Here is a 276948-nt window from a genome sequence, read left to right on the forward strand (position 1 = left end):
GTTGTTGCCATCCTGTACCTGTCCCGCAGGTGTGATGTTTGGATGTACCGATCCTGTGCAGGTGTTACACGTGGTCTGCCACTGCAAGGACGATCAGCTGTCCGTCCTGTCTCCCTGTAGCGCTGTCTTAGGCTTCTCACGGTACAATCTATTGCCCTGGCCACATCTGCAGTCCTCATGCCTCCTTGCAGCATGCCTAAGCCACATTCACGCAGATGAGCAGGGACCCTGGGCATCTTTCGTTTGGTGTTTTTCAGTGTCAGTAGAAAGGCCTCTTTAGTGTCCTAAGTTTTTATACCTGTGACCTTAATTGCCTACCGTCTGTAAGCTGTTAGTGTCTTAACGATCGTTCCACAGGTGCATGTTCATTAATTGTTTATGGTTCATTGAACAAGCATGGGAAACAGTGTTTAAACCCTTTACAATGAAGATCTGTGAAATTATTTAGATTTTACAAATTATCTTTAAAAGACAGGGGCCTTTCTTTTTTTGCTGAGTTTACATACAGTACCAGTCAAAAGTTTGGACACACCTACTCATTCAAGGGTTTTTCTTTATTTTATACTATTTTCTACATTGTAGAATAATTTAAGAAGAAACCAAAACTGAAATGCCACATATGGAATCATGTAGTAACCAAAAAAAATTAAACAAATCAAAATATTCTTCACTCTTGGCATTCTCTCAACCAGCTTCACCTGAAATGCTTTTCCATGTCTCGAAGGAGTTCCCACATATGCTGAGCACTTGTTGGCTGTTTTTCCTTCACTCTGCGGTCCAACTCAACCCAAACCATCTCATTTGGGTTGAGGTCGGGTGATTGTGGAGGCCAGGTCATCTGACGCAGCACTCCATCGCTCTCCTTCTTGGTAAAATAGACCTTAAACAGCCTGGAGGTGTGTTGGGTCATTGTCCTGTTGAAAAACAAATTATAGTCCCACTAAGCGCAAACCAGATGGGATGGGGTATCGCTCCAGAATGCTGTGGTAGCCATACTGGTTAAGCGTGCATTGAATTCAAAATAAATCACAGACAGTGTCACCAGCAAAGCACCATCACACCACCTCCGTGCTTCACGATGTGAACAACACATGCAGAGATCATCCGTTCACCTACTCTTCCTCACAAAGACACTGCGGTCGGAACCAAAAATCTCAAATTTGGGCTCATCGGACCAAAGGACAGATTTCGTGTTTCTTGGCCCAAGCAAGTCTCTTCTTATTATTGGTGTACTTTAGTACTGGTTTCATTGCAGCAATTCGACCATGAAGGCCTGATTCACACAGTCTCCTCTGAACAGTTGATGTTGAGATGTGTCTGTTACTTGAACTCTGAAGCATTCATTTGGGCTGCAATCTGAGTCTGGTTACTAATGAATGTATCCTCTGCAGCAGAGGTAACTCTGGGTCTTCCTTTCCTGTGGCGGTCCTCATGAGAGCCAGTTTCATCATAGTGCTTGATGGTTTTTGCGACGGCACTTGAAGAAACTTTTAAAGTTCTTAATCTTCCGGATTGACTGACCTTCATGTCTTAATGTAATGTTGAACTGTCGTTTCTCTTGGCTTATTCGAGCTGTTCTTGACATATGGACTTGGTCTTTTACCAAATAGGGTTATCTTCTGTATACCACCCCTACCTTGTCACAACAGATTGGCTCAAATGCATGAAGGAAAGAAATTCCACAAATTAACTTTTAACAAGGCACACCTGTTAATTTCAATGCATTCCAGATGACTACCTCATGAAGCTGATTTGAGAGAATGGCAAGAGTGTGCAAAAGCTGTCATCAAGGCAAAGGGTGGCTACGTTGAATAATTTTTTTAACACTTTTTTTTGTTACTACATGATTGCATATGTGTTACTTCATAGTTTTGATGTCTTCACTATTATTCTACAATGTAAAAAATAGTCAAAATAAAGAAAAGCCCTTGAATGAGTAGGTGTGTCCAAACTTTTGACTGGTACTGTAGGTTGTCTGTATATCCTGTTTGTTTATTGTGGTAGCACCATTTCACAGAGTCATATTCCTGTACATGCAAATATTTTTATTTTATTAAACCTTTATTTAACTAGGCAGGTCAGTTAAGAACTAATTCTTATTTAAAATGACTGCCTACCAAAAGGCCTCCTGCAGGGACAGGGGCCTGGGATTTAAAAAAACCCAATATAAATATAGAACAAAACACACATCACAAGAAGAGAGACACAACCCTGCATAGAGACCTTAGACAACATAGCAAGGCAGCAACACATGACAACACAGCATGGTAGCAACATGACAACATGGTAGCAGCACAAAAACATGGTACAAACATTGGGCAAAGTCAACAGCACAAAGGTCAAGAAGGAAGAGACGACAATACATTATACAAAGCAGCCACAACTGTCAGAAGAGTGTCTATGATTGAGTCTGAATGAAGATATGGAGATAAAACTCCAGTTTGAGTGCTGGCAGCTCGTTCCAGGCGCTAGCTACAGTGAACTGAAAAGCGGAGCGACCCAGGGATGTGTGTGCTTTGGGGACCTTTAACAGAATGTGAATATATTTGCAGAATAAAGGTGATTTGTCCATCTGTCTATCTGCCCACCCGTCTGTCTTTGTCTGCCTGCCTTCTGTGTATCTGCCTCTGTCTGACTGGGCATTCAAATTGAACAGGAGTCAGGAAAGTGCAGGGAGTCTCTTGGCGACCGCCTGATGAGACCAAACCTCCAGTCTGTCAGCTTTGCTGTGAGGCTCAGAATACACTGAGGAGACACTGAAAGCAGTCACACACACACTGGCACGATCGGCAGTCAGAGGAAAGACTCCCTGCTGCTGAGGTTCTTCTGTACACACTACTGTGGGTTTTAGGTCTTGAATGAAATCACTCTGTATAATCTGTCTTGGGGGGGATATGAGAAGAAAATAACTTGATTTACTGCCTGTCATATAAAGTTATGATTCCACTCATATTTTCGTCTTTGTGTTCCTCAGTCTTGAAACTGGAATTTAACGGTGTTTATACAGCCATGGATATTGCTGTTCCATGTTTACTAAAGCTATTTGTCAGCTGTATGATCACACTCACTGTGGAGTGCAGGTGATGGGCTTTGGGGAATCAGGCTGTATAGGAGAGGGGGAGGGTGGCTGGTGGAAGATGGCAGTAGGGGTGTATAGATGGAGGGAGAACACCAGGAATTGGGTGAGTGTCTGTAAGGAGGGAAAAGATGTATGGTTGAGAGAGGAAGGTGACGGTATGGGCGTATGAAGCAACATCAGGGAGTATGGTTGTGGGGGGGGGTGGTGTGGTATGAAGCAACATCAGGGAGTATGGGGGGGGGTGATGTGGTATGAAGCAACATCAGGGAGTATGGTTGTTGGGGGGGGTGATGTGGTATGAAGCAACATCAGGGAGTATGGGGGGGTGATGTGGTATGAAGCAACATCAGGGAGTATGGTTGTGGGAGGGGAGTGATGTGGTATGAAGCAACATCAGGGAGTATGGTTGTGGGAAGGGAGTGATGTGGTATGAAGCAACATCAGGGAGTATGGTTGTGGGAAGGGAGTGATGTGGTATGAAGCAACATCAGGGAGTATGGTTGTGGGAAGGGAGTGATGTGGTATGAAGCAACATCAGGGAGTATGGTTGTGGGAAGGGAGTGATGTGGTATGAAGCAACATCAGGGAGTATGGGGGGGTGATGTGGTATGAAGCAACATCAGGGAGTATGGTTGTGGGAGGGAGGTGATGTGGTATGAAGCAACATCAGGGAGTATGGGGGGGGGTGATGTGGTATGAAGCAACATCAGAGAGTATGGTTGTGGGAGGGGAGTGATGTGGTATGAAGCAACATCAGGGAGTATGGTTGTGGGAAGGGAGTGATGTGGTATGAAGCAACATCAGGGAGTATGGGGGGGTGATGTGGTATGAAGCAACATCAGGGAGTATAGTTGTGGGAGGGAGGTGATGTGGTATGAAGCAACATCAGGGAGTATGGGGGGGGGGGTGATGTGGTATGAAGCAACATCAGGGAGTATGGGGGGGGGGTGATGTGGTATGAAGCAACATCAGGGAGTATGGTTGTGGGAGGGGAGTGATGTGGTATGAAGCAACATCAGGGAGTATGGGGGGGGGGGGTGATGTGGTATGAAGCAACATCAGGGAGTATGGTTGTGGGGGGGTGATGTGGTATGAAGCAACATCAGGGAGTATGGGGGGGGGGGTGATGTGGTATGAAGCAACATCAGGGAGTATGGGGGGGGGGTGATGTGGTATGAAGCAACATCAGGGAGTATGGGGGGGGGGGGTGATGTGGTATGAAGCAACATCAGGGAGTATGGTTGTGGGAAGGGAGTGATGTGGTATGAAGCAACATCAGGGAGTATGGTTGTGGGAAGGGAGTGATGTGGTATGAAGCAACATCAGGGAGTATGGTTGAATTAGGGAGGGTCCGACTGAAGAACAGAACAACAGCAGAGAGAGGTGGAGGGAGGAGAATAGAACAGTAGATGTTGGGGAGTGTGATGGACAGAACTACATGGGAAAGAATGAAGGAAAGAGTGGAGGATAAGGGGATAGATTATATGAAAAGCGATGCTCAGTTGAACAATTCTCCAAGGTGAATTAGACTCTGAAATGGCAGCATATTCCTTATAAAGCGCTATGGGCCCTGGTGAAAAGTAGTGCACTATTAAGGGAATAGGATGCCATTTGGGACACTTACCCTAGAGGGAACATCCTTATGAGTGTGACAACATTGACATAAAGACACAAAACCATCTACTGATCACAGACAGGGGAATTGTTTCTAGATCAGCACTCCTACTCCGAGACACTTTTTGAATAAGGACCCAGGAGTTTTTCTTGATCAAGTCACATGGGCATAAAAGACTCCTGGCCTTAATAATTTGCTATAAAGCTTACAGCCAGCCACACAATTAACTGACTTTCTGTTGCCACAGGGTTTGCTTCCATATTGACTATAGTAAACGCTCATCAGCTGCAACGGGTAGATGTTCTCGGCTCTCTTCAGACTCCAGTAAGTGATCGACCATCGTGTCAGGCACACACACACACACACACAAACTATTGACCCCCAGACTACATCTACTGGGCCTGGTGGAAGTCAACCAATCAGAAGCCCAGCATGACTTCAGGGGTGGATGGTGCTTCCTGTTGCTCCTTCACAGAGGGACAATAGCCTGTAAATTCTGGCCACTGTCACTTTTACTGCCTCTTGTTACATGCTTTGCCTACATACAGTATCAGTCACTGTCACAGGCTGGCTAGCACAGGCAGGTAGCTCTTTGTGCATCTCAAATGGCACCATATTCCCTATACAGTGCACTACTTTTGACCAGAGCCCTATGGGTCCTGGTCAAAAGTAGTGCAATTAAAAGGGAATAGTGTGCCGTTTGAGATGCAGGCTGTGTCTTATTGGCTTGTCTCTAGTCTTCTCCAAAGGTTAATGTGGCATGAGGTTGTAATATTGTTTCATCAATACCTATAATAGCATATAGGCCTCAGGCTACATGTGAAGAACAGTGGTGTCCTACTGCCTGCTGTGATTTATAGTGTGCTTGATAGTAACATGTACTCAGTAAACATCTAAGTGCATTTTTAACAGCCTGTACAGAGGGCTTGGGCTATCCTGATTGCCAGTCTGTTTAGCTTAAATTATAATCAAGAATAAAATGAGTGACTGTTGCCATTTTCGTTTTACAGTGGCATTGAGGGCAGCAGTAAGTAGTGAGAGTAGGTCTAAGACAATACCGGTGGGTGATATCTTGGGCCAGATATCTGGGGTTTAGGATGGTAATTCAGGTCTCCATGTCTTTGACACATGAACTAGGCTTGAGCTGGCTTGAGAGGTAGACCACAGAGAAAGATGTCAATACCTGACTGTCATTATTTCTCTGCAGCCCCTCCCTTCCTAGTGACATCTCTCCATAGCAGTGATATTGACAGGTTCTGATTCCAATAAAAGTTGGTATATAGGGCAGGAGCAAACCAGGAACATAGAATCAACCTGGGGTTAAATATCAGGCGATTCAGAAACTATGAATGGCCAAACATGTGGGCTGTTTGCGCGCGTCAGATCAGTGTGGACACCGATTTCTCTCCCGTTCGGATCACTCAAGCTGGCTGTCACACGGAGTGAGCGCTACAGCTCCAAGTGAACATTGTGATCCAGTGTCACCCATAGTCAACACGTAGCCCACGTCTCAGATCCTTGGAGAGGAGAGAGGAGCGAGCAAAGCGCAGTGGACATGCGGTATGACCAGATGACCCGCCGCGCCGTGACGCTCTCCAGGTGTGTGTAGACCGGGCTCTGTTGAATAATATGAAGCGCCATGGCGTGGTGTGACCGTGGGGTTCAGACACTGCTGGCTACCGTGGGGGCTTTCGCCGCTTTCAGCCTCATGACCATAGCCATCGGGACGGACTACTGGCTGTACTCACGGGCATACATATGCAACGCAACCAATGCCAGTACGGATGACACCCAGTCACAACCCAAGAAGGCAAGGGGAGATCTTACGCACTCTGGGCTGTGGAGAATATGTTGTATTGAAGGTAAGGCAAGCTGAAATAGGTTACTCTTTCTATTATACTTTGGTAATGTGAAGTCATGTTGAGTTCATGTGGAGAAAGGGTGCTTATGGGTAGTATTTGGAGGAAGAAGGTAATTGTCTGTCTCATAGAGGAGCTGTTTTGTTTCTACTGTCAACTGTATTGGCTTCTCTTCGCTAAGAGATAGGAAGAGACTTAACGCCGTCAAAGGGTGCGTTTTTACGCGCTCCAAACAAGGTGAGAGTAAATAGGGTAGTCTTTAATAAGGACTGTTTGGCAGTGATATGAGCATGACAAATACATTAAACGCAGCAGGTGTTGGCCGTAAGAATGATCTAGTTTAAATACAGGGAATGTGTTTCTATCTGAAGCGGCGCTATAATTCTAGGTGTGGATTATGGAGAAAACAAGTTAATCAACACACTTGTTTAAAAAGTTTATAAATCACTGACAGAGTGAAGTTGGTTGATATTTTCACTACACTGTTGCTAAACTTAAAGACGCTCTGAGGACCTTTATGAGTCCTGCCTTCAGGACGAGCTCTGCCTTCATTCACGTCTTTATTGTATTTGAGGGTGTTGCTTGGCAACGTCTCTCTAATTGCTATGGAAACATGAGAGACTAGGTTATAAAAATAAAGAGGAATCTGTACAGAGATTTCATTGTCCAAGCAAAGTAAAATATGATGTTCTTATGCCATTAAAGATGTACAAATGCATATATTTTTTATAGGTATAGCTAGACATGCTTGCTTAATGTAGTTTTATGTGAAGTATTTTGATAATAAGTCGTGTATAGACCAGAGCCCCCAATAGGCCTACATGGCTCGTAGTCTAATTGGTCAGAGGCGGAGGCAATGGCAACAATATATTACCATTCATCCACTGCTGTTAGCCTTTTAGAACCATTGGAATTAAGACGTTTTCAAGGTTTAGGTTCTTGTATCACACTCTACTTGAATAACATAATGTTCCGTAACAGTTTGAGGTGGTTTAGCTTAAGTTGGTGAAACAAAGCTGCTGGCATTGTTGTCCAACAAATCACTGACTTTAACCTGTACTTGTTATGCTTTTTCCAAGGCTTTGGGAATTATCCTAGCCTATATGACAAGGTTGTCTTATATCATGGGACCTTAGGGCTTACCACCCCAATTTGCAAGTCAAGTGTCCCTTCAGTCAACCCACAGTCACTCCTGACCTCAATGCCGTCAGTAATGGTTTGAGAATACGTGTGCTGAGGGGTGTGGATATCACTAGCAAGTAGACGTGTATAATTTAGCGCGCGGGAAGACACTATTCTAGAAGCACTTTGTTGTGTTCCAGTCGCAGACTGAGCAAAGCGCTCGAGCAGCTGTCGGTGGTGCTGAACTGCTTGACGTAGACTAAAGCCAGAACTCATCATTTTACAAGATGTTGGCCTCCTGATAGTGAATGTATTTGCTAATAAGCAACACTGTTGAAATGATAAATATGGACAACAGTTTAACACACTATCAATTTGAAAAAGCTAGAAAAGTTTCCAAGATTAGCCAGGTTATTTTACACAAGGCTTTGGCGGCATAATCCATTTATGTAATCCAAAAGGTAGGCCTATGTCTGTTTCTGTGTGTTCAGCTCCTATTCCAACACAAAGGAGTAATCTTTCCTGATCTATCCATGTCCGCTCCACACCACAGACATCCACGAGCGCATGGACGCGCCTAATGCAGGTCATTTTTTGAAAGTCAGGCGTGTCTCGGCCCCCCTTCGCGTGGCTTGGACAGGCCCATCAGAGAAAACAAATGGCTTGGCAGCCGGAGTGCAGTATCTGATGTGGTTATCACGCAGTGCTGTCATTGCATGAGTGTTTTATTGCATTGCTTTCTATAGGAAAAGAACAGCTGGAAAAGGAAAGGCTGAGGAAGTTTGATGAGCATGGATGATGGCAGGCCTGTGATTGGTATAGCTCTTCAACACATCCGTGGTTTTGTAGGCTATCAAATATATTACAGGCCATGATAGTCTAATTAGGACAACCTAGTTGATTTTTTAATATATCCCCGTCGTTTTTCAACATCCTATTCCCTGGCGTTTCTTTCAGCTCTGCAAATAGCCTATATATTCAGTGTAAACATACAGCACGGTAGTAAACATAACAGAAACAAAAAAATCTAAGACATCAAATAAGATAACAGTGCTTGATGTGTATGAATGATGTAAACGTGTGACGAAATGTTCGCATCCATTATGACGCCACGTTCCAAAACCTAAAAAAGCGCTGCATCGTCCATCAACCATCATAAATCCATCAGACATGGACACCCACATCGACTTAGTTGACACCGTGACCCTGTCAATCAAGATGGCAATTGAAATGGACAAGAGAGTGAAGTCTCGACAATTAACTGAGCTTTTGAAACGAGCCGTGGCGACCGCCCAAGGACTGAGCCTTCGACCTGAGGCCGGGGATTGGAGCCCAATTCCCAATGCTAGCCCCGCGGAGAAACTCGCTCCAAAAGCCATCCAGAACCTCGAGACCCGGCTGGGCTCAGGTGATTTCCGCGTGACTACTGCTTCGGCCATCAAATGTGACCTCGCCGCTGCTGCCATTGGTACAACCATTGCTAATGGACTCGCCACGGCCATCGCCTCGTCTTCTGGTAACCGTGGCACCGCCGCAGCAGCTAACAAGATCTCAGAGACCCTCGAGATCATTGAGACCCCTGGAGCGCGTGCAACCGACTCCGGGTCGGTGCAGACATCGGGTTATGATATCAGCGAGCAGATCCAGATGACATACACATGGGCGACTGTCCAGCCCATGGCCTATTGCTGCGGCTGCTATGCGCCACCACAGGTGTACTATAACACATACAGCTGGGAGATGTCCAGCCAGTACACCTCTGTCACCTAAAGACAAGCAAGACAGACACTTTTTTTTCCTTACAAGATTTAGTTGTAACCTTTATTTTTACACATGTAGTAAAATAAAAGTCTGAAAAGAGAATCCAGTCTGTATGTCTTTTTTATTTAGGATAGTTTAGTTTAGCCACGTTTCATTTTTATTATATAGCTTAAAGCTGAATGGAGCAGTATGCAGCTAGCTCTATAAGTAGCCCAAAGAAAACAGAAACCAGAAGTCATCAAGGAAAGGGAAAAAAGTAAACAAGCGTTTCTATATTTTTGACTGCTGTGTTTGTTTGCTACAGTTCTTGCACATACAGAGGTTCCACAGTTATTGTATATATCTGGATTGACTATAAATAGGCCTGTCTACAGTGCTGTATATCTGAATAGACTATAAATAGACCTATCCACAGTACTGTACATCTGAATAGACTATACATAGGCTATCTACAGTACATTATGGCTAGACATGCTATTTATTCAGACAATCTGACATTTGAATCAAAATGTATCTAACAGATCAATGTACCACTATCAAAATCAAATCAAATCAAATGTATTTATATAGCCCTTTGTACATCAGCTGATATCTCAAAGTGCTGTACAGAAACCCAGCCTAAAACCCCAAACAGCAAGAATTGCAGGTGTAGAAGCACGGTGGCTAAGAAAAACTCCCTAGAAAGGCCAAAACCTAGGAAGAAACCTAGAGAGGAACCAGGCTATGTGGGGTGGCCAGTTCTCTTCTGGCTGTGCCGGGTGGAGATTATAACAGAACATTGCAAAGATGTTCAAATGTTCATAAATGACCAGCATGGTCAAATAATAATAATCACAGGCAGAACAGTTGAAACTGGAGCATCAGCACGGCCAGGTGGACTGGGGACAGCAAGGAGTCATCATGTCAGGTAGCCCTGAGGCATGGTCCTAGGGCACAGGTCCTCCGAGAGAGAGAAAGAAAGAGAGAAAGAGAGAATTAGAGAGAGCATACACACCAGACGCCATTTGAGTGGACAAGTGTCCCACGGTTGTCATGGGGACAATCATCAGTAGATAAGAACACAAGAGGAAGAGACTGTGCCCAGGCGTTGTTGACGCATGCCAGATCTTAGAGCAAGCAAGAAAGTCCAATTCACTGTACTAGTGTACTAGAGCAAATGAATCATAGTGGGCAGAACAAGCAAGGCAGAGCCAAGGACGAGCTAGTGAGATCCTATTGGCGCTTTCCAATATTTATTTGCATATTTCTGCTAGGGAATGCCTACTCGGTGAAGTTTGTGTGTGCAATTCACCCTTGAACTCCTTCTAAATCTAAACAATGGACTTTTTTGAAACTTTAGGAATGGGTAACGTCTACAACATGCAGTCCACTCTGATTGTTATATATTGTAGTTTGGAAAAAGAAAACTGTATGAAGATCAAATGTTTCATCGATGAGAAAATTAGCAGAATGTGGGCTACTGGGCTTCCTCTCAACACCATATTTGGTAGTGAGTGGAAATACCAACCGGATGCTTCACATTTATACATCTGGTGAAATATATGGCTTCCTAGTTCTATCTAGTTGTAGTTCTATCTGTGATGAAAACTTGAAACTTGAAAAATCATTCTGTGTAATGCAATTGATAGTGTAGTCAGTACGAAAAGGTATTTGTCACCTGACCTCACAATCCAACTTCAAGGTCCGTACAATAAGTGTGAGATATGTAGCCTCTCTAGGAGTCAGCGGCTGTGACACCAGACAGTCGAAACACATTGTAACACATCTAAAACATGGGGACAGTAAGCACTTGTTGAGCAGAGTGAATCTTGAGCTGTCCAGTGTTGAAATTAAAGTAGCACATAAGCAAGCCCTATAGGCATGAACACAGCCCACTAATGTGTTCCCCTTACACTGTGTACAAGACAGTAGTTTTGGAATTGTTAGTTAGATTACTTGTTGGTTATTACTGCATTGTCGGAACTAGAAGCACAAGCATTTCGCTACACTCGCATTAACATCTGCTAACCATGTGTATGTGACAAATACAATTTGATTTGATTTGATTTGATTTTGTTCATATTAGCTAGCCTCTGTGCTAGTTTCATTTCAGCACTGGACAGCTCATTTCTCAGTGTTCTTCTCAGGAAGTGTTCATTATTTTGACATGTAGATTCATGGGATAAAAATGTAAAAGCAGCATGTAGCCTAGCGGCTTGTTTCACAAATTCTATCTTCAGATTTGTCAATGGCCATCTTTAATTCTATTCCCTTGTGATTGTAATTTCAGAAATTCATAATTTAGTGCTCTGGAAATCACTATTCCACAAGCACTTTGTGTTCCAATCACTGGTTCCATTCGCAGACAGAGCAGAGAGCTTGAGCGCTGTCCACAGAGTGTGGTGCTGTAAGTCTTTGAATACATTTGTCAGCAGAAGAAGAATCCCTTTTGTCCAGCATCCCCGCCCATCAGCATCCCTGCCATCTATGCTATTAGCTGTAGCAGAGAGTAAGAAGCTGTCCGGTGCTGAAATCAAACCTTTGTCTTTTGTTAGTTTGATTTCAGCACTGGACAGCTCCTTTCTCACTATTGCGCTCATAATTAGCTTATTTTGAATCTCGCTTGGCATTCTCAGCATGTTCCACAGGTCTGTAATTAAAATGTGTCAGCCGAAAGGCCACAAGGGTGCTAATTAGCCACCGGGCTCTCACTTCCACCAGCACTGCCACTTTTCTACTCTCCTCTGTTTTCTTCTCATCTCTACCTTTTCCTCTCCTCTCCTCTCCTCTCCTCTCCTCTCCTCTCCTCTCCTCTCCTCTCCTCTCCTCTCCTCTCCTCTCCTCTCCTCTCCTCTCCTCTCCTCTTGCATGCTGCCCTCAGTTTTGCCCCTCCCCACCTTTCTCCTCCAATTCTCTTCTCTTTGCTTCACTCACTCATACTCTTCTCTCTTCTACACCTCTCTTCTCTTCTTCTGTCCTTCTAAACTCAGCAAAAAAAGAAATGTCCTCTCACTGTCAACTGCGTTTATTTTCAGCAAACTTAACATGTGTAAGTATTTGTATGAACATAACAGGATTCAACAACTGAGACATAAAATGAACAAGTTCCACAGACATGTGACTAACAGAAATGCACAAATGTGTCATCGAACAAAGGGGGGTCAAAATCAAAAGTAACAGTCAGTATCTGGTGTGGCCACCAGCTACATTAAGTACTGCAGTGCATCTCCTCATGGACTGCACCAGATTTGCCCGTTCTTGCTGTGAGATGTTACCCCACTCTGCCACCAAGGCACCTGCAAGTTCCCATACATTTCTGGGGGGGAATGGCCCTAGGCCTCACCCTCCAATCCAACAGGTCTCAGACATCCTCAATGGGATTGAGATCCGGGCTCTTCGCTGGCCATGGCAGAACACTGACATTCCTGTCTTGCAGGAAATTACGCACAGAACGAGCAGTATGGCTGGTGGCATTGTCATGCTGGAGGGTCATGTCAGGATGAGCCTGCAGGAAGGGTACCACATGAGGGAGTAGGATGTCGTCCCTGTAATGCGCAGCATTTAGATTGCCTGCAATGACAACAAGCGCAGTCCGATGACGCCCCAAACCATGACAGACTCTCCACCTCCAAATCGATCCCGTTCCAGAGTACAGGCCTTTGTGTAACGCTCAGTCCTTCAACGATGAACGCGAATCCGACCATCACCCCTGGTGAGACAAAACCGCAACTCATCAGTGAAGATAACCTTTTTCCAGTGCTGTCTGGTCCAGTGATGGTGGGTTTGTGCCCATAGGCGGCGTTGTTGCCGGTGATGTCTGGTGAGGACCTGTCTTACAACAGGCCTACAAGCCCCCAGTCCAGCCTCTCTCAGCCTATTGCTGGGTGCATCTCAATAGTCTAAAGTGGCTTCCTCACCTCATCCTCACCTCCTCTCATTCAGTTGTACTGATCTGAAAACACAGGTTTGAATGCGAAATGGAGGATCCTTACCGGTGACTTGAATTTAACCTATCCAGTTTTATCACATTGTAAGGAGACAAGGAGAGAAAGCCACTTTAGCCTATTGAGATGCACCCCGGTATTCACATTGGTGAAGATGAAGGAAAGGAGACAAGGAGAGGAAGCCAGTCTGCACTATTAAGTTGCACCCCTAGCGATCCCAGCCTTCAGCACTCCCAGCTGCCTATACTACCATAGAAACAGATTAATATGGCCGCTGCGAGCTGGACCACCCATCACAGAATAATTGTCCCTTCTAGTAATTACATTTCTATGCTGCCACCTGAGAGGACCAGGGAACAGTGTCTGGTTGTTTTATAGGCTGGGGAACAGTGTCCTATCTGTTTACAGCTATATAAAACCAGATTACTCCCCCTGATAGACTCCAACCCACAGCCTCACTGGCCCCTTTTGATGATGTAATGGTATACTATGCGGCTGTATAGTACAGTCAGTGAATGTAAGGCTGAGTCCCAAATTGCACCCTATTCCCTATATAGTGCATTGCTTTTGACTAGAGCCATATGGTCCCTGGTTGAAAGTAGCGTAGTAGTGTACTACAAAGGAAATAAGATAACATTTGGGACTCTGCCTTACATTCACTGACTGTACTATGCAGCCACCTCATGTACCATTACATTATAGCCCCCAGGCTGTATTAATGATGCTATATATTGCAGATATATGTATTGATGTTCATTTGGAGGGTATCCTTAATTAATCTGCCCATTAAAATATTCAACTGGAGAGATGATATGTCTTGAGGATAGGAAAAAGGCAGGGTAGACACCAGGGAGAGCTGAGAGAGTGTAGGATATGATGCTGTGATACTGTAATGCGATTGGTCTATTCCACTGAGGCTCTCGCGTTATTGGCTGAGCTGAGTTAATTCACAATAATGGCAAAGTACATCACCCTGTCACCCACAGCAATGCTGTGCTGTGATAGCTGTTTCATTCACAGGGCATGCATGTGTGTGTGGGTGTACATTATGTAATATCTGTGTTTTGTGTTTCAAATCAAAATGTATTTGACACATGCTTCGTAAACAACAGGTATAGACAGATGTGTGTGTGTTGGGGGATATATTTCTTGAAGGGTTAGGGGGCTGATGACAGGGAGCCATGTGACAGGCTGTCTGTTGGTGGTTGCCAATGAAGATGTCAAAGGCATCCTTAGAGACATTATGGAAATCAGACTGTTGAAACAGAACTGGGGTTGCCATGGAGAGGATGTGCCCAGCGGTGGTCTCCCAGGAAGGGCTCAGGGACTGGTCTCTCTCTCACTCTCTCTCTCTGTCTGTCTGTCTGTCTGTCTGTCTGTCTGTCTGTCTGTCTGTCTGTCTCTTTATTGCTCTCTCGCTCACACACACACACACACACACACACACACACACACACACACACACACACACACACACACACACACACACACACACACACACACACACACACACACACACACACACACACACACACACACACACACACACACACACACACACCTTAGACATTAGACTGATAACCACCGCTCGTAAATCACAAGCCCAGGAGCCTCAGTCTCTAATCGGATTACAAATCAGATGCAATATTCTCTTTTCCTCTTCCCCTAGACAGACCGACACACACACACACACACACACACACACACACACACACACACACACACACACACACACACACACACACACACACACACACACACACACACACACACACACACACACACACACACACACACACACACACACACAGGTGGAAGGGGCCATGGCGGCAGACAGACTGGAGAGGTTGGAGCTGGGGTCTGAGTGAGACGCTCTGGGGGAGGGAGGACGGGGGATGGGATGAGATGAAATGGGTGAGGAGGGAAGAGGCAAGAGAGGGGAAATGCTGGACATAAATAAATGACTGCTCACCCATTACGTCCATTCTAGCAATGTCATTGTCATGTCCAAACATCTCTTTTGTTAGAAAGAACAAAACACACTGTCGTCTTGGTAACGACAGTGGTGTGTTTTCATGGATGCCAAGAGAAGCCAGGCTTCCCCCAAAATTAAGAAAACATTAAGTTATTTATCTTTCGTCTCTCTGTGTTTTCATAATTTCCCTTCAATTCACAAGAGGCTGAATGTATCTCACCAGAGAAAGCATCTGAGCGAGTGAAACAACGCCTTTCTGTTTCTCTACGTGTAGGCCATCTATCTGATGCGGTCTGGTCATAAAGAGGATGACATTGTTACCACCTGTAGCATTAAAGACAAGGGAAGCCAGCGAGCATCTGGCCTCCCTTGACAAAAAAAGTATAAAATAGTCAATCAGCGTTGAGCTAAACTGAGTGTCAAAAGAAGCCAGTTTGGATTTGGCTTCACTCCTATCAAATCGCATTGAGAGCATACGTCATTGACAGAAACATCTTTAATTGTTGCATCTCATTGTGTTGTTGTCCTTCAGTGGCTAGCTAGCTAAAATTGTCCCTATCCTAAATTAACCATGGGCGGAGATAAGGATTACTTAATTTTTACTTAATTCTCCGTACTGGCCAATGATTATAACGGTGATTCTGATCCAACCATTAATTCATACATTGTTGTGCCCCGGCCTGAGAGGATGGAAGTTCAATATGTAGCTAGATGTAGAAGGCTAATGTTAACTAGCTAACGTTGCCAGGTAGCCTAGGAAAACAAAAACAAAAAATGTGTACTTTATGACAGAGTCATAGACCGTTTCATCAACATGAAAGAGAGGAGGATGGCATTGGCATTTCTCTACAAGTAGGGTGTGTCAACATGTTTTTTCCACTTAAATAGACACTCACTCACACACACACACACATACACACACACACACACACACACACACACACACACACACACACACACACACACACACACACACACACACACACACACACACACACACACACACACAGCGAGAAATCAGAACCATGGACTGCGACATCTTATTTAGCTTACGTTGATTGTACTAAATTGTTTTTGGAATCTTTTAGTTGTCACTGTATTAGACTAAGCAGAGGTGATTTGATGATGTTGAAATGTTGAAGTGTAAATGGTGCTGGAATAGTGGAGGCAGCTCCTGTTTCTTTGCAACTTGCTGTAACTCTCTGTGGTTCTAAATCAATAGTTATTTAGAAGTCTGAAAATGTCAGAAACATTAACTTTCTTGACTATGCTGTAGGTCATGTAACTGTTTGTTACAATACATGCAATATGCTTTGTGGACTTCACTGGACAGAGGTTACTGTCCGGTTTTGTGATGAAACGAAGGTGTGGTTGAATTTATTCTGCTCCTCTGTCTTCTTATTGTCTCTGCCTTTAAACCTTTATGACCAAAAGTATGTGGACACATGCTCGTCGAACATCTCATTCCAAAATCATTGGCATTAATATGGAGTTGGTCCCCCTTTTGCTGATTTAACAGCCTCCACTCTTCTGGGAAGGCTTTCCACTAGATGTTGGAACATTGCTGTGAGGACTTGCTTCCATTCAGCCACACGAGCATTAGTGGGGTTGGTCACTGATGTTGGGCGATTAGGCCTGGCTTGCAGTCAGTGTTTAAATTCTTCCCAAAGGTGAGGGCTATGTGCAGGCCAGGGCTCTGTGCAGGCCAATCAAGTTCTTCCACACCAATCTCGACAAACTATTTCTGTATGGACCTTGCTTTGTGCACAGGGGCATTGTCATACTGAAAAAGGAAAGGGCCTTCCCCAAACTGTTGCCACAAAGTCAGAATTGTCTAGAATGTGATTGTATGCTGTAGAGTTAAGATTTCCCTTCACTGGAACTAAGGGGCCTGAACCATGAAAAACAGCCCCAGACCATTACTCTTCCTCCACCAAACTTTATTTTTGGCACTATGCAGTCAGGCAGGTAGCTCCCGACTAACAGTTCTTGTGCTGACGTTGCTTCCAGAGGCAGTTTGGAACTCGATAGTGAGTGTTGCAACCGATGATAGATGATTTTAACGCACTACGTGCTTCAGCACTCGGCGGTCTCGTTCTGTGAGCTTATGTGGCCTACCACTTCGCGCTTGAGCCATTGTTGTTCCTAGACGTTTCCACTTTACAATAACATTACTTACAGTTGACCGGGTCAGCTCTAGCAGGGCAGATATTTTACAAAATGACTTGTCAGCAACGGGTGTGACTGAAATAGCCGAATCCAGTCATTTGAAGGGTTGTCCACATACTTTTGTATATACAGTATAGTGTATCACGGTGGCAAGGCACATTAACTAACAGGTTATAGAGCAAACAATGCAATTATCACAACATACAGTATATGTGGAAATCTGGCTTTTCTGGGGGGATTGGCTTCCCCCGGGATTTTACCCACGCACCACTACTGCTCTTCTTCGGGACAATTATCAGTTACATGAGGTGTTTATTTGGCATATAAACATACAGACAGACTGTGTGATTTATTATTATTATTTTTTATTTTTTTGTTGAATTTTTACCCCTTTTTCTCCCCAATTTCGTGGTATCCAATTGTTGTAGTACTATCTTGTCTCATCGCTACAACTCCCGTACGGGCTCGGGAGAAACCCAACCAGCCATACTGCTTCTTAACACAGCACGCATCCAACCCGGAAGCCAGCCGCACCAATGCGCCGGAGGAAACACCGTGCACCCGCCACAGGAGTCGCTGGTGCGCGATGAGACAAGGACACCCTACCGACCAAGCCCTCCCTAACCCGGGCGACGCTAGGCCAATTGTTCGTCGCCCCACGGACCTCCCGGTCGCGGCCGGTTACGACAGAGCCTGGGCGCGAACCCAGGGACTCTGATGGCACAGCTGGCGCTGCAGTACCTTAACCACTGCGCCACCCGGGAGGCCCAGACTGTGTGATTTTACGTTCCTTATTAAACAGCAGACCCAGTTAATGGCTATGTTTGTGTCTCAAGGCCCCTGCTCTGTGAGTCACCCTGAGTGTACAGAGAGGGTCTCCTGGGTCTCTGACTAGCTGTTAGGTCCCTTCTTGGTGGTTACTCACGTAATAAGGCTTTTATACAGTCGGGAAGAAACTGTGTCAACCCTGTCACAGGTGTTCAGCCATTAGGGATCTGAGGGAGGAAATAGATGGTTAATACCACAACAACACTATGGATAAAGGGGTTGTCCATGGAATCTTACAACATTCGTTCAAGACACGAGTGCACACATGCAGCAAGCACACAAGCACAAACACACAAACACACACACCACAGTAACTGTTGACAGTGACACTGCTGAGTGCTGGCTGTGCTCAACACTGCAAATAAACTCAGGTACAGTCCAGCCCAGCCCAAGGCAGAGATGGTAAGTAGTCTATTTATGATTGAATTGGTTGGCTGAACAGCAATACCACAACAACATTATGTATCCATGAACCTTCTCGTCCTCTTCCCTCCCTTCCTCTTCCCTCCTCCTCATCTTCCCTCCTCCCTCTTCCCTCCCCCTCCTCCTCTTCCTCCCTCCCTCCTCCACCCTCTTCCCTCCCCCTCCTCCTCCCCTCCCCCTCCTCCTCCCTCCCTCCCTCCCTCCCTCCCTCCCTCCCTCCCTCCCTCCCTCCCTCCCTCCCTCCCTCCCTCCCTCCCTCCCTCCCCTGAGTGTGTACAATATTACAGCAATAGGTCTCTCCCCTACCCAACATACACACACACACACACACACACACACACACACACACACACACACACACACACACACACACACACCACACACACACACACACACACACACACACACACACACCCTCAGACAGGTACTTAAAGCCATCAGAGAGCCCACTCCTTTGTTGTTCCAGTAAGGTGGTTGTTTTCCCTGAGCTCAACCAATCAGGGATTCACCTCAGATGAATTTGGACATGCACTGAAATGCACGAAATACCTCTGGGTAATGCATTCTTAATCACACTGTGGTGTAATATCAGTGTGTGTGTGTTGTTCCTCCAGCATCTAACTCAAATCGGCTTTGTGGTGGCCCACGATTTATGTGTTGTGCAATGAGCTGGAATCTTAATTTGCAAGCCCCAGAGAGACGCAGGGCATTGACTGCACCTTTTTGAAAGTCATAACCAATAACCAGTGCCTCACCTCACCTTAGATGAGGTTCTCATCGGCTGCTTGCTGCTTTATCTAAAGCCAATATAGGGAGAAGGTAATGGGTTGAGGTGAGACAAACATCACCTTGTCGTGTTGAACACACACATGGGTCCATCTAGATCGCAGGACAAACCATTCCTCACATTCTTTTCCATTTCCTCTCAATCCCACTTCTGACACCAGTGTAACGAACCAAGAGGGGGAGTAATGGAATAATGTATTCTGCCTCCAAGGAGAAGATGAAGTTCAGTTGAACAAGCTCTCCATGAGCTTCATATCTCAGTGTTAAACAGCTTGCTATAGTGGATGAATATCTCAGTGTTAACCAGCTTGTTATAGTGGATGAATATCTCAGTGTTAAACAGCTTGTTATAGTGGATGAATATCTCAGTGTTAAACAGCTTGTTATAGTGGATGAATATCTCAGTGTTAACCAGCTTGTTATAGTGGATGAATATCTCAGTGTTAACCAGCTTGTTATAGTGGATGAATATCTCAGTGTTAAACAGCTTGTTATAGTGGATGAATATCTCAGTGTTAAACAGCTTGTTATAGTGGACAAATATCTCAGTGTTAAACAGCTTGTTATAGTGGATGAATATCTCAGTGTTAACCAGCTTGTTATAGTGGATGAATATCTCAGTGTTAAACAGCTTGTTATAGTGGATGAATATTTCAGTGTTAAACAGCTTGTTATAGTGGATTAATATCTCAGTGTTAAACAGCTTGTTATAGTGGATGAATATCTCAGTGTTAAACAGCTTGTTATAGTGGACGAATATCTCAGTGTTAAACAGCTTGTTATAGTGGATGAATATCTCAGTGTTAACCAGCTTGTTATAGTGGATGAATATCTCAGTGTTAAACAGCTTGTTATAGTGGATGAATATTTCAGTGTTAAACAGCTTGTTATAGTGGATTAATATCTCAGTGTTAAACAGCTTGTTGTAGTGGATGAATATCTCAGTGTTAACCAGCTTGTTATAGTGGATGAATATCTCAGTGTTAAACAGCTTGTTATAGAGGATGAATATCTCAGTGTTAAACAGCTTGTTATAGTGGATGAATACCTCAGTGTTAAACAGCTTGTTATAGTGGATGAATATCTCAGTGTTAACCAGCTTGTTATAGTGGATGAATATCTCAGTGTTAACCAGCTTGTTATAGTGGATGAATATCTCAGTGTTAACCAGCTTGTTATAATGGATTAATATCTCAGTGTTAAACAGCTTGTTATAGTGGATGAATATCTCAGTGTTAACCAGCTTGCTATATTTGATTAATATCTCAGTGTTAAACAGCTTGTTATAGTGGATGAATATCTCAGTGTTAAACAGCTTGTTATAGTGGATGAATATCTCAGTGTTGACCAGCTTGTTATAGTGGATGAATATCTCAGTGTTAAACAGCTTGTTATAGTGGATGAATACCTCAGTGTTAACCAGCTTGTTATAGTGGATGAATATTTCAGTGTTAAACAGCTTGTTATAGTGGATGAATATCTCAGTGTTAAACAGCTTGTTATAGTGGATGAATATCTCAGTGTTAAACAGCTTGTTATAGTGGATGAATATCTCAGTGTTAAACAGCTTGTTATAGTGGATGAATATCTCAGTGTTAAACAGCTTGTTATAGTGGATGAATATCTCAGTGTTAACCAGCTTGTTATAGTGGATGAATATCTCAGTGTTAAACAGCTTGTTATAGTGGATGAATATCTGAGTGTTAAACAGCTTGTTATAGTGGATGAATATCTCAGTGTTAACCAGCTTGTTATAGTGGATGAATATCTCAGTGTTAAACAGCTTGTTATAGTGGATGAATAAAATATGTAGTCCTATTGTGTCCTACAATGCTATTCATCACTAAGTTATGAGAATCTAGAGCTTTTCAATAGGAGGAAGGCAATACATGTTTTAAATGAGATGCCATTTTCTATTCTCTTATATTGTCCCCCTGGTGCCCTTATCTTCAAGTACTGTATTAGTCTAATGTGTAAGAAATGAACCGGGGTCAGTTCCTCCGATTTTTCACACGCTGTGTGTAAATATAAAAAGTACTGTGCAATATTGAAGAGCCCTCACTGCTGCTCAATCAGCCTACTTTTCCAACCTGATGGAGGAGAATAAAAACCATCCAACATGTATTTTTGATATTGTTGCAAAGCTAACTAAATAGCAGCATTCCCCAAGAGAGGGTGGCCTTCACTTCAGCAGCGATGAATTCATTAACTTCTGAGATGAAAAGATCCTGATCATTAGAAAGTATATTACTCCTCTTTGAATCTGCCTATTTCTCCAAAACTAAGTTGTTCTATCTGCACAGAACTGCCAGGACCTGGGATCAATGGGAGACACTCAAGTTATTTTATCCTGTATCGCTCGACACATTCACGAAAATAGTCATGGCCTCTAAACCTTCCAGCTGCCGACTGGACCAGAAGCAGTGTGTGGATGAAATCCCTGAGGAAGCCACCTCTGTCCAGTGAAGTCCACAAAGCATATTCCATGTACAGTAACAGACAGTTACATGACCCACAGCATGGTCAAGAAAGTTAATGTTTCTGACATTTTCAGACTTCTAAATAACTATTGATTTAGAACCACAGAGAGTTACTGTAAGTCACAAAGAAAACAGAAACTCCACTATTCCAGCACCATTTACACTTCAACATTTCAAATCACCTATGCTTAGTCTAATACAGTGACAACTAAAAGATACCAAAAACGATTTAGTCCAATCAACATAAGCTTAATATGATGTGGCTGTCCATGGTTCTGATTTCTGTGTGAGCGTTCGTGCAAATAGAAAAACATGTTGACTCACCCTACTTGTAGAGAAACTCCAATGCCATCCTCCTCTCTTTCATGTTCACGAAACGGTCTATGACTCTGTCATACAGTACACGCTATTCGTTTTTGTTGTCCTAGGCTACCTGGCTAAAATGCTTGCTCACTAGCCTAACTTCCATTTGTGGGCAACATTAGCTAGTTAACATTAGCCTTCTACATCTAGCTACATATTGAACTTCCATCCTTTTAATCATTAGCAGGTACGGAGAATTAAGTAAAAACAAACTCCAAATCCCTGTCTCCATCCATGGCTAATTTAGGAAAGGGCCAATTTTAGCTAGCTGGCTAGCTAGCTACCGGAGGAAAACAACACAACAAAATGGAACAATGAAAGTGTTTCTGTCAGTGACGTATGCTCTCAATGGTATTTGATAGGAGTTAACACTTTTTTTAATGCACCTGGACCATGCACAGCTGAGGTCGCTCAGTTCAGCTCAACAATGATTGGCTAGTTTTGTATGCTACTTCCTGTGCTTGGCCCTCCTATGTTGAACATCATTTGTATCAAACTCAATACAAGTGGCAGTAACGAAGCCTGACCCCCCTCCCCCCCACTAACGGCCTATATCGAATCTCCCATTCATTCCTCTCAAGCATTTAAAATAAAAGCTGCCTTCCTGAAGACAAATAATGTATACGAAATGCTCCAGTCTGATTTTAGACCCCATCATAGTTCTGAGACTGCACTTGTGAAGGTGGTAAAGGACCTTTTAATGACATCAGACCAGGGCTCTGCCTCTGTCCTCGTGCTTCTAGACCTTAGTACCATGTTTTGATACCATTGATCACCACATTCCTTTGGAGAGGTTGGAAAACCCTTCTCTCCACGGCCAAGTTCTTACCTGCTTTAGATCTTATCTGTCAGAAAGATATTAGTTTGTCTCTGTGGATGGTTTGTCCTCTGACAAATCAATTGTAGGTTTCAATATTCGTCAAGGTTCCATTGTAGGACCACTTTTGTTTTCACTAGACTACTACAATGCTGTACTCTCCGGCTACCAGGATAAAGCACTAAATAAACTTCAGTTAGTGCTAAACACGACTGCTAGAATCTTGACTAGAACCCCAATTTGATCATATTCACTGACCCCCCTGTCTCAGCCTCCTGTGTATATTCTGCAATAGTCTATGTGCTGGGGTGCTAGGGTCAGTCTGTCCTATCTGGTAAAAGTCTCCTGTCTTGTCTGGTTTCTTGTGTGAACTTAATAAGTATGATCCTTCTAAATCTTACATCTCTCTCTCCCTCTCTCTGTCTGTCTCTGGCTCTCTGTGTCTGTCTGTGTCTGTGTCTCTCTCTCTCTCTGTATCTCTCTCTGTCTCCGTGTGTCTCTCTCTCTTTCCCTCTCCCTCGCCCTCTCCCTGTCCCTCTCTCTCTCCCTCTCACTCTCACTCTCACTCTCCCTCTCTCTGAGGACCTGAGTCCTAGAACCATACCTCAGGTCTACCTGGCCTGATGACTCCTGGCGGTCCCAGTCCACCTAGTTGTGCTGCTGCTCCAGTTTCTGCCTTTTTGCCTGTGGCTATGAAACCCTGACCTGTTCACCAGCCGTGCTACCTTGTCCCGGACCTACTGTTTTCAACCCTCTCTCGCGCTCTCTAGCGCTCTCGCTCCCTCTTTCGCTCTCTCTCTACCGCACCTACTGTCTTGACCTCGGAATGCTCGGCTAGGAAAATCCAACTGACATTTACTGAAGATATGCTGACCTGTTGCACCCTCTACAACCATTGTGACTGAAGAACAATCTAGCCTTAATTGCCATTTACTCTTATAATCTCCACCCGGCACAGCCCGAAGAGGACTGTTTACCCCTCAGAGCCTGGTTCCTCTTTAGGTTTCTTACTAGGTTCCTGCCTTTCTAGGGCGTTTTTCCTAGCCACCGTGCTTCTACACCTGCTTTGCTTGCTGTTTGGGGGTTTAGGCTGGGTTTCTGTATAAGCATTTTGTGACATCTGCTGATGTAAAAAGGGCTTTATGAATACATTTGATTTGATTTGATCGACGATGTAAGTTAATAACTGAGGTCTGTTCCTCAGCTGTTTCAGTCACTGTGTGTAAATGCAATGCAATGTTTCTTCCAATGTCCTGCAGGGATTAACGTAGGGAGCTGTTACCGTATCAACCACTTCCCAGATGATAACGACTATGACACAGACAGCTCAGAATACCTCCTGCGTGAGTGGTCATTGTCTCTTCTCTTCTTGACTTCTCTCCTCTTCACTTCTTTTCTCTTCTCTTCTCCTCTCATCTCATCTCTTCTCTTCTCCTCTTGTCTCCTATCTTCTCTTCTCTCTTCTCCTCTTCTCCTCTCTTCTCTTTTCTTCTGTCCTTCTCTTCTCTCCTTTCCTCTTCTCTTCTCTTCTCTTCTCTTCTCTTCTCTTCTCTTCTCTTCTCTCCTCTCCTCTCCTCTCCTCTCCTCTTCTCTTCTTCACTTCTCTTCTAATAAATGTTCAGACCTCGTGACTGTGTGTGTAGTAATCCTAACTGTTGTTACTGCTCGTCATTTAAAGTTATGGGTATTTTTTCTTATATTCCCCCAAGACAATAGACTTTAAAGAGTGATTTTATTCAATATCTAAAACCCACAGTAGCACTCAGTGTGTACAGAAAAAAGCTGCAGGGAGTTTTTCCTCTGACTGTTAATCGTGCCTGAGTGTCTGTCCATGTGTGTGTGTGTGTGCGCATGTGTGTGTGTGTGTGACTAACCATACCTCTCTCTACTCCAGGTATTGTGCGGGCGTCCAGTGTGTTTCCTATCCTCAGCACCTGTCTGTTGATGCTGGGGGGGCTGTGTTTGGCCGTGGGACGTATCTATAGCAACAGAAACAGCATCCTGCTTAGCGCCGGCATCCTGTTTGTAGCCGCAGGTAAGCCACGCCCCCTTCAGGGCCTGACACACACACACCCTTCAGGGCCTGACACACACACACACACCCTCATCAGTTACCTGTGCTCGGTCTGAATTGTGAAGTCCATTCACAGCGCAGGCTGAGAAGGCCATGAGCTGTCCTCTACGTACATTAGAGCAGTGTGTTAGGGCTGGGGAGGTCAGTGGCACCGATCATTAAGACTGTTCATTACTTATCAGACCAGAGAGAAGATGTGTTCTGGGATCTCTGACTGATGACTAGTATTATCCAGAGGTCTGATTACACGTTCCTCAAGTCAGGGATGAAGCCTGATAGGAAAACCAATGGGGCTGAGAGATTGTCTGATGTTCTGTCTCTCTCTGTCTCTGTTTCGGTGTCTCCCTCATATACACTCTCTCTCTGTGTTTCGGTCTTTCTATAACTCTCTCAGGCCTGAGTAACATCATTGGCATCATTGTCTACATCTCTAGCAACGCCGGCGACCCCAGTGACAAGCGGGATGAGGACAAGAAGAACACCTACAGCTACGGCTGGTCCTTCTACTTCGGAGCTCTGTCCTTCATCGTGGCCGAGATGGTGGCCGTCCTGGCTGTCAACATCTACATCGAGAAGAACAAGGAGGTCCGCTTCCACGCTCACCGCGACTTCATCCGCTCCATGTCCTCCTCCTCACCCTACTCACGCATACCCAGTTACCGCTTCCGCCGGCGGACACCCCACTCCAGCTCGCGCTCCTCTGACGCTTCGCAGGAGCACTCCCCGACGAGGCTGAAGGGTGGGACCTCAGCAACGGGGCCGTTGGGAGAATTGACCATGTACACGTTGACCCGTGAGGGGGGTCTGAAAGGGGGCGTGACAGAGAACGCATACAGCCCCGAGCACGGCTCAGGCGATTTCCTGCAGTTGCACAACTGCTTCCCCAATGACCTGAAGGACGGGGTCAACCGGCGGACCACGCCCGTGTGAGAAGAGCTTTAGACGGGCCGGTGGAGTGAGGAGGCCCCCCTGATGTGGATGGAGGATGGAGGTGGGCCTTTGGGGATGGAGGACCCCATGGAAGCCCGTCACACTGGAGAATCAGAGTCAGAGTCCGCAGTTCCAGGGAAAGACGGAGCCAGTGAAAAGACAAAGCCCCTCCTCAGTGAAAAACAACATGAGGACGAGGACTGAGGACATGGACAGAGATATAAGGTTAGAATATGTTGCCCGTGACATGGTTTCTAAGGGTCACTGGACATAAAGAGTGCTTGCTTCTTTCCTGGTGTTCCTTTGTGCTTTTTGACTGCAACAGACTAGTCACCATCATTGTTTGTGTCGTACATTACAAAGAAAAAAACTATTCCCTTTCAAATGTGTCCTTGAACCGCGTAAAAGAGAAGAGAGTGGAATGTCCTCTTGTTGATGGATTTTTATTGCCAATGTGTGTTGGGAAACTGTTGAGTGAATTGTTCAATGTACAACATTTCACACTATTTTACCTGCTTTAGGTATCGAACATAGTTCAGCTAAATGTATTGTCCAACCTGAAGCCCTCTGTCACCTTTGCATGCTACTGTATAGCCTACTGGAGTAGAGCTCGGTGTCTCTGTGTTATCTGTTAGTAGCTACTGTGTGTCACTGTCAGTTTAATAGAGAAATAAAACCCAAGGATTGAGTTCTCAACAAAGACATTCTTTTGTATCTGGGAAAAACTAAAGGGACATGACTGACCAGCGAACCCATGTTAAACTTAATTGGTTGTAGTTAGGTTAGGTGAGGGTTAAGGTTAGGGGTTAGAGTTACAGTGGGGCAAAAAAGTATTTAGTCAGCCACCAATTGTGCAAGTTCTCATCTTTTTAAGTGGGAGAACTTGCACAATTGGTGGCTGACTAAATACTTTTTTGCCCCACTGTATGTTATATCATGCCCCTTTTTTTCCTGCAACCATAGTCATTTAATTCTAGACACTTCTATGATTAAATGACCATCTGTTATATAAAAAAAGCACATCCAAACTGCTAATTTCCGGATTAAGAATGTGTTGTTGTACATTTTCAAGTTTAGAAGGGAAATAGCACCTTTGAATGTGCATACACTGAATGTACAAAACTTTAAGAACACCTGCTCTTTCCATGACATACACTGACCAGGTGAATCCAGGTGAAAGCTATGATCCCCCATTGATGTCACCTGTTAAATCCACTACAATCAGTGTAGATGAAAAGGAGGAGAGGTTAAAGAAGGATTTAAGCCTTGAGACAATTGAGACATGGATTGTGTATGTGTGCCACTCAGAGGGTGAATGGGCAAGACAAAAGTGTTTTTGATGGTAGTAGGTGCCAGGCACACCGGTTTGTGTCAAGAACTGCAATGCTGCTGGGTTTTTCATTCTCAACAGTTTCCAGTGTGCATCAAGAATGGTCCACCAGCCAGGCAACTTGACAACTGTGGGAAGCATTGGAGTCAACATGGGCCAGCATCCCTGTGGAACGCTTTCGACACCTTATAGAGTCCAAGCCCTGACGAATTGAGGCTGTTCAAAAGGACAAAAGGGGGTGGAACTTGATATTAGGAAGGTATTACTAATATTTGGTACACTTAGTGTATGTTTCATTCTTTTTTAAATTGATACTGGATTGATGACATTTCATCCATAACTGCTCAAGTTCATTCCTACTGCTCAGTCCCCATAGAGTCCAGTCCAATATGGCCGACCTGATGATGTCAGTGGAACACCTATGGACATTCTGCAATCTTTATTTATTTCTATGTCAGTCCCCTTCCTTCAGTGTTCTAATCAAAAACCCTACTGAGATTTGACATTGTGGGGGCACTGGTCACAGGAAAAGAGCAGTTAACAAAAGCCGACTCGCCCAGGAATTGAGAGAGCACAGGACGTCTTTCAGCTTTTCAACAGCCAGGCAGCTGGTTGGATAAGGATCGAGGATCGACAGAGAATGAATTGGCTGAAAGGCTACCTGTCTGTCTGTCTGTCTGTCTGTCTGTCTGTCTGTCTGTCTGTCTGTCTGTCTGTCTGCCTGCCTACCTGTCTTTCTGCTCTCTGTCTGGGTAGATGTTTTCTAGATCTCCACCATCCAGTGCAGAACAGAGAAGTCAATCTGAAGGTTGGGAGAAATCCACATCTGTAACCTGGAGCTCCAGTCATCCATGGCATCATTGTCCTCCAAACTTCTCTTCCATTTTGGTTTCTCAGGAAATATTCCATTATAGTTTCTACAGTTCAACCCCTTGAGGTTTGGAGATTCAAGGATTCACTGCTTTAATGCCATTGTTGTGAGGAAGAGAACTGGACTATGGGGGATTTCAAAGTGGATGTTTGTCCCTGAGGGGCCACCATAAACAGGAAATGCTGATATCATTGTGGGACCATTGAGAGTAGTTCTAACTCTGTTCTTACTCATCTGTTACAGTTGGAAACAGACGTGTGGTGGTTTGAAATGTGAAAATGTATATACAAAAGTCAAGCCAACACAAACCATGTATAGAGAGAGTATTGCTGAATTGACATCACATCTTTTAATAGAATAATATATCAAACAAGATGTGATGACGGAAAAATACTTTGATAGTTTGTTGCATTTGTCATGCTTGGAGGTGGATACCATTGTTCCTGTCTGGGATACCATTTAATACGCTGAAAACACATTCCTGTTTTTTCTGTAGAGTGATGAACGTAGAGGGAGAGGAACACATATTTTCTATGACTCTGTGTTCAACAGCTTTAATGTGCTTTCAATGTTCTAAACAGGACTACTATTGAGCCTTCCTGTAAAAACAATAAAACACACACACACACACACACAGTATACCTGTACTCTTCTCCTCTCCTAACTCTGAGGAACTACCTGCTTATTCTCATCACATCTCTGGTAGCTGATATTGCTGTTCTCTATATTTCTTTCAGTCTCCATCCAACAGTCAACATAAAGTTGTTAATATGAATGAGAATAAATAAAATTGGGGTACAACATCTTGTTCATTGGCTTGTGCATGTTTTGTCTGTCATTCTATTGTGTGTCTGATTCCCTTCAACTTCCCTATTGTTTATTCTCTTTCAGGCAAGACAAGTGTAAAATGTATCACATCTAATGCATAGGCATAATAGCACATACAAAGTGTCAGTATTCATGTATTCATTCTCTGTGTTTTATTTATTGGTTTCAATAGAAGCTGCAATTCATGTTAAGCCTCGTTCTTTTTTTCTATCCACAGATGAACTGTACAATGTCAGGAACATAAAACACCAATCTTAACTGAGCAAGCAATGCAGGTTTTCAACAGGCTTTTACTATTGATCTGAGAGCTGTACCTTTTTAAAAGCACAAATCAGATGAAACTGTTTTCTTTGTTTCAGATGACGTATCATTGTACATTGCTGGGGAACGATCAGTAATATGCAGTAAATATGAACATACAATGGAGCATTATGAAGCCTGCAGGCTTATCTGATATTCTGCTGAATGGAAAAAAAGCTACCTCTGGTTTGATTGCACTCCATTTAGCAATCTACAATTCAGGTTGCTCTGAGATCTAGTGCTCTCTACCTTGTAGACAACCTCACACCACTGGTTCTTCTGGACTTCAGTGACTTTGAATATCTCATAGGGCGTAATTAAAACCTCACTCTCATTTACATAGGTAGAGTAATATGTCAGGTTACCCCCGAAACATGTTTTGATCTCAAAGCAGGAAACGTTACCGAAAGTGTATAAGGTTTTGAGTTGATAGTTTGAGGTGAAAGAACCAAAAGGGATCTCTTTGTCAACAACACTGATTAAAAGACGAGGCAGTTCTGCGGTATGTGGTCCTACATGCTGTTTGACTTAGTTTAAGGATGTGAATGGCATCCGTCAGATAGAAGTGCAGGGAATGGTACTGGAATGTTTTTCCATACAGTGATTTGCCATTTCTAACCACATTGTTGAAGTCAAATTAGAAGGATTGTGATTTAGATTTGGTTTTGGGTTTGTTATTTGTGAATAAATGCATAGCATCGGAATGCTCTCTGTTCAGACCACGTTTAGGTGACTTTGCTTTTTGTTCGGCTATCTTCCAGGCTTCATCGAACTTTGAGACACTTGGCCGCTTCAGTGTACATTTCCGTTGTGCAACTTTCTTATTTGTCATCAACAGAATCTGGGGCCATGTCCAGTGCAAACGGCTTGGGCTGTAAGAACAACATGTCATAGTGTCAAATAAAGACATGCCTGGTCTCCACATCCAAACAGATATTTTTGTTCTATGGAAACAGTTCAGCACTTGAAATCACATTTACATAGTTGTGGGGAGGATGGATTGTATGATGGAGAGATGGCTTGGCTACCCCAGGATGGATTGTATGACGGAGAGATGGCTTGGCTACCCCAGGATGGATTGTATGACGGAGAGATGGCTTGGCTACCCCAGAATGGATTGTATGATGGAGAGATGGCTTGGCTGCCCCAGGATGGATTGTATGATGGAGAGATGGCTTGGCTACCCCAGGGTGGATTGTATGATGGAGAGATGGCTTGGCTGCCCCAGGATGGATTGTATGATGGAGAGATGGCTTGGCTGCCCCAGGATGGATTGTATGATGGAGAGATGGCTTGGCTACCCCAGGATGGATTGTATGATGGAGAGATGGCTTGGCTGCCCCAGGATGGATTGTATGATGGAGCGATGGCTTGGCTACCCCAGGATGGATTGTATGATGGAGAGATGGCTTGGCTGCCCCAGGATGGATTGTATGATGGAGCGATGGCTTGGCTACCCCAGGATGGATTGTATGATGGAGAGATGGCTTGGCTACCCCAGGATGGATTGTATGATGGAGAGATGGCTTGGCTACCCCAGGATGGATTGTATGATGGAGAGATGGCTTGGCTACCCCAGGATGAAGGTGCTTGTAATAGAGTTTGGTGTAAACTGATGGGCAATAAGGGCAATAAATGACAGTTAAATGTGTATAACAAATGAACAGTGAATAAATATGTCACCAGTGTGTAGTAAAGACAGACGATCAACGAGGGGATCAACACCAGCAAAGTGAAAAGGAGACACCAACCAGCCATCCTTTCTTATTCTCACACTCACAGTCACACCTCATATCTAAAAACGAGAGAGAAATCAGTCAAATATGATACAAGAGATTTCAACAAGAACCCAGTAATAACTGTTCCTGTTCCAATGACATTAATACAGAAGCACAATGACATTAATACAGAAGCATAATGACATCAATACAGAAGCACAATGACATTAATACAGAAGCACAATGACATTAATACAGAAGCACAATGACATTAATACAGAAGCACAATGACAGTAATACAGAAGAACAATGACATTATTACAGAAGCACAATGAAATTAATACAGAAGCACAATTACATTATTACAGAAGCACAATGACATTAATACAGAACCACAATGACATTAATACAGAAGCACAATGACATTAATACAGAAGCACAATGACATTATTTAGCTCTGTCCTAATGTTCTAAATGTGACTTTCTATTTCTCCATTCGTCTTACGGTGGCAAAAGTTCACCTCACACATTTAAAGATTAGAATTAACTTAGTCAAGAAAGGTCTTATTTCAACAAGGATCTAGGTCTTACTAAGCCTGGTCCAAAGACAGGCATACAAACGCACAGCCTGTCAAATAGTGAATCACTGACCTGTACTGAAGGTCGACACGAGATGTTTGAATCTCTGCAGTGAAACTCTTTGTATTCTATATTCCAGTAAATGGTCAATCATTTGTATGTTTTAATTACCTTGACAAGGACGTTATGGACATGAAAAGGTAAGATATGATAATATAAGATAATAAATCTTTCTTCCACACGCTGACCTAACCCTCGTCACTTGTCCTGGCTCGGTGCGGTATAACGACTCCTCAAAAGTGACTTTCTCTCTCAGTTTGGTAAATGTTTAACTTTATGATTGTTGTTTCAGTATGTAACTTCCAGATGTTTTTCCTCCAGATTTACATGTAACATTCTTTCATAAAGAGCACATGTTCAACTTAATAAAAAAACGTTTCCCATCTCAAGAGGTTAAATAAAACAAGTATTTCTAGCCGGTCGTTCAGTGGGGAACAGGGATGTCATGTTATGCTCGACCTGCTCAGTTTCCCATCTCAAAACAGCAGATAATGGCCAAGTAAAAAGCAATGGCAGTTTTAACAAGACTTTATTCATATAAAAAACGGATTTACTGAATGTTCCATTTGGTCTTTATTGAAGGACATTCATTTAATACAGCAGGCTTTAAAAATGTAATATTTGTGCACAACTTCTAATTTATAAAAAACATATTTGGCAATGACATGCAGTACAAGTAGTGGAATGTTAGATAAACAGACTGGTACCCGGGCTACACTGATAGTGAAGCATATTTCAAACTAGATACAGCTTTGCTTAGAGGCTGAAGGTAGTATTTGTTTACATGTAACGTGTAGTTGCTTTAGATGAGGTGGAATATATCCTTCTGAGAACAGAAGCAGTGGATAAAAAGGACCGTTGTAATGCTTTCTTTTTCTGTTTTTACTCATTGCTTTCAATACAAGCAGCAGTGCACATGCTAACAAAATATCCATCAGTCACATTGCTTTCAATACAAGCAGCAGTGCACATGCTAACAAAATATCCATCAGTCACATTGCTTTCAATACAAGCAGCAATGCACATGCTAACAAATATCCATCAGTCACATTGCTTTCAATACAAGCAGCAATGCACATGCTAACAAATATCCATCAGTCACATTGCTTTCAATACAAGCAGCAGTGCACATGCTAACAAAATATCCATCAGTCACATTGCTTTCAATACAAGCAGCAATGCACATGCTAACAAAATATCCATCAGTCACATTGCTTTCAATACAAGCAGCAATGCACATGCTAACAAATATCCATCAGTCACATTGCTTTCAATACAAGCAGCAATGCACATGCTAACAAAATATCCATCAGTCACATTGCTTTCAATACAAGCAGCAGTGCACATGCTAACAAAATATCCATCAGTCACATTGCTTTCAATACAAGCAGCAATGCACATGCTAACAAAATATCCATCAGTCACATTGCTTTCAATACAAGCAGCAGTGCACATGCTCACAAAATATCCATCAGTCACATTGCTTTCAATACAAGCAGCAATGCACATGCTAACAAAATATCCATCAGTCACATTGCTTTCAATACAAGCAGCAGTGCACATGCTAACAAAATATCCATCAGTCACATTGCTTTCAATACAAGCAGCAATGCACATGCTAACAAAATATCCATCAGTCACATTGCTTTCAATACAAGCAGCAGTGCACATGCTAACAAAATATCCATCAGTCACATTGCTTTCAATACAAGCAGCAATGCACATGCTAACAAAATATCCATCAGTCACATTGCTTTCAATACAAGCAGCAATGCACATGCTAACAAATATCCATCAGTCACATTGCTTTCAATACAAGCAGCAATGCACATGCTAACAAAATATCCATCAGTCACATTGCTTTCAATACAAGCAGCAGTGCACATGCTAACAAAATATCCATCAGTCACATTGCTTTCAATACAAGCAGCAATGCACATGCTAACAAAATATCCATCAGTCACATTGCTTTCAATACAAGCAGCAGTGCACATGCTCACAAAATATCCATCAGTCACATTGCTTTCAATACAAGCAGCAATGCACATGCTAACAAAATATCCATCAGTCACATTGCTTTCAATACAAGCAGCAGTGCACATGCTCACAAAATATCCATCAGTCACATTGCTTTCAATACAAGCAGCAGTGCACATGCTAACAAATATCCATCAGTCACATTGCTTTCAATACAAGCAGCAGTGCACATGCTAACAAAATATCCATTAGTCACATTGCTTTCAATACAAGCAGCAGTGCACATGCTAACAAATATCCATCAGTCACATTGCTTTCAATACAAGCAGCAGTGCACATGCTAACAAATATCCATCAGTCACATTGCTTTCAATACAAGCAGCAGTGCACATGCTAACAAAATATCCATCAGTCACATTGCTTTCAATACAAGCAGCAGTGCACATGCTAACAAATATCCATCAGTCACATTGCTTTCAATACAAGCAGCAGTGCACATGCTAACAAATATCCGTCAGTCACATTGCTTTCAATACAAGCAGCAGTGCACATGCTAACAATATGTCCATCGATCACACTGTCAGGGGAAATATAATCAATCCAAGAAAATAATGCAGGTATAATGTTTTAACAGGATAGATGTAATCTAGCTGATAGATTCCACAAGAAAGACATGTCTGCTCTTCACAATATATGTCTTCCAGAAGGATCCGTAACTGAACACGACACGGAACTGTGCTCCTTAAAGAATCTGAAGTGCCCCTTTAACTCTACTTCATGTGATTGTTGGGTTCTAACTTGAATTATAAACTGGGTGGTTCAAGCCCTAAACGCTGATTGGCTGACAGCTTTGGTATTTCAGACCATATACCACGGGCATGACAAAACATGTATTTTAATGCTCTAATTACGTTGGTAACCAGTTTATAATAACAATAAAGCTCCTCGGGTGGTTGTGGTATATTGGCCACATACCACACCCCCTTGTGCCTTATTGTGTCTGCTTCTTCCTGTCACCACATTAGAACTGATTGATTATGTTACATGAACAAGAAATAAACATGTTAGAGGTCAATGAAGGGTGAAACAGAACTTTGTGAATGGAAAGTTACTGTGAGAGAAAAGGGGAACAGAGTATATGACCCAGGTCTGTTGAGGAAGGTGAACAGGTCACTGATAAACATTATGGAGAAGTGACTAGAGAAAGAACAACTGCTACCAGACTGCCCGACCCGAAGACAACAGTACAACAGTTAGGCAATGTTGGGCAACAGATAAGGATTTCCAAGAAGTGGAGTACCCCTACTCTTGTCCTGACATATAAATGGTTGTTTGATCATGTGCAGAGTGTGCTTGCAGCTGAGGCACCCAGTGGGTTGAAGACACTTTTTATAGTCTTTTTACTTGGTTTGTTCAGAACCGAACTCTGTCATTTTAGAGTGAAATATGACTCACTTTGGCCTCTGCTCTGAGACATTGTTTGCAGAGGTACATGGATATACCTGTTTTTAAGGAATGACACTGCTCTTAGATCAAAATGTTAAAACACAGTCACCCCACAGACAGAAACTAACAGAGAGTGGCTCCATTTCCACCAATCAACTGATTGGTTTCAGATCAGTCACCCACTGGGCACAGACGTCAGTTCAAAGTCTAATTTTGATTTACATTTCAACTAATGTGAATTCAATGTGAAATCAGCTAAATATTTCACGATGTCATTGGATTTAGGTTAAAAGTTTGGTGAAAAAAATATGAAAATCCTTTTTGCAAATTCAATCAGTTTTTCCACATCGGTTCAATGTCATCACATAGATTTTGTTTTTAAATGATGTGGAAACAACGTTGATTCAACCAGTTTTTGCTCGGTGGGCAGTGTCATACGAAGGAAAGTGATGTGGTGGTTGGACTCACTCAATCAACATACCAACCACATTGGACCAATCAATCAATTGAACCATTTCCCCTCCTGTCCTTCCCTACATTGTTCTATAAAAGTGGTAGAATGAGAGGAGAGGATGAAGAATGAGAGGAGAGGTTGAAGAATGAGAGGAGAGGTTGAAGAATGAGAGGAGAGGTTGAAGAATGAGAGGAGAGGTTAAAGAATGAGAGGAGAGGTTGAAGAATGAGAGGAGAGGTTGAAGAATGAGAGGAAAGGTTGAAGAATGAGAGAAGTCACAGGCTGCAGATGGAGACAGAGGCAGTGGGTTTAGGTGACCTCAGTTGTGACGACAGTCCTGCCTCTGAAACTAGCCAATCACCAGTGGCCGAAAAAGCAGCGTGTCGAAGGACCATCTTCTGTTGGGAGGCCATTCACACCACATGATGATGCAATCCCATCACTTTGTAATTGACCTTTCACAATAGAAGGAGACGTTCAGAGGCGTGATGTGGTCTTTGAAATGCCTATTCATACATAAAGTGAAGGATCTGTGCATCAAATCTACAGCCAATCAATCAACTGAAAATACTTTATTTGGAGAAAAATGCTTACAGTTCCATTATTCCAGTGGAGAACTCCTGTTATCTAAGATTCTAATCAACCTTTAACTGTTCTAAAAGGGTAAACACAGGTAGACGTAGAAACTGTATGAACACCGTAGTGGATTGACACTCACTGCAATAGACGTAGAAACTGTATGAACACCGTAGTGGATTGACACTCACTGCAATATACGTAGAAACTGTATGAACACCGTAGTGGATTGACACTCACTGCAAAAGACGTAGAAACTGTATGAACACCGTAGTGGATTGACACTCACTGCAAAAGACGTAGAAACTGTATGAACACCGTAGTGGATTGACACTCACTGCAATAGACGTAGAAACTGTATGAACACCATAGTGGATTGACACTCACTGCAATAGACGTAGAAACTGTATGAACACCGTAGTGGATTGACACTCACTGCAATAGATGTAGAAACTGTATGAACACCGTAGTGGATTGACACTCACTGCAATAGACGTAGAAACTGTATGAACACCGTAGTGGATTGACACTCACTGCAATAGATGTAGAAACTGTATGAACACCATAGTGGATTGACACTCACTGCAAAAGATGTAGAAACTGTATGAACACCATAGTGGATTGACACTCACTGCAAAAGATGTAGAAACTGTATGAACACCATAGTGGATTGACACTCACTGCAAAATATGTAGAAACTGTATGAACACCATAGTGGATTGACACTCACTGCAAAAGCGACATCTTCCTCACTGTCTAGTTCACATTTACTGATGTTGTAGAATGTAATTTATAATAAAGAGGCATCAGCGCAATTGATCTAGCAGGGGAAATTATCCTTGGATATGAATATCTGATACCAGACTACCAAGGCGATGCGAGCCCTTGAACATTTACATTTAATTGAGTTTTTGTATGATATTGCACTCATTAACTGCCAGCCCTCATGATTGCATAATTGCACCTCATAATGTTCCTGTTTTGAATTCTATTCTGATACGTGCTCGAAGCTAGCGCAACGTTAGCATAACAACAGGCACATTAGTGTAAACTAGCACTATAAACGCTTGTTGATTCATTGTGTGATAGTTGAGTATTAACATGACCCTCCTAGAAATGGCCTGGGGCCGGGCTAATCTAATTTATCTTGAGTAATGTTGTCTGTCATTAGCAAAGGAATACAATCGCTCCCTCAGAAGGCCCTAAAATTATGATCTGCGCCGGGTAAAATTAGCCACCAATTAAGGCTATTTTTCTAAAGAAAAAAATGGATAACTCAGAAACGATTAAGGGAGAACATTAAGGAGATCCGCTATTAAAGGAAAATGGCCTCGGAGTTCACTGAGTAACACTCCCAGGTGAGAGACAGAGACAGACGGTCTCCTGCCGGACGGTGTTGAGCCCATTCACTGTTTCTCATCCTTCACAGGTTGACAGAGGTTCTGTGGTGTGATGATGTTGATCCTCATTGCCAGGGATGCTGGGGACATGTGTTGTCGCTGTTGGCTGTTGCTTGGCGACACCGCAGGTGGACGGTGTTTGATTCTACACCGAAACAGATAGGAGGTTAGTTGGGGAGACAGGCGGCACGGAGATATACCATTATTACAAATATAGAAAGGTCTCCCAACTGACATGTCATCAGAGATAGAGAAAGAGATAGAGGGCGGGAGGGAGAGAAAGGGAGAGCGAAAGTGAGAGGAGGAAAGGGAGAGAGCTCAAAAGAGAGAGAGAGAGAAATTGCTAATCTTTCTCTCAAGAAGGGTGGGAGGAGGTTTGGGGTTGGGTTGAGAAAGAGAGAGGTTTCACAGAGAATGAATCCAGGTGAACAAAAGTGCTAATGAACACAAAGGTCTTGATTCAACTCCATGGGCCTTAGTTTGTCTTCCAGTGTTGCTGATTACTGTCCATCTGCTGGTTCAGTAGGCTTCTGATTGTGTTTCTGAAGAGCACGTTAGTTCTATCAGAGTGCATTCTGTTTCTGTAAGTGTGAAACATTATGATTCTCTGCGGCTTTTTAAGCACATACACGCGCATTCGTGCACATAAACACACACAATTGCACACACACACACACACCGCAGAGTGTGCCCTTTTCCCCTTTTGTCACATCGTCACCCTCCATTTATTGTGTTAAAACTGCGGGCTGTGAGAGACTTGACACTACAGAAAATAGGCCCTGCCTAAAGTTGGGCCCAGTAGTTTATAAAAAGCCCAGACATCTGTATCCTCATGTCTTACACATTGGAATACAGTATGAAAGGTGTCTATAATGACGATTATACTATTTCACACTCTGATTCTGTTTCATCCCACACACACACCCTCTGAACCCACACACACCCTCTCAACCCACACACACCCTCTGAACCCACACACACCCTCTGAACCCACACACACCCTCTGAACCCACACACACCCTCTGAACCCACACACACCCTCTGAACCCACACACACCCTCTGAGCCCACACACACCCGCTGAACCCACACACACCCCACCCCTCACTCACCCACCCCACACTCACTCTCGCAGCACCATGTTGGAGGAGAAGAAGACCAGGTGAAGATCATGTTCTTTGACCTCCTGGTGGGCATCTCCTGCATGGTGGCTGCCATGGTGACGGACCACTGGACTGTACTGAGCCCGCGGTTCGACAAGTTCAACACCACCTGTGAGACGGCCCACTTTGGCCTCTGGAAGCTCTGCATGAAGACCATCTTCATGGTGGAGGAAGATTTCATCACACATTCTCTCTGATTCTGTTTCATTCATTAAGTCCAAGAAAATCCCTTTTTTCACTATTTAGTCTGAGGATTCATTCCATTTATATTCCAGTATAGTATAAATGATGGATGTAGTAGCATCTTCAAGCAGCTATACATATAGAATAGCAGACACTTAAAACACAACAACCAAAATAATATGAAACAGCAGAGGAACAAGTGGAGACACCTGTTGCTATACAGTTACATGCCCTTTTAAGGACTTAACCCATTCATCTGCAGAGTGGATGTACGTAATAACAAAGGATGTATATCGCTAGACAGTGGATTAAATACAATCCTTTCAGGATTCCTTCACTGTCAACTATTAAGGTGTAAAGATATATTATCTTTAGTCCTCTGTAGTCCTCTGTTAGATTTAAATATATCCTTCCTTTTCCCGAATTTGGATTGGGTGCAGCAGTCAGGTGGGGCCCCCCGTGTCTCAGGCCCCTCAGTGATTGGTGGAGAAATAGATCAGCTCGTAAAAAAGGAACTCTCCCATGAGCCCCTTAAATGGAGCCAGAGAGCAACAAGACACTTTCTGATAGGTAGAAATGACATGGGAATCTATTAAAAATAACATGTTCTGAATATTCACATTGGATTTCAAGGGTATCTAGAACAACAATATCTACAGAATGTGTGCAATATTTACTTTGGCTTAGATATGAGTCTTTTCCACCTCTGAATCGTCAATGTCGTATAAAAGCTTAAACCAGGTCGAGCCCTCAACCCGTCTCGTTCGATCGTACCCCATCACAGCACCTAACCCCTGACCCCAAGTAGCTCAGACTGGTCGAAGTTGGTAAATATTTCACATCCTTCTTCACAGCAGTGCTGTATAGACCCGGGCTAAGCACTGTAAACATGTTCCTGAGAGGGAGAGTAGGAATCTAGGGCACTATTATCTGGCCCCTTTTCTTCGAGCAGAAGCAGAGATCTGTGGATGGAGAGAGCTGGAGAGAGAAAGAGAGAGAGAGAGAGAGGAGATATTTCGTGCTTTATTCAGGCTGCTGGAGAAGACTAATTCTTAATACTCCTTTCTAGGAGCTAGACAATCTCACAGGGACCTTTACTATAATACACAACCACACACACACACTTCATACACTCTCTCAGCACCATGTTGGAGGAGAAGAAGACCAAGGTGAAGATCACGTTCTTTATCATCCTGGTGGGCATCTCCTGCATGCTGGCTGCCATGGTGACGGACCACTGGACTGTACTGAGCCCGCCGTTCAACAAGTTCAACGCCACCTGTGAGACGGCCCACTTTGGCCTCTGGAAGCTCTGCATGAAGACCATCTTCATGGTGGAGGAGGACCCTGAGGGCCAGGGCTGTGGCCCCATCAGTCTGCCCGGAGGTAAGGGCTGCTTCTACCCTCCGTCTCTGTTAGGGTCAGGGAGTCTACCCTGAGCTAGGGGTCCTTTACTGTATATCCTCCAGGTGATACGCAGGTCGACGTTTATTGGGATGAATCTTGTCCTGGAGGCAGAACTGAGTGATCTTCACTTGTTTGGCCAGCAAGTCAAAATTGGCTATATATTGTAAAAATGTATGAAAACTATAATGAGCTTTTTTCCCTTAATTTAAGGTTAGGGTTAGGCATAAGGTTAGCAATGAGGTTTAGGTTAGGGTTCAGGTTAGGGTTAGGTTTCAAATTGAATTTATGACTTTGTGGCTGTGCCAGCTGGTGACCACCCTGCAGAGCTGCCTCCAGTACATGAGTCATCCCAATAAATGCCAACCTGCAGGTGGTGCAGTGTGATTGTTTCTAACCCTCTGTGTCAGTTCGTGTAAGGCTGTGTCCCAAATGAAACCCTATTCCCTACACAGTGTACTACTTCTGACCAGACACGACCTAGGTAATAGGGTGCCATTTGGGACACAGACAGAGATGAATAACTAGCAGAGCAGTAAATGTCTCTTTGCTCTCCTGTCTCTGTGTTAATGTCTGCTTGCCAGGAAGGTGTTTGTTTCTAACCCTGTTTCTTCTGAGGCTAAAAGAACACGGTTAACCCCTTTCTCTGTCTAGTAGTGTCTCCCCAGAGGCAAGGGGTGATTGACCATATCGGTCTCTATTAGTGAGCTACAGTAAGGGTGAGGGGTTACACGGGCTGCAGAAATTCATCTACTGGCTTTCATTCATTATATCATGTTGTTGCTGGTGGGGGTCGTTACCAATATGCGGCCTTCCAATTAGAATTTGGCTCACTTGTCAGGGATTAAGGGACTCTCGCCCTGCTTTTCTGTCTGAGCGTACAGTAGACCTGCCACTCACCACTTCCATCTCTGCAGATGTCAGAGGATAGGGAGCTGAGAGTGAGTGGTGTGAGTGTACTGTCCTCTCATATATACACACACACACACACACACACACACAGCCCCCCAGAGTTACTATGTGTGCATGTGTGTGTGTGTGTGAGACAGAGAGAGAGAGAGGCAGGTTTAACTATGTGTGTTTCACTTGCCCTGGCAATGTAAACATATGTTTCCCATGCCAATAAAGCCCTTCATTGAAATTGAATTGAATAGAGAGAGAGAGAGAGAGACAGAGACAGAGCGAGAGGGTTTTCTTTGCCATGAAAAAGGAACATAAAATTTGACATACTAATTAGGTTCAGGCTAAAAATACTTGAATCAGTTATAGAATCCATTTTATAGTTGTGAGGTCTGGGGTCTGCTCACCAATCAAGAATTCACAAAATGGGACAAACACCAAATTGAGACTCTGCATGCAGAATTCTACAAAAATATCCTCTGTGTACAACATAAAATACCAAATAGTGTATGCAGAGCGGAATTAGGCCGATACCTGCTAATTATCAAAATCCAGAAAATAACTGTTCAATTCTACACCCACCTAAAAGGAAGCGATTCCCAAACCTTCCATAACAAAGCCATCACCTACAGAGAAATTAACCTGGAGAAGAGACCCCTAAGCAAGCTGGTTCTGAGGCTCAGTTCAAAAACACAAACAGACCACACAGAGCACCAGGACAGCAACACAATTAGACCCAACCAAATCATGGGAAAACAAAAAGATGATTATTTGACACATTGGAAAGAATTAACAAAAAAACTGCCGAAGGCAGACCTGGCTCTCAAGAGAAGACAGGCTATGTGTAACTCTGTGTCGTTGTATGTGTCGAACTGCTTTGCTTTATCTTGGCCAGGTCGCAATTGTAAATGAGAACTTGTTCTCAACTTGCCTACCTGGTTAAATAAAGGTGAAATAAAAAAAAATAATAATAAAAAAATGTGCACACTGCCCACAAAATGAGGTGGAAACTGAGCTGCACTTCCTATCTTCCTGCCAAATGTATGACTTTTTTAGAGATACATATTTCCCTCAGATCACACAGACCAATAAAGAATTAGAAAACAAATCCAATTTTGATCAACTTCTATATCTATTGGGTGAAACTGTCTCAACCTTCCTTCAGGCTCAATTGACTCGCTAGTCCAACTGAGGTGTGTGAATTGACTCGCTAGTCCAACCGAGGTGTGTGAATTGACTCACTAGTCCAACCGGGGTGTGTGAATCTCGCTAGTCCTATCAAGGTGTGTGAATTGACTCGCTAGTCCTATCGAGGTGTGTGAATTGACTCGCTAGTCCAACCGAGGTGTGTGAATTGACTCGCTAGTCCAACCGAGGTGTGTGAATTGACTCGCTAGTCCAACCGCGGTGTGTGAATTGACTCGCTAGTCCAACCGAGGTATGTGAATTGACTCGCTAGTCCTATCGGGGTGTGTGAATTGACTCACTAGTCCAACCGGGGTGTGTGAATCTCGCTAGTCCTATAAAGGTGTGTGAATTGACTCACTAGTCCAACCGAGGTGTGTGAATTGACTCGTTAGTCCAACCGAGGTGTGTGAATTGACTCGCTAGTCCAACCGGGGTGTGTGAATCTCGCTAGTCCTATCAAGGTGTGTGAATTGACTCACTAGTCCAACCGAGGTGTGTGAATTGACTCGCTAGTCCTATAGAGGTGTGTGAATTGACTCGCTAGTCCAACCGAGGTGTGTGAATTGACTCGCTAGTCCTATCGAGGTGTGTGAATTGACTCGCTAGTCACACCGAGGTGTGTGAATTGACTCGCTAGTCCAACCGCGGTGTGTGAATTGACTCGCTAGTCCAACCGGGGTGTGTGAATTGACTCGCTAGTCCTATCGAGGTGTGTGAATTGACTCGCTAGTCCAACTGAGGTGTGTGAATTGACTCGCTAGTCCAACCGAGGTGTGTGAATTGACTCACTAGTCCAACCGGGGTGTGTGAATCTCGCTAGTCCTATCAAGGTGTGTGAATTGACTCACTAGTCCAACCGAGGTGTGTGAATTGACTCGCTAGTCCTATCGAGGTGTGTGAATTGACTCGCTAGTCCAACCGGGGTGTGTGAATCTCGCTAGTCCTATCAAGGTGTGTGAATTGACTCGCTAGTCCAACCGAGGTGTGTGAATTGACTCGCTAGTCCTATCGAGGTGTGTGAATTGACTCGCTAGTCCAACCGAGGTGTGTGAATTGACTCGCTAGTCCTATCGAGGTGTGTGAATTGACTCGCTAGTCCAACCGAGGTGTGTGAATTGACTCGCTAGTCACACCGAGGTGTGTGAATTGACTCGCTAGTCCAACCGCGGTGTGTGAATTGACTCGCTAGTCCAACCGAGGTGTGTGAATTGACTCGCTAGTCCTATCGGGGTGTGTGAATTGACTCACTAGTCCAACCGGGGTGTGTGAATCTCGCTAGTCCTATAAAGGTGTGTGAATTGACTCACTAGTCCAACCGAGGTGTGTGAATTGACTCGCTAGTCCTATCGAGGTGTGTGAATTGACTCGCTAGTCCAACCGAGGTGTGTGAATTGACTCGCTAGTCCTATCGAGGTGTGTGAATTGACTCGCTAGTCCTATAGAGGTGTGTGAATTGACTCGCTAGTCCAACCGAGGTGTGTGAATTGACTCGCTAGTCCTATCGAGGTGTGTGAATTGACTCGCTAGTCCAACCGCGGTGTGTGAATTGACTCGCTAGTCCTATCGAGGTGTGTGAATTGACTCGCTAGTCCTATCGAGGTGTGTGAATTGACTCGCTAGTCCTATCGAGGTGTGTGAATTGACTCGCTAGTCCTATAGAGGTGTGTGAATTGACTCGCTAGTCCAACCGAGGTGTGTGAATTGACTCGCTAGTCCTATCGAGGTGTGTGAATTGACTCGCTAGTCCAACCGCGGTGTGTGAATTGACTCGCTAGTCCAACCGAGGTGTGAATTGACTCGCTAGTCCTATAGAGGTGTGTGAATTGACTCGCTAGTCCTATCGGGGTGTGTGAATTGACTCACTAGTCCAACCGGGGTGTGTGAATCTCGCTAGTCCTATAAAGGTGTGTGAATTGACTCACTAGTCCAACCGAGGTGTGTGAATTGACTCGTTAGTCCAACCGAGGTGTGTGAATTGACTCGCTAGTTCAACCGAGGTGTGTGAATTGACTCGCTAGTCCTATCGGGGTGTGTGAATTGACTCACTAGTCCAACCGGGGTGTGTGAATCTCGCTAGTCCTATCAAGGTGTGTGAATTGACTCACTAGTCCAACCGAGGTGTGTGAATTGACTCGCTAGTCCTATAGAGGTGTGTGAATTGACTCGCTAGTCCAACCGAGGTGTGTGAATTGACTCGCTAGTCCTATCGAGGTGTGTGAATTGACTCGCTAGTCACACCGAGGTGTGTGAATTGACTCGCTAGTCCAACCGCGGTGTGTGAATTGACTCGCTAGTCCAACCGAGGTGTGTGAATTGACTCGCTAGTCCAACCGGGGTGTGTGAATTGACTCGCTAGTCCTATCGAGGTGTGTGAATTGACTCGCTAGTCCAACCGAGGTGTGTGAATTGACTCGCTAGTCCTATCGGGGTGTGTGAATTGACTCACTAGTCCAACCGGGGTGTGTGAATCTCGCTAGTCCTATAAAGGTGTGCGAATTGACTCAATAGTCCAAACGAGGTGTGTGAATTGACTCGCTAGTCCTATCGAGGTGTGTGAATTGACTCGCTAGTCCAACCGGGGTGTGTGAATCTCGCTAGTCCTATCAAGGTGTGTGAATTGACTCACTAGTCCAACCGAGGTGTGTGAATTGACTCGCTAGTCTTATCGAGGTGTGTGAATTGACTCGCTAGTCCAACCGAGGTGTGTGAATTGACTCGCTAGTCCTATCGAGGTGTGTGAATTGACTCGCTAGTCACACCGAGGTGTGTGAATTGACTCGCTAGTCCAACCGCGGTGTGTGAATTGACTCGCTAGTCCAACTGAGGTGTGTGAATTGACTCGCTAGTCCAACCGAGGTGTGTGAATTGACTCACTAGTCCAACCGGGGTGTGTGAATCTCGCTAGTCCTATCAAGGTGTGTGAATTGACTCACTAGTCCAACCGAGGTGTGTGAATTGACTCGCTAGTCCTATCGAGGTGTGTGAATTGACTCGCTAGTCCAACCGGGGTGTGTGAATCTCGCTAGTCCTATCAAGGTGTGTGAATTGACTCGCTAGTCCAACCGAGGTGTGTGAATTGACTCGCTAGTCCAACCGAGGTGTGTGAATTGACTCGCTAGTCCTATCGAGGTGTGTGAATTGACTCGCTAGTCCAACCGAGGTGTGTGAATTGACTCGCTAGTCACACCGAGGTGTGTGAATTGACTCGCTAGTCACACCGAGGTGTGTGAATTGACTCGCTAGTCCAACCGCGGTGTGTGAATTGACTCGCTAGTCCAACCGAGGTGTGTGAATTGACTCGCTAGTCCTATCGGGGTGTGTGAATTGACTCACTAGTCCAACCGGGGTGTGTGAATTTCGCTAGTCCTATAAAGGTGTGTGAATTGACTCACTAGTCCAACCGAGGTGTGTGAATTGACTCGCTAGTCCTATCGAGGTGTGTGAATTGACTCGCTAGTCCAACCGAGGTGTGTGAATTGACTCGCTAGTCCTATCGAGGTGTGTGAATTGACTCGCTAGTCCTATAGAGGTGTGTGAATTGACTCGCTAGTCCAACCGAGGTGTGTGAATTGACTCGCTAGTCCTATCGAGGTGTGTGAATTTACTCGCTAGTCACACCGAGGTGTGTGAATTGACTCGCTAGTCCAACCGCGGTGTGTGAATTGACTCGCTAGTCCAACCGAGGTGTGAATTGACTCGCTAGTCCAACCGGGGTGTGTGAATTGACTCGCTAGTCCTATCGAGGTGTGTGAATTGACTCGCTAGTCCAACCGCGGTGTGTGAATTGACTCGCTAGTCCTATCGGGGTGTGTGAATTGATTCACTAGTCCAAGCGGGGTGTGTGAATCTCGCTAGTCCTATAAAGGTGTGCGAATTGACTCAATAGTCCAAACGAGGTGTGTGAATTGACTCGCTAGTCCTATCGAGGTGTGTGAATTGACTCGCTAGTCCAACCGGGGTGTGTGAATCTCGCTAGTCCTATCAAGGTGTGTGAATTGACTCACTAGTCCAACCGAGGTGTGTGAATTGACTCGCTAGTCCTATCGAGGTGTGTGAATTGACTCGCTAGTCCAACCGAGGTGTGTGAATTGACTCGCTAGTCCTATCGAGGTGTGTGAATTGACTCGCTAGTCACACCGAGGTGTGTGAATTGACTCGCTAGTCCAACCGCGGTGTGTGAATTGACTCGCTAGTCCAACTGAGGTGTGTGAATTGACTCGCTAGTCCAACCGAGGTGTGTGAATTGACTCACTAGTCCAACCGGGGTGTGTGAATCTCGCTAGTCCTATCAAGGTGTGTGAATTGACTCACTAGTCCAACCGAGGTGTGTGAATTGACTCGCTAGTCCTATCGAGGTGTGTGAATTGACTCGCTAGTCCAACCGGGGTGTGTGAATCTCGCTAGTCCTATCAAGGTGTGTGAATTGACTCACTAGTCCAACCGAGGTGTGTGAATTGACTCGCTAGTCCTATCGAGGTGTGTGAATTGACTCGCTAGTCCAACCGAGGTGTGTGAATTGACTCGCTAGTCCTATCGAGGTGTGTGAATTGACTCGCTAGTCCAACCGAGGTGTGTGAATTGACTCGCTAGTCACACCGAGGTGTGTGAATTGACTCGCTAGTCCAACCGCGGTGTGTGAATTGACTCGCTAGTCCAACCGAGGTGTGTGAATTGACTCGCTAGTCCTATCGGGGTGTGTGAATTGACTCACTAGTCCAACCGGGGTGTGTGAATCTCGCTAGTCCTATAAAGGTGTGTGAATTGACTCCCTAGTCCAACCGAGGTGTGTGAATTGACTCGCTAGTCCTATCGAGGTGTGTGAATTGACTCGCTAGTCCAACCGGGGTGTGTGAATCTCGCTAGTCCTATCAAGGTGTGTGAATTGACTCGCTAGTCCAACCGAGGTGTTTGAATTGACTCGCTAGTCCTATCGAGGTGTGTGAATTGACTCGCTAGTCCAACCGAGGTGTGTGAATTGACTCGCTAGTCCTATCGAGGTGTGTGAATTGACTCACTAGTCCAACCGAGGTGTGTGAATTGACTCGCTAGTCCTATCGAGGTGTGTGAATTGAGTCGCTAGTCACACCGAGGTGTGTGAATTGACTCGCTAGTCCAACTGCGGTGTGTGAATTGACTCGCTAGTCCAACCGAGGTGTGTGAATTGACTCGCTAGTCCTATAAAAGTGTGTGAATTGACTCACTAGTCCTATCGGGGTGTGTGAATTGACTCACTAGTCCAACCGGGGTGTGTGAATCTCGCTAGTCCTATCAAGGTGTGTGAATTGACTCACTAGTCCAACCGAGGTGTGTGAATTGACTCGCTAGTCCTATCGAGGTGTGTGAATTGACTCGCTAGTCCAACTGCGGTGTGTGAATTGACTCGCTAGTCCAACCGAGGTGTGTGAATTGACTCACTAGTCCTATCGGGGTGTGTGAATTGACTCACTAGTCCAACCGGGGTGTGTGAATCTCGCTAGTCCTATAAAGGTGTGTGAATTGACTCACTAGTCCTACCGGGGTGTGTGAATTGACTCACTAGTCCAACCGGGGTGTGTGAATCTCACTAGTCCTATAAAGGTGTGTGAATTGACTCACTAGTCCTATCGGGGTGTGTGAATTGACTCACTAGTCCTATCGGGGTGTGTGAATTGACTCACTAGTCCTATAAAGGTGTGTGAATTGACTCACTAGTCCAACCGGGGTGTGTGAATCTCGCTAGTCCTATAAAGGTGTGTGAATTGACTCACTAGTCCTATCGGGGTGTGTGAATTGACTCACTAGTCCAACCGGGGTGTGTGAATCTCACTAGTCCTACTGATGTGTGTAAATTGACACGCTAGTCCAACATAGGTTTGTGAATTGACTCGCTAAACTGGATGTGCTAGATGTACTACATTCAGTCGTTCACACTTGGAAGAAAGGCAGTGGGAACTGTCTAAATACAGGTGTGGAAGCCATGGGGATGTGGAAGACAGGCAGCGGGAACTGTCTAAATACAGGTGTGGAGTGGGAACTGTCTAAATACAGGTGTGGAAGCCATGGGGATGTGGAAGACAGGCAGCGGGAACTGTCTAAATACAGGTGTGGAGTGGGAACTGTCTAAATACAGCTGTGGAGTGGGAACTGTCTAAATACAGGTGTGGAATACATGGGGATCTAGAAGACAGGCAGTGGGAACTGTCTAAATACATCTGTGGAAGACATGGGGATGTGCTACTGTGTAAATAATTCAAGGTTACAGATATGGATGTGATAATACGTTTATTTTTAAGTGCAAGTATAAAGATCACATTGGCTTTGAATAATTACAACATTGTCAGTGTTGGAAGTGACTATTCCACTATGTTCAGGACAGTTTTCACTCAATACTGCCTGTGAATGGGTGTTTGATTAGATGGCCACGTGGTCTTGTTCAAGGAGGAAATTCACTGGGACAATTGCTGTCATTCAATGCATTGCTGCATACCATTCAACCACAATCTGTGGTATTGTGGATCCAGTTGTGTTTGGTGGTTATAGACTTCACTACAGACAGATGTAGGATCAGAATCTGACCTATTTTGTCACAGCAAAAATAATCCTGCAGCAACAGGAATTGAACATTTAGTCCATAATGTTTTGATCAGTGGTTAAGCTATTAGATAAGATTCATTTAATAGTCACATGTACAGGGTTACAGATGTATTACAGGGTACAGTGAAATTCAGGTAGCTGACTAGTGGTGGCTATTCAGCAGCCTGATGGTCTGGGGTTAGAAGCTATTGGCCAGTGTGTTGCGTGTGATACAGCCCGGCAGTAGGCTCTCGATGGTGCTCCTGTAGAACACAGCAAGCGCCCTTGGAGACAGGCCACATTTCTTCATCCTCCTGTTAGATTGGGGGCTGTTAGTGACCCAGAGGAAAGTGAGGCATAATGGGATTTATCCAGGTTTCCAGCCACACAGTCACCTGATGTTATGTGTTAGCTGCTCATTAAGACACACTGTTGGGGCTGGGGGTTGGACAGGGGTTGGGTGTGAGGCAGAATACATCAACACAGCGCAGCGCCAGCAAAGAATATTACATTGTGTGAAAAACACCACAGGATCATACACGCCTAAATGTCTACCCGTGGTGGGAGTCAGGGTGACTCACCTTAATAACATGCTTTGCATTCCAAACCGATTGGAGCTGATCACCGTGTGTCATGCGCTCCCGGTCATTTCCGTTCACTCCTGTTCGCTGTACACTTTTGTCATTTACCGCCGTAATTACAAGGCATTTGTCTTCCGCAACAAGATGCCTTGATGACATTTGAAAACGGCCTTCCCTATAAATGACGCATGACTTCTTGACTGGTTTTAAATCAAACAAACACTTTAATGAACACCACCATCACGTCAGCCAGGAAATAACACTAGGGGCATATTGTTGGAGTGATGGATGGTTTCATGTGTGTGTCTTTGTCTGTGTCTCTCTCTCTCTCTCGCTCTCTCCCTCTGTGTGTGTGTGTGTGTGTGTGTGTGTGTTTCTCTGTGTGGTGTGTGTGTGTTGGGAGGAATGTAAGTGGCTCACAGACAGATAGACAGTAGATAGTAGGCAGTTGAATTACCTGTTCATTTGGAAGGAAGGGACCAGATGGTTATTGGTTTAACTCTCAGGAGGGTAGTATTTTTGGAGTCCCTGAGCAAGGCAATTAGTTCAGGATGAGACACAGCTGGATAAATGGAGATGGGTGCAAACTGTAGTTTCTCAACCCCGGTGTTCTGGAACTGTAGTGTTTCTCAACACCAGTGTTCTGGAACTGTAGTGTTTCTCAACCTCTGTGTTCTATAACTGTAGTGTTTCTCAACCTCTGTGTTCTATAACTGTAGTGTTTCTCAACCTCTGTGTTCTGGAACTGTAGTGTTTCTCAACACCAGTGTTCTGGAACTGTAGTGTTTCTCAACCTCTGTGTTCTATAACTGTAGTGTTTCTCAACCTCTGTGTTCTATAACTGTAGTGTTTCTCAACCTCTGTGTTCTATAACTGTAGTGTTTCTCAACCCTGGTGTTCTATAACTGTAGTGTTTCTCAACCCTGGTGTTCTATAACTGTAGTGTTTCTCAACCTCTGTGTTCTGGAACTGTAGTGTTTCTCAACCTCTGTGTTCTATAACTGTAGTGTTTCTCAACCTCTGTGTTCTATAACTGTAGTGTTTCTCAACCTCTGTGTTCTATAACTGTAGTGTTTCTCAACCCTGGTGTTCTATAACTGTAGTGTTTCTCAACCCTGGTGTTCTATAACTGTAGTGTTTCTCAACCCTGGTGTTCTATAACTGTAGTGTTTCTCAACCCTGGTGTTCTATAACTGTAGTGTTTCTCAACCCTGGTGTTCTATAACTGTAGTGTTTCTCAACCTCGGTGTTCTATAACTGTAGTGTTTCTCAACCTCTGTGTTCTATAACTGTAGTGTTTCTCAACCTCTGTGTTCTATAACTGTAGTGTTTCTCAACCTCTGTGTTCTGGAACTGTAGTGTTTCTCAACACCAGTGTTCTGGAACTGTAGTGTTTCTCAACCTCTGTGTTCTATAACTGTAGTGTTTCTCAACCTCTGTGTTCTATAACTGTAGTGTTTCTCAACCTCTGTGTTCTATAACTGTAGTGTTTCTCAACCCTGGTGTTCTATAACTGTAGTGTTTCTCAACCCTGGTGTTCTATAACTGTAGTGTTTCTCAACCTCTGTGTTCTGGAACTGTAGTGTTTCTCAACCTCTGTGTTCTATAACTGTAGTGTTTCTCAACCTCTGTGTTCTATAACTGTAGTGTTTCTCAACCTCTGTGTTCTATAACTGTAGTGTTTCTCAACCCTGGTGTTCTATAACTGTAGTGTTTCTCAACCCTGGTGTTCTATAACTGTAGTGTTTCTCAACCCTGGTGTTCTATAACTGTAGTGTTTCTCAACCCTGGTGTTCTATAACTGTAGTGTTTCTCAACCTCGGTGTTCTATAACTGTAGTGTTTCTCAACCTCGGTGTTCTATAACTGTAGTGTTTCTCAACCTCTGTGTTCTGGAACTGTAGTGTTTCTCAACCCTGGTGTTCTATAACTGTAGTGTTTCTCAACCTCGGTGTTCTATAACTGTAGTGTTTCTCAACCTCTGTGTTCTATAACTGTAGTGTTTCTCAACCTCGGTGTTCTATAACTGTAGTGTTTCTCAACCTCGGTGTTCTATAACTGTAGTGTTTCTCAACCTCTGTGTTCTGGAACTGTAGTGTTTCTCAACCTCTGTGTTCTATAACTGTAGTGTTTCTCAACCCCTGTGTTCTATAACTGTAGTGTTTCTCAACCTCTGTGTTCTATAACTGTAGTGTTTCTCAACCTCTGTGTTCTATAACTGTAGTGTTTCTCAACCCTGGTGTTCTATAACTGTAGTGTTTCTCAACCTCTGTGTTCTGGAACTGTAGTGTTTCTCAACCCCTGTGTTCTATAACTGTAGTGTTTCTCAACCTCGGTGTTCTATAACTGTAGTGTTTCTCAACCTCTGTGTTCTATAACTGTAGTGTTTCTCAACCTCTGTGTTCTATAACTGTAGTGTTTCTCAACCTCAGTGTTCTGGAACTGTAGTGTTTCTCAACCTCTGTGTTCTATAACTGCAGTGTTTCTCAACCCTGGTGTTCTGGATTTGTAATGTTTCTCAACCCTGGTGTTCTATAACTGTAGTGTTTCTAAACCTCTGTGTTCTATAACTGTAGTATTTCTCAACCTCTGTGTTTTATAACTGTAGTGTTTCTCAACCTCTGTGTTCTATAACTGTAGTGTTTCTCAACCTCTGTGTTCTATAACTGTAGTGTTTCTCAACCCTGGTGTTCTATAACTGTAGTGTTTCTCAACCTCTGTGTTCTGGAACTGTAGTGTTTCTCAACCCTGGTGTTCTGGATTTGTAATGTTTCTCAACCCTGGTGTTCTGGATTTGTAATGTTTCTCAACCTCAGTGTTCTGGATTTGTCATGTTTCTCAACCCTGGTGTTCTATAACTGTATGTCACACCCTGACCATAGAGAGCCCTCTAATTGGGGATCATACTTAGTGTGTCCTTTTCCCCACCTGCTATGTGGGATATTGTTTTGGATGAGTGACTATACGCGCTACGTATTTCATGATCGCTTTGTCTTTGTTGTTTTTGGATGTTTCACTATCATTAAGATGTGGAACTCTACTCAGGCTGCGCCTTGGTCTTGACACTGTAGTGTAAATTCGCTGCGCCTTGGTCTTGACACTGTAGTGTAAATTCGATGCGCCTTGGTCTTGACACTGTAGTGTAAATTCGCTGCGCCTTGGTCTTGACACTGTAGTGTAAATTCGCTGCTCCTTGGTCTTGACACTGTAGTGTAAATTCGCTGCTCCTTGGTCTTGACACTGTAGTGTAAATTCGATGCGCCTTGGTCTTGACACTGTAGTGTAAATTCGCTGCGCCTTGGTCTTGACACTGTAGTGTAAATTCGCTGCTCCTTGGTCTTGACACTGTAGTGTAAATTCGCTGCGCCTTGGTCTTGACACTGTAGTGTAAATTCGCTGCGCCTTGGTCTTGACACTGTAGTGTAAATTCGCTGCGCCTTGGTCTTGACACTGTAGTGTAAATTCGCTGCGCCTTGGTCTTGACACTGTAGTGTAAATTCGCTGCGCCTTGGTCTTGACACTGTAGTGTAAATTCGGATGAACTAAATACACTATCAAAAAGCCATGTTGTGGCAAGTGATGTAGACAGGGTGTCATACACCCATTATTTTATATGACAGCCTGAAATGGCTTCATAGTTAGGTTCCCAATTTCCCAAACTCATAACTATCTAGCTGACTAGCTAAAGCCAATTTAATTAAATTACTAGTTATTACAGAGAAACAATTCATTTTATTTAAATGTATTCATCAAGAAGGAGTCAATAGGCTACAAAGCTTGATCAAATTCATTTAAAAACATACCTTCTGTGAATCTTGCCCATCCCCGGCAGCTCAAATCAAATCAAATTGTGTTGGTCACATACACGTGATTAGCAGATGTTATTGCGGGTGGAGCGAAATGCTTGTGCTTCTAGCTCCGACAATGCAGTAGTATCTAACAAGTAATATCTAACAAATTACACAACATACACCCAATACACACAAATCTAAGGAGGAATGAATTAAGACTATATACATATGGACGAGCGATGTCAGGACAGAAATCAAAAGCTGTGTGTGTCACTCAACACTCTCTCTCCTCTTCCACTGACAATACTGTCTGCACCTCCACAGTATCTAACGTCCTGCACCACTAGAGTATCTAATGTCCTGCACCACTAGAGTATCTAATGTCCTGCACCACTAGAGTATCTAATGTCCTGCACCACTAGAGTATCTAACGTCCTGCACCACTAGAGTATCTAACGTCCTGCACCACTAGAGTATCTAACGTCCTGCACCACTAGAGTATCTAACGTCCTGCAACACTAGAGTATCTAAAGTCCTGCACCACTAGAGTATCTAACGTCCTGCACCACTAGAGTATCTAAAGTCCTGCACCACTAGAGTATCTAATGTACTGCACCACTAGAGTATCTAACGTCCTGCACCACTAGAGTATCTAACGTCCTGCAACACTAGAGTATCTAAAGTCCTGCACCACTAGAGTATCTAACGTCCTGCACCACTAGAGTATCTAACGTCCTGCACCACTAGAGTATCTAACGTCCTGCACCTCCAGAGTATCTAACGTCCTGCACCACTAGAGTATCTAAAGTCCTGCACCACTAGAGTATCTAACATCCTGCACCACTAGAGTATCTAACGTCCTGCACCACTAGAGTATCTAAAGTCCTGCACCACTAGAGTATCTAAAGTCCTGCACCACTAGAGTATCTAACATCCTGCACCTCCAGAGTATCTAACGTCCTGCACCACTAGAGTATCTAACGTCCTGCACCACTAGAGTATCTAACGTCCTGCACCACTAGAGTATCTAACGTCCTGCACCACTAGAGTATCTAACATCCTGCACCACTAGAGTATCTAACATCCTGCACCACTAGAGTATCTAACGTCCTGCACCACTAGAGTATCTAACGTCCTGCACCACTAGAGTATCTAACGTCCTGCACCACTAGAGTATCTAACGTCCTGCACCACTAGTGTATCTAACGTCCTGCACCACTAGTGTATCTAACGTCCTGCACCACTAGAGTATCTAAAGTCCTGCACCACTAGAGTATCTAACGTCCTGCACCACTAGAGTATCTAACATCCTGCACCACTAGAGTATCTAACGTCCTGCACCACTAGAGTATCTAACGTCCTGCACCACTAGTGTATCTAACGTCCTGCACCACTAGTGTATCTAACGTCCTGCACCACTAGAGTATCTAAAGTCCTGCACCACTACAGTATCTAACGTCCTGCACCACTAGAGTATCTAACGTCCTGCACCACTAGAGTATCTAACGTCCTGCACCACTAGAGTATCTAAAGTCCTGCACCACTAGAGTATCTAACGTCCTGCAACACTAGAGTATCTAAAGTCCTGCACTACTAGAGTATCTAAAGTCTTCCACCACTACTGTATCTAACATCCTGCACCACTAGAGTATCTAACATTCTGCACCTCTAGAATATCTAAGTGCCTGCACCTCTAGAGTATCTAGCGTCCTGCCTAGCATATCTTTGCTCCTGGGTCACTTTTGAAGAAACCACTTACTAGGGAGAATAGGGGAGGGGGATAATACTTTTATTAATAATTATGATAAAAAGTGGGCTTAAAAATTAAGTTTAGAAAATTAATCAAAAAAATGGAGACCATTGTACACGTTATGGGCATGACCTCTCCGGATATAGATGTGTTGAGTTGATCCAGTAGGTTCTGGATCTCCAGACTTCTTCCCTTTTCCTTCCCAGACTCCTCTAACTGCCCTCCCTCCCTCCATCCCTCCCCATACCTTTCTCCCTACCTGTCCCCTCCCTCCATCCCTCCCTCCCTGTACCTTTCTCTCTACCAGTTCCCTCCCTCTCCCCCGTACCTTTCTCACTATCTGTCCCCTCACTCCATCCCTCCCTCCCTCCCTCCCTCCCATACCTTTCTCCCCACCAGTTCCCTCCCTCCCTCCCCGCACCTTTCTCCCTACCAGTTCCCTCCCTCCCTCCCCCATCCTTGCCTCCATCCCTGTACCTTTCTCCCTACCAGTTCTCTCCCTCCCTCCCTCCATCCCTTTCTCCCTACCAGTCCCCTCCCTCCATCCCTCCCCGTACCTTTCTCCCTACCAGTTCCCTCCCTCCCATACCTTTCTCCCTACCAGTTCCCTCCCTCCCTCCCTCCCTCCCTCTCCGTACCTTTCCCCCTACCAGTTCCCTCCCTCCCTCCCTGTATCCTTTTCCCTACCAGTTCCCTCCCTCCCTCCATCCCTCCATCCCCGTACCTTTCTCCCTACCAGTTCCCTCCCTCCCTACCCATATCTTTCTCCCTACCAGTTCCCTCCCTCCCTCCCTGAACCTTTCTCGCTACCAGTTCCCTCCCTCCCTACCAGTTCCCTCCCTCCCTCCATCCCTCCCCGTACCTTTCTCCCTACCAGTTCCCTCCCTCCCTCCCCGTACCTTTCTCCCTACCAGTTCCCTCCCTCCCTGTATCCTTCTCCCTACCAGTTCCCTCCCTCCCTCCCCGAACCTTTCTCCCTACCAGTTCCCTCCCTCCCTCCTATCAGTTCCCTCCCTCCCTCCCTCCCCCTACCTTTCTCCCTACCAGTTCCCTCCCTCCCTCCCCGTACCTTTCTCCCTACCAGTTCCCTCCCTCCCTCCCCAAACCTTTCTCCCTACCAGTTCCCTCCCTCCATCCCTCCCTGCCTCCCCGTACCTTTCTCCCTACCAGTTCCCTCCCTCCATCCCTCCCCGTACCTTTCTCCCTACCAGTTCCCTCCCTCCCTCCCTGTATCCTTCTCCCTACCAGTTCCCTCCCTCCCTCCCCGAACCTTTCTCCCTACCAGTTCCCTCCCTCCCTCCTACCAGTTCCCTCCCTCCCTCCCTCCCCGTACCTTTCTCCCTACCAGTTCCCTCCCTCCCTCCCCGTACCTTTCTCCCTACCAGTTCCCTCCCTCCCTCCATCCCTCCCTCCCCGTACCTTTCTTCCTACCAGTTCGCTCCCTCCCCGTACCTTTCTCCCTACCTGTTTCCTCCCTCCCTCCCTCCATCCCTCCCTCCCCGTACCTTTCTCCCTACCAGTTCCCTCCCTCCCTCCCCGAACCTTTCTCCCTACCAGTTCCATCCCTCCCTCCCCGTACCTTTCTCCCTACCAGTTCCCTCCCTCCCTCCCCGAACCTTTCTCCCTACCAGTTCCCTCCCTCCCCGAACCTTTCTCCCTACCAGTTCCCTCCATCCCTCCCTCCCCGTACCTTTCTCCCTACCAGTTCCCTCCATCCCTCCCTCCCCGTACCTTTCTCCCTACCAGTTCCCTCCCTCCCTCCCCGTACCTTTCTCCCTACCAGTTCCCTCCCTCCCAGTACCTTTCTCTCTACCAGTTCCCTCCCTCCCAGTACCTTTCTCTCTACCAGTTCCCTCCCTCCCTCCCTCCCCGTACCTTTCTCCCTACGTGTTTCTTCCTTCCCTCCCTCCCTCCATCCCTCCCTCCCTGTACCTTTCTCCCTACCAGTTCCCTCCCTCCCTCCATCCCTCCCTCCCTGTACCTTTCTCCCTACCAGTTCCCTCCCTCCCTCCCTTCCCTTTCTCCCTACCAGTTCCCTCCCTCCCTGTACCTTTCTCCCTACCAGTTCCCTCCCTCCCTCCCTCCCACCCCATACCTTTCTCCCTACCAGTTCCCTCCCCCCCTCCCTCCCACCCCATACCTTTCTCCCTACCAGTTCCCTCCCCATACCTTTCTCCCTACCAATTCCCTTCCTCCCTCCCCGTACCTTTCTCCCTACCAGTTCCCTCCCTCCCTACCAGTTCCCTCCCTCCCGTACCTTTCTCCCTACCAGTTCCCTCCCTCCCTACCAGTTCCTTCCCTCCCTCCCAGTTCCTTCCCTCCCTCCCTCCATCCCTCCCTTTCTCCCCGTACCTTTCTCCCTACCAGTTCACTCCCTCCCTCATCCTCAGCCTTCCAAAAGGTAAGCCTTCCCCCAGACAGTCAGGCAAGACAGACCCTCCCTGCCTCCAGTTCCTCGTCCCCCTCCCCCTCCACCTTCACCCCACGTGCCATGAGACAGTGGGCCCCAATTTCACACCAGTTTCTCAGCCTGCTCAGTCGAGGGTGAGTGAGGGCTAAAGTGGTGAGTTTCTTTAAATGCCCAGATGTAGCTTTGAGCAAACACGTTGGCACTTAAACACCTAATCCGTTTTTCCGCTTTGTGTTTGCTTGTCCTGGTTCTTGGCACGGAGCCTAGACTAGCTGACAGCAGGGGGTTGTGTGTGTGCATGTGTGTGTGTGAGCAACATACTGTAGCATTCAGTAAACAACCTGGCAGGTGTGTGGATTCAGTGGTGGTGACGGTGATTTTGGTGGTGGTGGTAATGGTGACGGTGTGGGTGATGGTGGTGGTGGTGATAGTGACGGTGGTGGTGATGGTAATGGTGACCGTGGTGGTGAAGGTGGTGATAAAGTAAGATAGTAAGAGGACAACTGTAGTAATGGGACTTGTTTTTATTTTGAACTAAACCATAGATTGTAACTTTGTTCTCTGAGGAGGGTCATGCCATTAAAATTACACACACACGCACAGACACACACACCCCTGAGTACCATCCTAGGCCATTGCGACCCAGTTATGAATGCTTGCTGCGGGTCAGCCTTTTTAAAAGCACCCCGATTCACATTGACCCAGAATCTGATGGTCATTCTGCACCTGGACTTAAAAATAACCATTTTCCCCTCACCATTCCCTCGCATACAGCCACTGTTCTCCTGTTGACAATGCCATCTCCCCTTAAGCACTGCTACCAGAAGGAAGCCATTTCCAGGGGTTAAATTGAGGGCAGAAAGGTAGTGGACTTCTTTCCACTTTGATTGGAAAGAGTAGAAAACACAAGTAAACCTCCTGTTAAAAGTCCATTCATTTTGAAGACCATTACCTCATGTCTAGGACACCACATCCATTGTCGAGAGAGGCAGAGGGAAAGGAAGAGGATGTAGTATGAGTGAAGAGGATGTAGTATGAGCTAAGAGGGTAAAGGACGAGTGAAGAGGAGGAAGGAAGAAGATGGATGAGGAGGAGAGGAAAGAAAGAAGAATGAAGGAGGGGGGAAGAGGGAGATGAAGAGGAATATCGGGAGGATAGGAGGGGGAGGAGAAGAAGGATTATATTTTTTAAATCTTTATTTAACTAGGCAAGTCAGTTAAGAACAAATTCTTATTTACAATGACGGCCTACCCCGGCCAAACCTGGACGACGCTGGGCCAATTGTGTGCCGCCCTATGGGACTCCCAATCACGGCCGGTTATGATACAGCCTGGAGAAGGGTGTAGAGGAAACAGGAAGATGAATAGGGAGGATAGAGAAAGAAGAGGATGAGGTCTAATGGAGGAATGAAAACCGAAACTGACAGGCGAGACCACCTCCTAATTGCCTACCTCACTGGAATGAAGTTCCCTTATTAACCACAAGGTCAATGATACGGCCCCAAAATATTATCCCCAGAATCTCACATATCAGCAGCATGTGAGTCTTCACAGCCTATGTACAGTATATGTGTTGAGTGCTGTCGTATTGGCAAAGAGTATCTCTCTCAGTGGTTGGCAACACAAAGCAAGGGTGCCTCTAGAGCAGGGCTATTCATCACTTACCTTACAAGAACCGGAGCCTACTGGTTTTCTGTTCTACCTGATAAGTAATTGCACACACCTGGTTTACCAGGTGTAAATCAGTCCCTGATTGGAGAGCAACAATAAAAAAACAGTTCAGAGGTGAGTTTGAGGGCTCTATAGCCTGATGAAACTGCCTTTCTTTACCTTCTCTACTTTAAACAGTTGTGTATGTTTAGTCATTCTCCTAGTTCCAGTCCCAGGAGAGGTAAACATTTAGCCTGATCCCATACCTGTTTGTGCTCCTGTACCACAGTGGCCACAATTGTTGGCTTTACAGCACCAACAGGTCTGAGACCAGGATAACATTCAGCTGTGTGTACAGTATGATATCTATCTGGGTTAAAGAGACAACGTTCAGCTGCTTGTAAAATATGATATCAGCTGGATTAAAGAGACAACATTTAGCTGCTTGTACAATATGATATCTAGCTGGGTTAAAGAGGCAACATTCAGCTGTGTGTACATATGATATCTAGCTGGGTTAAAGAGACAACATTCAGCTGCTTGTACAATATGATATCTAGCTGGTTAAAGAGACAACATTCAGCTGCTTGTACAATATGATATCTAGCTGGTTAAAGAGACAACATTCAGCTGCTTGTACAATATGATATCTAGCTGGATTAAAGAGACAACATTCAGCTGCTTGTACAATATGATATCTAGCTGGGTTAAAGAGACAACATTCAGCTGCTTGTACAATATGATATCTAGCTGGTTAAAGAGACAACATTCAGCTGCTTGTACAATATGATATCTAGCTGGATTAAAGTGATACATGCAGTCTCCTGGATAGAAGCAGTGGTTCTGCCAAGATACAGCAAGATAAAGCAGAACCACAGTATATCCTCAGTTTAAGTGTCAGACCTAGTATATCTTACTACAAGTCTTCTCTTCCGGCCTGCATTGACACAGGCACATATACAATACAATCACCTCTCTGATGGAAATAGGCTAGCCAAATGGAGCTGATATTCAGGCATGAAAGCTTGGGCATGCTCTAACCTCAGCATCTTCTCCACTGCCCCCCTCCCCTTCCTGTCCCATTCGAAGGGCCTTTACTTGAAAATACACACCAGCAAAAAAACAGAGCAGCCTGTTGCTAAGCTACGTCTTTAGTTATTTTCCATCCTGGGGAACAAACAAGAGAGCAGAGGATAAGGGAAAGAGGTAGAGGGGAAGAGGAGGGAAGAAGAGTAGAGGGGATAGAGGGAGAGGGGTCTCCTTGGTCTATACATGCAAACCGCTCCATCACTGTGTCCAGGGAAACAGACCATACCTCTCCATCACTCTGTCCAGGGAAACAGACCATACCTCTCCAACACTCTGTCCAGAGAAACATACCAAACCTCTCCATCACAATGTCCAGGGAAACAGACCATACCTCTCCATCACTCTGTCCAGGGAAACAGACCATGCCTCTCCATCACTCTGTCCAGGGAAACAGACCATACCTCTCCATCACTCTGCCCAAGGAAACATACCATACCTCTCCATCACTCTGTCCAGAGAAACATACCAAACCTCTCCATCACAATGTCCAGGGAAACAGACCATACCTCTCCATCACTCTGTCCAGGGAAACAGACCATACCTCTCCATCACTCTGCCCAAGGAAACAGACCATACCTCTCCATCACTCTGTCCAGGGAAACAGACCATACCTCTCCATCACTCTGCCCAGGGAAACAGACCATACCTCTCCATCACTCTGCCCAGGGAAACAGACCATACCTCTCCATCACTCTGCCCAAGGAAACAGACCATACCTCTCCATCACTCTGTCCAGGGAAACAGACCATACCTCTCCATCACTCTGTCCAGGGAAACATACCATACCTCTCCATCACTCTGTCCAGGGAAACAGACCATACCTCTCCATCACTGTCCAGGGAGATAGGAAACAGACCATACCTCTCCATCACTCTGTACAGGGAGATAGGAAACAGACCATACCTCTCCATCCCTCTGTGCAGGGAGATAGGAAACAGACCATACCTCTCCATCACTCAGTCCAGGGAGATAGGAAACAGACCATACCTCTCCATCACTCAGTCCAGGGAGATAGGAAACAGACCATACCTCTCCATCACTCTGTCCATGGAAACAGACCATACCTCTCCATCACTGTCCAGTGAGATAAGAAACAGACCATACCTCTCCATCACTCTGTCCAGGGAGATAGGAAACAGACCATACCTCTCCATCACTCTGTCCATGGAAACAGACCATACCTCTCCATCACTCTGTGCAGGGAGATAGGAAACAGACCATACCTCTCCATCACTCTGTCCATGGAAACAGACCATACCTCTCCATCACTCTGTGCAGGGAGATAGGAAACAGACCATACCTCTCCATCACTCAGTCCAGGGAGATAGGAAACAGACCATAACTCTCCATCACTCTGTCCAGGGAGATAGGAAACAGACCATACCTCTCTGTTACTCTGTGCAGGGAGATAGGAAACAGACCATACCTCTCCATCACTCTGTGCAGAGAATTTTCTTAGATTAAGAGAATTTAGACATATTTAATCAGAGTGATTCAAATCTAAGATTATACATGGTTATTTCTCTGGAGCAAAACATGATAATGACAAAGTAATCAAGTAATCAAAGTAACATGAGTATGACAAAATAATCAAAAAATGTTGGCTATGCAAATTAGAGGTGATAAAGAAGAGATCTCAAATTGGATTTAAATTTTCTATGGGTTTAATAAAAATAATTATTTATTTAATTTTCAGAAATAATCTCAGTGCATAAAAATCAAAACAGAAAACAACACATTTAAATTGAGATAGTAGAGATGGAGATTGAATGTCTATATTTGGTTTGTGATGAAAGGCTGTGAGTTGAGGCAGTTTGGATTGGAAATGCAGTGTACCTTCAGGGGAGGGGACATCGATGGTCCAGCCAGAGAGAAACAAAGACAATCTGACAAACAGACCTGTAGCGCTTCATCAGAGCACCACATCTGCTTCTCCGACGGTCAGGTCCTCCATAGGACCTGCTCCTCTGTAGGTACTGGTCCTCCACAGGACCCGCTCCTCTGTAGGTACTGGTCCTCCACAGGACCCGCTCCTCTGTAGGTACTGGTCCTCCATAGGACCCGCTCCTCTGTAGGTACTGGTCCTCCACAGGACCCGCTCCTCTGTAGGTACTGGTCCTCCATAGGACCCGCTCCTCTGTAGGTACTGGTCCTCCATAGGACCCGCTCCTCTCTAGGTACTGGTCCTCCATAGGACCCAATCCTCCGTAGGTACTGGTCCTCCACAGGACCCAATCCTCCGTAGGTACTGGTCCTCCATAGGACCCGCTCCTCTGTAGGTACTGGTCCTCCATAGGACCCGCTCCTCTGTAGGTACTGGTCCTCCACAGGACCCGCTCCTCTGTAGGTACTGGTCCTCTATAGGACCCGCTCCTCTGTAGGTACTGGTCCTCCACAGGACCCGCTCCTCTGTAGGTACTGGTCCTCCACAGGAGCCGCTCCTCTGTAGGTACTGGTCCTCCACAGGAGCCGCTCCTCTGTAGGTACTGGTCCTCCATAGGACCCGCTCCTCTGTAGGTACTGGTCCTCCACAGGACCCGCTCCTCTGTAGGTACTGGTCCTCCATAGGACCCGCTCCTCTGTAGGTACTGGTCCTCCATAGGACCCGCTCCTCTCTAGGTACTGGTCCTCCATAGGACCCGCTCCTCTGTAGGTACTGGTCCTCCATAGGACCCAATCCTCCGTAGGTACTGGTCCTCCACAGGACCCAATCCTCCGTAGGTACTGGTCCTCCATAGGACCCGCTCCTCTGTAGGTACTGGTCCTCCACAGGACCCGCTCCTCTGTAGGTACTGGTCCTCCACAGGACCCGCTCCTCTGTAGGTACTGGTCCTCCACAGGACCCGCTCCTCTGTAGGTACTGGTCCTCCACAGGACCCGCTCCTCTGTAGGTACTGGTCCTCCACAGGACCCGCTCCTCTGTAGGTACTGGTCTTCCATAGGACCCGCTCCTCTGTAGGTACTGGTCCTCTATAGGACCCGCTCCTCTGTAGGTACTGGTCCTCCACAGGACCCGCTCCTCTGTAGGTACTGGTCCTCCATAGGACCCGCTCCTCTGTAGGTACTGGTCTTACATTGCCAAACATATAGCACCCACCTTGGGTGATGCCACAGCTGCTGAAAAGCGCACGAAAGCCACCACATCTTGGCAGCAGTTAAACTTTTACTGCAGTGGGCTAAATCAGGGCCACACAGAGTGTTTCTTGGTAATCTTAAATAAATCTACTTTGAAACAAAAGTAAAAACCTCACACAAATGGTTATGGACTTAAAAAACGTTTGACACAGAAACACGGGATTTTAGGCAAAGTTTTTGAAGTAATGTTTATTAATGATGAAATGATCCAAACTATTCTGCCATCTCTGGACACAGCATGCTGTACCTGTTGTTATTCTTCCTGACAGATGAAACCATAAAGCCATGGCTGCATTATTTAAATCCAAACAGCTAGCTAGCTATAAGCCAAAAATATAGACTTTTCATCCCAATTCTTCAACTCTGAGAGTCAAGACCACGAGATGTATGTGATCAACCCCCAGAGGAGTCAAACCCCCCAAATGGATTTTAATAATGACACAAAAAATTAAAAAATGAATTACAACATTTACAGAGCTCTCTGCCTAGAAGACCTCACGGTGCGACGGCAACCACGGAAGTGGTCTTTAAAAAAATAAAATGGCTGCCAGGCTCATTGGTAGTGCTGGAGCATTGGGAGGCTGATTACAACCCAGAGCCACCATGCACCTGCACCCACTTCAATAAATGTTTTCATCTCTTTCCCTCCGCAGCCAAGAACTGCTCCTACTTCAAACACTTCACTAAGGAAGAAGAGGCCAAAGGGTTCGAAGCCAAAACTCAGAAAGGTGAGTTCTCTCTCCTTCGTTACAGGCTTCCGGTGAATGAGCCACAGTGCAACATTTTTTAAAATACATTCGGTCAGATTCACCACTGTGGCGATTTTAAGCAATTTACAACTTTAGTTTTGAGTTGTAAATTGAGTAATACATGAGTACAATTCCCTCAAATATGGTGCATTTCCTTAAATATCAGAACTGTTCATCCTTGTTTTCAAGCAATGAGGGGCCTATGCTGTTGAGGGGGAGGCATGGTGAATAGGAATGAGACGTATACTATGAGTCTATGGGACTGCTCATTGGGCTCTCAGCATGACAATAAAACACATTCAGTCAAAACACAGACATGATGGTACCCTCTGTGATTGGCGAACCCTTTCTCTCTCCCTTTCCCTTTCTCACACACACACACACACACGCATGCTATTAGTTATTATCCCCGCGTCAGGGGAAAAAACGAGATCTTTCCGCATCTCACATTGCTCTCCTCAAAACAGATGCTATTCTAGGAGACTACTGCAGACCCCTTACAAATATACATTGTTGTGTGCAGAGTATGCTATAAGCATGACAACACTCATTAAGACAGACAGGTAGAAACCTAGCATGGCTAGCCATCAGCAGGATTTACTGGTTGAAGGTGAAGTAACTTTTGAGTGTAATGGAGTTGACTGGTGACATTAATACAGGAGCTGGAACCCAGTTCTAATGAAACATGTTTTAACTATGTGTGTCCTTATTGTAATGAACACGATGGGAGACAGAGAGCTGGTTTCAAGCGCAGGGCACAGCAGGTGTTTATTGTGAAGGACCACAGGAGTAGGCAGGTAGCTGGGTCCAGGGGCAGGCAGGTCATACACAGGGGGTCCAAAAAGGCAACAGTACTGGCAGGGAAAAGGCTAGTAACGTCGTCCGGGAGATCAGGCAATAGTTTGATAACAGGAAATCTGATAGGCTAAAGTACAGGTAGGGAATAGGCTAGTAACGTCGTCCGGGAGATCAGGCAGTAGGTTGATAACAGGAAATCTGACAGGCTAAAGTACAGGTAGGGAATAGGCTAGTAACGTCGTCCGGGAGATCAGGCAGTAGGTTGATAACAGGAAATCTGATAGGCTAAAGTACAGGTAGGGAATAGGCAAAAGGCTCCGTTAGTGAGGCAGGCAACACTATCATACACAGGAGGAGTACATTGCGGGGAAACCAGAGCGCCATATAACAAACAATACCTCACAATGATTGGGTGCAAATAACTGAACTAAATAGTGTGTGATAATGACATACGGGTGTGTGAACAGATGATCAGAATTCAGGTGATTGGGATCTGGAGAGTGAGCTGCGTTCAGGGGATCTATGTGTTTGAGAGTGTGAGTTGGAAGCAGACGTTACACTTATTGGTTGAAATCAGGATTCTGCACTGCTTTTAACGGAGGAAAGGTTGCTTCCGTCCCCTCTCATCCCTGCTTGCGTGAATTTAGTTGAAAACGTCACTTTGCCCTGTGGACCTATTGGCTGTGCCTATGTCCCAAATGTCTCTTTACGGACTCTAGTCAAAAGTAGTGCACTACTGTATATAAGGAAGAGGGTGCCATTTGGGACGCATCCATAAGAATCCCTAGCAGGTCGGTATCACAGGCAGAGGCAGCCCACCGTAACGTCTGAGGTTATGCATGTAGACACAGATTGTATGTCTCCCTCTGTGTCTCTCCACAGCCAAGCCATGACAAAAGTAGCTACTTGAGTGGAACGATAACGCTTATGTCACGCTCCATGCTCTCCTGCTACTTACGACGGGAAAGTGAGCCCTGGCTTATCGTAATCTGTACAAGGGCCTGGAGGATTGGAGGGGGGTTAGAGAGGATGAGTCACCTGGAGACAAGTCTTCTTTCTTCATCACTCCTCTCCTAGAAGCAGTGCTAATAGACGGTTTTAGTGTATTGTAGCATGGTTAAACCAGACTGAATGCTGAGCTCAGTGAAACAGTGGGGATCACACCATTCAGTCTGCTGGTTCAAGCAGGCTAACTATATAGTCAGTGATGGTTAACGAAGACACTGTTCAAGAGGGCTCTCTGCTGTATTCTCTTCATGCTGATTAAGGTTAATTGGAGGGGGATGGGTTAGTGGGAGTTCCAATGCCTTAGAATGGGAGATGGATTACAGTAAGAACTGAATGATTTTTGGTTGGTTATCAAGATGGAAAGAAACAGATTGAGGGCCCCAGATCCTCCGGAATGCTTGACTTGAGGATCCTTCTTTCTAGCATAACAATACACAACATTACAATACAAAACCTCAAAGTTGACTCATTAGCACTGTCATAAACAATGTTAAACTGGCCATGGCCATGTAAGGCACACCGTAGCAAAACGTTTCGCAACAGAAAAATGGGAATATGTGTTCTTTTTGGACAAGTTGAGGTAGTATCTCCCCATTCCAGAACATTTTCTCTCCACTGAAAAAAATCCAGGTTCTCTCTCTCTCTCTCACTCTCAGAGTACAACCTCTCAGCAGCGGCCATTGCTGTGTTCAGCCTGGCCTTCATGACCCTGGGGTCGCTGTGTGTCGTGTGCTCCTTCGGGAAGGGGAGGGACTACCTGCTGAGGCCTGCTGGGATGTTCTTTGCCTTCGCAGGTCAGACACATCTACTTTGACTGAGATTTCACGTCATACATCAGGCATGACTACAAAGAACATTGTACAGGTTTCTGCCTGTCCATCCAGGTTCATCAGTTATTTGTTCATTTGTTCGTTAGTTTGTCCTTTCTGTCTCTCCATCCGTCCGTCCGTCTGCCCATCCATCCATCCTCACCTGTAACCCTTCTCCCTCTAGGTCTCTGCATCATCATCTCTGTTGAGGTGATGCGGAACTCCACCAAGCGGATGATTGACAGCGAGGAGACCGTCTGGGAACAGTACTACTACTCCTGGTCGTTTGAATGTGCCTGCACCTCCTTCGTCCTCCTGGTCTTCAGTGGTCTCAGCCTGTTGATCCTCTCCATGCCCCAGATGCCACGCAACCCCTGGGAGACCTGTATGGACGCAGAGCCAGACTCCATGGAGCCTTTAGACTAGTAGTAGTAGATCAGATTAGACCTGCCCAGATCAACCCCTGGGAGACCTGTATGGACGCAGAGCCAGACTCCATGGAGCCCTTAGACTAGTAGTAGTAGATCAGATTAGACCTGCCCAGATCAACCCCTGGGAGACCTGTATGGACGCAGAGCCAGACTCCATGGAGCCTTTAGACTAGTAGTAGTAGATCAGATTAGACCTGCCCAGATCAACCCCTGGGAGACCTGTATGGACACAGAGCCAGAGTCCATGGAGCCCTTAGACTAGTAGTAGACTCCATTAGAACAGACTAGACTACTCTAGACCAGGGGAATCTTCAACAAAGGCTGCTAAAACCATACATGTTTTTATAGAATCCAACTGAAGATAAACTAAATTGAGGCTGGTGGTGGGGGCAACAGAGTTAAGGATACAGATGAATGAGAGTGGGGCACCCCGCCTAAGTAATAGTAGAAGGGGAAACACTGCACTACACTGCTTGGTTTTAAGTGTACAGATAAAGATGTAAGGCAGGATCTCTGAGCAGTCCTTGAGGGCCACAGATTTTCCTTTCTTTGGTCCTTAACTGATACATTTCTGTCATTGATTGCAGAGAGTGTCCGCTCTCCTGGTCCATATCATCCGTTACTAAGCAACAGACACTGTGGCACTTGAGGACTGCCCTGATATAGGGTGCGTTAGTAAATTCACCATGGCAACTTACTTCAAAATTCAGAACACTCTGGTTGGAGAGTGCCAGAGCGCAGAATCATTTATGAATTTACGAACTGCCTAAACTCAGTTGTTATGACAGATTTAAGTAAACATCGGCTAAAAAACTGAATTAAATTGTTGCCAGTAACACAGTTACAGTCACTAACCCTCTTGATAACATGAAAACACTCTAGCACTAATAGCAGCTCTGCAAGGGTGAGTAACATGTTCAGAGTGAAGTGTTCTCTCATTTGTGTCTGGAAGTAGCTAGCAAGCAAGCTAAGCAAGTTTAGCCAGTTGGCTTAAAGCTTGAAGGCCGTAAAGTCAGAATGCTCAGATCAACCCTAGACCTCGGCCAGAGTGTCCAGTGTGCACTCTGAACGCTCCGAGATCGAAACACTCTGAAGTTATGAACGGACAATCTGACAACACTCTGAATTTACAAACACTCAAAGCACACTCCGAGTGCACTCTGACACTCTAAAGTGAATTTACGAACGCACCTATAATGTACAGTATTAAAATGTGGCTTTTGCTATAAAATGACCACAGAGACAGAAAGAGCTAAAGAACATGGCAACATAGTGAGCTGCTACTCTGTGTAATTTAATATAGTTTGAGCTGTCTTGTACACGTCTAATATACATTTCCGCTCTAGCGTTCTACATTTTTGTAATGAAATAAGTTAATGCTTTAATGAACGTTGCATTGTAAATGTTCACCCCTCCAGGCAGCTACAAACAATGTGTATTTATTTAACATGTATCAATGGATTAAACCATATTGAAGCTCCAGTGCAATGCCAGTACACAGATCTACTGTATTAGTTAGGGAGCTACACTGCTGCTTGTTGTTTACAGAGGAAACCTAGAATGTACAGCGTGTATACAGTACTTGTATGTTTTAAACATGGGCCTATGAAGATGATAGATATGTTGTTTTGTGTTCAATAGTAGCTTCATCAAACAATCCTTTCCAATCTAGCTTGAACACAAAACATTCAAGCTCACCACAGTGATTATTGGACAGATACATTGTCTTCACTGAATGGCAATATCTCCCATTGTGTACCTCTCCTCATATTGTATTCTCTCTCTCTCTCTCTCCCTCTCCCTCTCCCTCTCTACTGTCTAATTATCTATCTATCCCCCCTCTCTTCCCATCTGTTTCACTTAAAGTTCCAAAGCAAAAGATGAAGTGTGAGAATGTTTCAAGGGTGTTGTGATAAATTCCTTTCTTTCTATTGACACAGGACAGTTGTTGCAGAATGAATTATCTTCAAAGTATTATAGCCAGCTGAACAAGTTAAATTGTAGTGATTTTCAGTCAACAAGCGACAGGCATGCTCTGTTTTTGGGGAACACTGATGTATAGGTACTGATATCAATAGCTACAAAGCAGTAATGTTCTGTGCTGACAGATTCAAGTACATCTAAACACAAACACCCCTTGTTCTCACCCATCTAAGCACCGAACCCATTGTTTTGTGCTAGGTTCTCTGACAGGTACAGTATAATACATATTTTCTACAAGGCCTAACCATTGCTGTTTTGCTGTGAGCACGTAGTCATAGAGTTATTAAAGAGGCAATCTGGAGTTCAAACAACAACAAAGGAACACCCTGCCACTGATTTGGTAAACAGCTAAGGGATGAGACTCGAGATACAATATGTGACTATTCTCAATGTGTAGACAGATGTAACGGTCTGAGTGTAGTGGGTGAGGAGTCAGGCGCAGGAAGCAGAGAGTTCAGGGAAGTGCTATTTTAATGCACAGAGAAAACGGCGAACATAAGCCAACCCTCACGAAAACACAGGGCGTAAACGAGCAAACAAATGCCCCAAACAAGGGGACTTAAACTGTCCAGGAAAACCCCACAAAATGGGAAAACACACAACCCATAGATGTGCACCCACGTACACCAAACCGACTGCACAATAATTAATCCCGCACAAGGAACCATGCGGGCCGGCTGACTAATAAAGCCTTACTACTAACTACCTAACTCAAAACAGGTGCAATCAATAAACACATAAGGGGGGGGAGGAAATAATCAGTGGCAGCTAGTAGGCCGGCGACGACGACCGCCAAGCGCCACCCGAACGGGAAGGGGAGTGTCCTTCGGTCGGAGTCGTGACAACAGAGCTATGGATGCAAGGACTGGCCATCCTTTAGATCAATGATAGTTTTAACCATGTTTTGAGGATATACAGTGTTTGTTTACAATTACATTGTGGAGTAAAAAAAAGCTTATATTTTGGGTTCTGATGTGGTATGACAGTTGAACCAAGCTAATGAGGCATTTCAATGGGAATGAATCAAAATAATAACGGATGTCGCTATGGCAGATTGCCCCTTTAAGCAGAGATATATTTGACATATATAGACCTTTTATTCCCTTCTCTCAGCCAGAAACCCCACAGCTTCATCTCTAACCCACCATGACACGCTTTCCCTTCTATTTCATTCAGAAAGCTGTTCTAAATTGAGAGACAAATGTTTTCTAAATGCTCCCTAGACAAGGCGTCTTGGAGGTCATGGCTTCTGTGAGAAGAAGCCGCAATGGATGCAGAACACTGATCGACATCCCAAATGGCACCCTATTCCCTATATAGTGCACTACGTTTGTCCAGAGCCCAATTGGTGCCATTTGGGAAACAGCACACTGAGCTCACAAATCATTTCTAGCTCTGCTCCCCTCAGAGCCAATGTTCACCGGCAGACAGACAGCCAGCTTAAAGTAGTAGGCTGTGTCTCTGTCTGCCTGCAGTGGACCCTGGCAGCAGAACACACCGCTCTACTTTTAACCCTCTAGCTGCTGTAGCACCCTATTCCCTTTATAGTGCATTCAATTTCACCAGGGTCCATGGCCAAAAGTAGTCCACTATATAGGGAACAGAGTGCAATTTGGTACGCAGCCTCAGTCTGCAGTGAACCCAGGCAGCAGCACGCATGTCTCTGTACCTTTACAACTAAAAGGGTTCTTTGTTTGTCCCCATAGATAACACTTTTTGGTTCAAGGTAGAACCCTTTGGAGTGAAAGAGGTTTTACTAAGAACTTGTCAGTGGTGAAAATGTTCCACATAGAACCTTAGTGGAAAGGTATTAGTGGAAGGGTTCTACTTGGTACCAAAAATAGTTATTTTCAAAGTGTTCTCCTATGGGGACAACGGATTAACCTTTTCTGGTTCTAGGTAGCACCTTATTTTCTTAAAGTGTACCCTGTCAGCCTCCAACACATCATCCCTGTCATACACACAAGTGTTTGGTTTTTCTAAAAGAATGATAAAACCAAGCTTCAGTTCTTCAGGTGTTTATGATCAAACTCCCCTACTTGATTACAACTTAATAAAATAGAGCTTTATAAATGATTAGTGTCATGTGGATTTATTGATGAATGATTAATGTACTCATAAAACACCACAGCACAAATGCATTAAATACACAGAACCACATAATCACTTTATTTGTATTTTCCCATGGATAGAGAGTACGTACCCGTTCCCCATCACAACAGAGAGTACGTACCCGTTCCCCATCACAACAGGGACCGACTGGGACCAGACCGACTGGGACCAGACTGTCATACCAGCCCATGTTTTCCCTCAAGTCCCTCATTATTAGCTTAAAAATGATCATTATGTGTGACATGTAGACCAGCCCACTGAGCTACAGATGAACCAGTGTAGACCAGCCCACTGAGCTACAGATGAACCAGTGTTGACCAGCCCACTGAGCTACAGATTAACCCATGTAGACCAGACCACTGAGCTACAGATGAACCAGTGTAGACCAGCCCACTGAGCTACAGATGAACCAGTGTAGACCAGCCCACTGAGCTACAGATGAACCAGTGTAGACCAGCCCACTGAGCTACAGATGAACCCGTGTAGACCAGACCACTGAGCTACAGATGAACCAGTGTAGACCAGCCCACTGAGCTACAGATGAACCAGTGTAGACCAGCCCACTGAGCTACAGATGAACCCGTGTAGACCAGCCCACTGAGCTACAGATGAACCAGTGTAGACCAGCCCACTGAGCTACAGATGAACCAGTGTAGACCAGCCCACTGAGCTACAGATGAACCCGTGTAGACCAGCCCACTGAGCTACAGATGAACCAGTGTAGACCAGCCCACTGAGCTACAGATGAACCCGTGTAGACCAGCCCACTGAGCTACAGATGAACCAGTGTAGACCAGCCCACTGAGCTACAGATGAACCAGTGTAGACCAGCCCACTGAGCTACAGATGAACCAGTGTAGACCAGCCCACTGAGCTACAGATGAACCAGTGTAGACCAGCCCACTGAGCTACAGATGAACCCGTGTAGACCAGCCCACTGAGCTACAGATGAACCCGTGTAGACCAGCCCACTGAGCTACAGATGAACCAGTGTAGACCAGCCCACTGAGCTACAGATGAACCAGTGTAGACCAGCCCACTGAGCTACAGATGAACCCGTGTAGACCAGCCCACTGAGCTACAGATGAACCCGTGTAGACCAGCCCACTGAGCTACAGATGAACCAGTGTAGACCAGCCCACTGAGCTACAGATGAACCCGTGTAGACCAGCCCACTGAGCTACAGATGAACCAGTGTAGACCAGCCCACTGAACTACATACAGATGAACCAGTGTAGACCAGCCCACTGAGCTACAGATGAACCAGTGTAGACCAGCCCACTGAACTACATACAGATGAACCAGTGTAGACCAGCCCACTGAGCTTTCTTTTTGTTGTTGTTGAATTCGGCCCCTTTTTCTCCCCAATTTCGTGGTATCCAGTTGTTTAGTAGCTACTATCTTTTCTCATCGCTACAACTCCCGTACGGGCTTGGGAGAGACGAAGGTTGAAAGTCATGCGTCCTCCGATACACAACCCAACCAAGCCGCACTGCTTCTTAACACAGCGCCATCCAACCCGGAAGCCAGCCGCACCAATGTGTTGGAGGAAACACCGTGCACCTGGCAACCTTGGTTAGCGCGCACTGTGCCCGGCCCGCCACAGGTGTCGCTGGTGCGCGATGAGACAAGGATTTCCCTACCGTCCAAACCCTCCCTAACCTGGACGACGCTAGGCCAATTGTGCGTCGCCCCACGGACCTCCCGGTCGCGGCCGGTTATGACAGAGCCTGCCGAGCTGCCCTTTCTGCATCACAGTGAGCTTCTCAGAAGGCCATGTCAGGTAACACACAACTAACTGGCTGAGAGAGACATCAGTGATCTGTAACAGAGATAGACATGATGTAAACTTGTAAAGAGGTTTGGGAGAAGTGGATTCACAGAAAACCAATTGCCATGAGTGTGATAAGTACTCTGCAGGTCTTTTGCAGGTATCAACTGACATGGTTTTGACAGATCCAAAATTGACACCAGAGCAGTTTGAAGTCTCTAGTGGAAAGACTAGCTTTGACAGAGACTGACTGAGGAGATATGAGAACCTGAACAAGAGATACACATTCGGAGGGACACACGGACGCACGCGCACACACACACACGCACACACACAGACACAGACACAGACACACACATGCACGCACAATACTAGACTTCAGGTCTCTTGATGGCGTTAGAGAACAATCAGACAAGATCTGATGTACTGTATTTTTCAATATTTATTTAAATTAAATATTTTGGGTGATTCATTGAAAACAATGATGTTTGTAAGCTTCACTTTCAGCTGGTTCTGTTTTTATTCAGGAAACACGACAGGTATCAACTAGCTGCGGATTCAAACAAATCAAGTTTGAAAACATGGTACAGTACAGTACACAGTACTGATTTGATAGTCAAGAGAAATCCCATGTCCTACGAACGAGTCACATCCCCATTAGAATGACAAACAGTCACATTGAAACCATCAAGTTGTATTCCATATCACATCCCCATTAGAATGACAGTCACATTGAAACCATCAAGTTGTATTCCATATCACATCCCCATTAGAATGACAAACAGTCACATTGAAACCATCAAGTTGTATTCCATATCACATCCCCATTAGAATGACAAACAGTCACATTGAAACCATCAAGTTGTATTCCATATCACATCCCCATTAGAATGACAGTCACATTGAAACCATCATGTTGTATTCCATATCACATCCCCATTAGAATGACAAACAGTCACATTGAAACCATCAAGTTGTATTCCATATCACATCCCCATTAGAATGACAGTCACATTGAAACCATCAAGTTGTATTCCATATCACATCCCCATTAGAATGACAAACAGTCACATTGAAACCATCAAGGTGTATTTCATATCACATCCCCATTAGAATGACACAGTCACATTGAAACCATCAAGTTGTATTTCATATCACATCCCCATTAGAATGACAAACAGTCACATTGAAACCATCAAGTTGTATTTCATATCCCATCCCCATTAGAATGACAAACAGTCACATTGAAACCATCAAGTTGTATTTCATATCCCATCCCCATTAGAATGACAAACAGTCACATTGAAACCATCAAGTTGTATTTCATATCACATCCCCATTAGAATGACAAACAGTCACATTGAAACCCTCAAGTTGTATTTCATATCCCATCCCCATTAGAATGACAAACAGTCACATTGAAACCATCAAGTTGTATTCCATATCACATCCCCATTAGAATGACAAACAGTCACATTGAAACCATCAAGTTGTTGTTACGGTGCGTGAATGAGGACCCAAAAGCGAATCAACTTAAACAGAGCTTCTTTAATTACCAAACATAGGTAGGCTCAGATGGACCGGCAGATTCCGACAGGACAGGACAAGGTTACAGCAAACATGACGACAGTCTGGTTCAGGCATGAATGACACAAACAAACAAGAATCCGACAAGGACAGGAGCAGAAACAGAGAGAGATATTGGGACCTAATCAGAGGGAAAAAGGGAACAGGTGGGGAACGGGGTGAATGGGTAGTTAGAGGAGACAAGGGACAGCTGGGGGAAAGCGGGGGAGAAAAGGTAACCTAACACGACCAGCAGAGGGAGACAGGGTGAAGGGAAAGGACAGAGACAAGACAACATGACAGTACCCCCCCACTCACCGAGCGCCTCCTGGCGCACTCGAGGAGGAAACCTGGCGGCAACGGAGGAAATCATCAATCAGCGCACGGTCCAGCACGTCCCGAGAGGGAACCCAACTCCTCTCCTCAGGACCGTACCCCTCCCAGTCAACTAGGTACTGATGACCACGGCCCCGAGGACGCATGTCCAAGATTTTACGGACCCTGTAGATAGGTGCGCCCTCGACAAGGATGGGGGGGGGGGGGGGGAAGACGAGCGGGGGCGCGAAGAACGGGCTTAACACAGGAGACATGGAAGACCGGGTGGACGCGACGAAGATATCGCGGAAGAAGAAGTCGCACTGCGACAGGATTAATGACCTGAGAGATACGGAATGGACCAATGAACCGCGGGGTCAACTTGCGAGAAGCCGTCTTAAGGGGAAGGTTCTGAGTGGAGAGCCAAACTCTCTGACCGCGACAATATCTAGGGCTCTTAGTTCTCCGCTTATTAGCAGCTCTCACAGTCTGCGCCCTATAACGGCAAAGTGCAGACCTGACCCTCTTCCAGGTGCGCTCGCAACGTTGGACAAAGGCCTGAGCGGAGGGGACGCTGGACTCGGCGAACTGAGATGAGAACAACGGAGGCTGGTACCCGAGGCTACTCTGAAAAGGAGATAGCCCGGTCGCAGACGAAGGAAGCGAGTTGTGGGCGTATTCTGCCCAGGGGAGCTGTTCAGACCAAGACGCAGGGTTGCGAAAAGAAAGACTGCGTAAGATGCGACCAATAGTCTGATTGGCCCGTTCTGCTTGACCGTTAGACTGGGGGTGAAAGCCGGAAGAGAGACTGACGGAAGCCCCAATCAAACGGCAAAACTCCCTCCAAAATTGAGACGTGAATTGCGGACCTCTGTCCGAAACGACGTCTGACGGAAGGCCATGAATTCTGAAAACATTCTCGATGATGATTTGTGCCGTCTCTTTAGCAGAAGGAAGCTTAGCAAGGGGAATGAAATGAGCCGCCTTAGAGAACCTATCGACAACCGTAAGAATAACAGTCTTCCCCGCTGACGAAGGCAGTCCGGTGACAAAATCTAAGGCGATGTGAGACCACGGTCGAGAGGGAATAGGAAGCGGCCTGAGACGGCCGGCAGGAGGAGAGTTACCGGACTTAGTCTGCGCGCAGACCGAACAAGCAGCCACGAAACGACGCGTGTCATGCTCCCGGGTGGGCCACCAGAAACGCTGGCGAATGGAAGCAAGCGTACCCCGAACGCCAGGGTGGCCGGCTAACTTGGCAGAGTGAGCCCACTGAAGAACGGCCAGACGAGTAGGAACGGGAACGAAAAGAAGGTTCCTAGGACAAGCGCGCGGCGACGGAGTTTGAGTGAGTGCTTGCTTTACCTGCCTCTCAATTCCCCAGACAGTCAACCCGACAACACGCCCCTCAGGGAGAATCCCCTCGGGGTCAGTGGAGGCTACTGAAGAACTGAAGAGACGAGACAAAGCATCAGGCTTGGTGTTCTTAGAGCCCGGACGATAAGAAATCACGAACTCGAAACGAGCGAAAAACAGCGCCCAACGCGCCTGACGCGCATTAAGTCGTTTGGCAGAACGGATGTACTCAAGGTTCCTATGGTCAGTCCAAACGACAAAAGGAACGGTCGCCCCCTCCAACCACTGTCGCCATTCGCCTAGGGCTAACCGGATGGCGAGCAGTTCGCGGTTACCCACATCATAGTTACGTTCCGACGGCGACAGGCGATGAGAAAAATACGCGCATGGGTGGACCTTGTCGTCAGAGAGGGAGCGCTGAGAAAGGATGGCTCCCACTCCCACCTCTGACGCGTCAACCTCGACAACGAACTGTCTAGAGACGTCAGGTGTAACAAGGATAGGAGCGGATGTAAAACGATTCTTGAGGAGATCAAAAGCTCCCTGGGCGGAAACGGACCACTTAAAGCACGTCTTGACAGAAGTAAGGGCTGTGAGAGGAGCTGCCACCTGACCGAAATTACGGATGAAACGACGATAGAAGTTCGCGAAGCCGAGAAAGCGCTGCAGCTCGACGCGTGACTTAGGGACGGGCCAATCAATGACAGCTTGGACCTTAGCGGGATCCATCTTAATGCCTTCAGCGGAAATAACAGAACCGAGAAATGTGACGGAGGAGGCATGAAAAGTGCACTTCTCAGCCTTCACAAAAAGACAATTCTCTAAAAGGCGCTGGAGGACACGTCGAACGTGCTGAACATGAATCTGGAGTGACGGTGAAAAAATCAGGATATCGTCAAGGTAAACGAAAACAAAGATGTTCAGCATGTCTCTCAGGACATCATTGACTAATGCCTGAAAGACAGCTGGAGCGTTAGCGAGGCCGAAAGGAAGAACCCGGTATTCAAAGTGCCCTAACGGAGTGTTAAACGCCGTCTTCCACTCGTCCCCCTCCCTGATGCGCACGAGATGGTAAGCGTTACGAAGGTCCAACTTAGTGAAAAACCTGGCTCCCTGCAGGATCTCGAAGGCTGAAGACATAAGAGGAAGCGGATAACGATTCTTCACTGTTATGTCATTCAGCCCTCGATAATCTATGCAGGGGCGCAGAGACCCGTCCTTCTTCTTGACAAAAAAAAACCCCGCTCCGGCGGGAGAGGAGGAGGGGACTATGGTACCGGCGTCAAGAGCTACAGACAAATAATCTTCGAGAGCCTTACGTTCGGGAGCCGACAGAGAGTATAGTCTACCCCGGGGGGGGGTGGTTCCCGGAAGGAGATCAATACTACAATCATACGACCGGTGTGGAGGAAGAGAGGAGGCCCTGGACCGACTGAACACCGTGCGCAGATCGTGATATTCCTCCGGCACCCCTGTCAAATCACCAGGCTCCTCCTGTGAAGAAGAGACAGAGGAAACAGGAGGGATAGCAGACATTAAACATTTCACATGACAAGAGACGTTCCAGGAGAGGATAGAATTACTAGACCAATTAATGGAAGGATTATGACAAACTAGCCAGGGATGGCCCAAAACAACAGGTGTAAAAGGTGAACGAAAAATTAAAAAAGAAATGGTTTCACTATGATTACCAGAAACAGTGAGGGTTAAAGGTAGCGTCTCACGCTGAATCCTGGGGAGAGGACTACCATCCAGGGCGAACAAGGCCGTGGGCTCCTTTAACTGTCTGAGAGGAATGTCATGTTCCCGAGCCCAGGTCTCGTCCATAAAACAGCCCTCCGCCCCAGAGTCTATTAAGGCACTGCAGGAAGCTGACGAACCGGTCCAGCGTAGATGGACCGACAAGGTAGTGCAGGATCTTGAAGGAGAGACAGGAGTAGTAGCGCTCACCAGTAGCCCTCCGCTTACTGACGAGCTCTGGCCTTTTACTGGACATGAAGTGACAAAATGACCAGCGGAACCGCAATAGAGACAGAGGCGGTTGGTGATTCTCCGTTCCCTCTCCTCAGTCGAGATGCGGATACCTCCCAGCTGCATGGACTCAGCACCCGAGCCGGCAGAGGAAGATGGTAGTGATGCGGAGAGGGAGGCGACGGAGAGCGCGAGCTCCTTTCCACGAGCTCGGTGACGAAGATCAACCCGTCGCTCAATGCGAATAGCGAGTTCAATCAAGGAATCCACGCTGGAAGGAACCTCCCGGGAGAGAATCTCATCCTTTACCTCTGCGCGGAAACCCTCCAGAAGACGAGCGAGCAAGGCCGGCTCGTTCCAGCCACTGGAGACAGCAAGAGTGCGAAACTCAATAGAGTAGTCTGTTATGGATCGATTGCCTTGACATAGGGAAGACAGGGCCCTGGAAGCCTCCTCCCCAAAAACAGATCGATCAAAAACCCGTATCATCTCCTCCTTAAAGTCTTGATACTGGTTAGTACACTCAGCCCTTGCCTCCCAGATTGCCGTGCCCCACTCACGAGCCCGTCCAATAAGGAGAGATATGACGTAGGCGACACGAGCAGTGCTCCTGGAGTAAGTGTTGGGCTGGAGAGAAAACACAATATCACACTGGGTGAGGAACGAGCGGCATTCAGTGGGCTCCCCAGAGTAACACGGCGGGTTATTGATTCTGGGCTCCGGAGATTCGAAAGCCCTGGAAGTGGCCGGTGGATCGAGGCGGAGATGGTGAACCTGTTCTGTGAGGTTGGAGACTTGGGTGGCCAGGGTCTCAACGGCATGTCGAGCAGCAGACAATTCCTGCTTGTGTCTGCCTAGCATCGCTCCCTGGATCTCGACGGCTGAGTGGAGAGGATCCGAAGTCGCTGGGTCCATTCTTGGTCGGATTCTTCTGTTACGGTGCGTGAATGAGGACCCAAAAGCGAATCAACTTAAACAGAGCTTCTTTAATTACCAAACATAGGTAGGCTCAGATGGACCGGCAGATTCCGACAGGACAGGACAAGGTTACAGCAAACATGACGACAGTCTGGTTCAGGCATGAATGACACAAACAAACAAGAATCCGACAAGGACAGGAGCAGAAACAGAGAGAGATATTGGGACCTAATCAGAGGGAAAAAGGGAACAGGTGGGGAACGGGGTGAATGGGTAGTTAGAGGAGACAAGGGACAGCTGGGGGAAAGCGGGGGAGAAAAGGTAACCTAACACGACCAGCAGAGGGAGACAGGGTGAAGGGAAAGGACAGAGACAAGACAACATGACAGTTGTATTTCATATCACATCCCCATTAGAATGACAAACAGTCACATTGAAACCATCAAGTTGTATTTCATATCACATCCCCATTAGAATGACAAACAGTCACATTGAAACCATCAAGCAACCTAAAGCTCAAGGTCATTGGCCACAGATAAAATTACGTCAAATCACGATATCTGTACAATAGCTTTGATTGGACTGATCATGTCAACATCATACTTTCAAAAACTTAGCTAGCAGTCATCATGAATCACGTCGCCAATCTACTGGCAAATCCTTTTCAATCCTTGTCATATAAAGAGAAATAATGAAGAGAAATTATAGCTAAAACATACCGGTGCTCATCGGCCATTGGATAGAAACAGGTAAGTTCAACAATGAGTGGTTTGGAAGGAATCAGTGGCTAACTGCAGGCATGGATGTGTGGTCCCAAGTCTGGATTTAAGGGTCTCTTTTTCAAGCTTAAAATTATAAACATTCAACATTGGTCAATCCAGCATGATTTCTGCTGCCCGCAAAACAACTGTTAACTCGGAACTGGGAAACCTGACTTCAGTGAGTTCAAGACAACTGGGAACTCGGGGAAAAAAAACTAGCTCCGACTAGGAAATCGGTTTTGAACTGTCATCCAACTCGGATTTGTATGTCGGGACCTCGGGCCCCTTTCTAGAGCTACGACCTAAAGATAAATGAATCATCATGATTCAACCTTGTTATTTTGAAAGTTCCCAGTTGTCTTGAAAGCACCATAAATCCAGGGAATGCCAGACGTTGTTCAAGTGAGCACAGCACAAGGAGGTGAGTCCATAAATGTCTTGTATGCTGCTGCATAAACAATTTCATATGCCGGGGAGATATGTACAATAACTCAAGTACGCCTAATTGATCATCTGTAGATTTTAGCAGTTGCACGCTGACCGTACAGGCTGGTGAGAATAGGTCGTCCATGTCAGTCAAACAGTATCTTAGTTTTCTTTTAGAGTTTGGTTCTCCATTCTTTCTGTGTTTACTCTCCACCATGTTTTTGTTTTGACTGCGTTGGTGGTGTTTTTCTATAACATTCTATAGCCTTACAAGTTGTTTTGAGTTATTATCCAGTTTGGATGTTGTTGCCCACGAGGGAGCAGATCAACATAAAAGTACTATTATTTGGTCAGTTTTAGGGACATGTAGAGACATAAGCTTTTTCACAAGACTTTCTGCACCTCCATCTTCAGTCCATAACATCTCTCCCCAAAACACAGTATTGGTCAGTGGTGATTTGCGCTAAATTGGAGCGGGTTCCAGTAATGAGGTAGTGCTCTTGTTTTGATTGGTAGAGGACTATGACTCGCAGGAAGTCAAATTTGTATCCTCTCCACTGACCTCAGCTCCTCTCCTTCTGGCCCTCGGCCTTTTCTCTCTCTCTCTCTCTCTCTCTCTCTAGCTGTTTTTACTCTAGTTCTCTGTTTTCCACCCCCGTCTCTCTCTGTTTCGTTCCCTCTTTCTTACTCTCACTATCTCTCAGTTCAATTCAAGGGCTTTATTGGCATGGGAAACATATGTTAACATTGGCAAAGCAAGTGAAGTAGATAATAAACGAAAGTGAAATAAACAATACAAATGTAGTAAGCATTACACTCACAGAAGTTCCAAAACAATAAAGACATTTAAAATGTCATACTATGTATATTAACAGTGTTGTAACAATGTGTAAATTGTTAAAGTACAAAATGGAAAATAAATAAACATACATTTATTTACAATGGTGTTTGTTCTTCACTGGTTGCCCTTTTCTTGTGGCAACAGGACACAAATATTGCTGCTGTGATGCACACAGTGGTATTTCACCCAGTAGATATGGGAGTTTATTAAAATTGGGTTTGTTTTCGAATTCCTTGTGTATCTGTGTAATCTGAGGGAAATATGTGTCTCTAATACGGTCATACATTTGGCAGGAGGTTAGGGAGTGCAGCTCAGTTCCCACTTAATTTTGTGGGCAGTGTGCACATAGCCTGTCTTCTCTTGAGAGTCAGGTTTGCCTATGGTGGCCTTTCTCAATAGCAAGGCTAGGCTCTCTCTCTCTCTCTCACTGTCTTTCTCTCATTATCTTCAGTACACCAACTCTCTCTCCCTCTTGCTGTCCCTCTCTCATTGTTCTTTCTCTGTATCTCTGTATCTCTCTGACTATGTCTTTGTTTCAGTGTCATCATTCTCCCTCTCAATCTCTCTCCCTTGGGCCTGAGTGAGACTGAACAAACACTTTGTTTAAATTTTCTCTCTGACTGACAGTGAACCATGGCTTTGTCTCCACCCTCTCTATCTCTCTCTCTGACTGACGGTGAACCATAGAGAGGGTGGAGACAAAGCTATCTCTCTCTCTCTGACTGACAGTGAACCATGGCTTTGTCTCCACCCTCTCTATCTCTCTCTCTGACTGACGGTGAACCATAGAGAGGGTGGAGACAAAGCTATCTCTCTCTCTGACTGACAGTGAACCATGGCTTTGTCTCCACCCTCTCTATCTTTATACACACATACACATGGATTTTGTATTGTAGATTTGTGATAGTAGAGTAGTGGCCTGAGAGCACACACTTAATGTGTTATGAAAAGTGTTATGAAATGTAATGTCATGTAATATTTTACATTTTATATAATTGCCTTAATGTTGCTGGACCCCAGGAAGAGTAGCTAATGCCTTGGCAGGAACTAATGGGGATCCTTAATAACTACAAATATAAATGGTTATCAGGAGAGACAAATGGCCCAATTCATACACTTATCAAGAGAGCATCCCTGGTCATCCCAATCGTCTCTGATCTGGCAGACTCACTAAACCAGTGTTGGAGTGTGCCCCTGGATATCCGAACATTTTAAAAACAAGAAAATGGTGCCGTCTGCTTTGATTAATGTAAGGAATTTGAAATGATTTATTCTTGTACCTTTGATCCTTAAGTATATTTTAGCAATTACATTTACTTTTGATACTCAAGTATATTTAAAACCAAATACTTTTAGACTTTTACTCAAGTAATATTTTACTGGGTAACTTTCACTTATACTTGAGTAATTTTCTATTAAGGTATCTTTACTTTTACTCAAGTATGATAATTGGGAACTTTTTCCAACACTGGAAGTACCTTATTGGTACGTATGGTCAAAAATAAATAAGAGTAGCTTCTTAGCTAAGAGCAATTTCTCAATAAATAATTTTGCCAGGACTATCTGGGCGTGGTCTGAGTGGGGAGGGGGAAGTGAAAACGTGCTGTTATTGGCTGAAAGGGTTGGAACTGTCTTTCTTATTGCGTGGTCTATTAACACATTTCACCATGAAAGGCCAAAATTCCATCCCACCATAACAGGCTGAAATTTCAGGCAGTCTTTTCAAACAGCTCTTACACGAAGGTCATTATTATAATTGATTTTCAATTTTACAGTATTATTCCAAACTCATAGTGTGGAAATATATATAAAACACAGGAAATCACGTTTTTGACTACACTGGGCCTTTATCAAATGCTACACGGCCTTGGGCGAACTGTCACATGCTATCTAATATGACCTGTAGGTTAGGGAACAAAAACATCAAGAGGACAACACTACTTCTACATTCTCCATATAGAGCAGAGTAGCTTGGCGTGGCTTGGTTGGTTGCTAAACAGCTCTCTGAACTAGCAGAGAGAAGGGAACACTGTTGGGTATGTTTACCCCAACCACTGATACAGGGTCAGCTATTTCCATCCCCTAATGGTAATGTTGTAGTCTGGTCTAGAGACCACTTATTGAGTGTCTCGGCCTCGTCTCGGGGTGTCGGATACATTTATACTGGGTCTTGACTCGGTCGAGACCAGCGGGAAAAAACCCTAATCATCAGCTTCCATTCAGTCAGCAGATAAAACCACTTCAACCAGGCCAATTATATACACTCCTTTCTTGAAGCGTGATTATCTTAACAGTCTTTATATCTATAATAGACATGTTTGTGCAGTTGCGAACCTATAAAGTCAAATCAAATCACATTTTATTGGTCACATACACGTGTTTAGCAGATGTTATTGCGGGTGTAGCGAAATGCTTGTGCTTCTAGTTCCGACAGTGCAGTAATATCTAACTAGTAATATCAAACAGTTTCACAGCCTATATGCCTTCCGTGTGTGACAGGTTTGGGATTCTTAAAGGACAGCAACTATAATATCAGCACACTCATGTAGGAGAGGCCATGTTTTTCAGTGGGCATTGCTTATCCCCACATCTTAATCCCTTCTGAAGCGTATCAAAGTAGTGTAGTGGAGGTATACGACTTCTCAATGATGTAGAGCAACAGAGAAATCATGCACAAGGTAGCCTACACAATCACAAAGTATGTGAAAAATACTCACGTGCGTGCTGCACACAGCCTAGTTTCAGTGGACTGTCCTCTGCAGGCAGCAAGAGCCTGCAGCTCTCAACTGGTTTTGGCATGAAGCAGCTCACTGAAGAATGACATCGGAAAATACGTTTCAGCTTATGATACAGAAACACAAGCATTAAGCATTTCCCAATTGAAATGTACAACAATTACTTCCAATTGCAAAAAAATGTTTCACGTTTAGCACACAAAGTAACCGGTGACCTAAAGTTTAAAGTGGAACTGACAGCGTTTTAACTACTCTGCAGATATGAAACAAACAGACAATCGTAATATCAGTCAAAAAGATCAAATTCCTGGTTTATGCTACAAAACCCACTTTATAAGAGGTTTTAAAAATGGGCTCTATTTGACTCAACATTCCATTATGTATACTAAGGCATTGTTGACAGAATAGATGGATGCAGTTCAGTATAGGATTAATATAATTCACCAATACATTTCTTGGTAGTCCAAAAAATATTGCTATCAAGTTGTAAATCACAGCTGGACTGGTACATTGTTGCCTCCATTCAAGATGCACTGTTTCAGTTTCAATGACTCATCATTCTGGACAAAAACAGATTAATGTAACTAAGGCTGGGATTGTCAATACAATCAAACTAGCGAGGGCAATGATCACAAGTCAGTCATAACGTGGCTAATAGGCTAGCATGTCTATTTATGTAGCTAAAAACACAGAGCCTAATGCTAGATAGATACTAGCTGCTAGGAGGATGTCATGTCATGCCATTGGAGGAGTGGGTGAGTGACTGACTTGTTCCCCTCATATCGTTTTTTCGGTGGCTGTACACAGCTAGAGATGCAGGTGTCATTTGGTTAGCTAGCAAGAACTTGAATTACTGTTATACAGTTAGCGTATCTCTTGCGTTCGCAAATTCACTCTGGCTATCTACAAACTGTAGAAGGACGAGGTCAATCGTTTTTCAGTGCAATTTTGACTGCCAACTAGTTTGAGATGGTTTATCTAATGTTCCTTCGTTAGATTTTTAGCTCATCTTGTTCCGGCTAGCATTAGTTGTTGATCTTGTTGTTGTTGATGTGCATAACTGAGGATGAGAGAGCCTAACTTTTTATGGTTGTTTGATCAATAGGACTGTAAGGATTCCCGTGATGTTTACGTATTTGCAGAAATCCATTCAGGTGGCTTTTGGCGAATGCATTCTAATCATTTAAAGTTGTGCTGTTACAAATGCCTGTAAACACACATTCTAGTTCAAAGTGAATGATGGAAGGCCCATGTGGCAAATGGCTTGTTTGTTTAAAGGGCTACTGTAGCTGTGATTGGCTATAGCGCACCGGTCTGTGTAGACTACGGTCCTGGACAAGACAGATGTTGTCATGCCCTGATCTGTTTCACCTGTCCTTGTGATTGTCTCCAACCCATCCAGGTGTCGCTTGTTCTCCCCAGTGTATTTGTTTCTGTGCTAGTTCGTCTTGCATGTTTCCAAGTCAACCAGCGGTTTTCCTGTTCTCCTGCTTTTTGCATTCTCCTTTTTCTAGTCCTCCCGGTTTTGACCCTTGCCTGTTCCTGAACGTTGTACCCACCTGCCTGACCTTTCTGCCTGCCTTGACCACGAGCCTGTCTGCCACTCTGTACCTCCTGGACTCTGATCTGGTTTTGACCTTTTTGCCTGTCCACGACCATTCGCTTGCCTACACCTTTGGATTAATAAACATTGTAAGACTCCAACCATCTGCCTCCTGTGTCTGCATTTGTGTCTCGCCTTGTGCCTTGATAAATGTTTTTATTCAGTTTTATTTACTACAGTGTCTATTAAATTGTCCAAACGCACGGCCGCTTTCACAATCTATATTGCTATAGAATTTTCACAAATGCCTTAGTATATGTAATTCCCAAGCATTGTAAGAATTTATGAAAACATGAAAATGACCATTTCTAAACGGGTCAGATTATATATATTTTTAAGTATCATATTCTTCCTGGGGGTGTATATGAACATATTCTAATACGATTTCATATTGCTAAAATGTTGGCAGTTCCACTTTAAATGCAACAATGTTTTACACAGTTATTTTCACAGGGATGGCTAACAACAGCTAGCGCACTGCAATTAAAAACACAGTTCCACTCACCAGATGATAATCATGTGAAACTTAACTTCATGTTCAGTTATTCTTGAAAAGGGAGAATCTAACAAATTAGCAACAACATCCTCTTTGATAACACCTGCTGCAACCGCTGCAAACTAGCTGACAACAAACGCTAGCTAGCTAGACCGTGGGAAAACTACTGCTTGCTGTGAGTGACCTGTTGGCCTTCAAGAAGGCAGAAGTTCCCATATGTTTTGTTAAAAACAGTCCCACTCATTGAGTCAAAATGTGATTGGTTGATTCCACTGTCAGTCCAAAATGTTGCCCTAATACAGTTAAATGCCAGATGCCTTTATCCAGCTTCTGATGACCTACCCAATTGCTGACATAGCTAGCTAGATTTATCTCCTCAGAGACCAGCAAAGAAAGATTGGAACTTTTTCTCTTCAGTGTTAACCCTTTCCTTTCCAACAAAAACTGAAGAGGTTAAATCAGAACATAATTGAAAATAATAATATGATTATCATTATTATATTATTATAATCATTATTTTATAAGGTGTAGAAGGCGCATTGTTCAGTACTGTGTTTGGGTTAGCAATACTTTGTAGAGTGGCTCTAATTTCCCTCAGGATGCATTTGTCACTATTCTGAATGTCTAAAAATCCAAATGTTGTTCTGAATATGAACACAGAAATGCTGGACGTTTTCAAATCTTATTATGGTGGTGATCTCGTCCCCCTCCCAGTCTTGGTCTTGACTCAGTCTCGCCCCCCTCCGGTCTCCATCTTGACTCGGACTCGATTTGCACTGGGCTTGGTCTTGAATCGGTCTGGCTTTAGGTGGTCTCGAATACAACACTCGTTGAATGGCAGATGCCTTTATCTAGCTTATTATGTTCTAGCCTAGCAAATGACTGACTGGATCTTTTTTTCTCTTCAGTGTTAACCCTTTCCTTTCCAACAAAAACTGAAGAGTTTAAATCAGAACGGTCCCCCCCCCCCCCCCCCTCCAGTCTTGGTCTTGACTCGCTCTCGATTAGCTCCGGTCTTGGTCTTGAATCTGTCCTTCTTTAGGTGGTCTCAAACACAACACTGCCTAATGGTTCAGAATAGGATTTGGGGTAGGGTAATCTGATCCTAGATCTGTGGTAAATGGCACTTTCTCCCTTAAGCATGCTTGGCTACAGTTGGGGAGGGGGAAGTACTGTAGAATGAGTAGTGGTGGGGTGAAGGGGGGTTAGGGGAGAGAGGTGAAAGAGCGTCTGTTTGTCAGAGTGTGAGAGTATATACAGTGACAGTGTAGTCCCAGTACCCTCTATCTGTCAGAGCAGGAGAGCAACTGAAGCACTACCAGAGGGAGAGAGTCAAGGGAGGTGGGTAAGAGATGGGAGCAGAGGGAAGTGGGAGAAGAGAGGGGGACTGACTCGCTTTAGATACAGACTTCAGAGGGCATGTGTTACTGTATACACACACACAAGCTCCCTCCTAAACACACTGGCTGCTAAGGGCGACCGTGAATGCTCAGAAAGGCTAATGTATTGTATGCCTCTTGGTAAACTGTCCATTCAAATGTAATCAATTTTCTAAAACAGTTTTTACATCAGCAGTCTTCACAGAGAGGAGAAGAGTGGTGGAAGTAAGGAGCTGTGATTGCTGCACTTACATGTTCCAGCGAGGAAACAATGTTTATGTTCTGATGAGCATGGGGGCGTTATTCAATCCAGCCCTTGTGGAAAGATCAATTTGTGCTTGATGATTATGTTTTTTCTATTACACACTGTGAGAGGATTAACTGCCTTGCCATTACACACCCACCCACGCACGTACACATCAGAGGAGGCTGCTGAGGGGAGGACGGCTCATAATAATGTCTCTCTCTCTCACTTCTTTTTCTGTCTTCCTCTCTCTTACCACACATGTACGTTCTCTCTCTTTCCCCTTTTCTCATTATCTCTCTCTCCTATCCCTCGCTCCCTTTCCCCTCCATCTCCCTCTTCCTCTCCTGAGTCCTGCTCTCATAAGAAGCGATTGCTAAGATGTATTCAAAACATATCGTCTCAGGTGACATATGAAAAGATAGAAGGTAATGAGGTGATGGAGGGAGGAAGGGAAAAGAGGAGGAGGAGGATCACAGGGAGAAGGAGTACAGGGAGGTGGAGAAAGATATGGAGGAGAGAGGAGGGAGGAAGAGGAAAGGGAGGAGGAGGAGATGAAGGAGATGGTGGAGGAGGTAGTTGATATTTCTTTTATTAGAAGTTGATAATGCCTTCTGATAACTGCCCTCATCCATGTGGACATATTCACTTCCACTTACCAGAATCATCATCATCCTGCATCCCAAATAATACACTGCTTAGGGCTCTGGTCAAAAGTAGTGCACTATGTAGGGAATAGGGTGCCATTCGGGACGTAACCAGTGATTCACAGAGGTTGTTTGGTTTTTGTTTCGCAGAATTACTCATGTGCTAAGTACAGTATACGATCAAGCTCCACTAACCAGGCTAACTAATCTACTCTCTAAGTGACTAATACCCATGTGGGAGTAAAAGAGACAATCTCGTGCCAATGTTTCTGCATTCATACCTTTATTTTTCTACTTTCAAAAGGTGCCTTGCCTTTCACAAAAGAAAGGATGTCCATTGCCATGACAACAGAGAGCTTTCGCTGTTAAATCAAATCAGATATGTGGTGCGGGACCTGTTGCTGTGGCCTTCCTCTGGTTGTTGTCTTGTCGGGGCTGGGAAAGCACATCGTGGTCAGATGTGTGTGTGTGTGTGTGTGTGACTTTGTGCTTGCTTGTGTGTGTGTGTGTGTGTGTGTGCGTTGGTGTGTGTGTGTGTGTGTGTGTGTGTGTTTTACTATCCTTTTGGGAACCTGAAGTCCTCACAAGGATAGTAAAACAAGGACAATTCTGACAAGTGGGGACATTCCGCCGGTCCCCACAAGGAAAAGGCTATTTTAGGCTTATGGGTTAGGGGTTAGGTTTAGGGGTTTGGAGTTAAGGTTAGGGTTAATGGTTAGGGTAAGTTTTAGGGTTAGGGATGAGGGAAAATAGGATTTTGAATGGGAATCAATTGTTTGTTCCCCACAAGGATAGTAAAACAAACGTGTGTGTGTGTGTGTCTTTGTGCTTGCTTGTGTGTTTGTGTGTGCGTGTGCCAGGTATGTGTAAATTCCTCCCTGCATGCGTTTGTGTGTGTTTTGTGGGTTATTCCTATTAGTCGTCTGGCGGAGTATCTCGCTCTAATGAGAGGAGCAGACACAGCCTGTGACGTCTACAGCATCAAGAGTGTAGGGTCAACAAATTGAACCAGAGAGAGAGAGAGATAGAGTGTGAAAGAGAGAGAGATAATGAGAGCGCGTGAAAGACAGAACGAGTCATGAAAACAGAAACAGAGAGAGTACTGGTATCGTAAGTCAGAGAGAGTACTAGTATCGTAAGTCAGAGAGAGTACTAGTATCGTAAGTCAGAGAGAGTACTAGTACCGTAAGTCAGAGAGAGTACTAGTATCATAAGTCAGAGAGAGTACTAGTATCGTAAGTCAGAGAGAGTACTAGTATCGTAAGTCAGAGAGCGTACTAGTATTTATCATGTTTATCACCTGACACCTGAGTTGACAACTGTTTGGAAAACAGTCTCATGGACAATTTTCCCTCCTCACGGCTGTTGAATGCAGCTTGCTCAGATTGATGCTCCCACTAAAGTAAATATCTACTGGAGAGTGAAACGCTCACACCAATCCACTTCAATGTCCTCCACTGATTAAAACGGTTCGGTCTCTAGCTGACATTATCAGTACCAATACTGATTCAGATTGACAGGCTCTTACAAACACGCACACACACTCAGGCATACGCACACACACACACACGTTCTGGCATGCACACGGACATACGCATGCATACAAGCACACACATACGCACATACACAAGTGGCTGCTGAGGGAGGATGGCTCATAGTAATGGCTGGAATGGAGTCTGTGGAATGGTATCAACCAAATGGAACCATATATGTTTGATACCATTCCATTGACTCCATTCCAGCTGCTATTATAAGCTGTCCTCCCTTCAGCAGCCTCCGCTGACTTACACACTTGACTTGCTCTATTCAAGATGACTGGATTAGCAACCAAGCCTGTAAGACATTGCTCCCTCACAAACATGCCTCCCTGCTTCAAAGATGACAACATAGTGTACATAATCACAAAGTCTGAGTCCACCCACATTTTGTGAGGTTGTGCCCTAATGAATATGACTGAGGCAAATTTGCTTGTTCCTTCCTGGATCCTAGCTTGTGTCCAGCTCAGGGGCCTCTAGCTGGGTCCAGGTCAGCCCAGAGATGAACCCCTGCATCCTGGGGCCAGGTCAGCCCAGAGATGAACCCCTGCGGCCTGGGGCTAGGTCAGCCCAGAGATGAACCCCTGCAGCCTGGGGTTAGGTCAGCCCAGAGATGAACCCCTGCAGCCTGGGGCCAGGTCAGCCCAGAGATGAACCCCTGCAGCCTGGGGACAGGTCAGCCCAGAGATGAACCCCTGCAGCCTGGGGCCAGGTCAGCCCAGAGATGAACCCCTGCAGCCTGGGGACAGGTCAGCCCAGAGATGAACCCCTGCAGCCTGGGGCCAGGTCAGCTCAGAGATGAACCCCTGCAGCCTTTGGGACAGGTCAGCCCAGAGATGAACCCCTGCAGCCTGGGGCCAGGTCAGCCCAGAGATGAACCCCTGCAGCCTGGGGCCAGGTCAGCCCAGAGATGAACCCCTGCAGCCTGGGGCCAGGTCAGCCCAGAGATGAACCCCTGCATCCTGGGGACAGGTCAGCCCAGAGATGAACCCCTGCATCCTGGGGACAGGTCAGCCCAGAGATGAACCCCTGCAGCCTGGGGCCAGGTCAGCCCAGAGATGAACCCCTGCAGCCTGGGGCCAGGTCAGCCCAGAGATGAACCCCTGCAGCCTGGGACCAGGTCAGCCCAGAGATGAACCCCTGCATCCTGGGGACAGGTCAGCCCAGAGATGAACCCCTGCAGCCTGGGGCCAGGTCAGCCCAGAGATGAACCCCTGCAGCCTGGGGCCAGGTCAGCCCAGAGATGAACCCCTGCAGCCTGGGGCCAGGTCAGCCCAGAGATGAACCCCTGCAGCCTGGGGCCAGGTCAGCCCAGAGATGAACCCCTGCCTCCTGGGGCCAGGTCAGCCCAGAGATGAACCCCTGCAGCCTGGGGACCAGGTCAGCCCAGAGATGAACCCCTGCATCCTGGGGCCAGGTCAGCCCAGAGATTAACCCCTGCAGCCTGGGGCCAGGTCAGCCCAGAGATTAACCCCTGCAGCCTGGGGCCAGGTCAGCCCAGATATTAACCCCTGCAGCCTGGGCCAGGTCAGCCCAGAGATGAACCCCTGCAGCCCGCTGCTCCCCTGACAGATGGGGAGGCAGGGATCAGTGAACCAGAAGTGGGGCAACGGTACCGGACGGCAGGCAGGCTCTGGGGCAGGCAGAGTGGTCAGGCAGGCGAGTTCAGAGTCAGGACAGGCAAGGGTCAAAACCAGGAGGGCAAGAAAAAGAGAGACATAAAAACGCTGGTTGTCTTGACGAACAAGACGAACTGGGAACAGACAAACAGACAACACAGGTATAAATACACAGGGGATAATGGGTAAGATGGGTGACACCTGGAGGGGGGTGGAGACAATCACAAAGACAGGTGGAACAGATCAGGGTGTGGAAATGAGCTGTGGGAAAAAAATATATATTTTCAGTTATTTGGTATGAGAGCTGTGGGAGAAAAAAATATATATTTTCAGTGATTTGGTATGAGAGCTGTGGGAGCTCTAGCTCTCTAATCAGAGACAGTATGAATATCTCTGAAGCCTCTGGTTTGTAAAGAGATGCGTGGAGATATGTGGTGAACTAGAGTCCTTTGTGTCATTATCGTCACAGGCTTGTGTTACTGGGACAAATGATGGTCAGCTCCAGTGTTATACGCTGTCACGCCCTGACCTTAGTTGTCTCTGTTTTCTTTTGGTTAGGTCAGTCAGTCAGCTCCAGTGTTATACGCTGTCACGCCCTGACCTTAGTTGTCTCTGTTTTCTTTTGGTTAGGTCAGTCAGTCAGCTCCAGTGTTATACGCTGTCACGCCCTGACCTTAGTTGTCTCTGTTTTCTTTTGGTTAGGTCAGTCAGTCAGCTCCAGTGTTATACGCTGTCACGCCCTGACCTTAGTTGTCTCTGTTTTCTTTTGGTTAGGTCAGTCAGTCAGCTCCAGTGTTATACGCTGTCACGCCCTGACCTTAGTTGTCTCTGTTTTCTTTTGGTTAGGTCAGTCAGTCAGCTCCAGTGTTATACGCTGTCACGCCCTGACCTTAGTTGTCTCTGTTTTCTTTTGGTTAGGTCAGTCAGTCAGCCCCAGTGTTATACGTTGTCACGCCCTGACCTTAGTTGTCTCTGTTTTCTTTTGGTTAGGTCAGTCAGTCAGCTCCAGTGTTATACGCTGTCACGCCCTGACCTTAGTTGTCTCTGTTTTCTTTTGGTTAGGTCAGTCAGTCAGCTCCAGTGTTATACGCTGTCACGCCCTGACCTTAGTTGTCTCTGTTTTCTTTTGGTTAGGTCAGTCAGTCAGCTCCAGTGTTATACGCTGTCACGCCCTGACCTTAGTTGTCTCTGTTTTCTTTTGGTTAGGTCAGTCAGTCAGCTCCAGTGTTATACGCTGTCACGCCCTGACCTTAGTTGTCTCTGTTTTCTTTTGGTTAGGTCAGTCAGTCAGCTCCAGTGTTATACGCTGTCACGCCCTGACCTTAGTTGTCTCTGTTTTCTTTTGGTTAGGTCAGTCAGTCAGCTCCAGTGTTATACGCTGTCACGCCCTGACCTTAGTTGTCTCTGTTTTCTTTTGGTTATTATTTTGGTCAGGTCAGGGTGTGACTAGGGTGGGTATGTTAGTTTTTGTCTTGTCTAGGTTTTTTTTGTATATCTAAGGGTTTTGTAATCTAGGGATATGTATGTCTATGGTGGCCTGAATTGGTTCCCAATCAGAGGCAGCTGTTTATCATTGTCTCTGATTGGGGACCATATTTAGGTAGCCATATTCCTTGGGTATTTTGTGGGTTCTTATTCTATGTTTAGTTGCTTGTCTGCACTGGCCGTATTAGCTTCACGGTTGTTCAGTGTTGCATTTCTTTTATAAATTAAGAATATACGCTTACCATGCTGCGCCTTGGTCTCCTCCTTATGACGGACCGCTCAGCTTGTGTGTGTGTCAGTGTGTGCCTGCATGTGTTCATGCTTGTTTATGTATGTGTCTGTTTGTGTGTGTGTCAGTGGTGGAAAAAGTACCCGGTTGTCATACTTGAGTAAAAGTAAAGATACCTTATTTATAGAAAATGACTCAAGTGAAAGTCCTCCAGTAAAATACTACTTGAGTAAAAGTCTAAAAGTATTTGGTTTTAAATATACTTAAGTATCAAAAGTACATGAAATTGGTAACATATACTTAAGTATCAAAAGAAAAAGTAGAAGTACAAATAATTTCAAATTCCTTATATTAAGCAAACCAGTTGGCAAGGTTTTCTTGATTTTAAGATTTACTGATAGCAAGGGGCCCAGCACTCAGACATAATTTACAAACTAAGCATTTGTGTTTAGTGAGTCTGCCAGATCAGAAGCAGTAGGGATGACCAGGGATGTTCTCTTGATAAGTGTGTGAATTGGTCCATTTTCCTGTCCTGCTAAGCACTCAACATGTAACGAGTACTTTCGGGTGTCAGGGAAAATGTAAAAAACAAAAAGTACATAATTTCTTTAGGAATCTAGTGAAGTAAAAGTTGTCAAAAATATAAACAGTAAAGTCAAGTACAGGTACCTAAAAAAAAGACTTAAGTAGTACTTAAAAGTTTTTTTACTTGAGGACTTTAGACCACCGCCGTGTGTTTAATTGGACTTTTGCACAGTGGGGTCTTGAGGACCTCAAGCGATACATTTCCATCCAGTCACGAGGGTCCCCCAGGAGAGAGCCGTCTACAGTATTAATCCATGTATTACAGTATTAATACACACACACACACACGCGCACACACACACACACACACACACACACACACACACACACACACACACACACACACACACACACACACACACACACACACACACACACACACACACACACACACACACACACACACACACACACACACACACACACACACACACACACACACACACACACAGAGAAGCTATTCTTATCTTTCTCCAATGGTTGTTGAACCCAGACACCTCTTTCTGAAATGGCTGCACATGTTTTCTAGTTATTAGTGAAAGGCCTCTCACCCAGACCCTGAACTGCTGGGGGCATGCTGTTTGCAACATTCAGACTTTTGGGAGAGAGGACGGTGATTTTGTAAAAAGCAGGGGGTTGGGGGCGTGTGTGCCTGTATGTGTGTGTGGTGCTTGTGTCATGGTCCAAACATCGCCTTGGAACGAAACAGCTAAACTAATTTCACTTGGGTCTCAAGATGTGCCTCATCATGGAACAGCTGATTCTCTCTCTCTCTCTCTCTCTCTCTCTCTCTCTCTCTCTCTCTCTCTCTCTCTCTCTGTCTCTCTCTCTCTCTCTCCTTCTCTCTCTCTCTCTCTCTCTCTCTCCTTCTCTCTCTCTCTCTCTGTCTCTCTCTGTCTCTCTCTTTCTCGCTCTGTCTCTCTCTCTCTCTCTCTCTGTCTCTCTGTCTCTCTCTCTCTCTCTCTCTCTCTCTCTCTCTCTCTCTCACTCCGTGTCTCTCTCTCTGTCTCCTCTCCTTTCCCCCCTCCATTATTTTCTGCTGCCCATCTCTTCCTCAGTCCTTCTCTCTGTCTCTATATCCAACTCTCTCTTCCTCCCTTACACCTTCACCTCTACACTTTCTATCTTTTCTATTCTCAAATGGGTCGAGGTAGAGAGAATGATGCCTGTTCTTGTTATCCATCACCTTCTGTGTCACCTTGATTTATTTTATCACTTCGGTGATACATTTTGACAATTCTAAGCACAAAAATCAAAACACATCATCAAAACTCTAAGCACACTTTCAATCGACTGACTACGACAAACAAATTCACAAAGTAACTTGTTCACTGCACCAAATCACTCTTTCAATTTGGATACATGTTCAATCTAATTGCTGAAACACCTGTGTTGTATATACAAATATATTCCACTCATTGTGTGAATGTTATTGATACAATAAGCTGATGAATTTCAAGCAGAGAGACAGGTGATACTCTATCAGTTGACATGTCGAAAAGGTGATCTTGTACATTGTGTCATGGGGCAGAAATGGCCTACAACAGGGTGCTATGTTTGACAGTAGCCAACTGCTTTACAATACCTCTATTTCTGATGATTTGTCCTCCAGTATGTACTGTATAAGGATAATGAAAGTGTAAGACTAGCATACTGTGTTACTCAGCATGCTCACCACCTGCCATTGGACACAAACAAACATGTCAAGTTATCGTAAAATACTGTACGGAAAACTATATCCACTATTTGTTCTATTCGGCAATTCAAAAATGACCGTTTTGAGATGTGTATCTTGTATATTTTGCTATTGGATTTAATGGTAGTTAAATTGACTAAATGGTGAGGCTGTCATTATCTGATGTATTGGTGACTAAATTAAATATTCTCATGGTTTTTCACGGCTGAAACTGATTTTGCATGAATGACTCAGGGGTGAAAGATGTGTGAAACCCCAATGAAAGAACAATCAAAGGTTTTGAACATAAGATAGGGGTCATAACCAGTGTTACCAGTTTACACTTTTGTACTTAACCGCATACTTGTGAAAATAGCACCAAAGTAATTGAAAAAAATGAACTCATATATTATAATCATAATAATGATTTATACCATGTAGCAAACCCTTTTATCCAAAGTGACTTACAGTAGTGCGTGCATACATTTCCATATGGCTACTTCCATCCCAACCACACAGCTACATACATGTTCTTATCCCACTGACCTGACTGCAGCGCTTGGCATGGCCAATCTGACAGCACATTACTGAATACTGTGATGTCTAACTCCAATGTCATTCTCCTTGACCTCCTTCAGAGTGATGTAGTAATGGCTTGACCTCCTCCAGAGTAATGTAATAGTGGCATGACCTCCTCCAGAGTAATGTAATAATGGCTTGACCTCCTTCAGAGTGATGTAGTAATGGCTTGACCTCCTCCAGAGTAATGTAATAATGGCTTGACCTCCTCCAGAGTAATGTAATAATGGCTTGACCTCCTCCAGAGTAATGTAATAATGGCTTGACCTCCTCCAGAGTGATGTAGTAATGGCTTGACCTCCTCCAGAGTAATGTAATAGTGGCTTGACCTCCTCCAGAGTGATGTAATAATGGCTTGACCTCCTCCAGAGTAATGTAATAATGGCTTGACCTCCTCCAGAGTAATGTAATAATGGCTTGACCTCCTTCAGAGTGATGTAGTAATGGCTTGACCTCCTCCAGAGTAATGTAATAGTGGCTTGACCTCCTCCAGAGTAATGTAATAATGGCTTGACCTCCTTCAGAGTGATGTAGTAATGGCTTGACCTCCTCCAGAGTAATGTAATAATGGCTTGACCTCCTCCAGAGTAATGTAATAATGGCTTGACCTCCTCCAGAGTAATGTAATAATGGCTTGACCTCCTCCAGAGTGATGTAGTAATGGCTTGACCTCCTCCAGAGTAATGTAATAATGGCTTGACCTCCTCCAGAGTAATGTAATAATGGCTTGACCTCCTCCAGAGTAATGTAATAATGGCTTGACCTCCTCCAGAGTGATGTAGTAATGGCTTGACCTCCTCCAGAGTAATGTAATAATGGCTTGACCTCCTCCAGAGTAATGTAATAATGGCTTGACCTCCTCCAGAGTAATGTAATAATGGCTTGACCTCCTTCAGAGTAATGTAATAATAGCTTGACCTCCTCCAGAGTAATGTAATAATGGCTTGACCTCCTTCAGAGTAATGTAATAATGGCTTGACCTCCTCCAGAGTAAGGTAGTAATGGCTTGACCTCCTCCAGAGTAATGTAATAATGGCTTGACCTCCTCCAGAGTAATGTAATAATGGCTTGACCTCCTTCAGAGTAATGTAATAATGGCTTGACCTCCTCCAGAGTAAGGTAGTAATGGCTTGACCTCCTCCAGAGTAATGTAATAATGGCTTGACCTCCTCCAGAGTAATGTAATAATGGCTTGACCTCCTCCAGAGTGATGTAATAATGGCTTGACCTCCTCCAGAGTGATGTAATAATGGCTTGACCTCCTCCAGAGTGATGTAATAATGGCTTGACCTCCTCCAGAGTAATGTAATAATGGCTTGACCTCCTCCAGAGTAATGTAATAATGGCTTGACCTCCTCCAGAGTGATGTAATAGTGGCTTGACCTCCTCCAGAGTGATGTAATAATGGCTTGACCTCCTCCAGAGTGATGTAATAATGGCTTGACCTCCTCCAGAGTGATGTAGTAATGGCTTGACCTCCTCCAGAGTAATGTAATAATGGCTTGACCTCCTCCAGAGTGATGTAATAGTGGCTTGACCTCCTCCAGAGTGATGTAATAATGGCTTGACCTCCTCCAGAGTAATGTAATAATGGCTTGACCTCCTCCAGAGTGATGTAATAGTGGCTTGACCTCCTCCAGAGTGATGTAATAATGGCTTGACCTCCTCCAGAGTAATGTAATAATGGCTTGACCTCCTCAAGAGTAATGTAATAGAAGCCAGGCTTCCCCAAAACATTTACCAAGAAAAAAATAATTAAACATAAAATAATTTAACTTTCATAAAATAATTTAACTGTCTCTTTGTGTTTTCATAGTTTTCCTTCAATTCAGAAGAGGCTGAATGTATCTCACCGGAGAAATCATCCGAGCCAGTGAAACAGCGCCTCTCTGCCTCTATATATGTAGCCATCTATCCGATGCTGTCTGGTCAAAAAGAGTATGATATTGTTGCCGCCTGTAGCATTGAATGCAAGGGAAGCCAGCGAGCATTTGACCTCTAATGATACAAATAAAAGAGTAGCCAATAATAGCCAATCAGCGTTGAGTTAAACTGAGGGAGCACAACTGTGATTGGTCCTGGCACACCAAAAAAAGCATCAAGGGAAGCCAGCTTGGATTTAGCTTCTCACCAATCACATCACATCGAGAACAAAATGTAATTGACAGAAAAAAATGTAATTGTTGCATCTTGTTGTGTTGTCCTCTGATGGCTAGCGAGCTAGCTAAAATTGTCCCTTTCCTAAATTAGCCATGGATGGAGATAGGGATTTAGACTTGCGGTTTTACTTAATTGTCCGTACTGGCCAATGATTATAAAGGCGATTCTGATCCAACCATTAATTCATACATTGTGCCCCTGGCCTGAGAGGATGGAAGTTCAATATGTAGCTAGATGTAGAAGGCTAATGTTAACTAGCTAACATTGCCCATGAATGGAAGTTACGCTAGCGAGCAAGCATTTTAGCCAGGTAGCCTAGGTACAACCATAGACACAGCCACAACCATAGATACAGCTACAACCATAGGCACAACCACAACCATAGATACAGCTATAACCATAGACATAACCACAACCATAGATACAGCTACAACCAGAGACACAGCCACATATATAGATACAGCTAAAACCATAGATACAGCTACAACCATGGACACAACCACAACCATAGATACAGCTACAACCATAGATACAGCTATAACAATAGACATAACCACAACCATAGACACAGCTACAACCAGAGACACAGCCACATATATAGATACAGCTATAACCATAGACACAACCACAACCATAGATACAGCCACAGATATAGATACAGCCACAGATATAGATACAGCCACAGATATAGATACAGCTACAACCATAGACACAGCCACATATATAGATACAGCTATAACCATAGACATAACCACAACCATAGATACAGCTACAACCATAGACATAACCACAACCATAGATACAGCTACAACCATAGACATAACCACAACCATAGATACAGCTACAACCATAGACACAACCACAACCATAGATACAGCTAGAACCATAGACACAACCACAGCCAAAGACACAGCTACAACCATAGATACAGCGACAACCATAGACACAACCATAGATATAGCCACAGATATACATACATCTACAACTATAGATACAGCTACAACCATAGACACAGCCACAGCTATAGATACAGCTATAACCATAGATACAGCTGTAACCATAGATACAGCTACAACCATAGATACAGCTACAACCATAGATACAGCTACAACCATAGACACAGCTATAACCATAGATACAGCTATAACCATAGATACAGCTACAACCATAGATACAGCTACAACCATAGACACAGCTACAGATATAGATACAGCTAGAACCATAGATACAGCTACAACCATAGACACAGCCACAACCATAGATACAGCTACAACCAGAGACACAGCCACATATATAGATACAGCTATAACCATAGACACAACCACAACCATAGATACAGCCACAGATATAGATACAGCCACAGATATAGATACAGCCACAGATATAGATACAGCTACAACCATAGACACAGCCACATATATAGATACAGCTATAACCATAGACATAACCACAACCATAGATACAGCTACAACCATAGACATAACCACAACCATAGATACAGCTACAACCATAGACATAACCACAACCATAGATACAGCTACAACCATAGACACAACCACAACCATAGATACAGCTAGAACCATAGACACAACCACAGCCAAAGACACAGCTACAACTATAGATACAGCGACAACCATAGACACAACCATAGATATAGCCACAGATATACATACATCTACAACTATAGATACAGCTACAACCATAGACACAGCCACAGCTATAGATACAGCTATAACCATAGATACAGCTGTAACCATAGATACAGCTACAACCATAGATACAGCTACAACCATAGATACAGCTACAACCATAGACACAGCTATAACCATAGATACAGCTATAACCATAGATACAGCTACAACCATAGATACAGCTACAACCATAGACACAGCTACAGATATAGATACAGCTAGAACCATAGATACAGCTACAACCATAGACACAGCCACAACCATAGATACAGCTACAACCATAGATACAACCACAACCATAGATACATCTACAACCATAGACACAGCTACAGATACAGCTTCAACCATAGATACATCTACAACCATAGATGCATCTACAGACACAGCTTCAACCATAGATACATCTACAACCATAGATACATCTACAGACACAGCTTCAACCATAGATACATCTACAGACACAGCTTCAACCATAGATACATCTACAGACACAGCTTCAACCATAGATACATCTACAACCATAGACACAGCCACAACCATAGATACAGCTACAACCATAGATACATCTACAGATACAGCTTCAACCATAGATACATCTACAGACACAGCTTCAACCATAGATACATCTACAACCATACTGTAGATGCAGCTACAGCCATAGATATAGCTACAACCACAGCCAAAGCTACAGCCAGCCAAAGCCACGGCCAGCCAAAGTCAAAGCCACAGCCAGCCAAAGCCACATCCAGCCAAAGCTACAGCCAGCCAAAGCTACAGCCAGCCAAAGCTACAGCCAGCCAAAGCCACAGCCAGCCAAAGCTACAGCCAGCCAAAGCTACAGCTAGCCAAAGCCACAGCCAGTCAAAGCCACAGACACAGTCCTCCCACTTACAGTCTAACAGTCACGCAGACTGATTACATGGTCGGCCTTGTCTGCTGGTGACATTTCCTGGCCTGCAACGAATGGCTGATGCGAGGCAATCTATGTTTCCATGGAGACCAGCGAGCTGCAGTTGGGTTTAGATGTGCGTGGGGAGCAGAGGGAGCTGATGGAAAGGCCTAGAGGGCCCAGAGGTTTCCACACCACATCTGCGGTCCCACCTGAGCATGATAAGTGGTTCACTCTCCAAACAGGAGTGCATAATTGCAGCGATATTGAACGGATTTAGTTTAATCGCCAAGGCAACCTGAGTCGAGGTTTCGGACTCAGAGAAATCTCACCTCCCTTGCAGCAATATCTCCTTGCTGGCAACCAGGTCAGGTTTCATGATATATTACAAAGGGGACAATATTGGGTTGAGTGTTGAGTGTGTGTGAGTGTGTGTGTGTGTGGAGGGGGGGGGGCATGCGTGAGACATGGTTGGCTAACCTGCTGCATTCACAACAGCATTGGTGTTCTTATTATCTAACTGTGTATAGATGTTCTGATTGACCCCTGCTTATAGAGGTTCTGATTGACCCCTGTATATAGAGGTTCTGATAGACCCCTGTGTATAGAGGTTCTGATTGACCCCTGTGTATAGAGGTTCTGATAGACCCCTGTGTATAGAGGTTCTGATAGACACCGGTGTGTAGAGGTTCTGATTGACCCCTGTGTATAGAGGTTCTGATTGACCCCTGTGTATAGAGGTTCTGATAGACCCCTGTGTATAGAGGTTCTGATTGACCCCTGTGTATAGAGGTTCTGATTGACCCCTGTCTATGATGGTTTTGGTCCTGAATCAGCAGGGATGCATTCCCTGTTAGAACGGGTGCTGATATGTAACCATGGCAACAGGGCCAACTTCTAGCTTCAATCACTCTTCAAAAGGTCACATCTGCATGTTTAATAAAGATTAACACACACACACTGCACTTACACACTCATGCACCCACCCACCCACGCACACACGCATGTACGAACACACACACAAACGTACACACAAACAGACACAGGCAAACACACACACACACACTTACGATGCTAAGCTTCCTCTCTACTTTGACTCCTTTCTTTAAAGAAATTGCTCAATTGCATCATAATTATGCAATAATAAAAGTAAAGAGAATCTACCATCTAATGAATTTTACTGGGAAATCAGCTCAACTAGGAAATGCATAGATATCTGTGGCAGGACAATGTATGTAGATATTATGCTAAACGATTCATCAGAAACAGATGCTCTGTGTATTTTTTAACAGAACTCTCCATATATCCGTATTAATTAACATTTAAACACTTAAGAAGACACATCAAGGTCATTTAATTAATTAATTCCACTCCTTTCATTCGCCTTCCAAAGATTTGAGACCTCAGATATCTAACAGATGCTAAGCTACTATAAAAGTACTTTTTTGCCCAGCTACCTTAGCAACAGTGACAGGGCGGGCTTGGCGGCATTCATTTGCAGTGTTGACACTTCTATTACAGCTTGGAGAGGTGTTCCATCTTCCAATGTGTTATTGTCAACTCTCAATCGTGCCTCCACTCAAACAATAGGAGTTGGTGTGAAGGGTGAAGGTGTGGGTGACTGATAAAGGGAGCGGTATTCAGCATGAGTGTGTGTGTGTGTGTGTGTGTGTGTGTGTGTGTGTGTGTGTGTGTGTGTACCTAGAGGAACGACACAGTGAAGAGATCCATCACAGTTTAAAGGATTAGTCATCTCTGGCCAGGACACCAGGCTCCATCTCAAATGGTATCCTATTGTAGAACACTACTTTTGACCGAGGCCCATAGGGCTCAGGTCAAAAGTAGTGCACTTTATTAGGGAATAGGGTGCCATATGGGACGCAAGCACCACAACACCACAAGGACCAGGAACAGGATTGGGAAACAATGGTCTAGGCTCTAGGGGATAGATGTGCTGCTGTTGGGTGAACAGTTTCCAAATGTATTTACAGTACATCATTATATTGTCAATCAAAGGCAATAACAAACATAATGTTAAATTAATATAGTACAAAGTACAACTGTTTCTATTGAGAGATTACTGTCCCAAACCTTGACTCCTAAATTTCATGTTTGAAAGTAAAAGTTTTTTATTTTATTTCAATAGAACATCTTAAGTTGTTTATTTATGACATTAAAAGATACTGATCTAATTAGTAGTTTTGTTTATATAGAAGAAGTCTCTGTCACTACACCCACTTTAAAAGAGTGTAGAATGAACATGGCTTAAGCAACAACCCTACAGACATTACCAGATGATGGGATGCACCCCTCTTCACTATGGACACATGGTGAGTAGTCTGTCTGCAAACACTATGGACACATGGTGAGTAGTCTGTCTGCAAACACTATGGACACATGGTGAGTAGTCTGTCTGCAAACACTATGGACACATGGTGAGTAGTCTGTCTGCAAACACTATGGACACATGGTGAGTAGTCTGTCTGCAAACACTTTGGAGAAAATTTGTGAGCAAGTTGGTCAGTCTTTGTGTATTTGTAAGAAGTGTCACTACCGAACATTTAATATATCAAAAAATATGAAGAAGACAATGCTCTCTGATCATTGGCTGGTCACTCCCAACCCATAGGAATCCCTGCCCAGTTGACAACTTTTAAATTGTGGAAGCCCTCAGTGGCAACATCTATACCGAAATGAGTTATTTTTCATTTGGAGTCCTTTGTTTATTTCTGTGATTGACACTTGACACCGAAACTCCTGTTATTTTGCCTAAATAAAAATAAGGTGAACTGATAATTTAAACATCTAACAACATAATTAATTTGATGCGTAAGCGATTCAGTCAATCAACAAGTTTCAGATTCATACAATCAACATTGAACATTTTCCAGAGAACAATATATATTATATTTTCTCTACTTTCAATTGAAAAGATTTTGAAAATCAGTTTAAAATCCTGTTTTTACTGAATAGAGTAATCTGGTATGCGAATACAATTTCCAAAATGTATCTGTAATACATAAGAATGATCACTACTGTCCATGGTTCTCCCTTCACTGCAACTTTTGAAACTACGTTTCAGAAGTGACACATTTAGTGGGGAGGTAAGGAATTCAGCTAAGCATTTCAAATATGCAATATAAAGTGTGTGACTAGTGTATACTGTATGTCTACCTGACATGTGTTGGAAGGCATGTGTGCTGAAAGTTTGGGAGAAGTAGAATACAAAATGTTTCTACACCCAATATACACCACTTCTGTAGAATGACCCCATATAGGGAATAGGCTGTCATTCTGACTGGAAAACACAGCCTTTCTGACAGGTAACAGAAGACAGAAGATCACTGCAGAGGGAACAGCTTACCCTGTCGGTAGACATGCTGGAGTTGATCATTAGGCAGGAGGAATAAACAGTCTTCGACTTCACACGGTTTTCAGGCATGGAGTGTGTGTGTGCATAAGTGTGCATGTGTGCGTATGATTCAGTGTGTGTGTGTGCGCTCCACGTGTGTGTGTGTGTGTGTGTGTGTGTGTGTGTGTGTGTGTGTGCGCACATCCTGATAAATGTTGTTAATAACGCTTGCTACGGTCTCAAACCTTTCTGATTGGTTCAAAAGAGACTGGCTGCACTTAGCAGCTTCTCATAACATCTGATAATGTAATTTTTTCCAATTATATCCTTTGGCTGCGTTTCTGACTGTGAGGATGCCACATGAACCACTTGTGCTTGACTCCAGATCTACATGAAGGCCATTCATAAGGTTACACTGTTCTAATCAATTAAGTTTCACCTTTGGGATGATGAGTGTTTAAGAAGAACTGTAGAGATCTCTTGTCTGACTCAACATCATGTATGTCATCTCTATAGGCCCTGTAATGCATGCACTCGAACGCACCTAAACACTATAGAGGGGACTGCATAGTGTGTGTGTGTGTACGTGTGTATGTGTGTGTGTGCGTGTGTGTGCATGTGCATGTGCATGTGCATGCATGTGTGCTTATGCTAGTGTGCTAAAAAATTGTGTGCATCTGAAATGGCACCCTATTCCAGGGCCCTAGTCAAAAGCAGTGCACTATATAGGGAATACCATGATATTTGAGACACAAACCTCCACCTATCCATGCCTGCTCACCTGCCTGGGCTACTGAGCTGAAGCTGAAGCATACACAAACAAGCTACCTGTTACACATTCCATGGACACACATTAAATTTGAATGTTCATGGGATGGTTCCATTACTGAACAGTTGACTATAAATGCCAGCATATTGCCTGCTCAGTATTCTACTGGGGATGTCTCTGGCATTCGTATTACCTAACTCCTACACTCCTAAAAAGAAAAGGTTCCTGGAAGATCTTTTAGGGGTTCTTAAAATTGAAGCTGTGGAGGAACCTCTATAAATACCTCGAAGAACCCTTTAGAAGGGTTCTTCAAAGAACCCCCTTTAATTATTATTATTATTAATCAGCATAACAAGAACTCAATCTTTTATTTGTTAATGTTTATTATCATTTTAGTGGCAAAGCAGAATTCAAACATCTAAATATGAGATAAACTCTCAGCAGAGCTTCAAGTTCAATCAGTATATCCTCTGGCCTGTTAATGTGTTGATGACCTTGATAACCTTCGTCTCCGTAGCCAGAATGATTTTGCAGTGCATGGTGATTGAGCGGGGGGGGGGGGGAGTTGAAGTGTGTGAATAGAAACATATACAGATGATCAACAAAACGTGCACCTGACAGTATTCATACCTTGGTTTTGTATTAAATGTGAATGAAAGAACTGTTCACTTTTTTACCACGGTTTTCATACACACACACCTTGTCCATAATGTGGGATCTGGGATCTTCATTGAAGAGGTCAGGGGGGAGGAAGATGGCTGCTGTGACTGAGTCCTATAATGTTTTAGAGAAACCATTAATACAAATTAGATGATAGTCTACATGTGATCTGCATAACATTATGCGACAAACCAAAACCAATTGTACATATGTGCCTCCTCGTCAGTATACCTGCAGGCATCTGGGGCCAATGCAGCTGTAGCCTACAACATATTCTTACCTCTTTGTTGATTGACATCTGTTGAATTGTGACCATTTTCTGTTTTAGAAAGACATTTAAAAGGGAGAAAGTGCCAAACATTGCCATTTTCACAAATACGAAAAATGTGATGTTATAATCATAAAACAATATACATTTAGTGTCAGTCTTCTAGTAGTGGGTTTGGAGTCAGGCCCAGAGAGCAGAGGGTTCGAATAATTGTATTTATTTCTGGTACAAACGGTCAAGCCAAAAACAGTAGGTGCATAAACTGATCGGCCCAAACACAGGACCCAAACACAGGACCCAAACACAGGACCCAAACACAGGACCCAAACAGTCTGGAGAAAATAAAATAGGAATGAACATCCACAAACTAACAGAGGAAGAATCCCACACAAACTTAGACGGGCCTAACAGGCTTAAATAGACATAACTCAAGAACTAAAATGAGAGACAGGTGCAACCAATAAGACCAAACGAACAGAAAAGGAAAACGGGATCGGTGGCGGCTAGTAGACCGGCGACGACGACCGCCGAGTGCCACCCGAACAGGCAGGGGAGCCACCTTCATTGAGAGTCATGATATTTAGATCAAACAAGGCAGAAACCTCAAACTGAGGAGATGTAAAACATGTTCAGTTAAGTACCTGCACCTGCTGTTTTCTCCAATTCAAATCCAAAGTTAGGTTCCTGCAGGAACCTAGGAGGTTCCTCGACGATCCCCACCTCCTATGGGGTTCTTGGAAATACCTTTTAACGGGAATGTTTCAGTGGTACAAATCCTAAGGTTCTTCAGAGATCTTTGTTTATCCTTCATTTATCTATTTATAAAATAGCCATTATATGGTTGAGTGGAAGAAAATGAGAAGAGCCCTGGATAACAGCAACACATGCACTATCAGACGATAACATCATTCATCTCCACTGAGCATTTCAACATAAGGGGTCTCACAAATGACACCCTATTCCCTGTACAGTGCACAACTTTTAACCAGAGCCCTTTGGGTCTTGGTCAAAAGTAGTGCACTATCAAAGTAGTGCACTATATAGAGAATATGGTGCCATTTGAGACGCAATGACTGACAGTCCTATTCAGCTCAACCCGAGCTGTCTGTGAATAGAAGTCTGTGAATAGAAACATATACAGATGATCAACAAAACGTGCACCTGACAGTATTCATACCTTGGTTTTGTATTAAATGTGAATGAAAGAACTGTTCACTTTTTTTACCACGGTTTTCATACACACACACCTTGTCCATAATGTAGAGACCTCTGGGATCTTCATTGAAGAGGTCAGGGGGGAGGAAGATGGCTGCTGTGACTGAGTCCTATAATGTTTTAGAGAAACCATTAATACAAATTAGATGATAGTCTACATGTGATCTGCATAACATTATGCGACAAACCAAAACCAATTGTACATATGTGCCTCCTCGTCAGTATACCTGCAGACATCTGGGGCCAATGCAGCTGTAGCCTACAACATATTCTTACCTCTTTGTTGATTGACATCTGTTGAATTGTGACCATTTTCTGTTTTAGAAAGACTTTTAAAAGGGAGAAAGTGCCAAACATTGCCATTTTCACAAATACGAAAAATGTGATGTTATAATCATAAAACAATATACATTTAGTGTCAGTCTTCTAGTAGTGGGTTTGGAGTCAGGCCCAGAGAGCAGAGGGTTCGAATAATTGTATTTATTTCTGGTACAAACGGTCAAGCCAAAAACAGTAGGTGCATAAACTGATCGGCCCAAACACAGGACCCAAACACAGGACCCAAACACAGGACCCAAACACAGGACCCAAACACAGGACCCAAACACAGGACCCAAACACAGGACCCAAACACAGGACCCAAACAGTCTGGAGAAAATAAAATAGAAATGAACATCCACAAACTAACAGAGGAAGAATCCCACACAAACTTAGACGGGCCTAACAGGCTTAAATAGACATAACTCAATAAATAAAATGAGAGACAGGTGCAACCAATAAGACCAAACGAACAGAAAAGGAAAACGGGATCGGTGGCGGCTGGTAGACCGGCGACGACGACCGCCGAGCGCCGCCCGAACAGGCAGGGGAGCCACCTTCATTGAGAGTCATGATATTTAGATCAAACAAGGCAGAAACCTCAAACTGAGGAGATGTAAAACATGTTCAGTTAAGTACCTGCACCTGCTGTTTTCTCCAATTCAAATCCAAAGTTAGGTTCCTGCAGGAACCAAGGAGGTTCCTTGACGATCCCCACCTCCTATGGGGTTCTTGGAAATACCTTTTAACGGGAATGTTTCAGTGGTACAAATCCTAAGGTTCTTCAGAGATCTTTGTTTATCCTTCATTTATCTATTTATAAAATAGCCATTATATGGTTGAGTGGAAGAAAATGAGAAGAGCCCTGGATAACAGCAACACATGCACTATCAGACGATAACATCATTCATCTCCACTGAGCATTTCAACATAAGGGGTCTCACAAATGACACCCTATTCCCTGTACAGAGCACAACTTTTAACCAGAGCCCTTTGGGTCTTGGTCAAAAGTAGTGCACTATCAAAGTAGTGCACTATATAGAGAATATGGTGCCATTTGAGACGCAATGACTGACAGTCCTATTCAGCTCAACCCGAGGTCCCCATCAACACTAACAATTCCCTCAGACGACTCATAAAGACAGAACAGTCTCTACAAAGAGGTACATTTGCATGATAATAATATTGTGTCAGTTGGAGCGGCAAAACCTTGGACCCGATATAGCTGAACTGCTCTTCTATTTGACTGACAGCACTGTGTGTGTGTGTGTGTGTGTGTGTGTTTGTGTGTGTGTGTGTGTGTGTGTGTGTCACGGAAGGCTGGTAAGGGGAGGACAGATAATAATTATGGCTGGAATGGAGTCAATGGAAACCATGGAAACCCTGTGTTTGATAACATTCCATCAATTCCGTTCCAGCTATTACTATGACTCTGTCTTCCCTAATTAAGGTGCCACCAGCCACCTGTGGTGTGTGTGTGTGGTCCTCTTCTATCTGACTGACACCTCTGAGGCTCGAGGCTCTAACAGCTGCATGTTGCCTACTGTTGCATTATTCACATTATATTCATAGGTGTCACGTAGAATTCAACTAACAGTGATGGCTGGTCACTTGGTGTGGCCATAAACCCCCACATTAAGTGCAGGTTCGTGTAAGAATGTAAGAATGCACAGAAATGCAGTTTATGGTTGGCTGGGACCCCACTGTCAGGGGGAGTTGGGATATTTAAAAATACATCTTGCAGAGGTTACTGCACATGCATGGAAACACGTTGCATTTAAGCACCCCCCACCTTACCTTTTCAACAAGCCGTCTGAGGTACAACGTTCAGCTGTGAATAAGGTCTATTCAATCCCCCGCTCTTCAACATCTCATTCTGCTCATGTCCTGTAAGACCCACACAATGCAGTTGGTATTCACTTAACAATGCAGACTTACTGAAACTTTGGAGTGGCAGTAGCCTCAAGGTTAGGTTACTACAGGCAGCCAGCCAAATAACAGAGTATACTTTATTTTCAACAACTTTTGAACATTGGTGAATTTTGTATTTTTGCGTCATTGTAGGTCGGTATAAATGTGTATTGTATTCTTTCACAGTTTGACCATGAAAAGCTATGAGCTATGGGAGTTCACTCACAGCTGAATGTAAAGTCGTCCCTGAGAAGCGTAGCTACAATTGTTTTAATTTCATCTCTCATATGTTTCTTTTTTTGTCCTCCAGAGGGGTGTGACCTTTCTCAGTGTATGATCCATCATCTAATCAACTGTATTTATGAAACCCTTCTTACATCAGCAGATGACACAAAGTGCTTGTACAGAAACCCAGGCTAAAACCCCAAACAGCAAGAAACGCAGATGTAGAAGCACGGTGGCTAGGAAAAACTCCCTAGAAAGGCAGGAACCTAGGAAGAAACTTAGAGAGGAACCAGGCTCTGAGGGGTGGCCAGTCCTCTTCCGGCTGTGCCGAGTGGAGATTATAAGAGTACATGGCCATTAAGGCCAGATCGTTCTTCAAGATGTTCAAACGTTCATAGATGACCAGCAGGGTCAAATAGGGTTATCCATCACACAGACCTAACTTTATAAAAGTCAGCTTTCAAAACAAAGTTACATTCTCCTGAATCAGCCAATGAATGAGCCAGGCCTAAGGTGAATGTTTGTCGCTTATTTCCAAGTCAGAACAATTCATCTTCAGACAGATTGGCAGACAGAATGATGAACACTTGATGCTAAAGATTGACAGTGGATATCAATGAGACCAACCTGTATTCAAAGGTTCAATAAAAAATAATAATAGACAGACTGACAGACGTCCGGCTAACCTATAGATAGATAGAGATTAAATGAAACAAAACACCCACCATCAGCCGGTCTTGCCATCTGTCCCCAGCCAGAGAGGAGAGTTATCCCCTGGACAGCTGCCTGGCCTGGGTGTACTGTAGCCCCAGCAGGCTGTGCAGTACCTGGCTCTCAGCCCCAACCTCCAGCCAAGCCCTGTCAGCAAGCATGGAGCTCCACACCAGCTGGAGGCCACAGGCATTAGTCTTGAACCTGTGGGGACAAAAGGAGAAAAGAGTTCAGTATCTTTGGTGCTGATATAAACTGGACACTGTGCTGTCTGCTGCTTTAGGGAGGAGCTTGAGGCCAAGGGCTCAACTAGTATATCCAGATAACGATGCGGTTTAACGCTGGCCTCACACAGTGTAAACATTTCAAATATCTTCACCCGCCATTGCATTTCTTTGGGTTGCGTTAGGGTTAGCTAACGCCCCCTCTTTTCCTAACCTTAACCTAAGTCTCTTTAAACCTCTTAAATGTAAAATCCCCATATTCAGGGACCCTTTTTGATTTGTTTTATTCAATTAAGTCTGGTATGAGAACGGTAGCCCCTATCTGCAAAAGCAGGGTATCTGCTGAAAGCTGACTATATTGGCTATTGAATGATGCCAAATCTTTGGTATGACTTACTACCATATATGGGCATACAAATGTATAATGGCTGTGCCGATGACCTTATTTCAAGGTGGTTGCTACTTACATTACGGTTAGCGTTGTGAAGTATAAACTAAATTAACACGGAATACGTTGATTCACACCGAAAGCCGGGACTCCACAGATCATGAGGATATCTTACGTGTCTGCCTGTGACCTACCGTTATTCATCACCAGCCTCGAGAGTCAACATGTTTATTTTACACACCGTTTTCACCAAACAGCAATAATCTTACAAGGTAAGCTTCCATTTGGTGTGTGTTTGAGCTATGGCTACATGGGTGGTATCAAATGAATCCTTAGGTTGGTAGGAACAAATACTGAATATTGCCAATATTATCTGATGATGTATGACTTAATGGCAACATCGAATGTCCACCGAGTGACCATATCTTTGCGCATCAAAAATATGATGTTGCCTGTTTACGCGCTGAGGCATCCATATCTCCTGTATGTCCCCCGACACCACCACAATGTTTGAGAGAGGTTGATGTTGTAGGAATTTAGTTTTTATAGTGAACAATAACTTTAAGGCACATCCAGTGTGCATAAACAGTGCAATTACCACATTAGGACACTTTGGAGAGGTTGAAAGGACACCTGAATGTACCCTGGATACCCCAGAACACCACCACAATGTTTGAGTGAAGCTGATATGGTATAAATTGTGTTTTTATGCTGAACAAATAATATTTAGGGATTGCAAATATGTTATAGCACTGGAAGTATCTAATTTTCATACATGTGTCACTTTGGAGAGGTTTAGGGGGACACACCTGACACAACTTACTAAAACATCTGCCCATTTCTAATTGTTAGATGTATCAATCCCATTTATTTTCTGATATTGTTCACATGTTGTGGAAGCCATGTGATGTGTTTCCAGCTCTAGTCATCAATAATTCACTTACAGCTTGTCAATGAAAGATGACCTTAAACATAAAAATAACTCTTATTTTGTGTGTACTTGATCTTGTGTATTCTGAGCTGTGTAACTCCCATCTATCTTCTGATCATTCCCTCCTAATCTTCCAGATGTCTTCTTTCCATATATACCATGTTTTTGCATGTCAGAATAATGTAATTACACATGAGTAGCAGTTACTTTTGGGTATGTCTAATTAACCAGAAATCTACATTTTGCCATTACATTTATCTCTTAACCTGCTACATTAATTATCCTAACCTGCTAAGTAAGATATAACCTGTTATGAAAAGTCTCTATTCCCTCTAGTCAAAACCAATCATTTCCAATAATGCAATTACACCCGGATTTGGTGCCCATTCACGCCCAGTTTGAAGGCACCAGTTTTGACACTGGGGTATAGTTTCTCCCTGTTTGTTATGTTGAGAATATAAATGTAAAGCCATGTATTATCTGTTTGTTATGTTGAGAATATAAATGTAAAGCCATGTATTATCTGTTTGTTATGTTGAGAATATAAATGTAAAGCCATGTATTATCTGTTTGTTATGTTGAGAATATAAATGTAAAGCCATGTATTATCTGTTTGTATGGACATTTGGTTCATTCAGATAGGAGGGTTAACAACTGGTGTTTATGCCTGTCTGTTTCAGACCTTCAGCGCTGGAGGAAGGGGTTAAACTGCTAGTTACCTGCCTGCCTATCCTTCCACAATTTTCAATGTTACACAATATCATGTTTCAAGTTTCAAGTGCGAGATGCCCGTTGTGAAGAATTCCTCAGAGGACTACAGTTCAAGGCTGAAGGACTACATTTCAAAGCTGTAGTTCACTCTCAGTGTTTGCTAAAAAGTTTATTCTAGTTCTTACTTTCTGGATTTCGTTTTGTAATATTGTCGATTGCTGAACATTTATCACTTGCTGTAAATAAAACACCTGACTTTACCTGGGAGACTGTTATCCAGCAGCTTCTTGCCATCTCCCTTGGCCTGAGCACATTACGTTTTCTCAATCCAAACCAGTCAAATGGGAGAAATACGCAGGAATCTGTATTCTGTGTGGGCAAAACATGTAGAAATGTGTGATGTTACACATCTCTCACTCTCGCTCTCTCTCCCTCTTGCTTTCTCTCTCTTTCTTTTTAGAATAGGCGTTCAGCGATGACATCTAGTGTTAGAGATACGTACATGCATTGATGCTCAGGGATTATTATATTGAACGATAATACATTAGAGATAACATATCTAGCTAGATTATTCTCTACATGAGTTTGATCAGTAGCCCAGGCCTATGTGATGGAGATAAGTAGGCTGAAGAAAGAAGTGAAGAAGCAAGGCCACACCTTAAGGTGAATGTTCTTTCAGTAGATTAATAATTGTTTTCATATTTGGGGAACACTTTACTTGACCCCCCCTTTGTCATAACCATGTCATAATATGTCAAAACAGCTGATATGACTTGTCATAACCATGTCATAATATGTCAAAACAGCTGATATGACTTGTCATAACCATGTCATAATATGTCAAAACAGCTGATATGACTTGTCATAACCATGACATAATATGTCAAAACAGCTGATATGACTTGTCATAACCATGTCATAATATGTCAAAACAGCTGATATGACTTGTCATAACCATGTCATAATATGTCAAAACAGCTGATATGACTTATCATAACCATGTCATAATATGTCAAAACAGCTGATATGACTTGTCATAACCATGTCATAATATGTCAAAACAGCTGATATGACTTGTCATAACCATGACATAATATGTCAAAACAGCTGATATGACTTGTCATAACCATGTCATAATATGTCAAAACAGCTGATATGACTTGTCATAACCATGTCATAATATGTCAAAACAGCTGATATGACTTGTCATAACCATGTCATAATATGTCAAAACAGCTGATATGACTTGTCACCTGTTATAACAAGGACCTACAAAACGTACCACAAATGGCAAAACATTGCATTATACCATAGCCTACATGTCAACAGTATGTTTATGTTGTATATATATTAATTTATCATTGTAATTGCGGACACATTGATGTCAGACATGCACCTACCCTAAAGCTCTGTTGTGGATGACTGGGATGAATGCTGGAGCAGATTTCAGGAGCAGGTCAAGACGCCGTCTTTCTGACTGATGACTGTTAAAAGGGCATGTACTGTATGTGATAGGCCTATCTGGCTTATGTCATTATGGTAGTCATAATCTTTTTTGACTGTCATGAAGTGTCTTCCTAGTCCAAGTAAAGTAACACAGGATGGTCATAAATCTCCATGACAGTGGCAGAAAATTATTTTAAATATGATGAAAAAAACCATGACTAATTTATTAATTACAACATCAACAAAGGATAAAAGAAACAAACTTTTAAACGAAATTACAACATCAACAAAGGATTTAAGAAACAAGTGGGTGTCAAGTAAAGTGTCATGGCACTGGGTGTCAAGTAAAGTGTCATGGCACTGGGTGTCAAGTAAAGTGTCATGGCACTGGGTGTTAAGTAAAGTGTCATGGCACTGGGTGTCAAGTAGAGTGTCATGGCACTGGGTGTTAAGTAAAGTGTCATGGCACTGGGTGTTAAGTAAAGTGTCATGGCACTGGGTGTTAAGTAAAGTGTCATGGCACTGGGTGTCAAGTAGAGTGTCATGGCACTAGGTGTTAAGTAAAGTGTCATGGCACTGGGTGTCAAGTAAAGTGTTATGGCACTGGGTGTCAAGTAAAGTGTCATGGCACTGGGTGTTAAGTAAAGTGTCATGGCACTGGGTGTCAAGTAGAGTGTCATGGCACTGGGTGTTAAGTAAAGTGTCATGGCACTGGGTGTCAAGTAGAGTGTCATGGCACTGGGTGTTAAGTAAAGTGTCATGGCACTGGGTGTCAAGTAAAGTGTTATGGTACTGGGTGTTAAGTAAAGTGTCATGGCACTGGGTGTCAAGTAGAGTGTCATGGCACTGGGTGTTAAGTAAAGTGTCATGGCACTGGGTGTCAAGTAAAGTGTTATGGTACTGGGTGTTAAGTAAAGTGTTATGGCACTGGGTGTTAAGTAAAGTGTTATGGTACTGGGTGTTAAGTAAAGTGTTATGGTACTGGGTGTCAAGTAAAGTGTTATGGTACTGGGTGTTAAGTAAAGTGTCATGGCACTGGGTGTCAAGTAAAGTGTTATGGTACTGGGTGTTAAGTAAAGTGTCATGGCACTGGGTGTCAAGTAGAGTGTCATGGCACTAGGTGTTAAGTAAAGTGTCATGGCACTGGGTGTCAAGTAAAGTGTTATGGCACTGGGTGTCAAGTAAAGTGTCATGGCACTGGGTGTTAAGTAAAGTGTCATGGCACTGGGTGTCAAGTAAAGTGTCATGGCACTGGGTGTTAAGTAAAGTGTCATGGCACTGGGTGTCAAGTAAAGTGTTATGGCACTGGGTGTCAAGTAAAGTGTCATGGCACTGGGTGTTAAGTAAAGTGTCATGGCACTGGGTGTCAAGTAAAGTGTCATGGCACTGGGTGTTAAGTAAAGTGTCATGGCACTGGGTGTCAAGTAAAGTGTCATGGCACTGGGTGTCAAGTAGAGTGTCATGGCACTGGGTGTTAAGTAAAGTGTCATGGCACTGGGTGTCAAGTAAAGTGTCATGGCACTGGGTGTTAAGTAAAGTGTCATGGCACTGGGTGTCAAGTAAAGTGTTATGGCACTGGGTGTCAAGTAAAGTGTCATGGCACTGGGTGTTAAGTAAAGTGTCATGGCACTGGGTGTCAAGTAAAGTGTCATGGCACTGGGTGTTAAGTAAAGTGTCATGGCACTGGGTGTCAAGTAAAGTGTTATGGCACTGGGTGTCAAGTAAAGTGTCATGGCACTGGGTGTCATGTAAAGTGTCATGGCACTGGGTGTCAAGTAAAGTGTCATGGCACTGGGTGTTAAGTAAAGTGTCATGGCACTGGGTGTTAAGTAAAGTGTCATGGCACTGGGTGTCAAGTAAAGTGTTATGGCACTGGGTGTCAAGTAAAGTGTAATGGCACTGGGTGTCATGTAAAGTGTCATGGCACTGGGTGTCAAGTAAAGTGTCATGGCACTGGGTGTCAAGTAAAGTGTTATGGTACTGGGTGTTAAGTAAAGTGTTATGGCACTGGGTGTCAAGTAGAGTGTCATGACACTGGGTGTTAAGTAAAGTGTCATGGCACTGGGTGTCAAATAAAGTGTCATGGCACTGGGTGTCAAGTAAAGTGTCATGGCACTGGGTGTTAAGTAAAGTGTTATGGTACTGGGTGTCAAGTAGAGTGTCATGGCACTGGGTGTTAAGTAAAGTGTCATGGCACTAGGTGTCAAGTAAAGTGTCATGGCACTGGGTGTTAAGTAAAGTGTTATGGCACTCGGTGTCAAGTAGAGTGTCATGGCACTGGGTGTTAAGTAAAGTGTCATGGCACTGGGTGTCAAGTAAAGTGTCATGGCACTGGGTGTCAAGTAAAGTGTCATGGCACTGGGTGTTAAGTAAAGTGTCATGGCACTGGGTGTCAAGTAGAGTGTCATGGCACTGGGTGTCAATTAGAGTGTTATGGCACTGGGTGTCAAGTAAAGTGTTATGGCACTGGGTGTCAAGTAAAGTGTTATGGTACTGGGTGTCAAGTAAAGTGTTATTGCACTGGGTGTCAAGTAAAGTGTTATGGCACTGGGTGTCAAGTAAAGTGTTATGGCACTGGGTGTCAAGTAGAGTGTCATGGCACTGGGTGTCAAGTAAAGTGTTATGGTACTGGGTGTCAAGTAAAGTGTTATGGCACTGGGTGTCAAGTAAAGATGGGTGCTGTTAATCAGCTAGGATGCCTATCAGATGTAATTATTAATTCATACATTAATACAACACCTCCTTATGAGAGCAAGGAGCTATTTACTTTTTGCTAATAATCTGCAATCAAAATTTAATTTCTCACTTGGCACAGATATCAGTTCAATGTTTTTATTTACGTTTGGCTGAGTTGTCAACTATTGTGGAAAAAGACGACATTCCCTAACATTGATGACTTTTTGCAAATCCAATCAGTTTTCCACATTGATTCAATGTCATCAAGTATGTTTTGTTGTTGTTGAACTGATGTGGAAATTATATTGATTCAACCAGTTTTTTGCCTGGTGGGGTGCTATGCCTTAATGTAATAGGCCAGTGAGCTAGTTCAGGGCTACAACAACATTGTGTGGAACGTCTGGGAGAGATGTTTGAAAACCACTGTAGTAGACTTTCACCCCTTGCAAGCTCTGAGGTTTGATATATCGGCCATTTCAGCACCATGGACAGCGCCCGCCTGACCGCACGAGACTGTAGGGCAGAATGTCGCAAATGAGTGCACTGCAATTTCACTGCACTGATTGCTTTGAAATAACATAGGCTTTTGTAATTTAGCACGAGTTGTGACGGCGTGTCACCTTTAATTTTCCCGTAGGCAAACACACATGTGTCCTTTTCAAAATAAAATCCGGAAAATTAACATTCGCTTCTCATTGTGACGTACCGTTTTGGGGCTTTACAGTGATTTGTGATGCTACGGTATGAATCTGTGAACTGGCTTTATTTGAACTATTTTTACTAGATCCATGCACTGCAATGTAGGCAAAAAAATCCTATAGCCTACCATTATTCACATTAGGGAAGGTTATGCAATAATGCAATCCATGTATTTCATAAGCTATAGCGCACAGTTATGACTGCACAAATTAAATATTTTTCTGAAGAAAAAAATACATTGGTTTATTGTAGGTTTTGTGAAACGGGTTATTTATGTTTGGTGATCTCTGGCTGAGCTGCATACACCGCTGCTCATGCGCCCAGGGTTGAAGGCTGTAGGGTGACTTCAGTTGCAGCATCCTATTTCAGCCTGGTCTCATAGAATAGAAGTAACATAGTAATTCTAATCCTGGATTGGAACGAGTATGATATATTATGGTTGATATGGTTACATAAGGCAGATGATTACTTAAAGGAAAAATGAAAGTAGCCTTGTTGGTTGGAATGGATGGGTGGGCATACAACACAACATCTAGCAACCCAAGGTTGAGAGTTTTATTTTTTAAATTTAATTTCACATTTATTTAACCGGGTAGGCTAGTTGAGAACAAGTTCTCATTTGCAACTGCGACCTGGCCAAGATAAAGCATAGCAATTTGACACATACAACAACACAGAGTTACACATGGAATAAACAAAACATAGTCAATAATACAGTAGAACAAAATAAAACAAAAAGTCTATATACAGTGAGTGCAAATGAGGTAAGGGAGTTAAGGCAATAAATAGGCCATGGTGGCGAAGTAATTACAATATGGCAATTACACACTGGAATGGTAGATGTGCAGAAGATGAATGTGCAAGTAGAGATACTGGGGTGCAAAGGAGCAAGATACATAACTAAATTCAGTATGGGGATGAGGTAGGTAGATAGATGGGCTGTTTACAGATGGGCTATGTACAGGTGCAGTGATCTGTGAGCTGCTCTGACAACTGGTGCTTAAAGCTAGTGAGGGAGATATGAGTCTCCAGCTTCAGAGATTTTTGCAGTTTGTTCCAGTCATTGGCAGCAGAAAACTGGAAGGAAATATGACCAAAGGAGGAATTGGCTTTGGGGGTGACCAGTGAGATATACCTGCTGGAGCACGTGCTACGAGTGGGTGCTGCAATGGTGACCAGTGAGCTGAGATAAGGCGGGGCTTTACCTAGCAGAGACTTGTAGATAACCTGCAGCCAGTGGGTTTGGCGACGAGTATGAAACGAGGGCCAACCAACGAGAGCGTACAGGTGGTACAGGTCGGGTAGTTTATGGAGCTTTGGTGACAGTTCAATTCTCATTGTGGACAATTTTGGCATTTTAAATAATCATTTTTGGCTAACTTTTCAAATAATTACTACTTTTCAGCTACTTTTCAACTACTTAGCATGTTAGCTAACTCTTTGCCTAACCTTAACGTTAAACATTTTAGCTAACTCTTCCCCTTCCCCTAACATTTTAAACTAACTCCTAAACTTAACCCTAACCCTATCCCCTAACCTAGCTAACATTAGCCAGCTAGCTAATGTTGGCCACCTAACCACCTAGCTAGCTTCGTAACATATCATACGTTTTGCTAATTCGTAACAAATTGTATATTTAGAAAATTCGTAACATATTGTACAACATGCAAATTCGTAAAATATTTTGCATTTTGAAAATTCTTAACAAATAATATGAATTGTAATTTGTAAAATAACACATGAAATGGGTGATGGACATCCACAAATGAATACATGCCATACAAAACGTAACATACCATATCAAAATGAGTATCTCGGATTTACAGAAATAATATTACGAAATGCTCCGAGACCAGGTTGCCTATTTCCAGATCGGAATGAATGGGCAGTTGTTTTCTGTTCATTGTTTTCTGTTCATTGCGAAGTAAAGAGGGAGTGCTGAATGTTGCAATAGAGTATCGTCAGTTTACCGCGAGACAGCAGCATCACCTTGATGATGTAGCCGAACAACAACAGCAAACTCGCCAATTTTGATTTGGGACCAACGTGGCTCAATTCAGAGCTCACTGTGTGCTTGCTTTGTCCGGGACGTTAGCGCTGCCACACGACACTTCGGATGAGTCTTGGATAGTGCTCAGGGGAATTTAGCCTAGAGTTCATCACCGTTTTTGTAATGCTTTTCTTTTACAACTAATATTACCATCAGAAGCGTTGCTGATCTTTACCGTGCCAATTATTTAGCTAATGGGTCGTTTTAGTGGATGTTCCCTCATGATTTCAGTGAGAAGATGACTGCATTTACTTTGCTCCGCTCGGTCGTGTGATTGCAGTGGGATAGCGGACGCTCACATTCAACGCTGGACTGAGATAGCATAGTTGTTCTAATCAAATATAAAGATTGTTTTGTTTTTTATCAGTCTCGTGCTTATCTTTGATGACAATTGCCTAGCGCTGGCATAAGTTTGAGTTGCCATAGACCGCCAAAAGACAGAACCTAATCGTCGTTTCAGCTTCTAGTCGTTTTTTTGACAACAGTCTTGACGGAGGAAGAATATGTTGATGAAGGAATATAGAATATGTATGCCGCTCACTGTGGAAGAGGTAAGTTAGGGTACTTATATCTCCCAGTTTTTCTGAACATTTTGCGTTTTCTTCTGTCCTACTAAACCTAAAACTGTGAAAGGTTTAGGCTGTTGCATGGTAGGTATCGCGTTGGTCATTGTATGGAATGTCTACCATGCTAGTTGCAAACTGGATGGAGTAGGTAGTTATGCCATTTTCTTGTGAAGAACTTTTGTACCACACTGATTGTAGGAGCTATTTAGAGTACTGTAGGCTAAACCACAGGGTGGTGCTGTTGGAAGTATGCTAGTCCTACGCCATACTTTCCTTGTTTGTTTTTTTGGCTTTAAGTGCCAAATCTTCACATGCATATCTAAGACACCAAGCAAAACATGTAGAGATGTTACAGTATGTTGTTGTCTGTGTGTGTCACTCTGCTAGCCTACTCATACGACCATCAGTTAGGACTTGTGTCACTCTGCTATTCTACTCATACCACCATCAGTTAGGACTTGTGTCACTCTGCTATTCTACTCATACCACCATCAGTTAGGACTTGTGTCACTCTGCTATTCTACTCATACGACCATCAGTTAGGACTTGTGTCACTCTACTAGCCTACTCATACGACCATCAGTTAGGACTTGTGTCACTCTGCTATTCTACTCATACGACCATCAGTTAGGACTTGTGTCACTCTGCTAGCCTACTCATACGACCATCAGTTAGGACTTGTGTCACTCTGCTAGCCTACTCATACGACCATCAGTTAGGACTTGTGTCACTCTGCTAGCCTACTCATACGACCATCAGTTAGGACTTGTGTCACTCTGCTAGCCTACTCATACGATCATCAGTTAGGACTTGTGTCACTCTGTAACTACAATGCCTCTGTAACTGTTTTCCCTCTGGTACAAATATAGATTTAACTGATCGAAAGTGTTTGCTACCCTTCCCCAGACCTGTGCCTCGACACATTCCTGTATTGGAGCTCTACAGACAATTCCTTCAACCTCCTGGCTTGGTTTTTGCTCTGACATGCACTGTCAACTGTGGGACCTTTTATATAGACAAATCATGTCCAAATCATGTAAATTTACTACAGGGGAACTCCAATCAAGTTGTAGAAACATCTCAAGGATGATCAATGTAAAGAGTATGCACCTGAGCTCAATTTCGAGTCTCATTGCAAAGGGTCTGAATACTTATGTAAATAAGGTATTTCAGTTTTTTTTATTTTTGATAAATTAGCTAACATTTCTAAAAACCTGTTTTCGCCTTGTCATTATGGGCTATTGTGTGTAGATATATATATATATATATAAAAATCCATTTTAGAATAAGGTTGTAACATAACAAAATGTGGAAAAGGTGAAGGGGCCTGAACACTTTCCGAATGCACTGTATGTGGGGGGTGTTCATTCCCTTAATTTAAAGACACAAGTAAACTCCTGTAATGATCATTATTTGTATTTCCTATTTGTGTCCTTTTAGGGATGGTTTCTAAGAAATGACTTCATTTAAAAATAACTGGATCGTTCACATGTTGTTCTATAGTGAAAAATATATAAATGCAACATGCAAAAAATGTCAAAGATGTTTACAGAGTTACAGTTCATATAAGGAAATCAGTCAATGGAAATAAATTAATCTATGGATTTCTCATGACTGGGAATACAAATATGCATCTGTGGGTCACAGATGCCTTTAAAAGGCAGGTGCGTGGATCAGAAAACTAGTCAGTATCTGGAATTTTTCGATGGGAAGTTAAGCCCTAGGAAATTTTGCTTAAATTCATCTAAAAGTTAGCTAATAACAGTGAACCTTTTTTTGTGGGATACACGTAAGGCAATTCTACGTCTTGTGGCATATTTTGGTTAAACTATCCCCAATTCAATGGAATTGCAACCCTCTGCCTGCACAGTGCACTCTTCTATCACATGTAGAGCTGATTCTCAAGATCTTGCACACAAATGAGATGCTATTGAGCCCACACTACTACACTGTCAGAGGCAAGGACTACATGCTTTTTGATTACAAAACTGGGTCGGGTGAATATATTTTATATGGTATACATGATTTTTTGTTAACTAGTAAATAGTAGCCTAAATGTGTTTTAAATCATTTCTAACTTTTTAACAATTTATGCTAATTATTTTTTAATACCATGTAGGTTTTAGCATGCTTGAGCCTGCTAACTGAGGAGTGTTAATTCACCTGTTTCCATACATGTTTAATTTTAAAACATTTGTCTTACAAAGGTGTTGTTTAATCTATCTGTTTAACTATTTATCTGTACATGAAATTGTATTTGTTTTTTAAAAACCTATTTAAAAAAAATCTTTACAGGAAAATGCCACGGGCGCTATCTGATGTGTGGAGACATTTCCCAGCAGCTAATGTAGAAGGAAAAGCTGTGTACTTTTGCAAATACTGTGCCAAATCATATGTGAAAAATGCGACAAAGATGCAGAATCATCTGGCCAAGTGCATAAAGTTCCCTCAGCGCTCACAACAAGCAATCTCTGACAAAAGTCCCTACACTTCTATTCGAGGTGAAAATGATGAATCCGACACCTTAGCGATAGCAACAGCTCATGGTCCTCCTGGAATCTGATGTTTTTTTTACTTAGTGGAGGAACGTAGTCAGAGAAATGCTGATGAATGTCTTGCTCGATCTGTATATACAACTGGTTCAGCTCTGATGCTCACTGGCAATGTGTATTGGAAGAGATTTCTGAATGTTCTTCGCCCAGCATACACTCCTCTAACCAGACATGCATTGTCTACTCATTTGCTGGATGCAGAGTTCAACAGAGTTTAAGTGAAGGTCAAGCAAATCATAGAGAATGCAGACTGTATTGCAATCATCTCTGATGGGTGGTCGAATGTTCGTGGGCAAGGAATAATTAAACTACATCATCTCCACCCCTCAACCAGTATTCTACAAGAGCACAGAAACAAGGGACAATAGACACACCGTTCTCTACATTGCAGATGAGCTGAAGGCAGTCATCAATGACCTTGGACCACAGAAGGTATTTGCACTGGTGACAGACAATGCTGCGAACATGAAGGCTGCTTGGTCTAAAGTGGAGGAGTCCTACCCTCACATCACACCCATTGGCTGTGCTGCTCATGCATTGAATCTGCTCCTCAAGGACATCATGGCACTGAAAACAATGGATACACTCTACAAGAGAGCCAATGAAATTATTAGGTATGTGAAGGGTCATCAAGTTAGAGCAGCAATCTACCTCACCAAGCAAAGTGAGAAGAATAAGAGCACCACATTGAAGCTGCCAAGGAACACTCGTTGGAGAGGTGTTGACATCATGTTTGACAGTCTTCTAGAGGTAAAACAGTCTGCCGATATGGACAGCCCCATCAAGAGGAGTCTCCTGGATTATGTATTTTGGGAGAGAGTGGTAAGCAGTCAGAAACTCCTGAAACCTATAGCAGTTGCCATTGCACGGATTGAGTGTCAATTCCATCCTGTCTCATGTTCAGACCCTGCCTGCAGATGTAAGAGAAGAAATCCGTATTGCCCTGCCCACTTCACTGTTGCTTCAAGCAGAGGAAACTGTAGTTCTGAAATACATCAAAAAGCGTGAAGACTTCTGCCTGAAGCCCATACATGCTGCAGTGTACATGTTGGACCCCAAGTATGCTGGCAGGAGCATACTGCACAATGGTGGACATTGAGGAGGTCCAGGGAGAAGACATGGAAGCCTGAGAGGAAGACAACCAAGGCTTTAGTTTCTAGACTGTCATTTTACAGATGTATGTTGAAAACATTGTTGGGAGATGTGATGGATCATTGGGGATCCTTCAATATTCCCTTTTGTTGTTCAGTGAAATCATCCCATGTGAAGAGTCAACTCATTTAATTAAAGTTAAATTCGTAACTAAATCGTTTTTAAAATTTCTATTGGAAGGATTTAATAATTTGCAATTATGTCTACTTATGATAAGGTAAAAGGTTTATGTTTATGTCTCCATATGATATGGTAAATATATCCAATGCAAAAAACATCTACATTTCACTGGTATTAATATTAATTTGCATATATTACCATTAATTCCAATATATTCCCGTTAATTCCCACGGAAGGTTTCCACCTCTGAATATTCCCCAAAATGTGCAACCCTATCTGGATGTTTTTAGTTCAGCTCATGAAACATGGGACCAACACTTTACATGTTGTGTTAGTATTTTTGTTCGGTATATAATGTATATTTAAACATTTTGAACTTAAAAAATTAAGCTTTGTAAAAATTTTATAATGGTTTTATGAGTTCTGTCACATCATCTCTACAGCTGCATCCCAGACAGGGTCTGTAGTTGTTGTGAAGCACTGTGTGTTGTTCCTGATTAGAGGAAACACTCCCACCGTGGCCACTCTAACCATACAACATTGGTCTGCTGGCACCGCAGTGCTTTTCAATTTTGTCTACAAAATTATGCAGATGTGTTCACAGGCTGTGGGAGTTCCCTGGCTGCGAGACACTGGCAGTTAATTTACTGCATTCTGGGATGATGAGATACAGTACGTTTGATCTCAGGGGCATTACACTTGATCTTCAATGGGCAGAAAAACTATTTTAGTTCCCTGTGGATCATATTACTGTATCTTCAGAGAGAGAGAGAGAGAGAGCTCTGCTACCCACAGACTGTTTGTTTGATGCCAGAATAGGATCCTGAGCCTTCTTTGTTTCATGACCTTGCTGTGTTCTGATACCCCTGCCCTCAGTCATGACCTGAGAGAGGTTTACAGTATATGCAGGGAATGAGGGTATGTGTTCCTGCTAAGGCCAAACAATGATGGCTTGTGTGGGGACAAAAGCCCTTAGTATAGTCCTTCTGGAGAATTAAGCCTATGACTTCCTGACCTCGCAGCACACAAATCTGCATTTCAGAATCTTTGTTACTTTCTGTCTGACCCTGTGTATCAACTTGTAACTCTTGAACATCTTGGTTGAAATGATAAATTAAGGCCCTCTTCAACCTTTAGATTCCTGTTTGCTATAAGATGATGACCAGAGTTGACACTGCATTCCTCTATTCCTCAGCAAGAGGAATCATCTGTTTCCCCTGAAACATCAATTAGGCCTATTACTGTGTCATAAAGTCACAGGATCCAGGCGTCATTACACCCATTCCAAACATGTCAACACTTCACAAGAACGAGGTTCTCTTACGTAAAAATAAGCTAATTAACCCTTAGTTGCCATGGAAATGTCATAAAGGGGTGTAAGTCATAAAGTCAACCGAAAATCTTTCTGTCACGGCCGTCTGGAAGGAATAAGTAGTCCAAAGCGCAGCGTGGTGGGCGTACATTTTCTTTATTTGATAAAAATGTTGCAAAGAAACGACCGTGAAGCTTAACTGGGCGATAATGCCACTAACAAAGTCAACAACCCACACTGAAAGGAGGGAAAAAGGTCTACCTAAGTTTGATTCCCAATCAGAGACAACGATCGACAGCTGTCCCTGATTGAGAACCATACCCGGCCAAAACATAGAAATAAAGGAACCTAGAAATAAAAAAATAGAATGTCCACTCCACATCTCACCCTGACCTAACCAAATAGAGAAATAAAACGTCTCTCTAAGGTCAGGGCGCAACACTTTCTGCTTTAAGAGACACGTACCTATGGACCCTCTTTAGGTCTCTACAGAACATTGACTTAGATGTTTCTATATGGACCATCTTTAGGTCTCTACAGAACATTGACTGAGGTATTTCTATATGGACCATCTTTAGGTCTCTACAGAACATTGACTGAGGTGTTTCTATATGGACCATCTTTAGGTCTCTACAGAACATTGACTGAGGTGTTTCTATATGGACTCTCTGGTCTCTACAGAACATTGACTGAGGTATTTCTATATGGACCATCTTTAGGTCTCTACAGAACATTGACTGAGGTGTTTCTATATGGACCATATTTAGGTCTCTACAGAACATTGACTGAGGTGTTTCTATATGGACCCTCTTTAGGTCTCTACAGAACATTGACTGAGGTATTTCTATATGGACCATCTTTAGGTCTCTACAGAACATTGACTGAGGTGTTTCTATATGGACCATATTTAGGTCTCTACAGAACATTGACTGAGGTGTTTCTATATGGACCCTCTTTAGGTCTCTACAGAACATTGACTGAGGTGTTTCTATATGGACCATCTTTAGGTCTCTACAGAACATTGAATGAGGTATTTCTATATGGACTCTCTGGTATCTACAGAACATTGACTGAGGTATTTCAATATGGACTCTCTTTAGGTCTCTACAGAACATTGACTGAGGTATTTCTATATGGACTCTCTTTAGGTCTCTATAGAACATTGACTGAGGTGTTTCTATATGGACTCTCTGGTCTCTACAGAACATTGACTGAGGTATTTCTATATGGACTCTCTTTAGTTCTCTACAGAACATTGACTGAGGTGTTTCTATATGGACTCTCTGGTCTCTACAGAACATTGACTGAGGTGTTTCTATATGGACCATCTTTAGGTCTCTACAGAACATTGACTGAGGTGTTTCTATATGGACCATCTTTAGGTCTCTACAGAACATTGACTGAGGTGTTTCTATATGGACCATCTTTAGGTCTCTACAGAACATTGACGGAGGTGTTTCTATATGGACTCTCTGGTCTCTACAGAACATTGACTGAGGTATTTCTATATGCACTCTCTGGTCTCGCAGCAGGTACAGTCCAAACAAACACCTCAGTTACAATGCTTTATTTCCATGGTGACATTGTTTTGCCGTGGAAATGAGAGCGGTGAAGGTTATCCCTTTTAATAGACCGAGCACAGCAGAATAGTTTGACAGATGGCCTCTCATTTAGCTGCTGCGCGGGATGTGCAATTAACAGAAGGGACAGTGAGTTCAGGGTTTTAAGTCATTTTCTTTCAGGACTCTCCGCTTGCAGGTTGAAACTACTCGACTTTCAGAGTCCACTTAAAGGAGGAAATGATCAAAAGGACGAGGTTGAGAATGTTATCATTCAATGGGCATATCTGATGTGCTATATCCTATTACAACCACTTCAAAATAAAAGTATCCTAAGTGTGCCATTACCATAACATCACTTCAAGCTCAATTCAATGTTATAGCTCCATAATGTCATGAATGACTAAAATAGCCTTGGCTTTTAATGCGGGACATATCTTTGTTCGATCTGTTCTATCTGTAGGCCATCTGTTGTTTCCAGGTGGTGCTTCAGTTTCTAATTCCCGCCTCCTGGACTTGAGCATATGGAATGTATTTATTTCCTCTTGTAACTACCCATCCCAGATCTGGGAGCGTAATCATCAACTGACACTAATTAGCAGAACGCAACGGACATAAATATTACTAGAAAATATTAATATTCATGAAATCACAAGTGAAATATATTGAAACACAGCTTAGCCTTTTGTTAATCACCCTGTCATCTCAGATTTTGAAAATATGCTTTACAGCCAAAGCAAGACAAGCATTTGTGTAAGTTTATCGATAACCTAGCATAGCATTATGCCTAGCTAGCAGCAGGCAACCTGGTCACGAAAATCAGAAAAGCAATCAAATTAAATTGTTTACCTTTGATGATCTTCGGATGTTTTCACTCACAAGACTCCCAGTTAGAGAGAAAATGTTCCTTTTTTCCAAAAATATTATTTTTGAAGCCGAAATACCTCCATTAGTTTTTCACGTTTGGCTGAGAATTCGACCGGAAATTGTGGTCACGACAACGCCGAAAAGTATTCCAAATTAGCTCCATAATATCGACAGAAACATGGCAAACGTTATTTATAATCAATCCTCAAGGTGTTTTTCAAATATCTATTCGATAATATATCAACCGGAACAGATGGCTTCTTAGTAGGAAAGAGAGAAACAATGACCGCATTTGTCCTTTACGCACAAAACACTCTGAGAGACTTCAGCTGACCACTGACGCGTTTTCAAAATAAAAGCCTGAAATTATGTATTGTGACACTAGACACATTAGGGAAGCCATAGAAAAGGGAATCTGGTTGATATCTCATTCACTGCTCAATAGGGACACATAGGAACGCAGAGGTTTCTAAATAAGAGTCACTTCCTGATTGGATTTTTCTCAGGCTTTCGCCTGCAATAACAGTTCTGTTATACTCACAGACAATATCTTTACAGCTTTGGAAACTTTAGAGTGTTTTCTATCCTAAGCTGTCAATTATATGCATATTCTAGCATCTTGTCCTGACAAAATAGCCCGTTTACTTAGGGAACGTTATTTTTCCAAAAATGAAAATAGTGCCCCCGAGATTCAAGAAGTTTTTAAGCTTATTGGTATCTGTAGAGTGTTTGTTGTGTTTTGGTATGTTAGGAATAGTTGGCCTTACTGTCTTCACTACCCCTAGTGTTTCTTTGAGGTCGTAATGATTTAACCATCTACGTGACCAGGTGTACTATTCCCCACAGTTATTAACAAATGAGAACATTGCCTACTCCCCATTGAAGAGACCAAGTGAGAAAGTATCACCCTCTGAAGTCTATCGAACCTCATCCAACCGTATTGTTCTCTCATCAACCCCACCAGTAAATTGTTCTTGTGTGTTGCCGTGTGATTGTGATTATAGGTCTGTCACTATATCACGGCTCTGGACAGGCTTAGTCTAGCTGGCTGAACACTGGCGGTCTGGCCACTGGCTATAAACCAGATGGGGTTCTTTTTTTGGGCTCACTTGTGATTGAAGATTATATTTTCCCTCCCGACCAGGCTGCCGGTTTAATCTGTTGATGATATCACTGGACTGACCTCCAGTCAGTTTGATGACGTGGTCTAGCTCCAGCCAGTTGCATGGCAGTATGGATCTGTCTCAGAATTGAAATGACCCTTTGCATTTGTCTGAATGTTCACAAATAAGTATCTGTCAGATAAAAAACACATTTTTACCTTGAAATATCACAGACACAGTGCTTCAGACACAGTGCTTCAGAGACAGTGCTTCAGAGACAGTGCTTCAGAGGCAGATGGATGTTGGCCCTTGCTATATCAAAAGCATATACTATATCAAGTGTTGATTATGTAAGCTACTTGTTTCTTTTAGTCCATTCAAGTAGAGAAAATCCTGGTGGTTACCTTGTTCTAACTAAATCATAGCTCAATGCGTTTTCCTCAGCGTTGGGTAGGATACTTTCTAAACGTAATCTGTTAGTTACTAGTTACCTGTCCAAAATTGTAATCCGTAACGTAACTTTTGGATTACCCAAACTCAGTAATGTAATCAAATTACATTCCCCCTTAAGAGGCATTTGGTGTCATCATAGTGGTCTCTGACTTGTCGTCAGACTCGCTCAGGTGGAATAAACTTAAATTTGCGCCTTTTTTCAATGCTGAAGTGAATGTCGTTGAGAAAACAGAAAGGTGTAATTTCCCGCAAACATCCTTTCTGCATTTAAAAGTAATCCAAGAAGTAATTTAGTTTTTCAAAAGTATCTGTATTCTGATTACAATATTTTTGCTGGTGATGTAACCGATTACAGTTTGTTTTTTGTAATCATATTACATGTAACTGATTACATGTAAGCAGTTACTACCCAACCCTGGTTTTCCTGTTCTAAACCATTCCATCCCCTGGTGCGGGTCATCTGCATTGCTAATACTTTCCATAAGATAACGGAACTGTCACGACTCTTCTCATCACATGTCATCACTGCATGGCTTGCAGAGCCATCAAGAGAGACACAGAAAAGTGTAATTAAGTCAGAGAATAGATTGTTTTGATGTGTGAAGCTTCGGGGGACACAACTCCATGTTCGCTGCACTGCTTAAGGATTTAGAAAATCAAATCAAACAAATCACATTTTATTTGCTCTGTGATGTGGTCTGTGATGTGGTCTGTGATGTGGTCTGTGATGTGGTCTGTGATGTGGTCTGTGATGTGGTCTGTGATGTGCTCTGTGATGTGGTCTGTGGTGTGGTCTGTGATGTGGTCTGTGATGTGGTCTGTGATGTGGTCTGTGATGTGGTCTGTGATGTGGTCTGTGATGTGGTCTGTGATGTGGTCTGTGGTGTGGTCTGTGATGTGGTCTGTGATGTGGTCTGTGATGTGGTCTGTGATGTGGTCTGTGATGTGGTCTGTGATGTGGTCTGTGGTGTGGTCTGTGATGTGGTCTGTGATGTGGTCTGTGATGTGGTCTGTGATGTGGTCTGTGATGTGGTCTGTGATGTGGTCTGTGATGTGGTCTGTGATGTGGTCTGTGATGTGGTCTGTGATGTGGTCTGTGATGTGGTCTGTGATGTGGTCTGTGATGTGTGTGTGCGTGTGTTTAGACTATGCTAGGCTATTTTCTTCTCGCTGAAGCTCTCCCATGGAGCTTGAGGGGCGTGATGGAGTGTCTCTAATGTTGGCCCTGCATTACAATGGTGTCTCATAGCATCTCCCTGAGGCATAAAAAACTAAACTAATTTCTTAGAAATAACCAATCATTTGTCTCTCTTGTGAAACAAACGACCAACAACGACACACAGACTAATCTACTGACGAGACAACACAGAGAATGGGTCAATGTCTTTTTCTGTACTGGCTATCAGATGATTTGATTGCGTCTCCCAGAGTTGAGCTTTGAAAGCTCCGGGCAGTGTTCAATAGGCTGAAAACTGGAGAAAACATGTCGAAACGAATAGTCACTACCTGAACTCCTATCAGAATGCTCTTTTAGATTTATTTGTTTCATTATGTTTTTCCGTTTGGTGCCTACTGAACACTACCCAGGAGCTCTATTGTTTCTCCAGCTCCCCTGTACTACTCTGCTCTTATGCTCTGCCTTTCCCCACAGGTCCCTACGCTAAAGGCATTTGATTTAAAATCACCCACAAACAGCCTCTTATCTGCTGTCTAGTGACACAGGAACACTGCACACAGTTATATGACATCCATGTTTGAGTGATTGAACAGCTAGATCTTAAATCTCATGCAGGGAGACTGAGGAAGGAACAGTGAATGAAATATCAAAGTATTGGGGGCTGAATGAACAACTGGAGTTTGTGTGTGGTGTGCGTGTGCGTACGTGCTTCTGTATTAGAGGTCGACCGATTATGATTTTTCAACGCCGATACCGATTATTGAAGGACCAAAAATGCCGATACCGATTAATCGGCCAATTTTACATTTTAAATTTATTTGTAATAATGACAATTACAACAACACGGAATGAACACTTATTTTAACTTAATATAATACATCAATAAAATCAATTTAGCCTCAAGTAAATAATGAAACATGTTCAATTTGGTTTAAATAATGCAAAAACGAAGTGTTGGAGAAGAAAGTAAAAGTGAGAAAGCTAACGTTTCATTTCCTTGCTCAGAACATGAGAACATATGAAAGCTGGTGGTTCCTTTTAACATGAGTCTTCAATATTCCCAGGTAAGAAGTTTTAGGTTGTAGTTATTATAGGACTATTTCCCTCTATACCATTTGTATTTCATTAACCTTTGCCTATTGGATGTTCTTATAGGCACTTTAGTATTGCCAGTGTAACAGTATAGCTTCCGTCCCTCTCCTCGCTCCTCCCTGGGCTCGAACCAGCAACACAACGACAACAGCCACTATCGAAGCAGCATTACCCATGTAGAGCAAGGGGAACAACTACTAGAAGGCTCAGAGCGAGTGACGTTTGAAATGCTATTAGCGCGTGCTAACTAGCTAGCCATTTCACTTCGGTTACACCAGCCTCATCTCGGGAGTTGATAGGCTTGAAGTCATAAACAGCGCAATGCTTGACGCACAACGAAGAGCTGCTGGCAAAACGCACGAAAGTGAATGTTTACGCGCCTGCTGGCATATAATCTGAGAGCTGCTGGCATATAATCTGCTGCTTGTATGCTCAGTCAGATTATATGCAACGCAGGACACGCTAGATAATATCTAGTAATATCATCAACCATGTGTAATTAACTAGTGATTATGATTGATTGTTTTTATATAAGATAAGTTTAATGCTAGCTAGCAACTTACCTTGGCTTACTGTATTCGCGTAACAGGCAGTCTCCTTGTGGAGTGCAACGAGAGAGAGGCAGGTCATTATTGCGGTGGACTAGTTAACTGTAAGGTTGCAAGATTGGATCCCCCGAGCTGACAAGGTGAAAATCTGTCTTTCTGCCCCTGAACAGGCAGTTAACCCACCGTTCCTAGGCCGTCATTGAAAATAAGAATGTGTTATTAACTGACTTGTCTAGTTAAATAAAAGGTAAAAAAAAAATACAAATACAGATTTCCGATTGTTATGAAAACTTGAAATCGGCCCTAATTAATCGCCCATTCCGATTAATCGGTCGACCTCTATTCTGTATGTGCATTCTGGCTCAAGTCAGTTGTCAGTTCATTCATTTGGTAGTAGTGCTTTCTTCCCTCACTTTGAAGAGGCTACAGCTGTTCGGGGTGTTACCGCTAACGACTCCCTGATGAGCATCGAGGAAATGTTTAGTATTCAGCTCGCGGGTCACCGACGTAATCATGTTCTGGCATCACAGTGTGAACCAACCAACCCTCTGTCAGCACCACTAACATCACTGACGTCCCTATTCTCTATTCACCCAGACAGGTAGGCTAGGTACACAGAAGATAAGGTGAAAACTTCAGAATAAATGACACTTATTTTGGGACTTATTCCAGACTGTGGGAGGTTACAGAACGTTCCTATAGAAATACATGGTGTGCACGAGACATGATTTGCTGATCCTGATTCAGCTAATCAAAGTTTTGGAGGATTAGTTGAGTAGTTAAACCAGGTGTTGTTGTGCTGGGCCGGGACAAAAGCCTGCTGGTGGCCAAACCCAGAAGGAAGAACTCTACCGTAGCGCGTAGCAACAGACTGAACTGTAGGTAATTAAGAGAACACTCTTTCTCCTTTGAATTTAGGCAAATAGAATGTCATGGCAACAGCTTATTCAGTGGCTCTGAGGCTTGTGGATCATGACAGGCTAAGTGGTTCTGTAATCTCTATCTCATCTCTTTGTATCTCCAATCTCTCTCTGACGATGATGATTATTATTATTGACTGACAGCAACTTGTATTGTATTAATCTCACATTTCAGAATGAGAGAAACCCATCTTCAATCCTCTGAAATGTGTGTGTGTGTGTGTGTGTGTGTGTGTGTGTGTGTGTGTGTGTGTGTGTGTGTGTGTGTGTGTGTGTAAAACGCAGCATAAAACTACAGTATTCTTCATGGTGGCGGAGCTAATTGAAACTAACAGTCTCAGCCTTGCTCTCCAGTCCCCAAGGTAGAGGTTCTCTTCTCTGGCTACGAGGGGACTGTTCCCTTGCCTCTGTCTGGATCTCATCGTTCAGACTGGCCTGGCACAGAGAGACCAGACGGAAGGAGACACACTCAGCTATCCCATCTGCTAGATGTCAGGGGGTGAGTGTAGTGTGATATGCAGAACCCTCTCTGTTCCCTCACTGCGTCTCCTCCATGGCCTGGTGGCCAGTCTGTTTCTGCTCCACCATGCCAACTTGCCATTGTCTTGCCAATAATTGGCACCGATGCATTCCAGACTGTTTGGTAAAGCAATGATACAGTGTAGCGTTGTTATAGAAACAGTGATGTGTGCTATAGAGGCTTGCATTTTCAGGCACTCCGTCAAGAATTTGTCCATAAAGGGAAGTGGTCATATTAACACATGATGTAGTTCCTACTAAAGGGTTTGCCTCGTTGCCTCTGTCCTCTCCAATGTATGGCAAGGGAGGGAAATGCCTGTAAACAAGGAGGACGTTGTGGTATGTAGCCTACATTGATTTTCATTACAGCACTTGGACTTCCAGTTTGTCTTAAAGTATTTCAACCTCAGTGCTCCTGGTTATTATGGTTCTCATCCAGTAAATTGGCAGTTTAGGATCCTGTTTGGCCTCTTCCTGAACGGAGAGATGAACTGTCCTCTCCTTGTGCTCAGGCCACAGTGTAATGAGGCCTGAAGAATGGAGGGAGCACATAGACAGAATAAAGCAATGAGAGTGTCATTGTTGCTCTGGCAACCACTTTAGATTACAAAGTGTCTACTCTGCATATCCTTGCCAATAAAACTGGATCTGTGTGTGTGTGTGTGTGTGTGTGTGTGTGTGTGTGTGTGTGTGTGTGCGTGCGTGCGTGCGTGAGCATGTGTCCATTGAGCTCTCAGTGCCAGCCAGCATTGTGACCGCAGTACTTTTAATCATGCTGTTGGCCTGGACTGGACTTGCTCTAAAGACACCTTGGAGAGGAAATCTCTCTGAATGAAGTGTGTGTGTTGTAGAAAGACTCCAGAGTGTGTTTGTGTGTGTTGTAGAAAGACTCCAGAGTGTGTTTGTGTGTGTTGTAGAATGACTCCAGAGTGTGTTTGTGTGTGTCATAGAAAGACTCCAGAGTGTGTTTGTGTGTCATAGAATGACCCCAGAGTGTGTTTGTGTGTCATAGAATGACTCCAGAGTGTGTTTGTGTGTGTCATAGAAAGACTCCAGAGTGTGTTTGTGTGTCATAGAAAGACTCCAGAGTGTGTTTGTGTGTCATAGAATAACTCCAGAGTGTGTTTGTGTGTGTTGTAGAAAGACTCCACAGAGTGTGTTTGTGTGTCATAGAATGACTCCAGAGTGTGTGTGTGTTGTAGAAAGACTCCAGAGTGTGTTTGTGTGTGTTGTAGAATGACTCCAGAGTGTGTTTGTGTGTGTTGTAGAAAGACTCCAGAGTGTGTTTGTGTGTGTTGTAGAATGACTCCAGAGTGTGTTTGTGTGTGTTGTAGAAAGACTCCAGAGTGTGTGTGTGTGTGTGCGTGTGGACTGACTCAACAATGCATCACTTACACATGCTGTTTGTATCTACAATTGTCAGTCACCAGATGAGCCCATGTCTCCATTAACTTCCACTTCATCACAGCAGGATCACTACAACACTATTCATTCTCAGTGTGACACTCATGGCTATGTTCTGATATGAACTGAAATAAAAGCATGACTGTTTCACTAACAAATGGACTTTTAGCAGAGCAGTGTGTCTTTCTCTTCCGCTATCCTCTATAGAACACCTGACAACACTTCAGTAGCCATCCCTTAAAAATCCTCTACAGCAAGGCACATGTCCTATAATACTCCTGTATTACCCTGTAATTCATCCAAGGCTATTAAACCATATCTCAGATAAAGGTAGCTAGCCTTGATATGGCTGTAGTAGCATCTAGTATTATGGAACATGGAGTGTAAATAATGGAGGCTATATCAGGGCTAGTGAAGCAGCAGGAGAACACTAACCTAACCCCCTTTTTCAGGGGAAACGGAAGTTAGGTTGAAAATACTGTATCCCTGAAAACCGAAAACATCCGCTTTCTGTCAACGCCGCTGTGGGTGGGAGGACACTGATGTACTCTCTCACTCTACCTCCCAGCCAATCAGTTGTCAGTGTTACGGTTGAATTATGTCACTGTGTTACTCTGTCTGGAGGACACGGCCCATTAGCTATTACTGTGATGGAGTCTCTCTACCACACACACTTTGGAGTCAGACAGACTCCCCAGGCAGACTACATTAGAGAATGTCTGCGTCCCAAACGACACCCTGTTCCCTATCAAGTGCACTACTTTTGACCAGGACCCATATTAATGCACTATGTAGGGAATAGGGTGCAATTTGAGAGTCATTCTATGATTTAGCCCAGTTGGGGCTGAAAGAGCCCACTAAGCTTGGCCCACAAGGGGTAGTACTGTTGATAATGGACAGACTGGGGGTGGAGGGAGAAGTCTGTGGTCAAATATGCTGAGTAATACAGTACCAGTCAAAGGTTTGGACACTCATTCGACCATGAAGGCCTGATTCACACTGTCTCCTCTGAACAGTTGATGTTGAGATGTGTCTCGTACTTGAACTCTGTGAAGCATTTATTTGGGCTGCAATCTGAGGCTGGTAACTCTAATGAACATATCCTCTGCAGCAGAAGTAACTCTGGGTCTTCCTTTCCTGTGGCGGTCCTCATGAGAGACTGTTTCATCATAGCGCTTGATGGTTTTTGTGACTCCATTTGAAGAAACTGCTCCTTATTGACTGACCTTCAAATCTTAAAGTAATGATGGACTGTCGTTCCTCTTTTTTTACTTGAGCTGTTCTTGCCATAATATGGACTTGGTCTTTTAACAAATAGGGCCGTCTTCTGTATACTCCCTACCTTGTCACAACACAACTGATTAGCTCAAACACATCAAGAAAGAAATACCACAAATGAACTTTTAACAAGGCACACCTTCTGAAACACATTCTCACTTACATATTCCTGTCAACAAACTGATATGAAGTAAATGTCATTCAAATGTTTTATAATTATACAGTAGTATTTACATGGCTATTAGAACCTGTCTTCTAATGGCTTTCGTTTCTATGGAAAATGACTCATGTGCACCAATGTGAAGTTTATAGGAGGATATTATGAATTTATTAAGTGATTTAAAACTTCTGTTACCAAACTCGTAACGGAATTACAAAAAAATCTGTAACGAAATTACTATACTTTTTACTCCTTTTTCTCCATTCAATTGGTAGTTATTCAAATGGTAGTTAGTCTTGTTCCATCGCTGCGACTCCCGTACCGACTCGAGAGGCAAAGGTCGAGAGCCATGCATCCTCCAAAACCCGACCCTGCCAAGCCGCACTGCTTCTTGACACACAGCTCGCTTAACCCGGAAGCCAGCCGCACCAATGTACGCGACTGAAGTCAGCGAGTATGCATACGGCCCACCACTAGGAGTCGCTTGAGCGCAATAGGACAAGGATATCCCGGCCGGACAAACCCTCCCCTAACCCAGACGACGCTGGCTCTGCGACACAGTCTGGGATCGAACCCGGGTCTGTAGTGATGCCTTTAGCACTGCGATGCAGTGCCTTAGACCGCTGTGCCTCTCGGGAGGCCCTGGCCTTGATGTTAACATCATCAGATGGACTGGACTGGACCAGATCTGAACCTATCATATATGTATGTATATTTAGATTTATAGATGTATGCACATTACAGTGAGTACAGTACAGTAAGTAGAGTGAGCAGAGCAGAGTACAGTACAGTGAGCAGAGTAGAGTACAGTACAGTGAGCAGAGTAGAGTACAGTACAGTGAGCAGAGTAGAGTACAGTACAGTGAGCAGAGTAGAGTACAGTACAGTGAGTAGAGTACAGTACAGTGAGTAGAGTACAGTACAGTGAGCAGAGTAAAGTACAGTACAGTGAGCAGAGTAGAGTACAATACAGTGAGCAGAGTAGAGTACAGTGAGTAGAGTAGAGTACATTACAGTGAGTACAGTACAGTGAGTAGAGTACAGTACAGTGAGTAGAGTACAGTAAGTAGAGTGAGTAGAGTACAGTACAGTGAGTAGAGTACAGTGAGTAGAGTAGAGTACAATACAGTGAGCAGAGTAGAGTACAGTGAGTAGAGTAGAGTACATTACAGTGAGTACAGTACAGTGAGTAGAGTACAGTACAGTGAGTAGAGTACAGTAAGTAGAGTGAGTAGAGTACAGTACAGTGAGTAGAGTACAGTGAGTAGAGTAGAGTACAGTGAGTAGAGTACAGTGAGTAGAGTACAGTACAGTGAGTAGAGTACAGTACAGTAAGTAGAGTACAGTACAGTGAGTAGAGTACAGTACAGTTAGTAGAGTAGAGTACAGTGAGTAGAGTAGAGTACAGTGAGTAGAGTACAGTGAGTAGAGTACAGTACATTGAGTAGACCAGAGTGAAATGAGTAGAGTAGAGTACAGTACAGTGAGTAGAGTACAGTACAGTAAGTAGACCAGAGTAAAGTGAGTAGAGTAGAGTACAGTAAGTACAGTACAATGAGTACAGTACAGTGAGTACAGTACAGTGAGTACAGTAAAGTGAGTACAATGAGTACAGTACCGTGAGTAGACTACAGTACAGTGAGTACAGTACAGTGAGTAGAGTACAGTAAGTAGACCAGAGTACAGGGAGTAGAGTACAGGGAGTAGAGTACAGTGAGTAGATTACAGTACAGTACAGTGAGTAGAGTAGAGTACAGTACAGTGAGTAGAGTAGAGTACAGTACAGTCAGTACAGTACAGTGAGTACAGTACAGTGAGAAGACCAGAGTAAAGTGAGTACAGTGAGTAGAGTACAGTACAGTGAGTAGAGTACAGTACAGTGAGCAGAGTAGAGTACAGTACAGTGAGCAGAGTAGAGTACAGTACAGTGAGCAGGGTAGAGTACAGTACAGTGAGCAGAGTACAGTACAGTGAGCAGAGTACAGTGAGTACAGTACAGTAAGTAGAGTACAGTGAGTAGAGTAGAGTACAGTGAGTAGAGTACAGTGAGTAGAGTACAGTGAGTAGAGTACAGTACAGTAAGTAGAGTGAGTAGAGTACAGTACTGTAAGTAGAGTGAGTAGAGTACAGTACAGTGAGCAGAGTAGAGTACAGTACAGTGAGCAGAGTAGAGTACAGTACAGTGAGTAGAGTAGAGTACAGTACAGTGAGTAGAGTACAGTGAGTAGAGTAGAGTACAGTGAGTAGAGTAGAGTACAGTGAGTAGACCACAGTACCGTGAGTACAGTACAGTGAGTAGAGTTCAGTACAGTGAGTAGAGTACAGTACATTGAGTAGACCAGAGTAAAGTGAGTAGAGTACAGTACAGTACAGTGAGTAGAGTACAGTACAGTAAGTCGACCAGAGTAAAGTGAGTACAGTACAGTGAGTAGAGTACAGCGAGTAGAGTACAGTGAGTAGAGTAGAGTACAGTGAGTAGGGTAGAGTACAGTACAGTGAGCAGAGTAGAGTACAGTGAGTAGAGTACAGTGAGTAGAGTACAGTGAGTAGAGTAGAGTACAGTGAGTAGAGTACAGTGAGTAGACCACAGTACCGTGAGTACAGTACAGTGAGTAGAGTTCAGTACAGTGAGTAGAGTACCGTACAGTGAGTAGAGTACATTACAGTGAGTAGAGTACAGTACATTGAGTAGACCAGAGTAAAGTGAGTAGAGTACAGTACAGTACAGTACAGTGAGTAGAGTGCAGTGAGTAGAGTAGAGTACAGTGAGTAGAGTACAGTACAGTAAGTCGACCAGAGTAAAGTGAGTACAGTACAGCGAGTAGAGTACAGCGAGTAGAGTACAGTGAGTAGAGTAGAGTACAGTGAGTAGAGTAGAGTACAGTGAGTAGATTAGAGTATAGTGAGTAGAGTACAGTGAGTACAGTACATTGAGTACAGTGAGTACAATGAGTACAGTACAGTGAGTAGACCACAGTACAGTGAGTAGAGTACAGTAAGTAGACCAAAGTACAGTGAGTAGAGTACAGTACAGTACAGTGAGTAGAGTACAGTGAGTAGAGCACAGTACAGTGAGTAGAGTACAGTACAGTGAGCAGAGTAGAGTACAGTACAGTGGGTACAGTACAGTGGGTACAGTACAGTGAGTACAGTACCGTGAGTACAGTACAGTGAGTAGACCAGAGTAAAGTGAGTAGAGTACAGTACAGTAAGTACAGTACAGTGAGTAGAGTAGAGTACAGTACAGTGAGTAGAGTACAGTGAGTAGACCAGAGTAAAGTGAGTAGAGTACAGTACAGTAAGTACTGTACAGTGCAGTGAGTAGAGTACAGTAAGTAGACCCGAGTAAAGTGAGTAGAGTGCAGTAAGTAGACTAGAGTACAGTACAGTACAGTACAGTGAGTAGTGTACAGTACAGTGAGTAGAGTACAGTGAGTAGAGTACAGTACAGTGAGTAGACCACAGTACAGTGAGTAGAGTACAGTGAGTAGAGTACAGTACAGTGAGTAGAGTACAGTAAGTAGACCAGAGTACAGTGAGTACAGTACAGCGAGTACAGTGAGTAGAGTAGAGTACAGTACAGAGAGCAGAGTAGAGTACAGTACAGTGAGTAGATTGCAGTATAGTATAGTGAGTAGAGTAGAGTATAGTGAGTTGAGTACAGTGCAGTATAGTAGAGTACAGTACGGTGAGTAGAGTAAAGCACAGTACAGTGAGTAGAGTAGTGAGTACAGTACAGTGAGTAGAGTACAGTACAGTGAGTAGAGTACAGTACAGTGAGTAGACCAGAGTACAGTGAGTACAGTACAGCGAGTACAGTGAGTAGAGTAGAGTACAGTACAGAGAGCAGAGTAGAGTACAGTACAGTACAGTGAGATCTCTGTTGTGCTGTACTGTTCTGCACTGTACTCTACTGATCTTAGCTGTATTATTCTGCACTGTACTCTACTGATCTCTGCTGTGCTGTATTGTTCTGCACTGTACTCTACTGATCTCTGCTGTATTATTTTGCACTGTACTCTACTGATCTCTGCTGTGCTGTATTATTCTGCACTGTACTCTACTGATCTCTGCTGTATTATTCTGCACTGTACTCTACTGATCTCTGCTGTGCTGTATAGTTCTGCATTGTACTCTACTGATCTCTGCTGTGTTGTATTGTTCTGCACTGTACTCTACTGATCTCAGCTGTGTTGTATTGTTCTGCACTGTACTCTACTGATCTCTGCTGTATTATTCTGCAGTGTACTCTACTGATCTCTGCTGTGTTGTATTGTTCTGCACTGTACTCTACTGATCTCTGCTGTGTTGTATTGTTCTGCACTGTACTCTACTGATCTCTGCTGTATTATTCTGCACTGTACTCTACTGATCTCTGCTGTGCTGGGCTGTGATGTCTAAACTTGTGAAACATGAGTGGAATGACATTCATATTCATAATTCTGCATTTATTTGTGGTACAGATCAGGGACCCATGATGTAATTCCGTTACCTGGTGTAAATCCACTTCACTTACTGCAATTCAATAACCCAAATGTATTTTTTCAAACTCAAGGTGACACCCCATTCTTTCTACAGAAATCTTTGAATCTTTATTGGGAGCAGATATTTACGAGTTTTTGGAAGATGTGTTCTCATTAAAATCTGAGGGAGAGATCTTCCTCTAAATTAGTTTTTGTAAAATGTTCAGTGTAAATTGTTGAAATAGTCCTTGTGCATAGAGTTGTATGGTTTGTTAAAATGTGAAATAATTTATTTTGTTTGGCCTAGATTGTAAAGTGAAATTCCGTTACTGTGGAATTGCCCTTAAAGGTGCTGCATGGTCAGTCCAACGTCTGCATTGGCTGTGCAGCATTTACAGTGATACGGCCTCAGGACGTTCATACTTCTTACCCTTCACTGAGCAGTGCAGAGCTGTTGTGAAGGAAGTTGTCAAGGAAATGAGTTTGTGTTTATACAGGACCTCCCGCTCCAAACTACTGTCAACCAGTCATGTCAATACGGAGCTATACGGAGCCCTTCGCATTGTTACAACATTTGATAGTCGCACGGCGATGCGGTACGGGGCTCAATTTGGCCTCTGCATGCCTTCGGAGGCTCCACTATTGCGTCACACCACGTTTTAGGATCAACATAAATTGGGACTTAGGTTATAAAGTATAATGTATCTTTCTTCCAGGGTCCTAATGTTAACACATATTCACTGGCCTATATTTTCTACACCAGTACCAACCACAGCTATTATGTAACAGCTGTATATATCAACAGCTGTTGTGAGCTGGGCTTTTTTATATCAGTGTTTCAGTGTAGTTTTTCTTTGCCCTGTGTATTCACATGAAGTATTTGGCCTAGATGTCTTTGTGACCTGCCATCTCTGGCTGTGCACTGTGTCCAGAACAGCTCTAGTCTCTCCTCTCCTCTCCTCTCATATCCTTTCCTCTCCTCTCATATCCTTTCCTCTCCTACTCCTCTCACCTCTACTCCTCTCAACTCTACTCCTCTCATATCCTCTCCTCTCTACTCTTCTCACCTCTACTCCTCTCAACTCTACTCCTCTCACCTCTACTCCTCTCACCTCTACTCCTCTCACCTCTACTCCTCTCACCTCTACTCCTCTCATCTCTACTCCTCTCACCTCTACTCCTCTCAACTCTACTCCTCTCAACTCTACTCCTCTCACCTCTACTCCTCTCACCTCTACTCCTCTCACCTCTACTCCTCTCATCTCTACTCCTCTCACCTCTACTCCTCTCAACTCTACTCCTCTCACCTCTACTCCTCTCATCTCTACTCCTCTCTACTCTACTCCTCTCATATCCTCTCCTCTCTACTCCTCTCACCTCTACTCCTCTCACCTCTACTCCTCTCATCTCTACTCCTCTCAACTCTACATCTCTCATATCCTCTCCTCTCTACTCCTCTGCTATCCTCTCCTCTCCTCTTATATCCTATATCCTCTCCTATCCTCTCCTCTCCTCTTATATCCTATATCCTCTCCTATCCTCTCCTCTCCTCTTATATCCTATATCCTCTCCTATCCTCTCCTCTCCTCTTATATCCTAAATCCTTTCCTATCCTCTCCTCTCCTCTTATATCCTATATCCTCTCCTATCCTCTCCTCTCCTCTTATATCCTATATCCTCTCCTATCCTCTCCTCTCCTCTTATATCCTACATCCTCTCCTATCCTCTCCTCTCCTCTTATATCCTATATCCTCTCCTATCCTCTCCACTCCTCTCATATCCTATATCCTCTCCTATCCTCTCCTCTCCTCTCCTCTTATATCCTATATCCTCTCCTATCCTCTCCACTCCTCTCATATCCTCTCCTCTCTACTCCTCTCCTATCCTCTCCACTCCTCTTATATCCTCTCCTCCTCTCCTCCACTCCTCTCATATCCTCTCCTCTCTACTCCACTCCTCTCCCCCCATATCCTCTCCCGTCATATCCTTTCCTACTCCTCTCCTTTCTACTCCTCTCATATCCTCTCCCCTCATATCCTTTCCTACTCCTCTCCTTTCTACTCCTCTCATATTCTCTCCTATCTACTCCTCTCCTATCCTCTCCACTCCTTTCATATCCTCTCCTCCTCTCATCCACTCCTCTCCTCTCATATCCTCTCCTCTCCTCCAAATGTGTAAGTTTTCCACTCTGAAAAATAAAGATCCTGAGGTCTCATCTCACACACAGTCATCTGTTCTACCATCTGGCGTGAAAAAACACTACTCAGGACTTGAGAGCTTATCTAAGCACAGATGAAAGAGTAGACTCACAACAAAGTAGTGTAATGTACAGTCAGCAAGCTCTGTTTGTTATGTAAGGTCTAATCCAGGCTAAAAACATGTCTAGGCTTTCATCTACAGTGTAGAGGCTGCTGTATGGAGTTGTGTTACTGTACGGGGGTGGATATGGTCATGCAAATCCTACTAGGATGGGAACATGCTCTCTGTGTGTGTGGTACAGTCTAAGCATCCTTAGATAGATGGAGGTTCTTATTGGCCTATAATTACATGGGGTTCTTACATGATTGCTTGGTTGATAATGAGCTATCTCTGTTTAGCTAAACAGAGCAGGAAATCTTCTATCACCTTTCTCCCTCCCTCTCACCCCTCATCACCCCTTCCTCCTGTCTCACTTCCCCTATATCTCACCCCTCCTCACCCCTTCCTCCTGTCTCACTTCCCCTATCTCTCACACCTCCTCACCCCTTTCACCTGTCTCACTTCCCCTATCTCTCACCCCTTTCACCTGTCTCACTTCCCCTATCTCTCACCCCTCCTCACCCCTTTCACCTGTCTCACTTCCCCTATCTCTCACCCCTCCTCACCCCTTCCTCCTGTCTCACTTCCCCTATCTTTCACCCCTTCCTCCTGTCTCACTTCCCCTATCTCTCACCCCTTCCTCCTGTCTCACTTCCCCTATCTCTCACCCCTCCTCACCCCTTTAACCTGTCTCACTTCTCCTATCTCTCACCCCTCCTCAACCCTTTCACCTGTCTCACTTCCCCTATCTCTCACCCCTCCTCACCCCTTTCACCTGTCTCACTTCCCCTATCTCTCACCCCTTTCTCCTGTCTCACTTCCCCTATCTCTCACCCCTCCTCACCCCTTCCTCCTGTCTCACTTCCCCTATCTCTCACCCCTCCTCACCCCTTTCACCTGTCTCACTTCCCCTATCTCTCACCCCTTTCACCTGTCTCACTTCCCCTATCTCTCAACCCTCCTCACCCCTTTCACCTGTCTCACTTCCCCTATCTCTCACCCCTCCTCACCACTTTCTCCTGTCTCACTTCCCCTATCTTTCACCCCTTCCTCCTGTCTCACTTCCCCTATCTCTCACCCCTTCCTCCTGTCTCACTTCCCCTATCTTTCACCCCTTCCTCCTGTCTCACTTCCCCTATCTCTCACCCCTTCCTCCTGTCTCACTTCCCCTATCTCTCACCCCTCCTCACCCCTTTAACCTGTCTCACTTCTCCTATCTCTCACCCCTCCTCAACCCTTTCACCTGTCTCACTTCCCCTATCTCTCACCCCTCCTCACCCCTTTCACCTGTCTCACTTCCCCTATCTCTCACCCCTTTCTCCTGTCTCACTTCCCCTATCTCTCACCCCTCCTCACCCCTTCCTCCTGTCTCACTTCCCCTATCTCTCACCCCTCCTCACCCCTTTCACCTGTCTCACTTCCCCTATCTCTCACCCCTTTCACCTGTCTCACTTCCCCTATCTCTCAACCCTCCTCACCCCTTTCACCTGTCTCACTTCCCCTATCTCTCACCCCTCCTCACCACTTTCTCCTGTCTCACTTCCCCTATCTTTCACCCCTTCCTCCTGTCTCACTTCCCCTATCTCTCACCCCTTCCTCCTGTCTCACTTCCCCTATCTCTCACCCCTCCTCAGCCCTTTAACCTGTTTCACTTCTCCTATCTCTCACCCCTCCTCAACCCTTTCACCTGTCTCACTTCCCCTATCTCTCACCCCTCATCACCCCTTTAACCTGTCTCACTTCCCCTATCTCTCACCCCTCCTCACCCAGGGACAAACCTAGTTGACTGTGGACATCCTGTCTCCTCAGGGACAAACCTAGTTGACTGTGGACATCCTGTCTCCTCAGGGACAAACCTAGTTGACTGTGGACATCCTGTCTCCTCAGGGACAAACCTAGTTGACTGTGGACATCCTGTCTACTCAGGGACAAACCTAGTTGACTGTGGACATCCTGTCTACTCAGGGACAAACCTAGTTTATTGTGGACATCCTGTCTACTCAGGGACAAACCTAGTTTACTGTGGACATCCTGTCTACTCGGGGACAAACCTAGTTTATTGTGGACATCCTGTCTACTCAGGGACATACCTAGTTTATTGTGGACATCCTGTCTACTCGGGGACAAACCTAGTTTACTGTGGACATCCTGTCTCCTCAGGGACAAACCTAGTTTACTGTGGACATCCTGTCTACTCGGGGACAAACCTAGTTTACTGTGGACATTCTGTCTACTCAGGGACAAACCTAGTTGACTGTGGACATCCTGTCTCCTCAGGGACAAACCTAGTTTACTGTGGACATCCTGTCTACTCGGGGACAAACCTAGTTTACTGTGGACATCCTGTCTCCTCAGGGACAAACCTAGTTTACTGTGGACATCCTGTCTACTCAGGGACAAACCTAGTTTACTGTGGACATCCTGTCTACTCAGGGACAAACCTAGTTTACTGTGGACATCCTGTCAACTCAGGGACAAACCTAGTTTACTGTGGACATCCTGTCTCCCCAGGGACAAACTTAGTTTATTGTGGACATCCTGTCTACTCAGGGACAAACCTAGTTTATTGTGGACATCCTGTCTACTCAGGGACAAACCTAGTTTACTGTGGACATCCTGTCTCCTCAGGGACAAACCTAGTTGACTGTGGACATCCTGTCTACTCAGGGACAAACCTAGTTTATTGTGGACATCCTGTCTACTCAGGGACAAACCTAGTTTACTGTGGACATCCTGTCTACTCAGGGACAAACCTAGTTTATTGTGGACATCCTGTCTACTCAGGGACAAACCTAGTTTACTGTGGACATCCTGTCTCCTCAGGGACAAACCTAGTTGACTGTGGACATCCTGTCTACTCAGGGACAAACCTAGTTTACTGTGGACATCCTGTCTACTCAGGGACAAACCTAGTTTATTGTGGACATCCTGTCTCCTCAGGGACAAACCTAGTTTACTGTGGACATCCTGTCTCCCCAGGGACAAACCTAGTTTACTGTGGACATCCTGTCTACTCAGGGACAAACCTAGTTTATTGTGGACATCCTGTCTACTCAGGGACAAACCTAGTTTACTGTGGACATCCTGTCTACTCAGGGACAAACCTAGTTTACTGTGGACATCCTGTCTACTCAGGGACAAACCTAGTTTACTGTGGACATCCTGTCTCCTCAGGGACAAACCTAGTTTACTGTTGACATCCTGTCTCCCCAGGGGCAAACCTAGTTTACTGTGGACATCCTGTCTACTCGGGGACAAACCTAGTTTATTGTGGACATCCTGTCTCCTCAGGGACAAACCTAGTTTATTGTGGACATCCTGTCTACTCAGGGACAAACCTAGTTTACTGTGGACATCCTGTCTCCTCAGGGACAAACCTAGTTTATTGTGGACATCCTGTCTACTCGGGGACAAACCTAGTTTACTGTGGACATCCTGTCTACTCGAGGACAAATCTAGTTTATTGTGGACATCCTGTCTACTCAGGGACAAACCTAGTTTACTGTGGACATCCTGTCTACTCGGGAACAAACCTAGTTTATTGTGGACATCCGTCTCCCCAGGGACAAACCTAGTTTACTGTGGACATCCTGTCTACTCAGGGACAAACCTAGTTTACTGTGGACATCCTGTCTACTCGGGGACAAACCTAGTTTATTGTGGACATCCTGTCTCCTCAGGGACAAACCTAGTTTATTGTGGACATCCTGTCTACTCAGGGACAAACCTAGTTTACTGTGGACATCCTGTCTCCTCAGGGACAAACCTAGTTGACTGTGGACATCCTGTCTCCTCAGGGACAAACCTAGTTTACTGTGGACATCCTGTCTCCCCAGGGACAAACCTAGTTTACTGTGGACATCCTGTCTACTCAGGGACAAACCTAGTTTACTGTGGACATCCTGTCACCCCAGGGACAAACCTAGTTTATTGTGGACATCCTGTCTACTCAGGGACAAACCTAGTTTACTGTGGACATCCTGTCTCCTCAGGGACACACCTAGTTGACTGTGGACATCCTGTCTCCCCAGGGACAAACCTAGTTTACTGTGGACATCCTGTCTCCTCAGGGACAAACCTAGTTTACTGTGGACATCCTGTCTACTCAGGGACAAACCTAGTTTATTGTGGACATCCTGTCTCCTGAGGAACAAACAATGGCTGCTTTAAATAGAACAGGACTGACACATTCGTGTCTGTGTTAGAGTTAGGGCCACATCTATCACAGCCAGATGAACAGTAGAGAGAGACAGGCTGCAACTGAAGGCACCATACTACTGGGTGTGATGTAGTATAGTGTCAGGGTCTGTAATACTGGGTGTGATGTAGTAGAGTGTAAGGGTCTGTAATACTGGGTGTGATGTAGTAGAGTGTAAGGGTCTGTAATACTGGGTGTGATGTAGTAAAGTGTAAGGGTCTGTAATACTGGGTGTGATGTAGTAGAGTGTAAGGGTCTGTAATACTGGGTGTGATGTGGTAGTGTAAGGGTCTGTAATACTGGGTGTGATGTGGTAGAGAGTAAGGGTCTGTAATACTGGGTGTGATGTAGTAGAGTGTAAGGGTCTGTAATACTGGGTGTGATGTGGTAGAGTGTAAGGGTCTGTAATACTGAGTGTGATGTAGTAGAGTGTAAGGGTCTGTAATACTGGGTGTGATGTAGTAGAGTGTAAGGGTCTGTAATACTGGGTGTGATGTAGTAGAGTGTAAGGGTCTGTAATACTGGGTGTGATGTGGTAGAGTGTAAGGGTCTGTAATACTGGGTGTGATGTAGTAGAGTGTAAGGGTCTGTAATACTGGGTGTGATGTAGTAGAGTGTAAGGGTCTGTAATACTGGGTGTGATGTAGTAGAGTGTAAGGCTCTGTAATACTGGGTGTGATGTAGTAGAGTGTAAGGGTCTGTAATACTGGGTGTGATGTGGTAGAGTGTAAGGGTCTGTAATACTGGGTGTGATGTGGTAGTGTAAGGGTCTGTAATACTGGGTGTGATGTAGTAGAGTGTAAGGGTCTGTAATACTGGGTGTGATGTGGTAGTGTAAGGGTCTGTAATACTGAGTGTGATGTAGTAGAGTGTAAGGGTCTGTAATACTGGGTGTGATGTAGTAGAGTGTAAGGGTCTGTAATACTGGGTGTGATGTAGTAGAGTGTAAGGGTCTGTAATACTGGGTGTGATGTAGTAGTGTGTAAGGGTCTGTAATACTGGGTGTGATGTAGTAGAGTGTAAGGGTCTGTAATACTGGGTGTGATGTAGTAGAGTGTAAGGGTCTGTAATACTGGGTGTGATGTAGTAGAGTGTAAGGGTCTGTAATACTGGGTGTGATGTAGTAGAGTGTAAGGGTCTGTAATACTGGGTGTGATGTGGTAGAGTGTAAGGGTCTGTAATACTGGGTGTGATGTGGTAGAGTGTAAGGGTCTGTAATACTGGGTGTGATGTGGTAGAGTGTAAAGGTCTGTACAGAATGGAGTCGCTCCATTGAACTGTTGATTGGTGCTCATTCAGACAAACAGGAGGACGTATGTGTATACACACCAGAGTGTGCATGCAGCCACGCACACACACCACAACTTTCTCTCACACTCTACTGAAGGTGTGCAGCATAGTCTGCTGTGGTTTGAACTAGAGGTCAACCGATTAATCGGAATGGCCGATTTATTAGGGCCGATTTTCATACCAATCGGAAATCAGTATTTTTGGGCACCAATTTGCCGATTTTTATTTTATTTTTTATATACCTTTATTTAACTAGACAAGTCAGTTAAGAACACATTCTTATTTTCAATGACGGCCTTGGAACGGTTGGTTAACTGCCTTGTTTAGGGGCAGAACGACAGATTTTCACCTTGTCAGCTCGGGGGATATAATCTTTCAACATTACAGTTAACTAGACCAACGCAATAACGACCTGCCTCTCTCTCGTTGCACTCCACACGGAGACGGCCTGTTACGCGAATGCAGTAAACCAAGGTAAGTTGCTAGCTAGCATCAAACATATCTTATAAAAAACAATCAATCATAATCACTAGTTAACTACACATGGTTGATGATATTACTAGATATTATCGAGCGTGTCCTGTGTTGCATATAATCTGACTGAGCATACAAGCATACAAGTATCTAAGTATCTGACTGAGCGGTGGTAGGCAGAAGCAGGCGCGTAAACATTCACTTTCGTGCGTTTTGCCAGCAGCTCTTTGTTGTGCATCAAGCATTGTGCTGTTTATGACTTCAAGCCTATCAACTCCCGAGATGAGACTCGTGTAACCGAAGTGAAATGGCTAGCTAGTTAGCGCGCGCTAATTGTCATTGTGTTGCTGGTTCGAGCCCAGGGAGGAGCGAGGAGAGGGACGGAAGCTATACTGTTACACTGGCAATACTAAAGTGCCTATAAGAACATCCAATAGGCAAAGGTTAATGAAATACAAATGGTATAGAGGGAAATAGTCCTATAATTCCTATAATAACTACAACCTAAAACTTCTTACCTGGGAATATTGAAGACTCATGTTAAAAGGAACCACCAGCTTTCATATGTTCTCATGTTCTGAGCAAGGAACTGAAACGTTAGCTTTTTTACATGGCACATATTGCACTTTTACTTCTCCAATACTTTGTTTTTGCATTATTTAAACCAAATTGAACATGTTTCATTATTTACTTGAGGCTAAATTGATTTTATTGATGTATTATATTAAGTTAAAATAAGTGTTCATTCAGTATTGCTGTAATTGTCATTATTACAAATAAATAAAAAATAAAAAATTGGCCGATTAATCGGTATAGGCTTTTTTTGTCCTCCAGTAATCGGTATCGTTGTTGAAAAATCATAATCGGTCGACCTCTAGTTTGAACCCTGTGAACTGAGCTCCCACTTCACCATCAGTGAGCCAATGAACCTTGCTCCATCACCTCTGTGAACCGTCAGTCTAATTATAGATCCAGTCTACACAGAGTCTGAAGTCCAACCATAGAGAATCATAGAGATGTCTCTCCGCATACATTAAAATGAGCTGAGATTTCAGTCTGTCTGCACGGATAGTGCATACTCTGCCTCCGGCCAGAGGTAGGCTAGGGGTTAATGTAGGCTGTAGCATTGGGCGAGAGATAGCGATATCGTAGACAAGTAGAGAAAAACATGTTCACACACGCAGGGAAAATAACAGAGAATTGACCCGAGCACAGAGGCGAGTGAGTATCCCCGGTTGCCATGGGAACATGTGCAGTGACACTACTGATTAGTCGTCTCTTTGAAGATGAAGTGATGTGTGTATATTCTCCTAGGACCACTTGAGTCTAGCTGACCCATGGCCTCTATCCATTCAGTAGCAGTCATTAAAGTATGTTTACTCACCCCCTCCCACACACACAGAAACACAGATGTAGTCTTTAACACACAGTACCATTTTTCAAAGAAAGGGTGTGAAATGGTTTACTCAAGATGAACTTGTAACCTAAAGTTCAGTGTTTGATGGTGTGACTGTATCATCATTTTAAAGGTCTCCCTGACTGGATCATAACAGACAACACCACTCCACACAGAGACATCAATCCTGCTCCCTGCAAAACACCCTCTGCCTGCATCCCAAATGGCACCCTCTTCCTCATAGGGCTCTAGTCAAAGGTAGTGCACTATATTGCTAACACTGCCTCAGTACAGACCTATTTATATATTGAGAGGAGACATGGAATACAATGGCATTGAGTTTGGGTAGTCGTGACTGGGAGAGTGTCAATGGCTGCTTCTCATACTAGTGTTTCTCTCTCTCTCTCTCTCTGGACTGGTCTCTGAAGGGAATATCCCCCTGCTGCCCTCCCCCTTTCTCTCCTCCATACCCCTCTATCTCTGTACCGCCGTCTCTGTCTCTTCCCCACCTCTCCTCTCAGTGAGGGATTGATAGGCATGTTGCTCCGCTGATTGGTTGATTTACTTAATGGGACATACCAGAAAGAGAAAGAGTGTGAGGGAGTGAAATCCCAGTGAGCAGAGCTGGACAGGCACCTTCCCTCTCTGCTCTGCTGTGTAGAGAATGCCTGTCTCCCAAATGGCACCCTATTTCGTATTTAGTGAACTACTTTTGACCAGGAACTATAGGGCTCTGGTCAGAAGTAGTGCACTATTCTATAAATAGTGTCATGACGTTGGCCTCTGAGTATAGCAACCCCATCCCCCTCTCCCTGCCTCCCCCCTTTCCTCCTTCAACTAGGCTGCTGTGGTCAGAGGTCGTAAATTCCTCAGAAGACCCTGCCTCATGGCCACACAGTATTAGAGATAGGGTACGTTTTTCATGGAGACAAAGGAAATCCTTCCACGTCACAGAACTTGAGGTACGAACAAATGTCATGTTCCAGAGAAAGTGTAAAAGATCGGTGAAGAATCCAGCTACGAACTGGTCCGTTTGTCACAACTTGGGAAGCTCAAGAGAGACGGTGTGGCCACATTACCATAACGCTGTTTATTTAATAGCCTCAGATATGAGGTTTACATCTAATTGTTGTATAAGATGAATGAGTGAGTATGATACTGTTTGTATAATTGTGTAATGTGATTTTGGACTGTTTAATGAAGGAAACTCCAATTCCCTTTTGATTTGAACTAAATCAGAGGACCGCCCCTGAGCCCAGTTAGGGTCAGACATCCTGGGACAGCCCCTGAGCCCAGTTAGGGTCAGACATCCTGGACCGCCCCTGAGCCCAGTTAGGGTAAGACATCCTGGGACAGCCCTTTTCTGCCATTCTGAATAAAACCCAACTTTTAGAAATCATCACCAGACCATGTTTATCTCAATCACGGGAGTACAAAGGTGGCAGACCATTGCTGAATCTTTTAACCATAACACGTGGTTAAACTCCTAGACTATCGATACCGACAGAATAAGAACAAGTCTTTGATACTAATTACTAGTCTGCAGCTAGGAATTCGGCATCATTGAACGCGAAGAACGACAACCGCCGAAACATCCATTCTATAACGAATGTCACTTTGAACTATCCCCTCTAATCAAGACAGAGGGAGAGAGACAGACAATTCTACAAAAGAAAGACTTTTCACTAGCGATCAAGACGACACACTGAGCGTAAATATATATGTTGATTGCAATTGTTCCCGAATGAGTGAGCGTTCATGTGTAAAGGATTAGCATTTTAATTGTTATAGTTAACTCTGTAGTGACTTCTTAGTCGACCCCCCCCATTGCCCCTTTGTCTATCAAGCCGCCATGCAGGTTCAGCCCACTAGGGCACATCCTATCATTTCATGTAACCATATTTACTGTTTGTTTATGCATTTCTGTGAATTACTTAGTTAGTAATAAATAAACTATTTAAGACAATTGATATATGGATGACTCATAGTGAAGACGGGGTTCGTGCAGATAACCAATAATTTACGACGTTTGGAATGAGACTAACTTGAGGTTAAATAAATAAAATCATTAATCAGAAGACTTTTGATCGGATATGAAAATATCTGTAAGGTTATATTGGTAAATTATAACTTTGTAATCTGAATGCTTTCCTTGGTGCACCAACTTCCTAGTTAATTACAGTTACATGATTATTCAGTTTAATCGAGTAACTAATTACAGAGAATCTTTGATAAAACAAAGTCTTCAGTTTAATGATGGTAAAGACACGACAACAGTATGGGCTCTGAGTCACACAAAATGACTGACACACAGGCATCCAGGGCTGGCATGCAGCCTGCTCAGCCCTCACATTAACTATATGGTTTTTATAGGCTGTCAGCAAAGCCTAATACTATACAACTAGGATCCACGCTGCTTCTGAAATAGTTTGACCCCTAGCCAGGGCTGCTGCTGGTCTGAATACATCCTGGAGTGCCAAGCCAGTCGATGACAATGTGTGTGTGTCAGTGTTTGTGACTGGCGTGTGTGTGTGTGAACATCTACATAGAGGTGTGTGTGTGTGTGTGTGTGTGTACGTGTATGAATGCTCTATGTACATTTCAATGCATAATAAAACCTTGGCACACTCTACAGAGGACAGGGTCAGGTTGGCCTTGACCAGATCTGTTTGTTGGGTCTGCTGGGACGGACAGACAAAATCAACAGATGTCAGAGGGAGGGGGACCCAGCTCCATGCAGGCAGCACCAGCTGTGCCCCATCCTGACTGGCAGTGAGCGGAGAGGTCTTGCAATAGCACGCTGAGCAGATGAGGTGGCCAGAAACAACAACAAGACACAAACACACACACACACACACACACACACACTAGCACAACACTCTAAACACACACACACTCACACACACTAGCACACGCACTCTACACACACACACACACACACTCACACACACTAGCACACACACTCTACACACACACACACACACACACACACACACACACACACACACACACACACACACACGCACACACACACACACACACACACTAGCACACGCACTCTACACACACACACACACACACACACACACACACACACACACACACACACACATACACACACACACACACACACACAAACACACACACACACACACACACACTAGCACACACTAACACACACACTCTACACACACACACTAGCACCCGCACTCTACACACACTAGCACACGCACTCTAAACACACACACACTCACACACACTAGCACACGCACTCTACACACACACACACACACACTCACACACACTAGCACACACACTCTACACACACACACACACACACACACACACACACACACACACACACACACACACACACACTAGCACACACACTCTACACACACACACTAGCACAGGCACTCTACACACACACACACACACACACACACACACACACACACACACACACATACACACACACACACACACACACACAAACACACACACACACACACACTCACACACACTAGCACACACTAACACACACACTCTACACACACACACTAGCACCCGCACTCTACACACACTAGCACCCGCACTCTACACACACACAATAGCACCCACACTCTACACACACACACACACACACACACACACACACACACACACACACACACACACTAGCACCCGCACTCTACACACACACACTAGCACCCGCACTCTACACACACACACTAACACACTAGTACACACACACTCTACACACACACACTCACACACTAGCACACGCACTCATACACTAGCATACACACTCACACTCTAGCACACGCACTCTACACAAACACACTAGCACACGCACTCTACACACTCACACTAGCACAAGCACTCAACACACACACTCACTCACACTAATACACGCACTCTACACACACACACTTACACTCACACACTAGCACACGCACTCTACACACACACACTCACACACTAGCACACACACTCTACACACACACACACACACACACACACACACGCACTCTACACACATACACACTAACACACGCACTTTACACACACGCACTCTACACACACACGCACTCTACATACACACTCACACACACTAACACACGCACTCATACACTAGCACACACACTCACACTCTAGCACACGCACTCTACACACACACACTCACACACTAGCACACGCACTCATACACTAGCACACAAACTCACACTTACACACTAGCACACGCACTTTACACTCACATACTAGCACACTAGCACACACACTCATACACTAGCACACGCACTCTACACACACACACACTCACACACTAGCACACGCACTCTACACACACACACTAGCACACGCACTCTACACACTCACACACTAGCACACGCACTCTACACACACACACTAGCACACGCACACTACACACTCACACACTAGCACACACACTCTACACACTCTACACACTCACACACTAGCACATGCACTCTACACACACTGGCACACGCACTCTACACACACACACACACACACACACACGCACTCTACACACACACACACACACACACACTAACACACACACTCTACACACACACACACACTAACACACGCACTCTACATACACACTCACACACACTAACACACGCACTCACACTCACTCTAGCACACGCACTCTATACACTCACACTCACACTAGCACACGCACTCACTCACACTAACACACGCACTCATACCCTAGCACACACACTCACACTCACACGCTAGCACACGCACTCTACACACACACACTTGCACACTAGCACACACACTCATACACTAGCACACACACTCACACTCACACACTAGCACACGCACTCTATACACTCACACTCACACTAACACACGCACTCACTCACACTAATACACGCACTCTTCACACTCACACACTAGCACACGCACTCATACACTAGCACACACATTCACACTCACACTCTAGCACACGCACTCTACACACTCACACTCACACACTAGCACACGCACTCTACACTCACACACTAGCACACGCACTCTACACACACACACTCACACACTAGCACACGCACTCATACACTCCTTCAGGTCTGCATTATTGCCTCCGCCAGGTCGTCAGGTCTGCAGTATAGCCTCCGTCAGGTCTACAGTATAGCCTCCGTCAGGTCTGCAGTATAGCCTCCGTCAGGTCTGCAGTATAGCCTCCGTCAGGTCTGCAGTATAGCCTCTGTCAGGTCTGCAGTATAGCCTCCGTCAGGTCTGCAGTATAGTTTCTGTCAGGTCTGCAGTATAGTTTCTGTCAGGTCAGCAGTATAGCCTCTGTCAGGTCTGCAGTATAGCCTCTGTCAGGTCTGCAGTATAGTTTCTGTCAGGTCTGCAGTATAGCCTCTGTCAGGTCTGCAGTATAGCCTCCGTCAGGTCTGCAGTATAGCCTCCGTCAGGTCTGCAGTATAGCCTCTGTCAGGTCTGCAGTATAGCCTCCGTCAGGTCTGCAGTATAGCCTCTGTCAGGTCTGCAGTATAGCCTCCGTCAGGTCTGCAGTATAGCCTCCGTCAGGTCTGCAGTATAGCCTCCGTCAGGTCTGCAGTATAGCCTCCGTCAGGTCTGCAGTATAGCCTCTGTCAGGTCTGCAGTATAGCCTCCGTCAGGTCTGCAGTATAGCCTCCGTCAGGTCTGCAGTATAGCCTCCGTCAGGTCTGCAGTATAGCCTCCGTCAGGTCTACAGTATAGCCTCCATCAGTTCTGCAGTATGGCCTCCTTCAGATCAGCAGTATAGCTTCCGTCAGGTCTGTAGAACTGCCTCCATCAGTTCCGCAGTATGGCCTCCGTCAGGTCAGCAGTATAGCTTCCGTCTGGGCTGCAGTATAGTTTTCGTCAGGTCTGCAGTATAGCCTCCGTCAGGTCGGCAGTATAGCCTCCGTCAGGTCTGTAGAATAGCCTCCGTCAGGTCTGCAGTATAGCCTCCTTCAGGTCAGCAGTATAGCCTCCGTCAGGTCTGCAGTATGGCCTCCTTCAGGTCAGCAGTATAGCCTCCTTCAGGTCTGCATTATTGCCTCCGTCAGGTCAGCAGTATAGCCTCCGTCAGGTCTGCAGTATGGCCTCCTTCAGGTCAGCAGTATAGCCTCCGTCAGGTCAGCAGTAGGGCCTCCTTCAGGTCTTGAGTATGGCCTCCTTCAGGTCAGCAGTATAGCCTCCTTCAGGTCTGTAGAACTGCCTCCATCAGTTCCGCAGTATGGCCTCCGTCAGGTCAGCAGTATAGCTTCCGTCTGGGCTGCAGTATAGTTTCCGTCAGGTCTGCAGTATAGCCTCCGTCAGGTCGGCAGTATAGCCTCCGTCAGGTCTGTAGAATAGCCTCCGTCAGGTCTGCAGTATAGCCTCCTTCAGGTCAGCAGTATAGCCTCCGTCAGGTCTGCAGTATGGCCTCCTTCAGGTCAGCAGTATAGCTTCCGTCTGGGCTGCAGTATAGTTTCCGTCAGGTCTGCAGTATAGCCTCCGTCAGGTCGGCAGTATAGCCTCCGTCAGGTCTGTAGAATAGCCTCCGTCAGGTCTGCAGTATAGCCTCCTTCAGGTCAGCAGTATAGCCTCCGTCAGGTCTGCAGTATGGCCTCCTTCAGGTCAGCAGTATAGCCTCCTTCAGGTCTGCATTATTGCCTCCGTCAGGTCAGCAGTATAGCCTCCGTCAGGTCTGCAGTATGGCCTCCGTCAGGTCAGCAGTATAGCCTCCGTCAGGTCAGCAGTAGGGCCTCCTTCAGGTCTTGAGTATGGCCTCCTTCAGGTCAGCAGTATAGCCTCCGTCAGGTCTGCAGTATGGCCTCCTTCAGGTCAGCAGTATAGCCTCCTTCAGGTCTGCATTATTGCCTCCGTCAGGTCAGCAGTAGGGCCTCCTTCAGGTCTTGAGTATGGCCTCCTTCAGGTCAGCAGTATAGCCTCCTTCAGGTCTGTAGAACTGCCTCCATCAGTTCCGCAGTATGGCCTCCGTCAGGTCAGCAGTATAGCTTCCGTCTGGGCTGCAGTATAGTTTCCGTCAGGTCTGCAGTATAGCCTCCGTCAGGTCGGCAGTATAGCCTCCGTCAGGTCTGTAGAATAGCCTCCGTCAGGTCTGCAGTATAGCCTCCTTCAGGTCAGCAGTATAGCCTCCGTCAGGTCTGCAGTATGGCCTCCTTCAGGTCAGCAGTATAGCTTCCGTCTGGGCTGCAGTATAGTTTCCGTCAGGTCTGCAGTATAGCCTCCGTCAGGTCGGCAGTATAGCCTCCGTCAGGTCTGTAGAATAGCCTCCGTCAGGTCTGCAGTATAGCCTCCTTCAGGTCAGCAGTATAGCCTCCGTCAGGTCTGCAGTATGGCCTCCTTCAGGTCAGCAGTATAGCCTCCTTCAGGTCTGCATTATTGCCTCCGTCAGGTCAGCAGTATAGCCTCCGTCAGGTCTGCAGTATGGCCTCCGTCAGGTCAGCAGTATAGCCTCCGTCAGGTCAGCAGTAGGGCCTCCTTCAGGTCTTGAGTATGGCCTCCTTCAGGTCAGCAGTATAGCCTCCTTCAGGTCAGCAGTATAGCCTCCTTCAGGTCAGCAGTATAGCCTCCGTCAGGTCAGCAGTATGGCCTCCTTCAGGTCTTGAGGGTGGCCTCCTTCAGGTCTGCAGTATAGCCTCCTTCAGGTCAGCAGTATAGCCTCCGTCAGGTCAGCAGTATGGCCTCCTTCAGGTCAGCAGTATAGCCTCTGTCAGGTCAGCAGTATGGCCTCCTTCAGGTCTTGAGTATGGCCTCCTTCAGGTCAGCAGTATAGAGTCCGTCAGGTCTGCAGTATGGCCTCCTTCAGGTCAGCAGTATAGCCTCCGTCAGGTCAGCAGTATGGCCTCCTTCAGGTCTTGAGTATGGCCTCCTTCAGGTCAGCAGTATAGAGTCCGTCAGGTCTGCAGTATGGCCTCCTTCAGGTCAGCAGTATAGCCTCCGTCAGGTCAGCAGTATGGCCTCCTTCAGGTCTTGAGTATGGCCTCCTTCAGGTCAGCAGTATAGCCTCTGTCAGGTCTGCAGTATAGCTTCCGTCTGGGCTGCAGTATAGTTTCCGTCAGGTCTGCAGTATGGCCTCCTTCAGGTCAGCAGTATAGCCTCCGTCAGGTTAGCAGTATGGCCTCCTTCAGGTCTTGAGTATGGCCTCCTTCAGGTCAGCAGTATAGCCTCCGTCAGGTCAGCAGTATGGCCTCCTTCAGGTCTTGAGTATGGCCTCCTTCAGGTCTGCATTATTGCCTCCGCCAGGTCGTCAGGTCTGCAGTATATCCTCCGTCAGGTCTGCAGTATAGCCTCCATCAGGTCTGCAGTATAGTTTCTGTCAGGTCTGCAGTATAGTTTCTGTCATGTCTGCAGTATAGTTTCTGTCAGGTCTGCAGTATAGCCTCTGTCAGGTCTGCAGTATAGTTTCTGTCAGGTCTGCAGTATAGCCTCTGTCAGGTCAGCAGTATAGCATCCGTCAGGTCTGCAGTATAGCCTCCGTCAGGTCTGCAGTATAGTTTCTGTCAGGTCTGCAGTATAGTTTCTGTCATGTCTGCAGTATAGTTTCTGTCAGGTCTGCAGTATAATTTCTGTCATGTCTGCAGTATAGTTTCTGTCAGGTCTGCAGTATAGTTTCTGTCATGTCTGCAGTATAGTTTCTGTCAGGTCTGCAGTATAGTTTCTGTCAGGTCTGCAGTATAGTTTCTGTCATGTCTGCAGTATAGTTTCTGTCAGGTCTGCAGTATAGCCAATGTCAGGTCTACAGTATAGCCTCCGTCAGGTCTGCAGTATAGTTTCTGTCATGTCTGCAGTATAGTTTCTGTCAGGTCTGCAGTATAATTTCTGTCATGTCTGCAGTATAGTTTCTGTCAGGTCTGCAGTATAGCCTCCATCAGGTCTGCAGTATAGTTTATGTCAGGTCTGCAGTATAGCCTCCGTCAGGTCTGCAGTATAGTTTCTGTCATGTCTGCAGTATAGTTTCTGTCAGGTCTGCAGTATAGCCTCTGTCAGGTCTACAGTATAGCCTCCGTCAGGTCTGCAGTATAGTTTCTGTCAGGTCTGCAGTATAGCCTCCGTCAGGTCTGCAGTATAGTTTCTGTCAGGTCTGCAGTATAGTTTCTGTCAGTTCTGCAGTATAGTTTCTGTCAGGTCTGCAGTATAGCCTCCGTCAGGTCTGCAGTATAGCCTCTGTCAGGTCTGCAGTATAGCCTCTGTCAGGTCTGCAGTATAGTTTATGTCAGGTCTGCAGTATAGCCTCCGTCAGGTCTACAGTATAGCCTCCTTCAGGTCTGCAGTATAGCCTCCATCAGTTCTGCAGTATAGCCTCCGTCAGGTCTGCAGTATAGCCTCCATCAGTTCTGCAGTATAGCCTCCGTCAGGTCTGCAGTATAGCCTCCGTCAGGTCTGCAGTATAGTTTATGTCAGGTCTGCAGTATAGTTTCTGTCAGGTCTGCAGTATAGCCTCCGTCAGGTCTGCAGTATAGTTTATGTCAGGTCTGCAGTATAGCCTCCGTCAGGTCTGCAGTATAGTTTATGTCAGGTCTGCAGTATAGCCTCCGTCAGGTCTGCAGTATAGTTTATGTCAGGTCTGCAGTATAGCCTCCGTCAGGTCTGCAGTATAGTTTATGTCAGGTCTGCAGTATAGCCTCCGTCAGGTCGGCAGTATAGTTTCTGTCAGGTCTGCAGTATAGCCTCCGTCAGGTCTGCAGTATAGTTTCTGTCAGGTCTGCAGTATAGTTTCTGTCAGGTCTGCAGTATAGCCTCCGTCAGGTCTGCAGTATAGCCTCCGTCAGGTCTGCAGTATAGCCTCTGTCAGGTCTGCAGTATAGTTTATGTCAGGTCTGCAGTATAGCCTCCGTCAGGTCTACAGTATAGCCTCCTTCAGGTCTGCAGTATAGCCTCCGTCAGGTCTGCAGTATAGCCTCTGTTTATGTCTGCAGTATAGCCTCTGTCAGGTCTGCAGTATAGCCTCCGTCAGGTCTGCAGTATAGCCTCCATCAGTTCTACAGTATAGCCTCTGTCAGGTCTGCAGTATAGTTTATGTCAGGTCTGCAGTATAGCCTCCGTCAGGTCTACAGTATAGCCTCCTTCAGGTCTGCAGTATAGCCTCCATCAGTTCTGCAGTATAGCCTCCGTCAGGTCTGCAGTATAGCCTCCATCAGTTCTGCAGTATAGCCTCCGTCAGGTCTGCAGTATAGCCTCCGTCAGGTCTGCAGTATAGTTTATGTCAGGTCTGCAGTATAGTTTCTGTCAGGTCTGCAGTATAGCCTCCGTCAGGTCTGCAGTATAGTTTATGTCAGGTCTGCAGTATAGCCTCCGTCAGGTCGGCAGTATAGTTTCTGTCAGGTCTGCAGTATAGCCTCCGTCAGGTCTGCAGTATAGTTTATGTCAGGTCTGCAGTATAGCCTCCGTCAGGTCGGCAGTATAGTTTCTGTCAGGTCTGCAGTATAGCCTCCGTCAGGTCTGCAGTATAGCCTCCGTCAGGTCTGCAGTATAGCCTCCGTCAGGTCTGCAGTATAGTTTCTGTCAGGTCTGCAGTATAGTTTCTGTCAGTTCTGCAGTATAGTTTCTGTCAGGTCTGCAGTATAGCCTCCGTCAGGTCTGCAGTATAGTTTATGTCAGGTCTGCAGTATAGCCTCCGTCAGGTCGGCAGTATAGTTTCTGTCAGGTCTGCAGTATAGCCTCCGTCAGGTCTGCAGTATAGTTTATGTCAGGTCTGCAGTATTGCCTCCGTCAGGTCGGCAGTATAGTTTCTGTCAGGTCTGCAGTATAGCCTCCGTCAGGTCTGCAGTATAGCCTCCGTCAGGTCAGCAGTATAGCCTCCGTCAGTTCTGCAGTATAGTTTCTGTCAGGTCTGCAGTATAGTTTCTGTCAGTTCTGCAGTATAGTTTCTGTCAGGTCTGCAGTATAGCCTCCGTCAGGTCTGCAGTATAGCCTCCGTCAGGTCTGCAGTATAGCCTCTGTCAGGTCTGCAGTATAGTTTATGTCAGGTCTGCAGTATAGCCTCCGTCAGGTCTACAGTATAGCCTCCTTCAGGTCTGCAGTATAGCCTCCGTCAGGTCTGCAGTATAGCCTCTGTCATGTCTGCAGTATAGCCTCCGTCAGGTCTGCAGTATAGCCTCCATCAGTTCTGCAGTATAGCCTCCGTCAGGTCTGCAGTATAGCCTCCATCAGTTCTGCAGTATAGCCTCCGTCAGGTCTGCAGTATAGCCTCCGTCAGGTCTGCAGTATAGCCTCCATCAGTTCTGCAGTATAGCCTCCGTCAGGTCTACAGTATAGCCTCCGTCAGGTCTACAGTATAGCCTCCATCAGTTCTGCAGTATAGTTTCTGTCATGTCTGCAGTATAGTTTCCGTCAGTAGTTAATGTGCTGCGTTTGTCTGTGCTCAGAGTATCTGTAGGTCAGTAGTTAATGTGTTGCATGTGTCTGTGCTCAGAGTATCTGTAGGTCAGTAGTTAATGTGTTGTGTGTGTCTGTGCTCAGCGTATCTGTAGGTCAGTAGTTAATGTGTTGCATGTGTCTGTGCTCAGAGTATCTGTAGGTCAGTAGTTAATGTGTTGCATGTGTCTGTGCTCAGAGTATCTGTAGGTCAGTAGTTAATGTGTTGTGTGTGTCTGTGCTCAGAGTATCTGTAGGTCAGTAGTTAATGTGTTGCATGTGTCTGTGCTCAGAGTATCTGTAGGTCAGTAGTTAATGTGTTGTGTGTGTCTGTGCTCAGAGTATCTGTAGGTCAGTAGTTAATGTGTTGCATGTGTCTGTGCTCAAGTATCTGTAGGTCAGTAGTTAATGTGTTGCATGTGTCTGTGCTCAGAGTATCTGTAGGTCAGTAGTTAATGTGTTGCATGTGTCTGTGCTCAGAGTATCTGTAGGTCAGTAGTTAATGTGTTGCATGTGTCTGTGCTCAGAGTATCTGTAGGTCAGTAGTTAATGTGTTGTGTGTGTCTGTGCTCAGAGTATCTGTAGGTCAGTAGTTAATGTGTTGCATGTGTCTGTGCTCAGAGTATCTGTAGGTCAGTAGTTAATGTGTTGCATGTGTCTGTGCTCAGAGTATCTGTAGGTCAGTAGTTAATGTGTTGCATGTGTCTGTGCTCAGAGTATCTGTAGGTCAGTAGTTAATGTGTTGCATGTGTCTGTGCTCAGAGTATCTGTAGGTCAGTAGTTAATGTGTTGCATGTGTCTGTGCTCAGAGTATCTGTAGGTCAGTAGTTAATGTGTTGCATGTGTCTGTGCTCAGAGTATCTGTAGGTCAGTAGTTAATGTGTTGCATGTGTCTGTGCTCAGAGTATCTGTAGGTCAGTAGTTATTAATGTGTTGTGTGTGTCTGTGCTCAGCGTATCTGTAGGTCAGTAGTTAATGTGTTGCATGTGTCTGTGCTCAGAGTATCTGTAGGTCAGTAGTTAATGTGTTGCATGTGTCTGTGCTCAGAGTATCTGTAGGTCAGTAGTTAATGTGTTGCATGTGTCTGTGCTCAAGTATCTGTAGGTCAGTAGTTAATGTGTTGCATGTGTCTGTGCTCAAGTATCTGTAGGTCAGTAGTTAATGTGTTGCATGTGTCTGTGCTCAGAGTATCTGTAGGTCAGTAGTTAATGTGTTGCATGTGTCTGTGCTCAGAGTATCTGTAGGTCAGTAGTTAATGTGTTGCATGTGTCTGTGCTCAGAGTATCTGTAGGTCAGTAGTTAATGTGTTGCATGTGTCTGTGCTCAGAGTATCTGTAGGTCAGTAGTTAATGTGTTGCATGTGTCTGTGCTCAAGTATCTGTAGGTCAGTAGTTAATGTGTTGCATGTGTCTGTGCTCAGAGTATCTGTAGGTCAGTAGTTAATGTGTTGCATGTGTCTGTGCTGATCTATTATCTGCTGGTCTTATTGCGCTTCTGTTCTGTAAGGACACTCTGTATGATGGAGCTGTGTGAAGAACAGCCCCATGCTGCCAGGGACCCACGCAGTGTGTGTGTCTGTGTGTGTGTGTGTGTGTGCGTATTTGTGCTGATTCCCACTCCTATCCTGCATGTTCACACCTTGTCTGCCAGCTCAGTGGGCGAGTGGAGAGCAGTGGGATATCTCATCTTCTCCTGCAGGGCCGTGATTAACTGGACCTTATTCCACTGACCCTCTGGCAGCGCACGGACCGACACGCACACAGACACGCGCATACACACACGTGTGCATACACGCACCGACACGCACACACACACGCGTGCATACACGCACCGGCACACACACACGTGTGCAGGCACCGACGCGCACACACACACGTGTGCAGGCACCGACACGCACACACACACGCGTGCAGGCACCGACACGCACACACACACGCGTGCAGGCACCGACGCGCACACACACGCTGTTGAATCCTATCAACCATAGTTTGATGATTCACAGTTCACATGAACTATACAGCTCCAAGTTTCAACTCTTGCCATGTTGTTCCAGTTTGTTTAACTCTGTTACCATCCAGCCCTCAATAAAAAGTCCAAACAGTAAAACTTCTATCAGAATACTTCATATCATTAGAGAGTTGTCTCTTAAACTGTCTCAGAAGTCGTTTGCGGTGGCTGCACTAGTTTGTCTTCTTTGATCATCTGCTGACAAGCTAAAGCTTGGCTCCCTAATAGGACTCCTCACGGCTGTCTTCTGACTGAAGTTCAGCTGGACTAATAGGACTCCTCACGGCTGTCTTCTGACTGAAGAAGTTCAGCTGGACTAATAGGACTCCTCACGGCTGTCTTCTGACTGAAGAAGTTCAGCTGGACTAATAGGACTCCTCACGGCTGTCTTCTGACTGAAGAAGTTCAGCTGGACTAATAGGACTCCTCACGGCTGTCTTCTGACTGAAGAAGTTCAGCTGGACTAATAGGACTCCTCACGGCTGTCTTCTGACTGAAGAAGTTCAGCTGGACTAATAGGACTCCTCACGGCTGTCTTCTGACTGAAGAAGTTCAGCTGGACTAATAGGACTCCTCACAGCTGTCTTCTGACTGAAGTTCAGCTGGACTAATAGGACTCCTCACAGCTGTCTTCTGACTGAAGAAGTTCAGCTGGACTAATAGGACTCCTCACAGCTGTCTTCTTAATGAAGTTCAGCTGGACTAATAGGACTCCTCACAGCTGTCTTCTGACTGAAGAAGTTCAGCTGGACTAATAGGACTCCTCACAGCTGTCTTCTTAATGAAGTTCAGCTGGACTAATAGGACTCCTCACAGCTGTCTTCTGACTGAAGAAGTTCAGCTGGACTAATAGGACTCCTCACAGCTGTCTTCTGACTGAAGTTCAGCTGGACTAATAGTACTCCTCACAGCTGTCTTCTGACTGAAGTTCAGCTGGACTAATAGGACTCCTCACAGCTGTCTTCTGACTGAAGTTCAGCTGGACTAATAGGACTTCTCACAGCTGTCTTCTGACTGAAGTTCAGCTGGACTTATAGGACTCCTCACAGCTGTCTTCTGACTGAAGGTCAGCTGGACTAATAGGACTCCTCACAGCTGTCTTCTGACTGAAGATCAGCTGGACTAATAGGACTCTTCACAGCTGTCTTCTGACTGAAGGTCAGCTGGACTAATAGGACTCCTCACAGCTGTCTTCTGACTGAAGTTCAGCTGGACTAATAGGACTCCTCACAGCTGTCTTCTGACTGAAGGTCAGCTGGACTAATAGGACTCCTCACAGCTGTCTTCTGACTGAAGGTCAGCTGGACTAATAGGACTCCTCACAGCTGTCTTCTGACTGAAGATCAGCTGGACTAATAGGACTCCTCACAGCTGTCTTCTGACTGAAGTTCAGCTGGACTAATAGGACTCCTCACAGCTGTCTTCTGACTGAAGTTCAGCTGGACTAATAGGACTCCTCACAGCTGTCTTCTGACTGAAGTTCAGCTGGACTAATAGGACTCCTCACAGCTGTCTTCTGACTGAAGTTCAGCTGGACTAATAGGACTCCTCACGGCTGTCTTCTGACTGAAGATCAGCTGGACTAATAGGACTCTTCACAGCTGTCTTCTGACTGAAGTTCAGCTGGACTAATAGGACTCCTCACAGCTGTCTTCTGACTGAAGTTCAGCTGGACTAATAGGACTCCTCACAGCTGTCTTCTTAATGAAGTTCAGCTGGACTAATAGGACTCCTCACAGCTGTCTTCTGACTGAAGATCAGCTGGACTAATAGGACTCCTCACAGCTGTCTTCTGACTGAAGTTCAGCTGGACTAATATGCTACATCAACTACAGGGACAGGTAAATAGTTAGAACATTTAGGAACTGAGTTTGTCAAACAAACACCCAACCTGAAACAAGGTCATTAGGGCTCACCAAAGGGTCCGCAGCTTAATTGACTATGGCTGTGATTCAAACAAACTGCAGTATGGTGACATGGCAATGCGTTCGACTTAATTTATGTTTGTGTTGATATTCACAACGTTTAGCGGAAATGTGATTGCTGGGAACCTCAGGGAAATTGCAGTGAGATGTCAGTGCAGTATGGTTTTGTATCAATCCAGGGCTATGAGAGTATTTAACTACTGTGAATAAAGGCCTACATACTGACTGTATAAGGACGTGTACTGAACTTCAAACACAGTGTCATTTAATAGATGTAGAAATACACCCATTAGGAAGCTGTGGTGGTGCTGTCTGTCGCTGGACATGTTATCCACCAGGATATGTGACTGGGGGTAATTGAAAGCCATGTATCAGACAGCCAGCAGGTCAGTGACGGGGCCACAGACTCTGGTATGGTTCCTCTCCTCAGCTCTGTGTGGGGCTGGATGAATGACCAGACCATCTGACTCTCACTGCTCTCTAGCCATGACCCACAGCAGCCATGTGTGTAAAATGACTGAGCTCAAATAGCGATATTGAGAAAGTGTGTGTGTGTGTGTGTGTGTCTGTGTGTCTGTGTGTGTGTGTGTGTGTGTGTGTGTGTGTGTGTGTGTGTGTGTGTGTGTGTGTGTGTGTGTGTGTGTGTGTGGAAGAGTGAAAATAGCAGGAGTGTGTAGGCTTCTGTTTGTGTCTCTTCCTCTATGTTTATTGTCATCTACAGAGTCAGATCACCTGTTACTGTCAGGGCCCTCCACACAGACACACAGACAGGCAGGGAACCACCATGTCCTCCTACTCACTGCACTTCAACACGCCGCTGATTAATCCTCATTTATCAGACGCCTCTTTTCTGCCCCCTCAGCCAATCAGATCACCTGTTACTGTCAGGGCCCTCCACACAGACACACAGACAGGCAGGGAATCACCATGTCCTCCTACTCACTGCACTTCAACACGCCGCTGATTAATCCTCATTTATCAGACGCCTCTTTTCTGCCCCCTCAGCCAATCAGATCACCTGTTACTGTCAGGGCCCTCCACACAGACACACAGACAGGCAGGGAACCACCATGTCCTCCTACTCACTGCACTTCAACATGCCGCTGATTAATCCTGATTTATCAGACGCCTCTTTTCTGCCCCCTCAGCCAATCAGATCACCTGTTACTGTCAGGGCCCTCCACACAGACACACAGACAGGCAGGGAACCACCATGTCCTCCTACTCACTGCACTTCAACATGCCGCTGATTAATCCTGATTTATCAGACGCCTCTTTTCTGCCCCCTCAGCCAATCAGAGCTCCTAATGAAGTCTCTGCCGACTACATAGTGTGTGTGTGGGGGGGGGGGGGGGGGGGGGGCTGTGTGTGTGATTGTGGGTGTATGCAGTCTTCTTTGGGGTCTCCAGCTGTGTTGTACCACGTTCCCCCTGAGCGTCTCCTTGTCATTACTGCTGATTGGGCCAAATATGATGACACCCAATTAGACAGCCCATATGCTGTTGGGAGAGGAGATGGAGTGTATCGTTCAGTTGTCACTATTAGATATGTGGCAGGAATTGGATCTGTGAAAGGTACAACAAAAATTCGAATTTTGTGGAATTGGAAACACTCCACACTCACGTTCACAGCAGCTGAGGCTGGTGAGGGGAGGAAGGCTCATAATAATGGCTGGAATGGAGTCAATGGAATGGTAACCACCACATGGAAACCAGGTGTTTGATGTGTTTGATTCCATTCCATTGACTCCATTCCAGCCATTATTATGCAGTATTACCGTTCTCTATGGGCTCTGGTCATAGTAGTGAAATATATGCCATAGGGTTCCACTTCTCTGTTGTACTGCAAACCCTGTGTATCATGATATTACTGTCAAGGACACGTCATCGTTATCAAAGGTAATTGTTTCGTTTCCATGACAACAAGAACCCTCTTCCTGTACACAGGCCCTTGTCAATAGAAGTGGAATGTAAAGAATACATTGACCGATCATTGGCCCTTGTGTATGAGATGAAAAATAGGTATATTTCTGTATAAGAAAAATGGACAAAAGACCCAGTTGGCTTACAAAGAAACAAGTATTGCTCGTGAATGAAATGAACTGAATAGACATCTTGACTCTGCCGCTGTCTAGGCTAGTTGGCGTCTGTCTTCACTCTGTGTTGAGTGAGTGGAGACACCACTGACCTCAATAGAGTGGATTATATTAGCTATGTCTGTGCTTCTCAAATGGCACTAATTTTTACCAGAGAACTATGGGCCCAGGAAAAAAGCACGGGGCTCTGGACAAAATGAGGGCCCTATATGGGGTCTAGGGTGACATTTGGCACACAGTCTATCTCTATTGGAGCCACACTCAATGAACCTCAACAAAGATGTCAACCCACCGATTGGTTTGAGATAGGTCAACACTGGTTCCTCAAACTCCCCTCCTGTCACCCAATGAGTAAACATCCTGATAATCATCCTAACCATCCTGCTAATCATCCTGATAACCATTCCGCTAATCATCTTGAATACCATCCTGCTAATCATCCTGATAACCATTCTGCTAATCATCCTGATAACCATCCTGCTAATCATCCTGATGACCACCCTGCTAATCATCCTGATAATCAACCTGCTAATCATCCTGCTAACCATCCTGCTAATCATCCTGATAACCATCCTGCTAATCATCCTGATAACTATCCTGCTAATTATCCTGATGACCATCCTGCTAATCATCCTGATAACCATCCTGCTAATCATCCTGATAACGATCCTGCTAATCATCCTGCTAGTCATCCTGATGACCATCCTACTAATCATCCTGCTAATCATCCTGATGACCATCCTGCTAATCATCCTGATAACCATCCTGTTAATCATCCTGCTAATCATCCTGAACTGTCCCCCGGTTTTCTGTAATTAGTTTCTGTCAGGAGTCGGTCATCACTCTTATGGACCGTGGGGAATGTCTAGGGGCTAACAAAAGCTGGGAAGTGTGTGTATGTGTTTTTTGTCACGAGCCTGACTAGGTCACACAGAGGGCGATTTATATTTATTGTGTGTGTGTGTGCACGTACGTGTACTGTATATGGTCCATGTCACACACACACACAATCACACACACATCACACACGCCATTCACAAACACTGACACACATTGTCATCGCCTGGCTTGCACTCCAGGATGTATTCAGACAAGCAGCAGCCCTGGCTAGGGGTCAAACTATTTCAGAAGCAGCGTGGAAATGTAACTTGACTACTGACAGGCCTGCACTTCAGTTCCACTGCATGGTGCAACACCGATAAGAGTCCCCCTGGGGCTGTCTGTTATTCAGATTGAGTCAAGAAACAAAGAAAACAACCACACACACACACACACACACACACACACACACACACACACAGGGTCTTTATTTCATTGAGATATAACTAAGACACATGGGTTTTCAGGACACTGTGAGAATATCATTTGGGTGAGAATTAACAATAGAAAAGGACAGAGTGTGCTTAGCTAAGGCCTGCGTCTGAAATGGCACCCTATTCCCTATGAAGTGCACTCCTACCTCTCTAGTGAGTTATCTCCTAGTAGGATCTTCCTCTGGCCTGGAGAGGAGAAGAAAGACAAAGACAGAAAGAGAAAGAAAAGGTCTAAGAACTGAGGTTTGTTTTCAGCTTGTTTTTCATGTTGCTGGTCTTTGATTATTTCTTATTAATGAATGGGGGAAAAATAGATACTGTTACATATCGGGATATTCTTTTTCACGATTTGTCATATCATTTTGACAATATCGCAATACTATTTTTGAGCTAGTTGACTGTATCTGCACCATCTTCTTTTTAATTGGGGAGCCAATTAGTTTTCAGCACTTTTATTTCCATGATGACAACTTGTTTTCTCAGGGCTCTCTCTTGTCCCCCTGCAGCAGTATTGAACTACAATACATATAGAATCGTGTGCATCGCAATACATGTCGGATCAGCACCATCATCTCCATACATCATCTCCATACATCATCTCCATACATCATCTTCATACATCATCTCCATACATCATCTCCAAACATCATCTCCATACATCATCTCCATACATCATCTCCAAACATCATCTCCATACATCATCTCCATACATCATCTCCATACATCATCTCCATACATCATCTTCATACATCATCTCCATACATCATCTCCAAACATCATCTCCATACATCATCTCCATACATCATCTCCAAACATCATCTCCATACATCATCTCCATACATCATCTCCATACATCATCTCCATACATCATCTCCATACATCATCTCCATACATCATCTCCATACATCATCTCCATACATCATCTCCATACATCATCTCCATACATCATCTCCAAACATCATCTCCATACATCATCTCCAGTGGACAGATCATGTAGACTGAAGAATCTGCCAGGACTGAATGGTATGCGTGAGATAACGAGCAGCATTAGTTCCATTTTGGGGTTTTCATCACTGGTTATTTGGACGTATCAGAATTGGGTGAAGGCGGTGCTTAAACTGCGAAGGTAGAGACTACATTTTTGACGGAACTCTCAATTTCTGACACGAATGAGTACAGACATTAATCACGCAGCTGAACAAATTACACAATATTTCACTTCTGGGTTAACAGATTAAGCCGTTTGTGTGTCTACATCAGGCCTGCGTCCCAGGTTACCCAGAGAGACATAGCTGTACCATACAGTAAGAGGACCCTGTAGACAGAGGTACTGTAGGGTGAGGGTCAGCTCCCAGGTTACCCAGAGAGACATAGCTGTACCATACAGTAAGAGGACCCTGTATACAGAGGTACTGTAGGGTGAGGGTCAGCTCCCAGGTTACCCAGAGAGACATAGCTGTACCATACAGTAAGAGGACCCTGTAGACAGGTACTGTAGGGTGAGGGTCAGCTCCCAGGTTACCCAGAGAGACATAGCCATACCATACAGTAAGAGGACCCTGTAGACAGAGGTACTGTAGGGTGAGGGTCAGCTCTTACATTCTTTCCACTAACAGTCTTGTGACAGATCACCTGCATTGTGGGTAATGCCTTTCAAAATGAACATGTTCCGTAATCAGATGACTTTTATGTGTAACGGAGTAAAGTAACACGTGACTCTATCTCTTCCGGCCGTGTGTTTCCATGATCCGATCTCCACTTGTTTCCACATTTAGTTCTGGAGCGAGCTAAGAAAGAGAAATGTCATGACAGCTGTCCATAGAGATGTATAGAGCACACTGCTTTGATCTTTGCCGTTGTGGCTCAGTTGTTAGAGCATGGCACTTGTGTTCAATTCCCACGGGGGACCAGTAAGAAGATGTTTTACTACAGTAAGTCACTCTGGATAAGAACGTCTGCTAAATGACTCAAATTGAAATGTTCAAAAATAAATAGTGCACTACTTTTGACCAGGGTCCATATGTAAGGAATAGGGAGCCATTTGGGACACCCCCTCAGTCACTGCATAGCCTTGCCAGTGAGATGATAACATCCAGTCAGAGGCTAACTCTCACCCTGTGGTTCACTCATCTGAGTCTAATGTTGACTGTTTACTCACAACCGGCTAACTGTCTGCCTCCTCTGTTACATTCAGTCAACACCCCCTCCCACCTGTCTCCCTCCCATCTGATGGAAGCAACAGAAAGAGAGAGGGATAGAGAGAGAGATAAATAAAGAGCGAGAGAGGGGACAAGAATGAGGAAAAAGCCATAGGGGACAAAAACAGAGAGAGGGCAAGAAAGAGAGTTGAGCCTGTCAAGCTGCACCCTGGATGTCTTTAACCCAGCTCCGTACCCCAGCGTCCCCCACATCAAATCTCCTCTCCACCTACATCTGCTTGTCTAGCTCCTGAGTGGCACAGCGGTCTAAGGCACTGCATCTCAATGCTAGAGGCGTCACAGTAGTGCCTGGTTTGAATCTGGGCTGCATCACATTTGGCCGTGATTGTGAGTCCCTAAGGGACCCCTCCCCGCGCACAGTTGGTCCAGGTTTGTCCGGGGAAGGCCGTCATTGTAAATAAGAATTTGTTCTTAACTGACTTGCCTAGTTAAATAAAGGTTAAAAAACCTCCACTGACCTTTCAATGGTCACCATTCAGTCAACACCCCTTTCCCTTCTCTGTTGTTACATTCAGTCAACACCACTCCTACCTGTCTCCCTCCTCTGTTGTTACATTCAGTCAACACCCCTCCCACCTGTCTCCTCCTCTGTTGTTACACTCATTCAACACCCCTCCTACCTGTCTCCTACTCTGTTGTTACACTCAGTCAACACCCCTCCTACCTGTCTCCTCCTCTGTTACATTCAGTCAACACCCCTCCTACCTGTCTCCTCTGTTGTTACATTCAGTCAACACCCCTCCTACCTGTCTCCCTCCTTTGTTGTTACATTCAGTCAACACCCCTCCTACCTGTCTCCTCCTCTGTTGTTACATTCAGTCAACACCCCTCCTACCTGTCTCCTCCTCTGTTGTTACATTCAGTCAACACCCCTCCCACCTGTCTCCTCCTCTGTTATCTCTTATGTCTGTCTCTTTCCGTTTTGTCACCAAAGCCCCATATACCACCCACCACTGCGACCTGTATGCTCTCGTCGGCTGCCCCATGCTACATATTCGCCGCCAGACCCACTGGGTCCAGGTCATCTATAAGTCTATGCTAAGCCTTATCTCAGCTCACTGGTCACCATAGCAATAGCCACCCGTAGCACGCTGGTCATGCCAAAAGCCAACACCTCTTTTGGCCGCCTTTCCTTCCAGTTTTCTGTTGCCAGTGACTGGAAATAATTGCAAACCTCGCTGAAATTGGAGACTTATATCTCATTCACTAACTTTAAACATCAGCTGTCTGAGCAGCTTACCGATCGCTGCAGCTGTACACAGCCCATCTATAAATAGCCCATACAATCTACCTACCTCATCCCCATATTGTTGTTACTTACTTTTTTTCTCTTTTGCACACCAGTATTTCTACTTGCACATCATCATCTGCACATCTATCACTCCAGTGTTAATTTGCCAAATTGTAATGACTTCGCTACGATGGCCTATTTATTGCCTTACCTCCTCACGCCATATATACTTTTTCTATTGTGTTATTGACTGTACGTTTGTTTATTCCATGTGTAACTCTGTGTTGTTTGTGTCGCACTGCTTTGCTTTATCTTGGCCAGGTCACAGTTGTAAATGAGAACTTGTTCTCAACTGGCCTACCTGGTTAAATAAAGGTGAAATAAAATAAATGTAAAAAAAATATCTCTTCCCCTGATCTCCTCTCTACTTGTCTTTCTATTCTGTCTCTCCTCTACTTGTCTTTCTATTGTGTATCTCCTCTCTACTTGTCTTTCTATTCTGTCTCTCCTCTACTTGTCTTTCTATTGTGTGTCTGTCCTCTCTACTTGTCTTTCTATTGTGTCTCTCCTCTCTACTTGTCTTTCTATTCTGTCTCTCCTCTCTACTTGTCTTTCTATTGTGTGTCTCTCCTCTCTACTTGTCTTTCTATTCTGTCTCTCCTCTACGTGTCTTTCTATTCTGTGTCTCTCCTCTACGTGTCTTTCTATTCTGTGTCTCTCCTCTACTTGTCTTTCTATTCTGTGTCTCTCCTCTACTTGTCTTTCTATTCTGTGTCTCTCCTCTACTTGTCTTTCTATTGTGTATCTCCTCTCTACTTGTCTTGCTATTCTGTCTCTCCTCTACTTGTCTTTCTATTGTGTGTCTCTCCTCTACTTGTCTTTCTATTGTGTGTCTCTCCTCTCTACTTGTCTTTCTATTCTGTGTCTCTCCTCTACTTGTCTTTCTATTGTGTGTCTCTCCTCTCTACTTGTCTTTCTATTCTGTCTCTCCTCTACTTGTCTTTCTATTCTGTGTCTCTCCTCTACTTGTCTTTCTATTCTGTGTCTCTCCTCTACTTGTCTTTCTATTCTGTGTCTCTCCTCTACTTGTCTTTCTATTGTGTGTCTCTCCTGTACTTGTCTTTCTATTCTGTCTCTCCTCTCTACTTGTCTTTCTATTCTGTGTCTCCTCTCTACTTGTCTTTCTATTCTGTGTCTCTCCTCTACTTGTCTTTATATTATGTGTCTCTCCTCTACTTGTCTTTCTATTGTGTCTGTCCTCTACTTGTCTTTCTATTGTGTATCTCCTCTCTACTTGTCTTTCTATTGTGTGTCTCTCCTCTACTTGTCTTTCTATTGTGTGTCTCTCCTCTCTACTTGTCTTTCTATTCTGTCTCTCCTCTACTTGTCTTTCTATTGTGTGTCTCTCCTCTCTACGTGTCTTTCTATTCTGTGTCTCTCCTCTACTTGTCTTTCTATTGTGTGTCTCTCCTCTCTACTTGTCTTTCTATTCTGTCTCTCCTCTACTTGTCTTTCTATTCTGTGTCTTTCCTCTACTTGTCTTTCTATTCTGTCTCTCCTCTACTTGTCTTTCTATTCTGTGTCTCTCCTCTACTTGTCTTTCTATTGTGTGTCTCTCCTGTACTTGTCTTTCTATTCTGTCTCTCCTCTCTACTTGTCTTTCTATTCTGTGTCTCCTCTCTACTTGTCTTTCTATTCTGTGTCTCTCCTCTACTTGTCTTTCTATTCTGTGTCTCTCCTCTACTTGTCTTTCTATTGTGTGTCTGTCCTCTACTTGTCTTTCTATTGTGTATCTCCTCTCTACTTGTCTTTCTATTGTGTGTCTCTCCTCTACTTGTCTTTATATTGTGTGTCTCTCCTCTCTACTTGTCTTTCTATTCTGCCTCTCCTCTCTACTTGTCTTTCTATTCTGTCTCTCCTCTCTACTTGTCTTTCTATTCTGTGTCTCTCCTCTACTTGTCTTTCTATTCTGTGTCTCTTCTCTACTTGTCTTTCTATTGTGTGTCTCTCCTCTACTTGTCTTTCTATTCTGTCTCTCCTCTACTTGTCTTTCTATTGTGTGTCTGTCCTCTCTACTTGTCTTTCTATTGTGTCTCTCCTCTCTACTTGTCTTTCTATTCTGTCTCTCCTCTCTACTTGTCTTTCTATTGTGTGCCTCTCCTCTCTACTTGTCTTTCTATTCTGTCTCTCCTCTACGTGTCTTTCTATTCTGTGTCTCTCCTCTACGTGTCTTTCTATTCTGTGTCTCTCCTCTACTTGTCTTTCTATTCTGTGTCTCTCCTCTACTTGTCTTTCTATTCTGTGTCTCTCCTCTACTTGTCTTTCTATTGTGTATCTCCTCTCTACTTGTCTTGCTATTCTGTCTCTCCTCTACTTGTCTTTCTATTGTGTGTCTCTCCTCTACTTGTCTTTCTATTGTGTGTCTCTCCTCTCTACTTGTCTTTCTATTCTGTGTCTCTCCTCTACTTGTCTTTCTATTGTGTGTCTCTCCTCTCTACTTGTCTTTCTATTCTGTCTCTCCTCTACTTGTCTTTCTATTGTGTGTCTCTCCTCTCTACTTGTCTTTCTATTCTGTCTCTCCTCTACTTGTCTTTCTATTCTGTGTCTCTCCTCTACTTGTCTTTCTATTCTGTGTCTCTCCTCTACTTGTCTTTCTATTCTGTGTCTCTCCTCTACTTGTCTTTCTATTGTGTGTCTCTCCTGTACTTGTCTTTCTATTCTGTCTCTCCTCTCTACTTGTCTTTCTATTCTGTGTCTCCTCTCTACTTGTCTTTCTATTCTGTGTCTCTCCTCTACTTGTCTTTATATTATGTGTCTCTCCTCTACTTGTCTTTCTATTCTGTGTCTCTCCTCTACTTGTCTTTATATTATGTGTCTCTCCTCTACTTGTCTTTCTATTGTGTCTGTCCTCTACTTGTCTTTCTATTGTGTATCTCCTCTCTACTTGTCTTTCTATTGTGTGTCTCTCCTCTACTTGTCTTTCTATTGTGTGTCTCTCCTCTCTACTTGTCTTTCTATTCTGTCTCTCCTCTACTTGTCTTTCTATTGTGTGTCTCTCCTCTCTACGTGTCTTTCTATTCTGTGTCTCTCCTCTACTTGTCTTTCTATTGTGTGTCTCTCCTCTCTACTTGTCTTTCTATTCTGTCTCTCCTCTACTTGTCTTTCTATTCTGTGTCTTTCCTCTACTTGTCTTTCTATTCTGTCTCTCCTCTACTTGTCTTTCTATTCTGTGTCTCTCCTCTACTTGTCTTTCTATTGTGTGTCTCTCCTGTACTTGTCTTTCTATTCTGTCTCTCCTCTCTACTTGTCTTTCTATTCTGTGTCTCCTCTCTACTTGTCTTTCTATTCTGTGTCTCTCCTCTACTTGTCTTTCTATTCTGTGTCTCTCCTCTACTTGTCTTTCTATTGTGTGTCTGTCCTCTACTTGTCTTTCTATTGTGTATCTCCTCTCTACTTGTCTTTCTATTGTGTGTCTCTCCTCTACTTGTCTTTCTATTGTGTGTCTCTCCTCTCTACTTGTCTTTCTATTCTGCCTCTCCTCTCTACTTGTCTTTCTATTCTGTCTCTCCTCTCTACTTGTCTTTCTATTCTGTGTCTCTCCTCTACTTGTCTTTCTATTCTGTGTCTCTTCTCTACTTGTCTTTCTATTGTGTGTCTCTCCTCTACTTGTCTTTCTATTGTGTGTCTCTCCTCTACTTGTCTTTCTATTGTGTGTCTCTCCTCTACTTGTATTTCTATTGTGTCTCTCCTCTCTACTTGTCTTTCTATTGTGTGTCTCTCCTCTCTACTTGTCTTTCTATTGTGTGTCTCTCCTCTACTTGTCTTTCTATTGTGTGTCTCTCCTCTACTTGTCTTTCTATTCTGTGTCTCTCCTCTACTTGTCTTTCTATTCTGTCTCTCCTCTACTTGTCTTTCTATTCTGTATCTCTCCTCTACTTGTCTTTCTATTGTGTGTCTGTCCTCTACTTGTCTTTCTATTGTGTATCTCCTCTCTACTTGTCTTTCTATTCTGTGTCTCTCCTCTCTACTTGTCTTTCTATTCTGTCTCTCCTCTACTTGTCTTTCTATTGTGTCTAGTGTAAGAGATGGATGAATGGAAAGGGTGAATGAGGGGAAAGGGGAGGAGGAGATGGTGAGAGAGAGTGTTAACATCTAAGGTTGGTGAACAGTGATTGTAGAAATCAGGGCAGCAGTAGTGAGATGGGACCAGCCCTCACTACTTCTCCCCCACTGAGTGGACTACAGAGAGTTAAACATACGGTACAGATCTCTCCCTGTATGTCTCACTACATCGCTCTCTCTCCCTCTCTCTGTTCCTCTCCCCCTGTCATCTCCTCCAGTACAGTACACTCCTCACCACATTCATAATGGATACGGTTCCCACAGAAGCCCAGACAGGGAGAGACACTGCTGCACTACAGTCTATACCAATAGAGACATATAGCCTTGCTTATGTAACATGAAAGCAGTGGCTGATTTCTTGTTGAGTGAAATCATGTCTGCTGATGTGGAAAGACTTTCGGGGGTTGTGTTAACAGGAAATGTTTGGAACACACTTTGACAAGTAGCTCACCTTTCTTCTGTGGTGTACACCGTTTCTATTTGGATTCCAATTGATAACACGTTGTGATGATTGCCATTCACTTAAAGCCAACATTCGAAGGTCAGACGGACTTGGGTTGAGAGGGAGGGGATAAAAGAGAGAGGGAGAGATAGACAGAAATCAATATAACTTCACATTTGAGCTTATCCATCGAGCTGCAGTATGCTTGATGCTGATGGAGGGTTGTGTGAGGGTTGTGTGAGGGTTGTGTGAGGGTTGTGTGAGGGTTGTGTAAGGGTTGTGTGAGGGTTGTGTGAGGGTTGTGTGAGGGTTGTGTGAGGGTTGTGTGAGGGTTGTGTGAGGGTTGTGTGAGGGTTGTGTAAGGGTTTGGAGGATAATGATCCAGAGAGAGAGATGCCACTGCACCAGAATAGGTTCTTGTTTTGTTTTATTATGTCCTTCAATTAAAATCGCTGAACAATGGATCATAAGAAGTTAATGGACTAATGTAACCTCTAAGTCAGCCTTTAACCAGATGGATGAGAAAGATCCACAAAGAATTCAAAAACACATCCAATAAAAACTCCCAGATCTACTGGGTGAAATTCCACAGTGTGCCATCACAGCAGCAAGATTTATTTATGCTTATTTATTTTATCTTGTGTCCTTTAACCATTTGTACATTGTTAAAACACTGTATATATATATAATATGACATTTGCAATATCTTTATTGTTTTGAAACTTCTGTATGTGTAATGTTTACTGGGAGAGGGAGAGGGAGAGGGAGAGATGAAGAGGGAGGGAGACGGAGACGGATGGAGAGGGAGAGAGAGGGGGATGGAGAGAGACGGAGAGCGACTGAGAGGGAGAGGGAGACGGAGAGAGAGGGGGAGGGAGAGGGAGAGAGATGGAGAGAGAGGGAGAGAGACGGAGAGAGGGAGAGAGAGAGAGGGAGACGGAGAGGGAGACGGAGAGGGAGGGAGAGGGAGAGAGAGAGGGAGACGGAGGGAGAGGGAGAGACGGAGAGAGGGAGGAAGACGGAGAGGGAGAAAGGGAGAGAGAGGTAGAGGGGGGAGAGGGAGAGGGAGGGAGGGAGAGACAGAGAGGGAGAGAGAGAGAGGGAGGGGGAGGGAGACAGAGGGAGAGGGAGAGACGGAGAGGGAGAGAGAGAGAGAGAGAGACGGAGGGAGACGGAGACGGAGAGAGAGACGGAGGGAGACGGCGAGAGAGAGACGGAGGGAGACGGAGAGAGAGACGGAGGGAGACGGAGAGAGAGACGGAGGGAGAGAGGGAGAGAGAGAGGGATAGACAGAGACGGAGAGGGAGAGAAAGAGGGAGAGAGAGAGAGAGAGAGGGAGAGAGAGAGAGAGGGAGAGAGAGAGAGAGAGAGAGAGAGAGGGAGAGTGGTACAAAAGGAGGATAAATATGAAATGGGAGACAGACAGGCAGATGGACAGGGAGAGAGAGTGAGATTGTCTCCTCACTGTCTTCATTCTGCTGCACTGCTGTTTCCCCTTCCATCTCTCTCTTCCCTCTCTCGCTCTCTTCTCCCCCACCCCTGCTGTTTCCCCTTCCATCTCTCTCTCCCCCTCTCTCACTCTCTCTCCCCCACCCCTGCTGTTTCCCCTTCCATCTCTCTCTTCCCTCTCTCGCTCTCTTCTCCCCCCCCCCCCCCCCCCCTCTATTAGTGTTGTCACGATACCAGAGTTTTGACATTGATACCAGGTCCAGTATCACGATGCTCAATACCAAAACGATACCACAGCTAAAGAAGAATGAAGCCTCTATCAGCCAGAGTCACAGAATGGCTCTTGATCCAGACAGATAAACTCAGCTACTGCTCTGTTCAATTGTTGGGCATCTTTAGAGTTCAATATCACTGCATTTGAATAGTTTTACATCAACATCAGAGAAAGCATTAATTCATTAATTATACAATCAATTTGACTTTGGTTTTACCAATCAACATAACAACATAACAGTAATCATTTATTTGAGTGGTAAATCTCTATTGATAAACTGGGTAAATCAAGATGTAGCCTCGCCCTTTTCACCATACAGAGGAATGGATATTTAATAGTACTGTTTGCATTGAGTTATCAAGCTTGTTTTGGCTCATTTCATGGGGCTCCAGATACAATAACAAACGCTCTGCTTCCTTTCCATCTGGGACTTGTTTTATTGTACTGATCAACAACATTTGCATAGAAGTAGTTTATTTTCTAAAAGTGAGCGCTGTCTCTTTAACCAGTAATGATGTCATTCAGATGACACCCTGCTATAAACAAGGTGCTGAGGCAATAGACCATCTTTGGCTGATGGACAGACGTGACAAAGACACCTATTAAGTGAATGAATAACGAATAGCAATCGGCTTTGAAATCAGCATATTTTACATATGGACATTGTTTTGCAATCAGTAATTAACAATTTCAACCTTTCTACATGCCGTGTCGTATTATTCAAGTGTGTTAACTTCTGTACAGTATGAGTGTGTAGCTAACATGATGTAGCCCAGACTCCCAGTACAGCATGAGTGTGGAGCTAACATGATGTAGCCCAGACTCCCAGTACAGCATGAGTGTGGAGCTAACATGATGTAGCCCAGACTCCCAGTACAGTATGAGTGGGTAGCTAACATGATGTAGCCCAGACTCCCAGTACAGTATGAGTGTGGAGCTAACATGATGTAGCCCAGACTCCCAGTACAGTATGAGTGTGTAGCTAACATGATGTAGCCCAGACTCCCAGTACAGTATGAGTGTGGAGCTAACATGATGTAGCCCAGACTCCCAGTACAGCATGAGTGTGGAGCTAACATGATGTAGCCCAGACTCCCAGTACAGTATGAGTGTGGAGCTAACATGATGTAGCCCAGACTCCCAGTACAGTATGAGTGTGTAGCTAACATGATGTAGCCCAGACTCCCAGTACAGTATGAGTGGGTAGCTAACATGATGTAGCCCAGACTCCCAGTACAGTATGAGTGTGGAGCTAACATGATGTAGCCCAGACTCCCAGTACAGTATGAGTGTGTAGCTAACATGATGTAGCCCAGACTCCCAGTACAGTATGAGTGTGGAGCTAACATGATGTAGCCCAGACTCCCAGTACAGCATGAATGTGTAGCTAACATGATGTAGCCCAGACTCCCAGTACAGTATGAGTGTGGAGCTAACATGATGTAGCCCAGACTCCCAGTACAGTATGAGTGTGTAGCTAACATGATGTAGCCCAGACTCCCAGTACAGCATGAGTGTGTAGCTAACATGATGTAGCCCAGACTCCCAGTACAGTATGAGTGTGTAGCTAACATGATGTAGCCCAGACTCCCAGTACAGTATGAGTGTGGAGCTAACATGATGTAGCCCAGACTCCCAGTACAGCATGAGTGTGGAGCTAACATGATACAGCCCAGACTCCCAGTACAGTATGAGTGTGTAGCTAACATGATACAGCCCAGACTCCCAGTACAGTATGAGTGTGTAGCTAACATGATGTAGCCCAGACTCCCAGTACAGTATGAGTGTGTAGCTAACATGATGTAGCCCAGACTCCCAGTACAGCATGAGTGTGGAGCTAACATGATGTAGCCCAGACTCCCAGTACAGTATGAGTGGGTAGCTAACATGATATAGCCCAGACTCCCAGTACAGTATGAGTGTGGAGCTAACATGATGTAGCCCAGACTCCCAGTACAGTATGAGTGTGTAGCTAACATGATGTAGCCCAGACTCCCAGTACAGTATGAGTGTGGAGCTAACATGATACAGCCCAGACTCCCAGTACAGCATGAGTGTGGAGCTAACATGATACAGCCCAGACTCCCAGTACAGTATGAGTGTGTAGCTAACATGATACAGCCCAGACTCCCAGTACAGTATGAGTGTGTAGCTAACATGATGTAGCCCAGACTCCCAGTACAGTATGAGTGTGGAGCTAACATGATGTAGCCCAGACTCCCAGTACAGTATGAGTGTGTAGCTAACATGATGTAGCCCAGACTCCCAGTACAGCATGAGTGTGGAGCTAACATGATGTAGCCCAGACTCCCAGTACAGTATGAGTGGGTAGCTAACATGATGTAGCCCAGACTCCCAGTACAGTATGAGTGTGGAGCTAACATGATGTAGCCCAGACTCCCAGTACAGTATGAGTGTGGAGCTAACATGATGTAGCCCAGACTCCCAGTACAGTATGAGTGTGTAGCTAACATGATGTAGCCCAGACTCCCAGTACAGTATGAATGGGGAGCTAACATGATGTAGCCCAGACTCCCAGTACAGCATGAGTGTGGAGCTGACATGATGCAGACCAGACTCCCAGTACAGCATGAGTGTGGAGCTAACATGATGTAGCCCAGACTCCCAGTACAGCATGAGTGGGTAGCTAACATGATGTAGCCCAGACTCCCAGTACAGCATGAGTGGGTAGCTAACATGATACAGCCCAGACTCCCAGTACAGCATGAGTGTGGAGCTAACATGATGTAGCCCAGACTCCCAGTACAGCATGAGTGTGGAGCTAACATGATGTAGCCCAGACTCCCAGTACAGCATGAGTGGGTAGCTAACATGATGTAGACCAGACTCCCAGTACAGCATGAGTGGGTAGCTAACATGATGTAGCCCAGACTCCCAGTACAGCATGAGTGGGTAGCTAACATGATGTATCCCAGACTCCCAGTACAGCATGAGTGTGGAGCTAGCAGCGATCGGTAAGCGGCTCTGACAGCTGATGCTTAAAGTTAGTGAGGGAGATATGTCTCCAAATTCAGCGATTTTTGCAATTCGTTCCAGTCATTGGCAGCAGAGAACTGGAAGGAAAGGCGGCCAAAGCAGGTGTTGGCTTTTGCGATGACCAGTGAAATATACCTGCTGGAGTTCATGCTACGGGTGAGTGTTGTTATGATGACCAGTGAGCTGAGATAAGGTGGATATTTACCTAGCAACGACTTATAGATGTCCTGGAGCCAGTGGGTCTGGCGACGAATATGTAGCATGGGCCAGCCGACGAGAGCATACAGGTCGCAGTGGTGGGTGGTATATGGGGCTTTGGTGACAAAACGGAAAGAGACAGATATAACAGAGGAGGAGACAGGCTCCCCTACCTCTCTCCCTCCCACTCTCTCTCCATCTCCTTCCCCACCTACCTCCTTCTGTCCCTCCCTCCCTCTCCATCAATCCCCCTCTCTCCATCTCCCACCCCTACCTACCTCCTTCTCTCCTTCTCTCCCTCCCGCTCCACCCCCCCTCTCTCCATCTCCTTCCCTACCTTCCTCTCTCCCTCCCTCCCTCTCCATCCCTCCCCCATCTCTCAATCTCCTTCCCTCCCTCCCTCTCTCCTTCCCTCTCCCTCCATCTCCTTCATTACCTACCTATCTCCCACACTTTCCTCCCCCCATCTCGATCTCCCTCTATCTCTCCCCCCTTCATCTTCTCTCCCCCATCTCTCTCTAGTGTGTGTGCAAATGAAAACAGGCTTCCACAAGTACACCTACTGGCAGGTTGCAGTGTAAACCAGCTGAGTGAACCGTAGTGATCTGTCAATTATGTCATCTCTATTCAGACGATCTCCAGACACATGTTAGTGGAGACAGGTATCAAGGAGAGGAGGGAGAGGGAGGGAGGGAGAGAGGAGGAGAGAAGGGTGTGGGAGAGATGGGGGCTGAGGAGAGGGGGAGAGACAGAGAGGGAGAGGGATAGCAGTCTTTCCCACTACAATCTGCATCATTAGTATCACTGTCACATTACCACAGCCTGTTTGTATGTAATGACAGTCGTGTAGCTTTCACATTATTAATGCTAGCTAGACAGACGCACAGCGCACCCAAAGGTTGGAAACAGAAGCATTGGAAGGTTCAAGTGATTTGAAATCCAGAACAGCAGAGATGCATCATTTGATGAGGGAGCCTCCATTGTGCTCCTCCACCTTCATTGGAAAAGAGTTAAATGGCTTGTACAGTGGGAAGCCATTTTGACATATTGTATATATTGTACAATTTGGTTTAGGCTTTGACACAATGTATAGTGAAACAATGTGTTAAACTTAGTGGTGGACAGTGTGTCATTGTCCAAAGGAGTCCTTGTCTTGCCCATAGGGGCAGAACATGATGTAGATATGAGTCAGACTACTGTCCTCAGTGTATGTGCTGATACTCACGTACACACACAAAATGTCACATGTTCATGTAATCACTCACATGTACAGTACACACACACATGAATGTTTTAGCACACAGATACAGTAGAACTGCTCACACACACGTGAATGTTTTAGCACACAGATACAGTATAACTGCTCACACACACACATGAATGTTTTAGCACACAGATACAGTAGAACTGCTCACACACATCAAATAATTGTCTTCTGAAGCAGCATAGGCACACATGCTGTATGTACACACTCACTCACCCCCCCCCCCCCCCCCCCCCCCCCAGCACACACACACACACACACTGTACATGCACACACACACACACACCATACACACACTGTACATGCACACACTGTATACACACTGTACACACACACATATACACTGTACACACACACACACACACACACACACACACACACACCGTACAAGCGCACACATACACACAGACACACACAGTGTTATTTGTGCTGAAGCAGCACCCTCCAGGCTGCAGTAGATGTAGGGCTCTCCACTCAGCCCGCTGCCGCCGGTAACAGCCAATCACCACAGGGACAGGCCTCACCACTCTCTGAGTAAGGGCACCTTGCCAGCAAACACACACACATACACATACACTGTCCTGTCTTATTTACGGCAACAGCTCCCATGACAGAGACTCTCCTCTGCAGTCCTGCTGCAGTTCTGTATCATCACTACTACTGACTTTATACCTTCCACAGTCTGTCTCTGTCTCTGTCTCTGTCTCTCTCTCTCTCTGTCTCTCTCTGTCTCTCTCTCTCTCTCTGTCTCTCTCTCCCTCTCTCTCTGTCTCTGTCTCTCTCTCCCTCTCTCTCTCAGAGGGTCAACAGAGAGGGAGAAAGTGGGAATGAGATTAAGAGAAAAGGAGCTTGAGAGGGTCAACAGAGAGGGAGAAAGTGGGAATGAGATTAAGAGAAAAGGAGTTTGAGAGGGTCAACAGAGAGGGAGAAAGTGGGAATGAGATTAAGAGAAAAGGAGCTTGAGAGGGTCAACAGAGAGGGAGAAAGGGGGAATGAGATTAAGAGAAAAGGAGCTTGAGAGGGTCAACAGAGAGGGAGAATGTGGGAATGAGATTAAGAGAAAAGGAGCTTGAGAGGGTCAACAGAGAGGGAGAATGTGGGAATAAGATTAAGAGAAAAGGAGCTTGAGAGGGTCAACAGAGAGGGAGAAAGTGGGAATGAGATTAAGAGAAAAGGAGCTTGAGAGGGTCAACAGAGAGGGAGAAAGTGGGAATGAGATTAAGAGAAAAGGAGCTTGAGAGGGTCAACAGAGAGGGAGAAAGTGGGAATGAGATTAAGAGAAAAGGAGCTTGAGAGGGTCAACAGAGAGGGAGAAAGTGGGAATGAGATTAAGAGAAAAGGAGCTTGAGAGGGTCAACAGAGAGGGAGAAAGTGGGAATGAGATTAAGAGAAAAGGAGCTTGAGAGGGTCAACAGAGAGGGAGAAAGTGGGAATGAGATTAAGAGAAAAGGAGCTTGAGAGGGTCAACAGAGAGGGAGAAAGTGGGAATGAGATTAAGAGAAAAGGAGCTTGAGAGGGTCAACAGAGAGGGAGAAAGTGGGAATGAGATTAAGAGAAAAGGAGCTTGAGAGGGTCAACAGAGAGGGAGAAAGCGGGAATGAGATTAAGAGAAAAGGAGGAAGAGAGAATGAGGGGATAGAGAGACAGACAAGAGAGAGAAGGAAAGGAGGGCGATTAGATAGGAGAAATATACAATGATAGTATTGTGCTAGGTGAATGACACACACACACACACACACATACACACAGGTAAACAAACTAACAAGCGAAAACAAACCTCTTTACCTTGTATTCAGTGTAAGTTCCATTGTATATATGCATTAGCCTCGAGCTATGCACCCCATCATCTACCTTTGTGATGAGACAGAAGCCTGCTTTTCACAAGGTTTTTGTCCCAAATCGCACCCTATTCCCTATATCGTGCACTACTTTTCGTAGTGCAGGATATAGGGAATAGGGTTATTCCCTATAGTGCACTACTTCTGGTAGTGTACATTGTAGGCAATAGGGTGCCATTTTAGCCGTTGCCCAGAGAGCTGTTTGATGAATGAGATGTGCGTTTCATTGTTCTCTTTAGAAAGGCAACTCATACAGATGAATACAGGTAGCTGGTTAGAAAGGCCTCTTTGGTTAAAGTGCCTGTAAATCATTCATTATTCTCTCCCTCCTTTCTTCTTGCTCCCTCGCTTTTTCTCTCCGGAGGCTGGACAGATGTGCATAGAGATAAGTGGAGTGGGAGCCGGAGGGGTGGAGAGATGGTGGAATGGCTTAGAGGCAATTAACAAGGGGATGAATAATACCAGAAAAAGGGACAACATTGAATCACTCACCACCCCAAGCCTCTTCCCCTCTTTCACCTTTCTCCTCTACCGACCTTCTCTTCCCCTCGTTCACCTTTCACCTTTCTCCTCTACTGACCTCCTCTTCCCCTCTTTCACCTTTCTCCTCTACCGACCTCCTCTTCCCCTCTTTCACCTTTCACCTTTCTCCTCTACCTTTCTCCTCTTCCCCTCTTTCACCTTTCTCCTCTACCGACCTTCTCTTCCCCTCGTTCACCTTTCACCTTTCTCCTCTACCAACCTCCTCTTCCCCTCGTTCACCTTTCTCCTCTACCGACCTCCTCTTCCCCTCTTTCATTTTTCTCTTTTCCCTCTACCGACCTCCTCTTTCACCTTTCTCCTCTACCTTTCTCCTCTTCCCCTCTTTCACCTTTCTTCTCTACCGACCTCCTCTTCCCCTCTTTCACCGTTATCTTTCTCTTCTGCCGACCTCCTCTTCCCCTCTTTCACCTTTCTCCTCTACCAACCTCTTCTTCCCCTCTTTCACCTTTCTCCTCTACCAACCTCTTCTTCCCCTCTTTCACCTTTCTCATCTACCGACCTCCTTTTCCTCTTCATCATCTCTCTCTTTCTCCACTACCTCCCTCCTCTTCCCTCTCTTCACCCTACGTATCACCACCCTTTCTCTGTGCCCCAGATGTGTCCTTGGTTGTCTCTGTGGGTGTTACTACACCGGGTAATGGCCAAAACTCAGACACCATTGTTACAGAGTCAGAGGACATCTGTCAGAGTTAGAGAGAGCTCTTTCTACTCTGAGTTTAATGGTCTGCTATTTCAGAGATTACAGTGGGCTACAGTGTTCTCTGGCTCCTTAGACCGACACTGATTTGACTAAATCTAAAAAACAGACTTGCTAAAGTTTTACTCTGTCCCTATCATAGTCCCTATGCAGAATATACTAGCATGTTAGCTAACTGGGGCTGAATCCACTCTATCATAGTCCCTATGCAGAATATACTAGCATGTTAGCTAACTGGGGCTGAATCCACTCTATCATAGTCCCTATGCTTGAAATGTGTTTCCGCACACAATGGCTGCATTCCTGCAGAAAGATGTTTTCTGTCTTTTCTTTCCCTCCGTTTATTGTTTCTCTATAAAACATTCTCTTTCCCTCCTTCATCTGTCGTTTCTCTATAAAACATTCTCTTTCCCTCCTTCATCTGTCGTTTCTCTATAAAACATTCTCTTTCCCTCCTTTATCTGTAGTTTCTCTATAAAACATTCTCTTTCCCTCCTTCATCTGTAGTTTCTCTATAAAACATTCTCTTTCCCTCCTTCATCTGTCGTTTCTCTATAAAACATTCTCTTTCCCTCCTTCATCTGTCGTTTCTCTATAAAACATTCTCTTTCCCTCCTTCATCTGTCGTTTCTCTATAAAACATTCTCTTTCCCTCCTTCATCTGTCGTTTCTCTATAAAACATTCTCTTTCCCTCCTTCATCTCTAGTTTTTCTATAAAACATTCTCTTTCCCTCCTTCATCTGTCGTTTCTCTGTAAAACATTCTCTTTCCCTCCATCTTTCTTTTCTCTATAAAACATTCTCTTTCCCTCCATCTGTAGTTTCTCTATAAAACATTCTCTCTCCCTCCATCTGTAGTTTCTCTATAAAACATTATCTTTCCCTCCTTAATCTGTCGTTTCTCTATAAAACATTATCTGTCCCTCCTTCATCTGTCGTTTCTCTATAAAACATTCTCTTTCCCTCCTTCATCTGTCGTTTCTCTATAAAACATTCTCTCTCCCTCCATCTGTAGTTTCTCTATAAAACATTCTCTTTCCCTCCTTCATCTGTCGTTTCTCTATAAAACATTCTCTTTCCCTCCTTCATCTGTCGTTTCTCTATAAAACATTCTCTCTCCCTCCATCTGTAGTTTCTCTATAAAACATTCTCTTTCCCTCCTTCATCTGTCGTTTCTCTGTAAAACATTCTCTTTCCCTCCATCTTTCGTTTCTCTATAAAACATTCTCTCTCCCTCCATCTGTAGTTTCTCTATAAAACATTCTCTTTCCCTCCTTCATCTGTCGTTTCTCTGTAAAACATTCTATTTCCCTCCATCTTTCGTTTCTCTATAAAACATTCTCTTTCCCTCCATCTGTAGTTTCTCTATAAAACATTCTCTCTCCCTCCATCTGTAGTTTCTCTATAAAACATTATCTTTCCCTCCTTAATCTGTCGTTTCTCTGTAAAACATTATCTGTCCCTCCTTCATCTGTCGTTTCTCTATAAAACATTCTCTTTCCCTCCTTCATCTGTCGTTTCTCTATAAAACATTCTCTCTCCCTCCATCTGTAGTTTCTCTATAAAACATTCTCTTTCCCTCCTTCATCTGTCGTTTCTCTATAAAACATTCTCTTTCCCTCCTTCATCTGTTGTTTCTCTATAAAACATTCTCTTTCCCTCCTTTATCTGTAGTTTCTCTATAAAACATTCTCTTTCCCTCCTTCATCTGTCGTTTCTCTATAAAACATTCTCTTTCCCGCCTTCATCTGTCGTTTCTCTATAAAACATTATCTTTCCCTCCTTTATCTGTAGTTTCTCTATAAAACATTCTCTTTCCCTCCTTCATCTGTAGTTTCTCTATAAAACATTATCTTTCCCTCCTTCATCTGTCGTTTCTCTGTAAGGGAGGGAGGATCGATAGAGACACTACACAGGGTCAAATAGATAACCACAGGCCTGCTCCATGCTAATAGTCCACTGCTACTGCTCTTAGTACTGATACTAGGGTTGTGATGATACCAGTACTGCAACATTTTTGTCTTCGTCTTTGGTCCTATAAAAAGCTACTGTATGTAAAATATTGTGTGCTATAGCCTGGAAAAAAAGTAAATATGACTCTGGGTGAACACACAATGATGTTTGTTTCCAACATTAGGGCTGTTTTCCTAAAGAAGTTAAATCTGTTTTGTGTTTTGTTTCCTTGCCACGATACTAACAAGCATCATGATACTGGTATTGTCCCAACCCTACTAAGTACACCACTGGTTACCAGTGATGGTTGGATGACAACCCTGTCTTCTGTTGAACACACACAAGTATTTGATACGCTGCCGATTTTGGAGCTTTTCCTACTTACAGAGCATGTAGAGGTCTGTAATTTTTATCATAGGTACACTTCAACTGTGAGAGACGGAATCTAAAACAAAAATCCGGAACGTCACATTGTATGATTTTTAAGTAATTAATTTGAATTTTATTGCATGACATAAGTATTTGATCACCTACCAACGAGTAAGAATTCCGGCTCTCACAGACCTGTTCGTTTTTCTTTAAGAAGCCCTCCTGTTCTCCACTCATTACCTGTATTAACTGCACCTGTTTGAACTCGTTACCTGTATAAAAGACACCTGTCCACACACTCAATCAAACAGACTCCAACCTCTCCACAATGGCCAAGACCAGAGAGCTGTGTAAGGACATCAGGGATAAAATTGTAGACCTGCATAAGGCTGGGATGGGCTACAGGACAATAAGCAAGCAGCTTGGTGAGAAGGCAACAACTGTTGGCGCAATTATTCTAAAATGGAAGAAGTTCAAAATGACGGTCAATCACCCTCGGTCTGGGGCTCCATGCAAGATCTCACCTCGTGGGGCATCAATGATCATGAGGAAGGTGAGGGATCAGCCCAGAACTACACGGTAGGACCTGGTCAATGACCTGAAGAGAGCTGGGACCACAGTCTCAAAGGAAACCATTAGTAACACACTACGCCGTCATGGATGAAAATCCTGCAGCTCACACAAGGTCCCCCTGCTCAAGCCAGCGCATGTCCAGGCCCGTCTGAAGTTTGCCAATGACCATCTGGATGATCCAGAGGAGGAAAGGGAGAAGGTAATGTGGTCTGATGATGCAAAAATAGAGCTTTTTGGTCTAAACTCCACTCACCGTGTTTAGAGGAAGAAGAAGGATGAGTACAACCCCAAGAACACCATCCCAACCGTGAAGCATGGAGATGGAAACATCATTCTTTGGGGATGCTTTTCTGCAAAGGGGACAGGACGACTGCATCGTATTGAGGGGAGGATGGATGGGGCCATGTATCGCGAGATCTTGGCCAACAACCTCCTCAGTAAGAGCATTGAAGATGGGTCGTGGCTGGGTCTTCCAGCATGACAACGACCCAAAACACACAGCCAGGGTAACTAAGGAGTGGCTCCGTAAGAAGCATCTCAAGGTCCTGGAGTGGCCTAGCCAGTCTCCAGACCTGAACCCAATAGAAAATCTTTGGAGGGAGCTGAAAGTCCGTATTGCCCAGCGACAGCCCCGAAACCTGAAGGATCTGTATGGAGGAGTGGGCCAAAATCCCTGCTGCAGTGTGTGCAACCCTGGTCAAGAACTACAGGAAACGTATGATCTCTGTAATTGCAAACAAAAGTTTCTGTACCAAATATTAAGTTCTGCTTTTCTGATGTATCAAATACTTATGTCATGCAATAAAATGCAAATTAATCATACAATGTGATTTTCTGGATTATTGTTTTAGATTCCGTCTCTCACAGTTGAAGTGTACCTATGATAAAAATTACAGACCTCTACATGCTTTGTAAGTAGGAAAACCTCCAACATCGTCAGTGTATCAAATACTTGTTCTCCCCACTGTATATGCACCATGCACGCACGCTCACACACACACTTTCACACGCACAGACAGACACACACACACACACCATGTCCACAGAAAAGCAGGTGGGGGCGAGAAGCTTGTGTTTACAGCCAGGGAATGTTTTTCTAGATATTTTTGGGGCTAGAACCGGCACACGGCAACCCACACGGCAACTCACACGGCAACCCAGCGCTAACTGACAGACAATGGTCTACTCAACACAACGATGTAATTCAAATGTGAACATAGACAGACTAATTACTGCTAATATAGCTCTCCATATATCTTAGTTACAGGCTAAATGACTGGGCTTCTGTGTGAGGAGAGACAATTGAAGCTAAAACACATCTCAACCATACCAAGAGGACTGAAGGAGGTCATTATTATTGTAAACCTAGTGTCTTATCTATGTGTTTCTTCTCTGGGAGGATGGATGCAGCAGACTGTCTATATGTAACGCCAGCTTACACTACGCCAACAACAGTGATTTGATGCTTCCAAATTGGCTCCCTACATAGTGTTCTCCTATGGACACTGGTCAAAAGTAGTGCACTATATAGGGAATAGGGTGCCATTTTGAATGAAGCCATAGACTAATACAGCTGACAATGTGGTTGCCAGTCTTTGCCATTGACGTGTAGGCAACCTACATCTGAATGAGATCTTGCATACATTTTGAGCTTTATAAAAAATGTTATTAGTCAGAATATAAGTCTGTGTTAGAGCCTCAGGGGGCTGGGGTACTGTGCTTTGGCGAAGAGCGAGAGAGAGAGAGATATGGAGAGAGAAATAGATGCATAGAGAGAGATATGGACAGAGAAATAGATGCATAGAGAGAGAGAAATGGACAGAGAAATAGATGCATAGAGAGAGAGATATGGACAGAGAAATAGATGCATAGAGAGAGATATGGACAGAGAAATAGATGCATAGAGAGAGAGATATGGACAGAGAAATAGATGCATAGAGAGAGAGATATGGACAGAGAAATAGATGCATAGAGAGAGAGATATGGACAGAGAAATAGATGCATAGAGATAGAGATATGGACAGAGAAATAGATGCATAGAAAGAGAGAAATAGATGCATAGAGAGAGAGATATGGGCAGAGAAATAGATACATAGAGAGAGATATGGACAGAGAAATAGATGCATAGAGAGAGAGATATGGACAGAGAAATAGATGCATAGAGAGAGAGATATGGACAGAGAAATAGATACATAGAGAGAGAGATATGGACAGAGAAATAGATGCATAGAGAAATAGAAATAGATGCATAGAGAGAGAGATATGGACAGAGAAATAGATGCATAGAGAGAGATATGGACAGAGAAATAGATACATAGAGAGAGAGATATGGACAGAGAAATAGATACATAGAGAGAGATATGGACAGAGAAATAGATGCATAGAGATAGAGATATGGACAGAGAAATAGATGCATAGAAAGAGAGAGAGATATGGACAGAGAAATAGATGCATAGAGAGAGAGATATGGACAGAGAAATAGATGCATAGAGAGAGAGATATGGACAGAGAAATAGATGCATAGAGAGAGAGATATGGACAGAGAAATAGATGCATAGAGAGAGAGATATGGACAGAGAAATAGATGCATAGAGAGAGAGATATGTACAGAGAAATAGATGCATAGAGAGAGAGATATGGACAGAGAAATAGATACATAGAGAGAGAGAGAGATATGGACAGAGAAATAGATGCATAGAGAGAGAGATATGGACAGAGAAATAGATGCATAGAGAGAGAGATATGGACAGAGAAATAGATGCATAGAGAGAGAGATATGGACAGAGAAATAGATGCATAGAGAGAGAGATATGGACAGAGAAATAGATGCATAGAGAAATAGAAATAGATACATAGAGAGAGAGATATGGACAGAGAAATAGATGCATAGAGAGAGATATGGACAGAGAAATAGATGCATAGAGAAATAGAAATAGATACATAGAGAGAGAGATATGGACAGAGAAATAGATGCATAGAGAGAGAGAAATAGATGCATAGAGAGAGAGATATGGACAGAGAAATAGATACATAGAGAGAGAGATATGGACAGAGAAATAGATGCATAGAGAGAGAGAAATAGATGCATAGAGAGAGAGATATGGACAGAGAAATAGATACATAGAGAGAGAGATATGGACAGAGAAATAGATACATAGAGAGAGATATGGACAGAGAAATAGATGCATAGAGAAATAGAAATAGATACATAGAGAGAGAGATATGGACAGAGAAATAGATGCATAGAGAGAGAGAAATAGATGCATAGAGAGAGAGATATGGACAGAGAAATAGATACATAGAGAGAGAGATATGGACAGAGAAATAGATGCATAGAGAAATAGAAATAGATGCATAGAGAGAGAGATATGGACAGAGAAATAGATGCATAGAAAGAGAGAAATAGATGCATAGAGAGAGAGATATGGACAGAGAAATAGATGCATAGAGAGAGAGATATGGACAGAGAAATAGATGCATAGAGAAATAGAAATAGATGCATAGAGAGAGAGATATGGACAGAGAAATAGATGCATAGAAAGAGAGAAATAGATGCATAGAGAGAGAGATATGGACAGAGAAATAGATACATAGAGAGAGAGATATGGACAGAGAAATAGATGCATAGAGAAATAGAAATAGATGCATAGAGAGAGAGATATGGACAGAGAAATAGATGCATAGAGATAGAGATATGGACAGAGAAATAGATGCATAGAGATAGAGATATGGACAGAGAAATAGATACATAGAAAGAGAGAAATAGATGCATAGAGAGAGAGATATGGACAGAGAAATAGATGCATAGAGATAGAGATATGGACAGAGAAATAGATGCATAGAGAGAGAGATATGGACAGAGAAATAGATGCATAGAGAGAGAGATATGGACAGAGAAATAGATGCATAGAGATAGAGATATGGACAGAGAAATAGATACATAGAAAGAGAGAAATAGATGCATAGAGAGAGAGATATGGACAGAGAAATAGATGCATAGAGAGAGAGATATGGACAGAGAAATAGATGCATAGAGAGAGAGATATGGACAGAGAAATAGATACATAGAGAGAGAGATATGGACAGAGAAATAGATGCATAGAGAGAGAGATATGGACAGAGAAATAGATGCATAGAGAGAGAGATATGGACAGAGAAATAGATGCATAGAGAGAGAGATATGGACAGAGAAATAGATACATAGAGAGAGAGATATGGACAGAGAAATAGATGCATAGAGAGAGAGATATGGACAGAGAAATAGATGCATAGAGAGAGAGATATGGACAGAGAAATAGATACATAGAGAGAGATATGGACAGAGAAATAGATGCATAGAGAGAGAGATATGGACAGAGAAATAAATGCATAGAGAAATAGAAATAGATGCATAGAGAGAGAGATATGGACAGAGAAATAGATGCATAGAGAGAGAGATATGGACAGAGAAATAGATACATAGAGAGAGATATGGACAGAGAAATAGATGCATAGAGATAGAGATATGGACAGAGAAATAGATGCATAGAGAGAGAGATATGGACAGAGAAATAGATGCATAGAGAAATAGAAATAGATACATAGAGAGAGAGATATGGGCAGAGAAATAGATACATAGAGAGAGATATGGACAGAGAAATAGATGCATAGAGAGAGAGATATGGACAGAGAAATAGATACATAGAGAGAGATATGGACAGAGAAATAGATGCATAGAGAGAGAGATATGGACAGAGAAATAGATGCATAGAGAGAGAGATATGGACAGAGAAATAGATGCATAGAGAGAGAGATATGGACAGAGAAATAGATGCATAGAGAGAGATATGGACAGAGAAATAGATGCATAGAGAGAGATATGGACAGAGAAATAGATACATAGAGAGAGATATATGGACAGAGAAATAGATACATAGAGAGAGAGATATGGACAGAGAAATAGATACATAGAGAGAGATATGGACAGAGAAATAGATGCATAGAGAGAGAGATATGGACAGAGAAATAGATGCATAGAGAGAGAGATATGGACAGAGAAATAGATGCATAGAGATAGAGATATGGACAGAGAAATAGATACATAGAGAGAGAGAGAGATATGGACAGAGAAATAGATGCATAGAGAGAGAGATATGGACAGAGAAATAGATACATAGAGAGAGAGAGAGATATGGACAGAGAAATAGATGCATAGAGAGAGAGATATGGACAGAGAAATAGATGCATAGAGAGAGAGATATGGACAGAGAAATAGATGCATAGAGAAATAGAAATAGATGCATAGAGAGAGAGATATGGACAGAGAAATAGATGCATAGAGAGAGAGATATGGACAGAGAAATAGATGCATAGAGAGAGATATGGACAGAGAAATAGATGCATAGAGAGAGAGATATGGACAGAGAAATAGATGCATAGAAAGAGAGAAATAGATGCATAGAAAGAGAGATATGGACAGAGAAATAGATACATAGAGAGAGAGAGAGATATGGACAGAGAAATAGATGCATAGAGAGAGAGATATGGACAGAGAAATAGATGCATAGAAAGAGAGATATGGACAGAGAAATAGATGCATAGAGATAGAGATATGGACAGAGAAATAGATGCATAGAAAGAGAGAAATAGATGCATAGAAAGAGAGATATGGACAGAGAAATAGATACATAGAGAGAGAGAGAGATATGGACAGAGAAATAGATGCATAGAGAGAGAGATATGGACAGAGAAATAGATGCATAGAGAGAGAGATATGGACAGAGAAATAGATGCATAGAGAGAGAGATATGGACAGAGAAATAGATGCATAGAGAGAGAGATATGGACAGAGAAATAGATGCATAGAGAGAGATATGGACAGAGAAATAGATGCATAGAGAGAGAGATATGGACAGAGAAATAGATGCATAGAGAGAGAGATATGGACAGAGAAATAGATGCATAGAGAGAGAGATATGGACAGAGAAATAGATGCATAGAGAGAGAGATATGGACAGAGAAATAGATGCATAGAGAGAGAGATATGGACAGAGAAATAGATGCATAGAGAGAGATATGGACAGAGAAATAGATGCATAGAGAGAGAGATATGGACAGAGAAATAGATGCATAGAGAGAGAGATATGGACAGAGAAATAGATACATAGAGAGAGATATGGACAGAGAAATAGATACATAGAGAGAGAGATATGGACAGAGAAATAGATACATAGAGAGAGATATGGACAGAGAAATAGATACATAGAGAGAGAGATATGGACAGAGAAATAGATGCATAGAGAGAGAGATATGGACAGAGAAATAGATACATAGAGAGCAAGAAATAGATACATAGAGAGAGAGCGAGGTGAAGTGAGAGAGATGATTATTATTATTCTAATTCATATTGTTGCTGTTAATGGTAATACCATTTCCACTACTACTATTACTGTTATTATTGATACCTTATTGCAGTTGGTCCTACCATTGTTGTTATAAGTGTATTTTGACAACATAAGTCATTTAACTTGCCATGTTAATAAAGTCTACTGAATTTAATTTAATTGAGAGATATGGAGATGGAGAGAGAAAAATAGATGCAGAGAGAGAGAACATCATTTAATTTAACGTCTGTACTTCAGCCTTCAGTTTGAGAAATCACCTCCGCGAGAGGCCCTGTAAACAGAGGCAGCACTAAACATCACATATCAGATCATAGAATTCCATTAAAAGTGTCACCTCGCCCTAATGCGCAGCTGCGTCAGGGAGCCCATTGTGATGAATGGCACTGCGCTCCTGTGCGTCAAAGGGGTCTCAGTGTAATTAACGGGATTAGGAGTCCCACGGTGGAGCTGCACCACCAAGCCTACTGTAATAATAAGGTATACTGCATTAGGGTACCATTGTGACAGAAACCTAATTTGGTGTGACAGCAAAAAGGTTGTTATTGTGACCAGAATATATAGCATATTCCCCCATTTGCTTTAGTGAACCAGCCATTACCACAGTCTGAAAGTTCCAAAATGATTGGATTGTTGGGCATAATATAAGTATTTGTAGTTTAACTTGCACTCACACCCCCACATGTTGTTTCTTCCTGCCACTGGTTCTGCTGATAGTGCTATTTCTAAGAATGGTCTTCTTTTTCCCTAATCCTCCACACCTTACTCTTGGACGTCTTGGGGGTACATCATCAAAAGAGGTGTCAGCCACAAGTCAGAGCCCCGTGGCCTGTTTCTGTTCCCCCTCCTAGATTAGTCTAGGTCTCTCTGAAACTCTATAGGAAGCTACACTCTGAGGCACTGGTTGAGTCCCAAATGGCACCCTAGTCCCTATATAGTACTCTAGTTTTGACCGGAGCCCTATGGGTCCTGGTCTAAAGTAGTACACTGTGTAGGGATTTGGGATACAGGCACTGAGCCCCTGTGTCCCTGAGAGGACTACCAGGGTCATATATGTTAGTCACAGTTCAGTATTGATTTCCTGGACTACGAATGGGAATGCCAGCAGTCGGAAAACCGCGCTCCCAAAGCTGTCGAGATCCCCCCTCCTGCTCTCCCTACTCAGGTTTTCCACCGAGTTGGAAATTGTTACCGTATGACACCATCCCTGTCGCTCACAGCAACATGGTCGTTACGCCCTCACGGTCCATGCCGGTGTGCGATGAGTGAAGGATGGTGAGTGTTGACTAGACTGGAGGCCTCTGGGATATGGTATCACCTAGCGTGGGCAACTGTTGCTATTGTTCTGTTGTTTAGAGCTAGCTCGGGGGTGGGACTGATATGGACGTTTCTGTTGTTATGGTGTGGGTGACTCTTTTAAACCATGTGTTTGGTTGTTATGGAGATGGTTACCAGGTGTGAATATGCCATGGTTGTTGTAACTCTGGTATTTATGATGTTGGGATAGCACCTGATCTGGGCTTATATGTTTAATGATGGTCATGAAGTTATTGTTCTGATGCCTAACATTAAATGGGAGATTTACTAGTGGTTTTATTTTACCATCATTCTTCAACAACCTTAGATTTTCACTCAATAAAATTCCTATTTATACTCAACTAATCTTAACTTATTAATGATCTTTAAATGTCCTCATGCTAAAGCTGTCGTCTTGCTCTATATATTCCTGCAAACAATGAACGTTCCTACAATGTTTGGAAACATTCCAATTTGTTGTACAGCTAACATTAGAATGGTGGATCTAAAACCACGTCTATCTGTCTGTCTGTCTGTCTGTCTGTCTGTCTGTCTGTCTGTCTGTCTGTCTGTCTGTCTGTCTGTCTGTCTGTCTGTCTGTCTGTCTGTTCTGTCTGTCTGTCTGTCTGTTCTGTCTGTCTGTCTGTCTGTCTGTCTGTCTGTCTGTCTGTCTGTCTGTCTGTCTGTCTGTCTGTCTGTCTGTCTGTCTGTCTGTCTGTCTTCCAGTACAGGATTGGCCAGCTGTATATGATCAGCAAGCACAGCCATGAGCAGAGTGAGCGTGGAGAAGGAGTGGAGGTGGTGCAGAACGAACCCTACGAGGACCCCACACATGGACAGGGACAGTTCACAGAAAAACGGGTCTACCTCAACAAGTAAGTGTGTACTCACCAACTGTGTTGGAAAAAGTACTCAATTGACATGAGTGAAAATAAAGGCTTTCCCGAGTGGCGCAACGGTCTAAAGCACTGCACTGCGGTGCTTGAGGCGCCACTACAGATCCAGGCTGTGTCACAGCTGGCCAAGACCGGGAGACCCATGAGGCGGCGCACTATTAGCCCAGCGTCGCCCGGGTTAGGGGAGGGTTTGGCCTGCCGGGATATCCTTGTCACATCGCGCTCTAGCGACTCCTGTGGCAGGCTGGGCAAATGCACGTTTACACGGTCATCAGTTGTACCTCCTACACATTGGCTTCCGGGTTAAGCGAGCGGTCTGTCAAGAAGCAGTGCGGCTTGGTAGGGTTTTGTTTCGGAGGAATCATGGCTCTCAACATTCGCCTCTTCCGAGTTGGTACGGTAGTTGCAGCGATGGGACAAGACTGTAACTACCAATAGGATATCACCAAATTGTGGAGGAAAAAGGGTAAATAGTACACAAAAAATATATGTAAAGTTACTTTAATAGAAAACGACTTAAACGACTTAAGTAAAAGTGAAAGTTTCCCAGTAAAATACTAGTTGAGTAAAAGTATAAAAGTATCTGGATTTATGTGTACAGTGGTGGGGAAAGTACTCAATTGTCACACTTCAGTAAAAGTAAAAAATGAAATGAAATGCTACACATCAAATTCCTCATATTAAGCAAACCAGACGTCAAAAAGCCATGGTCCTGCCAGGTTGAATACTGCCCACAGAAGATACAGTAAACACAGAAGTCACATACTGTATACTCCGAAGGATCCTGTCAAATGATTTAAGCACAAGGTGTTGTGTAGTTTATTCCCATTAGTAAGCTACAGCAGGACTAATCTCCTGGCACTAGCGGAGAGCGTCTGACATATCCTTTGGGAGTGCCATATTCACTGTCTTCATTGGGTGAGTCAGTGCCACTGGAAAGTTTAGGACAGTACTTATCTCCTCCAGGCTAGATGGATGTCATATTGTCATAATGTGTCTCCTCTTCTCGTAGGCCTAGATTAGATAGTTGCATTCAAGACAAGGTAATTTTCATTGATCTCAGTTTGTCAGTGTCAGTAGAGTATCCTAGGCCTACCCTGTCATGTTTGTGGTATCATATTAAAGATTCTGATGATGAATGTCATATAATTGCCTGAAATGTGTTTATAAAATGCTCCTTAAAAATGTTCCTCTAGTTGGGGCTGAATTGCTACACTAAACATGAAACTCACACGCCTCCTATGATGTTGTGTATTTCATTATGATTGTTTACTGTCTGAGTTGGACAGTCTGCCTGTTTTGTCAGCAGTGTTGCTGTAAGAGGTTGTAACGTGTGTAGCTGCCCTGGCTACAGATGTAGGATCTTAGTAGAAATATTAGTAGTGTATTGGAGGTTTAAAAAGGCTTCTGAAGTTTGTAGTTTACACATTGACATTTCAGACTTGATTTTCCTTTACAAAATATGTATCTACCCCCACAAAAATGTAAATGTTATCATGTTCCACATAACAATTCACATTTCCTGTTGCTGCAGAATTATTTTCATGCTGTAGCAAACTTGCTCAAGTTAAGATCTTACATCTGTACTTGGCAGTAGGCCTAAAAAGGGCTTGTTGGACAAGGACATTTTGTGGTGTTTCTTGGTCACATTTATCATGTTTTAAATGATGCAATGTGATTGTAAAAATGTTCAGTTATTTTTGCTGCATTTTTACTGGAAAATGTTGGCCCTGTCACTTTTACTCAAGCCCAGTCACTTTTACTCAGGCCCAGTCACTTTTACTCAGGCCCAGTCACTTTTACTCAGGCCCAGTCACTTTTACTCAGGCCCAGTCACTTTTACTCAGGCCCAGTCACTTTTACCCAGGCCCAGTCACTTTTACTCAGGCCCAGTCACTTTTACTCAGGCCCAGTCACTTTTACTCAGGCCCAGTCATTTTTACCCAGGCCCAGTCACTTACACTCAGGCCCAGTCACTTTTACTCAGGCCCAGTCACTTTTACTCAGGCCCAGTCACTTTTACCCAGGCCCAGTCACTTTTACTCAGGCCCAGTCATTTTTACCCAGGCCCAGTCACTTTCCCTCAGGCCCAGTCACTTTCACTCAGGCCCAGTCACTTTCACTCAGGCCCAGTCACTTTCACTCAGGTCCAGTCACTTTTACTCAGGCCCAGTCACTTTTACTCAGGCCCGGCCATTTTATAATCTAAATCAAATCAAATCAAACTTTATTGGTCACATACACATGGTTAGCATATGTTATTGCGAGTGTAGCAACAGTGCCTTGCGAAAGTATTCGGCCCCCTTGAACTTTGCGACCTTTTGCCACATTTCAGGCTTCAAACATAAAGATATAAAACTGTATTTTTTTGTGAAGAATCAACAACAAGTGGGACACAATCATGAAGTGGAACGACATTTATTGGATATTTCAAACTTTTTTAACAAATCAAAAACTGAAAAATTGGGCGTGCAAAATGATTCAGCCCCCTTAAGTTAATACTTTGAAGCGCCACCTTTTGCTGCGATTACAGCTGTAAGTCGCTTGGGGTATGTCTCTATCAGTTTTGCACATCGAGAGACTGAATTTTTTTTCCCATTCCTCCTTGCAAAACAGCTCGAGCTCAGTGAGGTTGGATGGATGGAGAGCATTTGTGAACAGCAGTTTTCAGTTCTTTCCACAGATTCTCGATTGGATTCAGGTCTGGACTTTGACTTGGCCATTCTAACACCTGGATATGTTTATTTTTGAACCATTCCATTGTAGATTTTGCTTTATGTTTTGCATCATTGTCTTGTTGGAAGACAAATCTCCGTCCCAGTCTCAGGTCTTTTGCAGACTCCATCAGGTTTTCTTCCAGAATGGTCCTGTATTTGGCTCCATCCATCTTCCCATCAATTTTAACCATCTTCCCTGTCCCTGCTGAAGAAAAGCAGGCCCAAACCATGATGCTGCCACAACCATGTTTGACAGTGGGGATGGTGTGTTCAGCTGTGTTGCTTTTACGCCAAACATAACGTTTTACATTGTTGCCAAAAAGTTCAATTTTGGTTTCATCTGACCAGAGCACCTTCTTCCACATGTTTGGTGTGTCTCCCAGGTGGCTTGTGGCAAACTTTAAACAACACTTTTTATGGATATCTTTTTATCTTTTTATGGATAGAAATGGCTTTCTTCTTGCCACTCTTCCATAAAGGCCAGATTTGTGCAATATACGACTGATTGTTGTCCTATGGACAGAGTCTCCCACCTCAGCTGTAGATCTCTGCAGTTCATCCAGAGTGATCATGGGCCTCTTGGCTGCATCTCTGATCAGTCTTCTCCTTGTTTGAGCTGAAAGTTTAGAGGGACGGCCAGGTCTTGGTAGATTTGCAGTGGTCTGATACTCTTTCCATTTCAATATTATCGCTTGCACAGTGCTCCTTGGGATGTTTAAAGCTTGGGAAATCTTTTTGTATCCAAATCCGGCTTTAAACTTCTTCACAACAGTATCTCGGACCTGCCTGGTGTGTTCCTTGTTCTTCATGATGCTCTCTGCGCTTTTAACAGACCTCTGAGGCTATCACAGTGCAGGTGCATTTATACGGAGACTTGATTACACACAGGTGGATTGTATTTATCATCATTAGTCATTTAGGTCAACATTGGATCATTCAGAGATCCTCACTGAACTTCTGGAGAGAGTTTGCTGCACTGGAAGTAAAGGGGCTGAATAATTTTGCACGCCCAATTTTTCAGTTTTTGATTTGTTAAAAAAGTTTGAAATATCCAATAAATGTCGTTCCACTTCATGATTGTGTCCCACTTGTTGTTGATTCTTCACAAAATAATACAGTTTTATATCTTTATGTTTGAAGCCTGAAATGTGGCAAAAGGTCGCAAAGTTCAAGGGGGCTGAATACTTTCGCAAGGCACTGTAAATGCTCGTGCTTCTAATTCCGACAGTGCAGGAATATCTAACAAGTAATCTAACAATTCCACAACAACCACCTAATACACACAAATCTAAAGGGATGGAATAAGAATATGTACATATAAATAAATGGATGAGCAATGACAGAGCGGCATAGGCAAGATGCAATAGATGGTATAAAATACAGTATATACAAATGAGATGAGTAATGTAAGATATGTAAACATTATTAAAGTTATTTGTGATCCATTTACTAAAGTGGCCCATGATTTTGCGAGTCTGTATGTAGGCAGCAGCCTCTCTGTGTTAGTGGTGGCTGTTTAACAGTCTGATGGACTTGAGATGGAAGCAGTTTTTCAGTTTCTCGGTCCCAGCTTTGATGCACCTGTACTGACCTCGCCTTCTGGATGCTAGCGGGATGAACAGGCAGTGGCTCGGGTGGTTGTTGCCCTCTTTTTGGCCTTCCTGTGACATCGGGTGCTGTAGGTGTCCTGGAGGGCAGGTAGTTTGCCGCCGGTGATGCGTTGTGCAGACCACACCACCTTCTGGAGAGCCTTACGGTTGTGGGCGGTGCATTTGCCGTACTAGGCGGTGCTACAGCCCAACAGGATGCTCTCAATTGTGCATCTGTAAAAGTTTGTGAGGGTTTTAGGTGACAAGAACCATTTCTTTAGCCTCCTGAGGTTGAAGAGGCGCTGTTGCGCATTCTTCACCACACTGACTGTGTGGGTGGACCATTTCAGTTTGTCCGTGATGTGTATGCCGAGGAACTTAAATAGTATTGTGATATCCTCATATCATTATGGGTCACTTAATAGAATAGAATGTAACATAATAGAATAGAAAAGAATATAACATTATGGAATGGAATAGTATAGAATAGATCAGAATAGAATGGAATAAAACATACTGTACACAGTAATGGGCTGCCGTATGGACATGGAGGTTCCATAAAACACTCATAAGAGGACATAAAGATTTTAAGACATTATAGGTCTCACAGGTTCTAGCCATAGAAGAGCAATGTATTTTATTGCATGTGTCATTTCAATCCCATTTTCTCTGTTAGTCCATCTCCACACTCTGTTGAACATGATTACTGTGTGAAATTGAATATTTGATTCTCCATTATGTAGATTTAGATCACAATTGAATTTGCTGTTAAACGCACTGGTGAGTCTGAAATACACGTTCTGCTTCACTAATGCCCTTTCTGTGAGTTGGCCCTGGATTTGACCCAATCAGTCACACACTTCCACACACAGAGACACATGATAACATACACACTGCATGCACAAGCAAGCCCACCTGCTCTTTCATACTCAAACATGCATACTGTATACTTCTGTCTCTCTTTCTCTGTCTTTGTCTCTCCCTCACTCTTTCTCCCTATTTCTTTCTTTTTAAAATGTTTTGTTCTTTCTCTTTATCTCAAACACACACATCTTTCTCTTTATCTCAAACACACACATCTTTCTCTTTATCTCAAACACACACACATCTTTCTCTTTATCTCAAACACACACACATCTTTCTCTTTATCTCAAACACACACACATCTTTCTCTTTATCTCAAACACACACACATCTTTCTCTTTATCTCAAACACACACATCTTTCTCTTTATCTCAAACACACACATCTTTCTCTTTATCTCAAACACACACATCTTTCTCTTTATCTCAAACACACACACATCTTTCTCTTTATCTCAAACACACACACATCTTTATCTCAAACACACACACATCTTTCTCTTTATCTCAAACACACACACATCTTTATCTCAAACACACACACATCTTTCTCTTTATCTCAAACACACACATCTTTCTCTTTCTCTTGTAGTAATACTGACAGATCAGAGTCAATCAACTGAGTCACTGACTCATCATCAGAGATGTGACTAGGAACACAGTTTAGCAGAGTGGGTTCATTCCAGTTTGGAAAATGGTCAAGATGCGGTCGCCAATGGAAACAGCCTCCACCAAATCCTCCACCAGCCAGGCAACCGTCACAACCCAAGGGGTTCTTCATGCACTAAGTGGACAGCGTTGTCGGACAGTCACAGAAAGTCCCGGCCCTGCAGTGTGCTGCTCTGGGAAATCCATCAGGTCTAACTGTGTTCCAGACTGTTTCATTCTGATCACAGCAGACCTGCCTGCCTGGCGGAAGGAACTGCTCTCTATTGATTCCATGGGTCTGGTCCCTATGGAGCGTTATCTATCTCCCATTCACTGACTTCATTAGATGTCTGGGAAGCGAGGAGACACTCTGATTGGTTTCCAGGGGGTCAGATAGGTACAAACCGGGTCAGCGATGGGCGACATCTTAAATGGCACCCTAATCCCTTTATAATGCAATATTACTTTTGACCATAGGGAATATAGTGACTTTTGGGAAGCAGGTCATGATAATGGGTGGTACCAGTAATGTATGGTATCTATGGGTTGGACCAGTAATGTATGGTATCTATGGGTGGCACCAGTAATGTATGGTATCTATGGGTGGCACCATTAATGTATGGTATCTATGGGTGGTACCAGTAATGTATGATATATATGGGTGGTACCAGTAATGTATGGTATATATGGGTGATACCAGTAATGTATGGTATCTATGAGTGGTACCAGTAATGTATGGTATCTATGGGTGGGACCAGTAATGTATGATATATATGGGTGGTACCAGTATTGTATGGTATCTATGGGTGGCACCAGTAATGTATGGTATCTATGGGTGGCACCATTAATGTATGGTATCTATGGGTTGGACCAGTAATGCATGGTATATATGGGTGGTACCAGTAATGTATGGTATCTATGGGTGGTACCAGTAATGTATGGTATCTATGGGTGGTACCAGTAATGTATGGTATATATGGGTGGCACCATTAATGTATGGTATCTATGGGTGGTACCAGTAATGTATGGTATCTATGGGTTGGACCAGTAATGCATGGTATATATGGGTGGTACCAGTAATGTATGGTATCTATGGGTGGTACCAGTAATGTATGATATATATGGGTGGCACCATTAATGTATGGTATATATGGGTGGTACCAGTAATGTATGGTATATATGGGTGGTACCAGTAATGTATGGTATCTATGGGTGGTACCAGTAATGTATGGTATCTATGGGTGGGACCAGTAATGTATGATATATATGGGTGGTACCAGTAGTGTATGGTATATATGGGTGGCACCATTAATGTATGGTATCTATGGGTGGTACCAGTAATGTATGGTATCTATGGGTGGTACCAGTAATGTATGATATATATGGGTGGTACCAGTAATGTATGGTGTATATGGGTGGTACCAGTAATGTATGGTATCTATGGGTGGTACCAGTAATGTATGGTATCTATGGGTGGCACCATTACTGTATGGTATCTATGGGTGGTACCAGTAATGTATGGTATCTATGGGTGGTACCTGTAATGTATGATATATATGGGTGGTACCAGTAATGTATGGTAGATATGGGTGGTACCAGTAATGTATGGTATCTATGGGTGGTACCAGTAATGTATGGTATATATGGGTGGTACCAGTAATGTATGGTATCTATGGGTGGTACCAGTAATGTATGGTATATATGGGTGGTACCAGTAATGTATGGTATATATGGGTGGCACCATTAATGTATGGTATCTATGGGTGGTACCAGTAATGTATGGTATATATGGGTGGTACCTGTAATGTATGATATATATGGGTGGTACCAGTAATGTATGGTATATATGGGTGGTACCAGTAATGTATGGTATCTATGGGTGGTACCAGTAATGTATGGTATCTATGGGTGGTACCAGTAATGTATGGTATCTATGGGTGGTACCAGTAATGTATGGTATCTATGGGTGGTACCAGTAATGTATGGTATCTATGGGTGGTACCAGTAATGTATGGTTTCTATGGGTGGTACAGGGTCCCAGTTCACAGGTTACAGATGCCCACTTCTGAAACTCAAGTTTTTAAACGTAATTTCAAAACCTTAGTTCTAATTTAGCACACATTATGTTACCATTCACTTCCCTGTAGAACGTGTGACGGTTTTAGATTTTAAAATGCCAGGCGAGGCAGAAAGAGAAAGAACTGGAAAAGACAGAGAGGAGTGGGGGTTTTCAGACAGAGGTAAGACTGGTAGCTGCCTGTGTGAGCTCTGATGGGAGAGGAGATCAGTGTTGTGTAAGTGGTGGATCATTTAAACAGTCACGTTGGGATGCTATACCTGCCTTCCCACCCACAGACCACCTGCTACCACAGACAGACAAGTACGTAAGTGCGTGTGAGAGTTTGTGTGTGCAGAAAGGGAGGGTGAGGACATAAAAGTGGTCCTCTATACTTTGCTATTTAAAGGTCCGTCAGTGAGAGTGCAATGAACACAGCATGTCAGTCCTCTGTGGAACTGACAGGAGATTAGTGACTGGAGGATCTGTAGACTGGGACCAACAGGAACACAATATTCAGTCCACAGGAGGCTGCTGAGGGGAGGACGGACCATAATATTGGCCGTAACGGAGCGCATGGAATGGCACCAAACACATGGAAACAATGTGTTTTATGTATTTGATACCGTTCCACCAGCCCGTCCTCCCCAATTAAGGTGCCCCCATCCTCATGTGATTCAGCCATCTAATCAACAAGGCTGAGGGAGGGAGGGTTGTGCTCCAACATTACTCAGTCAATTTAGCATTTTGAGTGGGAATCCTCCCCCAGTGGCATTTGGCTGTTTAAAATGGCAGCCGCCCACCTTCTGTTGACAGAGCTATTTGCAACTTTATGGCTGGCCTGGTGCTGCAGTCTGCACTTCTCCAATGTATGATATTGACTGCAGTAAACTACCCCACCCGTGACACCCACAATATTTATGGGTCTGTGTCCCTGATACACAGCCGTTTGGGCTGTAACTGTTGGCTTTTGCTGTTGGGGGCTTTCTGCTTCGATTCATCCTCACAAATGTAGTGTCCGGATGGAATTGGGATAAAATATACTTTATGCCTCTAATAAAGTTTATGCCTCCACCCAAGAGCTCAAAATCTCAGTGTCAATTTAATTTGTTCTCATAGGATTCTTGTCCTCTCTCCTCGTATTTAACAGTTTTAACTCAGCATTTTGCTTTTCCAAACTTTGCCAAAATATAAACATCCACCTCAGCATCACAGCAGCAGACATCTTTGCTGCTCATCCTTCCAGCTCTGGTTCTCTGGTTAGGGTTTAGATAGGACATTCTTGAATGGGTTCTCCCTGATTGGCTACAAGGTCAGACCATGATGGTCACAGAGGTTCCTTTAGTTCTGATTGAGAAAACCCCTGTCTGTGTCCTCTGTGCTCCGTCCTCTCCCTTTTACCGCAGGTTGCCCAGTAACATCACCATCATCTACAGAATTTTGAGCCGCAATGGCCACCCAGCAGTCTCCATTTTCAGCTCCTCACAGCTGGCGCCAGATACTGTATAGGGTCTAACAGTGAGGAAGGGATAGCAAGGGGTGGAAAGGTTCAGGTCTATGATTCAGATGGATGTCGTGTCTTCTCTCGTTTCTGCTTGATGCTGTTCTCTATTTCTCTCACTGTGCTCCACCTTACCTCTACTTCTCCCCTCTTCTTGTCTCTTCTCATCCCTTGTTCCCTTGCTTCTCTCTTTTCTTCACTCTACTCCTCCCTTATTTCATTCAGCTCACTTGTCTTCTTTTGTCTCTTTCAGTAAGCTCCCTAGCTGGGCCAGGGCTGTGGTCCCTAAAATCTTCTATGTGACAGAGAAGGCCTGGAACTACTACCCCTACACCATCACAGGTAACCACTCCTAGGACCATTACACTGTAACACCTCTACACTACTACCTACACCATCACAGGTAACCACTCCAAGGACCATTACACTGTAACACCTCTACACTACTACCTACACCATCACAGAAGAGCAGTACAGGAATGCACAGTGTGTCTGATAATGGAAAGGAGGAAAGGGGATACCTGGTCAGTTGTACAACTGAATGCATGCAACACAAATGTGTCTTCCACATTTAATCCAAGCCCTCTGAATCAGAGAGGTGCGGGGGCTGCCTTTATCGCCATCCACGTCATCAGCGCCCGGGGAGCAGGTGGTGTTGGGGGTTAACTGTCTCGCTCAAGGTGAAGAACGACACATTTTTACATCTTGCCGGCTCGGGGATTCAAACCATGGACTGTACTGTACTCTGATAGACATTGTGATAATAGTCTATAGATAGGTGATGGACTGTACTGTACTCTGATAGACATTGTGATAATAGTCTATAGATAGGTGATGGACTGTACTGTTCTCTGCACAGGGACTGTTTGTTCTGGCTGGCTAGTTTGGACTGGACTGACTAAGAGCTCTATCTGTTCTCAACCTTCTCTATCTGTTCAGACCCAACGTATTCCCTCGCTTCATCCCTCTACCACACACACACACACGAACACACACACGATATTTCTTTCCTCAGAGAGAAGAATCCCAATAGCTTGTTGGGAGGGATGGAGGGAGTGATGGATGATAACATGATGAGAGGATCATATTATTATAGCGCTCTAAAATAAAACAAGCTCCTGCTGCTCCTTGTTGTCCTTCTCAGGTGTCCTCTTAACACATGATGCTCTCTCTCCCTCTCTTCTCTTGTCCCCTCTTTCACTCCCTCTCTCCCTCTCTCTCTCTCTTTTTCTCTCTCTCCATCTCCTCTTGTTAAACTCCCTCCCCTCTTTCACTCCCTCTCTTTCTCTCTCTCCCCCTCCCTCCCATCTTTCTCTCTCTCGCGCTCTCTCTCGCTCTCTCTCTCTGTCTCTCTCTCTCCCTCTCCCTCTCTTTCTCGCTCTCCCCCACCCTCCCATCTTTCTCTCTCTCTCTCTGTTTCTCTCGTTGTCTCTCTCTCTCTCTCCTCTTGTTTAACTCCCTCCCCTCTTTCACTCTCTCTCTCCATCTCTCTCTGGTCCTGGATTCTTCACCTGCTGTGACGCAGAGTACACTGTGAGTATACCACTGATGTTCCTTACACACGCACGCACGCGCACACACACACACACACACACACACTGTGTCACAACCGGCCATTTCACAACCGGCCGTGATGGGGAGTCCTATAGGGCAGTGCACAATTGGCCCAGCGGCGTCCGAGGCTGGGGCGGGGTAGACAGTCATTGTAAATAAGAATTTGTTCTTAACTGACTTGTCTAGTTAAATAAACTAGTAGACATGCAGAGCAGTCTGCCAGAAGTCAAGGGTTAGGTGAGCTGTGCTCTGATGACAGACAGAAGAGTATGACATGTTGTATTCCTGTAGAATTCCATCTCTGTTTTGAATCAGTGAATGGTTCCCCCAGAGATGTACAGAGCAGCAATACAACGCTACAGTAATGCTGTGTGGGTCCTTAAATCCCAAATATAATAGCTAAATTATCCTTGGTATGACCATCTTAAAACAATTCCATATGTTCACTTAATAGCTTAGACTCTTATGTAAAGCACAAGCTCAATTTGATTAGGCTTTGAATGTCATTAAAGGGACTTTAATTCGCCTATAATTTTTCAATGAGTTTTACAGACAGCTTCATCTATTGTTCTGGTTCTATATTTAGCCATTGAGGATTTATTTTCAACCACCTCAGTCTGCGTCCTAAATGGCACCCTTTCCCCTATATACTGCACTTCTTTTGACCAGAGTCCTATGGGCTTTACATAGGGAACAGGATGGTATTTGGGACACAGCCTCATTCATGTATGGGCTTTTACTGAAATTATTAAAGGAGAGCTGCTCGGTTACACAATGCACTGAACCTGGTGTGTGTGTGTGTGTGTGTGTGTGTGTGTGTGTGTGTGTGTGTGTGTGTGTGTGTGTGTGTGTGTGTGTGTGTGTGTGTGTGTGTGTGTGTGTGCGCACTTTAATGAGGCTAAATGAATGGAAGAGATGGAACACGTGCTCGTTAACAGGAGTTGACTACAGTGAACATGTTCAACATGGGGTTCTTGGTTGTGTGCGTCTCCTGCTGTGTAGTTTTGTAGGACAGGAGATGTTATTTAAAGAAACAAAAGGGATGGATGTGCTGAAGATAATGTTGGTTCAGATGAAGATAAGGACACACCCTCTCTCTAGATAAGCACACACACACACACAACCTCCTGCAGCAAGCCTATAGCCTGGGCCCCACCCCATGCTGCTGCGCTGTGGACATATTCATTCCTTCCCATTCTCTCTATTCTAAAGAGACATATGAACACACACACATACAGAAACACACTCACTCACTCATACCGTTATGTAACTGGAGATCTATTGAGCTTTGTTGTAATTGCGGTGTTAAAGAGTTAATCTAATCAAAGCCTATGGTGAGAGCAGTGTGAGTGATAGTTGACTAGCCATGGGGGGATGGGGAGGAAGGTATAAGTGATAGTTGACTAGCCATGGGGGGACAGGGAGGAAGGTATGAGTGATAGTTGACTAGTCATGGGGGGGATGGGGAGGAAGGTATGAGTGATAGTTGACTAGCCATGGGGGGGACGGGGAGGAAGGTATGAGGGATATTTGACTAGCCATGGGGGGGACGGGGAGGAAGGTGTGAGTGATAGTTGACTAGCCATGGGGGGACAGGGAGGAAGGTATGAGTGATAGTTGACTAGCCATGGGGGGACAGGGAGGAAGGTATGAGTGATAGTTGACTAGCCATGGGGGGATGGGGAGGAAGGTATGAGTGATAGTTGACTAGCCATGGGGGGACGGGGAGGAAGGTATGAGTGATAGTTGACTAGCCATGGGGGGACGGGGAGGAAGGTATGAGTGATAGTTGACTAGCCATGGGGGGACGGGAAGGAAGATATGAGTGATAGTTGACTAGCCATGGGGGGACGGGAAGGAAGATATGAGTGATAGTTGACTAGCCATGGGGGACGGGGAGGAAGGTATGAGTGATAGTTGACTAGCCATGGGGGGACAGGGAAGAAGGTATGAGTGATAGTTGACTAGCCATGGGGGGACGGGAAGGAAAGTATAAGTGATAGTTGACTAGCCATGGGGGATGGGGAGGAAGGTATGAGTGATAGTTGACTAGCCATGGGGGAAGGGGAGGAAGGTATGAGTGATAGTTGACTAGCCATGGGGGGACGGAGAGGAAGGTATGAGTGATAGTTGACTAGCCATGGGGGGATGGGGAGGAAGGTATGAGTGATAGTTGACTAGCCATGGGGGGACAGGGAGGAGGTATGAGTGATAGTTGACTAGTCATGGGGGGATGGGGAGGAAGGTATGAGTGATAGTTGACTAGCCAGGGGGGGGTGGGGAGGAAGGTATGAGTGATAGTTGACTAGCCATGGGGGGACGGGGAGGAAGGTATGAGTGATAGTTGACTAGCCATGGGGGGACGGGGAGGAAGGTATGAGTGATAGTTGACTAGCCATGGGGGACGGGGAGGAAGGTATGAGTGATAATTGACTAGCCATGGGGGGACAGGGAGGAAGGTATGAGTGATAGTTGACTAGTCATGGGGGGGATGGTGAGGAAGGTATGAGTGATAGTTGACTAGCCATGGGGGGGGGGCGGGGAGGAAGGTATGAGTGATATTTGACTAGCCATGGGGGGGACGGGAGGAAGGTGTGAGTGATAGTTGACTAGCCATGGGGGGACAGGGAGGAAGGTATGAGTGATAGTTGACTAGCCATGGGGGGACAGGGAGGAAGGTATGAGTGATAGTTGACTAGCCATGGGGGGATGGGGAGGAAGTTATGAGTGATAGTTGACTAGCCATGGGGGGACGGGGAGGAAGGTATGAGTGATAGTTGACTAGCCATGGGGGGACGGGGAGGAAGGTATGAGTGATAGTTGACTAGCCATGGGGGGACGGGAAGGAAGATATGAGTGATAGTTGACTAGCCATGGGGGGACGGGAAGGAAGATATGAGTGATAGTTGACTAGCCATGGGGGACGGGGAGGAAGGTATGAGTGATAGTTGACTAGCCATGGGGGGACAGGGAGGAAGGTACGAGTGATAGTTGACTAGCCATCGGGGGACGGGGAGGAAGGTATGAGTGATAGTTGACTAGCCATGGGGGGACTGGGAGGAAGGTATGAGTGATAGTTGACTAGCCATGGGGGGACGGGAAGGAAAGTATAAGTGACAGTTGACTAGCCATGGGGGACGAGGAGGAAGGTATGAGTGATAGTTGACTAGCCATGGGGGACGGGGAGGAAGGTATGAGTGATAGTTGACTAGCCATGGGGGGACAGGGAGGAAGGTATGAGTGATAGTTGACTAGCCATGGAGGGATGGGGAGGAAGTTATGAGTGATAGTTGACTAGCCATGGGGGGACGGGGAGGAAGGTATGAGTGATAGTTGACTAGCCATGGGGGGACGGGGAGGAAGGTATGAGTGATAGTTGACTAGCCATGGGGGGACGGGAAGGAAGATATGAGTGATAGTTGACTAGCCATGGGGGGACGGGAAGGAAGATATGAGTGATAGTTGACTAGCCATGGGGGACGGGGAGGAAGGTATGAGTGATAGTTGACTAGCCATGGGGGGACAGGGAGGAAGGTACGAGTGATAGTTGACTAGCCATCGGGGGACGGGGAGGAAGGTATGAGTGATAGTTGACTAGCCATGGGGGGACTGGGAGGAAGGTATGAGTGATAGTTGACTAGCCATGGGGGGACGGGAAGGAAAGTATAAGTGACAGTTGACTAGCCATGGGGGACGAGGAGGAAGGTATGAGTGATAGTTGACTAGCCATGGGGGACGGGGAGGAAGGTATGAGTGATAGTTGACTAGCCATGGGGGGACAGGGAGGAAGGTATGAGTGATAGTTGACTAGCCATGGGGGGACGGGAAGGAAGATATGAGTGATAGTTGACTAGCCATGGGGGGACGGGAAGGAAGATATGAGTGATAGTTGACTAGCCATGGGGGACGGGGAGGAAGGTATGAGTGATAGTTGACTAGCCATGGGGGACAGGGAGGAAGGTATGAGTGATAGTTGACTAGCCATGGGGGACAGGGAGGAAGGTATGAGTGATAGTTGACTAGCCATGGGGGGACGGGGAGGAAGGTATGAGTGATAGTTGACTAGCCATGGGGGATGGGGAGGAAGGTATGAGTGATAATTGACTAGCCATGGGGGGACAGGGAGGAAGGTATGAGTGATAGTTGACTAGCCATGGGGGGACAGGGAGGAAGGTATGAGTGATAGTTGACTAGCCATGGGGGGACGGGGAGGAAGGTATGAGTGATAGTTGACTAGCCATGGGGGGACGGGGAGGAAGGTATGAGTGATAGTTGACTAGCCATGGGGGGGACGGGGAGGAAGGTATGAGTGATAGTTGACTAGCCATGGGGGACAGGGAGGAAGGTATGAGTGATAGTTGACTAGCCATGGGGGGGATGGGGAGGAAGGTATGAGTGATAGTTGACTAGCCATGGGGGGACAGGGAGGAAGGTATGAGTGATAGTTGACTAGCCATGGGGGGACGGGAAGGAAAGTATAAGTGATAGTTGACTAGCCATGGGGGACGAGGAGGAGGGTATGAGTGATAGTTGACTAGCCATGGGGGACGGGGAGGAAGTTATGAGTGATAGTTGACTAGCCATGGGGGGACAGGGAGGAAGGTATGAGTGATAGTTGACTAGCCATGGGGGACGGGGAGGAAGGTATGAGTGATAGTTGACTAGCCATTGGGGGACGGGAAGGAAAGTATAAGTGATAGTTGACTAGCCATGGGGGGACTGGGAGGAAGGTATGAGTGATAGTTGACTAGCCGTGGGGGGATTGGGGGGACGTTCAGGGTGTGGACGAGGAGCCAGTAAATCCACAGGGCGATATAATATAATCATTATTACTGAAGACAGGGGCAATAAAACACACGCAATCACTAGTTGACTAGCCATGGGGGGACAGGGAGGAAGGTATGAGTGATAGTTGACTAGCCATGGGGGGACGGGAAGGAAGATATGAGTGATAGTTGACTAGCCATGGGGGGACGGGAAGGAAGATATGAGTGATAGTTGACTAGCCATGGGGGACGGGGAGGAAGGTATGAGTGATAGTTGACTAGCCATGGGGGGACAGGGAGGAAGGTACGAGTGATAGTTGACTAGCCATCGGGGGACGGGGAGGAAGGTATGAGTGATAGTTGACTAGCCATGGGGGGACTGGGAGGAAGGTATGAGTGATAGTTGACTAGCCATGGGGGGACGGGAAGGAAAGTATAAGTGACAGTTGACTAGCCATGGGGGACGAAGAGGAAGGTATGAGTGATAGTTGACTAGCCATGGGGGACGGGGAGGAAGGTATGAGTGATAGTTGACTAGCCATGGGGGGACAGGGAGGAAGGTATGAGTGATAGTTGACTAGCCATGGGGGGACGGGAAGGAAGATATGAGTGATAGTTGACTAGCCATGGGGGGACGGGAAGGAAGGTATGAGTGATAGTTGACTAGCCATGGGGGGATGGGGAGGAAGGTATGAGTGATAGTTGACTAGCCAGGGGGGGGTGGGGAGGAAGGTATGAGTGATAGTTGACTAGCCATGGGGGGACGGGGAGGAAGGTATGAGTGATAGTTGACTAGCCATGGGGGGACGGGGAGGAAGGTATGAGTGATAGTTGACTAGCCATGGGGGACGGGGAGGAAGGTATGAGTGATAATTGACTAGCCATGGGGGGACAGGGAGGAAGGTATGAGTGATAGTTGACTAGTCATGGGGGGGATGGTGAGGAAGGTATGAGTGATAGTTGACTAGCCATGGGGGGGACGGGGAGGAAGGTATGAGTGATATTTGACTAGCCATGGGGGGGACGGGAGGAAGGTGTGAGTGATAGTTGACTAGCCATGGGGGGACAGGGAGGAAGGTATGAGTGATAGTTGACTAGCCATGGGGGGACAGGGAGGAAGGTATGAGTGATAGTTGACTAGCCATGGAGGGATGGGGAGGAAGTTATGAGTGATAGTTGACTAGCCATGGGGGGACGGGGAGGAAGGTATGAGTGATAGTTGACTAGCCATGGGGGGACGGGGAGGAAGGTATGAGTGATAGTTGACTAGCCATGGGGGGACGGGAAGGAAGATATGAGTGATAGTTGACTAGCCATGGGGGGACGGGAAGGAAGATATGAGTGATAGTTGACTAGCCATGGGGGACGGGGAGGAAGGTATGAGTGATAGTTGACTAGCCATGGGGGGACAGGGAGGAAGGTACGAGTGATAGTTGACTAGCCATCGGGGGACGGGGAGGAAGGTATGAGTGATAGTTGACTAGCCATGGGGGGACTGGGAGGAAGGTATGAGTGATAGTTGACTAGCCATGGGGGGACGGGAAGGAAAGTATAAGTGACAGTTGACTAGCCATGGGGGACGAGGAGGAAGGTATGAGTGATAGTTGACTAGCCATGGGGGACGGGGAGGAAGGTATGAGTGATAGTTGACTAGCCATGGGGGGACAGGGAGGAAGGTATGAGTGATAGTTGACTAGCCATGGGGGGACGGGAAGGAAGATATGAGTGATAGTTGACTAGCCATGGGGGGACGGGAAGGAAGATATGAGTGATAGTTGACTAGCCATGGGGGACGGGGAGGAAGGTATGAGTGATAGTTGACTAGCCATGGGGGACAGGGAGGAAGGTATGAGTGATAGTTGACTAGCCATGGGGGACGGGGAGGAAGGTATGAGTGATAGTTGACTAGCCATGGGGGGACGGGGAGGAAGGTATGAGTGATAGTTGACTAGCCATGGGGGATGGGGAGGAAGGTATGAGTGATAATTGACTAGCCATGGGGGGACAGGGAGGAAGGTATGAGTGATAGTTGACTAGCCATGGGGGGACAGGGAGGAAGGTATGAGTGATAGTTGACTAGCCATGGGGGGACGGGGAGGAAGGTATGAGTGATAGTTGACTAGCCATGGGGGGACGGGGAGGAAGGTATGAGTGATAGTTGACTAGCCATGGGGGGGACGGGGAGGAAGGTATGAGTGATAGTTGACTAGCCATGGGGGACAGGGAGGAAGGTATGAGTGATAGTTGACTAGCCATGGGGGGGATGGGGAGGAAGGTATGAGTGATAGTTGACTAGCCATGGGGGGACAGGGAGGAAGGTATGAGTGATAGTTGACTAGCCATGGGGGGACGGGAAGGAAAGTATAAGTGATAGTTGACTAGCCATGGGGGACGAGGAGGAGGGTATGAGTGATAGTTGACTAGCCATGGGGGACGGGGAGGAAGTTATGAGTGATAGTTGACTAGCCATGGGGGGACAGGGAGGAAGGTATGAGTGATAGTTGACTAGCCATGGGGGACGGGGAGGAAGGTATGAGTGATAGTTGACTAGCCATTGGGGGACGGGAAGGAAAGTATAAGTGATAGTTGACTAGCCATGGGGGGACTGGGAGGAAGGTATGAGTGATAGTTGACTAGCCGTGGGGGGATTGGGGGGAGGTTCAGGGTGTGGACGAGGAGCCAGTAAATCCACAGGGCGATATAATATAATCATTATTACTGAAGACAGGGGCAATAAAACACACGCAATCACACTCAGCATGACACACACACATGCGTACACGTGCACACACACACACACACACACACTGCCCATAAAACACCTCACCCTGCAGGCTGACCACAAAGACCCAGGAATATATTCCCTCTGTCTTTCCTGAGCTTGTATGGATAGTGGTAGAAAGATTCTATCCCATCTCCCATGGAGATCAGTTTCCCCAGTGCTCCACACCTTGTTGGAGATGATTCGGATTTAACCACTCTACATTTAGGTTATGTCCCAAATGGGCAATAGCCTATGTAGTGTTTTGACCAAGGCCCACTATGGGGCCAACATAGTGCGTCCTGGTCAACAATAGTGCACTACATAGGCAATAGGGTACTATTTGGGACTCAGACATAACAAGTCAAAATATTGTCTTAATGTGTCTATATTCTGTGTGTAATCTCCTGCTGTTCTCTCCTCTTCTCTAGTGTTCCTTTCTGCCAAAGTTCTCCATTCACATAGAGACCAAGTATGAGGACAACAAAGGCAGCAATGACAATGTCAGTATGGTTGTCTGTGCATGGTCATGGTGTGTGTCTGTGCATGGTCATGGTGTGTGTCTGTGCATGGTCATGGTGTGTGTCTGTGCATGGTCATGGTGTGTGTCTGTGCATGGTCATGGTGTGTGTCTGTGCATGGTCATGGTGTGTGTCTGTGCATGGTCATGGTGTGTGTCTGTGAGTGGTCATGGTGTGTGACTGTGAGTGGGCATGGTGTGTGTCTGTGAGTGGTCATGGTGTGTGTCTGTGAGTGGTCATGGTGTGTGTCTGTGAGTGGTCATGGTGTGTGTCTGTGAGTGGTCATGGTGTGTGTCTGTGCATGGTCATGGTGTGTGTCTGTGAGTGGTCATGGTGTGTGACTGTGAGTGGGCATGGTGTGTGTCTGTGAGTGGTCATGGTGTGTGTCTGTGAGTGGTCATGGTGTGTCTGTGAGTGGTCATGGTGTGTGTCTGTGAGTGGTCATGGTGTGTGTCTGTGAGTGGTCATGGTGTGTGTCTGTGCATGGTCATGGTGTGTGTCTGTGCATGGTCATGGTGTGTGTCTGTGAGTGGTCATGGTGTGTGTCTGTGAGTGGTCATGGTGTGTGTCTGTGAGTGGTCATGGTGTGTGACTGTGAGTGGTCATGGTGTGTGTCTGTGAGTGGTCATGGTGTGTGTCTGTGAGTGATCATGGTGTGTGTCTGTGAGTGGTCATGGTGTGTGTCTGTGAGTGGTCATGGTGTGTGCACTTGAATGCCACATACAACATTCAGTCCCATCTTTTTCTCTCACTTCTAAACGAGTGGATGGAGTCAGAACAGGGGGATGCTGGGATGAATAAGAACACGGGTCTAATATATTCACGATGCCCCAACCAACTCATCAGAATGCACGTTTATTTCATTGGCTAGGCTCTCCCTCACTAAAATCAGTGAGATTACCATTCAGTCTGTGGGCTTCAGGGCCCATATTCATAAAGCATCTTTATTAGGAGTGCTGATCTAGGATCAGGTTCCCCTTGTTCAAGTCAAAACTGGTCCTAGATCAGCACTCCAACTCTGAGAGGCTTTATTAGGCCTCCGAGTCAAGTGGAAGTGGTTCTTTCTCCAGCCTTTCAATGTGGAGCATATCAAATCAAGTTGGATATGGGTTAATCCGTTGGGGTGGCAGGTAGCCTAGTGGTTAGAGCATTGGGCCAGTAACCGAAAGGTTGCTAGATCAAATCCCTGAGCTGACAAGGTAAAAATCTGTCATTCTGCCCCTAAACAAGGTAGTTAACCCACTGTTCCTAGGCTGTCATTGTAAATAAGAATTTGTTCTTAACTGACTTGCCTAGTTAAATAAAATGTGGATAACTGTGGGGTAAAGGCTGTGTGATAGGAGAGTTTATATCGTATACCTCTGTGATAGGAGAGTTTATATCGTATACCTCTGTGATAGGAGAGTTTATATCGTATACCTCTGTGATAGGAGAGTCTATATCGTATACCTCTGTGATAGGAGAGTTTATATCGTATACCTCTGTGATAGGAGAGTCTATATCGTATACCTCTGTGATAGGAGAGTCTATATCGTATACCTCTGTGATAGGAGAGTTTATATCGTATACCTCTGTGATAGGAGAGTCTATATCGTATACCTCTGTGATAGGAGAGTTTATATCGTATACCTCTGTGATAGGAGAGTTTATATCGTATACCTCTGTGATAGGAGAGTTTATATCGAATACCTCTGTGTTAGGAGAGTTTATATCGAATACCTCTTTGTTAGGAGAGTTTCAATAATGCATTATCTTGGTTGGGTTTGCTATCAGATGCCCATTGCTTCATGTTACACAATGGGTTTACTCATAACTCATCCCCCTTCTTCTGGTTTGAAGGACATGTCAAGGACATCCTTGGTACACCAAGGTCTTACTCTGTCACATATCTGCATCTCAAATGACAATCTATTCCCTATGTAGTGCACTACTTTTGACCAGAGCCATGCACTGCATAGGCAATAGGGTGCCATTTGAGATGTAGACAACAGTTGTTTTCAGCCACGTTCGCCTGCTGCACCTTCTCTTTGTGAGAGTTGGTATGTCAGGGAGAAAGGGATGATTGCCTACAGCTCCTTGGCTACATATTTAAATTCCCTACAGTATGAAGGACTGATATCCAGACAACCAGAGTTGAGAGAAGGGGGAGTAAGATAGAAAGGAAATAAGATATAGGGAGATATTGTGTGTATCTGTCTGCATGTCTGATCCAGTCCTTTAAACAAGGACTGTTGCTTCTTGTTCCTCTCACCACTGATCCTCATTTCCTGGTGGGGGACACATTCACATTACCATTCCACAACATTTACATGATGTCATATCATAAAACTGATCTTGTCTGTCCTGGGTCGTGTTCATTAGGACATAACGGAAACCATTTCAAAACGTTTTGCTATAGACAAAAGAAACGTTTCTTATTGGACATTTCCAGGTAATCCCTCCCTGTTTCAGCTGATTTTCTTGTGTTTGGTGCAAAACGAACACGACCCTGACTTCATTCCTGAGACTAAAGTATGTATTTGCTGAATTTTAAATTCATCCCATCAATGCCTCAATTTCCCAAGGCTTACTTCCTCTACTCTCAAAGACATCATTATTCAGTTCAGTTTTTCATCCTCTCAGTCTACTTATCATGCAAAGGTTGGTAGATGAATATACATTGATGTCAGTAATGGATGGATTTTTGTCTGGATTATTCAACTATTTCAAGGAGGTTATTACTGCACCAGCTCTGTCTCTGTCTCTCCTGTTTCTTTCTCCCTGCTAAATGAGCTAAATGTATCCTCCGGGCGAAAGCACCTGTCACCTGACGAGGTCTAATGGCTTTAATGGGGAAAGGAGTAAAGCATTCATAACCGTTAAAAGCCTCGCTTTCCTCCTTCAAACAATGTGATTCTCTATATGATTGGCAGCTCTGGCCGATCAGTATCATGAAATGATCAGTATCATGAAATGCTCGCTCGCTCAACTTACCCAAACATCAGCGCTCCACCTAGTGGCTGCTGTGGGAATGACCGTTGATTGAGCCTCACTCCTAAGATCACTGATATACATCTACATAGATAAGGTGTTGCTGAAATACAACGTCCTCATCATGGAGAACAGTTGATTATGTTCTCTCTCTTTCTCTCTCTCTCTCTAAAATGACATGCCCATCTCTTTTTCTCTATCCCTCAGATCTTTGACAGCGAGCCCAAAGGGGAGGAGGAGATAGAGGTGTGCTTAGTGGATATCGCCTACGACGAGATCCCAGAGCGCTACTACAAGGAGTCTGAGGTGAGGAGGTCAAAGGTTAGAAGTCAAGGGTTAGGAATCCCAAGTCACTGTTTCAGCAGCAGTGGACTTCGACAGTCACAATTCTCCATCGTTTTCCAGTACAAGTGTGTACTTGTACACTCACCGGCATGGATATAAAACCATATAATTGGTGTAAGCATTGGCTGGCGTGAGTTTCTACCATTGTTAAACCCATGTTAGAAAGTGTGGAAGTGTACTTTTTGGGAGGAGTGGGGGGGGGTGAGCTCTGGGTGCTAGCAACCTGGTTGTTTCACAAAGTCAGAAAAAGTGTAAGAGTCTGATAACAAAATATCTAAGAGAATATAGTCTTAGAAAAACTGCACTATCTAGAACCTAAAAGGTTTCTTTGGCTGACCCCATAGGAGAACCCTTTGAAGAACCCTTTTTTGGTTCCAGGTAGAACTACTTTGGTTCTAGGTTGAACCCTTCTACCTGGAACCAAAAAGGGTTCTCCTATGGGGACAGCCGAAAACCCTTATGGAACCCTTTTTTCTAAGAGTGTTTACAAATCCCCATTTCTCTCATATCTCATTTGCTCATTTCTCCTCTCAGCCCTGATGGTCAGCTAGCTGCTAGTTTCATCAGAGAGAGAGACCTCAAGCTGGTCATATCTCCCCTCTCAGCCCTGAGGGTCAGCTAGCTGCTAGTTTAATCAGAGAGAGAGACCTCTAGCTGGTCATATCTCCCCTCTCAGCCCGAGGGTCAGCTAGCTGCTAGTTTCATCAGAGAGAGAGACCTCTAGCTGGTCATATCTCCCCTCTCAGCCCTGAGGGTCAGCTAGCTGCTAGTTTAATCAGAGAGAGAGACCTCTAGCTGGTCATATCTCCCCTCTCAGCCCGAGGGTCAGCTAGCTGCTAGTTTCATCAGAGAGAGAGACCTCAAACTGGTCATATCTCCCCTCTCAGCCCGAGGGTCAGCTAGCCGCTAGTTTAATCAGAGAGAGAGACCTCTAGCTGGTCATATCTCCCCTCTCAGCCCTGAGGGTCAGCTAGCTGCTAGTTTCATCAGAGAGAGAGACCTCTATGGTCATATCTCCCCTCTCAGCCCTGAGGGTCAGCTAGCTGCTAGTTTCATCAGATAGAGAGACCTCTATGGTCATATCTCCCCTCTCAGCCCCGAGGGTCAGCTAGCTGCTAGTTTCATCAGAGAGAGAGACCTCTAGCTGGTCATATCTCCCCTCTCAGCCCTGAGGGTCAGCTAGCTGCTAGTTTCATCAGAGAGAGAGACCTCTAGCTGGTCTTGGCTGCCATTAACCATGTTCACTGCTGTGTCCCTGCTCTCCTTCACGTTCCATTCTTTTCTCTTCACAAGCCTCAGGGAGGGTTGATGTAGGGGTGGATGGAGGGAAGGGGGTGGAGGAATGGAGGAATACACGGCGTTATCTTCCTCAAACAGCCTCTTAAAGCTTCTCACTCCTCTGATCACCAACTGGCTATCTGCCTCGCCATACGTGTGTGTGTGTGTGGGGGGGGGGGCTCTAATACCATGTCTGTTATTAGAGTCAGGGGGACAGCAATGGATCTGTCTTTTATGTTTGACCAGAGGACGGGGATTGATGCCCTAGCCATCAGATGCTTTTTCCTGGAATACAATACAATGTCAACCAGCCTATTTAAGTATATTTGATTTGATCTGAGCCAGTTTTAGATCCCTGATACCTGCTGTGTTCAGGAGAGCATAGACTTAGTCTTATATGTTGCCAACTGCAGTAACGTTTCACCTGTCATAGTTCAAATGTAAGTACAAAGAGACAAATGGTCATACTATTACATTAAGCTAGGGCTGCAAAATTCTGGTAAATTTCCCCAAATTTTCCAGAAATCCTGGTTGGAATATTCCTGGAATCAGGAGGGAATAAACAAATAAATTGGAATATTCCAACCAGGATTTACAGAAACCTGGGAATTTTGGGAAAGTTGCTGGAATTTTGCAACCCAAATTCACATTATACCAGAACAATGATATACAGTTGAAGTCGGAAGCTTACATACACCTTAGCCAAATACATTTAAACTCAGTTTTTCACAATGACATTTAATCCTAGTAAAAATTCCCTGTCTTACGTCAGATAGGATCATCATTTGATTTTAAGAATGTGAAATGTCAGAATAATAGTAGAGTGATTTATTTATTTCATCACATTCCCAGTGGGTCAGAAGTTTACATACACTCCATTAGTATTTCGTAACATTGCCTTTAAATTGTTTAACTTGGGTCAAACGTTTCAGGTAGCCTTCCACAAGCTTCCCACAATAAGTTATGGTGAATGGTGAATTTTGGCCCATTCCTCCTGGCAGAGGTGGTGTAACTGAGTCAGGTTTATAGGCCTTCTTTCCCGCACACGCTTTTTCAGTTCTGCTCACAAATCTTATATAGGATTGAGTTCAGGGCTTTGTGGTGGCCACTCCAATACCTTTGTTGTCCTTAAGCCATTTTGCCACAACTTTGGAAGTATACTTGGGGTCATTGTACATTTGGAAGACCCATTTGCGACCAAGCTTTAACTTCTTGACTGATATCTTGAGATGTTGCTTCAATATATCCACATAATTTTCCTTTCTCAAGATGACATCTATTTTGTGAAGTGCATCAGTCCCTCCTGCAGCAATGCACCCCCAACAACATGATGCTGCCACCCCCATGCTTCACGGTTGGGATGGTGTTCTTCTATTGTTGTTTCATCAGACCAGAGGACATTTCTCCAAAAAGTACAATCTTTGTCCCCATGTTCAGTTGCAAACCGTAGTCTGGCTTTTTTATGGCGGTTTTGGAGCAGTTGCTTCTTTCTTGCTGAGCTGCCGTTCAGGTTATGTCGATATAGGACTCGTTATACTGTGGATATAGCTACTTTTGTACCTGTGTCCTCCAGCATCTTCACAAGGTCCTTTGCTGCTGTTCTGGGATTGATTTGCACTTTTGGCACCAAAGTACGTTAATCTCTTGTCCTATCCTCCTCCGTAAGTTCTCCTAACCTGCTAGGTTAATTATCCTATCCTCCTCCGTAAGTTCTCCTAACCTCCTTCCTGAGCGGTATGACGGCTGCGTGGTCCCATGGTGTTTATACTTGCGTACTATTGTTTGTACAGATGAACGTGGTACCGTCAGGTGTTTGGAAATTGCTCCCAAGGATGAACCAGACTTGTGGGGGTCTACAACTTTTTTCTGAGTTCTTGGTTGATTTCTTTAGATTTTCCCATGATGTCAAGCAAAGAGGCACTGATTTTGAAGGTAGGCCTTTCAATACATCCACAGGCACACCTCCAATTGACTCAAATTATGTCAATTAACCTATCAGAAGCTTCTAAAGCCGAAAGTGACACATAAATCGTCAAAATGTAAATTTGTTGGTGGTTTGGGGGAGAATTGTAGCATTTCAACTAACCCTAAGCCTAACCATTGTCCTAACCTTAACCTAATGCTCCTAACCCGCTAGGTTATTATCCTATCCTGCTCCGTAAGTTCTCCTAACCTGCTAGGTTAATTGTCCTATCCTGCTCCGTAAGTTCTCCTAACCTGCTAGGTTAATTGTCCTATCCTGCTCCGTAAGTTCTCCTAACCTGCTAGGTTAATAAATGTATCCTGCTCCGTAAATTCTCCTAACCTGCTAGGTTAATTGTCCTATCCTCCTCCGTAAGTTCTCCTAACCTGCTAGGTTAATTGTCCTATCCTGCTCCGTAAATTCTCCTAACCTGCTAGGTTAATTGTCCTATCCTCCTCCGTAAGTTCTCCTAACCTGCTAGGTTAATTGTCCTATCCTGCTCCGTAAGTTCTCCTAACCTGCTAGGTTAATTAATGTATCCTGCTCCGTAAGTTCTGCTAACCTGCTAGGTTAATTGTCCTATCCTGCTCCGTAAGTTCTCCTAACCTGCTAGGTTAATTGTCCTATCCTGCTCCGTAAGTTCTCCTAACCTGCTAGGTTAATTAATGTATCCTGCTCCATTAATTCTCCTAACCTGCTAGGTTAATTGTCCTATCCTGCTCCGTAAGTTCTCCTAACCTGCTAGATTAATTGTCCTATCCTCCTCCGTAAGTTCTCCTAACCTGCTAGGTTAATTGTCCTATCCTCCTCCGTAAGTTCTCCTAACCTGCTAGGTAAATTGTCCTATCCTCCTCCGTAAGTTCTCCTAACCTGCTAGGTTAATTGTCCTATCCTCCTCCGTAAGTTATCCTAACCTGCTAGGTTAATTATCCTATCCTCCTCCGTAAGTTCTCCTAACCTCCTTCCTGAGCGGTATGACGGCTGCGTGGTCCCATGGTGTTTATACTTGCGTACTATTGTTTGTACAGATGAACATGGTACCTTCAGGTGTTTGGAAATTGCTCCCAAGGATGAACCAGACTTGTGGGGGTCTACAACTTTTTTCTGAGTTCTTGGTTGATTTCTTTAGATTTTCCCATGATGTCAAGCAAAGAGGCACTGATTTTGAAGGTAGGCCTTTCAATACATCCACAGGCACACCTCCAATTGACTCAAATTATGTCAATTAACCTATCAGAAGCTTCTAAAGCCGAAAGTGACACATAAATCGTCAAAATGTAAATTTGTTGGTGGTTTGGGGGAGAATTGTAGCATTTCAACTAACCCTAAGCCTAACCATTGTCCTAACCTTAACCTAATGCTCCTAACCCGCTAGGTTATTATCCTATCCTGCTCCGTAAGTTCTCCTAACCTGCTAGGTTAATTGTCCTATCCTGCTCCGTAAGTTCTCCTAACCTGCTAGGTTAATTGTCCTATCCTGCTCCGTAAGTTCTCCTAACCTGCTAGGTTAATAAATGTATCCTGCTCCGTAAATTCTCCTAACCTGCTAGGTTAATTGTCCTATCCTCCTCCGTAAGTTCTCCTAACCTGCTAGGTTAATTGTCCTATCCTGCTCCGTAAATTCTCCTAACCTGCTAGGTTAATTGTCCTATCCTCCTCCGTAAGTTCTCCTAACCTGCTAGGTTAATTGTCCTATCCTGCTCCGTAAGTTCTCCTAACCTGCTAGGTTAATTAATGTATCCTGCTCCGTAAGTTCTGCTAACCTGCTAGGTTAATTGTCCTATCCTGCTCCGTAAGTTCTCCTAACCTGCTAGGTTAATTGTCCTATCCTGCTCCGTAAGTTCTCCTAACCTGCTAGGTTAATTGTCCTATCCTCCTCCGTAAGTTCTCCTAACCTGCTAGGTTAATTGTCCTATCCTCCTCCGTAAGTTCTCCTAACCTGCTAGGTTAATTATCCTATCCTCCTCCGTAAGTTCTCCTAACCTGCTAGGTTAATTGTCCTATCCTCCTCCGTAAGTTCTCCTAACCTGCTAGGTTAATTATCCTATCTTCCTCCGTAAGTTCTCCTAACCTGCTAGGTTAATTGTCCTATCCTCCTCCGTAAGTTCTCCTAACCTGCTAGGTTAATTGTCCTATCCTCCTCCGTAAGTTCTCCTAACCTGCTAGGTTAATTATCCTATCCTCCTCCGTAAGTTCTCCTAACCTGCTAGGTTAATTGTCCTATCCTCCTCCGTAAGTTCTCCTAACCTGCTAGGTTAATTATCCTATCCTCCTCCGTAAGTTCTCCTAACCTGCTAGGTTAATTGTCCTATCCTCCTCCGTAAGTTCTCCTAACCTGTTAGGTTAATTGTCCTATCCTCCTCCGTAAGTTATCCTAACCTGCTAGGTTAATTGTCCTATCCTCCTCCGTAAGTTATCCTAACCTGCTAGGTTAATTGTTGTAACGTTCATTGTCAAGGGTAGAGACCAAGGCGCAGCGTGATTTGAGTTCATCATATTTTATTAAAATGGGAACCAGAAAAATAAACCAATAAACAATACAACGATCGAAAAGCTTAGGAGTGCAACCCATGCAACAAACAAAGACAAGATCCCACAACTGAAGGTGGGAAAAAGGGCAGCCTAAGTATGATCCCCAACCAGAGACAACGATAGACAGCTGCCTCTGATTGGGAACCATACTAGGCCAGCAAAGAAAAAGAAAACATAGATATACAAAAACTAGAGTACCCACCCTAGTCACACCCTGACCTAACCAAAATATAGAGAATAAACAGGGATCTCTAAGGTCAGGGCGTGACAATTGTCCTATCCTGCTACCTAAGTTCTCCTAACCTATCTGGATTAATTATTGTATCCTGCTGCGTAAATTCTCCTAACCTGCTAGGTTAATTATCGTATCCTGCTGTGTAAGTTCTCCTAACCTGCTAGGTTAATTATCGTATCCTGCTGTGTAAGTTCTCCTAACCTGCTAGGTTAATTATCCTATCCTGCTGTGTATGTTCTCCTAACCTGCTAGGTTAATTATCCTATCCTGCTGCGTAAGTTCTCTTAACCTGCTACATAAAGTCAATTCTGTTCGTAACTGTATACCGTTATAACGCGTCTCATCTGCAATCACATAAAGTGCCTCCAGGTTTCTCCTCCTGTAAAACAGTGTGTGTGTGTGTGTGTGTGTGTGTGTTTCTGTGTGCGTGCATGTGAGACGCATCCCTTCTCACCATCCCAACAGTGAGACACCTGACCTTGCAAATGAGCATTACAGTCCCCAGGGAAGTGTGATTAATTCATGCGTAATGGGTACTGTTTGAAATGAGAACCCCCCCCCAGCGGGCTGCTCCAGGCTGAGCTCTCCATGAGACTTGTACCCACCTGGTACCTACCATCCATTCTGCTGGACTGCTGGACAAAGAAACATGGTTCATTCATACTTGTCAGAATGTTTACTGCAAAACTCATTGGGTCAGGAATTGAATTGCATTCCTGTATAGAGACAAAACAATGAGGTGAGACAGTGGCACTAAGCTCAGGAGGTATGTGAAAGTTATATTCTTCAATGTCACTATGTCAAAAGATGTCCAACATTGGATGTACCAATCCCGGTCTGTAGCTTTAATACTGTCCATACTGTGTTTCCATGGTTCCCTGTAGGACTTGCGGTACTTTAAATCAGAGAAGACAGACCGGGGTGTTCTGCAGGAGGGCTGGATCGACAACCAGGAACCCATCATGTGCTCCTACAAACTGGTGACAGTCAAGTTCGAGGTGTGGGGTCTTCAGACACGGGTGGAGCAGTTTGTACACAAGGTCAGTCCAGTTATGTCCACCCACCATTTCTGTATTCACACACACAATTCAATATAGCCCCCTCCACCCCTACCTATACCCCTGTTCCCCCTCTGAGCTGTCCCTCTCCTTGCCTAAGGGTCTCTTTCCCTAACATCACACACACAGCATTACTCATACAGGGACACACATGGCTAACATTAACTGGTGGAGGAGTGAAAGAAAGACAGAGAACAACTCTTAAAGTTCATCCTCTCTGACTCATCCTCTCTGACTCACTAAGTCTTCTAACCTCCTTTCCTCTCTGACTCACCTGTCCTCTCACTAAGTCTTCTAGCTTCCTTTCCTCTCTGACTCACCTGTCCTCTCACTATGTCTTCTAGCTTCCTTTCCTCTCTGACTCACCTGTCCTCTCACTAAGTCTTCTAACCTCCTTTCCTCTCTGACTCACCTGTCCTCTCACTAAGTCTTCTAGCTTCCTTTCCTCTCTCACTCACATGTCCTTTCCCTAAGTCTTCTAGCTTCCTTTCCTCTCTGACTCACCTGTCCTCTCACTAAGTCTTCTAGCTTCCTTTCCTCTCTGACTCACCTGGCCTTTCCCTAAGTCTTCTAGCTTCCTTTCCTCTCTGACTCACCTGTCCTCTCACTAAGTCTTCTAACTTCCTTTCCTCTCTGACTCACCTGTCCTCTCACTAAGTCTTCTAGCTTCCTTTCCTCTCTGACTCACCTGTCCTCTCACTAAGTCTTCTAGCTTCCTTTCCTCTCTGACTCACCTGTCCTCTCACTAAGTCTTCTAACCTCCTTTCCTCTCTGACTCACCTGTCCTCTCACTAAGTATTCTAGCTTCCTTTCCTCTCTGAACCACCTGTCCTTTCCCTAAGTCTTCTAGCTTCCTTTCCTCTCTGACTCACCTGTCCTCTCACTAAGTCTTCTAGCTTCCTTTCCTCTCTGACTCACCTGTCCTCTCACTAAGTCTTCTAACCTCCTTTCCTCTCTGACTCACCTGTCCTCTCACTAAGTATTCTAGCTTCCTTTCCTCTCTGACTCACCTGTCCTTTCCCTAAGTCTTCTAGCTTCCTTTCCTCTCTGACTCACCTGTCCTCTCACTAAGTCTTCTAACCTCCTTTCCTGTCCACCTTCTTTCTTTCTTGCTCCCTCCCTCCCTCCCTCCCTCCCTCCCTCCCTCCCTCCCTCCCTCACTTTCTTTCTCACTCTCCCTCTTTACCTTCCTTGTCCTTCTCTCTCCATCCTCAGGTTATCCGTGACGTCCTGCTCCTAGGACACAGACAAGCCTTTGCATGGGTGGATGAGTGGATTGGTGAGTTTGCATCTTGTCTCTGTCCCAGTTAGTTGACATGTATGCTCAGATGTGAGCTAGCTTCTTTATACTGTGTGTATATATATATTATTATTATTATTACATTTTTAAAATGTATATTTCATAGTATTTGTATTTTAGTGAGTAAGGAGATGGAGAGGGAGGGAGATGCAGACTAGTGCTAGGGCCAGGATTCTTACCCACACTGAGGGGTGACGTGTATGTGCTGCAGTGGCCCAGTTACCTGCTAGACCAGCCTCTGGCGCATAACTACTATCTACTTCTATGTGACCATGATCTTCGCTCTGCCTAATGTAGGACCTTGGCCACGGCACCAAGCACTGCTACTATCTATTATCTGTATATTTGAGTTTGTGTTCATTTGACTGTTTCCTGAAAGCTATCTCAAAATGTCAGTAACTCATCTATACAAGCATTGATTTGTGTTAATAACCATTATTTTATATGAGGTTTTTAGTCTGAGAATTTCTTGTCTAAACATGACTTCAGTGTTTCATTGATTTACTTCACTGTTTCAACATGAGCAAACGGCTTATAAAATGGATCTGTGTGGCCAGGATGGTCAAACACAAGGTACACTGCAACAAGACCTGAGTTCAACACTACAGTATTTCAAATAGCTTAAGCGTTTGCTTTAACCTGCCTGGAGGGCCAGGTGGGCGGGGTTTGTATTTCCAATACTTTTTTATTAGTTCCAATGCAACAGGCCAGCTCAGTCAACCACAGCTTCACTATTTCAAATCATTTCTAACAGTATTTAAATGCAGATCTGACTGAAACTACACTTCTCACCCTGTTGTTACATTTGTTAGCAGCCTTTTTTTTTTGGAAAAAAGACAATTGATAGGTCAGACCACTCTTTTGTACATTTTGAATTATGTACTTAACTTTGTGTTTTTGAAAAGCTGACGCATCACGATTGTCATGGAGAAGGAAGATAAACATTCTTAATTATAACAATAATGATGAATTATTGATTGATTCAGTATTTATAAATGTTATTTTTAATCCCAGGCCCCAGTCCCCGTCAATGTAAATAAGAATGTGTTCTTAACTGGCTTGCCTAGTTACATAAAGGTTCATTTAAATATATAAAGCCCATTTCTCACAACCAATACGCTTTCTCACTGACCTTCATCAGAGAAGCTCCCACTTCAGATGTATCCACTGCAAGATAATGATTCAGAGAGTGTGCACACAGGTACAGAGAGCACTTGACTCAGTACTGTATGGGTCAGAAGATGAGAGAATGTGGCAGTATGCCAAGAGTCAGTAGCTATTTTATTTGGGACTTACGGAGCCTGGCTTTAACGATAGAGGAACATTTAAGACCACACGAGCCTGCTCTTTATCCCTATTCACATACAACATGAACTAGTATACAGTACATAATTAGCACAGTAGATACACTCTAGCCTTAGGTCAATCTAGATTGCATTGTTCCCCTTCCTCCAAGAGCTGTGGGAGATTCAGTGAAAGTGGCTGTATCACTGGAGGCCACTGAGGGGAGGACGGCTCATAATAGTGGCTGGAACGGAGTGAATGGAATGCATCAAACACATTTGATACAATACCACCAATTCTACTTCAGTCATTACCACGAGCCTGTACTCCCCAATTAAGGTGGCACCAACCTCCTGTGGGCTGTATATCATCTGGGTCATATTAATTTAGCACAAAACAGAAGAAAATCAACTGAATCAAAGGGACTACCTGTCCAATAAGAAAAACACGTTTTGATTTTCTGTTGCAAAACATTTACAAACGTTGTGTGCCCTAAACGAACACGGCCCTGCTGTACAGCAGTGGTCCTTCCCTCCATCCTTGCATTGTGGTTTTCCACAGCCTACATTACTAAGGCTTGTCAAATAATATTCCCGTGTATCTTATACCATAAACCACCACTATATCAAACCACCCTGTGTCCACCCACTAATGTGCTGCTCCACTTCACATTAAAGGCCCAGTGCAGTCAAAAATGTGATTTTCTGTGTTTTATATTTATTTTCACACTACACTCTTACAAAAAAATGGTTCCAAAAGGGTTCTTCAGTTGTCCCCATAGGAGAACCCTTTTTGGTTCCAGGTACAACCTGTTTTGGTTCTAGATAGAACCATTTTTGTTTACATGTAGAAAGGAACCAAAAGAGTTTTACCTGCAACCCAAAAGGGTTCTTCAAAGGGTTCTCCTATGCGGACAGCCGAAGAACCCTGTAAGGTTTTATATAGCATCTTTTTTTCCCAAGAGTGTATGAGGTTGAAATAATACTGTTCAATTCTGAACATTATGATAATTCCCTTTTAGTGTTGGAGCTATCTAAAATGATTCCCTTTTGTAAGAGCTATCTAAAATGTCACATCACCAGGTGGTAAATTAGTTCATAGACTGATAAGAAAGAGAGTTCCAAACCTCTCTGCCAATTACAGCTGTTTTTTCTCCCATCTCAGACCACTCCCAGACAGTCCTATAAACATTATTGCTTGAGAAATTGTTCTTTGCTAAGATACAATGTTTGTTTCTATTTGACCATTTTAATTGAACTCAATCACAGTAAGGTACTTAATTGTTACCCCAAAATGATTTGATATTAAGATAAAAAATGTTTGCATTGGGCCTTTAACCTATATCCATACCTGCCCAGTACATACTCTATCTCACCAAGGGACTGGTTTCCCAGAGCCAGGTAAAGTCTTTGATTTAAATACTTCTCAAATGAGAATCTCAATTGAAAGTGCAAGTGTTTGTCACTAATGGTTAACTACCCGCAGACTACGCCAACTTCCTCAGCTCTTTATGGTTGTGACCACCTGACCTCTTGCCGACCCTTCCCACAAGACCTTGCTCCTCCTGCACCAAGTGCCCTAGCTAGCTAACAGGTGGCGTGGTGGTGGTCTGGAACATCTCCACAGATATAACTTGGGATGATGTGCAGGAGTACCAGAAACACATGCATTAGAGTTGGCCATGTCCAACAACCACAGCATACCACAGCATAAACTCACCTGCCACCCACCGCCATCACTGGACATGGTAGAGAGCCTTGTGACAGCCAGCCGTATGTCTTCACTCTTCCTTCACTGTTTCTCTGTCTGCTGGTGACTCAGCTCCCTCTTCCTCTCTGACTCATTTCATGTCATCCATTCAAACGGACTCAAACGTTCATGCATTGTCATTGACTGAATCAAACTTCATGCTTTGTTTGTCCTACCGGAACAGCACAGAACACGTGTACGGACCCAAACACACACACACACACACACACACACACACACACACACACACACACACACACACACACAAGTGAGCAAGTCACTGTTAGCATTTCACTGTTAGTCTACACATGTTTTTTACAATACATGTGATGAATTTGATTTTATTTGACACACTCATTAATGTACACACACACACACACACACACACACACACACACACACACACACACACACACACACACACACACTTGTGAGCGAGGAGGATGACTGTGTTACTGTGTCTCCTTTGGAACACACACAACTGATTATGAATTCAGATTTGTGTTCAGAGCAGGGAACATCCTTTCATGTATTGCTTGTATTCATCTCCAAGAGCCTTTGAAATGGAAGCTCTTTTAAATGCAACAGGTGAAGTCAGATACGTATTTACTGTATAATGTAATTGTGTTATTACACTACAATGCTAAGACATACAGTAGATGTCATGGGGTTGAAATTATATCCCTCTCTCTCCCCCCCTGAAGAAATGACCATGGACGAGGTGAGAGAGTACGAGCGGGCCACCCAGGAGGCCACCAACCGTAAGATCGGCCCCTTCCCCCCATCCATCTCCATCACCGAGACCCCCTTGGCCTCAGTGGCCCGCAACGGGCCCTCCAGCGCCCCCTCCACCCCCCTCTCCACAGAGCCTCCAGAGTACCTCTCCGTGCCCAAGGACCGACCCAGAAAGAAGTCAGCCCCAGAGACCTTGACCCTCCCCGACCCCAATCGCAGGGACTCAGGCTTCAGGCTGGCTAGCATCTTCTCCTGGGGCTCAACCCCTAACCCCCAGCCTGAATGAGAGGGGGACCCATAGGTGTGGTATACACCTATCTACATTCAGGGAGTGGCCATTTTGTCCCCTAGACAACTTATGTAAAAGGGAGTGTTGTTCACAGACCTCCTGTAACTTGGTGGTGTGGTAAACGCCTTTCCACAGACAGTTGCTGGTATCACCCTGAAGCCAGCTACTGTCACCAACTAACTGTGTCTTGGTCTGCTTTTGCAGAGAAAGAGTCAGTCTGATCACCACGCAACACTTGGAGAGGAGTCTCAAGGCACACACCAAATACATGTACGCGCAAACACACACTCACTCACATACACACACACACACACACACACACACACTGAGTGTCTTTTAAAAACCTCTTGAACCTCTCCATTGGTCCCATCAAAACACAGCAACCAGCACCATCTACCAGCCAGAAAGCTCATGTGGAGGTCAATTATAGTCTGATTTAATTTAGTTCACATTCCTCTGAATACTTTGCTTCTCTTCAGTGTCTCAGTCCTCTTTCATCTCAGTTGATACTGTATCTCAGGGTTTGTTACCTAGATACACAGAGATCTGATAAATAGACTCTTCAATCAGCACACTCAATCTTTCTTCATATGGATATAAATGTGTGGGATGATCAAACTCATTTCCTCCTCTCTCCTTGCAGTCAAGCCCTCTTATTGGTTGGAAATTGACACCATGTAATTTCAGATGTAATTGTGTGTTGGTTGTTATTCATGGTTTGTTGTAGGTCGCTGTGAACAGAGAAAAACGGTGGATTTCAGGAGAGTGTTATTTTATCTTGTGTTTTGTTTTGTAAATATGTATATTTAAGAATTATCTATTGTAAAAATGCTGAATTCATTGATGTCTTTCAATGCTATGGAATTGCTGTAATCTCTGCATTGGAGAGAGAGAAAGAGGTCTGTGTAGAGCTCTAAAGTGGAGGCGTTCTCTTTCTGAATCTGAGTTCTGTTGGTATGGTTTTGTTGGCCACGGTGCCCTTTTAAAGACATATAGAAAAATGCATGGTCTGAATATCCAGCCTCTGCTTTTCTTTTAAACTGGGGAGAAAATGTACCTTTTGAAATGTCTGTCTTCTATACGGTATGGGGCTTTTCCTTTGCTTGTTACAGACTACGACAGGACAAAACATCTGATCAATGTTGTGATTTGGCTTTTAGGGATGATTTAAGTCATGAATTTGCAATCATGTTGTTGTTGTGTTTTATATCAAATCAATAAATTAAATATTGCTCAAACATCTGGTGTCATTCATATAAACGAAATGACAATACGTGGGGGAATTGTGATATCTGTAGTTCATCAGTTTCTTGTTTAGTTTATTAAACTGAAGTGACACATGGGTTAGGTTAGTAGGGTCAACTTGTGACTTGCAGTCACTGGATGCTTATTGTACGTTGGGGTAGGGTCCTTGCTGTAGCTTTTTTACAACCAACCTACATTGTTTATGTAAATAGCATGTTGTGGAAGGGTCCAGACACTTTTTTGTGTGATTTCACTTGTTTTTGAGAAACTTACCCCCAACCAATGATTCATTTCCTTATCCTAGTTGTGCACTATGGGGGCTCTGAAACAACATGAACAAAGGTGGGAAAAACACTTTTAGAAACAGAAAAGCTTTAAGTATAGTAATGCAAGTCTTCACGTGTTGTACACATTCAATGGTGTTATTTCTTTACTTCTGCAACGTTATATTCCATTTTGTTGAGACTCGAGTGATACCTCTCTGTCCATTCTACATGTAACTGCCAAAACAAAATAAACACGAGTAAATGAGGAATACAAAGTATATTGAAAGCAGGTGCTACCACACAGGAAGTTCCAGACACTTGTAGAATCTATGCCGAGGTGCATTGAAGCTGTTCTCATGGTGGCCCAACACCCTATTAAGACACTTTATGTTGGTGTTTCCTTTATTTCGTCACTCACCTGTAGCAGCAGGCTACACAGAGAATGGAACAGCTGGATTGGGGAAGCAGCTCGAGTCGCAATAAATGGAATATAAAGTCCGGAATGACACAATTTCATGCTATACTAACAGTGTTTTTGTTTCTAAAAGGATGTATTTGGGTGTTTTTGGAGCATTTGTTCATGTTTTTTCGGTGCCACCGTACTGCAAAACAAGGACGAGGAGGTATGAGAGTGTAAAGTTCCTTGGCGTCCACATCACCAACAAACTAACATGGTCCAAGCACACCAAGAAAGTCGTGACGAGGGCACGACAAAACCTATTCCCCCTCAGGAGACTGAAAAGATTTGCCATGGGTCCTCAGATCCTCAAAAGGCTCTACAGCTGCACCATCGAGAGCATCTTGACTGGTTGCATCACTGCCTAGTATGGCAACTGCTCAGCCTCCGACCGCAAGGCACTACAGAGGGTACTGCGAACGGCCCAGTACCTCACCGGGGCCAAGCTTCCTGCCATCCAGGACCTCTATACCAGGCGGTGTCAGAGGAAGGCCCTAAAAATTGTCAAAGACTCCAGCTAGGCTAGTCATAGACTGTTCTCTCTGCTACCGCACGGCAAGCGATACTGGAGCGCCAAGTCTAGGTCCAAGAGGCTTCTTAACAGCATCTACTCCCAAGCCATAAGACTCCTGAACATCTAATCAAATGGCTACCTAGAATATTTGCATTGTCCCTCCCCCTATTTTACACCGCTGCTACTCTCTGTTGTTATCATCTATGAATAGTCACTTTAATTGTCACGTTCTGACCATCGTTCGTGTGTGTTTTCCTTGTTTTAGTGTTGGTCAGGACGTGAACTGGGTGGGCATTCTATGTTGGATGTCTTGTTTGTCTATTTCTATGTCTGGCCTGATATGGTTCTCAATCAGAGGCAGGTGTTAGTCATTGTCTCTGATTGGGAACCATATTTAGGTAGCCTGGGTTTCACTGTGTGTTTGTGGGTGATTGTCCTTAGTATCATGATGTCCTTGTTCTGTGTTAGTTTTACACAAGTATAGGCTGTTTCGGTTTTCGTTACGTTTATTGTTTTTGTAGTGTTTGTATTGATTCGTGTTTTACGTTTGTTCATTAAAACATGGATCGCAATCTACACGCTGCATTTTGGTCCGACTCTCCTTCTCATCAAGAAAACCGTTACAGAATCACCCACCACAAAAGGACCAAGCAGCGTGTCAACAGGCATGAGCAGCGCGAGGAGATGCGCAATAAGGATTTCTGGACATGGGAGGAAATCCTGGACGGGAGAGGACCCTGGGCTAAACCAGGGGAGTGTAGCCGCCCAAAGGTGCAGCAGGAGAAGAGGCAACAGGAGCAGCCCAAAGAGGAGGTATGGACATGGGAGGACGAATTAGAAGGAAGAGGACCCTGGGCTCAGCCAGGAGAATATCGTCGCCCCAAAGAAGAACTGGAGGCGGCGAAAGCTGAGAGGCACAGATATGAGGAGGCAGCACGACGTAGCGGATGGAAGCCTGAGAGGCAGCCCCAAAAATGTCTTGGGGGGGGGGGGCTAACAGGGAGTATGGCTACACCAGGTAGGAGACCTGTGCTTACCGGGGGGCTAGAGAGATCGGACAGGCACCGTGTTATGCAGTGGTGCGCACGGTGTCTCCAGTGCGGGTGCATAGCCCGGTGTGGTATATTCCAGCTCCGCGTGTCGGCCGGGCTAGATTGAGCGTCGAGCCTAATGCCATGAAGCCGGTTGCGCTCGGTGTCTCCGGTTCGCCTGCATAGCCCAGTGCGGGCTATTCCACCTCGCCGCACTGGCAGGGCGACCGTGAGCATTCAACCAGGTAAGGTTGGGCAGGCTCGGTGCTCAAGAGCTCCAGTGCGCCTGCCCGGTCCGGTCTTTCCAGTACCACCTCCACACCCCAGCCCTCCGGTAGCAGCTCCCCGCACCAGGCTTCCTGTGCGTGTCCTCGGCCCAGTACCACCAGTGCCAGCACCACGCATCAGGCCTACAGTGCGCCTCGCCTGTCCAGCGCTGTCGGAGCCCTCCTCCTCTCCAGCGCTGTCGGAGTCTCCCGCCTGTTTAGCGCTGTTAGAGCCTTCCTTCTCTACAGCGCTGCCGGAGTCTCCCGCCTGTTCAGAGCTGCCAGTCTGCAAGGAGCTGCCAGTCTGCAAGGAGCCGCCAGAGCTGCATGTCTGCAAGGAGCCGCCAGGGCCGCCAGTCAGCATGGAGCAGCCAGGGCCGCCAGTCAGCATGGAGCAGCCAGAGCAGCCAGTCAGCATGGAGCAGCCAGAGCAGCCAGTCAGCATGGAGCAGCCAGTCAGCATGGAGCAGCCAGAGCTGCCAGTCAGCATGGAGCAGCCAGTCAGCATGGAGCAGCCAGAGCTGCCAGTCATCATGGAGCAGCCAGTCAGCATGGAGCAGCCAGTCAGCATGGAGCAGCCAGAGCTGCCAGTCGACCGGACTCTTCCAGATCCGCCAGTCGACCGGACTCTTCCGGATCCGCCAGTCGACCGGACTCTTCCGGATCCGCCAGTCGACCGGACTCTTCCGGATCCGCCAGTCGACCGGACTCTTCCGGATCCGCCAGTCGACCGGACTCTTCCGGATCCGCCAGTCGACCGGACTCTTCTGGATCCGCCAGTCGACCGGACTCTTCCGGATCCGCCAGTCGACCGGACTCTTCCGGATCCGCCAGTCGACCGGACTCTTCCGGATCCGCCAGTCGACCGGACTCTTCCGGATCCGCCAGTCGACCGGACTCTTCCGGATCCGCCAGTCGACCGGACTCTTCCGGATCCGCCAGTCGGCCACACTCTTCCGGATCCGCCAGTCGGCCAGACTCTTCCGGATCCGCCAGTCGGCCAGGATCTTCCAGAACCGCCAGCCAGCCAGGATCTGCCGGATCCAACCACCTGCCTGAGCTTCCTCTCAGTGCTGAGCTTCCTCTCAGTGCTGAGCTACCCATCAGTCCCGAGCTACCTCTGTCCCGAGCTGTCCTTCTGTTCCGAGCTTCCCCTCTGTCCCGAGCTGTCTCTTAGGAGGGTCACCTATCTAGGGACGCTAAGGAGGCGGACAAAGACTATTATGGAGTGGGGTCCACGTCCAGCGCCAGAGCCGCCACCGCGGACAGATGCCCACCCACACCCTCCCCTATAGGTTTAAGTTGTGCGTCCGGAGTCCGCACCTTGGAGGGGGGGTACTGTCACGTTCTGACCATCGTTCGTGTGTGTTTTCCTTGTTTTAGTGTTGGTCAGGACGTGAACTGGGTGGGCATTCTATGTTGGATGTCTTGTTTGTCTATTTCTATGTCTGGCCTGATATGGTTCTCAATCAGAGGCAGGTGTTAGTCATTGTCTCTGATTGGGAACCATATTTAGGTAGCCTGGGTTTCACTGTGTGTTTGTGGGTGATTGTCCTTAGTAACATGATGTCCTTGTTCTGTGTTAGTTTTACACAAGTATAGGCTGTTTCGGTTTTCGTTACGTTTATTGTTTTTGTAGTGTTTGTATTGATTCGTGTTTTACGTTTGTTCATTAAAACATGGATCGCAATCTACACGCTGCATTTTGGTCCGACTCTCCTTCTCATCAAGAAAACCGTTACATTAATAACTCTACCTACATGTACATATTACCTCAACAAACCAGTGGCCCTTCAAATTGACTCTGTACTGGTACCCCCCTGTATATAATCTTGCTATTGTTATTTTACTGCTGCTCTTTAATTATTTGTTACTTATATTTATTATTCTTATCCATATATTTTTTAACTGCATTGTTGGTTAGAGGCTCGTAAGTAAACTTTTCACTGTAAGGTCTACTACACCTGTTGTATTTGGCGCATGTGACTAATACAATTTGATTTGATGAAGTGTTAATGTCAAATGCACAAGTACAGTGAAATGCCTTTCTTGCCAGGTCTAATCCCAATAATGCAGTAACCAATAAGAATAATACAAAAATAACAATGTAGAACAAAAACACAATAAATAAAAAAAAACGAGAAAGTAAGTAAGAATACTATATACAGGGTCAATGTGCAGGGATACTGGAGTGACAGAGGTAGATAAAGTATTGTTTTGAAACAGGCAGGAAGCAGGTCTCAAACCCTCAACCTTGTAGCCCGAAGTCCAGCGTGCTATTGACTGAGCAGCATGCTCAAGTGGGAGCATGGATATCCGCGCATATAAACCCAGGGTTGTTACACAACTCCCTCCATTTAAAGAGCGCGTCCTCGTTTTAGCTTGTGACTCAACATCTTATAGGAACGCGCTCACTGGCCAAGCACACTCAAGTTCATGGATGCAAGGACCGATCCCACTTCTGACACCAATGTAATGAAACAGGCAGGGAGCAGGTCTCGAACCCTCAACCTTCTAGCCCGAAGTCCAGCTCTTATAAAGACTTATATCCGCGCTTCTAAAGCCAGGGTCGTTACAGTAGGTATTTATTCTTTATTGAACTAGGCAAGTCAATTAAGAGCAAATTGTACAATGACAGCCTACCCCTGCCAAACTAGACGACGCTGGGCCACTTGTGTGCCGCCCTGTAGGTCTCCCAATCACGGCCGGTTGTGTTACAGCCCGGGATCGAACCAGGGTCTGCAGTGACACCTCTCGCACTGCAGTGCATAAGACTGCTGGGCCACTCAGGAGCCCACGTATAGGGATAACGCGACTAGGCATCAGGATTTATAGTAAACATATTAGCAGCAGCAGCGTATATGATGATTGTAGGCCTATGTGAGTGGGTGTGTGTAGGGCCCTGTAAGTGTGCATAGAGACAGTGCAAAATTATAAAATGAATGAATCACTGGTTGCCTTAGGTTTCTCAGAAAGATTCAATTTACATCAAAATGAGAGATTTGGTTGTAAAAAAAGCCTAACTGCTCCCAAGGTTAGGGTTTACAGTAGGGACGTCCCAAGGATCCCTGAAACCACTAACCGTTGGAGTTGAGGCTTTTATTTTGAAACCTCACTGTAAAGCAACCGGAAGCTTTGAACAATCGACGTCATTCAGCAGTACCAGCCCACTGCTGCTGTCCCAAAGCAAGCACAAGTCTGAACTTTTCTCAAAGCCGATAGATAACAAACCGGGTTGATTAAGGAAAGAGTGCGAGTCAACTGCACTTTTATACTCTCATTAAGGTTAATTGCAAGTGGAGTAATGTCATTTTGTTCCTTCTTCGGTGGTGAGGTCTTTAAAGACCACTTTAAAACTGGTAAGAGGCTCCTCAGCTAGCTAAGATAGCATTGAAGTTAGTCAGTTACAGTAGCTAAACTAAATTGTAAACATGAGATTAGTCAGTAAAAGTAACTTCTACATCTGCTTTGCTTGCTGTTTGGGGTTTTAGGCTGGGTTTCTGTATAAGCACTTTGACATTGATGTAAAAAGGGTTTTATAAATACATTTGATTTGGGACGTTGTGGCACATAACTATAACGTCTGTGCTATCTTTTACAGTAACGTTAGCCCAACTGTGTTGGACTATGGCCTAACTTATGCTATGACATAACTTATGCTCAATCAGTAGCTAACTAAAAGTAGCATGCTCTTGTAATCACTGATTACACAAGAGCCACGTTAAATTGCCAAACGTTTTCGAACGTTGCAGATAGAAATACCATGAATAGAGCCGTCGTGAGTCCTTATTCTACATGTCAGAGAGACATGTTTGCTCTGCATGGCTAACATGTTTCTGTCTGAACGTTCCAAAACGTAGCATTACTTCTGATCGCCCTCTGGCTCTTACCAAACCGTGATGTAAGATTGAACCACCAGCCAGTTAAACTGTAGCAACTTACTCCACTGGGCCAAGAAAACAAATGTAAACCAAACATTAGTAGTTGCAGTAACTATAAAGTATAATTGAAAATACAAATTGTATGTATACAAATTATACAAATTATATGTATACAATGTAGCGCCAATACAAGTATATTTAGATCTTAATGTGGCCACTTGTGTCATCATTTCTCCTAAATGTAGGTTTTGACATGTCCTCCTGTAACATCACTCAAAGAGAATGTGTTGAACATGGGTCCCTCCCCAGGGTTAATAGATGACAAACCGGTTTGGTTAAGGAAATAATGTGAGTCAACTGCACTTTTATCCATTGAGGATTGTTCCTGGTGGATTAATGATGTTTTCACAGGTCAAATCATCCTGTAACTTCACTCAAAGAGAATATGTTGAACATACATCCTAGATTTACTTTTGGCTAATCTCACTGTAATTTTCTATCAGGGTTGTATATGTGTGCCCAGTGTGGACACCAGCTGTTCTCTAGCAGATCTAAGTATGAGCATTCCTCCCCCTGGCCTGCCTTCACTGAGACCATCCTCCAGGACAGTGTGTCCAAGCATGAGGAGAGACCTGGGGCATTCAAGGTGAGATCCTCTCAGTTTGGGCGTGGAGTTGCATTGGACCAGAGTTGTGAAGTTTACCTTAGGTACAGATCTAAGATCAGCTAAGCTTCCCCTTCCCCAATCTTATCCATTAGTGGGGGAAATTCAAAACTAACCCAAGATCATTGCCTATGGCGGTGGTCACCAAGCGATTGACTGGTCACCAACCGATTGACTGGTCGATCTTCTAGGCATTCGTAGTCGATCACCAAACATTTCTGTAGAAAAGCCAACGATAAAGGCTTGGGCTCCTTTATTTAATTGTCAGGGAATACAGCAGAGCTTCTGTTTTTATGATTGACTTCATGTTGAAGTTTTTATTCAGCACTGTCAACACTGTTTTTATTCAACACTTTTACAAAACATAAATACTCTTCTCCTTCATTCCACTCGCGCTGCAGCTGCAATGAGTTAGTAGCCAAGTGTGTCGCTAGGCCTGCGTCTTTATTAGCAGCTCATGTCTATTTTAATATCGATGAATATTTCACTTTCTCTGGTCATAAGAACAGCATGAGTTTGTGCCTGAGGCAGAAATAATGTGTACCCTCTGGTCAGTGTCACTGGAGGAAGGTAGAGAGCAGGGACCGTGACAGACGGATGCTCTGCTGCTCTCTCCTTTCCTCCGCTGAGACTGACCATCAGATGCAGGTACCATTAATTAGTCCAGTAAAATAAAAAAGCTGATTATTTCACTTAATGTTCAATTATGCCTCGCAACTGATCTATTTTGTTATCAAAGCTTGAGTTTTGAAATATAATATGGTCTGAGAAGAACAATATTGGCAGGCCAAGCATATAGCCAAATATGCTGTGATAATGTATTAGGTTTACTGCACAGAAACAAAGTTAAGTCATATTTTTGTAATAATCTGAGCGGTAAATTTCGGCTTGCTTTTTGACTGTGAAAGTGATCGTGAAAGAAAATATGGGTGACAACTTATCCCTACTCCATAGGGGTGTCCCTCTGTTGACTGTTCATTGCCAAGTAGTTGTCTGCTTGTGGTCAATACACTGATGAGCCCATGTTCATTTTAACAGGATGTGTGTAGGGTATTGCATTAAATTTCTGCATTTGTAAGCAGTGTTTCATTTTGAACTTGGGAGGGTCCTAATAATCATGTTTGATATGTTGATTGTGCATTGAACAAAAATCAAAACGCAACTTTGTAAAGTGTTGGTCCCATGTTTCATGAGCTGAAATAAAATATCCCCGACATTTTCCATCGGCACAAAAAGCTTATTTTTGCAATTGGCATGCTGACTGCAGGACTGTTCACCAGAACTGTTGCCAGAGAATTGAATGTTAATTTCTCTACCATAAGCCACCTCAACGTAATTGTAGAATATGTTGTACGTCCAACCAACCTCACAACCGCAGACCATGTGTATGGTGTTGTTTGGGGGAGCGGTTTGCCCATGTCAACGTTGTGAACAGAGTTTTTATGAAGGAAAACACATTTTTCTTGGTAAAAATGTGGCACATAGAATTGACTTTACTATTGTACAGAAAGATGGAATCTGATAGTTGTGTGTTTCAGGTCCGATGTGGGAAGTGTGGAAACGGACTGGGTCATGAGTTTGTGGGAGACGGGCCAAAGAAAGGACTCTCACGTTTCTGAATATTCAGCAGCTCACTGAAGTTCGTCCCTAAAGGTACGGGTTCACTTAAATTATGTTGTCACGGAATGTCAAGCCAATTTGATTAGTTTATAGTCAAAACATGTCAATGTCTCTGGTTGATACCTAACCAATCTGACTGAGCACACGTTAACCACTGGATAGTTAATGTTACACTTAAAAACGTTGATGAATTAAAATGTTGTCCTTTCTCTCTCCACAGATAAGGTAGATGGACAGTAAGGTGAGCAGCAGGGGTATGGAGTCACAGTGATGGTAGAGCAGTAGGATTGTCTGGAGTCTCTGTGCTGCTGAAGGTGTGCAGGACAGTGGATGAAGTGTCCTGGGATAAAGCCCACTTTGGGACCTCCAGGACACTGATGGTCAATGTCTTTGCTGGACAAGGACAGAGAAACTCCTACCAAATAGTCAGCTACATTATGCAATGATACACCATCATAATATAACAATGATACACAATCATAATATAACAATGATACACAATCATAACACAGACAAGTACAAGGAGTTACACCATTACACAAAGATAGTCTGTCACTTAATCATTGTTTTATTTTTTTATCTTAACATTGTCAGTCAAATGGGGGATCACTATGTAGCCTTCATAGTGGTGAATGTAACTTCAAGATGTCCTAATTTATATATAGTAGTGAAAGCAAACAGGTGGCTCAATCTACCAATGTATGTTAATCAGTTCTATCAATGATGTTATGAGCCTCTTAAAGATAGACAGTGATGTAATAAAATCTCAATGGTCTTAACGGTCACAATGTATAATATGCAAACAAAAAGAGAAATTCAACTGAGAAATAAAGATGTACTTTTATAGAAGATTACATTATTTGTTGGTTTATATTTGAAATTAAAATATGAAAATAGTTTTTCAGCCATCTTTATGACAAACGCATCAATCATGCCTGTATTTTTCTGTACTCACCTCAAGAGATTAGCAGACCTGAAAATACTAAATTGTTAGTATATACTCAATCATTACTCAGGTTATACAACTAATCTTGTTCCACATCTTTCACAGTGAGTTTTATTTTTATGCATTATACTCCCACCTTGTGGCAGACATGAGACCACGCATCAGGACGGGCTTGTCATTTGGTCTGGCAATGAATGTGGGCTAGACTCACAAAACCCTTCAAAAATGCTAACCTGATATTTGTGCCTCTAACTTTATCACTCACCATTATTCGCGATTCATTAAGGACTATCTGTAATCATGGTAGCATCCACATTCATGTAGAATTGTTTAGAAATATATTATATTCTTATTTACAATAAATGTGACTTAAAAATGACAATACATTATTTACTATTCATTTCTATTGGGCACAAAATAATCTGAAACACAACCAAAACAAACACAATGCATCCAACAAGTTAGAGTCACAAGCTTGATGTAATCGTTGCTAACCTGAATGAGGGAGACTCATATCTCCCTCATTAACTTTAAGCATCAGCTGTCAGAGCAGTTTACAGATCGTTGTACCTGCCCACCTGTAAATACCCCATCCAACTACCTCATCCCCATATTGTTATTCATTTTTTTGCTCCTTTGCACCTCAGTATCTCTACTTGCACAGTCATTGTCTGCACATCTATCACTCGTGTTTAATTACTAAATTGTAATTACTTCACCACTACGGCCTATTTATTGCCTTACCTCCCTAATCTTACCTCATTTGCACACATTGTATATAGATTTTTCTATTGTGTTATTGACTGTATGTTTGTTTATTCCATGTGTAACTCTGTTGTTGTTTGTGTCTCACTGCTTTGCTTTATCTTGGCCAGGTCGCAGTTGTAAATGAGAACTTGTTCTCAACTGGCCTACCTGGTTAAATAAAGGTAAAATAAAATAATAAATTGTGTGCTAGGAATATGGGACCAATTACTAAACTTCTGACTACTTTAATACACATATAAGTGAATTTGTCCCAATACTTCTGGTCTCCTAAAATGGGCGGACTATGTACAAAAACTGCTATAATTTCTAAAGGGTTCACCGAATATGGATTGAAATACCCTCAAAGCCATTGAATCACTTCAAGTCCAAAGTGCTGGAGTACAGAGCCAAAACAACAACACGTGTTACTGTCCCAATACATGTAGAGCTCACTGTATGTTCAGAATGGGGATATGAGCTCTTCTCCAGCATGTCCAAGATTGAGCATTCCTCAACATGGCCTGCTTTCTCTCAGACCATCCACCAGGACAGTGTGTCCAAATCCCCTGGGAATTGGGGACCAGTGAAGGTGTGTTGTGTGTGCAGTCAGAGAGGGACTGATTCACCCTTATGACCTATAGGGGGCCTAACGTGTGTAGGGGTTGTTTGTGACTTCGTGTGATTGTTGTCAGTGGAGGTTTTAGTTTTCCACCAACTCATTTTTAACATGTTTTTTGTGTCCCTTTTTAACTAGGATACAGAATGATAAAACAGAGGGAATCCTTCCTGGATGTGGTTTGTTTCAGGTCTGTTGTGTGGAAATGGACTGGGTCATGAGTTCTGATACGACGGAGCAAGAGAGGGACTCTGCTACTCCTGAATATTCAGCAGCTCACTCAAATTCATCCCTCAAGGTGGGAATTCAGTGTGTTTGACCTCTGTGAGCAGAAAGAGTTATCCTGTGTAGAATAGAACTCATTAGAAAAACAACACAAAGACACTAATGGGGGGTTAAGGAGGGTCTTTTTGTATTCTCCTCTGATATAGAGTACTATAGAATATACTCTGACCCTGCTCCCCAGCTCCCCTCTCCAATGTTAAGGTAGATATATATACAGTAAGGTGAGCAGCAGGGGTAGGGAGTCACAGTAATGGTAGAGCAGTAGGATTGTCTGGAGTCTCTGTGCTGCTGAAGGTGTGGAGGACAGTGGATGAAGTGTCCTGGGATAATAGCCTGAAAAGTAGTTAGATTGGCTTTTATAACACATAAGCCAATAGCCATCTATTATACATTAAATACAGTGCTACTGCTTTTTATTAAATACAAGTCACCACGTATGACAAGAAACACCAAATTAATGAATAATAATTGCCAAATAATCCTCTGTTAAAGTTCAGTTCGGGAACTGTGTGTATTTCAGTTGTTTTATCAATGTTTATTCACTTCTGAATCTCAGTCTCTTCAGCCAGCGAGTGGGTCTTAGTTTATGATCTCTGCTAAAGAGGGACTTTGGTGTTGAATTACATTCCATAGCCACTTCCACTGGAGACTGGAAAGTCCCACCTATTTCATTCGCTGAAAGGCCCGTCACTTCTTGGCAGACAGATACTCAGACGAAGCACAATGCTGGAAAACTATCTACATCCACTTAAACTAGTCCTGGCATCGTTCTATGACAAACACAGAAGGTTTCATATTGAATTCAATAGGAGAAAACAGAGACAGAGAGAGAAACAGCCATTTCCTTAATGTATCCATTGGCTGTATTATACAGCCCAAACATCAAGGGACTGACAATCTCTCTATCTTCTTCTCTCTCTCTGTTTTCTTCCTTTCAGTTATTGGTAGCCTAATATTTAATCCCTTAGCTAAGTGGGCAGGGGGGAACACATGACAGGGAATCATTTGAAATATGTAGTTAGGCTGTTATAAGGTATTATATAAGCCAATTGTCATCTATAAGGCATTTATTCAGTGATTTTCTTCTTTGTCAAATATAAATGTTTATTCATTTACAAGTAGGATCTGATGGGTAACCTTGTATTTTAAGGGTCCATAATAAACCATCAGGTGAATGGCCAAGACAAAATATTGAAGTGGCTTTGAACGGGATATGGTAGTAGGTGCCAGGGGAGTGGGTTTTTCACGCTCAACAGTTTCCGGCATGTATCAAGAATGGTCCACCACTCATAGGACATCCAGCCAACTTGACACAACTGTGGGAAGCATTGGAGTTAACATGAATGCTTTCAACACCTTGCAGAGAGCATACCCCGATTAAATTGACGCTGTTCTGAGGGCAAAGAGGGGGGGGGGGGGGGGGTCAGCTTTTCTGTGATGTTTTCTGTGTTACAGGTGGCAGAGATGTGTCAATCAGTATATTATACTTTTCTGTGATGTTTTCTGTGTTACAGGTGGCAGAGATGTGTCAATCAGTATATTGGACTTTTCTGTGATGTTTTCTGTGTTACAGGTGGCAGAGATGTGTCAATCAGTATATTGGACTTTTCTGTGATGTTTTCTGTGTTACAGGTGGCAGATATGTTTCAATCAGTATATTGGACTTTTCTGTGATGTTTTCTGTGTTACAGGTGGCAGAGATGTGTCAATCAGTATATTGGACTTTTCTGTGATGTTTTCTGTGTTACAGGTGGCAGATATGTGTCAATCAGTATATTGGACTTTTCTGTGATGTTTTCTGTGTTACAGGTGGCAGAGATGTGTCAATCAGTATATTGGACTTTTCTGTGATGTTTTCTGTGTTACAGGTGGCAGAGATGTGTCAATCAGTATATTGGACTTTTCTGTGATGTTTTCTGTGTTACAGGTGGCAGATATGTGTCAATCAGTATATTGGACTTTTCTGTGATGTTTTCTGTGTTACAGGTGGCAGAGATGTGTCAATCAGTATATTGGACTTTTCTGTGATGTTTTCTGTGTTACAGGTGGCAGAGATGTGTCAATCAGTATATTGGACTTTTCTGTGATGTTTTCTGTGTTACAGGTGGCAGAGATGTGTCAATCAGTATATTGGACTTTTCTGTGATGTTTTCTGTGTTACAGGTGGCAGAGATGTGTCAATCAGTATATTGGACTTTTCTGTGATGTTTTCTGTGTTACAGGTGGCAGAGATGTGTCAATCAGTATACAGTGCCTTGCGAAAGTATTCGGCCCCCTTGAACTTTGCGACCTTTTGCCACATTTCAGGCTTCAAACATAAAGATATAAAACTGTATTTTTTTTGTGAAGAATCAACAACAAGTGGGACACAATCATGAAGTGGAACGACATTTATTGGATATTTCAAACTTTTTTAACAAATCAAAAACTGAAAAATTGGGCGTGTGGCAAAAGGTCGCAAAGTTCAAGGGGGCCGAATACTTTCGCAAGGCACTGTATTGGACTTTTCTGTGATGTTTTCTGTGTTATGGGTGGCAGAGATGTGTCAATCAGTATATTGGACTTTTCTGTGATGTTTCCCAGCTCTGTGTTCTGTCTAATTCCTCCCCCTCCTGTTGACAAGGAGCTGCTGGTATAATCTCAGACTCTCTTGCTAACGGCTGGTCCTCCCTGTTTACCTGACCGGAGAATACGCTCACGGGTGGGTCACACTCGATAAGTCCTGCGTATCAGGCTTCAACCAGTTTTCTCTGGTCAAAGGCAGGGGTTCAGCACTTTGTTTGGGCAAAGGACTAATGCTCAACAGGCTAAACTCCCAGTGTCCTTTATGTGTGCCTTAAACACCAAGCCCCTTTTGGTTTCCTGCTTGAGCCCACAATAATGGTCTGGTAACGGGCTACCTATGGTAGAGCCCCTTAAGCTAAGGTTGTTATCAGTGTTCCCTTTTCTCCTGAACACTTTATTCAACCAATAGAGTAACTAGTTAGGGAAAACCAGTAAGACTTCATGTTTGGTTTCACAAGTGATATATATATATATATATTTTTTTTTTTTTCAATACAATTTGGTTCTTTCAGAAGAGGTTGTTTGCTTCTTTAACTCTCTTTCACAAAACCGAAACAATGACTTTTAATAGTTCTATCTTACCCTATAGCTTTCCTCATTACAACACTTCAAGGTGTCAATGCCCCACATTCTGCACTCTTCTGGCAATTAAGCCCATGCCTTCCTCAAATAGAGTTATACAACACATAATTTCCTTCACGTGATGCTGTTCATTAAACAAAGTTAGATGACACCTTTTCCCCTTCACACATGACGACGACCCACGGTGATGTCTCCTCCCACCTGCTGTTCTACAGCTCTATCAGCTCTGACCCAGGGCTTGAGTTCAACAGGTTGCTTCCATATAAGGTGAACTTCCACCCTCCTGCAGCAGAATATCTGTACTTTTAATGGGTCATGCTGTATTCCAGCTGCTTGAGGCTGGCTTTTCTTCTGCTGCTGATGATTTTTCTCCTTCTGGTTCTTTGTTTTACGACCAGCAGAGTCCTGCTGGGGGACTGGAGGAGTCATTAGGTCACCAGGACTTGGGCCAATCACGACAACCCCTCCATGGAGTCATCCAATGGTTTTGAATCCTGTGACCCTGCCTCGTTCAAAAACATTCTGTTACCCCGACCCCCAATAGTCTCTTTATGTATTCTGAAAATAAATAGAAACTTGCAACAATTTCAAAGTTTGTAGTTACTTACCGTTCATATCAGGAAATCAGCCAATTTAAATAAATACATTAGGCCCTAATCTATACCTTTAAAAAAGGTAGGAATTTGTATTTTATGAACGTGTTTTTAAAAGGTTGGAATAAACCTTTACATTTCAAACCTTACAAACCTTTATCATGCTGACTACAAGTTTAGACAGCTGGCCCTAGACTCATGTAGCTGACATTGGCTAATTGTAGGTGACTTGCACCTTCTGTACCACAGATGATGTTTTAGGTGTTTGGTTGATAATGCACAGCAGTGTACCAGTAGTGGATCCAGAGACCCCCCCCCCCTTCCTTCCAAAGGCTTTAAAACTTTAAGAGGTTATTAACCAAGGAAATGTAAAGGTTTGTACCAACCTTTTAAAAACACGTTCATAAAATATAAATACTGTATATAGACCTAGTAGATAGATATATATGTAGATCAGCTGCGTGTCTGACTTGTATGTAAATAACACAGGCCCAAACGTTTGGTCAAGGAAGGATGTTAGGGAAGAAAAGGATGTTGTCAGGGAAGGATGTTGTCATTATGTTAGTGATTCTTCACCAAGTGTTTGCTTGAAGCACTTTATTCTACTGTAGCATTTATAAATGAACCACTTCATAACTGTACACCTTTGGCTGTTTGGGAGGGTGCGCCATTCTAGAACATTTAGATAGAAAGTGTGGAACAGGCATGGTTCTCAGTCATAAACAGTAGGGCATCATGTGAGCTGCTCTATACATTGCATTTCTATATGGAACACTCAGAACATCGCCCCACCCACTTAATAAACCCCTGTTCAAACCCTTACTATCCTACAAGTTCTCCCTTAAAGTACATATGTTCAGAATGTGGATATGAGCTCTTCTCCAGCAATTCCAAGTTTGAGCATTCCTCCCCATGGCCTGCCTTTTCCAACACAAACAAACAGGCCTATTTATAAACTTCATGACTCATTGTTCATTTGCTGCTCTACAGCACCACCACTGTTCTGTGCCGTCTGGCAAACATTTCTAACTGCGTCAAGAGTATAAGAGCTCAGCTCAGAGAGGACATTTGCTGAGAAACCAGAGTTGGGCTACAAGACATTGTCGGCTACCAAGAGTTGAAATGGGTCTTCCAGCCTTGGGTCTGATACCGTTTTTGGGGCCCCTTGCGTTTCCAGTAGCATTGGGAACAGTCGCAGTAGGGGGGTTTATATTGATTAAGGCGATTCATAAGAAACCTTCGTATCATCCAGGAAGTCCCATAATAACACGTTCCGTGAAGGTAAAGTCAAATAATGCTTCTGGAAATGAACCCACTGGAAATGCTGCCAGCAAGACGACAGAAGGACAGCAGAGCAGCAATGAAACTACCATCATAATTGCTTACGGCCTTGGAGTGGTTGATACTTATAAAAAGTAGGTCTATCATTTTTTACATATTTCTATCAAGTCTTCTTTACTGAGTACAATGTGCCTTTTTATTCATAAGAGCATGGATAGGCCTACCCTAGGCCATTATTTTCATGATATAATTCCTATTACATTGTATAATTCATTTTGAATTGACACAAGAATGATGTTAGCCCACTGATACTTCCTGTTCTATCCTCATAAGTGTTAAAAAAGGTAGACCATCTCAGTTTGGTCCGGGTAACTTTCGCATGGCAGAGGCAGACCATATTCCACCATTGGCTTCTCTGAGGATAGCCCGAAACCATGAACGACTGGATCGTCTCCTACAAGTGAATCCAAGGCTTCATGAGATGATCATGAGCCTTGATTATGACCCAACTGGACAGAACCTGTTAACCATGAGGGTTCTTTACCAGGATCACAGAGATGCTCTGACTACTGGAAACAGCAGGGAATCTCAAGTATCCAGGTGAATGCTTTAGAGTAGGCAACACCTTTTCTGTGTTATCGTGTATGGTTTAGCAGATATCAAGGAAAATACATTGTCCAGTTAAGGCAGAATAGCAAAATGGCCACCATGAGGATGATGTGTGACGTCGTACATGGCACCGTAGTTATTCTCAGCCATCAAAACATAGGTGTGGTCATCACCTTTTCCGTTGTCATGTTTTCTCTGTTCTAGTCGTCTGCTGGCAGAGACAATCGTAGACGGAGATGCTGCACTTATGCTGAGGAAGGCTTTTATCATGGGTCATCCTATATCTTCCTGGCAGCTCAGAGAAGACGCAGGTAAAAACACTGATTATTTCCCTGTTCCCTCATCTTACAGTAGACACTGTAGATCTTTAGTGTCTCTTACAAAAGTAACATTTTCACTAAGTTTGTCTTAGTCGCTGAGTTTGCCTGTATGTTATATTAGGAGTATTTTACAAAAAAACTAAGATATGCATACAGTATATTTCTCACCAGTCCACCATTGATATGGTCTCAGAATATCATCATTTTGAATAATGGAGCATCAGAGCTAGACTAATAGAAAACTTGTTTAGTTCCTAGAATACTGTTATCAACACTTGCTCTTGCTTTCCTGGCGACTTGAAGCTAAATGCCTTGAATGTGTGGGACAATTTGAGATTTCATAAAAAATGGACTAATGAAAAACATATTTTTTAAACATAAAAATAAAAATGCATAATTGCTTTTTGAGTAAAATGCCACTTTAAAGTTCAAATGTTCCCTATTTGAAACTATGTACTTATTCTAGGATTGGCCGCACCATATACCGATGGTAACATTGACATGTCTGATGAAGGAACAAGGCAGTACTACAGATATGGCTACATTGAGCTGGTCGAAGCATACCACAAGAAGGGGATAATCAACAAGAATCAAGCAGAACAGCTCATTTCATGGGTGAAAAGAGAGATGTACCTGGACCGGGATACCCAAGAGTATAAGGAGATCCTTGATGACATTAAACGTCATATTTGTGTTTTCCGGTGGTAGAAATAGCAAACAAACTCAGACAACACAGAGTAAATCCAGATTGTGTAATCTAACATGCTGGCTAGACCGGACGCGTCACGTGCGCGAGCGTCGCAAAATACATTTTGAAATACATTTATGTACGATAGCGCACGTGCATAGATGTTTGGGTGTAACGGGAGTTCCCAAGTTAAAAACGTTTCTATGATATGCAAATTATGGAATTCAGTATAGTTGGATTCTAGTTTGAAATATACTAATTCATGTTGCCATTCTAGAACTCATTGATTAATTTACATGTATAAGGAATGCATATGCTGGGGTCAAGGAAGGGTAGATAGGGACTTGTGGAAAGTTACAGTGTAGAAAGTTCATATTCTGCTCCATGTTTCTAAGGAGGGAGTCGAAGGGCAATAGTTAGTCTCTGATAAGGCAGGCCAGCTGAGGAACTAGGGAGGGGCGAGGAATGCATCTCGAGGTCAAGTCAACAAATGAAGTGATAAGAAACCTCGGAGGCAGGCCAGAGAGACCCACCACAATGACTCTCCTACTGCAGTCCTATTTCACACATATACTTCCATGCATGAAGGTTTTAGTATCAGGCAGTGCTATAACTACACCAGTGAGAAGAACCAATTACGTTTCTGCCTAGCAACAGCGATGTATTGGCTGTCTAGATGTGTAAGGACATGATCCCACATATTAGAAGGTAATAAATATATCTGCTTGTGTAATCATGCCTTGTCTTTGCAGCTGTGTGACCCAGTGGGTGAATAAACTTGGTTTGAGCTTTGTGTAGTCGTCCGTTTGAGTTTTTGCTCCGTTTGTTCAGAATCTCACAGTATAAATATCATAATGAGGAGTATAATTTATTGTTGATAATTGTTGCCAAGTTTTGTTGGCCTACTGTATAGTCTGTGCCTGGTTGATTATGTTCAGCAGTGTACTAGTAGTAGATCCTGTCTGCCTGTTGCATTTGGTAAATGTACAGCCTATAGATTCTCTGCAAAATGTTTAGATTTCCTGATTCTCTGCAGTTATTGTAACATTATGCAGTGTGGACTAGCTCAATGTCTGGGAAAACCGTCATTAAAATATCATCTATTTTGGAAGCAGCAGACAGTGAGTGGACATTACTTTCTTATTTGTATTAAATCTTCTGTTTGTCGTGTGTAAAGTTTAGCTGTGTGTAAAACCCTCTACTTCCACAGATCCTTCATCTACCTGAAGAGTGCAGTAGCAGGTGTCCACCTGTTGATGGTGCCGTCCTCTTTCATAATACAACTCTGAGGTCCTGGTAAATAAATGTGATCAACGCTGCCGTGTGTTTTGTCCATAATTATGACACACCAATGGACAATTGTAACGATGTACGCTGAGAGTCGGGAAGCACTAAGACTTGCATGGCTTAATCTTTGGGACAAGAATATGGCAGGATCAACCAGGTAGAAAAGGGGGGAACAGTCTCCAAAAGAAGCACAGCTGATGGGAGGCCTCCCAGGGTGGATCACGTGGCTCATGGTCAAGAGGAGTGAAACTGGTAGGACAGACAGAGAAGGAGGAAGGGGATGGATGGTCTAATGCAGGGAGCGACAACCATGAATGCAGATAGTCCGGGTAGCCATTTGAATAGCTGTTCAGGAGTCTTATGGCTTGGGGGTAGAAGCTGTTAAGGAGCCTTTTGGACCTAGACTTGGCGCTCCGGTACCGCTTGCCGTGCGGTAGCAGAGAGAACAGTCTATGACTAGGTTGGCTGGAGTCTTTGACAATTTTTAGAGCGTTCCTCTGACACCACATGGTATAGAGTTCCTGTATGGCAGGAAGCTTGGCCCCAGTGATGTACTGGGCCGTACTTACTACCCTCTCTAGTGCCTTGCGGTCGGAGGCCGAGCTGTTGCCATACCAGGCGGTGATGCAACCAGGCAGAATGCTCTCGATGGTGCAGCTTTAGAACTTCTTGAGGATCTGAATTGTGTTACATCAAGTGGACATTGCTTTTAGGAACAAAATATAATCAATCAGAACTATTTGGAAATATGGACTATTGTTTCTTGAAATAAACGTATGTGCTATAACTAAAAGAGTAAGTGAAGGGAATTTGATTCATTATTTTAATTCATTTACTGAAGTTCAATGTTCCACTACCTTACATGGGACCGTCACACCATGGGACAATTGTCACGTTTGGTTCGAAATTGTAAGAAAACATTGCCTAAGAATACTCATGATACAATTAAAACAAAATCTAAGCTATTTGTGTTTGCCACCATGGACAAAACAATGGGTCGTCATGTCAACTACCCATATGTGTTGTAAGTATCCCTATTAATCACTCATTGCAGTATTAAAAGTGTTGACGATAATAAGTATGAACACACTTATTAACCATTACTATATATCCAATTAATTATATGTATAATTATACGTGTTAATATATACAGTATCTAAATCATCTGCCGACCGTTAATTAATACTCTCTTAATGATTTCATGAACCAATAACAGGTCTGTTACAACTGGTTTGTAATTGCAATAATAATAAATGTATATCTAGTTTATAAATCAACTATAAAGTATGAAAATACAATTATCAAACACCTTTTAATGGATCTTCTTAATCATTAATACATCATTTATAAGAGTGTTTATGAATTGATAAAATGCCATTTATGAATAGCTTACTAATATGTATACATTTAGGCACAATGCTCTCTAAATGATTAATAAACTATTAATCCATCATAAATACTTTATTTGAACAGTGTTTTTGTTTTTAAAGCTGTTGAATGCAGACTTCTGGGGCCAAAGCTGTCTGTATAAGTACACCTTGGACAAATGTTCTGGTGGTATTGTGACCATTTCCAGAAATCATATGAAACTTCACTGAATGATACTAGACACCTTGAAAATGGATATTATATTACCCATTTGTTGATAAGTACAACTTTAACTTCTCTAGAAACTCTAAAGTACAACAGCTGCCACAGCTATAAAAAATATTTTTCTCGAAGTGTGTTTAAAGAGTAGGTCTATACTTTTGCTTAATTTTTGTGTGGAAGTACAGGTAGACCTAGGCCGAAGCGTAGAAACACACAACCAAATATTGAATTGCAGATAGAAAGGCCATGAAAAGAGACGACATGATTCCTTGATCTCCATGTCAGAGAGATATGTTTGTTCCACATAGCATATTTCTGTTTGAATGTGTGTGTACAGTATGTGGGTGTGCGCATGTGTGTATGTATCCAGGCACTCCTCACCCAGTAATGTATAAAATATCTCTTTCTCTTTCACTTAGAAACACACACGCACACACACACACACTTAGAATTTGGACTCATTGGTCATATATTGCACAACTCCGCCCATCCCACAAGCCGCATGACAAACCTGTGTGTCAAGATTATAACTTTTCAGAGTTAAGATCAGAGAGGACACATTTGCTGAGAACCAAGAGTTGGGCTACAAGACATTGCAGACTACCAGGAATGGGTCTTCCAGCCGGGCTGTTAGAGTTCTTGGGGCCAGTAGGGTGGGGGGCAGCAGCGCTGGTAGGGGTGGTTATATTCATTCAAGTGGTTAAAAAGAACAGGGAGGAGAAACGTTCTATTTCTCCAGGAACTCACAAGTGTTTTGGTGACGAGAGAACACGGTTGAAGGAGGAAAAGTCGAATGAAGCTTCTGGAAGAACTGGAAACTCTAGGAAGAAGAGAGTAGAACCGTGCCGTCATGACGAACATGAGGATGACGTAATAAAAGGTTACGGCCTTGGACATGTTCACAAATATAAAGAGTAAGTCCTTCATTTGGGTCCATTTTTGTGTGGAGTTACAGGTAGACCAAGGCCTAATCTCATCAACCCAGAATCAATTACTGTGTGAGCGGAATACTTCAGCCATCTACTCGATGTGCGTCAGTCTAAGTTACATAATAAAAATATCCCCATCAAAATCTGTCAGTTTAAAGTGAAGATAACAGATATTTTGGCGTGGGCTGCTTCTCAACCCACAGCATCCTCCTATGTCAGCGTCCCACATCTGTAGTGGAAGGTGGCCGAACTACAGACCATGAGACATCCCAAAACTCGGTCTTCTCACGAAAACGTCTGTAGCGACCAGAAGGTTTGGCCTACAAACTTATGGAAAGTGGAGAATTAACACGATGGTGTTCTCTGTTTGTCTCTTTGACCCACACAAGTGTCCCAGTACTCATCTGAAGTTAACCAATACAAACAATGGAAGTCTGATGGTAACCCATACAAGCTAATGAAAGTAGAGATGTAGTTTTGTGCCCCAAAAAATAAGGTGTTAAATATGTGTAAAAACAAAAATAGAAATCACTACTGTCATTTATCTGCATGTCCAACCCTTATACTTAGCCTCACAGTGAAGTGTTTCAGCAGTTTATTTTCAGGACAACCAGGGCTACAAGTAAATTACAAAAACAGTAGCATTCATGAGTTTTATTGATGGATGTCAATAAGAAAAATAAGGTCCGCCAAACAAGAACCTGATTAAAAGCAATTCATAAGAATGCAGTAAGTATAGAAATTGTTTACTCATTGGGAAATTAATATTTAACTAGTCAGTGACAACTGTGTGGAGTTTGGAGTTTGTAACAGCAACTATGTGAACTTATTAGAGTATTATAGACACTATTGATTTCCTTTGATCTTCCATGTAGAATAACTCTTTACCTTCGACCTACTATTGTGTAGCTTGTGAGCGTCATAGAGCAAAACAGATTACAAGTACATGTTTGTGAGAGTCTCAATAGTTTCTAGCTCAAACCATTCGAACTCGACCAACGTTTTTGTGAACCCCTTCGGGATCCACCCTTGTCTCACAAACATTGCTAACGTTAATCACACAGACTAATGGTTACTATCAATGGACGCAGAAGAAATAGATGAACAACAAACATATCATGTTTAAAAGGGGTTAGAAGCCCCAAGTGCCGGTGTCATGATTAAAGTCTACTTTGATAGCTGAATATAATAGGCCTTCTTATGGATAGGCCTAGGACATAATGTTCATGACAGCATGTATATAATTCCAACTGCATTGACAAACTAATAATCTTGTCCACCAGCTGGCTCTCTGTCGAACCATATGGTTTCACAGGGCCTCAGAATGGAAGTTGAATAGATGTCTATGGCAGAAGCGGATGAAACAACCTCTGGTTTTAATTGAATGATCTCTCAGTCCATCCTCTAGCCTAATCCTTAGAACCTCTCCCCTACATTTTGGACTTCAGACGCCAGCACCACGAGGGATTTAAAGTGAGCTTAGAAAATCGGAAAGTACGCATCTTAGAAATAGTTTTCAATTGGGCTTCTCAAAAATAATACGGTCAATGTGATTTAACATACATTTTCCTCGCCGATTTTGTTCTATTTTTTAAGTCCCATCTACTGTCACAGGCTCGCTCTCCATTCCCGTCTCCATTTAGAGCCACGCCTCATAATCGTGTGATTCACTCAGAATTTTAATTGATTAGCATTTCACTCAGTAAATCCACACCCCCAGAATTCCAAATAGTTCCACACTGTTACCAGGCTCTACGCGCCAGCAATTCGAGACTGGTGACGAGGTTAAACAAATGATGTAAACCTGACCTACTAATTCTTCTTCTCTCCTCATAAGTGACAAAAAATTTCGACCATCTTGGTGTGATAAGGAGAATGAAGGCATTACAGAGGCAGACCATATTCCACCTAAAGATTCTCTGAAGAAGGCCCTAAACAATGTACGACTGGATCGTCTCCTACAAGTGAATCCAAGGCTTCATGAGATGATCATGAGCCTTGTTAATGACCCAACTGGACAGAAACTGTTAACCATGAGGGTTCTTTACCAGGATCACAGAGATGCTCTGACCACTGGTAGCAGCAAAGAATCTAAAATATGCAGGTGAATGCCTTAGAAATGCTCAAGGCTTTCCCCCGATATGTGTACTAGTTCCCTCCCCTTAAAGATTGTAAATAGTTATTCATCCTTGAGCGCAGGGTTGGGGTCAATTCAGGAAGCATCATTTGAATTGAATTTCTATTGCAGGAAGTATAATTTAATTCAAAGCAATTCAAGCCAAATCAACTGAGACATGAAACAAATGTTTTATCCAAAGGATATGCCACTTATTAATGCAATAAATACACATACCATTCCAAATATTCGTTTTATTATATGAGATGTTAGATTGTTCCCTTCCATACTGTCGTGTTTTATGTAATGCATTCTTGCCAAAAATGATCTGATGTTAAAAAATATTGAGGGATTTATTAATTATTATAGACAACCCACAATATGATCTTAGAATATTTGCAGGCCACTGTAATTATTTAAAATTGTTTTAGGAGAATGCATTTTTTTAAATTAAATGTATGCTACATGGTGTTGGTAACCATACATGACAGCCTGGTCTCATAGTCTAGACGTAACATAGTGAATGTAAATCCGGGACACAATTTAGTATGACATGTTACGTTTGGTATGGTTACATAAGACAGATGGTAACTTAAGGCAAAAAACGAAAGTAGGGTGGTTGGTTGGGGTGGATGGGTGGGTGTTTCGTATTTTAGCTAAAAAGCAACTTTTCAACTTACTACTTTTTAGCTACTTTGCAACTACTTAGAATATTAGCTAACCCTTCCCCTAACCCTAACCTTAACCCTTTTAACTAACTCTTCCCTAACCCGAACCTTAACCATTTTAGCTAACCCGTTCCCCTAACCCTTTAATCTAACTCCTTAACCCTAACCTTAATTTCTAATCCTAACCCCTAGCCTAGCTAACATTAGCTAGCTAGCTAATGTTAGCCACCTACCTAGAATTATTGTTCATTTTGTAACATATTGTGCGTTTTGCAAATTTGTAATATATTATGAATTGTAATTCATACCATATCATACGAAATGGGTGATGGACATCCACAATTTAAGTCATACCATGCGAAACGTAACCTATCATATTAAATGGATATGTACAGAATAATACAATATACTCTGAGACCAGGTTGTACATGATGTCAAAATAAACATTTCTATGGTGATAGAATAAATAATCCATTTGAATTTCATTGAATTTCATGGAATTAAATTATACTTTAAATCTAATTCAAAATGAATTCAGATTCTGCTTCCTAATTCAAGAGTTAAATTAAAATGAAAGAGCAATTCTCAATTCAGAATTGACCCCAACCCTGCTTGAGTGGGACTGAACAAGTATAAACTTAATTGGAAATTGGGGAAAAAAAACAGAAACAACCTCTTACCCTTACAATGACAGACTTTTCTGGTTACAAATGATAAAATAACAAAATTCCTGAAAGTAACTGTTTTTTTAAGCGTTTCCATTGAGGATTTTGAATGGCATATTATTTGTCTTTACAATCCTATTATACCTATCCCATATATTCATAAAACCACAAATTCCACGGGGGTAAGTGTAAGAGGTTGTTTCTGGACATTGTCTGTGCAGCTCCCCTGCTCTGTGTGTTATCTTTAATGCTTACCCCTCCTGTTCACAGGTGGATTTTGACACAAACAATGCTAAGCGGAAAAGATGATTGTGCAGTAAAAATGCTGGAGCAAGCTTTTATCATGGGTCATCCTATAGCTTCCCAGATGCTCAGACATGATGCTGGTAAAAATATGTATATACATACAGTATATACACTACCGGTCAAAAGCTTTAGAAAACCTACTCCTTCAAGGGTTTTTCTTTCTTTTTACTATGTTCTATATTGTAGAATAATAGTGAAGACATCAACACTATGAAATAACACATATGGGATCATGTAGTAACCAAAAAAGTGTTAAACAATATTTTTCTTCAAATAGCCACCCTTTGCCTTGATGACAGCTTTGCACACTCTTGGCATTCTCTCAACCAGCTTCATGAGGTAGTCACCTGGAATGAATTTAAATTAACAGGTGTGCCTTGTTAAAACATTATTTGTTGAATTTCTTTCCTTCTTAATGCGTTTGAGCCAATCAGTTGGGCTGTGACAAGGTAGGGGTGGAATACAGAAAGATAGTCCTATTTGGCAAAAGACCAAGTCCAAATGATGGCAAGAACAGCTCAAATAAGCAAAGAAAAACGACAGTCCATTATTACTTTAAGACATGAAGGTCAGTCAATAAGGAACAATTCAAGAACTTTGAAAGTTTCTTCAAGTGCAGTCGCAAAAACCATCAAACACTATGATGAAATTGGCTCTCGTGAGGACCGCCACAGAAATGGAAGACCCAGTTCCCTCTGCTGCAGAGGATAATTTCATTAGAGTTACCTGCCTCAGACGTTGCAGCCCAAATAAATTAATCACAGAGTTCAAGTAACCAACATATCTGAATATCAACTCTTCAGAGGAGACTGTGTGAATCAGGCCTTCATGGTTGAACTGCTGCAAATAAACCACTACTAAAAGACACCAGTAAGAAAAGGAGACTTGCTTGGGCCAAGAAACACGAGCAATGGACATTAGAGCGTCCAAATTGGAGATGTTTGGTTCCAACCGCTGTGTCTTTGTGAGACACGGTGTGGGGGAACGGATGATCTCTGCATGTGTATTTCCCACCGTAAAGCATGGAGGAGGAGGCGTGATGATGTGGGTGTGCTTTGCTGGTGATACTGTCTATGATTTAGAATTTAGAATTTATTTAGAACACACTTAACCAGCATGGCTACCAGAGCATTCCGCAGCGATACACCATCCCATCTGGTTTGGGCTTAGTGGGACCATCCTTTGTTTTTCAACAGGACAATGACCCAACACACCTCTAGACTGTGTAAGAGCTATTTTACCAAGAAGGAGAATAATGAAGTGCTGCGTCAGATGACCTGGCCTCAAACAAATTGAGATGGTTTGGGATGAGTTGGACCACAGAGTGAAAGAAAAGCAGCCAACAAGTCCTCAGCATATATGGGAACTCCTTCAAGACTGTTGGAAAAGCATTCCAGGTGAAGCTGGTTGAGAGAATGCCAACAGTGTGCAAAGCTGTCATCAAGACAAAGGGTGGCTACTTTGAATAATCTCAAATCTAAAATACATTTTGATTTGTTTAACACTTTTTTGGTTACTATATGATTCCATATGTGTTATTTCATAGTTTTGATGTCTTCACTATTATTCTACAATGTAGAAAATAGTACAAATAAAGAAAAACCTTCAATGAGTAGGTGTTGTAAAACTTTGGACCGGCAGTGTATATTTTCCCCTCATCATATGGATATTTAGTGTTAAACATAAATCTTACAAAGGTATCCAGTATTTGTTTTTCCATCAATGTTTTAGATTGTTTTATGAACTTGTAGTAGCCTAGGCACCCGATAGCGCACCCGATAGCGCTAGATCTGCACTATCATTTAGCATAGCTGCGGGAAGATGTTTGGGGTGAAGGTGCTGTGATTTGACATAGAAAAAGGCTCAGTGCACTACTTTTGTGAGATTATTTGTTTTGTGTGTAATTTTTGTTTTATTATGATTTTTCAGTGGGTGCACAGCACCCTCAGAACCTCTATGTCCTGCTGCCATGTCATTTAGGCTTGATGTGCATTCCCAGGTAATGCATTCATGTCCCCCATGGACCAGCTCATACATAAAGCATCCTCCATTCAGGCTGTAAAGGCATAATTGTCCTCACTTTAGTGGCGAGAAGGTGGGCGGGGGGTGGAAACAGGGAAAAAAATGCATACTTTCTTTATGAAACACCATTTCCACCACCATGTTTGTATTTTCTGATCATTTAGGATGTTGGACTCCTTTAATTGGCTGAACGCTGTGTGCAGCATCCTAAATTGTCTGAAAATATGAAAATGGTGGTGGAAAAAGGTGTTTCATAAAGACAGTATGCATATTGTCCCTGTTATTTTCTGCCTTCTCACCATTAAAGCTAGTTAACAAGGTAAACTATGCATTTGCAGCCTGAATGGAGGAGGCTTATATACGAGCCGTCTACGGGAGACATGAGTGTATTACCGGATATGCACATCAAGCCTAGCTTGATGATTGATAGTGCAGATCTAGCGCCCGTGCACTATTGGCTGCCTAGGCAAAATATGTAGTTGAGAAGGACTAGTGTTTGAATCACTAACATTAATTCTCTCAACATGTAAAAATCCCTTGTGAATGTGAAAATCTGCACTCTTATTGTAGGATTTGTTGACGCCGCACTACGTACCGAGGGTAAAGTTGACATGTCTGATGAAGGCACAAGGAGCTACTACAGATATGGCTACACTGACCTGGTCGATGAATATCTCTACAAGGGGATAATCAACGATGGTCAAGCAAAATACCTCAAAATATGGGTGAAAAGAGAGATGCACCTTGACCGGGATACTGCAGAGTATAAGGAGATCCTTGAAGACATTAATGATTTCTATGACTGTTTTCATATGTTGTAGGCTTACTCTTACAGCAGTATCCAAGGGGAAAGAATCAAAAGTATACCTTCCATCACTTATCGATCATATTTTGGAGTAGCCTACAATTTCATGAATTTCATGTTGATAATCTAATTTTATAATTATAATGTTTTGCTTTACAACATTATTGGTTGATCCACAGATGTTGCAATCTCTATTGCACTCCACACTGCCCTTTCCCACCTGGACAAAAGGAACATCTATGTGAGAATGCTGTTCATTGACTACAGCTCAGTGTTCAACACCATAGTACCCTCAAAGCTCATCACCAACTAAACCTCCCTCTGCAACTGGATCCTGGACTTCCTGACAGGCCGCCCCAGGTGGTGAGGATAGGTAGCAACACATCTGCCACGCTGATCCTCAACACTGGAGCTCCCCAGGGGTGCGTGCTCAGTCCCCTCCTGTACTCCCTGTTCACCCACGACTGCATGGCCAGGCACGACTCCAACACCATCATTAAGTTAGCTGACGACACAACAGTGGTAGGCCTGATCACCGACAACGACGAGACAGCCTATAGGGAGGAGGTTAGAGATCTGGCCGAGTGGTGCCAGAATAACAACCTATCCCTCAACGTAACCAAGACTAAGGAGATGATTCTTTACTACAGGAAAAGGAACACCGAGCACGTCCCCATTCTCATCGACAGGGCTGTAGTGGAGCAGGTTGAGAGCTTCAAATTCCTTGGTGTCCACATCAACAATAAACTCGATTAGTCCAAACACAGAGGGTAGTGTGTACGGCCCAGTACATCACTGGGGCAAAACTGACTGCCATTCAGGACCTCTACACCAGGCGGTGTAAGTGGAAGGCCCTAGAAATTGTCACAGACCCCAGCCACCCCTGTCATAGACTGTTCTCTCTACTACCGCATGGCAAGCGGTACCGGAGTGCAAAGTTTAGGACAAAAAGGCTTCTCAACAGTTTTTACCCCCAAGCCATAAGACTTGTGAACAGGTAACCAAATAGTTACCCGGACTATTTGCATTGTGTTCCCCCCCCAACCCCTCTTTTACGCTGCTGCTACTCTCTGTTTATCTTATATGCATAGTCACTTTAACTATACATTAATGTGCATACTACCTAAATGGCCCGACCAACCAGTGCTCCCGCACATTGGCTAACCGGGCTATCTGCATTGTGTCCCACCACCCGCCAACCCCTCTTTTTACGCTTCTGCTACTCTCTGTTCATCATATATGCATAGTCACTTTAACGATACCTACATGTACATACTACCTCAATAAGCCTGACTAACAGGTGTCTGTATATAGCCTTGCTACTCTTTTTTCAAATGTATTTTTACTGTTGTTTTATTTCTTTACTTACCTACACACACACACACACACACACACACACACACACACACACACACACACACACACACACACACACACACACACACACACACACACACACACACACACACACACACACACACACACACACATACCTTTTTTCCCCCGCACCATTGGTTAGAGCCTGTAAGTAAGCATTTCACTGTAAGGTCTAAACTTTGATGTGATTATGTGCAGCAGTGTGCTAGTGGAGCCAATCTGCTTACGGTAAATAGTCTCTTGAAGCTTATCACTGTTTAAAGTCTCTTTCTAATCTACATTTATCTGGAGGTCTTCATATTGACCACATTGGTAAATGTATAGACTTCCTGCAAAATGTATACATTTCCAGATTCTCCACTTTTACACAAATGGAAGGCCGTGCAGCAATTGTTAAATTAATACTACTAATAATAATATGTAATTGGCCAACAATATATTGTTTTTCTTAATTGGATCTGTGTTGAAACGTAGGCCTATCTATCCCAGAACAGCAATAATGAAATGCTCAAGTATACTGAACAAAAATATAAACGCAAAATGCAACAATTTCTAAGATGTTTCTGAGTTACAGTTCATATGAGGAAATCAGTCAATTTAAATGCATTCATTAGGCCCTAATCTATGAATTTTAAATGACTGTGAATACAGATTTGTATCTGTTGGTCAAACTCTCCCTCAATGTGAGCAAGACAAAGGAGATGATTCTGGACTACAGGAAAAGGAGGGCCGAACACGCCACCATTCACATCGAAGGGGCTGTAGTGGAGCAGGTCGAGAGTTTCAAGTTCCTTGGTGTCCACATCACCAACAAACTAACATGGTCCAAACACATCAACACAGTCCTGAAGAGGGCACAACAAAACCTTTCCCCATCAGGAAACTGAAAAGATTTGTCATGGGTCCCAGATCCTCAAAAAGTTATACAGCTACACCATCGAGAGCGGTTCTATCACATCCTGGTATGGCAACTGCTCGGCCTCCGACCATAAGGCGCTACAGGGGGTAGTGCGTACGCCCAGTACATCACTGGGACAAAGCTTCCTGCCATCCAAGACCTATATGCTAGACAGTGTCTGAGGAAGGCCCAAAAAATTGTCAAAGACTCCAGTCACCCAAGTCATAGACTGTTCTCTCTGCTACCGCACGGCAAGCGGTTCCGGAGCTCCAAGTCTAGGTCCAAAAGGCTCCTTAATTAACAGCTTCCATCCCCAAGCCATAAGACTGCTGAACAATTAATCAAATGGTCACCTGGACTATTTACATTGACTTCCCCCTTTTGTTTTTACACTGCTGCTACTGTTTGTTATCTATGCATAGTCACTTTACCCCTACCTACATGTACAAATTACCTCGACTAACTTGGTACCGGTACCCCCTGTATATAGCCTCGTTATTGTTATTTTATTGTTACTTTTATTACATTTTTTCCGTTAGTTTATATAGCAAATATTTTCTTAACTCTATTTCTTGAACTGCATTGTTGGTTAAGGGCTTGTAAGTTAGCATTTCACGGTAAGATCTACACCTGTTGTATTCGGCGCATGTGACAAATAACATTTGATTTGATTTGATGGTAAAGAAATTAACATGAAATTCTCTGGCAAAGCTCTGGTGGACATTCCTGCAGTCAGCATGGCAATTGCACGCCCCCTCAAAACTTTAACATTTGTGGCATTGTGTTGTATGACAAAAAAATGTAATTTTAGAGTGGCCTTTTATTGTTCACAGCACAAGGTGCACCTGTGTAATGATGTTAAATCAAAGTAATGATGTTTAATCAGCTTCTACATATGTCACACCTGTCAGGTGGATGGATTATCTTGGCAAAGGAGAAATGCTCACTAATAGGGTTGTAAAAAAACATGTGCTCAACATTTGAGAGAAATAACCTTGTGCGTGTGGAACACTTCTGGGATCTTTTATTTCAGCTCATGAAACATGGGACCAACACTTTACATGTTGCGTTCACATTATTGTTCAGTGTACATTTACAGAACTTCTGATCATTTTCTTGCCTTAGTACCCGTTCATGGACTATTAACACATTGTTTTCATCAGAAGAGAAATGTGTGAAATTTCCCGGCAATCAGTAAATACTACTGGGCAAAATTCTAAATCATCCCATCAGTGTCATACTATGTACAATATATGGGAAGATCTAGACAATGGGGACTGTCCAATTGTTATGATTTTTTTTTTGTTGCAGTATTGCGGACATGCAGAGACGCAAACAATTAAGTTGGGTTCCTTTTCATCTCCCACATTGTGACCTTCCAGTATAGAGCTTTGCTTTGGTGTGGATTTAGACTTATATGTTCACATCAGTTGTGTTTCTCCATTGTATTCACTTTTCCATGTTCTATTGTGAATTGTGTTTCTGTGCAGCTATGGAAAGTTTTTTTTAAACTATCAGCTAACCAACTTTTGAATTGAATACATGGAATTGGATTGTGATGATACCGATGAATGAGTCCTGCACACAATGTGCTTATTTTTTTTCAATGTTTTTACCAGGAATTATATTTGATTTCCTGTGTATGAAATTGTTTGGTGAAATAGTATTTGCCCATCATTCCACACCTTTAGATAGTTGTGCTTCCAATTTTAATCATCAGGATTTAGTGACCAAAAAATAGAAATATAAATAAATGTGTTGATCTACTGGGATTTTTAAAATACTTTTAACTTCCTGTTTTGTCTGCTTGGACTCGAGAGATAAGTATGGTTGTGTTAATGTTCTTGCAGGCAGTCATGTTCTTTTGATGAATTTATTTATGTTTTGAGAAGGCAACTTCACCTTGAAAACCTTTGCAAAAGCCCACAAAGTTCTGTTTCTTGTGGATTCTTGTTATGAAAATCAACAAAAAATGCTTGTACCGGATTGAGATAGACTGTAATAAACTATGAACTGTGGTACTCTAGTAATCTAAACATTTCAATAACTAAGTGGATGGAAAAAGCTTACTGACCGCGACTGGACAGAATATAGTGGTCAGGAGGACAGGCAGGCTAGCTCTCACCAGCTCTGCATACTGTAACTATCCCAAACCTTCCACCTTCCATGAAGAGTGCAGTTACAGCTTTTCACCTGTTGATGGTGCTGCCCACTGTGATAATATTAGTCCCTTGTAGATCGAGATCCATGCTTTCTTTGTAACCTACAGTATGTTAAGCGTTTGGCTGATGGAAGATTTGTACATGAGAGGATGTATTTTGGTGTTTATTGTAACCTCAATCAATCAAAGGCCATGTGACCACAATGTATCTGACATGGAGATGGTATCAGAGATGAGTCAAGCCACTAGCCACTTCAATACGCTTTTGTGTCATTATTTCTATGCTTTTGTTTTATCATGTTTGTCATTAATTCTACAAATCATCCGGCAACTAAAGAGGTTATGCAGCCATGCAGCCCTTTTGTTAGAAAGATTCTCTGATGAAACCTCACCACCACACCCCTCTATCCATCTATCACATACAGTAGCTACAACGTCACACCACTCTATCCATCTATCACATACAGTAGCTACAACGTCACACCTCTCTATCCATCTATCACATACAGTAGCTACAACGTCACACCTCTCTATCCATCTATCACATACAGTAGCTACAACGTCACACCTCTCTATCCATCTATCACATACAGTAGCTACAACGTCACACCTCTCTATCCATCTATCACATACAGTAGCTACAACGTCACACCTCTCTATCCATCTATCACATACAGTAGCTACAACGTCACACCAGCATGGTGGAGTAGTACAGTACAGTATAGTACCAACAACAGCATGGTAGAGTAGTACAGTACAGTACAGTACCAACAACAGCATGGTAGAGTAGTACAGTATAGTACAGTACCAACAACAGCATGGTAGAGTAGTACAGTACAGTATAGTACCAACAACAGCATGGTAGAGTAGTACAGTACAGTATAGTACCAACACCAGCATGGTGGAGTAGTACAATATAGTACCAACAACAGCATGGTAGAGTAGTACAGTATAGTATAGTACCAACACCAGCATGGTAGAGTAGTACAGTACAGTATAGTACCAACAACAGCATGGTAGAGTAGTACAGTATAGTATAGTACCAACACCAGCATGGTAGAGTAGTACAGTACAGTACAGTACCAACACCAGCATGGTACAGTAGTACAGTATAGTACAGTACAATATAGTACCAACAACAGCATGGTAGAGTAGTACAGTACAGTATAGTACCAACACCAGCATGGTAGAGTAGTACAGTATAGTACAGTACAATATAGTACCAACAACAGCATGGTAGAGTAGTACAGTACAGTATAGTACCAACACCAGCATGGTAGAGTAGTACAGTATAGTACAGTACCAACACCAGCATGGTAGAGTAGTACAGTATAGTACAGTACCAACACCAGCATGGTGGAGTAGTACAATATAGTACCAACAACAGCATGGTAGAGTAGTACAGTACAGTATAGTACCAACACCAGCATGGTAGAGTAGTACAGTACAGTATAGAACCAACACCAGCATTGTAGAGTAGTACAGTATAGTACAGTACCAACACCAGCATGGTAGAGTAGTACAGTACAGTATAGAACCAACACCAGCATGGTAGAGTAGTACAGTATAGTACAGTACCAACACCAGCATGGTAGAGTAGTACAGTATAGTACAGTACCAACACCAGCATGGTAGAGTAGTACAGTACAGTATAGAACCAACACCAGCATGGTAGAGTAGTACAGTATAGTACCAACACCAGCATGGTAGAGTAGTACAGTATAGTACAGTACCAACACCAGCATGGTAGAGTAGTACAGTACAGTATAGAACCAACACCAGCATGGTAGAGTAGTACAGTATAGTACAGTACCAACACCAGCATGGTAGAGTAGTACAGTATAGTACAGTACCAACACCAGCATGGTAGAGTAGTACAGTACAGTATAGAACCAACACCAGCATGGTAGAGTAGTACAGTATAGTACCAACACCAGCATGGTAGAGTAGTACAGTATAGTACAGTACCAACACCAGCATGGTAGAGTAGTACAGTACAGTACAGTACCAACACCAGCATGGTAGAGTAGTACAGTATAGTATAGTACCAACACCAGCATGGTAGAGTAGTACAGTACAGTATAGTACCAACACCAGCATGGTAGAGTAGTACAGTATAGTACAGTACCAACACCAGCATGGTAGAGTAGTACAGTATAGTACAGTACCAACACCAGCATGGTACAGTAGTACAGTATAGTACAGTACCAACACCAGCATGGTACAGTAGTACAGTATAGTACAGTACCAACACCAGCATGGTAGAGTAGTACAGTACAGTGCAGTACCAACACCAGCATGGTACAGTAGTACAGTATAGTACAGTACCAACACCAGCATGGTACAGTAGTACAGTATAGTACAGTACCAACACCAGCATGGTAGAGTAGTACAGTACAGTGCAGTACCAACACCAGCATGGTACAGTAGTACAGTATAGTACAGTACCAACACCAGCATGGTAGAGTAGTACAGTACAGTATAGTACCAACAACAGCATGGTAGAGTAGTACAGTACAGTATAGTACCAACACCAGCATGGTAGAGTAGTACAGTATAGTACAGTACCAACACCAGCATGGTAGAGTAGTACAGTATAGTACAGTACCAACACCAGCATGGTACAGTAGTACAGTATAGTACAGTACCAACACCAGCATGGTACAGTAGTACAGTATAGTACAGTACCAACACCAGCATGGTAGAGTAGTACAGTACAGTGCAGTACCAACACCAGCATGGTACAGTAGTACAGTATAGTACAGTACCAACACCAGCATGGTAGAGTAGTACAGTACAGTGCAGTACCAACACCAGCATGGTACAGTAGTACAGTATAGTACAGTACCAACAACAGCATGGTAGAGTAGTACAGTACAGTATAGTACCAACAGCAGCATGGTAGAGTAGTACAGTATAGTACAGTACCAACACCAGCATGGTAGAGTAGTACGGTATAGTACAGTACCAACACCAGCATGGTAGAGTAGTACAGTACAGTATAGAACCAACACCAGCATGGTAGAGTAGTACAGTACAGTATAGTACCAACAGCAGCATGGTAGAGTAGTACAGTACAGTATAGTACCAACAGCAGCATGGTAGAGTAGTACAGTACAGTATAGTACCAACAACAGCATGGTAGAGTAGTACAGTACAGTATAGTATCAACACCAGCATGGTAGAATAGTACAGTACAGTATAGTACCAACAGCAGCATGGTAGAGTAGTACAGTACAGTATAGTACCAACACCAGCATGGTAGAGTAGTACAGTACAGTATAGTACCAACAACAGCATGGTAGAATAGTACAGTACAGTATAGTATCAACACCAGCATTGTAGAATAGTACAGTACAGTATAGTACCAACAGCAGCATGGTAGAGTAGTACAGTACAGTATAGTACCAACAGCAGCATGGTAGAGTAGTACAGTACAGTATAGTACCAACACCAGCATGGTAGAATAGTACAGTACAGTATAGTATCAACACCAGCATTGTAAAGTAGTACAGTATAGTACAGTACAGCATAGTACCAACACCAGCATTGTAGAATAGTACAGTACAGTATAGTACCAACAGCAGCATGGTAGAATAGTACAGTACAATATAGTACCAACACCAGCATGGTAGAATAGTACAGTACAGTATAGTACCAACACCAGCATGGTAGAGTAGTACAGTACAGTGCAGTACCAACACCAGCATGGTACAGTAGTACAGTATAGTACAGTACCAACACCAGCATGGTAGAGTAGTACAGTACAGTGCAGTACCAACACCAGCATGGTACAGTAGTACAGTATAGTACAGTACCAACAACAGCATGGTAGAGTAGTACAGTACAGTATAGTATCAACACCAGCATGGTAGAGTAGTACAGTACAGTATAGTATCAACAACAGCATGGTAGAATAGTACAGTACAGTACAGTATAGTATAGTACCAACACCAGCATGGTAGAATAGTACAGTACAGTACAGTACAGTATAGTACAGTACCAACAACAGCATGGTAGAGTAGTACAGTACAGTATAGTATCAACACCAGCATGGTAGAATAGTACAGTACAGTATAGTATCAACACCAGCATGGTAGAGTAGTACAGTACAGTATAGTACCAACAACAGCATGGTAGAATAGTACAGTACAGTACAGTATAGTATAGTACCAACACCAGCATGGTAGAATAGTACAGTACAGTACAGTACAGTATAGTACAGTACCAACAACAGCATGGTAGAGTAGTACAGTACAGTATAGTATCAACACCAGCATGGTAGAGTAGTACAGTACAGTATAGTACCAACACCAGCATGGTAGAATAGTACAGTACAGTATAGTATCAACACCAGCATGGTAGAGTAGTACAGTACAGTATAGTACCAACAACAGCATGGTAGAATAGTACAGTACAGTATAGTATCAACACCAGCATTGTAAAGTAGTACAGTATAGTACAGTACAGCATAGTACCAACACTAGGATAGTAGAGTAGTACAGTATAGTATAGTACAGTACCAACACCAGCATGGTAGATTAGTACAGTACAGTACCAAACCCTAAACAACACTGCTGAGCAGATGTGTGTTAAACACCTACAGCCACTGCTCCAGAGGAATCCCAAACAAAGGAAGGATTGGGGGTCTCTAGTTCTTTATATTTCTGTGGAGCAGGTGTGGAGTAGCTCATTTCAAAGGACAGAGGATCAGAGAGGGAGAGTTCAAAGGTGGCAGTGTAAGGTATGGGATTAGGGGACAGGGAACACAAACATGCATTGTCCTAGTGCTTTTGAAGCAGGTTGTCAACTAATTCCTCAATTTGACTGGTGTTGTTTGTTTGTCAACATTACAATAAATACCATTGGAATAATGTGTTGGTTTGATCTCTAGGATCTTTAGTCAAGAGAGAGTTGTGGTCAATCACAAATGGTCAAGTGAAATAAATCAACTTTGATTTGATTTGATAGCATATTGAGTTTCAGGCATGTCCTCTGGGGGTTCACATTCATTTATTGCAAATACTTGTTTATATATATACCCACACCATAAACTTTAACACCATAGGTACTACCAGTGGTGTACTTAAGTACAAATACTTTAAAGTACTACATAAGTCGTTTTTTTGTGTATTTGTATTTTACTTTACTATTTATATTTTTGACAACTTGTACTTTTACTTCACTACATTCTTAATGAAAATGATTTACTTTGACTTTTTCCTTTACTCCCAAAAGTAGTCGTTACATTTTGAATGCTTAGCAAGACATTAAAATGGTTCAATTCACATACGTATCAAGAGAGCATCCCTGGTCATCCCTACTGCCTCTGATCTGGCAGACTCACTAAACACACCCGCTTCATTTGTAAATTATGCCTGAGTGATGAAGTGTGTATCCTTGCTATCCTTGAATGAATAAAAAAAACTAGAAAAGGGTGCCATCTGGTTTGCTTTATATAAGGAATTTTAAATGATTTATACTTTTACTTTTGATACTAAAGTACATTTTAGAAATTACATTCACTTCTGAGTATATTTAAATCCGAAAACTTTTAGACTTTTACTCAAGTAGTATTTTACTGGGTGACTTTCACTTTTGCTTCAGTCATTTTCTATGAAGGTATCTTTACTTTTACTAGTATGACAATGGGACTTTTTCCACCAGTGGAGGGTAGTGTATTTGTGTACTTGTATCTCCAAGCCAAGTTCAGACATTTGTAGACATTGGGGAACCGAGTCTTGATATCATAATGGAGGAAACAGATGGGGCTCTGCTGAAACCGTGTCTAATCCCCTTACTGGTTAATTAATGACTAGTTCCTCTTCCTCTGATACAAGACCGATGACCGGCAGCGTTGACCTTGCCTGAGTCCCAAATGGCATCCTATTCCCTATATAGTACATCACTTTCGACCATCCAGGGCCCCTAGGGCTCTATTCAAAGATAGGGCTTTGGTCAAAAGTAGTGCACTAAATAGGGAAAAGGGTATAATTGTGAGGGTGTTGGTGAATGGTGAAAGGTAGAGTCAGGCGCGGGACACAGAGATGAGTATCGTCCGGAAAAAAAAGAAGAATATTCCAACATGAAAAACACAAAAATCCAAAGCACAAGAACACGAACCCACATGACAACAATAACGCACAAAACAGAGAGGGAAGCCAGAGGGTTAAATAAGGAACATAATTAATGTAATAGAAATCAAGTGTGTATAATGAAGACAAAACCAAACAAGTAGAAACCTTCAGATAGAATATGGTGGAACAGAGTGAGGCTCTAACTCTTGTTTTCTTCCCCTGACCTTTGGGGCTTTTCCTCTCCTGACCTTTGGGGCTTTTCTTCTCCTGACCTTTGGGGCTTTTCCTCCCCTGAGCTTTGGGGCTTTTCCTCCCCTGACCTTTGGGGCTTTTCCTCCCATGACCTTTGGGGCCCCATTCTGATAATAAAGGACAGGAAAGCCTTAATCAGATTAAAGCACTACTACCTCCCCCCAGCATCAAGTCTAAACACTCTTCAGATCACACACACACATATCCACTGACTCATTCATAGCACATCTTGTCGGTAGATGTTTTTCATAGAGGCACCTGTTTTTATTTGGAACCACACGGTAAAGAACCATTTCCTGTGGCAGTTGTACTGTACATACAGTATATAGGCCTTTATACAGCCTCATCAAGGTGAACACATACTCAAGGCATCCATCAGCAATTACACTGGTTTGGTGGTTTGCTTTGCACACCACAGAGGTCTTGGTCAGATGTCGAAGGCCCCTGCACGTACTGCACTGTGTATACAGAGAACAAAGCTTTTGTTTCCTGTCCTTAACACTAATACACAACCATCCTTTCATCATGGAATAATATCTACAAGATGTGTGTTACCACCACCACCTCACCATCTTACACATGGTGCTATAGGACGGCTGCCTGGTCCTACATAAGGAGGCTGCCATCCATGTGTTTCTCAGGGGCATGCCAGACCTGGTTTCAAATCCTCTTTGCTAACCTTTCAAATACTTGATCAAGCTCTTAATTGAGCTTGCCTGTTGCAATGGAACCAATAGAATAGTCCCAGAAGTCCAAACCCCACCAACCTGGCATTCCATACTGGCTAAAGCAATTGCTCAAAGTATTTGAAAAGGTTTCAAATAGTATTTGAACCCAGGTTCCGAGGGGCATACATAGCCTAGCCAAACATCTGTCTCTCTCCCAGTCCCTACGTGATGAATGAAAGCATAAACAGTGCTTTATAAATGGAATGGGAATGTGATTTTCTACTGAGGATCAAAGGGAACGTTCAGAACATCCGGGTCCCGTGACACTGCTCCAGGCTGGGCATTGTTCTAATTCCACTCTGTCAGGTGAACATGTGTTATAGACGGCGATTCAAGTGTAGAGGAGAACCTGGGAAATAATGAGGTTATTAGGTCTCTGCCTCTCAGATAGAGGTGAAGTGCAACGTAACCTGATGTGTAGTTTACAGACTGCATAAGATGAACGGTATCTATTGGCAGCATGTCTGTCACAACATACAGACTATAAACATTGCAACATTGTACAGTAAAGGCCTTTGGTGTGCTAGAACTTGTGAGAAACCGACATTGTAACAATATGATTTAAAGCTAACTCAGTCTTTCTCTTACTAGCCTCTCTTACTTAGTTCATTTTGGTCAGTTCATTTATAGTGAGAGGGTATGTTGTGGAATTGGACGACAAGTACAGTAAAATGTGAGGTACTCTACGTGAACTGCCAAGCAAGAGGGTCTCTATGTGGGTCTCTACTGAGAACATAAACAACGTGAAACATCTGAGAAATGATATAGGTCTTCAAATGGCCTAAGCTCCTTTATAGCAGACTTTATCACACCATCTACTGTACCAGGCGTAAAGCTGACATTCCTGTAACCTCCCTGCTCTAAGGGTCAGTTGGATGTTGGATGAATAGCAGGTGTTTGGAAAAACAACCTCTTATCTGGGCTGTCATCGTTGTCTTTGGAGATGGAACCGCCAGACAGAACCGGCTGGCTCTGAGAGCCTCAAAGTGAATATTACACTATACACCAACCAACCACGCTGCTGGTATTGTACTGGGTGTCTCTTGGATCAGGGACAAGTTTCCTTTTTGTAGAGGGACGGAGGGAGGACTGGGGGGGAAAGGGAGAGAGAGAGAGAAGGTTAATTATGTCTCTGATTGTTTACCTTTGTCTGCTTTTATCATCAAACATGATGGTACAGTAGACCAAAGCAACAGAATAAGAAAGGAAACGCATAGCAACACTATATGAAGAGAGGCTGTGTTAAGGTTATAATGTGTTTATGGTATTGAGGATGTGTTAAGGTTATAATGTGTTTATGGTGTTGAGGCTGTGTTCAGGTTATAATGTGTTTATGGTGTTGAGGCTGTGTTCAGGTTATAATGTGTTTATGGTATTGAGGATGTGTTCAGGTTATAATGTGTTTATGGTATTGAGGATGTGTTCAGGTTATAATGTGTTTATGGTGTTGAGGATGTGTTCAGGTTATAATGTGTTTATGGTGTTGAGGCTGTGTTCAGGTTATAATGTGTTTATGGTGTTGAGGCTGTGTTCAGGTTATAATGTGTTTATGGTGTTGAGGCTGTGTTCAGGTTATAATGTGTTTATGGTGTTGAGGCTGTGTTCAGGTTATAATGTGTTTATGGTATTGAGGATGTGTTCAGGTTATAATGTGTTTATGGTGTTGAGGCTGTGTTCAGGTTATAATGTGTTTATGGTGTTGAGGCTGTGTTCAGGTTATAATGTGTTTATGGTGTTGAGGATGTGTTCAGGTTATAATGTGTTTATGTTATTGAGGATGTGTTCAGGTTATAATGTGTTTATGGTGTTGAGGCTGTGTTCAGGTTATAATGTGTTTATGGTGTTGAGGATGTGTTCAGGTTATAATGTGTTTATGGTATTGAGGATGTGTTCAGGTTATAATGTGTTTATGGTGTTGAGGCTGTGTTCAGGTTATAATGTGTTTATGGTGTTGAGGATGTGTTCAGGTTATAATGTGTTTATGGTGTTGAGGCTGTGTTCAGGTTATAATGTGTTTATGGTGTTGAGGCTGTGTTCAGGTTATAATGTGTTTATGGTGTTGAGGCTGTGTTCAGGTTATAATGTGTTTATGGTGTTGAGGCTGTGTTCAGGTTATAATGTGTTTATGGTATTGAGGATGTGTTCAGGTTATAATGTGTTTATGGTGTTGAGGCTGTGTTCAGGTTATAATGTGTTTATGGTATTGAGGATGTGTTCAGGTTATAATGTGTTTATGGTGTTGAGGCTGTGTTCAGGTTATAATGTGTTTATGGTGTTGAGGATGTGTTCAGGTTATAATGTGTTTATGTTATTGAGGATGTGTTCAGGTTATAATGTGTTTATGGTGTTGAGGATGTGTTCAGGTTATAATGTGTTTATGTTATTGAGGATGTGTTCAGGTTATAATGTGTTTATGGTATTGAGGATGTGTTCAGGTTATAATGTGTTTATGGTGTTGAGGCTGTGTTCAGGTTATAATGTGTTTATGGTATTGAGGATGTGTTCAGGTTATAATGTGTTTATGGTGTTGAGGATGTGTTCAGGTTATAATGTGTTTATGGTATTGAGGATGTGTTCAGGTTATAATGTGTTTATGGTGTTGAGGCTGTGTTCAGGTTATAATGTGTTTATGGTGTTGAGGCTGTGTTCAGGTTATAATGTGTTTATGGTGTTGAGGATGTGTTCAGGTTATAATGTGTTTATGTTATTGAGGATGTGTTCAGGTTATAATGTGTTTATGGTGTTGAGGCTGTGTTCAGGTTATAATGTGTTTATGGTGTTGAGGCTGTGTTCAGGTTATAATGTGTTTATGGTGTTGAGGCTGTGTTCAGGTTATAATGTGTTTATGGTGTTGAGGCTGTGTTCAGGTTATAATGTGTTTATGGTGTTGAGGCTGTGTTCAGGTTATAATGTGTTTATGGTGTTGAGGCTGTGTTCAGGTTATAATGTGTTTATGGTGTTGAGGCTGTGTTCAGGTTATAATGTGTTTATGTTATTGAGGATGTGTTCAGGTTATAATGTGTTTATGGTATTGAGGATGTGTTCAGGTTATAATGTGTTTATGTTATTGAGGATGTGTTCAGGTTATAATGTGTTTATGGTGTTGAGGCTGTGTTCAGGTTATAATGTGTTTATGGTGTTGAGGATGTGTTCAGGTTATAATGTGTTTATGTTATTGAGGATGTGTTCAGGTTATAATGTGTTTATGGTATTGAGGATGTGTTCAGGTTATAATGTGTTTATGGTGTTGAGGCTGTGTTCAGGTTATAATGTGTTTATGGTATTGAGGATGTGTTCAGGTTATAATGTGTTTATGGTATTGAGGATGTGTTCAGGTTATAATGTGTTTATGGTGTTGAGGCTGTGTTC

The 276948-nt window shown here is 44.0% G+C and overlaps 6 protein-coding genes across 8 annotated transcripts; all 6 read left to right on the forward strand.

Moving 5' to 3' along the window:
* Positions 1 to 5984: 5984 nt before the first annotated feature.
* Positions 5985 to 26523, forward strand: LOC118947906 (voltage-dependent calcium channel gamma-4 subunit-like). The gene is made up of 4 exons (XM_036972983.1): positions 5985 to 6556; positions 24460 to 24543; positions 25095 to 25235; positions 25669 to 26523. The coding sequence occupies exons 1-4, from the start codon at positions 6334 to 6336 to the stop codon at positions 26202 to 26204; spliced, it is 984 nt and encodes a 327-aa protein (XP_036828878.1). The 5' UTR covers positions 5985 to 6333; the 3' UTR covers positions 26205 to 26523.
* Positions 26524 to 39653: 13130 nt separating this feature from the next.
* On the forward strand, positions 39654 to 70045 carry LOC110515673 (voltage-dependent calcium channel gamma-1 subunit-like). The gene is made up of 4 exons (XM_036972990.1): positions 39654 to 40474; positions 64190 to 64264; positions 66748 to 66885; positions 67085 to 70045. Exons 1-4 carry the CDS (start codon positions 40234 to 40236, stop codon positions 67324 to 67326), a joined length of 696 nt encoding a protein of 231 aa, XP_036828885.1. The 5' UTR covers positions 39654 to 40233; the 3' UTR covers positions 67327 to 70045.
* Positions 70046 to 119368: 49323 nt separating this feature from the next.
* LOC110514490 (cytoplasmic phosphatidylinositol transfer protein 1-like) lies at positions 119369 to 233760 on the forward strand. Of its 2 annotated transcripts, XM_036972960.1 has the most exons (9): positions 119370 to 120007; positions 197639 to 197787; positions 207436 to 207524; positions 208708 to 208715; positions 216695 to 216766; positions 219962 to 220060; positions 226992 to 227147; positions 228381 to 228444; positions 232203 to 233760. In XM_036972960.1, the coding sequence occupies exons 1-9, from the start codon at positions 119960 to 119962 to the stop codon at positions 232517 to 232519; spliced, it is 1002 nt and encodes a 333-aa protein (XP_036828855.1). In that variant the 5' UTR covers positions 119370 to 119959; the 3' UTR covers positions 232520 to 233760. The 2 variants fall into 2 exon arrangements, with proteins under 2 accessions (XP_036828856.1, XP_036828855.1); XM_036972961.1 differs by lacking the exon at positions 216695 to 216766 and having other exon boundaries at positions 119369 to 120007.
* Positions 233761 to 239424: 5664 nt separating this feature from the next.
* On the forward strand, positions 239425 to 243320 carry LOC110511908 (methionine-R-sulfoxide reductase B1-A-like). Its single transcript, XM_036972977.1, has 4 exons — positions 239425 to 239660; positions 240686 to 240828; positions 242385 to 242499; positions 242687 to 243320. The coding sequence occupies exons 1-4, from the start codon at positions 239606 to 239608 to the stop codon at positions 242704 to 242706; spliced, it is 333 nt and encodes a 110-aa protein (XP_036828872.1). The 5' UTR covers positions 239425 to 239605; the 3' UTR covers positions 242707 to 243320.
* Positions 243321 to 249749: 6429 nt separating this feature from the next.
* Positions 249750 to 252491, forward strand: LOC110511909. Its single transcript, XM_021592605.2, has 4 exons — positions 249750 to 250215; positions 250415 to 250681; positions 250895 to 251001; positions 251477 to 252491. The coding sequence occupies exons 1-4, from the start codon at positions 249923 to 249925 to the stop codon at positions 251716 to 251718; spliced, it is 909 nt and encodes a 302-aa protein (XP_021448280.2). The 5' UTR covers positions 249750 to 249922; the 3' UTR covers positions 251719 to 252491.
* A 2557-nt stretch (positions 252492 to 255048) lies between these two features.
* On the forward strand, positions 255049 to 262345 carry LOC110518042. 2 transcript variants are annotated; one of them, XM_036972987.1, is made up of 5 exons: positions 255049 to 255489; positions 257342 to 257608; positions 259224 to 259339; positions 261852 to 262142; positions 262266 to 262312. In XM_036972987.1, the coding sequence occupies exons 1-4, from the start codon at positions 255185 to 255187 to the stop codon at positions 262100 to 262102; spliced, it is 939 nt and encodes a 312-aa protein (XP_036828882.1). In that variant the 5' UTR covers positions 255049 to 255184; the 3' UTR covers positions 262103 to 262142; positions 262266 to 262312. The 2 variants fall into 2 exon arrangements, with proteins under 2 accessions (XP_036828882.1, XP_036828881.1); XM_036972986.1 differs by having other exon boundaries at positions 261852 to 262345.
* Positions 262346 to 276948: the final 14603 nt, after the last annotated feature.

The sequence above is a fragment of the Oncorhynchus mykiss genome, unplaced genomic scaffold (assembly GCF_013265735.2).
Source record: "Oncorhynchus mykiss isolate Arlee unplaced genomic scaffold, USDA_OmykA_1.1 un_scaffold_215, whole genome shotgun sequence".
In the NCBI taxonomy this organism is placed as follows: Eukaryota; Metazoa; Chordata; class Actinopteri; order Salmoniformes; family Salmonidae; genus Oncorhynchus; species Oncorhynchus mykiss.

What these genes read in the sequence shown, in the direction of transcription:
- LOC118947906 (XM_036972983.1), top strand. Translation starts at nt 6,334, where the DNA reads ATGGCGTGGTGTGACCGTGGGGTTCAGACACTGCTGGCTACCGTGGGG. An exon ending in GAGAATATGTTGTATTGAAG is followed by an intron (nt 6,557 to 24,459) that starts GTAAGGCAAGCT and finishes AATGTCCTGCAG; the next exon opens with GGATTAACGTAGGGAGCTGT. An exon ending in CATCCTGTTTGTAGCCGCAG is followed by an intron (nt 25,236 to 25,668) that starts GTAAGCCACGCC and finishes TAACTCTCTCAG; the next exon opens with GCCTGAGTAACATCATTGGC.
- LOC110515673 (XM_036972990.1), top strand. Translation starts at nt 40,234, where the DNA reads ATGTTGGAGGAGAAGAAGACCAAGGTGAAGATCACGTTCTTTATCATC. An exon ending in CCCCATCAGTCTGCCCGGAG is followed by an intron (nt 40,475 to 64,189) that starts GTAAGGGCTGCT and finishes TTCCCTCCGCAG; the next exon opens with CCAAGAACTGCTCCTACTTC. An exon ending in CGAAGCCAAAACTCAGAAAG is followed by an intron (nt 64,265 to 66,747) that starts GTGAGTTCTCTC and finishes TCTCACTCTCAG; the next exon opens with AGTACAACCTCTCAGCAGCG.
- LOC110514490 (XM_036972960.1), top strand. Translation starts at nt 119,960, where the DNA reads ATGTTGATGAAGGAATATAGAATATGTATGCCGCTCACTGTGGAAGAG. An exon ending in ACAAAGGCAGCAATGACAAT is followed by an intron (nt 216,767 to 219,961) that starts GTCAGTATGGTT and finishes TCTATCCCTCAG; the next exon opens with ATCTTTGACAGCGAGCCCAA. An exon ending in TGGAGCAGTTTGTACACAAG is followed by an intron (nt 227,148 to 228,380) that starts GTCAGTCCAGTT and finishes CTCCATCCTCAG; the next exon opens with GTTATCCGTGACGTCCTGCT.
- LOC110511909 (XM_021592605.2), top strand. Translation starts at nt 249,923, where the DNA reads ATGGGTCTTCCAGCCTTGGGTCTGATACCGTTTTTGGGGCCCCTTGCG. An exon ending in AGGGAATCTCAAGTATCCAG is followed by an intron (nt 250,682 to 250,894) that starts GTGAATGCTTTA and finishes TCTCTGTTCTAG; the next exon opens with TCGTCTGCTGGCAGAGACAA. An exon ending in GCAGCTCAGAGAAGACGCAG is followed by an intron (nt 251,002 to 251,476) that starts GTAAAAACACTG and finishes TACTTATTCTAG; the next exon opens with GATTGGCCGCACCATATACC.
- LOC110518042 (XM_036972986.1), top strand. Translation starts at nt 255,185, where the DNA reads ATGGGTCTTCCAGCCGGGCTGTTAGAGTTCTTGGGGCCAGTAGGGTGG. An exon ending in AAAGAATCTAAAATATGCAG is followed by an intron (nt 257,609 to 259,223) that starts GTGAATGCCTTA and finishes TCCTGTTCACAG; the next exon opens with GTGGATTTTGACACAAACAA. An exon ending in GATGCTCAGACATGATGCTG is followed by an intron (nt 259,340 to 261,851) that starts GTAAAAATATGT and finishes CTCTTATTGTAG; the next exon opens with GATTTGTTGACGCCGCACTA.